The sequence below is a fragment of the Peromyscus leucopus genome, chromosome 1 (assembly GCF_004664715.2).
Source record: "Peromyscus leucopus breed LL Stock chromosome 1, UCI_PerLeu_2.1, whole genome shotgun sequence".
In the NCBI taxonomy this organism is placed as follows: Eukaryota; Metazoa; Chordata; class Mammalia; order Rodentia; family Cricetidae; genus Peromyscus; species Peromyscus leucopus.
In genome coordinates, this window is record NC_051063.1 from 103,085,169 (window position 1) to 103,365,008 (window position 279,840).

General features: G+C 47.1%; 4 protein-coding genes and 3 pseudogenes across 7 annotated transcripts; 6 read left to right on the top strand and 1 right to left on the bottom strand.

Moving 5' to 3' along the window:
- The first annotated feature begins 11,309 nt into the window (after positions 1 to 11,309).
- On the top strand, positions 11,310 to 18,620 carry LOC114698647 (annotated as a pseudogene).
- Positions 18,621 to 30,029: 11,409 nt separating this feature from the next.
- Positions 30,030 to 36,999, top strand: LOC114698744 (T-cell ecto-ADP-ribosyltransferase 2-like). Its single transcript, XM_028877567.2, has 4 exons — positions 30,030 to 30,114; positions 33,752 to 33,820; positions 34,266 to 35,001; positions 36,611 to 36,999. Exons 2-4 carry the CDS (start codon positions 33,770 to 33,772, stop codon positions 36,673 to 36,675), a joined length of 852 nt encoding a protein of 283 aa, XP_028733400.1. The 5' UTR covers positions 30,030 to 30,114; positions 33,752 to 33,769; the 3' UTR covers positions 36,676 to 36,999.
- An 8,448-nt stretch (positions 37,000 to 45,447) lies between these two features.
- LOC114698745 lies at positions 45,448 to 73,237 on the top strand (annotated as a pseudogene).
- Positions 73,238 to 78,807: 5,570 nt separating this feature from the next.
- Positions 78,808 to 116,024, top strand: LOC119086245 (T-cell ecto-ADP-ribosyltransferase 2-like). 2 transcript variants are annotated; one of them, XM_037196996.1, is made up of 4 exons: positions 78,808 to 78,853; positions 112,775 to 112,843; positions 113,288 to 114,023; positions 115,635 to 116,024. In XM_037196996.1, exons 2-4 carry the CDS (start codon positions 112,793 to 112,795, stop codon positions 115,697 to 115,699), a joined length of 852 nt encoding a protein of 283 aa, XP_037052891.1. In that variant the 5' UTR covers positions 78,808 to 78,853; positions 112,775 to 112,792; the 3' UTR covers positions 115,700 to 116,024. The 2 variants fall into 2 exon arrangements, with proteins under 2 accessions (XP_037052891.1, XP_037052888.1); XM_037196993.1 differs by lacking the exon at positions 78,808 to 78,853 and adding an exon at positions 109,078 to 109,166.
- On the top strand, positions 78,833 to 139,033 carry LOC114698743 (T-cell ecto-ADP-ribosyltransferase 2-like). Of its 3 annotated transcripts, XM_028877566.2 has the most exons (4): positions 109,083 to 109,166; positions 135,359 to 135,427; positions 136,391 to 137,120; positions 138,735 to 139,033. In XM_028877566.2, the coding sequence occupies exons 2-4, from the start codon at positions 135,377 to 135,379 to the stop codon at positions 138,815 to 138,817; spliced, it is 864 nt and encodes a 287-aa protein (XP_028733399.1). In that variant the 5' UTR covers positions 109,083 to 109,166; positions 135,359 to 135,376; the 3' UTR covers positions 138,818 to 139,033. The 3 variants fall into 3 exon arrangements, with proteins under 3 accessions (XP_037052899.1, XP_028733399.1, XP_037052896.1); XM_037197004.1 differs by lacking the exons at positions 109,083 to 109,166; positions 138,735 to 139,033 and adding an exon at positions 78,833 to 78,887 and having other exon boundaries at positions 136,391 to 137,169; XM_037197001.1 differs by lacking the exons at positions 109,083 to 109,166; positions 138,735 to 139,033 and adding an exon at positions 131,741 to 131,823 and having other exon boundaries at positions 136,391 to 137,169.
- Positions 115,721 to 127,455, top strand: LOC114698748 (annotated as a pseudogene).
- Positions 139,034 to 179,246: 40,213 nt separating the features above from the next.
- Positions 179,247 to 271,190, bottom strand: Pde2a (phosphodiesterase 2A). Its single transcript, XM_037197012.1, is given in 33 exon segments — positions 179,247 to 180,579; positions 180,810 to 180,916; positions 181,072 to 181,110; positions 181,489 to 181,601; positions 181,871 to 181,970; positions 182,089 to 182,163; positions 183,102 to 183,149; positions 183,326 to 183,413; positions 183,697 to 183,819; positions 184,095 to 184,165; positions 184,796 to 184,918; positions 185,789 to 185,866; positions 186,342 to 186,454; positions 186,675 to 186,779; positions 186,782 to 186,851; positions 186,969 to 187,041; positions 187,377 to 187,440; positions 187,542 to 187,581; positions 188,046 to 188,157; positions 188,903 to 189,033; positions 189,262 to 189,330; positions 189,826 to 189,867; positions 189,953 to 190,027; positions 190,227 to 190,279; positions 190,534 to 190,675; positions 191,242 to 191,301; positions 196,307 to 196,362; positions 197,198 to 197,307; positions 207,661 to 207,749; positions 210,681 to 210,770; positions 230,717 to 230,778; positions 241,192 to 241,261; positions 271,109 to 271,190. Coding segments are annotated over 32 exon segments (2,751 nt in total). The 5' UTR covers positions 241,211 to 241,261; positions 271,109 to 271,190; the 3' UTR covers positions 179,247 to 180,368.
- Positions 271,191 to 279,840: the final 8,650 nt, after the last annotated feature.

Genomic DNA, 279,840 nt, shown 5'->3' on the forward strand with positions numbered 1-279,840 from the left:
ACTAACTCATGCAACGAGCCCAGGACCTGGTACCACTGCCTAGATGCCTCCCAAACAGATCAAGCCAATCAACTGTCTCACCTATTCAGAGGGCCTGAACCAGTTGGGGGCCCCTCAGCCTTTGGTTCATAGTTCATGTGTTTCCATTCATTTGGTTATTTGTCCCTGTGCTTTATCCAACCTTGGTTTCAACAATTCTCGCTCATATAAACCCTCCTCTTTCTCACTAATTAGACTCCCAGCGCTCCGCCAGGGGCCCAGCCGTGCATGTCTGCATCCAGATTCCTCAGTCCTGGATGGGGTTTATGGCACAACTATTAGGGTGTTTGGCCATCCCATCACCAGAGTAGGTCAGTCCTGGCTGTCTCTCGACCATTGCCAGCAGTTTTTTGTGGGGGTATATTTGTGGATTTCTGTGGGCCTCTTTAGCTCTTTGTTTCTTCCTTTTCTCATGTGGTCTTCATTTACCATGGTCTCCTATTCCTTGTTCTCCCTCTCTTTTCTTGATCCAGCTAGGATTTCTCACTCTCTTTCCCTTGACCCTCGCCCTTCATTGCTCCAACTCATGTCCAGGCTGTTCATGTAGATCTCATCCATTTCTCCGTGTCTTTCTTGGGATCCCATTTTCCAGGTAGCCTCACTGGTGATGTGAGTAGCAGTCCAGTCATCTTGTTCCACATCTAGCATCTTCCTATGAGTGAGTACATACCATATTTGTCTTTCTGAGTCAGACGTTTTTAAAACATTTTAAATGCCATATTATATAGGTCTTTGAAGAGTACATACCCAATTGAAATATATCTATGTATATCAAGAAAACTTAACATGACTATAAGTTTGACTATCATAGGAGACTAATTATTAATCTGTATTTCTTAATTATCCATTATAATTTAAATGAGTTACATAAACATAATACTTCAAATGAGAGTAGAAATACATACAGTGTAACAAAATTAACTTTAAGTTTGTATCAATAAACTAAAATCTATAGCAATGTAAAACATTTTTAAAGAAGTTGTTGCTCTTTATAAGTAGGTTCATTAATCTGCTCTTTTATCTTCTCACATCTACATTCTACATTGCTATACCATATCCCCCTTTCTTCTTTTAGAAAGAGATTGACTATGACCAACAACAATTTGTAACCAACAAGCTAAACAAAGACAAATATCCATAATCCATTTTTTGGGGAATGTGGGTGTAGTTTTCTAGGCTACTTCCTGCTGATAGAGGGTGCTGTATGGGGATCTAATGGGGATCCTGAAAAAATTTGATATAATAGTCAAGTTCTGGTTGATAGGTACCATCTATTAAGGTTCATGAGGTCTGGCTTGATCAAATCTGTTCCATCTTGACCTGGAACAAATTCATAGTCCCTTGGTTCCTTGGTTCCTGTGGAAACAAAAGCAGAGCCTCCTTTCCAAAGGAACATATCCTTAGATCCAAATTTTGAAGTCAAAATACCTCTAAATTATACATATTGGTTTAACTGAGCAGCCTTTACAATCAAATGTCTTTCTGCAGTTAAAAATATCAAAGACAACACAATCCAGATTCTCTATGTAATATCCATCTTTATGTGACTTATCTTTTATACTACCTTTACTGTTTCTTTAAAGACTTTATTTTTAAAAACTATCTCTTTATATAACTATATATTCTATATTCATTTTCTTCTCTCTTCCAAGCTGATGTACATTTTTACACACACTGTAAACCATTTGAAGTTTTGTTCCATCTAAATCTGTCTTATTGTGAATCTATTGCTTTAAACTGCAGCATTACTAGGTCTGAAATGGCAGCTTTGGCTGCTAGCTCTGCCCATCTCAGCTTCCCAACATGGTGGAACTACATTTACCTTCAGCTCTGGGAACCAGGCTGTCCATTGACTCTGGGAGGCAGTGGGTCTATGCTTCCATCCAGCAATGTGTAGCCCAAAAACTGTTTTTCTTTCTCTCTTTCTTTTCTTTCTTTCTTTCTTTCTTTCTTTTCTTTCTTTCTTTCTTTCTTTCTTTCTTTCTTCCTTCCTTCCTTTCTCTCTCTCTCTCTCTCTCTCTCTCTCTCTCTCTCTCTCTCTCTCTCTCTTTTGGTCTGTATTAGCAAAGACTAAATCTACCATGCAGTTAATGTGCAGCTTGCAGAAACCTCTGTGTAACTCAGCAGGAATGTGCCATGCTGCAGGTCAAGCCCACATACTGTGACCCCGCCATGGAGTACCACAAGCCTGCGTGTTGCAGTGCCTCACCACCTGCATGAGACATGAAGCAGGAGCCTGTTTTTTGGCTCTGTTTAGAATTGCCCATTAAATATTCTCAGGTTTCAGGTGGAAACTCGAGCCATTGGGCACCATTTATAGCTGAAGTTTTCTCTGGTCCTGCCCAGCCCCACAGACCTCACAGCCACTCAAGAAGCTCATATTAATTAAAACTGCTTGGCCATTAGCTCAGGTCTACCACTGACTAGCTTCTACATTTAAACTCAGCCCATTTCTGTTAATCTCTATGTTGCCACATTTTCTGTGGCTCTACCTGTGTGGCAATACATGTTGCTCCATGTATGGTGGGCTGGCATCTCCTTACACAAACTTTCTCTTCCTAGAATTCTCCTTTTGTTTACTCTGCCTATACTTCCTGCCTGGCTAGTGGCCAATCAGCTTTTTATTTATCAAGCAATCAGAGCAACACTTTCACAGCATACAGAACATACCACAGCAGGCATGAGGTCTGATGCTCACATTGGTACAATTGAGAATGTTCATGTTGTACATTTCTCACAGATGCTCCTGCAGGACAAATTGAGTGGGCCATAAATGTAAGGGCTGACCTAGATAAAGTCCACCCCCTACTCTACCCCATCAGAATACAGCCAGCTACTGAGCTCTGTCAGCCTATTTCAATAACTCTGATTATCTTTCATGGCATGGATAAGCACATTAATTTTTAAAACTTTATATAACTATATTGCCTGATGTGTGTGTGTGTGTTCATGCCTTGAAATGTGTTTAGGGGTCAGAGGGCAACTCTGTGGCATAGGCTCTTGCCTTCCACCTTATGCAGGTTCCAGGGATCAGGTTGTCAGCTTCACTCATTAAGAATTCCTGAGCCATCTCAGCAAGTGAGACAGGCCCATTTTGAGGCATAATGGGTCAGGAAGTCTATATCCTGTACTTACCCTGAGTGGGTTTAGCACAAGTGTATAAAGCTTCCCTAACTCTCCATGTTATGGAATAAGAGACTCCTGGGAAAAGACCATAGACTCAATTCAGATTAAAATCATAATTAGCTAAATGTGTTTTAGTTGCTAGCCAAACAACAGCCTATGAGCAAAACCAGATACTGTTGAGCCAAGAGGAGTGGGGATGAGGAAAGGATTTTTAAATGTAAAAACCACAAGAAGACCTTGAGTATCTGCACAAGCAACCAAGAGCTGTTTTGCTCTGTCAAGATTAGATTGTCCTTGAGTGTCTGCATAAGCAGGTTAAAGAAGCCAAAAAGGCAGCTAGTCATATTATAATGAAGGATATGGTCATGGGTGTACATTTCTGGGTTGGTGGAGTGCTTACTGAGTTGAGGTTACTGAGTTGTTATCTTATAGGGACTGGAGTCAGATTAAAATTGCTATTAGGTAGCAAGATGGAGGGTTAACATAAAATGGAGTTTCTTTAGTCATTACACCATTCCCCACTGGCTGTAGATCATATGAATCAAATCATTGATAATTAATAGTTTAACTATTAGTGATAGATTGGAATCTTCATTGTACATAGAGACCTCAGAGTTCTGGGAAGGTAAATAGAATCCATGGTTCCTGATACCACTGATAGACATTCTGAATAGGGGTCTGCGCCCCCACCTGGGTCCATGTTGTTTTCCAGTGGCCACCTTGCAGCTGGTGGGAGCCAATCTGATGACCTATGCAGTTACCTGCAGCCATGTTGACATCTGAGATCAAGAGGCTGCTGGGAACCATGTCTGGGTTTGTGCACCCGGGGTCTACTTGATATCCATGAATATCATTCTCACCAAAGGCCACAAGGATCCCTAGCTTCTGGGTTTTCTGTACCATGTTAGTTAGGGTCTGGAGGATAATGCAGCTGCAAGAACCATGCCCACCTGAGTGGCCTTTGCTAACATCCATGGCCATAGAGTCATCTGAGTCATGGCTGCAGCTGAGGACCATGTCTTGGTCTGTGACCCATCTCAGCCAAGATCAGTGTCAATGTTTGTGACCCAGGTTACTACCAATGACAGCGCAGATGCACGGGGTCTGGGTCAACACCTGAGACCTCAATCTGCCATGGGGACTAGGGAAATGGAGGGTTGGGGGTTGTTGTACTGTCATGCAGGCTATGTTGACATCCAGCCTGAGTTGTGGTCGGAGGCCGTGTTTGGGTCCATGGCTCTACTTCAGCCAGGATCTGTGTGATCTGTCGCTCCTATTGCCATCAGGGGTCTGTGAGACTGCTCAGGGTCTCTACCACCACCTGGTACCATATTGGAGTGCAGGATTTTAATCCTTCTGGACCAATGCCAATCTGAGAGGCCTTTGCTGCCAACTAGGGCCATGGTGACATCCAAGCCCAAGGTACCACTGATGGTCATGTCTGGGTCCATGGTCCTGCCACAGATGTGGTCTTTATTGATGTCTGTCACCCGTGTTACCATAGGGGCTCAGTGAACCATGTATTGAACCATGAGTTTAGCACAAGTGTCTAGTTGTGCTGGCCCCTCTCCTCATTGGCCAGGGGAGAGCTGACTTCATCCTTAGCTAGTCTTGGGATAACAGACCTGGATGACCCTGGCATGGGGAAGATGGCTCTGCTCCTAATAGGAGAGCTGGCTCCCCACACTTGGGAAAGAGGGTCCTACCCCTCACCACAGGGGAGGGAGAGCAGGTCCCACCCCTCACCTGAGACTGACCAACTCTGCAGTCAATCAGATACACATGCAGAGCTTTGAGCTGTCACAACCCAACATCTACTCCATCTAAGACCTGCTGGAATATGGGAAGGGACTGGTCCTGAGGAGCCATGACCACATGGTCTACATGACTCTGGGCAACAGTGGGATGTGTGGGGTTTCTGTGGCGATCCAATGTTAGTGTGCTGGTGGCCAGAGGCCTTGAACCTGACCAACAACACACTACACTGCTGTGGGATGTTCTGTATGTTAAACGTGTTGCTCTGATTGGTTAATAAATAAAACATTGATTGGCCAGTAGCCAGGCAGGAAGTATAGGTGGGACAAGGAGAGAGGAGAATGCTGGGAAGTGGAAGGCTGAGTCAGAGAGATGCTGCCAGCTGCTGCCATGAAAAGCGAGATGTAAAATACTGGTAAGCCACGAGCCTTATGGCAACTTATAGACTAATAGAAATGGGTTAATTTAAGATATAAGAACTAGATACCAAGAAGCCTGCTGCGGCCAAACAGTGTGTAAGCAATATAAGTCTCTGTGTGTTTACTCGATTGGGTCTAAGCAGCGCAGGACTGGCCGGTGAGAGAGATTTGTCCTGACCATGGGCCAGGCAGGACTGGAGAAAACAATGCACATTTGCAAGGAAAGCTGTTTGGACAAAAGAGTATACTTCCTGACACATAGCAGCTCGCAATACCAGTAAGATGAACAAAGATTCGATGCAGAGGTAAAGACAGAGGAGCTGTGTTTAGTTTTGGGTATTTTGTTTAATTTTTGTTTTGTTTTGTCTTGTTTGTGTGATCATTTGTTTGTTGGTTTGTTGTTTTTTAATTGAAATTGATATTCTTATTTGTATATTTCATTTGAAAATTTTCTATATATTTAATTTTTCTTTTACCTTTATCATATTATTTATTATTTATTTTTTAATTTTCCTTTTGGGAAATACTATGAGAGTGAGGGGTATACGTGGAGGGGCTGGCAAATACGTGAGCTTGGGGTGAATGTGATTCCCAAAGATTCAATTAAGAAGAAAAAAAAAAAACTTGGTCACCTCTCTTTACCTTACCTCATTCCCCTAAAGAGCTCAGGGAATTTGTTGTTGATTTTGTTTTGTTGACAGAGTCACACTAGGTTGACCTGGCTGGTCTCAAATTTAGAGATCCTTCTGCCTCAGCCATCCGAGTGCTGGGATTAAATACATGAGCCACCACAACAGGATTTTAGGTAATTTGTAAAAGTAGTGTGCTGTGCAAAGTTCAACCACCCTGCTTTCTGCAGTATCACCTCCCACTTCTCTCTCTCTCTCTCTCTCTCTCTCTCTCTCTCTCTCTCTCTCTCTCTCTCTCTCACACACACACACACACACACACACACACACACACACACTCCAGTCCTGTGGGGAACAACAGAAAGGTCCTGACTCATTTTGGTACAGACAAAGGAAAAGATGCAGGATGGGGATGCAGTTTGGTTGGTAGGCTGATTGCTGAGCATCACCAGGTCCTGGGTTTTATTTTTGCACTAATAAATCTGATTTTGTGGCAAGAGAATCAGGAATTCAGGTTATCCTCAGCTATACAGCCAGGAAGAGCCCAATCCTGGCTAAGGGGACCTTTTCTCTAATAAAAGCAAAACAAATAAACAAACAAAAACTCAAAACAAAAAACAGGCAAATAGAAAAGTTATAGAAAAAAATACAATTTGTCTAATTTAAGAAGTTCATAAACTCTCTGGCTTCTCTTTCAAATCTAACCTGAAGCTGAAAATGCATTGCCCACAGGATAAAAAGGCCACAGCACTCCCTTTTGCAACACTTGTATTTAGAAGAGGCCAGAGACCCAGCTACCAAAGACCTGCTCAGGTACCTGACAACTCTGCACTCTGTCCTCTGAAAGTGAAGGCCTCTAAAGCAGTAGGGACACTGAGGACAATCTGAGGGCTGCAGTGTGTAGCAGTGTGTGTGTGTGTGTGTGTGTGTGTGTGTGTGTGTGTGTGTGTGTGTTGTGGGGAGGGATGTCTATGACTCAAGAGTTAAAGCCAGAAGGTCAGTTCTGGGCAAGAAATAGCCCCTGTAGGGAGATGGGGTCAGATCTAGATAAAGGAAGGGCAGACATGAGGCTATCAATCTTTCTAGAGGCTGTCAATCATTCTAGAGACTTAAAAATATAATGCAGGAACACACAATTTACCTCCCTGGCCCTGTAGGGAGCAACTAGGATTCATGTACATGGTATCTTATGTATATAACTTTTTCCTTCTTATACTTCCTTGATTTTTCAGGTCAGAACAGCAACATACGTGGGATGTCTTTTTGTACACGGAGAATATATGTTGCTCTCATTGTTTGATAAATAAAGCTGCTTGGCCAATAGCGAGGCAGAATAAGGTTAGGCAGTACATCCAAACTGAAGAGGGAGATGAAGAAGGGTGGAGTCAGGCAGAAGCTTTGAGCCATCACCAGGAGAAGCAAGATTTGAGGAACAGGTAATGCCATGAAGTGACATGGCAAAACATAGATGACTAGAAATAGGTTGAGTTTAGTTATAAGAACTAGTTTATAATGAACCTGGACATAGACCATACAGTTTGCAATTAATATGAAGCCTCTGAGTGATTATTTTATAAGCAGCTGCTGAACCACAAATGAGAGAGACTTGTGCAGAGAAACTTCCAGCTACACAGTATGCTTAATTAATCCCATTTCCCTCCCAGGTCCATGCAAATAGTAGCTTCCATCGTCTTCTTTGCTTTATTTACACATTTTTAATTTAAGAATTTTAAAAGATGCATTCTTGATGTGTGTTCCAGTCTAACTCAGACCTCAAGGTCCTCCTGCACCAGGTCTCCTGCATGTTGGGAATTTTTGTTTCAATTTAGGATCTTGGAGATTGAGTGCAGATATAAAGCAGGAGGGATAGAGAGCGAGAAGGAGGAAGAAATGAGGGGATGGGTATGAAGGAAAAGAGAGAGAGATGGATATTTTTATTGACATCCACATAGTTACACAGATTCGCAGGGGGAATGTTAATTGGCAGGCACAAATTCCAGGAGTTCATACTGGGGCTGAAGTGACGCAAATTTCGTATCTTGTGTGTTGTGAGGGGCATCAGTGCCAATAAGGCACAGCTAGGCTGTCCTTAGCTGTCCCACAGGGAAGTAGACACCAGTCCTGTGAAAGGCAAACATCTGGATCAACCACATGAGGAACTAGGGCAGGGAGGTGAGAACTGGAAGCTTACTCCAGGCTGGCTGAGCCCTGCCTCCTGAATGAGAAAGTCCCTCTGCTGACCCACCACCCCTGCAGGACCGCTTTCTGTTGACACTGCCTTCTGGCATTTGTCAAGCTTTCTGCCTTCAAATCAGAGCTTTGAAGCCTAAGTTTTAAGACAAGAAAAGGGGTGGTTTTAGCTGAGGCCAGAGAAAGAGCTAGACTATGGAGATGTGTGTTGTGTAAAGAGGCTTCACCATTCAGCTGGGTATAGCTCAGTGGAAAGGTGCTTGCCTGGCATGCACAACATCCTGGGTTCAATCCTCAGCACTGAACAATTGGAATCTATGCTGGACGGCACTTGTGCAAAATCAAACTGTGGGCTGGAGAGATGGCTCATTGGTTAGAGCACATACTTGCTCTTGCAGTGGGATCAAAATTCAGTTCCATCACCCATGCCAGGCAGCCCACAAGTGCCTGAAACTTCAGCTCTGGCCTCAGAGCACATCTATACTTAGGTGCATATAACCTCCAACCCCAGGACATTCATGCATACACACTAGAAAAAACAAAAATAATAATTCTTTTCTTTTAAGCAAATTGTGTCAAAATTAACAAAGAAGCTCATTAGAAATGCTAAACTCACGACTTTGAAACTGGGTTCCAGAAGTCTCTGTTGGTAACAAGTTTACAGAAAACTGCTTATACTACCATAGTTTAGGAGCCTTTTTGGGTAAGTAGCAGGATGCCAAATGGCTCAGGCTGTATACAATGCTTGTGTTTATATGCTGTCCAGACAGAGCTTAATTTCCCTTTGTTTGTGTCTTCAGAGTCCCATTATATCCTAATGTGGTGGGACTTAGGATACCCTGCCTCCATTTCAAGGGCTTATAGGTGTGTGGTGCCATAACTGGTTGTCTAGGAGGACTTTAAGAATTTAAGGAAGGATATCTTATGTAGCAGAATATAGTTATTTTACAATAATTAATAATTTTCAAAAGTTGAGGATGTACAGAAGGTGGGACCCTTCACTGCAGTGCTGAACTCCTAGGGCTGTTGTTTCTACAGTGCCCCCTAAAGGCTCAGGGCAGGAGAAGCCAAGCTGTGGAGGAGCTGGGAGTCCCAGCCTTCCCAAGAGCAACTGGTCAGTCACAGTATGCAGGTCCATTCTGCCATTCTCAAGGTGTGGGGAGAGGATTATCTTGCCAGCTAAGTCAAAATTCTGTGGACAGTAACACAACAGCTTAGATAAGTGTGGGGAAGAGTTTTCATGATTTTCTAAAAGCCATAGGCAGGAATGAAGGGATGGGTCCACAGCAACGAGGGTGACCTCCCTTCTCATTCCTTGACTTGTTCTTCAGTGTATACTTAGTATATCCACCCCTCAAAGAGTAGTGAAAACATTACATTCTCATAAGATATAAGTAGTAATAAGGCAGCTTGTGTTAATCTGCTTCCTTCCTTTGTTTTTCTCTTCCTTTTGTGTGTGTGTGTACACAGACATGTGTGGGCATATGTACTGGTGTGGCACATACATGTTTGGGAACATGCACATGTGTGAGCATATCTATTTGTGTGGGTACATGCATGTAGAAGTCAGAGGACAATCTCTGGTGTCATTTCTCAGGGACCATCCACCATTTTTGTAAAGACAGGGTCTCTCACAGCCCTGGGGCTCACCAAGTAGGCTGGTCTGGCTGTCCAGTGAATCTTGGGGATCTCAGGGACCAATCTCTCTCCACCACCTGTTGCTGGAATACAAGTGCATGTCATCACACCTGCTTTTTCCCTGTGGGTTCTTGGGATCAAACTCAGGTCTTTGTTTGCAAGGCAAGTTCTTTACCCACTGAGCTTTCTCCTCAGTTTGTGTTTATTACTATCACAAAATGCTTGATGATGGAAAGTTTATAAAGTAAAGGTGCTTATTCAGTTCACAGTCTGATAGCTGGAAAGTCTAAATATCATGAAAGTGCTGGCTGGTTAGGTTTTCCTGGCTGAATCACAATCTTCTCTATCACAATGTCAGGGAAGCCATTGCCATGTGCAGAAGGGAACACATGGCAAGAGAGGAAGCCAGAGAGGTTCTGGGCCAGACTGGCTCTTGCAGGAACTGAGTAGGATCCCACTTTCATTGTCCAGTATTTGCTTGCAGATGTTCTTGAAGTTGAAGATAACATCTCTTCTAGACTCAAAAGTTCACATGTTCCTCCCGACTTGGTTTTTCACCCATCAGGTAATATTCTCAACCCACACTCTGTTTACCTTGCTTTCCCCTGCCCACATCTTTGTGATATTACTGTTCCCAGGGTTGAGTATGCAGTCAGAGGATGGAAGACAGCACAAATCTTGAAGAAGTAATGTAGATGTAACCAACCGTCTTATTAAATAAGAAACACAGAGCCAATGTAAAGATGAAAGCTCAAGAGGTCAGAGCTAAGAGCCTTACCCTTCCTGCTTCAGCTATCCTCTCCAGCCAAGAGACCTACTTCCTGTGTTTTTGTCTTTATATAGACTTTCTGTTCTGCCTTCTCATTGGTTGTAAACCCAACCACATGATTGCCTCATCACTGCCTGTCTGTACAGACCTCCAGGTCTTCTATGGTTGGTATTGAGATTAAAGGCATGTGTCTCCAATGCTGGCTGTATCCTTGAACACACAGAGATCTACTTAGCTCTGCCTACCAAGTGCAGGGATTAAAGACGTGCACTACTACTGCCCAGCTTTTGCTATGGCTCTAATAGCTCTGACCCCTGGGCAACTTTATTTATTAACATACAAATAAAATCACATTTCAGTACAAATAAAATATCACCATAAAGTAATGTAAAAATAATATCAGCAAGGGGGAGATTGTGTGTGGCTCAATGTGAATAAAACACAATGATATATGTTTATGAAAATGTCATAATGAGGTCTGCTTTTTTTGTATGCTGACTAAACATTGGATTGAATAAAGAAGGAAAAATGTATCTGTAAATACAAAAGAATCAGAGATCTCAGTCTTACCTTTCTGCATTCCTTATAACGTCCATAATGAGACTGTGTTCATGCATGTGCCATGTGTAGCATATGCCATGGCATATGCTACATCTCATGCTGTGGGCTCCAGACAGCACCCAGCACATGCTGATAACTTAGCAAATTTATCAAGCAACAAAGAACTCTATTTCTCTCTTTCAGATGACAGGCCTGACTGAGCCTTCCAACCTGGACATGGCTCCCAATGCATTTGATGATCAGTATGAGGGCTGTGTTGAAGATATGGAGAGAAAAGCACTCCAGTTGTTACAAGAAGACTTCAACACAATAGGCAATTAAAACTTGAGTAGGTAAAGGCAGAGAAAAAATTGAAGGGGATTAAAAAAAGACAATGAGCAATCCCAAAGGTTTTCAAGATGTCATTGGAATGGCTTTAGTGGCCTACAGTGGGACAATACATGAAGATTTTAACAAAGCAGTTAGAGAATTAAAAAAAAATCCTGGTAACTTCCATTACAAGGCCTTCCATCACTGCTTAACAAGAGCTCTTCAGCTTCTGTGTAGTGATAATTGTTACAATGTTTACCGAGGCATCAAGAACAAGTTAAGTTACACTGTGGAGGTTTCTTTATGATTTGGGCAGTTCGCTTATTCATCTTTGGAAGAGATGGTAGCTCTTTATGGTTTTGGTCATGTTCATGGGACACTGTTTATCATCAAAACCTGCTTGGGTGTTCATATAAAATCATTTTTTTTCACAAACCTGAACAAGAGGAGATGTAAATTTTAGGCTATGAAGTATATCACAATGTCACTGTAACATCAAGTGGAAAGAGGAATGACAAAATTTTTCTGCACTCCCCCCAAAGAGAGAAGAGCAACTTCAATTGCTTCTATTGCGGTTCTACCAACAACAGTCATTTCAGCAGCTCAGGTGAGTCTGGGTCTGTGTTAGAGGTGGAGCTGGTGGGGACATCATGAAATGGAAGAGGGGTGCTCCCTACCAGAAGACACCTGGTAGACCATGCAAATGGCACAGATGCCTAGAATGATGAAGGGTAGCATTGGTAAAGCCAAGGAGCACACACCTCAGTGAAGGTGTTTCAGAAATGGTTGAACACAGTGAGCGACTTCAGGAAAATGCTACTAACAGGTTTAGGCTTATAAGGAGTGAAAAGTGCCATCAGCGGATATTTATCCTTTCAAACTAAAACTTCCCTGTGTTTGGGATCTCTATGGCTGTATACCCATTATTCCTTGTGGCTTGGGATCTCTCTTCATCCCTTGACCACATGTCTCAATCTATGAAAGCAAAGACACCATCAATTTTAGTTTGGTAATTACTTTTCAAGGCATAGTTCAAATATCATTTATCATAGCAGTCCTTCCTTCATACTTTCAGAGAAAAATTACTGTGTCATGCTCTCTGTCATAGGTTTGGGGCCAGACTCCATGGTAATCTGGTTCAAACATCTAACTTTGTGACTCTTGGCAAGTTACCAGATATCTGTGCCTCAGTTTCCCTATTTGAATCACATAGACCCAAATGACAAATATTCTTGTAATATTGTTTTGAGAATTAAAAGAGAGGAATTCAAGATGTATTACTTGGCATGTAGATATCAATCGACAAACACCTTTTGTTTTTAAAGATGAAGACCCATGTGCACATGTCAGACATCTGATCCAAACTCATAATGGAGTAGATCTTGACATTCACAGGAAAATCAATTGCTTACAGTCTAGAGACCTTGTCTCCTACTGCCCACTACTCAGGATCTGCACAGTGTCTGGATTACTTACTTACATTCAGGCCTCACTAAATGCTGTCCTAGGAAGTTAAGTTTGAGTGAGAGGCCAAGGAGAACCTGAAATGAGGTACGGTTAGACTACTAAGTACAGAATGATCTTAGATCTAATTAGCTCTGACACTCTAGGGTGTCTGGAAACATGGGAAGTCTTTGGGGGCAGGAAGTGGATCTACAGAAGCAATCACAGAGGCTTTATGCATCTATATAGAGAAAATTTGAATTTATATCAAGCCCAAGGAAACCATGACCACTCTAATCAGGTCCACAGTACAACAAGACAGCTATTTGGCACCCAAATGTCCAACACCCACATCCACAAAAGACCTGAGAATGCTTTAAAAAAGATTTCAAGCACACAAAAACAGAGATGAGCATGGACCTAGTTTCACATTCTCATGCCAGCTGCAGTGCAGAGATGTGTCTCCTGGCAGCTGTCTGCAGGATGGAGCCATCTGCTAGCTACCATGCTTTACTGCCATACACTAAGCTGAGAAGTGCCAGTAACTAACATAGCAGCTTAAGGTTTGTCTTAAGCGATCAAATAAAAAAAAAAATAGATGCTCCGCAAAGACAGATCCAGACCAAAATAAAAAAATCCCTCCAAATGAGTTACAGTGTGTTAAAAAATACACATAGGCTTGGCTGAGAGGAAAAAGGGGTATATACAGTCATTGATTAAAAAATAGTTTAAAAATAATATAGCCCTTTAAAAAGGAGTAAAGTAAACAATAATAAAAGTATCATAAGTCAGGTAAAGATGAAAAATACACAGAGAGTCTGGATGCTGTATGTTATTGTGTTGTGTTTGAATTTTTTTTGACTGCTGAAGAAGGAGTGTTAGTTGATCATAGACATTGTATTATGAAAGCTGCTAGATTAAGCCAACCTACATATTTTAAAAGTATCTTGACTTCAAAATGGAAGTCAGAAGATGTGTTGCTTTGGGAGAGAGGTGATGCTTTTATTTTACAGGAAATGAGAGGCTGTGGACTCATACCAGGTTAAAGATGATCAGGTTTGATTAAGGAAGACACCCCCTGAAAGCCTGGCCACAGACATAAAGAAATAAGTGTAAAAAAAACTACAAAGCATGTAATGTATATTTTACCTGCTCAAATTTAGTTTGAAGTCTATTTTATTAGACATTAGGACAGCTACACCAGCTTGCTTCTTAGGTCTATTTGCTTGGAAAGCCTTTTCCCAGCCCTTTACTCTGAGGTAGTGTCTGTCTTTGAAGTTAAGGTGTGTTTCTTGTATGTAGCAGAAGGATGGATCCTGTTTTCTTATCCACTCTGTTAGTCTGTATCTTTTTATAGGTGAATTAAGACCATTGATATTGATGGATATTAATGACCAGTGATTGTTAATTCCTGTTTATTTTTTGTGGTCATGTTGCGTTTTCCTTGTTTGGTGTTTGTTGGTGTGGGATTATCTATTGCCTGAGTCTTCATGGGTGTGTTTAACTTCTTTAGATTGGATTTTTCCTTCTAGTGCTTTCTGTAGGGCTGGATTTGTGGATAGTATTGTTTAAATCTGGTTTTATCATGGAATATTTTGTTTACTTTGTCTATGGTGATTGATAGTTTTGCTGGGTATAATAGTCTGGGTTGGCATCTGTAGTCTCTTAGTGTCTGCATAACATTTGTCCAGGACCTTCTAGTTTTCATAGTCTCTATTGAAGTCTGGTGTTATTCTGATGGGTCTGTCTTTATATGTTACTTGGTATATATATTTCCTTTGTGGCTCTTAATATTTTTCTTTGTTCTGCATGTTTTGTGTTTTGATTATTACTATGGCGAGGGGACTTTTTTTTGGATCCAGCCTATTTGCTGTTCTGTAAGCTTCTTGTATCTTCATAGGTATTTTTTTTTCTTTAGGTTAGGAAAGTTTTCTTCTATGATTGTGTTGAGTATATTTTCTGTGCCTTTGAGTTGGTATTCTTCTCCTTCTTCTATCCCTAATATTCTTTTTTCCCTTTTATTTTATTTTACAATACCATTCAGTTCTACATATCAGCCATGGATTCCCTTGTTCTCCCCCTCCTGCCCCCCTCCCTTACCCCCCGCGCCCCCCCCGTTCCCACCTCCTCCAGGGCAAAGCCTCCCCTGAGGACTGAGATCAACCTAGTAGACTCAGTCCAGGCAGGTCCAGTCCCCTCCTCCCAGACTGAGCCAAGCGTTCCTGCATAAGCCCCAGGTTTCAAACAGCCAACTCATGCAATGAGCACAGGACCCGGTACCACTGCCTTGATGCCAAGTGGAGCTTCTCCCGCCCCCTTTTCTGTTCTCATTGAGAGTGCCAAGCTCCTTCAGCCTTCTGCCTTGTGTCATAAGTGAAGAATTTGTGAACAGTCCACACAACATGTTGGGGCACACGAATTAGAGCAGCCAACCTGCACTGGCATTTATGATGCTGTGCATTGAGCAGCTTTGGAGGTGGGCAGCCATCCCAGCTCCTAGAGGTTCATAAGGGAAGTTCTTGCCCAGGATCCTTGACTGGTATCCCTATTATTCTTAGATTTGGTCTTTTCATGGTGTCCCAAATTTCTTGGATGTTTTGTATTATGACTTTTTTGTCTTTAGTGTTTTCTTTAACTGACGAATCTATTTTCTCTATTGTGTCTTCAGTGTCAGAGATTCTCTGTTCCATCTTTTGCATTCGGTTGGTTATGCTTGCTTCTGTAGTTCCTGTTCATTTAGTCAGAATTTCTATTTCCAGCATTCCCTCAGTTTGTGTTTTCTTTATTGTCTCAATTGCATTTTTCAAATCTTGAATTGTTTCCTTCATCTGTTTAATTACTTTTTCTTGGCTTTCTTTGATTTCTTCCATTTTTTTTTGTCTTTTCTTGCATTTCTTTAAAGGAATTTTTTATTTCCTCTTTAAGGGAGTTTTTTAATTTCCTCTTTAAGGGCCTCTATCATTCTCTTAAAGTCATTTTTAGGATTCATTTCTTCTGTTTCTTCTGTCTTGGTGTGTTCAAGTCTTGCAGGTGTAGAATTGCTAGGTTCTGATGTCATATAGGTCTTTATGTTGTTACCTGTATTTTTGCACTGGTGTCTACTCATCTCTTCCTCTGCTCGGTGCAGGCGGTGTCTGTGACTGAAGGTGCCTTTCTTGTTCTAATTGTTAGTCTTGGTCCACTAGGAGGTCTTGGTTAAATCGGTGCTGTTGGGCTCTATTTCTCTGGGAGCAGCTTAGTCCAATCTTTATTACAACCTCCTCTCTGCCACCACTCTGCCTGCCTCTGCCACTGCTCTCACCTCCTCAAATATAAAACAAAAAATCATCTTTAACTGACCTGTGCGCACCACATATTCCATGCTTGTAATGTATGTTACCTTTGGGAGTTTATGTGTTTTCAGAAAAAGGGGACCAAACACCAATAAAAACACGAGGCCCAGGTACTCCAACATCTCAGAGTGCCTCTGTTGCAGTTGTGAGTTCTGCATCCACAACAGCTTCAAGGCTGCTAGCTGAGATGATCCAGCCTCACAAACTATTACAGCCAAGACCTAGCAATTATCCTGATTTTCTCAAGGTTTCCCCAAATGTATTAACACCCTCAGACAAGAGGAAGCAGTCTAGAGAATACACCATCCACATTCCTAATAGGTGGGATGGATGGTTTTTTGGTTATTCAATGGTTTATGGATGTTTGTCATCATTTGGGGAAGGGTGGTTGCAAATTATTATTGGTCATGACAAGGAAAAAACTAAGCAAGGGAGGATAGAATTAGGGATTTTTTTTTAAAAGGGAGGGGATAGTATAGAAAAGGGTAGATTATTGAATCTACTTTTAAACTAAAAATAAAACCACTCGTCTTATTTCACATTGGTATGAATTTTTGTATATTGATACAAATTTAGGTTATTTTTTCTTATACTGTATATATGTTATTGCTATTATTAAAGATATTGTACTTACATAGCCCATTTTAAAATATAATGTGCAAGTAAGAAATACATATTAATAGCTAGTCATCTATAATAGTCAAACATATAGTCATGTTAGGTATTTTTTCAAGGTCATAAATAAATATATTTAGATAGATAGATGGTCTTCAAACACTTCAAAGACCTACAGAATATGACATTCAATATATTTAATAACCTAACACTTCTCTTGACAGTGAGACCTGTCTGCTCCTGGCAGCACCAATTTACTTCAAAGAAGACGCTGGTCATTGAAGAAACTCCATACAGAATTTACATTCTTTATTGCAAAAGCTAGCCATTTGAGAAAAGAAACTGCCCTTGCCTCAATTGCGGACAGTATACTGTCCAGACTGAATCAGGAACAAGCTAAAGAAAGTTACTCCCAAACTTTGCCAAGACAAGGTGGGACAGTCCTTCAAAGTTTCCTGCTTCAGAAAATATCTGTCAGATATTCTATGCCTCTAGGCCAAAGATAGATGCTCCAATGTTATAGAAGAATTTTGGGTGACTGTCTAGGTATCCTGATGTTCCTGTCACTACATAACATTTCACCCTTCTGAGGTCATTGATGGAGTTAAAGACTAAATAATTAGACTTAAAGTTTTCCTTAGTTATAGCAAAAATGTAAATTAGATATAAAACTTTAAACAGACAAAGATAAGATAAATAGTATTTTCTCTAAATTTGCCAAATACAAATAGACTGGATGCTGTAAGTGTAATTCTTACTTAATAACTGTTTTTGTTGTATATTCTTTTACTTTGTTAAATTTAAATCTTCCTTTTTACTTAGACAAAAGGGAGAAAGTGAAATATTCCATCACATTGTGTGAATATATGTCATTGTGATTGGTTTAATTAAGGAGTTGATTGTCCAATAGCTGGGCAGGATAAGGTTAGTTGAGAGAACCAGACTAAGGACACTGGGAAGAAGAAGGGTGAAATCTGAGGAGTCTAGATCCAGGTGCAGAAGAAGCAACATGGGAAGTTCACAGATGAGGTCAATGAGCCTCAGAGAGGACATAGATGAATGAAAATGGGTTATTTAAGCCTAAGCTACCGGCCAAGCATTTATAATTTATATAAGTCTCTGAGTGGTTATTAGGGAGTAGATGTCCAGACAGGAAAACTCTGCCTACAGATGCTGCCCATCAGGGCCAAATGGTTGATGTCCAGTCCAGGCAGGCTGAGAGCCACAGTTAGGTTCTAGTTCACAAAAGTTTGCACACAAAGAATACAAACTGCTGCAACAGTGGACTTTCAGAAGGTTCAGACCCAGAAAACTCTTCTTGGGTGAAGAAGGAGAAGCCTGTCAGACTCCCTAGAAGACCAGGAAGACTCCGGATAGGAAAGTCTTTTATCCCCAGTCAGTGTCTTAGAGCACAGGACCCTGGAAGTGGTGGGGATCCATCAGTTTGCTCACCTCCTGCTACTTGAGTACTTTAGAGATATTGAGGAAGCTAGAAGAGTCTCGCCAGGCATGCTGGCCCCCTAGAGCCTACTCTCTTGGGATTTGAGCTAGATGTAAAGTTCTGAATGTTTAGGGGAGCTATCCCTGTCTTGAGATTTCCCACATGAAACCTTCCTTTCTCCTCCCATCTACAGCAACCCTGCTGCTTGTGGTGCTACCTGGTCTCCTGGTCCAGCTGCTGCCTCTTGCTGAGCTGTAGCCCTCTCCTGCCTGCAGTTCATGGGTCTGAGTGTTGAAGGGAGGCCCAGGGGCAAGAACTTGGTGGTTTTCTAAGGTCTGTGATAGAATGAAGTGTGGGATCATTTTGGGGGTAGATCTACTATAGCATTCACGACTTCCATAGACACCCAAAAGCAATCTACTGGGTATGTGGATGAAATGTTATGCTCTGACTTCAAATTCACTACCCTCTGACACTTTGCTATGATCAAAAAGCAGTGTTTGTCTTCATGGTCAGCTGTAACAGTTTTTAAGTATGCAATATGTGATTAATGTTACAATCTAGAGAAATAAACTGTTTATAACCACACCTTGATTTCTGTGACTAGGTGTTTCTATAGGGTGTATTATTTGTTTGAGAAACCCTCCTAAGGTGTGAGGTCTGATGTTCACACACCCACATCTGAGAAAGTTCATGTTGTACATTTCTCACAGATGCTCCTGCAGGACAAATTGAATGGGTCAAAAATGTAAGGAGTGACTTGGATAAAGTCCACTCCCTACTGTACTTATCAGAAATACAGCCAACTATTTGAGCCCTGTCAAGTAACTTTAATAGCTCTGGTTATCTTAAGGACATGGATAAGCCCTTTAATTTTTAATTTTTTTTTATCACTGTATTGCCTGGTGTGTGTGTGTGTGTGTGTGTGTTCATGACTTGAAATGTGTTTAGGGGTCAGAGGGCAACTCTGTGTCATCAGTTCTCACCTTCCACCTTTATTCAGGTTCCAGGGATCAAACTCAGGTTGTCAGTTTTGCTCATCAAGCATTTTAACTGCTAAGTCATCTCAGCAACCCAGACAGGCCCATTTTGAGCCATATATGGATCAGGAAGTCTGTGTCCTGCACTCAACCTGAGTGGGTTTAGCCCAAGTGTATAAAGCTTCCCTTAATCCCCACATTATGGAGTAAGAGACCCCTGGGAAAAGACCATAGACTCAATTCATATTAAAATTATAATCAGCTAAATGTATTGTAGCTGCTAGCAGGACAACTGTCTCAGAGCAAAACCAGAAAATATTGAGCCAAGAGGGCTGGAGATGAGGGAAGGATTTTTAAATGTGAAAACCACAAGAAGGCCTTGAGTATCTGGACAAGTAACCAAGAGCTGTTTTGCTCTATCAAGATTAGGTTGTCAAGGCGACCTAAGAATAGTCCTTGATTGTCTGCATAAGCCAGTTATAAAAGCCATAAATGCAGGTAGTCATATCATATTGAAGGAGATGGTCATAGCTGTACATTCAGGGTTGGAGGGATGCTTAGTGAGTTGAGGTTACTGGGGTGTTGTCTTCCAGGTCCTGGAGTCAGAGTTAAATTATTATTAGGTATCATGAGGAATGCCTAACATAAAATGGAGGTTCTTTAGCCATTACACCATTCCCCACTGGCTGTAGACCATATGAATCAAATCATTGATAATTTTATTAACAATTTTAGAGTTAGTTTGGAATCTCCATTGTACATAGAGACCTCAGAGTTTTGGGCAGGTAAATAGAATACATGGCTCCTGATACCACTGAAGGCCATGCAGATGCTCGAGGTCTGTGCCCCCACCTGGGGCCATGTTGTTTTCCAAGGGCCACCTTGCAGCTGGTGCGAGCCAATCTGACAGGCCTATACAGTCACCCAGGGTCATGGTGACATCTGGGTATAAGAGGCTGCTAGGGACCATGTCTTAGTTCGTGGTCCTACTACAACCAGGGTCTATGTTGATGTCCTTGGATCCCATTTCCACTAAGGGCTACAAGAATGCCTGGCTTCTCATTTTCTTTGACTGTGCTAGGGTCTAAGGACATGCAGCTGCCAGGGCCATGCCCAGCTGAGTGGTCTGAGCTGACACTCATGGCCTTGGAGAAATCTGAGCCAAGGCTGCTGCTGAGGGCCATGTGTGGTTGCATGGCCCACTGGAGCCAGGGTCACTGTCAGTGTCCATGGCTCAGGTTACTACCGAAGGCAGTGCAGATGCCTGGGATCTGGGCAGACACGTGAGACCTAGATTTGCCATGGGGACCACGAAGATGGAGGGGTGAGGGTGTTTCTGCAATGCCATCTAGGGCCATGATGACACCCTGCATGAGCTGTGGCCAGGGGCCATGTCTGGGTCCATGGCCCTACTTCAGCTAGGATCTGTGTTGATTTCTGTGGTTCCTATTGTCATAGAGACTGCGAGACTGCTCGGAGTCTCCACCACCACCTGGGATCATGTTGGTGTCTGGCAACTCTGATGCTGCTGGGCCCATGTCAATCTGAGAGACCTATGCTGCCACTTGGAGCCATGGGGACATCCAAGCTTAAGGTACTACTGATGGCCTGGGTCCATGGTCCTGCCACAGATGGGGTCTGTGCTGATGTCTGTCACTCGTGTTACTGTAGGAGCCCAAGTGAACGATGTGTTGAACCATGAGTTTAACAAAAGTATCTTGTTGTGCTGGCTCCTCTCCTCACTGGCCAGGGGAGGGCTGACTCCATCCTTATCTGGTCTTTGGATAACAGACCTCGATGACCCTGGCATAGGAAAGTTGGCCCCATCCCTATCAGGAGAGCAGGCTCTCCATACTTTGGAAGATGGCCCTACCCCTCTACAAGCATGTAGAAGAGCTGGTCGCACTCCTCACTGGAGGGGAGAGGTCCCAGCAGCCTGGACTGGCCAGTCTGCAGCCAACCAGATACACATGCAGGGCTTTGAGCTCCCACATTCCAACATTGACCCCATCTATGACCTGCTGGAGTGTGGAAATGGACTGGGACTGCAGAGCCATGACCACATTGTCTACATGACTCGGGGCAACAGTGTGTGGGCAGTTTGTGTGGAGATCCAGTGTTGGTGTGCTGGAGACCAAGGGAAAGTTGTTGGGTCAAAAGAGTATATTGCATGACAATCAGCAGCTCCCAAAGCCAGTGAGATGAATGAAGAGGCCATGGAGAGGCAAAGACAGAGGGCAGTGTTTAGTTTTGGTTTTGTATGTTTGTTTGTTTTTTGTTTTTGTTTTGCTTTCTCTTGGGAAGAGTGTTCATGGTTCTGAGAGACAGATATTTATCAGACTGTGATTAATCCAAACCACAGAGGAGGTACACACACACACACACACACACACACACACACACAAATCTGCAGAGACCTGTGACCACGCCTAACAGTGACTTTACAAAGATGATTCCACATGGACTATGGTAAAGCCATTAGGCTGATTAACACCACGGAAAGATCGACTTTGGACTACAAACTGGTCAGGACAATTTAGAGATGGCTAGCTGAGATGATCCAGCCTGACAGACTACTGGAGCAAGGACTCGTGACAACCCCTGAACTTTCCTATTATGCAGAGACTGGACAAATGATACAGGACTTGACAATTAACCCAAAAAATTTCTTTTCAAGATTCCTTAAAGATATCTTCACCCCTAGAAAGCAAAAAGAAAAAGAGAATAAGATATGAGATAGATCATTGAATCTACTCTGAGAAAAAAGATAAAGAAATAATAGGATAAATAGGTAGATCACTGAATCTACACTGAAGAAAAAGGGGAAGATATAAAAATGACAAAAGGTAGACTACTGAATGTATTATGAAAAGAAAAAAAAGAGAATATGGATATGATAAGGTAAAAAGTGAGATTATGGAATCTACTTTTAAAAAGGAACTACTTGTTTTAAATAAGATAAGTAATGAAATTTTTTTGGTCTGAGTTTATCAGATGTTACTGGACTGGACATTGTTAATATATATAATGGAGTTTTTAATCTGAATCTGTCAAATGTTAATGGACTAGACATCGTTAATGTAATCTTGACTGTGTATATTGTATATATTTACTGGATATAATTTTTCTTGTATTAGTTATAAGCTTTTAAAAATTTTAGACAAAAAGAGAAGAAATGTGGTATTGTATTCCCCCAAATATTGTGCATGCCAATAAACTTATCTGGGGTCAGAGACAGAGCAGCCACAATATTAAACATAAAGGATAGGCAGTGGTAGCACACGCCTTTAATCTTAGCATTTCAGAGGCAGAAATCCATGTGTTCAAGGATACAGAAAGGCATGGTGACTCATCACGCCTTTAATCCTAGAAAGCAAGCCTTTAATCCCAGGGAGTGGTGGTAGAAAGCAGAAAGGTATATAAGGCATGAGGACCAGAAACTAGAAGCTTTTGACCTGGTTAAGCATTTCTGGCTAAGCTTTCAGGCTTCGAGCAGCAGTTCAGCTGAGAGCCATTGGAATGAGGACTCAGAGGCTTCCAGCCTGAGGAAACAGGACCAGCTGGGGAATTGGCAAGGTGAGATAGCTGTGGCTTGTTCTATCTCTCTGATCTACCAGCATTCACCCCAATAACTGGCCTCAGGTTTGATTTTATTAATAAGACTCTTTAAGATTCCTGCTACATCTTATTTTTATTATTTATTTTTTTATTTTTTATTTTATAATTTAATTTCATTTTACTTATCAGCTACAGATTCCCCTGTTCTCCCCCTCCTGCACTCTCCCCCCCAGCCCACCCCCATTCCCATCTCCTCCAGGGCAAAGACTCCCCTGGGGATTCAATTCAACCTGATAGATTCAGTCCAGGCAGGTCCAGTCCCCTCCTCCCAGGCTGAGCCAAGTGTCCCTGTATATGCCCCAGGTTCCAAACAGCCAGCTCATGCACTAAGGACAGGTCCAGGTCCCACTGCCTGGGTGCTCCCAAACAGTTCAAGCTAATCAACTGTCTCACTTATCCAGAGGGCCTGATCCAGTTGGGGGCTCCTCAGCTATTGGTTCATAGTTCATGTGTTTCCATTAGTTTGGCTATTTTTCCCTGTGCTTTTTCCAGTCTTGGTCTCAACAATTCTCATTCATACAATCTCTCCTCTTTCTCGCCAAATGGACTCCTGGATCTCCACCTGGAGCGTGCAGTGGATCTTTGCATCAGCTTCCCTCAGTCATTGGATGAGATTTATAGCATGACAGTTAGGGTGTTTGGCCATCTTATCACCAGAGTAGGTCAGTTCAGGTTTTCTCTTGACCATTACGAGTAGTCCATTGTGGAGGTATCTTTGTAGATTTCTGGGGACCTCTCTAGCACTTTGCTTCTTCCTGTTCCCATTTGGTCTTCATTTATCATGGTCTCTTATTCCTTGTTCTCCCTCTCTGTTCTTGATCCAGCTGGGATCTCCTGCTCCCTAAGCTCTCTTTCCCTCAAACCTTGCCCTTCATTACTCCCACTCACGTCCAGGTTGTTCATGTAGATCTCATCCATTTCTCTGTCATTGGGAAATCCCTGTCTTTCTTAGAGTCCTGTTTTCTAGGTGGCCTCCCTGGAGTTGTGAGTAGCAGTCTAGTGATCTTTGTTTTACATCTAGTATCTTCCTATGAGTGAATACATACCATGTTTGTCTTTCTGAGTCTGGGTTGCCTCACTCAAGATGATTTTTTCTAGATCCATCTATTTGCCTAAAAACCTCATGATGTCATTGTTTTTCTCTGCTGAGTAGTACTCCATTGTGTATATGTACCACATTTTATTTTATCCATTCTTCAGTTGAAGGGCATCTAGGTTGTTTCCAGGTTCTGGCTATTACAAACAATGTTGATATGAACATAGCTCAGCATGTGCCCTTGTGATATGATTGAGCATTCCTTGGGTATATGCCCAAGAGTGGTATAGCTGGGTCTTGGGGGAGATTGATTCCCAATTTTCTAAGAAAGCACCATATTGATTTCCAAAGTGACTGTACAAGCTTGCATTCCAACTAGCAGTGGAGGAGAGTTCTCCTTGTTCCACATCCTCTCCAGCATAAGCTGTCTTCAGTGTTTTTGATCTTACCATTCTGACAGGTGTAAGGTGGTATCTCAGAGTCATTTTGATTTGCATTTCCCTGATGATTAGGGATGTTGAGCAATTCCTTAAATGTCTTTCAGCCATTTGACCTCCTCTGTTGAGAATTCTCTGTTTAGTTCTATAGCCCATTTCTTAATTGGAGTATTGGGCATTTTGATGTCTAATTTCTTGAGTTCTTTATATATTCTGGATATCAGCCCTCTGTCAGATGTGGGGTTGGTGAAGACCTTTTCCCATTCTGTAGGCTGTTGCTTTGTCTTATTGACCATGTTCATTGCTCTACAAAAGCTTCTCAGTTTCAAGAGGTCCCATTGATTGATTGTTTGTCTCAGTGTCTGTGCTACTGGTGTTATATTTAGGAAGTGATCTCCTATGCCAATGTGTTCAAGACTACTTCCTACTTTCTCTTCTATCAGGTTCAGAGTAACTGGATTTATATTGAGGTCTTTGATCCACTTGGACTTAAGTTTTGTGCATAGTGACAGATATGGATCTATTTGCAGCCTTCTACATGTTGACATCCAGTTATGCCAGCACCATTTGCTGAAGATACTTTCTTTTTTCCATGGTACAGTTTTGGCTTCTTTGTCAAAAATTATATGTTCATAGGTGTGCGGATTAATATCAGGGTCTTCAATTCGATTTCATTGGTCCACACATCGGTTTTTATGCCAGTACCAAGGTGTTTTTATTACTGTAGCTCTATAGTAGAGCTTGAGGTCAGGGGTCATGGTGCCTCCAGAGGTTGTTTTATTGTACAGGATTCTTTTGGCTATCCTGGGTTTTTTGTTTTTCCATATGAAGTTGAGTATTATTTTTTTCAGGTCTGTGAAGAATTGTGTTGGTATTTTGATGGGGATTGCATTGAACCTGTAGATTGCTTTTGGTAAGATTGCCATTTTTACTATGTTAATCCTGCCTATCCATGAGCATGGGAGATGTTTCCATTTTCTGACATCTTCAATTTCTTTTTTCAGGGACTTAAAGTTCTTGTCATATAGGTCCTTCACTTACTTAGTTAGAGTTACCCCCAAGGTTTTTTTATATCATTTGTGGCTATTGTAAAGGGTGATGTATCTCTGATTTCCTTCTCAGCCTGCTTGTCAATTGTATATAGGAGGGCTACTGGGTTTGTTTTTTTTTTTTTTTTTTTGAGTTGATCTTGTATCCTGCTATGTTGCTGAAGGTGTTTATAAGCTGTATCAGTTCCTTGGTTGAATTTTTGTGGTCACTCATGTATACTATCATGTCATCTGCAAATATGGAAAGCTTGACTTCTTCCTTTCTAATTTGTATCCCCTTAATCTCCTTATGTTGTCTTATTGCTCTGTCTAGAACTTCAAGTACTATATTGAATAAGTATGGGGAGAGCGAACAGCCTTGCCTTGTTCCTGATTTTAGTGGAATTGCTTTGAGTTTCTCTCCATTTAATTTGATGTGGCTGTTGGCTTGCTGTAAATTGCCTTTATTATGTTTAGGTATGTTCCCTGTATTCCTGATCGCTCCAAGACCTTTATCATGAAGCAGTGTTGGATTTTCTCAAATGCCTTTTCTGTATCTAGTGAGATGATTATGTGGGTTTTTTCTTTGAGTTTGTTTATATGGTGTATTACATTGATGGACTTTTGTATGTTGAACCACCCTTGCATCCCTGGGATGAAGCCTACTTGATCATGGTGGGTAATTGTTTTGATGTGTTCTTGGAGTCTGTTTGCCAATATTTCATTGAGTATTTTTGCATCAATGTTCATGAGGGAGACTTGTCTGTAGTTCTCTTTCTTTGTTGCATCTTTGTTTGGTTTAGGAATCAGGGTAATTGTAGTCTCATAGAAGGAGTTTGGTAATGTTTCTTATGCTTCCATTGTGTGGAACAATTTAAAGAGTATTGGTATTAACTCTTCTTTGAAAATCTGGTAGAATTCTGTGCTGAAACCATCTGGTCCTGGGCTTTTTTTGGTTGAGAGACTTTTAATGACTGATTCTATTTCCTTAGGGGTTATTGGACTATTTAAATAGTATATCTGGTCTTGATTTAACTTAGGTATGTGGTACCTATCCAGATAATTATCAATTTCTTTTAGATTTTCCAGTTTTGTGGAGTAGAGGTTTTTGAAGTATGACCTGATGATTCTCTGGATTTCCTCATTGTCTGTTATGTCCCCCTTTTCATTTATGATTTTGTTAATTTGGATGCTCTCTTTCTGTCTTTTGGTTAGTTTGGATAAAGGCTTGTCTATCTTGTTAATTTTCTCAAAGAACCAACTCTCTGTTTTATTAATTTTTTTGTATTGTTCTCTTTGTTTCTATTTTATTGATTTCAGCCCTCAATTTGATAATTTCCAGGCGTCTATTCTTCCTGGGAGACTTTGCTTCTTCTTGTTCTAGAGTTTTCAGGTGTGCTGTTAAGTCACTAGTGTGAGATTTCTCCAACTTCTTTATGTGGGCATTTAGTGCTATGAATTTCCCTCTTTGCACTGCTTCATAGTGTCCCATAAGTTTGGGTGTGTGGTATATTCATTTTCATTGATCTCTAGGAAGTCTTTAATTTCTTTCTTTATTTCTTCCTTAACCCATTGGTGATTCAGCTGAGCATTATTCAGTTTCCATGAGATTGTAGGTTTTCTGTAGTTTTTGTTGTTGTTGAAACCTAACTTTAAACCATTGTGATCTGATAGAACGTACGAGGTTATTCCAATTGTTTTGTATCTGTTGAGCTTTGCTTTGTGGCCAAGTATGTGGTCATTTTAGAGCAAGTTCCATGGGGTGCTGAGAAGAAGGTATATTCTTTTTTTGTTAGGATGGAATGTTCTGTAGATGTTGATTAAGTCCATTTGAGTTATAACATCAGTTAAGTCCTTTATTTCTCTGTTAAGTTTCAATTTGGGAGATCTGTCCAGTGGTGAAAGTGGGATGCTGAAGTCTCCCACTATTAATGTGTGGGGTTTTATATGAGATTTAAGCTTTAGTAATGTTTCTTTTACATATGTGGGTGCCCTTGTGTTTGGGGCATAAATGTTCAGAATTGAAACTTCATCTTGGTGGATATTTCCTGTGATGAGTATGTAATGCCCTTCTTGATCTCTTTTGATTGACTTTAGTTTGAAGTCTATTTTGCTAGATATTAGGATGGCTATACGGACTTGCTTCTTAAGACCATCTGATTGGAAAGTCTTTTCCCAGCCTTTTATTCTTAGGTAGTGTCTATCTTTTAATTTGAGGTGTGTTTCTTGTATGCAGCAGAAAGATGGGTTCTGCTTTCGTATCCATTCTGTTAGCCTGTGCCTTTTTATAGGTGAATTAAGTCCATTGATTTTAAGGGATATTAATGACCAGTGATTGTTCATTCCTGTTATTTTTTTTTTTGGTGGTAGTGTGTGTGTGTGTGTGTGTGTGTGTGTGTGTGTGTGTGTGTGCTTCTCTTCTTTGGGGTTTACTGCTGTGGTGTTTTCTATTGCCTGTGTTTTCGAGGGTGTGTCTTACTTCCTTAGATTGGAATTTTCCTTTTAGTGCTTTCTGTAGGGCTGGGTTTGTGGATAAGTATTGTTTAAATCTGGTTTTGTCTTGGAATGTCTAGTTCACTCTGTTTATGATGATTGAAAGTTTTGCTGGGTATATTAGTCTAGGCTGGCATCCACGGTCTCTTAGTGTCTGCATTACATCTGTCCAGGTCCTTCTGGCTTTCAAAGTCTCCATTGAGAAATCGGGTGTTATTCTGATGGGTTTGCTTTTATTAATCATTTGGCCTTTTTCCTTTTCTGCTCTTAATATTCTTTCTTTATTCTGTTTGTTTAGTTGTTTAATTATTATGTGGCAAGGGGACTCTTTTGGGGGTTCTAGTCTGTTTGGTGTTCTATAGGCTTATTGTATCTTCATAGGCATTTCCTTCTTTAAGTTGAGAAAGTTTTCTTCTATGATCTTGTTGAATATATTTTCTGTGCCTTTGAGTTGGTATTCTTCTCTTTCCTCTATCCCTATTATTTGTAGGTTTGGTCTTTTCATGGTATCCCAAATTTCTTGGACATTTTGGATCATGACTTTGTTGGCTTTAGTGTTTTCTTTGACTGAAGAGAGGATCTCTGGCGTTGAAGATACAGTAGAAGAAATAGATCTATCAGTCAAAGAAAACACTAAAGCCAACAAAGTCATGACCCAAAATGTTATTATTTCTTTTTTAGTTTCCCTTTGGAGGAATACTACGAGAGTGAGGGGTGGTTATGGAGGGACTGGAAAATAGCTGAGATTGGGGTCCACAAGGTAAAATTCCCAAACAATCAATTAAAAAAAAACCTTAGTCACCTATCTTCACCTTTTCCTTATTCCCCTTTAGCGCTCAGGTGATTTGCTGGTTGCTTTGTTTGGTTTAAGGGGTCTCACTGTGTAGACCTGCCTGGTCTCAAATTCACACAGATCCCTCTGCCTCGGGCTCCCAAACTCTGGGATTAAAGATGTGAGCCACCACAACAGGTGTTCATTTAATTTGTAAAATTGGTATGTTAGGCAAAGGTCAACCAACTTCTACTTTCTCCTCATTCTAGCCCCCACCTCTCTCTCTCTCTCTCTCTCAAACATTTACACAAAACAAAACACAACATACACACATAAGACACACACACACACACACACACACACACACACACACACACAGCAGTCCTGTGGGGAATAAATGAAATGTCCTGACTCATTTTGGTACAGACAAAGGGATGCAGTTTGTTTGTTAGAGTGATTGCCAAGCAGCACCAGGTCCTGGGTTCTATTTTTGCACAAATAAATCTAGTTTTATGGAAAGAGAATCAGGAGTTCAGATTATCCTCAGCTACATAGCCATGAAGAGGCCTATCCGGGCTAATGGGACCTTATCTCAAAAAACAAAAACAAAACAAAAAACAAAAATGATGGAGAATAGAAAGGTATAGTATAGCAGATAAACCACAGATCCTGATAAAGAAACTATTTATTTAGAAATTATATTGGGGAGGAAAATCGACTAAACAGAATAGACCCTGGAAGGCTTATGTCCTGCCACACACTGCTTCTGCCACGTGAGTGAATCCACACCATGCAAAGCTACAATGGAGATATAGGACCAGACATATGTGCCCCTCAGCTTCAGCTAGGCCACAAGGCCACACCCTAGGGCCTGGTACTTCAAGGTCATAGGTCGAAGAGGTATTCACTACAGTATACTAACAAAGTACAACATACCTAGCTTAAGTAGTTCATAAACTGCTGTGGGATGTTCTGTATGTCAAATTGCTCTGATTGGTCAATAAATAAAACACTGATTGGCCCGTGGCAAGGCAGGAAGTACAGGCAGGACTAACAGAGAGGAGATAAGAAAGAACAGAAAGGTGGAAGGAGTCACTGCCAGCCGCCCCCAGGACAAACAGCATGTGAAGATGCTGGTAAGCCACAAGCCATGTGGCAAGGTATAGATTTATAAAAATGGATTAATTTAAGCTATAAGAACAGTTAGCAAGAAGCCTGCCACGGCCATACAGTTTGTAAGCAATATAAGTCTCTGTGTTTACTTGGTTGGGTCTGAGCGACTGTGGGACTGGCGGGTGACAAAGATTTGTTCTGACTGTGGGCTAGGCAGGTAAACTCTAGCTATAAAAAACTCTCTGGCTTCCTTTCAAATTTAATCTGAAAGTGAAAGTGTATTGTCAAGAGGATAAAAGGCCACTGCACTGCCTTCTGCAACACTTGATTTTAGAAGAGACCAGAGACCCAGCCACCAAAGGCCTGCTCAGGTACCTGACAACTCTGAACTCTGTCCTCTGAAGGGGAAGACCTCTAAAATTGAGGGGACTCTTAGAAAAATCTGAGAGTTGCAGTGGGTGTAGTAGTGTGTATGGGAAAGTTTATGACTCAAGGTTAAAGCCAGATGGTCAGTTCTAGGCAAGAAAATAGCCCATGTAGGGTGATGGAGGCAGATATAGATAATGAAAGGACAGACATAAGGCTATAATATTTCTAGAGACTTAGAAATATAATGCAGGACCACACAATTTACCTCCCAGGTCCTGTAGGAAGCAATTGGCATCTGTGTACATGGTCGCTTATGTATATAGACTTTTACCTTCGTGTACTTCCCCGGTTTTTGAAACAGAACAGGGATATGCTTAATTAATCCCATTTTCCTCCCAGATACATGGAAATGTTAGGTTCTATCCTCTTTTTTGCTTTATTTGTCCATTTTAAATTTAAGAGTTTTAAAAGATGCGGTCTTACTGTATTTTAAATTTAAGAGTTTTAAAAGATGCGGTCTTACTGTGTGGCCCAGTCTAACTCAGACCTCAAGGTCCTCCTGCACCACGTCTCCTATGTGGTGGGAACATAGGCTTATTATTTTTTAATGTAGAATTTGGAGATTGAATGCAGCTATAAAGCAGGATGGAAGGAGAGTGGGAGAGAGTGAAGAAAGAGAGGTGGGGATGAAGGAAAAGAGAGAGAGATGGCTTTTTTTTTTAAAAATCCAAGAAGCTACACAGATTCCCAGGGGGAATTTTAATTGGCAGGCACAAGTTACAGGAGTTCATACTGGGGTTGAAGAGACTCAAGTTGCATATCTTCAGTCTAGGTGGGTTGTGAGGGGCATCGGTGGCAATAAGGCACAGCTAGGCTGTCCTTAGCTGTCCCACAGGGAAGTAGACACCAGTCCTGTGAAAGGCAAACATCTGGATCAACCACACGAGGAACTAGGGAGGGGAGGGGAGAATTGGAAGTTTACTCCAGGCTGGCTGAGCCAAGCCTCCTGAATGAGAAAGTCCTTCTGCTGACCCACTAACCCTACAGGATTGCTTTCTCTTGGTACCTGCATCTGGGATTTGTCAGACTTCCTGACTTCAGAACAGAGCTTTGAAGCCTAAGTTTTAAGACAAGAAAAGGGGTGGTTCTAGCTGAGGCTGGAGGAAGAGCGAGAATGTGGAGATGTGTGTTGTGTAAAGAGGCTTCCCTGTCCAGTTGGATATAGCTCAGTGAAAAGTGTTGGCTTGGCATGCACAACATTCTGGGTTCAATCCTCAGCACCGATTAATTGGAATCTTATGCTAGGTAGTACTTACCCCAAAAGTAAATTTTGAGCTGGAGAAATGGCACAATGGTTAGAACAAGTACTTCCTCTTGCTGTGGGATCAGAGCTCAGTTCCATCACCCATGTCAGACAGCTCACGAGTTCCTGTAACTCCAGCTACACACGGTCTGACACCTCTGACCTCAGAGCGTAAGCATCTGCACTCATGTGCACATACCGACCAACTCCAGGACATGCATGCATACACGATACTAAAAAGAAGAAAAGGAAAGCTTTTTTAAAAAAACAGATTATGTCAAAATTAACAAAGTAGCTCATTAGAAATACTAAGTGAATGAGTTTGAGCTGGAGTCCAGAAGTCTGTTGGTGACAAGTTTCCAGAGATCTTCTGATACAACCAAACTTCAGAAACCATTTGGAATAAGAAGCTAAATTCTAGGTGGCTCCAGGATGTACTCGAGGCCAAAAAATTCACCTGTGTTTCTATTTCTGGGCAGAGGTTATTTTTTTCTTTATTTGGGTCCTCAGAGTCCCATTACATCCTAAACTGGCCTGGGCCCCAGGATACCCTCGCCTCCAAATCCCAAGGGCTGGGATTATAGGTGTGTGCTGCCATAACTGGTTGTCTAGAAGACTTTAAGAATTTAGGGAGGATATCTTATGTAGCTAACTATGGTTATTTTAGAATAATTAATAATTTTCAAAAGTTGAGGATATACAGAAGGTGGGAACCTTCACTGCAGTGCTGAACTCCTAGGTCTGTTGTTTCTACAGTGTCCCCTAAAGGCTCAGGGCAGGAGAAGCCAAGCTGTGGAGGAGCTGGGAGTCCCTGCCTTCCCAAGAGCAACTGGTCAGCCACAGCATGTGACTCCATTCTGCCATTCTCAAGGTGTGGGGAGAGGATTATCTTGACAGACTAGGTCAAAATTCTGTGGAGAGTAACACAACAGGTTTAGATAAGTGTGGGGGGACTTTTCATGATTTGCCAAAAGCCATAGGCAGGAATGAAGGAATGGTTCCACAATAACAGGGTGACCTTCTTTCTCATTGCTTGAACAGACATTCAGTGTATACTTAACTCTCCAACATTCAAAGAGTAGTGAAAATCTTACATTTTCGTAAGATATAATTAGTAATAAGGTTGGTTATGTTAGTTTGCTTCTTTCCTTTTTATTTTTCTCTTCTTTTTTTGTCTGTACATGCACATGTGTGGGCATATGCACTTGTGTGGAAACATGCATGTATGAGGGTACACGCATGTGGAAGTCAGAGGACAATCACTGGTGTCATTAGGTACTGTACACAATTTTGATAAAGACAGGGTCTTTCGCAGGCCTGAGACTCACCAAGTAGGCTGGTCTGGCTGTCCAGTGAGTCTTGAGAATCTCAAGTACCCTTCTCTCTCGACCTCGTGGTGCTGGAATACAAGTGCATGTCATCATTCTTACTTATCCCCGTGGATTCTTAGGATGAAACTCAGGTCTATTTTTGCAAGTCAAGTCCTTTACACCCTAATCTTTCTCCTCTGTTTGTGTTTATTACCATCACAAAATGCTTGATGATGGAAAGTTTATAAAGCAAAGGTGCTTACTCTGTTCACAGTCTAATAGCTGGAAAGTCTAAATATGAACGTGCTAAATGTTTAGGGGTTTCCAAGAAGAATGACAATATTTTCTATCACACTATCAGAGAATCCATTGCCATGTGCAGAAGGGAACACATGGCAAGAGAGGAAGCCAGAGAGGTTCTGGGCCAGACTGGCTCTTGCAGGAACTGGGTAGGATCCCTCAAGCCTGAATGATCTCTTCTAAGGGTGATGTCCTCCAGGACCTGGTCACTTCCCAGTAGACCTCACCTCTTAAAGGTTTCCCCATCTTTATATGGCCACACTGGGGATTTTTGTAGGACAAACAAACCAAATCATAGAACATAGAAAATACTGAGAGCAATAAAAGACATTCAAAAGTAACTAGCTGAGTGTGGGCCACAAGTTAATCTAATATGGAGAATACAAGTATGTGTGTGAGTAAAACATCAGTTTCTAAGACAGATCTGCTAAAATATGGCCTCTTTCTCCCTGGCAGTCTACACGCTACATACCTCTGTGTGTTACCAGGATTGATTGATTGTAGCTCCTTACTGGGGAGAGAGGATATGAGTTGCCTCATCTCTGGTAAGGGATCCAAGAAGAGCTGTTCACAGAGTGTTGGTAAGCCTTTGTGGGAGCAGTGTGAGCAGGAGCCTGGACTCCAGATGTGAAATAAGGATTAAGTCAATGACCCAGAGCTGATCCATCAACAGACTGTTACATTACTATGTGTACCCCTCTTTCATTGTCTTATATTTCCTTGCAGCTGTATTTGAACTTGAAGATGACATCAAAAGTTCATTTGATCCTCCTGAGTTGGTTGTTAACCCAGCAAGTAAGATTCTCAACCCATGTTCTGTTGGTCCTGCTTTCCCACATCTTTGTGATATTACAATTTCCAGGGTTGAGTATAGTAGAGGCATGGATCTTGAAGAAGTAGTGTATATATAATATCAGTAGGGGGAAGGTTGTGTGATTATGAGCAATGTACACTGATATATGAATGTTAAAATGTCATGATAGGCCTGTTATTTTGTATGCTGATTAAAAATTTGATTGAATAAAGGAGAAAACTGTAGTATCCATAAACACAAAAGAATCAGACATGTCAGCCTTGCCTTTCTTCACCCCGTATAACATAATGAGATTGTGTCCATGCATGTTCCACGTGTGAGGATGTAATATGTGACATCTCATGCTGTCGGCTCCAGACAGCACCCAGCGTATTTTAGTAACTTAGCAAACTTGGTGAGTAAATAGAACCCACTTCTCTCTTTCAGGTGACAGGCCTGACTGAGTCTTCCAAACTGGACATGGCTCCCAATGCATTTGATGATCAGTATGAGGGCTGTGTTGAAGACATGGAGAAAAAAGCACCCCAGCTGTTAGAAGAAGACTTCAACATGTGTAAGGAATTTAAACATTTGTGGAAAAAGGCAGAGGTAAAATGGAATGAGACAAAAAAGACAATGAAGTATCCCAAAGGTTTCAATGACTACCATGGAACAGCTGTAGTGGCTTACACTAATCACAACGACACAAATTTTCACACAGCTATTAGAGAATTCAAGAAAAATACCACTAACTTCCATTACAAGGCCTTCCATTACTATTTAACAAGAGCCCTTCAGCTTCTGAGAAACCAAAACCGTAGTTGTTACGAAGTTTACAGAGGCAGCAAGAACAAGTTTCGTTACAGTGAGAAGGGCTCTGTGCGGTTTGGGCATTTCGGTTCCTCATCTTTCAACAGAACAGTAGCTTATGTTGACTTTAATGGTTCTATTGGAACACTGTTTACCATCAAAACCTGCTTGGGGGTTAACATAAGTGGTTTTTCCTACAAACCTAAACAAATGGAGGTGTTAATTCCAGTATATGAAGTATATGACAGTGTCACCAGAAAAACAAGTAGCAAGGGGAATGAGGAAATTACTCTGGAGTCCCCCAAAAGAGGGAAGAGCAACTTCAATTGCTTCTACAGCGGTTCTACCAACAAGAGTCATTTCAGCAGCTCAGGTGAGTCTGGGTCTGTGTTAGAGGTGGAGCTGGTGGGGCCATCATGAAAGGGAGGAGGGGGTGCTCCCTACCAGAAGACACCCAGTAGACCTGCACATGGCGAGGATGCCTAGACTGATGAAGGGTAGCTTTGGTAAAGCCAAGGAGCACACACCTCAGTGCAGGTGTATAAGAAATGACTGAACACAGTGAGGGACTTCAGGAAAAGGCTATTACAGGCCCAGCCCTATAAAGAGTGAGAAGTTCCATCAGGGGTTATTTATCCTTTCAAACCAAATCTTCCATGTGTTTGGAGTTCTCTGTGGCTGTATACCCATCATTCCTAGTGGCCTGGGTTCTCTCTTCATCATTTCACCACATGTCTCATTCTATGCAAGCAAAGACATCATCAATTTTAGTTTGGTGAATACCTTTCAAGACAAGGTGGTTATGTTTCAAGTATCACTTATTATAGTAATCCTTCCATAATACTTTCAGAAAAAATTACTGTATCATGTTCTCTGTCATAGGTTTGGAATCAGACTACATTGCAATCTGGTTCAAACATCGCTAGCTCTATGACTCTTGTCAAGTTATCAGATATCCATGCATCTGTTTCCTCATTTGAATGATATAGACCAAAATGATAAATATTCTAGCAGTATTAGTTGAGAATTAAGAGAGAGACATTCAAGACATATGACTTGGAATATAGATATCATTGCACAAATGGTTTTTATTTGAACATATGAAGAACCATGTACACATTTCCTATATCATATCTGAACTCATAATGGTGTGGGTCTCGACATTCACAGGAAAATCACTTGCTCACACTCTAGAGACCTTGTCTCCTGTGCCCACCACTCAGGATCTGCACAGTGTCTGAATTACTTAATTACAACCAGGCCCCTCTAAATGTTATCCTAGGAATTTCAGTTTGACTGAGAGGCCAGGGAGAACCTGAAATGAGCTACAGTTAAACTACTGAGTACAGAGCATTCTTAGATCTAATTAGCTCTAACACTTTGGGTTTCTTTGGAGTAGGAAGTGGAACTACAGAAGTGATCACAGGGGCTTCATGCATTTGCATAGAGGAATTTGGAATTAATATCAAGCCCAAGGAAACCATGACCCCTACCCAGATCCACAATTCAGTCAGAAAGATGCTGCCATTCTGGGGCAAATGTTTGTTGTCTAGTGCAGGAAGGCTGAGAACCACTGTTAGGTTCTAGTTCACACCAGCTGGCCTAGAAGGAATTCCCATTGCTGCAACAATGGACTTTTAGAAGGTTCAGACCAAGAAACCTCTTCTTGGGTGAAGAAGGAAAATTCTGTTGGGCTCCCTAGACAGCTAGGAGGACTCTGGATAGGAAAGTCTTTTATCCCCAGTCAGTGTCTTAGAGCACAGGACCCTGGAAGTGGTGGGGATCCATCAGTTTGCTCACCTCCTGGTACTTGAGTACTTTAGGAATCCTGAGGGAGCCAGAAGAGTCTCGCCAGGCATGCTGGCCCCCTAGAGTCTACTCTCTTGGGTTTTGATCTGGGTGCAAAGTACTGAATGTTTAGGGGAGCTATCCCTGTCTTGAGATTTCCCACATGAAACCTTCCTTTCTCCTCCCATCTACAGCAACCCTGCTGCTTGTGGTGCTACCTGGTCTCCTGGTCCAGCTACTGCCTCTTGCTGAACTGTAGCCCTCTCTTGCCTGCAGTTCATGGGTCTGAGTGTTGAAGGGAGGCCCAGGGGCAAGAACTTGGTGGTTTTCTAAGGTCTATGGTAGAATGAAGTGTGCGATCATTTTGGGTATATCTACTTTAGCATTCACGACTTCCATAGACACCCAAGGACCTACTGGGTATGTGGGTGAAATTTTATGCTCTGACTTCAAATTTACTACCCTTTGACACTTTGCTATGATAAAAAAGCAGTGTTTGTCTGCATGATCAGCAGTAACAGTTTTAATGCATGTATTATATGATGAATGTTACAATCTAGGAAATAAACCATTTATAACCAGATTTCTATGACTAGGTATTTCTTTTCTTTTCTTTTCTTTTTTTCTTTTTTGAGACAGGGTTTCTCTGTGTAGCTTTGCGCCTTTCCTGGATCTCACTTGGTAGCCCAGGCTGGCCTCGAACTCACAGAGATCCGCCTGGCTCTGCCTCCCGAGTGCTGGGATTAAAGGTGTGCGCCACCACCGCCCGGCGTGACTAGGTATTTCTATAGGTTGAATTATTTGCTTGAGAACCTCTCCTAAGGGGTGTGTATCTGGAGTTTTCTCCAGTCCTGCCCAGCCCCCACAGACCCCACAGCCACTTATAAAACAATCACTCAGAAGCTTATATTAATTAAAACTGCTCAGTCATTAGCTCAGGTCTACCACTGATTAGCTTCTGCACTTAAACTCAGCCAATTTCTGTTAATCCGTATGTTGCCACATTTTCTGTAGCTTTACCTGTGTGCCATTACATGCTGCTCCTGACTCAGCCTTCCTGTTCCCAGAATTCTCCTTGTGTGTTTATTCCACCTATACTTCCTGCCTGGCTAGTGGCCAATCAACTTTTTATTTATCAACCAATCAGGGCAACATATTCGCAGCATACAGAACATCTCACAGTACCTCCTTATTCTGTCTAATCAAAAAGGAAGGGCTTAACTTTAACATAGTAAAATTATATATAATAAACAGTTATCAAGCAAGAATTACAGTTACAATATCTAGTCTATTTGTATTTTTTAAAATTAAAAAAATATTTTGTCTACCCTATGTTTGTGAGTCAAAATTTTAAAGCTAACTTATCTCTTATCATAACCAGGCAAAACACTTTTAAAGAAGTTGCTGGTTGCTCTTTATAAATAGGTTCATTAATCTTCCCTTTTATCTTATCATATCTACATTCTACATTGCTATACCATATCCCCCTTTCTTCTTTTAGAAAGAGATTGACTATGACCAACAACAATTTGTAACCAACAAGTTAAACAAAGACAAATATCCATAATCCATTTTTTGGGGAATGTGGGTGTAGTTTTCTAGGCTACTTCCTGCTGATAGAGGGTGCTGTAGTCTAATGGGGATCCTGAGAAAATTCGAGATAATAGTCAAGTTCTGGTTGATAGTTATCGTCTGTTAAGGTTCATGAGGTCTGGCTTGATCAAATCTGTTCCATCTTAACCTGGAACAAATTCATAGTCCCTTAGTTCCTGTGGAAACAAAAGCAGAGCCTCCTTTCCAAAGGAACATATCCTTAGATCCAAATTTTGAAGTCAAAATACCTCTAAAATATACATATTGGTTTAACTGAGCAGCCTTTACAATCAAATGTCTTTCTACAGTTAAAAATATCAAAGACAACACAATCCAGATTCTCTATGTAATACCCATCTTTATGTGACTTATTTTTTATACTACCTTTACTGTTTCTTTAAAAACTTTATTTTTAAAAACTGTCTCTTTATATAACTATATATTCTATATTCATTTTCTTCTCTCTTCCAAGCTGATGTACATTTTTACATACACTGTAAACCATTTGAAGTTTTGTTCCATCTGAATCTGTCTTATTGTGAATCTATTGCTTTAAACTGCAGCATTACTAGGTCTGAAATGGCAGCTTTGGCTGCTAGCTCTGCCCATCTCAGCTTCCCAACATGGTGGAACTACATTTACCACCAGCTCTGTCTGGGAACCAGGCTGTCCATTGACTCTGGGAGGCAGTGGGTCTATGCTTCCATCCAGCAGTGTGTAGCCCAAAAACCCTTTCTTTCTTCTTTCCTTCCTTCCTTCCTTCCTTCCTTCCTTCCTTCCTTCCTTCCTTCCTTCCTTCCTTCCTTTCTTTCTTTCCTTCTCTCTTTCTTTCTCTCTTTCTTTCGGTTTGAATTAGCAAAGGCTAAATCTACCATGTAGTTAATATGCGGCTTGCAGAAACCTGTGTGTAACTCAACGGGAATGTGCCATGCTGCAGGTCAAGCCCACATACTGTGAACCCGCCATGGTGTACCTCAAGCCCGCATGTTGCAGTGCCTCGCCACCTGCATGAGACATGAAGCAGGAGCCTGTTTTTGGTTCTGTTTAGAATTGCCCATTAAATATTCTCAGGTTTCAGGTGGAAACTCGAGCCCTTGGGCACCATTTGTAGCTGAAGTTTTCTCCTGTCCTGCCCAGCCCCACAGACCCCACAGCCACTTATAAAATAATCGCTCAGAGGCTTATATTAATTAAAACTGCTTGGCCATTAGCTCAGGCCTACCACTGACTAGCTCTTACATTTAAACTCAGCCCATTCATGTTAATTTATATGTTGTCACATTTTCTGTGGCTTTACCTGTGTGCCAATACATGTTGCTACATGGACAGTGGGCTGGCATCTCCTGACTCAAACTTCCTAGAATTCTTCTTGTTTGTTTACTCTGCTTATACTTCCTACCTGGCTAGTGGCCAATCAGCTTTTTATTTATCAAGCAATCAGAGCAACACTTTCACAGCATACAGAACATCCCACAGCAGGCATGAGGTCTGATGCTCACATTGGTACAATTGAGAATGTTCATGTTGTACATTTCTCACAGATGCTCCTGCAGGACAAATTGAGTGGGCCATAAATGTTAAGGGCTGACCTAGATAAAGTCCCACTCCCTACTCTACCCCATCAGAAATACAGCCAGCTACTGAGCTCTGTTAGCCTATTTCAATAACTCTGATTACCTTTCAGGGCATGGATAAGCACATTAATTTTTAAAACTTTATATAGCTATATTGCCTGATGTGTGTGTGTGTTCATGCCTTGAAATGTGTTCAGGGGTCAGAGGGCAACTCTGTGGCATAGGCTCTTGCCTTCCACCTTATGCAGGGTTCCAGGGATCAGGTTGTCAGCTTCACTCATTAAGAATTCCTGAGCCATCTCAGTAAGTGAGACAGGCCCATTTTGAGGCATAATGGGCCAGGAAGTCTATATCCTGTACTTACCCTGAGTGGGTTTAGCCCAAGTATATAAAGCTTCCCTAACTCTCCATGTTATGGAGTAAGAGACTCCTGGTAAAAGACCACAGACTCAATTCAGATTATAATTATAATCAGCAAAATGTGTTTTAGCTGCTAGCAAAACAACAGTCTCTGAGCAAAACCAGAGACTGTTGAGCCAAGAGGGATGGGGATGAGGGAAGGATTTTTAAATGTGAAAACTACAAGAAGACTTGAGTATCTACACAAGCAACCAAGACCTGTTTTGATCTGTTAAGATTAGGTTGTCAAGGGGACCTAAGAATAGTCCTTGAATGTCTGCATAAGCAGGTTACAGAAGCCAAAATGGCAGTTAGTTATATCATATTGAAGGAGGTAGTCATAGCTGTGGATTTCTGGGTTAGTGGGATGTTATTTTCCAGGTACTGGAGACAGAGTCAAATTTTTATTAGGTATCAGGATGGATGCCTTACAGGAAATGGAGATTCTTTAGCCATTACACCATTTTCCATTGGCATCAAATCATTGATAGTTAATAGTAAAACCTTTAGGGATAAATTGGAAACTTTGTTGTGTATAGAGACCTCAATGCTGTGGGCTGGTTAATAGTATATAGAGCACATGTAAAAAAACAAACAAACAAACAAACAAACAAACAAACAAAAAAACCTCTAACAAAACTCTCACTAGAGTCCAGTTTTGAGTGTAGAGACCTCCTACCTTTGCTTTGCTTTGGGTCTGTAAACTCTCTATAGGGAGGGATTTACCCCTTATGATATTAATGTTTGGAAGATCTCCACCACAGCTTCCACAGCTCAGAGACCAGCGGTTGGTAGAATGCTTTAAAACCATTCCTTTCTCAAGTCACTCCAGGCTCTCCAGGCACTCCAGTCCTCCAAAGAGGTTACTCACTGAACTGGCAGAGAGATCCAACCAACCTCCTATTTTACCAGCTGTTTCTGCTTTGGATCTGGTAATACTGTCTGGGTTGATATGTAGCAGCCAAAGGGGCACTGGAACCAACTTGGCAAAAACCCTAGATGGTGATTCTCTCCACTCTTATGATGGTGAAGGTAGCTGCCATCACACCATGGATCCAAAACATCCATGTCAAGAAAGTGGAAGCAACATATGCTCCTGCCTAATGGACTGTCTCCCACACTATGGGCCCATTACAATTAATGTTTCATTGGGATGCAAGCCCTTCCACTCCATGCCCCTCTACCTCCTCCTGAGTCTCATGTTTGGTATGAATACAGGATCATGTTCCAACCCCCACTGCCCTCAGACTTGGACCTGGTAACTGAGAAACACTGATACAGGGGATGTGATAGCTGATGTGGCTACAGACCACATTCTATATTCCATCTTGAACTTTGCTCACTGATACTCATGTTAAGTGTCTTGTTTAACTGGAAACAGAAAGAGCAATTTATCTTTTGAGATAAATTCCCAGCTCTTTCTGTTTCCAGTTCACAAGCTATGGATGCCCTAAGGCTGAGCCCCCTAACTGCCTTTGCAGAAACGGGTTGTCAAACACAGCCTTCCTAGAAACACATGGATGAATACATAGAAAGGAAGCCCCCTCCCTATCAACACACCATAGGAAAATGCAATCCAGTGGCCATAAAATTAAAGGTCTGAAAATTCCATAAAAAGAGTCTGTCCTTGGGAAACTGGGAAAACCTGAGGAGTCAGAGTCCATGCTACAGGAAGGGACCCTGGGGATAGAGTTAATCATTCCCAGCCTGAAATCAGCCAGGATTGTTGGTTATGCATTGACACCCACCTCCCTACTTCACAGGGATAGGAACTAACCAGACTCAGCCAAAACTCACTGTGACTGGGGACATCATAAATTAACTTGTCAATTACCAAAACCTTTAACCAAAGCAATTCCCCTTGTTCTGATGCCCGCTGTTCTGCCTTGTGGCTTAACTCATCTGGACAACAGCAATATCACCCAGCCCCTGAGACTACTAGGTTGGCATGTACTAATGGCTTGACTTAATGTACCTATTCTGATGCTTTATGTAATGGAAAAAATAAACAATACATGTTAATGTGAAGCCTGAACTACAGGAAAAAAATAAATAAAAGAGCTGGACCTGTCCTCCGCCCACTCCTGGTCAGAGCAGGGAGAGCTAGCTCCACAGCCACAGACGTCACATCAGCCTCTGCCATGGGAGATAAAACGTTAGGAAACTAAGAAGACAGGCTGATCAGAAGAGGTATTGTCAGTTTCCATTTCTGAATTAGAACAACAGTCAGACTTTCTAGCGGAAGTGCTGCTACAAAGTCAGAGGCTTAGACTTACTTCTGAGATGAGGGGACTAAATGTGGCTTTGGGAGAAACCTGTTGTTTCTATGCTGGTTGATCAGGAGTAATTAGAAAAAAAATTGTCATGGCTGGGGAAGATGAGAGAGAAAGAGAGAGAGAGAGAGAGAGAGAGAGAGAGAGAGAGAGAGAGAGAGAGAGAGAGAGAGAGATTAGTTAAATGGTGCTGGTCTCTGTTCTCTTGGTCCCCCTGGCTAACTACTCCGCTGCCAGCACTGACTGGCACTTCTATCCCATTCTGAATTAATGGAGGGGTTCTCCATCTTAAACTATAGAGCACTGTAAGTCCATGATTTGACTTCTTCACTAAGACTAGTGGGGAATGTACTAAGGCCCCGGACCTTAGTAGGCCCCCAGACCTAGCACGACTGACTCCATGATGCAAGTACCATTTAGCACCACCTGCCAAAATGAAAACAAAGACCTAATCTATCCAAGTCCAAGGTTCTGGGAAAGTCTAAATGTATAACCTTGCTTTCTGTAGTTCTCTTTCTGGCTAACTGTTCTTATTAACTGAAGTATGTCAATCCAGAATATGGTGTTGGTGCTTAAAAGCTCATCCTGAAAAAGAATTAGGACTAAACACCCAGTGTAGTCATCAACCTCCTAATAAAGACTTTCTGTTGGCTTAAACCCATGTCTGAGCAGTATTCTCTGGTGGGTACCTCACAGCACCACAGCCCTTTTTTGCATCCTTGACTCTAAAGCCAGAACCAAGTGGCCAAAGCTGCGGAGTTCTGCTGACTGATGGGCCTGGAACTTGCCCCTTGTTCAAATACCTTTTCACCAGCTTTCCGGTTTGGGGGGTTTCCTTCGCTGCTTAAGCTTTTTTTAAAATTCCTTTTTCATAAGTTGGAAGCTTAGCTGGGAGGGGTCTTGCCCCGAGGTCACCATTCCCTTTATTCCATTTAGCATCAGGCTTTTCTTTAAAATTTTATCTCCTTGAGCAACTAGACTTAGCTCTAATACAGTTCCTGGTATTTTTCTCCTCAAACTACATTTTGTGTTTTTCCTTGCTCAGCTTGCTCCTTTTCGTTATAGATCTGCATAAGAGTGACCACTAGTAACCGCAGGACACAGTCAGTACAAGGCTATCTTGACATTTCCTCGCCAATGCCATTAAACTCTAGAACTCTACCATTCAGCTGCAGGCAGTTTTTTGGACATGGGCAGAAAGCAGCCACATTCTTTGTAAAACTATCAAAACAATGGCCTCTAGTCCACTGAGTAATATTCGTGTCCTCTGAAACCTCTTGAGCTGGGGTTCCCCAGGTTAAAATCACTCTCAGCACCACAGTCTTCCATACTTCTACTAGTATGGCCAATTGAACCCCAATTAAAGTTTCAACTAATCCAAACTCCCAATGTTCACATTCTTCCAACATACAACATGGCTGAGTCTATAACCTTGCTCCCTGGTACCAACTTCTGTCTTAGTCACTGTTCTGTTGCTGTGAAGAGAAGCCATGACCACAACAACTCTTACAAAATAAACTCAATTGGGCCTTGCTTACAGTTTCAGAGATTTAGTCCATTATCACCATGGTGGGAAGCATGGTGGCATGCAGACAGACATGGTCCTGGTGAAGTAACTGACAGATCTACATTGAGATCCATGGGCAGCAGTAAGGGAAAGTCTCTGGGCTTGGCTGGGCTTCTTGTAATTTTGAAGCCCAGTGACACTCTTCCCCAAATGGGCATCATCTAGTAATTCTTTCAAATCGTTCCACCAGGTTCTGGGTGTTGGTTGCCATTATGGTGAACACGTGTGTGGAGGGCTATGGGAAGGTGAGGAAGGCAGAGAGGTTCATGTGCTGTGGAGAGAGATGGATCTGGGAAGGAGGTGGTGGGGAATAAGCTGATGTGAGAGGCCTGCTTCCCATCTGGGGTCATGGTGATATTCCGTCCACAGCTGTGGCCAAGAGCCGTGTCTGGGTCAATAGCTTTGCCACAAATGTGGTCTGTGCTTATGTCCATGGCTCTTGTTACCACTGATGACCATGAGGATGCTAGGGGTTTGACCTGCCACTTGTGGCCAAGTTGGTGCCCGTGGGCCATGCCACTGCAGAGCCATCTTGATTTGAGTAGCCTGGGCTGCCACCGGAGGCCATGGAGACATCCAGGCTTGAGTTGCAGCCAAGAGCCATGTCTGGGTCTGTGGTCCTACTACAGCCAGGGTCTGTGTTGATATCCAAGGCTTTTGTTGCCATGGAGAATGGGATGAATGCCTGGCATCTGGGCCCCCATGTGGAGCTGTGTTGGCCACCCTGAAGCCAGGGTGATGCCAATCTGGTTGGCCTGTGCTGCAACCTGGGCCATGGTGGTATCTCACCTGGGCTGCTACTGGGGCCCATGTCTGGGTCTATGACCCTACTACAGCCAGGGTCTGTGTTGAGGTCTGTGGCTTCCATTGCCATCAGGGTCCACGCAACTTCTGAGTCTCTACCACTACCTGTGACCATGTTGGAGTATCAGAACCATGATGCTGCTGGACCCATGCCATTCTGAGAGGCCTGTGCTGCCACCCAGGGCCATAATGATCATCTGAGTCCATTCTACTGCAGATGGCCATGTGTGTATTGGTGGTCCTGCTGCAGCTGGGGTCTGTGTTGATATCCATTGCCTGTGATACCACAGGGACCCATGGGAGCCATGTGTTGAACCATGAGGTGAAGCACAAGTGTCTTGCTTTCCTGGCCCCACCCCTCACTGGAGAGCTGACCCTCCCCTCACTGGAGAGCTGACCCTCCCCTCACTGGAGAGCTGACCCTCCCCTCACTGGAGACCTGACCTTCCCCTCACTGGAGACCTGACCCTCCCCTCACTGGAGACCTGACCCTCCCCTCACTGGAGACCTGACCCTATCTTTGCTGGCCCTGGGATGACAGACCCTGATGACCCTGGCATGTGAAAGATAGCTCTGCCCCTAATAGGAGATCTTGCCCTGCATACTTGGGAATGATGGCCCCACCCTTCACCAATGGCATGGGAGAGCTGGCCCACCCCTCACCTGAGGGGAGAGGTCTTAGCAGCCCAAACTGACCAACTCAGCAGCCATCCAGATACACATCCAGGGATTTGAGCTGGGACAACCCAACATCTGTCATCTGCTGGAGTTCATGAAGTGACTATGGACGCAAATTCTACAAGACTTGGGGCAATAGCGGAATGTCCAGGGAGTTTCCCTGGAGATCCAGTGAGATGGTGCGCCAGGGGCCAGAGCCCTTGAATCTGACCAACAACACATTACACAATGAACATTTGCAAGGAAAGCTGTTGGGACAAAAAAGTATGCGGCGTGATACACAGCTCCCAATGGCCAGTAGATGAAGAGGCGATGGAGAGGCAAAAACGAAGGAGCAAAGTGTTTTTGTTTTATTTTGCTTCATTTTGTTTGCTTGCTTTTTTTTGGTTAGTTTGTTAATTGAAATTGATATTTTTATTTTTTAATATTTTATTTATTTATTTAGTACTTTTCTTCCTTTAAAAATCTTAATCTTATAATTATTAATTCTTTTTGAGTTTTCCTTTCAGGGGGACACTACAAGAGTGAGGGGCCCATGTGGAAGGACTGGAGGATGGGTAGGGTTGGGGTGCATGATGTGAAATTCCCAAAGAATCAATTTTAAAAAATTGGTCACCTCTCTTCATCTTTACCTAATTCCCATAAAGATCCCAGGCAATTTGGGGTGGTTTTGTTTGTTTACAGGGTCTCACTATGTAGACCTGGCTGGTCTCAAATTCAGAGATTCTTCTGTTTCAGCCTCTCAAGTGCTAGGATTAAAGATGTGAGCCACAGGGGGCTGGAGAGATGGCTCAGGGCTCAGGGGTTAAAAGCACTGGATGTTCTTCCAGAGGACCCAGGTTTAATTCCCAGACCCCACATGGCAGCTCACAACTGTCTGTAAATCCAGTTCCAGGGGATTTGACACCCTCAAATCCACACATGAGAGAGAGAGAAGAGAGAGAGAGAGAGAGAGAGAGAGACAGACAGACAGACAGACAGACAGACAGACACAGAGACACAGAGACACAGAGACACAGAGAGGTGAGTCACAACAACAGGCTTTTTAGGTAATTTATAAAAGGCAAAGAACAACTAACTTCTGCTTTCTGCAGCAGTATCTCTCTCTCTCTCTCTCTCTCACACACACACACACACACACACATACACACATACACACACACACACACACACACACACACACACACACACACCAGTCCTGTGGAGAACAACAGAAAGGTCCTGACTCATTTTGGTACAGACAAAGGAAAAGATGCAGGATAGGGATGCAGTTTGGTTGGTAGGCTGATTGCCAAGCAGCACCAGGCCCTGGGTTCTATTTTTGCACCAATAAATCTAGTTTTGTGGAAAGAGAGTCAGGAGTTCAGGTTATCCTCACCTACATAGCCAGGAAGAGGCCAATCTGGGCTAAGGGGTCCTTGTCTTGAACAAAGGCAAAAATGAAAAACTCAAAACAAAAAATATGGAAAATAGTAACAAATTACAACTTACCTAATTTCATAAACCATCTGACTGCCCTTTGAAATCTAACCTGAAACTGAAAGTGCATTGTTCACAAGATAACAAGGCCACAGCACTGCCTTCTGCAACACTTGCTTTTAGAAGAGGCCAGAGACCCAGCCACCAAAGATCTGCTCAGGTACCTGACAACTCTGAACTCTGTCCTCTGAAGGGGAAGGCCTCTAAAGTTGAGGGGACCCTGAGAACAATCTGAGGACTGCAGTGGGTGTAGCAGTGTGTGTGTGTGTGTGTGTGTGTGTGTGTGTGTGTGTGTGTGTGTGTGTGTTGGGGAGGGGGTCTATGACTCAAAGATTAGCTCCAGAAGGTCATCTCTGTGTAAGAAATAGCCCATGTAGGGAGGTGGGTTCAGATAAAGGAAGGATAGATGAGGCTATCAGTCTTTTTAGAAACTTAAAAATAAAATGAGGACCATAAATTTACCCCTCAGGTCCTTAAGAAGCAACTGGCACCATGTACATAGACTCTTATGTGAACAGACTTTTTCCTTCATGTATTTCTTGGGTTTTTAGGACAGAACAGGGATATGTATAATTAATCCCATTTTCCTCCCAGCTCCATGCAAACATTAGCTTCTATCCTCTTCTTTGCTTTATATATTCATTTTATTTTTTTTTGTTTTTTTCGAGACAGGGTTTCTCTGCGTAGCTTTGCGCCTTTCCTGGAGCTCACTTGGTAGCCCAGGCTGGCTTCGAACTCACAGAGATCCATCTGGCTCTGCCTCCCGAGTGCTGGGATTAAAGGTGTGCGCCACCACTGCCCGGCCTATATATCCATTTTTAATTACAGAGTTTTAGATGCCTGCTTTGTGGCCCAGTCTAACTGAGACCTCAAGGTCCTCCTGCACCAGATCTCCTGCATGTTGGGAACATAGGCTTATTTTTTTTAAAAAATGTAAGATCTTGGAAATTGAGTGCAGATATATAAAGCAGTAGTGATGGAGAGTGTGGGAGGCAGTGAGAAAAGAGGAGAAGAGGGTGAAGAAAAAGAGAGAGAGAGATGGATATTTTATTGAGATCCAAATAGCTACACCTGAGAGAGGATATCAGTCGCCTCATCTCTGGTAAGCATCCAAGCAGAGCTATACACAGAGTGTTGGTAAGCCTTTGTGGGAGCAGTGTGAGCAGGAGCCTGGACTCCAGATGTGAAATAAAGATTAAGTCAATGACCCAGAGCTGATCTATCAACAGACTGTTACAATACTGTGTGTACCCCTCTTTCATTGTCTTGTATTTCCTTGCAGCTGCGTTTGAACATGAAGATGACATCAAAAGTTTACACGTTCCTCCTGACTTGGTTGTTAACCCAGCAAGTAATATTCTCAATCCATGCACTGTTGTCCTTGATTTCCCCTGCCCATGTCTTTGTGATATTACAGTTCCTAGGATTGAGTATGCAGTTAGAGGATGGTAGAGGGCATGAATCCAGAGAAGTATTGAAAAGGTAATATCAGTAAGGGGGAAGGTTGTGTGTGAGTTAACACGAGCAGTATACACTGACATGTATATATTAAAATATCATGATAGGCCTGTCATTTTTGACTAAATATTTGGTTGAGTAAAGAAGAAAAATAAAGTATTCATTAACAGAAAAGAATTAGAGATCTCAGCCTTGCCTTTCTGTACCCCTCATAACATAATGAGACTGTGTCCATACATGTGCCATGTGTGAGGTTGGAGTATGAAACATCTCATGCTGTAGGCTCCAGACAGCACTCCAGTATATGTTGATAGCTTAGTAAACTTATCTAGTAACAAAGAACTCTACTTCTCTCTTTCAGGTGACAGGCCTGACTGAGCCTTCCAACCTGGACATGGCTCCCAATGCATTTGGTGATCAGTATGAGGGCTGTGTTGAAGACATGGAGAGAAAAGCACCCCAGCTGTTACAAGACTCCAACATGAATGAGCAATTAAAACTTGAGTGGGTAAAGGCAGAGAAACAATGGAAGGAGATAAAAAACATAATGAGCAATCCCAAAGGTTTCCATGACTTTCATGAAACAGCTATAGTGGCCTACATTGAGAGAATCTACAAAGATTTTAACAGAGAAGTTAGAGAATTCAAGAAAAATCCCAGTAACTTCCATTACAAGGCCTTCCATTACTATCTAACAAGAGCTTTCAACTTCTGAGTAAACAGGATTGTTACACAGTATATAGAGGCACTGATAACAAATTTCATTACTGTGGTAAGGGCTCTGTGCAGTTTGGACAGTTCACTTCCTCAACTTTGAAAGAGAGAGAGCAGCTCTTGGTGGCTTTGGTAGTGTTGGTGGAACACTGTTTACCATCAAAACCTGTTTGGGGATTAAGATAAATGAATTTTCCTATAAGCCTAAAGAAGAGGAGGTGTTAATTCAAGGCTATGAAGTATATCACAAAGTAAAGTTACCACAAAACAATAAAGAGTATGACACAATTTTTCTGCACTCCCCCAAAAGAGAGAAGAGCAACTTCAATTGCTTCTATAGCAGTTCTATGGACAAGAGTCATTTCAGCAGCTCGGGTGAGTCTGGGTCTGTGTTAGAGGTGGAGCTGGTGGGGACATCATGAAATGGAGGAGGGGTGTTCCCTATCAGAAGACACCTGGTAGACCATGTACTTGGGGAGAGTGCCTAGAATGATGAGGGGTAGCATTGGTAAGCCAAGGGGCACACACTTCAGTGCAGGTGTATTAGGAATGGTTGAACACAGTGAGGGACTTCAGGAAAATGCTATTACCATGTCCAGCCCTTTGAGGAGTGAGAAGTCCCATCAGCAGATATTTATCTATCCATCCATTAAACCAAAGCAGCCCATGTTGGGGGTCTCTATGGCTGTATGCCCATCATTCCTTGTGGTCTGGGTTCTCTCTTTATCCCTTGACCATATGTCTGAATCTATGAAAGCAAAGACATCATCAATTTTAGTTTGGTGATTACTTTTCAAGGCATAGTTGAAGTGTCACTTATCACAGCAATCTTTCCTTAATACTTTCAGAGAAAATTACTGTACCCTGCTCTCTGTCATAGGTTTGGGGTCAAACTCCATGACAATCTGGTTCAATCATCACTAACTCTCTGACTCTTGGCAAGTTATCAATTTCCTTATTTGAACTATAAAGACCCAAATGACAAATATTGTAGTAATATTATTTTGAGAATTAAAAGAGAGGTATTCCTGCACTAAGGCTGAGCAAAGTGTCTCAGCATAGGCCCTAGGTTCCAAAAAGCCAGCTCATGCACCAAGGACAGGTCCTGGTCCCACTGCTAGGGGAGACCTTGCCTTGGAGGAGGTGGGAATGAGGGGTGGATTGGGGTGAGAATGCAGGGTGGGTGGAGGGAGACAGGGGAATTCATGGCTGATATGTAAAATTAAATTGATTTTGAGTTAAAATATTTATTAAAAAGAGGTATTCAAGACATATTACTTGGCATGTATATATCAATGCACAAATGCCTTTTATTTTTAAATATGAAGAACCCTGTACACATGTCAGACATCTGATCCAAACTCATATAGGTGTGGGTCACAACATTCACAGGAAAATCACTTGCTTACACTCTAGAGACCTTGTCTCCTACTGCCCACCACTCAGAATCTGCACAGTGTCTGGATTTCTTATATCCAGACCCCACTAAATGTCTTAGGAAGTTAAGTTTGAGTGAGAGGCCAAGGAGAACCTGAAATGAACTACAGTTAGATAATGAGTACAGAGCAATCTTAGATATAATCAGCTCTGACACTCTAGGGTTTCTGGAAACATGGGAAGTCTTTGGAGCAGGAAGTGGAACTACTGAAGTGATCACAGGGGCTTCATGCATTTTCTTTTCTTTTCTTTTTTTCATTTTTCTTTATTAAGAACTTTTCTACTCACTCCACATGCTATCCACAGACCCACCTCCTCCCTTCTCCCTCCTCCCATCCCCCAGGCCTCTTTCCCAAGCCACCCCACATCCCCACATCCCCCAAATCATGGTCTCCCATGGGGAGTCAGCAGAGCCAGCACACTGAGCCTAGGCAGGTCTAAGCCCCTTTCCACTGCACCAAAGTTGTGCAAGGTGTCACACCACAGGCACCGGATTCCAGAAGCCTACCCATAGACCAGGGACAGATCCCAATCCCCCTGCCTGGGTGCCCCCCAAACAGTTCAAGCCAATCAACCGTCTTCTGTATCCAGAGGGCCTAGTCCAGTCCTGTGGGGGCTTCACAGCCACCAGTCCACAGTTCATGGGCTTCCACTAGTGTGGCCGGTCATCTCTGCACATCCTCCCATCATGATCTCAATGTCCCTCGCCTGTAGTATCTTGCCTCTCTCTCATCAATTGGATTCCCCGAGCTCAGCCTGGTGCCTGGCCGTGGATCTCTGTATCTGCTTCCATCAGTCACCAAACAAAGGCTCTATGATAACAGCTAGGTTATTTGCTAGGCTTGTCACCAGAGTAGACCAGTCCAGGCCCCCTCTGGACCACTGCCAGCAGACCAAGGTGGGGGCAGACCTGTCCATTGGTGACAGTGGGGTGTTGAAGTCTCCTACTACTAGTATATGGGGTTGATGTGTGATTTGAGCTTTAGTAATGTTTATTTTACGAATGTCAGTGCCCTTGTATTTGGGGCATAAATATTCAGAATTGAGACTTCATCTTGTCAGATTTTCCCTGTGATAAATATGTAGTGTCCTTCCTGATCTATTTCAATTGATTTTAGTTTGAAGTCTATTTTATTAGATATTTGATAGCTACACCAGCTTGCTTCTTAAATCCATTTGATTGGAATGTCTTTTCCCAGCCTTTTATTCTGAGGTGGTGTCTGTCTTTGAAGTTGAGGTGTGTTTCTTGTATGCAGCAAATGGATCGATCGTGTTTTCTTATCCATTCTGTTAGCCTGTGTCTTTTTATAGGTGAATTGAGACCATTGATATTGATGGATATTAATGACCAGTTATTGTTAATTCCTGTTATTTTTTGGTGGCAGTGTTGTATGTTTCCCTTCTTTAGTATTAGTTGGTATGGGACTATCTATTGCCTGTGTTTTCATGGGTGTATCTAACTTCCTTAGGTTGGATTTTTCCTTTGAGTGTTTTCTGTAGGGCTGGATTTGTGGAGAGATATTGTTTAAATCTGGTTTTATCATGGAATATTTTGTTTACTCTGTCTATGTTGATTGAGAGTTTTGCTGGGTATAATAATCTGGGTTGGCAGCCATGATCTCTTAGTATCTGCATAACATCTGTCCAGGACCTTCTGGCTTTTAGAGTCTCCATTGAGAATTCAGGTGTTATTCTTATGGGTCTGCCTTTATATGTTACTTGGCATTTTTCCTTTGCAGCTCTTAATATTTTTTCTTTATTCTGTATGTTTAGTACTTTGATTATTATGTGGTAAGGGGACTTTTTTTTGGATCCAGTCTATTTGGTGTTTGGTAACCTTCTTATATTTTTATAGGCATTTCCTTTTTTTAGGTTGGGGAAGTTTTCTTCTATGATTTTCTTGAATATATTTTCTGTGCCTTTGAGTTGGTATTAATCTCCTTCTTCTATCCCTATTATTCTTAGGTTTGGTCTTTTCATGGTGTCCTAAATTTCCTGGACATTTTGGGTCATGACTTTGTTGGCTTTAGTGTTTTCTTTGACTGATGAATCTATTTCCTCTACTGTATCTTTAACGCCAGAGATCCACTCTTCCATCTCTTGCATTCTGTTGGTTATACTTGCATCTGTAGTTCCTGTTCATTTACTCAGATTTTCCACTTCCAGCATTACCTCAGTTTGTGTCTTCTTTATTGACTCCATTTCAGTTTTGAAATCTTGAACTGTTTCCCTCACTTGTTTAATTGCTTTCTCTTGGCTTTCAAGAGATTTACTGATTTCTTCCCATTTTTTGTTTGACTTTTCCTTGATTTCTTTAAGGGAATTTTTCATTTCCTCTTTTAAGATCTCTAATATCTTTTTAAAGGCATTTTTTTGGTAGATATCTTCGGTTTCTTCTGTGTTGGGATGTTCAGGTCTTGCTGATGTAGGTTCTGATGGAGCCATATTAGTTTTTATGTTGTTGACTGTATTTTTGCACTGGCATCTACCCACTTCTTTCTCCACTTGGTGCAAGCAGTTCTGTGTCTGAGGGAGCCTCTCTTGTTCTGAGTGATACTCTTGATCCAGTGGGAGCTCTTGGTCTAGTCGATGCTGATGGACTTCTTGTCTTAGGGAGCAGCTCTTAGTCCAACTGGTACTAGTGGGCTCTGTCTCAGGGAGTAGCTGCAGTCTTACTGTGTGGTAGAGGGTGGTAGTCTGACCTGTCTGCAGGATGTCTGCCTGCTAACTGGCCTCTTAGTCCAGTTGGGTGCTGGCAGGCTCTGTCTCAGGGAACAGTTGCAGTCTTGAAGGGTGGGTGGGATTTGGGGGAGGTGGGGCTTGGGTTACAGGGTCTGATGGGGAATGGTGGTGGTCTGTCCTGTGTGCAGGAGGTCTGCCTGCCAACTGGCCTGAAACTGGAACTGCAACGGGTGGGGGTGTAGGGGCACAGGGTTGTGCCCCTGGGCCCAAAGTCTAGGGGCTGGGGTGTTCGGGTATGAGGATAAAGACTCACCTCTTAGTCCAGTCAGGTGCTGGCAGGCTCTTGGGCTTCATGCATTTTCATAGAGAAAATCTGAATTTATATGAAGCCCAAGGAAACCATGACCCCTACCCAGGTCCACTTTCTGGCAAGAAGATGCTGCCAATCAGGGCCAAATGATTGATTTCCAGTCAAGGCAGGCTGAGAGCCACAAGTAGATTCTAGTCACACCAGCTGGAATAAAAGGAATGCACATTGCTGCAACAATGGACTTTCAGAAGATTCAGATCCAGAGACCTCTTCTTGGGCTACTAGAAGGCCAAGAAAACTCCGGATAGGAAAAGTTTTAATCCCCAGTCTTAGCACACAGGAACCTGGAAGTGGTTGGGATCTATCAGTTTGTTAACTTCCTGGTACTTGAGTACTTTAGGAATCCTGAGGAAGCCAGAAGAGTCTAGCCAGGCATGCTGGCCCCCTAGAGCCTACTCTCTTGGATTTTGATCTGGGTGCAAAGTTCTGAATGTTTAGGGGAGCTATCCCTGTCTTGAGATTTCCCACACGAAACCTTCCTTTCTCCTCCCATCTACAGCAACCCTGCTGCTTGTGGTGCTACCTGGTCTCCTGGTCCAGCTGCTGCCTCTTGCTGAGCTGTAGCCCTCTCCTGCCTGAAGTTCATGGGTCTGAGTGTTGAAGGGAGGCCCAGGGGCAAGAACTTGGCTGGTTCTCTAAGGTGTGTGGTAGAATGTTGGGTGTGATCATTTTGGGGAGATCTACCTTAGCATTCATGACTTTCATAGACACCCAAGGACCTACTGGGTCTGTGGGTCAAATTATATCCTCTGACTTCAAATTTACTACCCTTTGACACTTTGCTATGATCAAAAAGCAGTGTTTGTCTCATGGTCAGCAGTAACAGTTTTAAAGTATGCGATATGTGATGAATATTACAATTTAGCAAAATAAACCATTTATAACCACACATTGATTTCTGTGACTAGGTATTTCTTTTTTTTCTGGTAGAACATTTATTTTATATATATTTTATTTTACAATACCATTCAGTTCTACATATCAGCCATGAGTTCCCCTATTCTCCCCCCTCCCACCCCCTCCCCTTACCCCCAGCCTACCCTCCATTCCCACCTCTTCCAGGACAAGTCCTCCCCCGAGGACTGCGATCAACCTGGTAGACTCAGTCCAGTGACTAGGTATTTCTATAGGTTGAATTATTTGTTTGAGAAACTCTCCAAAGTCGTGAGTTCTGAGGCTCACATTGATACAACTGAGAAAGTTCATGTTGTACATTTCTCACAGATGCTCCTGCAGGACAAATTGAGCAGGCCATAAATTTAAGGGCTGACCTAGATAAAGTCAACTCCCTACTCTACCCCATCAGAAATACATCCAGCTACTGAGACCTGTCAGCCTATTTCTGTAACTCTGATCATCTCTGAGGACATGGATGAGCATATTAATTTTTAAAATTTTATTATCATTATATTGCCTCTTGTGTTAAAGTTCATAACTTGAAATGTGTTTAGAAGCCAAAGGGCAATTCCAGGTATCAGCTCTCTCTTTCCACCTTTATGCAGGTTCCAAGGATCAAACTCAAATTGTCAGCTTGTCACATCAAGCATTGCTGATCCATTTAGCAAACCAGACAGGCCCATTTTGAGCCATATATGGATCAGGAAGTCTGTGTCCTGTACTCACCATGGGTGGATTTAGCTCAAGTGTATAAAGCTTCCCTTACTTACCATATTATGGAGTAGGAGACCCCTGGGAAAAGACCATAGACTCAATTTATATTGTAATCAGCTGAATATTATAGCCTGGAGCAGGACAATAATCTCTGAGCCAAACCAGAGACTGTTGAGCCAAGAGGGGTGGGGACAAGGGAAGGATTTTTAAATGTGAAAACCACAAGAATATCTTGAATATCTGCACCAGCAAATGTAGAGCTCATTTGCTCTGCCAAGATTAGGTAGTCAAGGGGACCTAAGAATAGTCCTTGAGTGTCTGCATAAGCAAGTTTCAGAAGCCCAAAAGGCAGCTAGTGATATTATACAACAAAGGAGGTGGTCATGGGTGTACATTTTTTTTTGTCTGGAGTGAATGAGTCACTTAGTTGAAGTTACTGAGAAGTTATCGTCCATTGACTGGAGTTAGAGTCAAATTACTATTAGGTACCAAGATGGATGACTAACATAAAATGGAGGTTCTTTAGCCAGTACACCATTCCCCACTGGTCATAGATCATACGAATCAAATCATTGATATTTTATAGTTAAACTATTAGTGATAGATTGGAATTCATTGAGCATAGAGACCTCAGAGTACTGGTCAGGTAAAGAGAATAGTCAGGACATTTAAAAGAACAAACAAACCCCAAAACAAGTCTAACAAAATTCACATTAGAGTCCAGTGAAGGGTGTATAGATCTCTTTCCTTTGCTTTCAACACCCTGAGCCCCATGTAGGGAGGGATTTACCCTCTATGAGATTATGTTTGGAAGACCTCCCCACTGCTTCCCAAGATCAGACCAGCAGCTGGCAGGACTCCGTAACCACTCTTTTCTCAAGTCAATACAGACTCTCCAATTCTCCATGAAGTCTATTGATCAGACTATCTCAGAGACCCTATCACTCTCTGAGTTTACCACCAATTTGTGCTTTGCGTCTGGTGATACTGTCTGGGCCAATGGGCTTAGCCAAAGGGGCAATGGAACCAACCTAGAAAGGACCCTACATGGTAACCGTCTCCACTCCTATGGTGGTGAAGGTAGCTGGCATTACACCATGAATCCACCACATCCATGTCAAGAAAGTGGAAGTAAGAGATGCTCCTGCCAAATGGACTGTCTCCCACACAATGGACCCATGAAAATTAAGGTTTTATTGGAATCCAAGCCCTTCCACTCCATGCCCCTCTACTTCCTCCTGAGTCTCATGTTTGGTATGAATACAGGGTCATATTCCAACCCCCACTGCCCTCAGACCTGGACCTGGTAACTGAGAAAGACAGATATGGGTAGGTGACAACTAACGTGGCTATTATATGTATATATAATGTGGCCAGTAAACCATACTTCGTCTTTACCTTTACTCACTGATGTCCACTTTAAATATCTGGTAGTACTGGAAAAAGGAAAGTTGTGGGAGTATATCTTTTGAGATAAATATACAGAGATTACAATTCTATACATACCTTGTGGCTTGGCACTCAGCTGCCAGGAACAAGGGTGTTTCCTTTGCAAAACCTGGGTGGGGTTGTAAAACACAGGCTTCCTGAAAACACATGGATGAATATATAGCAAGAAAGCCCCCTCTCTAGCAACACGTGATAGGAAAATATAATCCAATGACCATAAAATAGAAGGTCTGAAAATTCCATAAAAAGAGTCTGGCTTTTGTGAATGAGGGAAAATCTGAGGAATCCGGCTCCGTGTCACAGGAAGGGACCCTGGGGATAGAGTTAATCATTCCCAGCCTGAAATCAGCCAGAATTACTGGTTATGCATTGACACCCACTTCCATGACACACAGAGATAGGAACTAACCAGACTGACTGCCCAAAACTAATTGTGACAGTGGTAAGGGGTGTGATGGGGTGAGGGGCAGCTGAAATTAACTTTAGGGGGTTTGCAAGAGGCTGAAACTTGTCAATTACTGAGTCCCTTTAACCAAAGCAATTCCCCTTGTTCTGATGCCCGCTGTTCTGCCTTGTGGCTTAACTCCTCTGGACAACAGCAATATCACCGAGCCCCTGAGACTACTAGGTTGGCATGTACTAATGGCTTGACTTAATGTACCTATTCTGATGCTTTATGTAATGGAAAAAATAAACAATACATGTTAATGTGAAGCCTGAACTACAGGAAAAAATAAATAAAAGAGCTGGACCTGTCCTCCGCCCACTCCTGGTCAGAGCAGGGAGAGCTAGCTCCACAGCCACAGACGTCACATCAGCCTCTGTCATGGGAGATAAAACGTTAGGAAACTAAGAAGACAGGCTGATCAGAAGAGGTATTGTCAGTTTCCATTTCTGAATTAGAACAACAGTCAGACTTTCTAGCGGAAGTGCTGCTACAAAGTCAGAGGCTTAGACTTACTTCTGAGATGAGGGGACTAAGTGTGGCTTTGGGAGAAACCTGTTGTTTCTATGCTGGTTGATCAGGAGTAATTAGAAAAAAATTGTCATGGCTGGGGAAGCTGAGAGAGAGAGAGAGAGAGAGAGAAGAGAGAGAGAAGAGAGAGAGAGAGAGACAGAGAGAGACGAGACAGAGAAGATTAGTTAAATGGTGCTGGTCTCTGTTCTCTTGGTCCCCCTGGCTAACTCATCTGCTACCAGCACTGACTGGCCCTTTAGTTCTTGTTCTGATTGGATAATCGGAGGTGTCCTGTATCTTAAACTGTAGAGCAGTGATTCCATGGTTTGACTCTTTCACTTAGACTAGTGGGGGATGTAACAGACCCCAGACCTTAGCACAGATGATTCCATGATGGAAGCACTATTAAAGCCATGAAGCTCATCCTGTAGACAGCACCACCTGCCAAAATAAAAACAAAGACTTAATACTTCAACATCCATAGGTCTGGGAAAGTCTCTAAATGTGCAAATCTGCTATTTTGGCTTCTGTATTCTGCTTTTAGTTAACTTCTCTTGTTAACTGAAGTACATCAACCCAGGATTTTTTTTTTTTTTTTTGCTTAAATGCTCCCCCTGAGAAAGACTTGCTGCTCCACTGTGTTCCCTAATACTCCGTGTAGCTGTAGTCACTGACCAGCTAATCAAGATTTTCTATTGGCTTCAACCCATGTCTGAGCAGTTTTCTCTGATGGACAACCTACAACACCACAGCCCTTTTTGTATTTTTGACTCTAAATCCAGAACCAAGTGGCTAAAGCTGCCAAGTTCTGCTGATTGATGGGCTGGAACTTGGGCCCCCTCATTAAAACACATTTTTATATTTTTCTGTTTTTGATGGTTGCCTTCACTGGTAAGCTTTTCTTTAATTCTTTTCCACAAGTTGGAAGCTTAGCTCGGTGGGATCTTGCCCTGAGGTCACCACTCCCTTTATTCCATTAAGCCTCAGGCTTTTCTTTAAACTTTTTATCTTCTTGAGCAATTGGACTTAACTCTAATACTTGTACTCTTTTTCTCCTCAAACTACATTTTGAAATTTTCTACTCTTAGCTTGCCCCTTTCATTATAGATCTGCATCAGAGTGGCCACTAATAACCACAGGACACTGTCAGTACTAGGCTGTCTTGAAATCTCCTCTGCCAGTGACATTAAACTCCAAACTCTTCCATGTAGCCTTGGCAAATCTTCTTGGGACATGGGCAGAAAGCAGCCACATTCTTTGCCAAACTATCACTACAGTGGTCTCTAGTCCACTTAGTAATATTCTTCTCCTCTGAATCCTCTTGAGCTGAGGTTTCCACAGTTCAGATCACCCTCGGCACCAATGTTTTCCATGCTGCTATTTGTATGGCCCATTAATCCCTGCTTAAAGTGTTCAGCTAGTCCACCATCTCAATGTACACATTCTGCCAACAAGCAGCATGGTCAGGTTTATCACCCTGTTCCTTGGTACCAACTTCTGTCTAAGTCACTGTTCTACTGCTGTGAAGAAAATCATGACCACAACAACTCTTAGAAAAGAAAGCATTTAAGTGAGACTTCCTTACAGTTTCAGAGATTCAGTCCATTATCAGCATGGCGTCATGCAGACAGACATGGTCCTGGAGAAGTAGCTGAGAGGTCAACCCCTGGGCAGCAGTAGGAGTGACTGCTGTGAATGGACTTCTTATAAGATCAGAGCCCACTCTCAGTGACACTTCCTCCAAACAGGCATCACCTAATAATCATTTCAAATAGTTCCACTCTCCGTTGATGAGGATCCAAATCTATGAGCCTCTATGGGCCATTCTCATTCAAACCACACACCTGAACTCCACTCCTGTACCTAATCACCCATAGCATGGCTCCCACCATCAGTTAAGGTGTGCCTCACGCAGTGTGTTGAGTGTTAAAACACACTCATGGCATTTTTGTCACCCCCTTCTTTCACAGCCACCTTCCTCTTTCTCACAGCCTTGGCATATAAAGGATTTGTCTACCCTGTCCTTTGTCTCCAAGAGATTTCTGATTTAGGCTCTGAGCATCTTCCTACCCACCCTCCTTTTCTAAAATTCCATTTTTGAGATAAGTTCTCAGGTAGTCCAGGCTGGTCTCAAACTTGCTATGTACTCAAGGCTGTCCTTGAACTCCTGATCTACCCAAGTGTTGGGATTTTAGGCACATCAGGAACACCTGGGAACACTTGTACAATTTTCAGGTTTGCATTTTTCTTCCAGTAGGGTTTTGTGCCTTTAGTCCAATATCAATCATCAGAACCAGGCAATGATATGTTTTGTCCATATAACATGATGGGATTATTCAGTAGTGTGGGAACAAACCAAAGCACTGGAGTCTGTTGCACCAAGATTGTGTGAGATCTTGATTAAAGGGAGAGTTAGAGCCAGAGCTATGAGATCTATATTTTCAGTCACTGGGGAGTGTAGCACGAGTCTTAACAGGTTTTATTAAGGAAATCAAACCCGGAACCAGGTATTGGGGTGAATGCTGGAAGATCAGAGAAGCAGAACAAGCCACAGCCACCTCGCCTTGCCCATTCCTCAGCTGATCCTGTTTCTTCAGACTGGAAGCCTCTGAGTCCTCATCCAGAATGAATCCCAACTGAACTGTGCTCAAAGCCTAAAAGCATAACCAGCTAGTTCCTGGTTTTCATGCCTTATATACCTTTCTGCTTTCTGCCATCACTTCCTGGGATTAAAGGCGTGAGTCACCATGCCTGGCTGTTTCCAGTGTGGCCTTGAACTCACAGAGATCTGGATGGATCTCTGCCTTATGAATGCTAGGATTAAAAGTGTGTGTGCCACCATTTTCTGGCCTCTATATCTAGTGGCTGTTCTGGTCTCTGACCCCAGATAAGTTTATTAGGGTGCACAATATTTTGGGGAACACAATATCATCACATCAGAGGAGGTTTGAGACCAAGACGCTGTGCCAGCCTGAGTAACATAGCAAGACCCTGTTTCCAAAAAGGAGGAGGAGGAAGGGAGGAACGGGTAAGGGAAATAAGAGGAGGAAGGGGGTAGGGTTCTTACTTGTAGGATCCTCCAAACATACAGCAGCATAAGCATACACTCTTCCTAGTTCTATTTCTGGGAAAGTTCACTTATGAAAGCTGGATGCACAAAAGGTCCCAGGGCATTACTTTGGTGGAGCCTCCCCCCCCCCCCCCCCCCCCCGCTTTTCCCTACACATGATGGAGCAGGAAGCTATAGATTTCTGTCCACCTGGTCTATTACAGCCGTTTTTTAACCTATGTCACCACCTGGTGGCTGTGTCTAGGGACCCAGGAAGCTGATGTATTTGTTACAAGATCTTGGATTGAAAGAAGCAGGTAGTTCTCAGAGGAAACTCTAACATCAACACTTTGTTCATATGCTCTAGTCAGCATATGAAAAAACTCTATCCAGGAGTAATTAAGAATGAAAAACATGCCGGGCGGTGGTGGCGCATGCCTTTAATCCCAGCACTTGGGAGGCAGAGGTAGGAGAATCTCTGTGAGTTCGAGGCCAGCCTGGTCTATAAAGTAAGCTCCAGGATAGGCTACAAAGCTACACAGAGAAACCCTGTCTCGAAAAAACAAAACAAAACAAGAAAACAAAAACAAACAAACAAAAAAAGAATGAAAAACATGAGCCTTAATATTGGTCAGCTCTATTCACCTTTACCTAATTGCCCTGAAATGCTCAGGTGATTTGGTGGTAGTTTTGTTTTGTTGACAGGGTCTCACTATTATAGACCTAGTTGGTCTCAAATTCACAGAGATCCTTCTGGCTCAGCCTCCCAAGTGCTGGGATTAAAGATGTGAACCACCACAACAGGCTTTCTGGTAATTTGTAAAAGTAGTGTAAGGGCAAAAGTCAACAAACTTCTTCTTTCTGCATTGTCTACACAACACACACACACACACACACACACACACACAACACACACACACCACATACACACACCACCACCACCACCAATCAGTCCTGTGGGGAATAACAGAAAAGTCCTGGCTCATTTTGGTACAGACAAAGGAAAAGATGCAGGATTGGGATGCAGTTTGGTTGGTAGACTGATTGCAGAGAACCAGGTCCTGGGTTCTATTTTTGCACAAATAAATCTAGTTTTGTGGAAAGAGAATCAGGAGTCCAGGTTATCCTCAGCTACATAGCCATGAAGAGGCCAATCTAGGCTAATGGAACCTTGTCTTGTACAAAAGCAAAAATAAAAAACTCAAAACAAAAAAGAGATGAAGAACAGAAAAGGTATAGTAAAAAATACAATTTATCTAATTTGAGTAGTTCATAAACTCTCTGGCTTCCCTTTCACATCTAACCTGAAACTGAAAGTGTATTGTCCACAGGATAAAAGGCCACAGCACCGTCTTCTGCAACACTTGCATTTAGAAGAGGCCAGAGACCCAGTCACAAAGACCTCTCAGGTACCTGACAACTCTGAACTCTGTCCTCTGAAGGAGAAGGCCTCTAAAGTTGAGAGGACCCTGAGAAAAAACTGATGGCTGTAGTGGGTATAAGTGTGTGTGTGTGTGTGTGTGTGTGTGTGTGAGAGAGAGAGAGAGAGAGAGAGAGAGAGAGAGAGAGAGGGAGGGAGGAGGGAGGGAGGGAGGGAGGGAGGGAGGGAGGGAGGGAGAGAGGGGCCGGGTCTATGATTCAAGAGTCAAAGCCAGAAAGTCAGTTCTGGGCAAGAAATAGCCCCTGTAGGGAGATGGGATCAGATCTAGATAAAGGATGGACAGATATGAGGCTCTCAGTCTTCCTAGAGACTTAAAAATATAATGCAGGACCACACAATTTACCTCCCAGGTCCTGCAGGAAGCAACTGGCATCCATGTACATAGTCTCTTATGTATATAGACTCTTTACTTTCTATACTTGCTTGATTTTTCAGGACAGAACAGGGATATGCTTAATTAATCCCATTTTCCTTCCAGCTCCATGCAAATTTAGCTTCTATCCTCTTCTTTGCTTTTTTTTAAAATCCATTTTTAATTAAAGAGTTTTTTTTTTTTTTTTTTTGGTTTTTTCGAGACAGGGTTTCCTGGAGCTCACTTGGTAGTCCAGGCTGGCCTCGAACTCACAGAGATCCGCCTGCCTCTGCCTCCCAAGTGCTGGGATTAAAGGCGTGCGCCACCACACCCGGCTAATTAAAGAGTTTTAAAAGATGTGTTCTTGCTGTGTGGCCCAGTCTGATCCAGACCTAAAGGTCCTCTTGTGCCAGATCTCCTTTGTGTTGGGATCATAGGCTTATTTTTTTATTTTAATGTAGGATCTTGGAGATTGACTGCAGATATAAAGCAGGAGGGATGGAGAGTGGGAGGGAGTGAGGGAAGGAGGGACAACACATTCTCCTAAGATGTAACTATTAATAAGGCTGGTTGTGTTAGTCTGCTTCCTTCCTTTTTGGCTTTCTTTTCTTTTCTTTTTTTTTTTTTTTGTGTGGGTACATGGACACATGTGGGCAGAATGACAATCTTCTCTATCACAATGTCAGAGAAGCCATTGCCATGTGCAGAAGGGAACACATGGCAAGAGAGGAAGCCAGAGTGATTCTGGGGCCAGACTTGCCCTTGCAAGAACTGAATAGGATCCCACAGGACTGAATTGGTCTCTTCTGATTGTGATGCCCTCCAGGACCTAGATGACTACTTCAGAGTAGACCCCATCTCTTAAAGATCTCCCTACCTCCAGATGGCCACACTGGGGTCCATTGGAGGAAACCATGTCCATATAGAAAACTGACACCATTAAGAGACATTCATAGTGGTACAACACTCAGGAGGCAGAGGCAGGTGGATTTCTGAGTTCAAGGCCAGCCTGGTCTACAGAGAGAGTTCCAGGACAGCAAGGCCACACAGAGAAACCCTGTATTAATAAACAAAAACAGAGAGAGAGAGAGAGAGAGAGAGAGAGAATGAGAGAGAGAATGAGAGAGAGATTCAGAAGTACTTAGCTGAGTGTGTGTCACAAGCTAATCAAATATGGAGAAGAATATAAGCATCTGTGCAAAGCAAAACATCAGAGCCTTGACACTTCTGCTAAAATATGACATGTTTCTCACTGGCAACCTCCACACTATATAGCTCTGTGTGTTACCAGGATTGATCCATCATCCCTCCTTACTAGGAAGACAGGATGTCAGTCACCTCATCTCTGGTAAGCATCCAAGCAGAGCTGTTCACAGAGTGTTGGTAAGCCATTGTGGGAGCAGTGTGAGCAGGAGCCTGGACTTCTAGATATGAAATAAAGGTTCAGTCATTAACCCAGAGCTGATCCATCAAGAGACTGTTACAATACTGTGTGTACCCCTCTTTCATTGTCTTGTATTTCCTTACAGTTGTGTTTGAACTTGAAGATGACATCAAAAGTTCACGTGTTCCTCCTGACTTGGTTGTTAATCCAGCAGGTTCTCAACCCATGGTCTGCTGGCCCTGCTTTCCCCTGCCCACATCTTTGTGGTATTACAGATCCCAGGGTTCCTTATTTGGTTGGAAGATGTTAGAAAGCATGAATTTTTAAATAAATAAATTTATTATTTATTTTACATTCCATCCGTAGTTTTTCTCCCTCCTTCCTCTCCTCCTGATTTGTCCCCACCACAAGTCCCTTCTGTTCCTACCCCCAATCCACTCCTCCTCTGTTTCTGTTTAGGAGAGGGCAAGTCTCTCATGAGTATCAACAGAACATGGCATAGCAAGTTGCAGTAAGATTAAGGACCTCCCCATGTATTAAACTAGGCAAGGCAACCCAGCATGAGGAGTAGGGTCCCAAAAGCCAGTAAAAAAAAGTTGGAGACCAAACTGTTCCCACTCTTAGGAGTTCCACAAGAGGACTAAGATACACAACTTAGCATATATGCAGAGTGTCTAGGTCAGTCCCATGCAGGCTCCCTGGTTGTCAGTTCAGTCTCTGTGAGCCCCTATGAGCCCAGGCTAGTGGATTCTGTGTTTTCTTGTGGTGCCCTTGACCTCTCAGGCTCCTACACTCCTTTCTCCTCTTCTTCTGCAGGATTCCCCAAACTCTGCCTAATGTTTGGCTGTGGGTCTCTGCATCTGTTTCCATCAGATGCAGGATGGCTCTACTCTGGTGACAATTGGGCTAGGCACCAATCTCATCACAGCTGATGGCCAGTTCAGGCTATGTATCTGCTATTGCTTGGAGTCTTAGCTGGGGTTGTAAATTACTGGGAGATTCCCTTGCACTGGGTTTTTACCTGACCCTGAAATGCCTCCTCTTCCTAGTAGTTTCTTTCAGTGCTCTTCCCTTATGCCCCCACAACCTCTTGCTCATGTTCCCATCCCCACCTGCCCTCAGTCCACTCACAAAATCTCTTCTATTTCCCTTCCCCAGGTTCACCATGAACCTTCCTTGTTACCTAGTCTCTCTGGATCTGTAGATTGTATCATAGTTATCCTTATTTTACAGGTAATATCTACTCATGAGTGAGTGTTTCTTTCTCGGTTTGGGTTACTTCACTGAGGATTTTTTTCTAGTTCCACCCAATTGCCTTCAAATTTCTTGGTGTCTTTATTTTTAACAGCTGAGTAATACTTCATTGTGTAAATGTACAACATTTTCTTTATCCATTCCTTGGTTGAGGGGCATCTAGATTGTTTCCAGGTTCTGGCTACTACAAATAAGCTGCTATGAACATGGTTGAGCAAGTGTCCTTGTGGGATGATTGAGCATCCTTTGGGTAGAAGACCAAGAGTTGTGTAGCTTGCTCTTGTGGTAGATTGATTTCCAGTTTTGTAAGAAACCACCACACTGATTTCCAAAGTAGCTGTAAAAATTTACACTCCCACCAGCAATGGAGGAGTGTTCCCCTTGCTCTACATCCTCTCCAGCATGAGCTGTCACTTGTGTTTTTGATCATAGCCATTCTGACTGGTATAAGATGGAATCTCAGAGTCATTTTGATTTGCATTTCCCTGATGGCTAAGGATGTTGAGCATCTCCTTAAGTGTTTCTCAGCCATTTGAGATTCTTCTGTTGAGAATTCTCTGCTTAGATCTGTCCCTCATTTTTATTTGAATTATTTGGTTTGTTGATATCTAGTTTCTTGAGTTCTTTGTGTATTTTGGAAATCAGCCATCCCTCTGTTGGATGTGGGTTTGGTGAAGATCTTTTCCCATTCTGTAGGCTGCCACTTTGTCCCTATTGACCGTGTCCTTTAACTTACTGAAACTTTTCAATTTCATGATGTCTCATTCATTAACTGTCAATCTTAGTTCCTGTGTGATTGGTGTTCTGTTCAGGAAGTTGTTTCCTGTGCCAATGCATTTGAGATTATTTCCTACTTTCTCTTCTATCATGTTCAGTGTATCTGGATTTATGTTGAGGTCTTTAATCCACTTAGACTTAGGTTTTGTGCAAGGTGATATACATGGCTCTATTTGCATTCTTCTACATGCTGACATCCAGTTAGACTAGCACCATTTGTTGAAGATGCTTTCTTTTTCCCATTGTATAACTTTGGCTTCTTTATTTAAAAACCAGGTGTCTATAGATGTGTGTATTTACATCTGGGTCTTTGGCTCAATTCCGTTGATACACCTGTCTGTTTTTATGCCATACCATGAGGTTTTTATTACGACAGCTTTATAGCAGAACTTGAAATCAGGGGTGGTGATACCTCCGGAAATTATTTTATTGTACAGGATTGTTTTAGCTATCCTGGAATTTTTGTTTTTCTATATGAAGTTGAGTACTGTTCTTTTGAGGTCTGTAAAGAATTGTGTTGGGATTTTAGTGGGGATTACATTGAATCTATAGCTTGCTTTGGGTAAGATCACCATTTTTTTCTATGCTAATCGTACCAATCCATGAGCATTGGAGATCTTTCCATCTTCTGATATCTTCTTCAATTTCTTTCTTCAAAGACTTGAAGTTCTTGCCATACAAGTCTTTTACTTGCTTTGTTAGAGTTACACCAAGATACTTTATATTATTTGAGACTAGTGTAAAAGGTGTTGGTTCTCTGATTTCTTTCTTAGCCTGTTTATTGTTTGTATATAGGAGGGGTACTGATTTGAGTTAACCTTGTATTCAGCCATTTGACTAGAGGTCTTATCAGCTGTAGAAGACTCCTTGTAGGGTTTTTTATTTTGTTTTTGGTCACTTATGTGTACTATCATATATCATCTGAGAATAATGATACTTTGACTTCTTCCTTTCCAGTTTGTATCCCTTTGATTTTCTTTAGTTGTCTTATTGCTCTAGCTAGAACTTCAGGTACTATATTGCATAGTTATAAAGACAGTGAACAACCTGCTCTCATTCCTTATTTTAGTGTAATTGCTTTGAGTTTCTCTCCATTTAATTTGATGCTGGCAATTGGCTTGCTGTATTTTGCTTATATTATGTTTAGGTATGTCCCTTGTATCCCTGATCTCTCCCAGACTTTTATCATGAAGGAGTGTTGTATTTTGTCAAAGGCTTTTTCAGCATCTAATGAAATGATCATGTGTCTTTTTTTCTTTCAGTTTGTTTATATGGTGGATTACATTGAAAGATTTCGATATGTTGAACCATCCCTGCATCTTTGGGATGAAGCCTACTTGGTCATGGTGGATGTTGTTTTTGATGTGTTATTGGATTTGGTTTTCCAGTATTTTATTGAGTATTTTTACATCAAAGTTCATGAGTGAAAATGGTCTGTAATTATCTTTCTTTGTTGGGTCTTGGTGTGGTTTAGGTATCAAGGTGGCTGTGGCCTCACAGAAAAAAATTGTCAATGTTCCTTCTGTTTCTGTTTTGTGAAATAATTTGAAGAGCTTTGATTTTAGCTCTTTTGTAAATTATTTATTTATGTATTTATGTATGTATGTATGTATGTATGTATGTATGTATGTATTTATTTTTTGAGACAGGGTTTCTCTGTGTAGCTTTGTGCCTTTCCTGGAACTCACTTTATAGCCCAGGATGGCCTCGAACTCACAGAGATCTGCTTGCCTCTACCTCCTGAGTGTTGGAAATAAAGGTGTGCGCCACCACCACCTGTAGCTCTTTTTTTTTTTTTTTTTTTTTAAGTCTGGTAGAATTCTGTGTTAAAACCATCAGGCCCTGGACTTTTTTTGGTTGGGAGACTTTAATGACGGTTTCTATTTCCTTAGGGGTTATAGGTCTATTTGAATTATTTATCTGATCTCAATTTAGCTTTGGTAAGTGCTATCTATCAAGAAATATATCCATTTCTTTTAGATTTTTCAATTTGTGGAGTACAGGTTTTTGAAGTATGACCTAATGATTCTCTGGATTTCCTCAGAGACTGCTGTTATGTCCCCCTTTCCATTTCATATTTTATTGGTTTAGATATTCTCTGTATGCTTTTTAATTAGATTGGAGAAGGGCTTATTTATTTTGTTGATTTTCTTGAAGAACGAACTCTTTGTTTCATTGATTCTTTTATTGTTCTCTTTGTTTCTATTCTATTGATTTCAGCTCTCCGTTTGATTATTTCCTGATGTCTACTCCTATTAGGTGTGTCTCTTTATTTTTATTCTAGAGCTTTCAGGTGTGCCGTTAAGTCACTAGTATGAGATCTCTCCAAATTTCTCATGAAGGCACTTAGTGCTATGAACTTTCTTCTTAGCATCACTTTCATTGTATCCCATAAGTTTGGGGAAGTTGTGCATTCAATTTCACTGAATTCTAGGAAGTCTTTAACTTCTTTCTTTATTTTTTCCTTGACCAGAGGTAACTCAGTAGAGTTATTCAGCTTCCACAAGTTTGTAGGCCTTCTGTTGTTGTTGAAATCCAGCTTTAATCCATGGCGGTCTGATAAGATGCAGGGGTTTACTTCAATTTTTTTGTGTCTTTTGAGACTTGCTTTGTGGTCGTGTATGTGGTCAGTTTTGGAGAAGGTTCCATGCAGTGCTGAGAAGAAGATGCATTCTTTTGTGTTTGGGTGAAATGTTCTATAGATACCTGTTAAATCCATTTGAGTCATAACATCTGTTAGTTCCATTATTTCTGTTTAGTTTCTATCAGGATCACATGTCAGTTGGTGACAATGGGATGTTAAAGTCTCCCATTATTATTGTGTGTGGGTTCTACATGTGATATAAGCTTTAGCAATTTGTTTTACAAATATGGATGCCCTTCCATTTGGGGAATAGATGTTCAGAACTGAGACATCATCTTGTGTATTTTTCCTTTGATGAATGAAATGCCCTTCTCTTTCTCTCTTGATTAATTTTGGTTGGAAGTCTATTTTCTTAGGTACTAGGATAGCTACACAAGCTTGCTTCTTAGGTCCTTTTGATTGGAAAATCTTTTTCCAACCCTATATTCTGAGGTAATGACTATCTTTGATGTTGAGGTGTGTTTCTTGTATGCAGCAGAATGTTGGATCCTGTTTTTTGTATCCTTTCTGTTAGCCTGTGTCTTCTGATGGTGAATTGAGTTCATCAATATTGAGGAATATTAATGACCAATGATTGTCAATTCCTGTTATTTTGGTGGTGTTGGTAGTGTTGGTGGTCGTGGTGGTGTGTGTATGTTTGTCTGTCTGTATGTGTGTTTCCTTTTTGGTGGTGTGAGATTATCCATTGCCTGTATTTTTGTGAGTATATTAACTTCTGTGGTTGGAGTTCTCCTTCTAGTGCATTCTGTAGGTTTTGTGGATAGATATTGTTTAAATTTGACTTTGTCATGAAATATCTTGTTTTCTCAATCTATGGTGATTGACAGTTTTGCTGGGAATAGTAATCTGGGCTGACATCTGTGGTATTTTAGAGTCTGCAAGACATCAGTTTCAGTCCTTCTGGACTTTAGGGTCTCTGTTGAGAAGTTGGGTGTGATTTATATGTCACTTGTCCTTTTTCCTGTAACACAAATCTTAAAAGGTCTTATAATAAAAAGCCCGGAGCCAGATACTCGGGTAAAAGCTGAAAGATCAGAGAAGCAGAATAGCCAGCCATTAGCTCTTACTCTATAAAAACCTCAGCCTCAAGAGTGAGTTCCTGTTTCCTCATGCCTTATATACCTTTCTTTGCCTTGCCATATTACTTCCTGGCATTAAAAGCATGTGTGCTTCCCAAGCTAAGGCATAAGATCTCAAATGCTAGGAATAATAGTGTGTGCCACCACTGCCTGGTCTCTATGTCTAATCTAGTGGCTGGCTCTGTCCTCTGATCATCAGGCGAGTTTATCAGAGTACACAACATATCACCATATTTTCCCTTGCTGCTTTTAATATTCGTTCTTTGTTCTGTATGTTTAGTGTTTTGATTATTATGTAGCAAGGGGATTTTCTTTTCTTTTCTAATCCAAACCATTTGCTGTTCTTGTACCTTTGTGGGCTTGTCCTTATTTAGGTTGTAAAATTTTTCTTCTATGATTTTGTTAAATATATTCTCTGGGTTTTTGAGCTGGATTCTTCTTCTTCTATCCCTATTATTCTTAGATTTGGTCTTTTCATAGTGTCCCATATTTCCTGGATGGTTTATATTAGGAATTTTTTAGATTTAATATATATTTGGCTGATGAACCTATTTCCTCTATGGTGTCTTCAATATCTGAGATTCTCTCTTCTATCTCTTGTATTCTGTTGGTGATGCTTGCATCTGTAGTTCCTGTTCACTTACCCAGATTTTCCATTTCCAGAATTTCCTTGGTTTGTGTTTTCTTTATTGCTTCTATTTCCATTTTTAGGTCTTGAACAGTTTCCTTCATCTGTTTGTTTTTTCCCCCTTGGTTTTCTTTTAGGTATTTATTGATTTCTTCCAATTTTTTTGTTTGTCTTTTCCTCAATTTCTTTAAGGAATTTCTTTATATCCTCTTTAAGGACCTATTCATCTTCATAAAGTCATTTTAAGGTCATTTTCTTGTGCTTCAGCTTCATTGGAATATTCACATCTTGCTGTTGTAGGATAGCTGGGCTCTGGTGGTGACATATTGCCCTTTCCACTATTGTGTTCTTACTTTGGCATTTAGGCATCTGGATTTAGGATGATTATAGGTCTAGGTGTTGATTTCTGCGTTTGTCTTTGTTGAATGGGTGTTTTTTTTTCCCTTGGTTTTTCTTTCCTCTCTAATCTTCTGGCCTAAATGGCCAGGGTTCTTGTGATTAACATGTCTTCAGGTCCAGTAGGGTGTTCCTTCTGAGGTTTGGGGGGGCTATGTTTCTCTAGACATGGTCTGGCCTCTGGTAAAGCCAAAGCCTTATTCCAAAGTTGTAGCCTTGGGTATGTGTGTTGCAGTCTGGGTTGTTAGGCAGGCTTAAAGGGGGTTTTGTGGTTTTCTACATCAAGCCTGGCCTCCTAAGGCTGCTGGGGCTGTGGGCCCTAATGTGGAGTCTGGGGGGGCAGTCTGGGTTTTTTGGAGGTTTTAAATTGTTAGCTGGTGGTAGGCCCTGTCTTACATGAGGTTCCTAGAACCTGTCTGGCCTCTGGAAAGGCTGAAGACTTCTTCCAAAGTAGTAGGCCGGGATATGGAGTACTAGAGTGGGAGTGCAATCTGGAGTTGTTGGACAGGCTTAAAGAGGTTTATTGGGTGGTGGGCAGTGTCTTACCTGGGGTTACTAGGACCAATCTGTCCTCCCATAAGGCTGTCAGGGAAATGGGCCCTAATATGGAGCCCAGGGAAGAAAGTGCAATCTAGGAAGAAACATGAATCTTGAAGAAGTAATGTACATATAATAGCAATATGGCAAGGGATGTATGAGGTGTGAATATGAGCAATATTGATATAGATACATAGGATATAGAGATGATAAGACAAAAGGGTAGATTAATGAACCTACTTTTAAAGAACAACTTGTTTTAAATGTTTTACATTGGTATAGATTTTAGTTTATGTTTAAAATGTTTTATATTGGTATAAATTTAAGTTTATTGACACAAACTTGAAGTTGATTTTGTTGTACTGTATATATATATATATATATATATATATATATATTTCTATTCTTGTTTGAGGTATTATGTTTATGTAACTCATTTAAAATTGTAATGGATAATTAAGAAATAGATTAATAATTAGTCATCTATTATAATCATATTTATAGCCATGTTAGTTAAGTCTTCTAGGTATACATAGATATATTTCAGATAGATAGGTAGTCTTTAACCACATCAAAGACCTAAGAAGGATATAATACTACCTGAGAAACGGGGGAAGGATGCAAGCAACTTTTGGGAGTCTTGCAGGGTAGACAAGAGACAGCTGACAGCCTGGACAGTTATCCAAAGTTCTCTTGTAAAGTTGGGGCATTTGTCTTCAGCCACAGGCCTAGAGTCTCTCATTCACTTTTTTCTGTGTCCTGTAGAATGTCTGGCAGTTTCCTCTGTGAAGCAGGAACCTGAAGGACCATTTTATCAAGCAAAGTTCAGTGGTCATCTTCCTATGGGTCCTACATGTCCAGTTTATCAAGCAGACCAGGCAAGAACAGTTTCTTGCCCAAATGGCTATTTTTGCCAAGGTGAAGATAAACTCATATGGAGTATCTTCAATGCCCATTCTCCTCTCCGAAGTAAATCTAGTGCTGTCAGGAGCAGACATGTCTCACTGTCCAGAATGTCTAAATTTTTTAAACGTTTTAAATGCCATATTCTGTAGGTCTTTCATGTGGTTAAAGACTAGATACTTACAAATTTTCTTAATTATGATAAAAGATAAGTTAGATATAAAACCTTAAACTCACAAATATAAGATAGGTAGGATATCTTCTTTAATATTGTAACTGTAATTCTTGCTTGATAATTGTTTTGTTATATGTAATTTTACCATGTTAAAGTTAAGACTTTCCTTTTTTAAAAAAAAAGAAGAAAAGGGGAAGTGCTGTGGATATCTCTCTATATAAATAAAACACTGATGGCCAGTGACCAGACAGGAAGTATAGGCGGGACAAGGAGAGAGGAGAATTGGGGAAACAGGAAGAAGGAGGAGAGACACTGCAGCCACCACCAGGACAAGCAACAGGTAAAGACACCGGTTAGCCACCAGCTACGTGGCAAGGTATAGATTTATAGAAATGGGTTAATTTAAGATACAAGAACAGTTAGCAAGAAGCCTGCCACGGCCATACAGTTTATAAGTAATATAAGCGTCTGAGTTATTATTTTATACGTGGATTGTGGACTGCAGGGCTTAGTGGAACCTGGAGAGAAGCCCTCCAGCAACACAATATATAATCCTATACATGTAAGAAAATGTCATAATGAGGTTTGTTATTTTATATACTGAATAAAAATTTGATTGACTAAAGAAGAAAATTATAGTATCCATAAACACAAAAGAATCAGAGATCTCAGTCTTACCTTTCTGCGTTCCTTAAACATCCATAATGAGATTGTGTCCATACATGTGCCATGTGTGAGGATGGCGTATGCAGTATCTCATGCTGTAGGCTCCAGACAGCACCCAGCACATGCTGATAACATAGTACACTTAGCAAGTAACAAAGAACCCTACTTCTCTCTTTCAGGTGACAGGCCTGACTGAGCCTTCCGACCTGGACATGGCTCCCAAAGCATTTGATGATCAGTATGAGGGCTGTGTTGAAGACATGGAGAGAAAAGCACCCCAGACTTCAACATAAATGGGAATTTAAAACTTGAGTGGGAAAAGGCAGAGAAAAGATGGAAGAAGATAAAAAAACATCATGAGCAATCCCAAAGGTTTCCAAGATTTCCATGGAATGGCTTTACACTGGGAAAATACACAAAGATTTTAACAGAGCTGTTAGAGAGTTCAAGAAAAATCCCCATAACTTTCATTACTTTTACATTACAAGGCCTTCCATTACTACTTAACAAGAGCCTTCAGTTTCTGAGTAACAATAATTGTTACAATGTTTACTGAGGCACCAGGAACAAATTTCATTACAGTGGGAAGGGCTCTGTGTGGTTTGGGCAGTGCACTTCTTCATCTTTGAATGAGAGAGCAGCTCTTGATGACTTTGGTTGTGCTAGTGGGACACTGTTTATCATGAGGACCTGCTTGGGGGTTTATAAAAAGCATTTTCCTACTACCCTGAGGAAGAGAGGTGTTAATTCCAGGCAATGAAGTATTTCACAAAGCCACCAAAACAGCAAGTGGAAAAGGGTATGACAAAATTTTTCTGCACTCCCCCAAAAGAGAGAAGAGCAACTTCAATTGCTTCTATTGCCGTTCTACAGACAAGAGCCATTTCAGCAGCTCAGGTGAGTCTGGGTCTGTGTTAGAGGTGGAGCTGGTGGGGACATCATGAAATGGAGGAGGGGGTGCTCCCTACCAGAAGACACCTGGTTGACCATGTACATAGTGAGGATGCCTAGAATGATGGAGGGTAGCATTGATAAAGCCAAGGAACACATACTTCAGTGCAGGTGTATTAGGAATGGTTGAACACAGTGAGGGACTTCAGGAAAATACTTATTACCAGGCCCAGCCCTGTGAGGAGTGAGAAGAGCTATCAGTGGATATTTATCCTTTCAAACCAAAACTTCCCTGTGTTTGGGATCTCTATGGCTGTATACCCATCATTCCTTGTGGCCTGGATTCTCTCTTCTCCCCTTGACCACATTTCTTACTCTATGCAAGCAAGATACCATCAGTTTTAGTTTGGTGATTACTTTTCAAGGCATAGTTCAAATATCACTTATGATAGCAATCCTTCTTTAATATTTCCAGAGAAAATTACTGTACAATGCTCTTTTTTAATAGTAATTAGATTCAAGCATCACTAGCTCTGTGACTCTTGGCAAGTTATCAAATGTCTGTGGCTCATTTCCCTTTTTGAACCCTAAAGACCCAAATGACAAATATTCTTGTAATATTGTTTTGAGAATTAAAAGAGAGGCATTCAAGATGTATTACGTGGCATGTAGACATCAATCGACAAATGTCTTTTATTTTTAAAGATGAAGACCCATGTGCACATGTCAGACATCTGATCCAAACTCATAATGGGGTAGGTCTCAACATTCACAGGAAAATCAATTGCTTACAGTCTAGAGATTTTGTCTCCTACTGCCCACCACTCAGGATCTGCATAGTGTCTGGATTACTTACTTACATCCAGGCTCCACGAAATATTGTCCTAGGAAGTTAAGTTTGAGTGAGAGGTCAGGGAGAACCAGAAATGAGGTACAATTAGACTACTGAGTACAGAGCATTCTTAGATCTAATCAGCTTTGACAATATAGAGTTTCTGGAAACATAGGAAGTCTTTGGAGCAAGAAGTGGGACTACAGAAGTGATCACAGGGGCTTCATGCATTTGCATAGAGAAATTTGAAATTTATATCAAGCTCAAGGAAACCATGACCCCTACCCAGGCCCCCAATTCAGTCAGAAAGATGCTGCCCTTCTGGGCCAAATGTTTGAAGTCCAAGCAGGCTGAGAGTCACAGGTAGGTTCTGGTTCACACCAGCTGGCATAGAAGGAATACACATTGCTGCAACAATGGACTTTCAGAAGGTTCAGACCCAGGAACCTCCTTTTGGGTGAAGAAGGAGAAGCCTGTTGGGCTCTCTAGAAAGCTATGAAGTCTCAGGATAGGAAAGACTTTTATCCCCAGTCAGTGCCTTAGAGCACAGGACCCTGGATGTGGTGGGGATCCATCAGTTTGCTCACCTCCTAGTACTTGAGTCCTTTAGGAATCCTGAGGTAGCCAGAAGAGTCTCGCCAGGCATGCTGGTCCCCTAGAGCCTACTCTCTTGGGTTTTGAGCTGAGTGCAAAGTTCTGAATGTTTAGAGGAGCTATCCCTGTCTTGAGATTTCCCACATGAAACCTTCCTTTCTCCTCCCATCTACAGCAACCCTGCTGCTTGTGGTGCTACCTGGTCTCCTGGTGCAGCTGCTGCCTCTTGCTGAGCTGTAGCCCTCTCCTGCCTGCAGTTCATGGGTCTGAGTGTTGAAGGGAGGCCCAGGGGCAAGAACTTGGCTGGTTCTGTAAGGTGTGTGGTAGAATGTTGGGTGCGATCATTTTGGGGGAGATCTACCTTAGCATTCATGACTTTCATAGACACCCAAGGACCTACTGGGTCTGTGGGTCAAATTATATCCTCTGACTTCAAATTTACTACCCTTTGACACTTTGCTATGATCAAAAAACAATGTTTGTCCGCATGGTCGGCAGTAACAGTTTTAAAGTTTGTAAATGTGATGAATGTTAGAATCTAGGAAATAAACCATTTATAACCACACCTTGATTTGTGTGACTAGTATTTCTTAGGTGAATTATTTGTTTGAGAAACTCTCCTAAGGCATGAGGTCTGATGTTCACACTGATACAGCTGAGAAGGTTCTTCTTGTACATTTCTCAGATGCTCCTGCAGGACAAATTGAGTGAGCCATAAATGTAAGGGCTGACCTAGAAAGTCCCATCCCTACTCTACCCCATCAGAAACACAGCCAGCGGTTGAACTCTGTGGCATTAGCTTTTGCCTTCCATCTTTATGTAGGTTCCAGGGATCTAACTCAGGTTGTCAGCTTCACTCATCAAGCATTGCTGAGCCATCTCAGCAACCCAGACAGGCACATTTTTAGGTATATATGGATCAAGAATTCTGTGTCCTGTACAATGCCATTAAACTTCAAAACTCTTCCATGTAGCCTCAGGTAGATTTTCTTTTCTTTTTTTTCTTTTTTTCTTTTTTTGACAAGAGCAGAAAGCAGCTACGTTCTTTGCCAAACTATCCCAACAATGGACTCTAGACCACTTAGTAATATTCTTCTCCTCTGCAACCTCTTGAGCTGGGGTCCCCTACAATTCAAATCACCCTCATCACCACAGTCGTCCATGCTCCTAGTAGCCTGGCCCATTGAGCCCCACTTAAATTTTCTACTAATCCAAACTCCCAATGTTCACAGTCTTCCAACAAGCCACATAGTCGTGTCTATAACCTTGCTCCCTGGTACCAACTTCTGTCTTAGTCACTGTTCTATTGCTGTGAAGAGAAGCCATGCCCACAACTCTTAGAAAAGAAACCATGTAAGTGGGACTTGCTACAGTTTCAGAGATTTAGTCCATTGTCACCATGGTGGGAAGCATGGTGTCATACAGACACACATGGTACTGGATGTACATGGTACACACACAGCTATGTGGTCTGTATCCAGATCCATAGGTAGCAGTAAGAGGGAGTCTCTGAGTTGGGAATGGGCTTCTTGTAACCTCAGAGCCCACCCGCAGTGACACTCTTCCTCCAAACAGGCAGCACCTAATAATCCTTTCAAATTGTGCTGTGAAGTGCTGGGTGTTGGGTGCCATTTTGGTGAACATATGTGTGGAGGGCTATAGGGGTGAGAAAGGCAGTGAGGTTCATGTCCCGTGGAGAGAAGTGGATCTGGGAAGGCAAAGGTGGTGAGAAACAGGGTGATGTGGGGACCCGCTTCCCGTCTTGGGCCCTGATGATGTCCAGTCCAGGTCAGGGGCCAGGAGCCATGTCTGTGTCCATCGGCTTGCTACAACTGCAGCTTGTGCTGATGTCCATGGCTCCTGCTACCACTGAAGGCCGTGAGGATGCCCAGGGTTTGGACCACCACATGTGGCCAAGTTGGTGCCCAGGGGCCATGCCATCACAGGGGCCATCCTGATCTTAGGGGCCTGAGCTGCCACCCGGGACCATGGAGATGTCTGAGCTTGAGCTGCAGCCTAGAGCCATGTCTGGCCTGTGACCCTACCACAGCCAGAGTCTGTGTTGATAATCAAGGTTCCTGTTGCCATGGAGGATGGGGTGGGTGCCTGGCATCTAGGCATCCACCTGGAGGTATTTTGGTGTCTGAGGGCCACCCTTCAGCCATGGTGAAGCCAATCTGTGTGGTCTGTGCTGCCACCTGGGGCCATAGTGGTATCTGACCTGAATTGCTGCTAGGGGCCATGTCTAAGTAAGTCTGTGGCCTATAACAACCAGGGTCTATGGCTTCTATTGCTATTAGGGGCCATGTGGCCGCTCAGGGTCTCTACCACCACCTGGGACCGTGTTGGAGTCTGGGGACCTGGCACTGCTAGGCCAATGCTAATCTGAGAGGCAGCTGAGACATGATCTGGAGATGACCTGGACCAATGAGAGGCAGCCATGTCATGCCAGCTGATGCATATTCATAAGACCTCCCCCGAGGGCAGGGTGGAGGGTATATAAGGCTTGCCTCTTCCTGAATAGCCTGAGCTTGTTCTTTCAACATCCTCCCAGAGTCTGTGTGGTTTCACTCTGAGCCTACTTGGCCCCCTCCGCAAAGGGAACAACAGCACAGGACCCTGCCACAGAGGAACAAAGTGGTTTTTTGTTTTGTTTCGTTTTGTCTTATTTTGTTTGCTTGCTTGTTTGTTTTTGGGTTGGTTTGTAGGTTTTTAAATTTTAATTGAATTTTTTTTATTTTAATTGAAAATTTTAATTGTATATTTTTAATTTTGAATCTTTAATGTATATTTATTTTTAGCATTTTTCTTCCTTTTTTTAACCGTTAGCTTACATTTATTAATTAATTTTGAGTTTTCTTTCAGGGGATCACAAGAGTGAGGGGTCCATGTGGAGGAACTGGAGGATGGGTGGGGTTAGGGTGCATGGTGTGAAATTCCCAAAGAATCAATAAAATAAAAACTTGTCACCTCTCTTCACCTTTACCTAATGCTCTAAAGGCCTCAGGCAATTTGGTGGTGGTTTTGTTTTGTTTACAGGGTCTCACTACGTAGACCTGGCTGGTCTCAAATTCAGAGATTCTTCTGCTTCAGCCTCCCTAGTGCTGGGATTAAAGATGTGAGCCACAGGGGGCTGGAGAGATGGCTCAGGGCTCAGGAATTAAAAGCATTGGCTCTTCTTCCAGAGGACATAGGTTCAATTCTCAGGCTCCACGTGGCAGCTCACAACTGTCTGTAAATCCAGTTCCAGGGGATCTGACACCCTCAAATCAACACACATAGGGGACATACACACACACACACACACACACACACACACACACACACACACACACACACACCAGTCCTGTGAGGAACAACAGAAAGATTCTGCCTCATTTTGGTACAGACAAAGTACAAGATGCAGGATGGGGATGCAGTTTGGTTGGTAGAGTGTTTGCCGAGCAGCACCAGGTCCCTGGGTTCTATTTTTGCACAAATAAATCTAGTTTTGTGGAAAGAGAGTCAGGAGTCCAGATTATCCTCACCTACATAGCCATGAAGAAGCCAATCCTGGCTAAGGGGACCTTGTCTCAAACAAAAGCAAATAAAAAAGATGGAAAATGGAAAAGGTTATAGCAACAAAGTACAATTGTCTAATTTAAGTAGTTCATAAACTCTCTGGCTTCCCTTTCAAATCCAACCTGAAACTGAAAGTGTGTTGTCCACAGGATAAAAGGCCACAGCACAACTTTTGCAACACTTGATTTTAGAAGAGGCCAGAGACCCAGCCACCAAAGACCTGCTCAGGTACCTGACAACTCTGAACTCTGTCCTCTGAAGGGTAAGGCCCCTAAAGTTGAGGGGACCCTGAGAACAATCTGAGGGCTGCAGTGGGTGTAGTGGTTTTGGGGGGGGTGGTCTATGACTTAAGGGTTAAAGCCAGAAGGTCAGTTCTGGGCAAGAAATAGCCCATGTAGGGACACGAGAACAGATCTAAATAAAGGAAGGACAGACATGGGGCTATCATCTTTCTAGAGACTTAAAAATATAATGCAGGACTACACAATTTACTAGGACCTTCAGGAAGCAACTGACATCCATGTACATGGTCTCTTATGTACATTGACTTTTTCATTTTTATACTTTCTTGATTTTTCATGACAGAGCAGCGATATGCTTAATTAATCCCATTTTCCTCCCAGATCAATGCAAACATTAGCTTCTATCCTCTTCTTTGTTTATTTATCCATTTTTAATTTAAGGATTTTAAAAGATGCGTTCTTCCTGTGTGGCCCAGTCTAATCCAAACCTCAAGGTCCATCTGCACCAGGTCTCCTGCATGTTGAGAACACAGGCTTTTTTTTAAATGCAGGCTCTTGGAAACTGAGTGCAGATATAAAGAAGGATGGAAGGAGAGTGGGAGGAGTGAGGAAAGAGGGGATGGGGATGAAGGAAGACAGAGAGAGAGAGAGAGAGAGAGAGAGAGAGAGAGAGGGAGGGAGGGAGGGAGGGAGGAGGGAGGGAGGGAGGGAGAGAGAGAGAGAGAGAGAGAGAGAGAGAGAGAGAGAGAGAGAGAGAGAGAGAGAAATGTTTTTATTGAGGTCTAAGGTGTTAGCTACACAGATTTCCAGGGAGACTTTTAATTGGCAGGCACAAGTTCCAGGAGTTCATACTGGGGCTGAAGAGACTCTAGTTGCGTATATTCAGTCTATGTCAGTTATGAGGGGCATCTGTGCCAATAAGGCACAGCTAGGCTGTCCTTAGCTGTCCCACAGGGAAGTAGACACCAGTCCTGTGAAAGGCAAACATCTGGATCAACCACAGGAGGAACTAGGGCAGGGAGGTGAGAATTGGAATCTTACTCCAGGCTGGCTGAGCCCTGCTTTCTGAATGAGAAAGTTCCTCTGCTGACCTACCAACCCACAAGATCACTTTCTCTTGGCACCTCCATCTGGAATTTCTCAAACATCCTGACTTCAGAACAGAGCTGAAGCCTAAGTCTTAAGACAAGAAAAGGGGTGGTTCCAGCTGAGGCCAGAGAAAGACTAGAATGTGGAGATGTGTGTTGTGTAAGGAGGCTTCACTGTGCAGCTGGGTGTAGCTCAGTGAAAAGTGTTTTCATGGCATGCACAGCATTCTGGGTTCAGTCCTCAGAACTGACCAGCTGGAATTCATGTTGGGCAGTACTTTCCCAAAATCAAACTGTAGGCTGGAGACCTGGCTCAGTGGTGAGAGCAAGTACTTACTCTTGCAGAATTCTGTTCTATCACACATGGCAGGCAACTCACAAGTGCCTGAATCTCCAGCTCCAGAGGATCTGATATTCTGACCTCAGGGGGCATCTGCACTCATGTGCACATACCGACCAACTCCAGGACATGCATGCATACACATTACTAAATAGAAGAAAAATAAATCTTTTTTAAAAAAGCAAATTGTGTTAAAATTAACAAAGGAGCTCATTAGAAATACTAAATGCATGAGATTGAGCTGGGTCCAGAAGTCTCTGTTGATGACAAGTTTCCAGATACTTCAGAGAACTTCTGATACAACCAAACATAGGAACCATTTTGAGTACATAGCAGAATCCTAAATGACTCCAGGGTGTATATATAAGGCCAAAGGAAATCACCTGTGTTTCTAGGCTGGGCAGAGCTTAATTTTACCTTTGTTTTTGTTTTCAGAGTCCCATTCCATCTTAAACTTGCCTGGGACTCAGGATGCCCAAGTTCCCCCCAAGGGCTGGGATTATAGGTGTGTGCTCCCAAAACAGGTTGTCTAGGAGGACTTTAAGAATTTAGGGAGGATATCTTATGCAGCTGATGATAGTTATTTTATAAAATTTAATTAAGTTTTTAAATGTCCAGGATGTACAGAAGGTGGGACCCTTCACTGCAGTGCTGAACTCCTAGGTCTGTTGTTTCTACAGTGTCCCCTAAAGGCTCAGGGCAGGAGAAGCCAAGCTGTGGAGGAGCTGGGAGTCCCAGCCTTCCCAAGAGCAACTAGTCAGTCACAGCATGCAGCTCCATTCTGCCATTCTCAAGGTGTGGGGAGAGGATTATCTGGCTGGACTAAGTCAAAATTCTGTGGACAGTAACACAACAGGCTTGGATGTGTGTGTGTGTGTGTGTGTGTGTGTGTGTGTGTGTGTGTGTGTGTGGTTTCCTAGGCTGGAATAAAGGGCAGGGTCCAAACCAATGAAAGTGACCTACATCTCATTCCTTAACTTGCTCTTTAGTGTATACTTAAAATCTTGACCCCTCAAAGAACAGTGAAAATATTACATTATCATAAGATACAAGTAGTTTTTTTTATAAAGATCTATTTATTTATTTAATGTACATTGGGGATTTGCCTGCATATATGTCTATATGAGGATGTCAGATCCCCTGGAACTGGAGTTACAGACAGTTGTGAACTGGCATGTGGGTGCTCGGAATTGAACTTGGGTCCCCTTGAAGAGCAACCAGTGCTCTCAACCATTGAGCCATCTCCTCAGCCCCAAGACACAGGTAGTAATAAGGCTGGTTGTGTTAGTCTGCTTCCTTCCTTTTTGTTTTACTTTTCTTTTTGTGTGTGCTACACGCACATGTGTGGGCACATGCATGTGTGTGGGTATATGTACATGTGTAGGCATAGGCACTTGTGTGGAAACATGCATGTATGAGGCTACATGCATGTGGAAGTCAGAGGACAATCTCTGGTGTCATTCCTCTGGCACAGTACACAATTTTGGTAAAGACAGGGCCCACACAGGCCTGCGATACACACGAAGTAGGCTGATCTGGCTGTCCAGTGAGTCTTGGGGATCTCAGGGACCCATCTCTCTCCATCACCTGGACCTGGAATACAAGTGCATGTCACCACACCTGCTTTTTCCCTGTGGGTTCTTGGGATCAAACTCAGGTCTTTGTTTGCAAGGCAAGTTCTTTACCCACTGAGCTTTCTCCTCAGTTGTGTTTATTACTATCACAAAATGCTTGATGATGGAAAGTTTGTAAAGTAAAGGTGCTTACTCAGTTCACAGTCTGATAGCTGGAAAGTCTAAATATCATGAAAGCACTGGCTGGTTAGGGTTTTCCTGGCTGAATCCCAATCTTCTCTATCACAATGTCAGAGAAGCCATTGCCATGTGCAGAAGGGAACACATGACAAGAGAGGAAGCCAGAGAGGTTCTGGGCCAGACTGGCTCTTGCAGGAAATGTGTAGGATCCCATAAGACTGAATGATCTCTTCTAAGGGTGATGTCCTCCAGGACTTGGTCACTTCCCAGTAGACCTCACTTCTTAAAGGTTTCCCCATCTTTATATGGCCACACTGGGGATTTTTGTAAGACAAACAAACCCAAAGCATAGAACATAGAAAATACTGAGAGCAATAAAAGACATTCAAAAGTAACTAGCTGAATGTGGGCCACAAGTTAATCAAATATGGAGAATACAAGTATGTGTGTGAGTAAAACATCAGTGCCTAAGACAGATCTGTTAAAATATGGCCTCTTTCTCCCTGGCAGTCTACACGCTACATAGCTCTGTGTGTTACCAGGATTGATTGATTGTAGCTCCTTACTGTCCAGAAAGTCTAAGTTTTTAAAACATTTTAAATGCCATATTATATAGGTCTTTGAAGAGTACATACCCATTTGAAATATATCTATGTATATCAAGAAAACTTAACATGACTATAAGTTTGACTATCATAGGAGACTAATTATTAATCTGTATTTCTTAATTATCCATTATAATTTAAATGAGTTACATAAACATAATACTTCAAATGAGAGTAGAAATACATACAGTGTAACAAAATTAACTTTAAGTTTGTATCAATAAACTAAAATCCATAGAAATGTAAAACATTTTTAAAGAAGTTGTTGCTCTTTATAAGTAGGTTCATTAATCTGCCCTTTTATCTTATCATATCTACATTCTACATTGCTATTCCATATCCCCCTTTCTTCTTTTAGAAAGAGGTTGACTATGACCAACAACAATTTGTAACCAACAAGCTAAACAAAGACAAATATCCATAATCCATTTTTTGGGGAATGTAGGTGTAGTTTTCTAGGCTACTTCCTGCTGATAGGGGGTGCTATAGTCTTATGGGGATTCTGAGAAAATTCAAGATAATAGTCAAGTTCTGGTTGATAGGTACCATCTGTTAAGGTTCATGAGGTCTGGCTTGATCAAATCTGTTCCATCTTAACCTGCAACAAATTCATAGTCCCTTGGTTCCTGTGGAAACACAAGCAGAGCCTCCTTTAAAGGAACATATCCTTAGATCCAAATTTTGAATTCAAAATACCTCTAAATTATACATATTGGTTTAACTGAGCAGCCTTTACAATCAAATGTCTTTCTGCAGTTAACAATATCAATGACAACACAATCTAGATTCTCTATGTAATACCCATCTTTATGTGACTTATTTTTTATACTACCTTTACTGTTTCTTTAAAGACTTTATTTTTAAAAACTGTCTCTTTATATAACTGTATATTCTATATTCATTTTCTTCTCTCTTCCAAGCTGATGTACATTTTTACACACACTGTAAACAATTTGAAGTTTTGTTCCATCTGAATCTGTCTTATTGTGAATCTATTGCTTTAAACCGCAGCATTACTAGGTCTGAAATGGCAGCTTTGGCTGCTAGCTCTGCCATCTCAGCTTCCCAACATGGTGGAACTACATTTACCACCAGCTCTGGGAACCAGGCTGTCCACTGACTCTGGGAGGCAGTGGGTCTATGCTTCCATCCAGCAGTGTGTAGCCCAAAAGCCGTTTCTTCCTTTCTTTCTTTCTTCCTTCCTTCCTTCCTTCCTTCCTTCCTTCCTTCCTTCCTTCCTTCCTTCCTTTCTTTCTTTCTATCTTTCTTTCTTTCTTTCTTTCTTTCTTTCTTTCTTTCTTTCTTTCTTCCTTTCGTCTGTATTAGCAAAGACTAAATCTACCATGCAGTTAATGTGCAGCTTGCAGAAACCTCTGTGTAACTCAGCAGGAATGTGCCATGCTGCAGGTCAAGCCCACATACTGTGAACCTGCCATGGAGTACCTCAAGCCTGTATGTTGTAGTGCCTCGCCACCTGCATGAGACATGAAGCAGGAGCCTGTTTTTGGCTCTGTTTAGAATTGCTTATTAAATATTCTCAGGTTTCAGGTGGAAACTCGAGCCCTTGGGCACCATTTATAGCTGAAGTTTTCTCTGGTCCTGCCCAGATCCACAGACCCCACAGCCACTCAAGAAGCTCATATTAATTAAAACTGCTTGGCCATTAGCTCAAGCCTACCACTGACTAGCTTCTACATTTAAACTCAGCCCATTTTTGTTAATCTCTATGTTGCCACATTTTCTGTGGCTCTACCTGTGTGCCAATACACGTTGCTCCATGTATGGTGGGCTGGCATCTCCTGACTCAAACTTTCTCTTCCTAGAATTTTCCTTTTGTTTACTCTGCCTATACTTCCTACCTGGCTAGTGGCCAATCAGCTTTTTATTTATCAAGCAATCGGCGCAACACTTTCACAGCATACAGAACATCCCACAGCAGGCATGAGGTCTGATGCTCACATTGGTACAATTGAGAATGTTCATGTTGTACATTTCTCACAGATGCTCCTGCAGGACAAATTGAGTGGGCCATAAATGTAAGGGCTGACCTAGATAAAGTCCACCCCCTACTCTACCCCATCAGAATACAGCCAGCTACTGAGCTCTGTCAGCCTATTTCAATAACTCTGATTATCTTTCATGGCATGGATAAGCACATTAATTTTTAAAACTTTATATAACTATATTGCCTGATGTGTGTGTGTGTGTGTTCATGCCTTGAAATGTGTTTAGGGGTCAGAGGGCAACTCTGTGGCATAGGCTCTTGCCTTCCACCTTATGCAGGTTCCAGGGATCAGGTTGTCAGCTTCACTCATTAAGAATTCCTGAGCCATCTCAGCAAGTGAGACAGGCCCATTTTGAGGCATAATGGGTCAGGAAGTCTATATCCTGTACTTACTCTGAGTGGGTTTAGCCTAAAAAGCTTCCCTAACTCTCCATGTTATGGAGTAAGAGACTCCTGGGAAAAGACCATAGACTCAATTCAGATTAAAATCATAATTAGCTAAATGTGTTTTAGTTGCTAACCAAACAACAGCCTATGAGCAAAACCAGATACTGTTGAGCCAAGAGGAGTGGGGATGAGGAAAGGATTTTTAAATGTAAAAACCACAAGAAGACCTTGAGTATCTTCACAAGCAACCAAGAGCTGTTTTGCTCTGTCAAGATTAGATTGCCCTTGAGTGTCTGCATAAGCAGGTTAAAGAAGCCAAAAAGGCAGCTAGTCATATCATAATGAAGGATACGGTCATGGGTGTACATTTCTGGGTTGGTGGGGTGCTTACTGAGTTGAGGTTACTGGGGTGTTATCTTATAGGGACTGGAGTCAGATTAAAATTGCTATTAGGTAGCAAGATGGAGGGTTAACATAAAATGGAGTTTCTTTAGTCATTACACCATTCCCCACTGGCTGTAGATCATATGAATCAAATCATTGATAATTAATAGTTTAACTATTAGTGATAGATTGGAATCTTCCTTGTACATAGAGACCTCAGAGTTCTGGGAAGGTAAATAGAATCCATGGTTCCTGATACCACTGATAGCCATTCTGAATAGGGGTCTGCGTCCCCACCTGGGTCCATGTTGTTTTCCAGTGGCCACCTTGCAGCTGGTGGGAGCCAATCTGATGACCTATGCAGTTACCTGCAGCCATGTTGACATCTGAGATCAAGAGGCTGCTGGGAACCATGTCTGGGTTTGTGCACCTGGGGTCTACTTGATATCCATGAATATCATTCTCACCAAAGGCCACAAGGATCCCTAGCTTCTGGGTTTTCTGTACCATGTTAGTTAGGGTCTGGAGGATAATGCAGCTGCAAGAACCATGCCCACCTGAGTGGCCTTTGCTAACACCATGGCCATAGAGTCATCTGAGTCATGGCTGCAGCTGAGGACCATGTCTTGGTCTGTGACCCATCTCAGCCAACGTCAGTGTCAATGTTTGTGACCCAGGTTACTACCAATGACAGCGCAGATGCACGGGGTCTGGGCCAACACCTGAGACCTCAATCTGCCATGGGGACTAGGAAAATGGAGAGTTGGGGTTGCTGTATGTCATGCAGGCTATGTTGACATCCAGCCTGAGTTGTGGTCGGAGGCCGTGTTTGGGTCCATGGCTCTACTTCAGCCAGGATCTGTGTGATCTGTCACTCCTATTGCCATCAGGGGTCTGTGAGACTGCTCAAGGTCTCTACCACCACCTGGTACCATATTGGAGTCCAGGATTTTAATCCTTCTGGACCAGTGCCAATCTGAGAGGCCTTTGCTGGCAACTAGGGCCATGGTGACATCCAAGCCCAAGGTACCACTGATGGTCATGTCTGGGTCCATGGTCCTGCCACAGATGTGGTCTTTATTGATGTCTGTCACCTGTGTTACCATAGGGGCTCAGTGAACCATGTATTGAACCATGAGTTTAGCACAAGGGTCTAGTTGTGCTGGCCCTCTCCTCATTGGCCAGGGGAGAGCTGACTTCATCCTTAGCTGGTCTTGGGATAACAGACCTGGATGACCCTGGCATGGGGAAGATGGCTCTGCCCCTAATAGGAGAGCTGGATTCCCACAATTGGGAAAGAGCGCCCTACCCCTCACCACAGGGGAGGGAGAGCAGGTCCCACCCCTCACCTGAGACTGACCAACTCTGCAGTCAATCAGATACACATGCAGGGCTTTGAGCTGTCACAACACAACATCTACTCCATCTAAGACCTGCTGGAATATGGGAAGAGACTGGTCCTGTAGAGCCATGACCACATGGTCTACATGACTCTGGGCAACAGTGGGATGTGTGGGGTGTTTCTGTGGGGATCCAATGTTAGTGTGCTGGTGGCCAGAGGCCTTGAACTTGACCAACAACACTGCACTGCTGTGGGATGTTCTGTATGTTAAACGGATTGCTCTGATTGGTTAATAAATAAAACACTGATTGGTCAGTAGCCAGGCAGGAAGTATAGGCAGAACAAGGAGAGAGGAGAATGCTGGGAAGTGGAAGGCTGAGTCAGAGAGATGCTGCCAGCTGCTGCCATGAAAGCGAGATGTAAATACTGTAAGCCACGAGCCATGTGGAAACTTATAGACTAATAGAAATGGGTTAATTTAAGATATAAGAACTAGATACCAAGAAGCCTGCTGCGGCCAAACAGTGTGTAAGCAATATAAGTCTCTGTGTGTTTACTCGATTGGGTCTAAGCAGCGCAGGACTGGCAGGTGAGAGAGATTTGTCCTGACCGTGGGCCAGGCAGGACTGGAGAAAACAATGCACATTTGCAAGGAAAGCTGTTTGGACAAAAGAGTATACTTCCTGAATCACAGCAGCTCGCAATACCAGTAAGATGAACAAAGATTCGATGCAGAGGTAAAGACAGAGGAGCTGTGTTTAGTTTTGGGTATTTTGTTTAATTTTTGTTTTGTTTTGTCTTGTTTGTGTGATCATTTGTTTGTTGGTTTGTTGTTTTTTAATTGAAATTGATATTCTTATTTGTATATTTCATTTGAAAATTTTCTATATATTTAATTTTTCTTTTACCTTTATCATATTATTTATTATTTATTTTTTAATTTTCCTTTTGGGGGAAATACTATGAGAGTGAGGGGTATATGTGGAGGGGCTGGCAAATACGTGAGCTTGGGGTGAATGTGATTCCCAAAGATTCAATTAAGAAGAAAAAAAAAAAAAACTTGGTCACCTCTCTTTACCTTACCTCATTCCCCTAAAGAGCTCAGGGAATTTGTTGTTGATTTTGTTTTGTTGACAGAGTCACACTAGGTTGACCTGGCTGGTCTCAAATTTAGAGATCCTTCTGCCTCAGCCATCCGAGTGCTGGGATTAAATACGTGAGCCACCACAACAGGATTTTAGGTAATTTGTAAAAGTAGTGTGCTGTGCAAAGTTCAACCACCCTGCTTTCTGCAGTATCACCTCCACTTCTCTCTCTCTCTCTCTCTCTCTCTCTCTCTCTCTCTCTCTCTCTCTCTCTCTCTCTCTCTCTCACACACACACACACACACACACACATTCCAGTCCTGTGGGGAACAACAGAAAGGTCCTGACTCATTTTGGTACTGACAAAGGAAAAGATGCAGGATAGGGATGCAGTTTGGTTGGTAGGCTGATTGCCAAGCAGCACCAGGTCCTGGGTTCTATCTTTGCACTAATAAATCTGATTTTGTGGCAAGAGAATTAGGAATTCAGGTTATCCTCAGCTATACAGCCAGGAGAGCCCAATCCTGGCTAAGGGACCTTTTCTCTAATAAAAGCAAAACAAATAAACAAACAAAAACTCAAAACAAAAAACAGACAAATAGAAAAGTTATAGAAAAAAATACAATTTGTCTAATTTAAGAAGTTCATAAACTCTCTGGCTTCTCTTTCAAATCTAACCTGAAGCTGAAAATGCATTGCCCACAGGATAAAAAGGCCACAGCACTCCCTTTTGCAACACTTGTATTTAGAAGAGGCCAGAGACCCAGCTACCAAAGACCTGCTCAGGTACCGGACAACTCTGCACTCTGTCCTCTGAAAGTGAAGGCTTCTAAAGTAGTAGGGACACTGAGGACAATCTGAGGGCTGCAGTGTGTAGCAGTGTGTGTGTGTGTGTGTGTGTGTGTGTGTGTGTGTGTGTGTGTGTGTGTGTTGTGGGGAGGGATGTCTATGACTCAAGAGTTAAAGCCAGAAGGTCAGTTCTAGGCAAGAAATAGCCCCTGTAGGGAGATGGGGTCAGATCTAGATAAAGGAAGGACAGACATGAGGCTATCAATCTTTCTAGAGGCTGTCAATCATTCTAGAGACTTAAAAATATAATGCAGGAACATACAATTTACCTCCCTGGCCCTGTAGGGAGCAACTAGGATTCATGTATATGGTCTCTTATGTATATAACTTTTTCCTTCTTATACTTTCTTGATTTTTCAGGTCAGAACTGCAACATACGTGGGATGTCTTTTTGTACACGGAGAATATATGTTGCTCTCATTGTTTGATAAATAAAGCTGCTTGGCCAATAGCGAGGCAGAATAAGGTTAGGCAGTAAATTCAAACTGAAGAGGGAGATGAAGAAGGGTGGAGTCAGGCAGAAGCTTTGAGCCATCACCAGGAGAAGCAAGATTTGAGGAACAGGTAATGCATGAAGTGACATGGCAAAACATCGATGACTAGAAATAGGTTGAGTTTAGTTATAAGAACTAGTTTATAATGAACCTGGACATAGGCCATACAGTTTGCAATTAATATGAAGCCTCTGAGTGATTATTTTATAAGCAGCTGCTGAACCACAAATGAGAGAGACTTGTGCAGAGAAACTTCCAGCTACACAGTATGCTTAATTAATCCCATTTCCCTCCCAGGTCCATGCAAATAGTAGCTTCCATCCTCTTCTTTGCTTTATTTACACATTTTTAATTTAAGAATTTTAAAAGATGCATTCTTGATGTGTGTCCAGTCTAACTCAGACCTCAAGGTCCTCCTGCACCAGGTCTCCTGCATGTTGGGAATTTTTGTTTCAATTTAGGATCTTGGAGATTGAGTGCAGATATAAAGCAGGAGGGACAGAGAGCGAGAAGGAGGAAGAAATGAGGGGATGGGTATGAAGGAAAAGAGAGAGAGATGGATATTTTTATTGACATCCACATAGTTACACAGATTCGCAGGGGAATGTTAATTGGCAGGCACAAATTCCAGGAGTTCATACTGGGGCTGAAGTGACGCAAATTTCGTATCTTGTGTGTTGTGAGGGGCATCAGTGCCAATAAGGCACAGCTAGGCTTTCCTTAGCTGTCCCACAGGGAAGTAGACACCAGTCCTGTGAAAGGCAAACATCTGGATCAACCACATGAGGAACTAGGGCGGGGAGGTGAGAACCGGAATCTTACTCCAGGCTGGCTGAGCCCTGATTTCTGAATGAGAAAGTCCCTCTGCTGACCCACTAACCCCACAAGATTGTTTTCTGTTGACACTGCCATCTGGCATTTGTCAAGCTTTCCGCCTTCAAATCAGAGCTTTGAAGCCTAAGTTTTAAGACAAGAAAAGGGGTGGTTCTAGCTGAGGCCAGAGAAAGAGCTAGAATGTGGAGATGTGTGTTGTGTAAAGAGGTTTCACCGTTCAGCTGGGTATAGCTCAGTGGAAAGGTGCTTGCCTGGCATGCACAACATCGTGGGTTCAATCCTCAGCACTGAACAATCAGAATCTATGCTGGACGGCACTTGTGCAAAATCAAACTGTGGGCTGGAGAGATGGTTCATTGGTTAGAGCACATACTTGCTCTTGCAGTGGGATCAAAGTTCAGTTCCATCACCCATGCCAGGCAGCCCACAAGTGCCTGAAACTTCAGCTCTGGCCTCAGAGCACATCTATACTCAGGTGCATATAACCTCCAACCCCAGGACATTCATGCATACACACTAGAAAAAACAAAAATAATAATTCTTTTCTTTTAAGCAAATTGTGTCAAAATTAACAAAGGAGCTCATTAGAAATGCTAAACTCACGACTTTGAAACTGGGTTCCAGAAGTCTCTGTTGGTAACAAGTTTACAGAAAACTGCTTATACTACCAAAGTTTAGGAGCCTTTTTGGGTAAGCAGCAGGATGCCAAATGGCTCAGGCTGTATACAATGCTTGTGTTTATATGCTGTCCAGACAGAGCTTAATTTCCCTTTGTTTGTGTCTTCAGAGTCCCATTATATCCTAATGTGGTGGGACTTAGGATACCCTGCCTCCATTTTTAAGGGCTTATAGGTGTGTGGTGCCATAACTGATTGTCTAGGAGGACTTTAAGAATTTAAGGAAGGATATCTTATGTAGCAGAATATAGTTATTTTACAATAATTAATAATTTTCAAAAGTTGAGGATGTACAGAAGGTGGGAACCTTCACTGCAGTGCTGAACTCCTAGGTCTGTTGTTTCTACAGTGTCCCCTAAAAGCTCAGGGCAGGAGAAGCCAAGCTGTGGAGGAGCTGGGAGTCCCAGCCTTCCCAAGAGCAACTAGTCAGTCATAGCATGCAGCTCCATTCTGCCATTCTCAAGGTGTGGGGAGAGGATTATCTTGCCAGCTAAGTCAAAATTCTGTGGACAGTAACACAACAGCTTAGATAAGTGTGGGGGAGAGTTTTCATGATTTTCTAAAAGCCATAGGTAGGAATGAATGGATGGGTCCACAGCAACGAGGGTGACTTCTCTTCTCATTCCTTGACTTGCTCTTCAGTGTATACTTAGTTTATCCACCCCTCAAAGAGTAGTGAAAACATTACATTCTCATAAGATATAAGTAGTAATAAGGTGGCTTGTGTTAATCTGCTTCCTTCCTTTGTTTTTCTCTTCCTTTTGTGTGTGTGTACACAGACATGTGTGGGCATATGTACTGGTGTGGCAATACATGTTTGGGAACATGCACATGTGTGAGCATATCTATTTGTGTGGGTACATGCATGTAGAAGTCAGAGGACAATCTCTGGTGTCATTTCTCAGGGACCATCCACAATTTTTGTAAAGACAGGGTCTCTCACAGCCCTGGGACTCACCAAGTAGGCTGGTTTGGCTGTCCAGTGAACCTTGGGGATCTCAGGGACCAATCTCTGTCCACCTCCTGTTGCTGGAATACAAGTGCATGTCACCACACCTGCTTTTTCCCTGTGGGTTCTTGGGATCAAACTCAAGTCTTTGTTTGCAAGGCAAGTTCTTTACCCACTGAGCTTTCTCCTCAGTTTGTGTTTATTACTATCACAAAATGCTTGATGATGGAAAGTTTATAAAGTAAAGGTGCTTACTCAGTTCACAGTCTGATAGCTGGAAAGTCTAAATATCATGAAAGTGCTGGCTGGCTAGGGTTTTCCTGGCTGAATCACAATCTTCTCTATCACAATGTCAGAGAAGCCATTGCCATGTGCAGAAGGGAACACATGGCAAGAGAGGAAGCCAGAGAGGTTCTGGGGCCAGACTTGCTCTTGCAGGGACTGGGTAGGATCCCACTTTCATTGTCTAATGTTTGCTTGCAGATGTTCTTAAAGTTGAAGATGACTTCTCTTCTAGACTCAAAAGTTCACATGTTCCTCCCGACTTGGTTTTTCACCCATCAGGTAATATTCTCAACCCACACTCTGTTGACCTTGCTTTCCCCTGCCCACGTCTACCAGTCTGCCAGTGACTAACACAGCAGCTTAAGGTTTGTCTTAAGCGATCAAATAAAAAAAAAATAGATGCTCTGTAAAGACAGATCCAGACCAAAATAAAAAAATTCCTCCAAATGAGTTACAGTGTGTTAAAAAATACACATAGGCTTGGCTGAGAGGAAAAGGGGGTATATACAGTCATTGATTAAAAAATAGTTTAAAAGGCCGGGCGGTGGTGGCGCACGCCTTTAATCCCAGCACTCGGGAGGCAGAGCCAGGCGGATCTCTGTGAGTTCGAGGCCAGCCTGGACTACCAAGTGAGTCCCAGGAAAGGCACAAAGCTACACAGAGAAACCCTGTCTTGAAAAACCAAAAAAAAAAAAAAAAGTTTAAAAATAATATAGCCCTTTAAAAAGGAGTAAAGTAAACAATAATAAAAATATAATAAGTCACGTAAAGATGAAAAATACACAGAGAGTCTGGATGCTGTATGTTATTGTGTTGTATTTGAATTTGTTTTGACTGCTGAAGAAGGAGTGTTAGTTGGTCATAGACATTGTATTATGAAAGCTGCTAGATTAAACCAACCTACATATTTTAAAAGTATCTTGACTTCAAAATGGAAGTCAGAAGATGTGTTGCTTTGGGAGTGAGGTGATGCTTTTATTTCACAGGAAATGAGAGGCTGTGGACTCATACCAGGTTAAAGATGATCAGGTTTGATTAAGGAAGACACCCCCTGAAAGCCTGGCCACAGACATAAAGAAATAAGTGTAAAAAAACTACAAAGCATGTAATGTATATTTTGCCTGCTCAAATTTAGTTTGAAGTCTATTTTATTAGACATTAGGACAGCTACACCAGCTTGCTTCTTAGGTCCATTTGCTTGGAAAGCCTTTTCCCAGCCCTTTACTCTGAGGTAGTGTCTGTCTTTGAAGTTAAGGTGTGTTTCTTGTATGTAGCAGAAGGATGGATCCTGTTTTCTTATCCACTCTGTTAGTCTGTATCTTTTTATAGGTGAATTGAGACCATTGATATTGATGGATATTAATGACCAGTGATTGTTAATTCCTGTTTATTTTTGTGGTCATGTTGCGTTTTCCTTCTTTGGTGTTTGTTGGTGTGGGATTATCTATTGCCTGAGTCTTCATGGGTGTGTTTAACTTCTTTAGATTGGATTTTTCCTTCTAGTGCTTTCTGTAGGGCTGGATTTGTGGATAGTATTGTTTAAATCTGGTTTTATCATGGAATATTTTGTTTACTTTGTCTATGGTGATTGATAGTTTTTCTGGGTATAATAGTCTGGGTTGGCATCGGTGGTCTCTTAGTGTCTGCATAACATTTGTCCAGGACCTTCTAGCTTTCATAGTCTCTATTGAAGTCTGGTGTTTTTCTGATGGGTCTGTCTTTATATGTTACTTGGTATATATATTTCCTTTGCGGCTCTTAATATTTTTTCTTTGTTCTGTATGTTTTGTGTTTTGATTATTATGTGGTGAGGGGACTTTTTTTTTTTTTTGGATCCAGCCTATTTGGTGTTCTGTAAGCTTCTTGTATCTTCATAGGTATTTTTTTTAGGTTAGGAAAGTTTTTTTCTATGATTGTGTTGAGCATATTTTCTGTGCCTTTGAGTTGGTATTCTTCGCCTTCTTCTATCCCTAATATTCTTTTTTTTCCTTTTATTTTATTTTACAGTACCATTCAGTTCTACATATCAGCCATGGATTCCCTTGTTCTCCCCCCTCCTGCGTCCCTCCCCTTCCCCCCAGCCCACTCCCCATTGCCACCTCCTCCAGGGCAAAGCCTCCCCTGAGGACTGAGATCAACCTAGTAGACTCAGTCCAGGCAGGTCCAGTCCCCTCCTCCCAGACTGAGCCAAGTGTCCCTGCATAAGCCCCAGGTTTCAAACAGCCAACTCATGCAATGAACACAGGACCTGGTACCACTGCCTAGATGCCAAGTGGAGCTTCTCCCGCCCCCTTTTCTGTTCTCATTGAGAGTGCCAAGCTCCTTCAGCCTTCTGCCTTTTGTTGTAAGCGTAGAATTTGTGAACAGTCCACACAACATGTTGGGGCACACGAATTAGAGCAGCCAACCTGCACTGGCATTTATGATGCTGTGCATTGAGCAGCTTTGGAGGTGGGCAGCCATCCTAGCTCCTAGAGGTTCATAAGGGAAATTCTTGCCCAGGGTCCTTGACTGGTATCCCTATTATTAGATTTGGTCTTTTCATGGTGTCCCAAATTTCTTGGATGTTTTGTATTATGACTTTTTTTTGTCTTTAGTGTTTTCTTTAACTGACGAATCTATTTTCTCTATTGTGTCTTCAGTGTGAGAGATTCTCTGTTCCATCTCTTGCATTCGGTTGGTTATGCTTGCTTCTGTAGTTCCTGTTCATTTAGTCAGAATTTCTATTTCCAGCATTCCCTCAGTTTGTGTTTTCTTTATTGTCTCAATTGCAATTTTCAAATCTTGAATTGTTTCCTTCATCTGTTTAATTACTTTTTCTTGGCTTTCTTTGATTTCCATTTTTTTTTGTTTGTTTTTTCTTCCATTTCTTTAAAGGATTTTTTTATTTCCTCTTTAAGGGAGTTTTTAATTTCTACTTTAAGGGCCTCTATCATTTTCTTAAAGTCATTTTTAGGATTCATTTCTTTTGTTTCTTCTGTCTTGGTATGTTCAAGTCTTGCAGGTGTAGAATCGCTAGGTTCTGATGTTGTCATATAGGTCTTTATGTTGTTACCTGTATTTTTGTACTGGTGTCTACTTATCTTTTCCTCTGCTCGGTGCAGGCAGTGTCTGTGACTGAAGGTACCTTTCTTGTTCTAATTGTTTGTCTTGGTCCACTAGGAGGTCTTGGTTAAATCGGTGCTGTTGGGCTCTATTTCCCTGGGAGCAGCTTAGTCCAATCTTTATTACAACCTCCTCTCTGCCACCACTCTGCCTGCCTCTGCCACTACTCTCACCTGCTCAAATATAAAACAAAAAATCATCTTTAACTGACCTGTGTGCACCACATATTCCATACTTGTAATGTATGTTACCTTTGGGAGTTTATGTGTTTTCCGAAAAAGGGGACCAAACACCAATAAAAACACGAGGCCCAGGCACTCCAGCATCTCAGAGTGCCTCTGTTGCAGTTGTGAGTTCTGCATCCACAACAGCTTCAAGGCTGCTAGTTGAGATGATCTAGCCTCACAAACTATTACAGCCAAGACCTAGCAATTATCCTGATTTTCTCAAGGTTTCCCCAAATGTATTAACACCCTCAGATAAGAGGAAGCAGTCTAGAGAATACACAATCCACATTCCTAATAGGTGGGATGGATGGTTTTTTGGTTATTCAATGGTTTATGGATGTTTGTCATCATTTGGGGGAGGGTGGTTGCAAATTATTATTGGTCATGACAAGGGCAAAACTAAGCAAGGGAGGATAGAATTAGGGATTTTTTTTAAAAGGGAGGGGATAGTATAGAAAAGGGTAGATTATTGAATCTACTTTTAAACTAAAAATAAAACTACTCGCCTTATTTCACATTGGTATGAATTTTTGTATATTAATACAAATTTAGGTTATTTTTTCTTATACTGTATATATGTTATTGCTGTTATTAAAGATATTGTACTTACATAGCCCATTTTAAAATATAATGTGCAAGTAAGAAATACATATTAATAGCTAGTCATCTATAATAGTTAAACTTATAGTCATGTTAGGTATTTTTTCAAGGTCATAAATAAATATATTTAGATAGATAGATGGTCTTCAAACACTTCAAAGTCCTACAGAATATGACATTCAATATATTTAATAACCTAACACTTCTCTTGACAGTGAGACCTATCTGCTCCTGGCAGCACCAATTTACTTCAAAGAAGATGCTGGTCATTGAAGAAACTCCATACAGAATTTACATTCTTTATTGCAAAAGCTAGCCATTTGAGAAAAGAAACTGCCCTTGCCTCAACTGCGGACAGTATACTGTCCAGACTGAATCAGGAACAAGCTAAAGAAAGTTATTCCCAAACTTTGCCAAGACAAGGTGGGACAGTCCTTCAAAGTTTCCTGCTTCAGAAAATATCTGTCAGATATTCTATGCCTGTAGGCCAAAGATAGATGCTCCAATGTTATAGAAGAATTTTGGGTGACTGTCTAGGTATCCTGATGTCCCTGTCACTATATAACATTTCACCCTTCTGAGGTCATTGATGGAGTTAAAGACTAAATAATTAGACTTAAAGTTTTCCTTAGTTATAGCAAAAATGTAAATTAGATATAAAACTTTAAACAGACAAAGATAAGATAAATAGTATTTTCTAAAATTTGCCAAATACAAATGGACTGGATACTGTAAGTGTAATTCTTACTTAATAACTGTTTTTGTTGTATATACTTTTACTTTGTTAAAGTTAAATCTTCCTTTTTACTTAGACAAAAGGGAGAAATGTGAAATATTCCATCACATTGTGTGAATATATGTCATTGTGATTGGTTTAATTAAGGAGTTGATTGTCCAATAGCTGGGCAGGATAAGGTTAGTTGAGAGAACCAGACTAAGGACACTGGGAAGAAGAAGGGTGAAATCTGAGGATTCTAGATCCAGGTGCAGAAGAAGCAACATGGGAAGTTCACAGATGAGGTCAATGAGCCTCAGAGAGGACATAGATGAATGAAAATGGGTTATTTAAGCCTAAGCTACCGGCCAAGCATTTATAATTTATATAAGTCTCTGAGTGGTTATTAGGGAGTAGATGTCCAGACAGGAAATCTCTGCCTACAGATGCTGCCCATCTGGGCCAAATGGTTGATGTCCAGTCCAGGCAGGCTGAGAGCCACAGTTAGGTTCTAGTTCACAAAAGTTTGCACACAAAGAATACAAACTGCTGCAACAGTGGACTTTCAGAAGGTTCAGACCCAGAAACCTCTTCTTGGGTGAAGAAGGAGAAACCTGTCGGACTCCCTAGAAGACGAGGAAGACTCCGGATAGGAAAGTCTTTTATCCCCAGTCAGTGTCTTAGAGACAGGAACCTGGAAGTGGTGGGGATCCATCAGTTTGCTCACCTCCTGGTACTTGAGTACTTTAGGGATATTGAGGAAGCCAGAAGAGTCTCCCCAGGCATCCTGACCCCCTAGAGCCTACTCTCTTGGGTTTTGAGCTGAGTGCAAAGTTCTGAATGTTTAGGGGAGCGATCCCTGTCTTGAGATTTCCCACATGAAACCTTCCTTTCTCCTCCCATCTACAGCAACCCTGCTGCTTGTGGTGCTACCTGGTCTCCTGGTCCAGCTGCTGCCTCTTGCTGAGCTGTAGCCCTCTCCTGCCTGCAGTTCATGGGTCTGAGTGTTGAAGGTCAGCCCAGGGGCAAGAACTTGGTGGTTTTCTAAGGTCTGTGATAGAATGAAGTGTGCGATCATTTTGGGGATAGATCTACTTTAGCATTCACGACTTCCATAGACACCCAAAATTAATCTACTGGGTCTGTGGATGAAATGTTATGCTCTGACTTCAATTTTACTACCCTTTGACACTTTGCTATGATCAAAAAGCAGTGCTTGTCTTCATGGTCAGCTGTAACAGTTTTTAAGCATGCAATATGTGATTAATTTTACAATCTAGAGAAATAAACTGTTTATAACCACACCTTGATTTCTGTGACTAGGTGTTTCTATAGGGTGTATTATTTGTTTGAGAAACCCTCCTAAGGTGTGAGGTCTGATGTTCACACATCCACATCTGAGAAAGTTCATGTTGTACATTTCTCACAGATGCTCCTGCAGGACAAATTGAATGGGTCAAAAATGTAAGGAGTGACTTGGATAAAGTCCACTGCCTACTCTACTTATCAGAAATACAGCCAACTATTTGAGCCCTGTCAAGTAACTTTAATAGCTCTGGTTATCTTAAGGACATGGATAAGCCCTTTAATTTTTAAATTTTTTTTTATCACTGTATTGCCTGGTGTGTGTGTGTGTGTGTGTTCATGACTTGAAATGTGTTTAGGGGTCAGAGGGCAACTCTGTGTCATCAGTTCTCACCTTCCACCTTTATTCAGGTTCCAGGGATCAAACTCAGGTTGTCAGTTTTGCACATCAAGCATTTTAACTGCTAAGCCATCTCAGCAACCCAGACAGGGCCATTTTGAGCCATATATGGATCAGGAAGTCTGTGTCCTGCACTCAACCTGAGTGGGTTTAGCCCAAGTGTATAAAGCTTCCCTTAATCCCCACGTTATGGAGTAAGAGACCCCTGGGAAAAGACCATAGACTCAATTCAGATTAAAATTATAATCAGCTAAATGTATTGTAGCTGCTAGCACGACAACCGTCTCTGAGCAAAACCAGAGACTATTGAGCCAAGAGGGCTGGAGATGAGGGAAGGATTTTTAAATGTGAAAACCACAGAAGGCCTTGAGTATCTGCACAAGTAACCAAGAGCTGTTTTGCTCTGTCAAGTTTAGGTTGTCAAGGCGACCTAAGAATAGTCCTTGATTGTCTGCATAAGCCAGTTACAAAAGCCATAAATGCAGGTAGTCATATCATATTGAAGGAGATGGTCATAGCTGTACATTCAGGGTTGGTGGGATGCTTAGTGAGTTGAGGCTACTGGGGTGTTGTCTTCCAGGTCCTGGAGTTAGAGTTAAATTATTATTAGGTATCATGAGGAATGCCTAACATAAAATGGAGGTTCTTTAGCCATTACACCATTCCCCACTGGCTGTAGACCATATGAATCAAATCATTGATAATTTTAGTAACAATTTTAGAGTTAGTTTGGAATCTCCATTGTACATAGAGACCTCAGAGTTTTGGGCAGGTAAATAGAATACATGGCTCCTGATACCACTGAAGGCCATGCAGATGCACGAGCTCTGTGCCCCCACCTGGGGCCATGTTGTTTTCCAAGGGCCACCTTGCGGCTGGTGCGAGCCAATCTGACAGGCCTATACAGTCACCCAGGGTCATGGTGACATCTGGGTATAAGAGGCTGCTAGGGACCATGTCTTAGTTCGTGGTCCTACTACAAGCAGGGTTTATGTTGATGTCCTTTGATCCCATTTCCACCAAGGGCTACAAGGATGCCTGGCTTCTCATTTTCTTTGACTGTGCTAGGGTCTACGGACATGCAGCTGCCAGGGCCATGCCCAGCTGAGTGGTCTGAGCTGACACTCATGGCCTTGGAGAAATCTGAGCCAAGGCTGCTGCTGAGGGCCATGTGTGGTTGCATGGCCCACTGGAGCCAGGGTCACTGTCAGTGTCCATGGCTCAGGTTACTACCGAAGGCAGTGCAGATGCCTGGGATCTGGGCAGATATCGGAGACCTAGATCCACCATGGCGACCACGAAGATGGAGGGGTGAGGGTGTTTCTGCAATGCCATCTAGGGCCATGATGACACCCTGCATGAGCTGTGACCAGGGGCCATGTCTGGGTCCATGGCCCTACTTCAGCTAGGATCTGTGTTGATTTCTGTGGTTCCTATTGTCATGGAGACTGCGAGACTGCTCGGAGTCTCCACCACCACCTGGGATCATGTTGGTGTCTGGCAACTCTGATGCTGCTGGGCCCATGTCAATTTGAGAGGCCTATGCTGCCACTTGGGGCCATGGGGACATCCAAGCCTAAGGTACTACTGATGGCCTGGTTCCATGGTCCTGCCACAGATGGTGTCTGTGTTGATGTCTGTCACTCGTGTTATCATAAGGGCCCAAATGAACCATGTGTTGAACCATGAGGTTAGCACAAAGTCTTGTTGTGCTGGCCCCTTTTCTCACTAGCCAAGGGAGAGCTGACTCCATCCTTATCTGGTCTTTGGATAACAGACCTCGATGACCCTGGCATGGGAAAGATGGCCCCATCCCTATCAGGAGAGCAGGCTCTCCATACTTTGGAAGATGGCCCTACCCCTCTACAAGCATGTGGGAGAGCTGGTCGCACTACTCACTGGAGGGGAGAGGTCCCAGCAGCCTGGACTGGCCAGTCTGCAGCCAACCAGATACACATGCAGGGCTATGATCTCCCACACTCCAACATTGACCCCATCTATGACCTGCTGGAGTGTGGGTATGGACTGGTCCTGCAGAGCCATGGCCACATGATCTACATGACTCGGGGCAACAGTGTGTGGGCAGTTTGTGTGGAGATCCAGTGTTGGTGTGCTGGAGGCCAAGGAAAAGCTATTGTGTCAAAAGAGTATATTATATGACATACAGCAGCTCCCAAAGCCAGTGAGATGAATGAAGAGGCCATGGAGAGGCAAAGACAGAGGGCAGTGTTTAGTTTTGATTTTGTATGTTTTTTTGTTTTTTGTTTTTTGTTTTTGTTTTGCTTTCTCTTGGGAAGAGTGTTCATGGTTCTGAGAGACAGACATTTATCAGACTGTGATTAATCCAAACCACAGAGGAGGCACACACACACACAAAAAAAAATCTGCAGAGACCTGTGACCATGCCTAACAGTGACTTTACAAAGATGATTCCACATGGACTATGGTAAATCCACTAAGCTGATTAACACCATGGAAAGATTGACTTTGGACTACAAACTGGTCAGGACAATTTCGAGATGGCTAGCTGAGATGATCCAGCCTGACAGACTACTCGAGCAAGGACTTGTGACAAGCCCTGAACTTTCCTATTATGCAGAGACTGGACAAATGATACAGGACTTGACAATTAACCCAAAAAATTTCTTTTCAAGATTCCTTAAAGATATCTTCACCCCTAGAAAGCAAAAAGAAAAGGAGAATAAGATATGAGATAGATCATTGAATCTACTCTGAGAAAAAAGATAAAAAATTAATAGGATAAATAGGTAGATCACTGAATCTACACTGAAGAAAAAGGGGAAGATATAAAAATGACAAAAGGTAGACTACTGAATGTATTATGAAAAGAAAAAAGAGAATATGGATATGATAAGGTAAAAAGGGAGATTATGGAATCTACTTTTAAAAAGGAACTACTTGTTTTAAATAAGATAAGTAATGAAAATTTTTTTGATCTGAATTTATCAGACTGTTATTGGACTGGACATTGTTAATATATATATAATGGAGTTTTTAATCTGAATCTGTCAAATATTAATGGACTAGACATCGTTAATGTAATCTTGACTGTGTATATTGTATATATTTACTGGATATAATTTTTCTTGTATTAGTTTTAAGCTTTTAAAAATTTTAGACAAAAAGAGAGGAAATGTGGTATTGTATTCCCCCAAATATTGTGCATGCTAATAAACTTATCTGGGGTCAGAGACAGAGCAGCCACAATATTAAACATAAAGGATAGGCAGTGGTAGCACACGCCTTTAATCCTAGCATTTCAGAGGCAGAAATCCATGTGTTCAAGGATACAGACAGGCATAGTGACTCATCACGCCTTTAATCCTAGAAAGCAAGCCTTTAATCCCAGGGAGTGGTGGTAGAAAGCAGAAAGGTATATAAGGCGTGAGAACCAGAAACTAGAAGCATTTGACCTGGTTAAGCATTTCTGGTTAAGCTTTCAGGCTTCAAGCAGCAGTTCAGCTGAGAGCCATTGGAATGAGGACTCAGAGGCTTCCAGCCTGAGGAAACAGGACCAGCTGGGGAATTGGCAAGGTGAGATAGCTGTGGCTTGTTCTATCTCTCTGATCTACCAGCATTCACCCCAATAACTGGCCTCAGGTTTGATTTTTTTAATAAGACTCTTTAAGATTCCTGCTACATCTTATTTTTATTATTTATTTTTTATTTTTTATTTTATAATTTAATTTCATTTTACATATCAGCTACAGATTTCCCTGTCCTCCCCTCTCCTGCACTTCCCCCCAGCCCACCCCCATTCCCATCTCCTCCAGGGCAAAGACTTCCCTGGGGATTCAATTCAACCTGGTAGATTCAGTCCAGGCAGGTCCAGTCCCCTCCTCCCAGGCTGAGCTAAGTGTCCCTGCATAGGCCCCACGTTCCAAACAGCCAGCTCATGCACTGAGGACAGGTCCCGGTCCCACTGCCTGGGTGCTTCCCAAACAGTTCAAGCTAATCAACTGTCTCACTTATCCAGAGGGCCTGATCCAGTTGGGGGCTCCTCAGCTATTGGTTCATAGTTCATGTGTTTCCATTAGTTTGGCTATTTGTCCCTGTGCTTTTTCCGGTCTTGGTCTCAACAATTCTCATTCATACAATCTCTCCTCTTTCTCACCAACTGGACTCCTGGAACTCCACCTGGGGCGTGGCAGTGGATCTTTGCATCAGCTTCCCTCAGTCATTGGATGAGATTTCTAGAATGACAGTTAGGGTGTTTGGCCATCTTATCACCAGAGTAGGTCAGTTCAGGCTTTCTCTTGACCGTTACGAGTAGTCCATTGTGGAGGTATCTTTGTAGATTTCTGGGGACCTCTCTAGCACTTTGCTTCTTCCTGTTCCCATTTGGTCTTCATTTATCATGGTCTCTTATTCCTTGTTCTCCCTCTCTGTTCTTGATCCAGCTGGGATCTCCTGCTCCCCTAAGCTCTCTTTCCCTCAAACCTTGCCCTTCATTACCCACACTCACGTCCAGGTTGTTCAGGTAGATCTCATCCATTTCTCTGTCATTGGGAAATCTCTGTGTCTTTCTTAGGGTCCTGTTTTCTAGGTAGCCTCCCTGGAGTTGTGAGTAGCAGTCTAGTGATCTTTGTTTTACATCTAGTGTCCTCCTATGAGTGAATACATACCATTTCTGAGTCTGGGTTACCTCACTCAAGATGATTTTTTCTAGATCCATCTATTTGCCTGCAAACCTCATGATGTCATTGTTTTTCTCTGCTGAGTAGTACTCCATTGTGTATATGTACCACATTTTATCTATCCATTCTTCAGTTGAAGGGCATCTAGGTTGTTTCCAGGTTCTGGCTATTACAAACAATGCTGATATCAACATAGCTGAGCAAGGGCCCTTGTGATATGATTGACCATTCCTTGGGTATATGCCCAAGAGTGGTATAGCTGGGTCTTGGGGGAGATTGATTCCCAATTTTCTAAGAAAGCACCATATTGATTTCCAAAGTGGCTGTACAAGTTTGCATTCCCACCAGCAGTGGAGGAGAGTTCTCCTTGCTCCACATCCTCTCCAGCATAAGCTGTCTTCAGTGTTTTTGATCATAGCCATTTTGACAGGTGTAAGGTGGTATTTCAGAGTCATTTTGATTTGCATTTCCCTGATGATTAGGGATGTTGAGCAATTCCTTAAATGTCTTTCAGCCATTTGAGCTTCCTCTGTTGAGAATTCTCTGTTTAGTTCTATAGCCCATTCCTTAATTGGACTATTGGGCATTTTGATGTCTAATGTCTTGAGTTCTTTATATATTCTGGATATCAGCCCTCTGTCAGATGTGGGGTTGGTGAAGACCTTTTCCCATTCTGTAGGCTGTTGCTTTGTCTTATTGACTGTGTTCATTGCTCTACAAAAGCTTCTCAGTTTCAAGAGGTCCCATTGATGATTGTTTGTCTCAGTGTCTGTGCTACTGGTGTTATATTTAGGAAGTGATCTCCTATGCCAATGTGTTCAAGACTACTTCCTACTTTCTCTTCTATCAGGTTCAGAGTAACTGGATTTATATTGAGGTCTTTGATCCACTTGGACTTAAGTTTTGTGCATAGTGACAGATATGGATCTATTTGCAGCCTTCTACAAGTTGACATTCAGTTATGCCAGCACCATTTGTTGAAGATACTTTCTTTTTTCCATGGTACAGTTTTGGCTTCTTTGTCAAAAATTATATGTTCATAGGTGTGCGGATTAATGTCAGGGTCTTCAATTCGATTCCATTGGTCCACACGTCGGTTTTTATGCCAGTACCAAGCTGTTTTTATTCCTGTAGCTCTATAGTAGAGCTTGAGGTCAGGGGTCATGATGCCTCCAGAGGTTGTTTTATTGTACAGGATTCTTTTGGCTATCCTGGGTTTTTTGTTTTTCCATATGAAGTTGAGTATTATTTTTTTTCAGGTCTGTGAAGAATTGTGTTGGTATTTTGATGGGGATTGCATTGAACCTGTAGATTGCTTTTGGTAAGATTGCCATTTTTACTATGTTAATCCTGCCTATCCATGAGCATGGGAGATGTTTCCATTTTCTGACATCTTCTTCAATTTCTTTTTTCAGGGACTTAAAGTTCTTGTCATATAGGTCCTTCACTTACTTAGTTAGAGTTACCCCCAAGGTTTTTTGTGGCTATTGTAAAGGGTGATGTATCTCTGATTTCCTTCTCAGCCTGCTTGTCAATTGTATATAGGAGGGCTACTGGGGTTTTTTTTTGTTTGTTTTGTTTTGTTTTGTTTTGTTTTTATTTGAGTTGATCTTGTATCCTGCTATGTTGCTGAAGGTATTTATAAGCTGTATCAGTTCCTTGGTTGAATTTTTGTGGTCACTCATGTATACTATCATGTCATCTGCAAATATGGAAAGCTTGACTTCTTCCTTTCTAATTTGTATCCCCTTAATCTCCTTATGTTGTCTTATTGCTCTGTCTAGAACTTCAAGTACTATATTGAATAAGTATGGGGAGAGCGAACAGCCTTGCCTTGTTCCTGATTTTAGTGGAATTGCTTTGAGTTTCTCTCCATTTAATTTGATGTTGGCTGTTGGCTTGCTGTAAATTGCCTTTATTATGTTTAGGTATGTTCCCTGTATTCCTGATCGCTCCAAGACCTTTATCATGAAGCAGTGTTGGATTTTCTCAAATGCCTTTTCTGTATCTAGTGAGATGATTATGTGGGTTTTTTCTTTGAGTTTGTTTATATGGTGTATTACATTGATGGACTTTTGTATGTTGAACCACCCTTGCATCCCTGGGATGAAGCCTACTTGATCATGGTGGATAATTGTTTTGATGTGTTCTTGGAGTCTGTTTGCCAATATTTTATTGAGTATTTTTGCATCAATGTTCATGAGGGAGATTGGTCTGTAGTTCTCTTTCTTTGTTGCATCTTTGTTTGGTTTAGGAATCAGGGTAATTGTAGCCTCATAGAAGGAGTTTGGTAATGTTCCTTATGCTTCTATTGTGTGGAACAATTTAAAGAGTATTGGTATTAACTCTTCTTTGAAAATCTGGTAGAATTCTGTGCTGAAACCATCTGGTCCTGGGCTTTTTTTTTGGTTGAGAGACTTTTAATGACTGATTCTATTTCCTTAGGGGTTATTGGACTATTTAAATAGTATATCTGGTCTTGATTTAACTTAGGTATGTGGTACCTATCCAGATAATTATCAATTTCTTTTAGATTTTCCAGTTTTGTGGAGTAGAGGTTTTTGAAGTATGACCTGATGATTCTCTGGATTTCCTCATTGTGTGTTATGTCCCCCTTTTCATTTATGATTTTGTTAATTTGGATGCTCTCTCTGTCTTTTGGTTAGTATGGATAAAGGCTTGTCTATCTTGTTAATTTTCTCAAAGAACCAACTCTCTGTTTCATTATTTTTTTTGTATTGTTCTCTTTGTTTCTATTTTATTGATTTCAGCTCTCAATTTGATAATTTCCAGGTGTCTATTCTTCTGGGAGACTTTGCTTCTTCTTGTTCTAGAGTTTTCAGGTGTGCTGTTAAGTCACTAGTGTGAGATTTCTCCAACTTCTTTATGTGGGCATTTAGTGCTATGAATTTCCTCTTTGCACTGCTTCATAGTGTCCCATAAGTTTGGGTGTGTGGTATATTCATTCATTGATCTCTAGGAAGTCTTTAATTTCTTTCTTTATTTCTTCCTTAACCCATTGGTGATTCAGCTGAACATTATTCAGTTTCCATGAGATTGTAGATTTTCTGTAGTTTTTGTTGTTGTTGAAACCTAACTTTAAACCATTGTGATCTGATAGAAAGTATGAGGTTATTCCAATTGTTTTGTATCTGTTGAGCTTTGCTTTGTGGCCAAGTATGTGGTCATTTTAGAGCAAGTTCCATGGGGTGCTGAGAAGAAGGTATATTCTTTTTCTGTTAGGATGGAATGTTCTGTAGATGTCGATTAAGTCCATTTGAGTCATAACATCAGTTAAGTCCTTTATTTCTCTGTTAAGTTTCAATTTGGGAGATCTGTCCAGTGGTGAAAGTGGGATGTTGAAGTCTCCCACTATTAATGTGTGGGGTTTTATATGAGATTTAAGCTTTAGTAATGTTTCTTTTACATATGTGGGTGCCCTTGTGTTTGGGGCATAAATGTTCAGAATTGAAACTTCATCTTGGTGGATATTTCCTGTGATGAGTATGTAATGCCCTTCTTGATCTCTTTTGATTGATTTTAGTTTGAAGTTTATTTTGCTGGATATTAGGATGGCTATATGGACTTGCTTCTTAAGACCATCTGATTGGAAAGTCTTTTCCCAGCCTTTTATTCTTAGGTAGTGTCTATCTTTGAATTTGAGGTATGTTTCTTGTATGCAGCAGAAAGATGGGTCCTGCTTTTGTATCCATTCTGTTAGCCTGTGTCTTTTTGTAGGTGAATTAAGTCCATTGATTTTAAGGGATATTAATGACCAGTGATTGTTCATTCCTGTTATTTTTTTGGTGGTAGTGTGTGTGTGTGTGTGTGTGTGTGTGTGTGTGTGTGTGTGTGTGTGTACTTCTCTTCTTTGGGGTTTACTGCTGTGGTGTTATCTATTGCCTGTGTTTTCGAGGGTGTGTCTTACTTCCTTACGTTGGAATTTTCCTTCTAGTGCTTTCTGTAGGGCTGGGTTTGTGGATAAGTATTGTTTAAATCTGGTTTTGTCTTGGAATGTCTAGTTCACTCCGTTTATGATGTTTGAAAGTTTTGCTGGGTATATTAGTCTAGACTGGCATCCACGGTCTCTTAGTGTCTGCATTACATCTGTCCAGGTCCTTCTGGCTTTCAAAGTCTCCATTGAGAAATCGGGTGTTATTCTGATGGGTTTGCTTTTATTAATCATTTGGCCATTTTCCTTTTCTGCTCTTAATATTCTTTCTTTATTCTGTTTGTTTAGTTGTTTAATTATTATGTGGCAAGGGGACTCTTTTGGGGGTTCTAGTCTGTTTGGTGTTCTATAGGCTTCTTGTATCTTCATAGGCATTTCCTTCTTTAAGTTGGGAAAGTTTTCTTCTATGATCTTGTTGAATATATTTTCTGTGCCTTTGAGTTGGTATTCTTCTCTTTCCTCTATCCCTATTATTTGTAGGTTTGGTCTTTTCATGGTGTCCCAAATTTCTTGGACATTTTGGATCATGACTTTGTTGGTTTTAGTGTTTTCTTTGACTGAAGAGAGGATCTCTGGCGTTGAAGAAACAGTAGAAGAAATAGATCTATCAGTCAAAGAAAACACTAAAGCCAACAAAGTCATGACCCAAAATGTTATTATTTCTTTTTTAGTTTCTCTTTGGAGGAATACTACAAGAGTGAGGGGTGGTTGTGGAGGGACAGGTAAATACATGAGATTGGGGTCCACAAGGTAAAATTCCCAAACAATCAATTTAAAAAAAAAAACCTTGGTCACCTCTCTTCACCTTTTCCTTATTCCCCTTTAGCGCTCAGGTGATTTGCTGGTTGCTTTGTTTGGTTTAAGGGGTCTCACTGTGTAGACCTGCCTGGTCTCAAATTCACACAGATCCCTCTGCCTCGGCCTCCCAAACTCTGGGATTAAAGATGTGAGCCACCACAACAGGTGTTCATGTAATTTGTAAAATTGGTGTGTAGGGCAAAGGTCAACCAACTTCTACTTTCTCCTCTATCTAGCCCCTACCTCTCTCTCTTTCTCTCTCTCTCTCTCTCTCTCTCTCTCTCTCTCTCTCTCTCTCTCTCTCTCTCTCTCAAACATGCACACAAAACAAAACACAACATACACACATAAGACACACACACACACACACACACACACACACACACAGCAGTCCTGTGGGGAATAAATGAAATGTCCTGGCTCATTTTGGTACAGACAAAGGGATGCAGTTTGTTTGTTAGAGTGATTGCCAAGCAGCACCAGGTCCTGAGTTCTATTTTTGCACAAATAAATCTAGTTTTATGGAAAGAGAATCAGGAGTTGATGTCACCCTCAGCTACACAGCCATGAAGAGGCCAATCCGGGCTAATGGGACCTTATCTCAAAAAACAAAAACAAAACAAAAAACAAAAATGATGGAGAATAGAAAGGTATAGTATAGCAGATAATCCACAGATCCTGATAAAGAAACTATTTATTTAGAAATTATAGTGGGGAGGAAAATCGGCTAAACAGAATAGGCCCTGGAAGGTTTATGTCCTGCCACACACTGCTTCTGCCACCTGAGTGAATCCACACCATGCAAAGCTACAATGGAGATATAGGACCAGACATATGTGCCCCTCAGCTTCAGCTAGGCCATAAGGCCACACCCTAGGGCCTGGTACTTCAAGGTCATAGGTCGAACAGGTATTCACTACAGTATACTAACAAAGTACAACATACCTGCTGTGGGATGTTCTGTATGTCAAATTACTCTGATTGGTCAATAAATAAAACACTGATTGGCCCATGGCAAGGCCGGACTAACAGAGAGGAGAAAAGAAAAAACAGGAAGGCGGAAAGAGTCACTGCCAGCCGCCCCCAGGACAAACAGCATGTGAAGATGCCAGTAAGCCACAAGCCATGTGGCAAGGTATAGATTTATAAAAAAGGATTAATTTAAGCTATAAGAACAGTTAGCAAGAAGCCTGCCACGGCCATACAGTTTGTAAGCAATATAAGTCTCTGTGTTTACTTGGTTGGGTCTGAGCGGCTGTGGGACTGGCGGGTGACAAAGATTTGTTCTGACTGTGGGCCAGGCAGGAAAAGTCTAGCTATAAAAAAAACTCTCTGGCTTCCTTTCGAATCTAATCTGAAAGTGAAAGTATATTGTCAAGACGATAAAAGGCCACTGCACTGCCTTCTGCAACACTTGATTTTAGAAGAGACCAGAGACCCAGCCACCAAAGATCTGCTCAGGTACCTGACAACTCTGAACTCTGTCTTCTGAAGGGGAAGACCTCTAAAATCGAGGGGACTCTTAGAAAAATCTGAGAGTTGCAGTGGGTGTAGTGTGTGTATGGGGAAGTTGATGACTCAAGGTTAAAGCCAGATGGTCAGTTCTGGGCAAGAAATAGCCCATGTAGGGTGATGGAGGCAGATATAGATAATGAAAGGACAGACATGAGGCTATAATATTTCTAGAGACTTAAAAATATAATGCAGGACCACACAATTTACCTCCCAGGTCCTGTAGGAAGCAACTGGCATCTGTGTACATGGTCTCTTATGTATATAGACTTTTACCTTCGTGTACTTCCCCAGTTTTTGAAACAGAACAGGGATATGCTTAATTAATTCCATTTTCCTTCCAGATCCATGGAAATGTTAGGTTCTATCCTCTTCTTTGCTTTATTTGTCCATTTTAAATTTAAGAGTTTTAAAAGATGCGGTCTTAATGTGTGGCCCAGTCTAACTCAGACCTCAAGGTCCTCCTGCACAAGATCTCCTATGTGGTGGGAACATAGGCTTATTATTTTTTAATGTAGGACTTGGAGATTGAATGCAGATATAAAGCAGGATGGAAGGAGAGTGGGAGAGAGTGAAGAAAGAGAGGTGGGGATGAAGGAAAAGAGAGAGAGATGGCTGGTTTTTTTTTTTTTTTTTTGAGATCCAAGTAGCTATACAGATTCCTAGGGGGAATTTTAATTGGCAGGCACAAGTTCCAGGAGTTCATACTGGGGTTGAAGAGACTCAAGTTGTATATCTTCAGTCTATGTGGGTTGTGAGGGGCATCGGTGGCAATAAGGCACAGCTAGGCTGTCCTTAGCTGTCCCACAAGGAAGTAGACACCAGTCCTGTGAAAGGCAAACATCTGGATCACCACATGAAGAATTAGGGAGGGGAGGAGAGAATTGGAAGTTTACTCCAGGCTGGCTGAGCCAAGCCTCCTGAATGAGAAAGTCCTTCTGCTGACCCACTAACCCTACAGGATTGCTTTCTCTTGGTACCTGCATCTGGGATTTGTCAGACTTCCTGACTTCAGAACAGAGCTTTGAAGCCTAAGTTTTAAGACAAGAAAATGGGTGGTTCTAGCTGAGGCTGGAGGAAGAGTGAGAATGTGTAGATGTGTGTTGTGTAAAGAGGCTTCACTGTCCAGTTGGGTATAGCTCAGTGAAAGGTGTTGGCTTGGCATGCACAACATTCTGGGTTCAGTCCTCAGCACCGATTAATTGGAATCTTATGCTAGGTAGTACTTACCCCAAAAGTAAATTTTGAGCTGGAGAAATGACGCAATGGTTAGAACAAGTACTTCCTCTTGCTGTGGGATCAGAGCTCAGTTCCATCGCCCATGTCAGACAGCTCACAAGTGCCTGTAACTCTAGCTACACACGATCTGACACCTCTGACCTCAGAGCGTAAGCATCTGCACTCATGTGCACATACCGACCAACTCCAGGACATGCATGCATACACGTTATTAAAAAGAAGAAAAGGAAAGCTTTTTTAAAAAACAGATTATGTCAAAATTAACAAAGTAGCCAATTAGAAATACTAAGTGAATGAGTTTGAGCTGGAGTCCAGAAGTCTCTGTTGGTGACAAGTTTCCAGAGAACTTCTGATACAACCAAACTTCAGAAACCATTTGGAATAAGAAGCTAAATTCTAGGTGGCTCCAGGATGTACTCGAGGAAAAAAAATTCACCTGTGTTTCTATTTCTGGGCAGAGGTTAATTTTTTCTTTATTTGGGTCCTCAGAGTCCCATTACATCCTAAACTGGCCTGGGCCCCAGGATATCCTCGCCTCCAAATCCCAAGGGCTGGGATTATAGGTTTGTGCTGCCATAACTGGTTGTCTAGAAGGACTTTAAGAATTTAGGGAGGATATCTTATGTAGCTAACTTTGGTTATTTTAGAATAATTAATAATTTTTGAAAGTTGAGGATATACAGAAGGTGGGAACCTTCACTGCTGTGCTGAACTCCTAGGTCTGTTGTTTCTACAGTGTCCCCTAAAGGCTCAGGGCAGGAGAAGCCAAGCTGTGGAGGAGCTGGGAGTCCCTGCCTTCCCAAGAGCAACTAGTCAGCCACAGCATGTGACTCCATTCTGCCATTCTCAAGGTGTGGGGAGAGGATTATCTTGACAGACTAGGTCAAAATTCTGTGGAGAGTAACACAACAGGTTAGATAAGTGTGGGAAGACTTTTCATGATTTGCCAAAAGCCATAGGCAGGAATGAAGGAATGGTTCCACAATAACAGGGTGACCTTCTTTCTCATTGCTTGAACAGACATTCAGTGTATACTTAAATCTCCAACCTTCAAAGAGTAGTGAAAATCTTACATTTTCGTAAGATATAATTAGTAATAAGTTGGTTATGTTAGTCTGCTTCTTTCCTTTTTATTTTTCTCTTCTTTTTTGTCTGTACATGCACATGTGTGGGCATATGCACTTGTGTGGAAACATGCATGTATGAGGGTACACGCATGTGGAAGTCAGAGGACAATCACTGGTGTCATTAGGCACTGTACACAATTTTGATAAAGACAGGGTCTTTCACAGGCCTGTGACTCACCAAGCAGGCTGGTCTGGCTGTCCAGTGAGTCTTGAGAATCTCAAGTACCCTTCTCTCTCGACCTCGTGGTGCTGGAATACAAGTGCATGTCATCATACTTACTTATCCCCGTGGATTCTTAGGATGAAACTCAGGTCTATTTTTGCAAGTCAAGTCCTTTACACCCTAATCTTTCTCCTCTGTTTGTGTTTATTACCATCACAAAATGCTTGATGATGGAAAGTTTATAAAGCAAAGGTGCTTACTCTGTTCACAGTCTAATAGCTGGAAAGTCTAAATATGAACGTGCTAAATGTTTAGGGATTTCCTAGAAGAATGACAATATTCTCTATCACACTATCAGGGAATCCATTGCCATGTGCAGAAGGGAACACATGGCAAGAGAGGAAGCCAGAGAGGTTCTGGGCCAGACTGGCTCTTGCAGGAACTGGGTAGGATCCCACAAGACTGAATGATCTCTTCTAAGGGTGATGTCCTCCAGGACCTGGTCACTTCCCAGTAGACCTCACCTCATAAAGGTTTCCCCATCTTTATATGGTCACACTGGGGATTTTTGTAGGACAAACAAACCCAAATCATAGAACATAGAAAATACTGAGAGCAATAAAAGACATTCAAAAGTAACTAGCTGAGTGTGGGCCACAAGTTAATCTAATATGGAGAATACAAGTATGTGTGTGAGTAAAACATCAGTTTCTAAGACAGATCTGCTAAAATATGGCCTCTTTCTCCCTGACATTCTACATGCTACATACATAACCTCTGTGTGTTACCAGGATTGATTGATTGTAGCTCCTTACTGGGGAGAGAGGTTATGAGTTGCCTCATCTCTGGTAAGGGATCCAAGAAGAGCTGTTCACAGAGTGTTGGTAAGCCTTTGTGGGAGCAGTGTGAGCAGGAGCCTGGACTCCAGATGTGAAATAAGATTAAGTCAATGACCCAGAGCTGATCAATCAACAGACTGTTACAATACTGTGTGTACCCCTCTTTCATTGTCTTATATTTCCTTGCAGCTCTGTTTGAACTTGAAGATGACATCAAAAGTTCATTTGATCCTCCTGAGTTGGTTGTTAACCCAGCAAGTAAGATTCTCAACCCATGTTCTGTTGGTCCTGCTTTCCCACATCTTTGTGATATTACAATTTCCAGGGTTGAGTATAGTAGAGGCATGGATCTTGAAGAAGTAGTGTATATATAATATCAGTAGAGGGAAGGATGTGTGATTATGAGCAATGTACACTGATACATGAATGTTAAAATGTCATGATAGGCCTGTTATTTTGTATGCTGATTAAAAATTTGATTGAATAAAGGAGAAAACTGTAGTATCCATAAACACAAAGAATCAGACACGTCAGCCTTGCCTTTCTTCACCCTGTATAACATAATGAGATTGTGTCCATGCATGTGCCACGTGTGAGGATGTAATATGTGACATCTCATGCTGTCGGCTCCAGACAGCACCCAGCGTATTTTAGTAACTTAGCAAACTTGGTGAGTAAATAGAACCCACTTCTCTCTTTCAGGTGACAGGCCTGACTGAGCGTTCCGACCTGGACATGGCTCCCAATGCATTTGATGATCAGTATGAGGGCTGTGTTGAAGACATGGAGAGAAAAGCACGCCAGCTGTTAGAAGAAGACTTCAACATGTGTAAGAAATTTGAACGTTTGTGGAAAGAGGCAGAGGTAAAATGGAATGAGACAAAAAAGACAATGAAGTATCCCAAAGGTTTCAATGACTACCATGGAACAGCTGTAGTGGCTTACACTGGGCACACCCTCAACAATTTTCACACAGCTGTTAGAGAATTCAAGAAAAATCCCAGTAACTTCCATTACAAGGCCTTCCATTACTACTTAACAAGAGCCCTTCAGCTTCTGAGAAACCAAAACCGTAGTTGTTACACAGTTTACAGAGGCAGCAAGAACAAGTTTCATTACAGTGGGGAGGGCTCTGTGCGGTTTGGGCATTTCGGTTCCTCATCTTTCAACAGAAGAGTAGCTTATGTGGACTTTGGTGGTGCTACTGGAACACTGTTTACCATCAAAACGTGCTTGGGGGTTAACATAAGTGGTTTTTCCTACAAACCTAAACAAATGGAGGTGTTAATTCCAGTATATGAAGTATATGACAGTGTCACCGTAGAAGAAAGTAGCAAGTGGAATGAGGAAATTACTCTGGAGTCCCCCAAAAGAGGGAAGAGCAACTTCAATTGCTTCTACAGCAGTTCTACCAACAAGAGTCATTTCAGCAGCTCAGGTGAGTCTGGGTCTGTGTTAGAGGTGGAGCTGGTGGGGACATCATGAAATGGAGGAGAGGGTGCTCCCTACCAGAAGACACCCAGTAGACCTGCACATGGCGAGGATGCCTAGAATGATGAAGGGTAGCTTTGGTAAAGCCAAGGAGCACACACCTCAGTGCAGGTGTATAAGAAATGACTGAACACAGTGAGGGACTTCAGGAAAATGCTATTACCAGGCCCAGCCCTATAAGGAGTGAGAAGTTCCATCAGTGGGTATTTATCCTTTCAAACCAAAGCTTCCCATGTTTGGAGGTCTCTGAGGCTGTATACCCATCATTCCTTGTGGCCTTGGATCTCTCTTCATCATTTCACCACATGTCTCATTCTATGCAAGCAAAGACATCATCAATTTTAGTTTGGTGAATACCTTTCAAGACAAGGTGGTTACGTTTCAAGTATCACTTATTATAGTAATCATTCCATAATACTTTCAGAAAAAATTACTGTATCATGCTCTCTGTCATAGGTTTGGAATCAGACTACCTGGCAATCTGGTTCAAACATCACTAGCTCTATGACTCTTGTCAAGTTATCAGATATCCATGCATCTGTTTCCTCATTTGAATGATATAGACTCAAATGATAAATATTCTAGCAGTATTAGTTGAGAATTAAGAGAGAGACATTCAAGACATATGACTTGGAATATAGATATCATTGTACAAATGGTTTTTATTTTAACATATGAAGAACCATGTACACATTTCCTATATCTGATCTGAACTCATAATGGTGTGGGTCTCGACATTCACAGGAAAATCACTTGCTCACACTCTAGAGACCTTGTCTCCTGTGCCATCACCACTCAGGATCTGCACAGTGTCTGAATTACTTAAATACAACCAGGCCCCACTAAATGTTATCCTAGGAATTTCAGTTTGACTGAGAGGCCATGGAGAACCTGAAATGAGCTACAGTTAAACTACTGTGCACAGAGCAATCTTAGATCTAATTAGCTCTAACACTTTGGGTTTCTTTGGAGTAGGAAGTGGAACTACAGAAGTGATCATAGGGGCTTCATGCATTTACATACAGAAATTTGGAATTCATATCAAGCCCAAGGAAACCATGACCCCTACCCAGATCCACAATTCAGTCAGAAAGATGCTGCCATTCTGGGGCAAATGGTTGATGCCTAGTGCAGGAAGGCTGAGAGCCACTGGTAGGTTCTAGTTCACACCAGTTGGAGTAGAAGGAATTCCCATTGCTGCAACAATGGACTTTCAGAAGGTTCAGACCCAGAAACCTCTTCTTGGGTGAAGAAGGAAAATTCTGTTGGGCTCCCTAGACAGCTAGGAAGACTCTGGATAGGAAAGTCTTTTATCCCCAGTCAGTGTCTTAGAGCACAGGACCCTAGAAGTGGTGGGGATCCATCAGTTTGCTCACCTCCTGGCACTTGAGTACTTTAGGAAATCTGAGGAAGCCAGAAGAGTCTAGCCAGGCATGCTGGCCCCCTAGAGCCTACTCTCTTGGGTTTTGATCTGGATGTAAAGTTCTGAATGTTTAGGGGAGCGATCCCTGTCTTGAGATTTCTCACATGAAACCTTCCTTTCTCCTCCCATCTACAGCAACCCTGCTGCTTGTGGTGCTACCTGGTCTCCTGGTACAGCTGCTGCCTCTTGTTGAGCTGTAGCCCTCTCCTGCCTGCAGTTCATGGGTCTGAGTGTTGAAGGTCAGCCCAGGGGCAAGAACTTGGTGGTTCTCTGAGGTCTGTGGTAGAACGAAGATTGCAATCATTTTGGTGTATATCTACTTTAGCATTCATGACTTCCATAGACACCCAAGGACCTGCTGGGTCTGTGGGTGAAATTTTATGCTCTGACTACAAATTTACTACCCTTTGACACTTTGCTATCGTCAAAGAGCAGTGTTTGTCTTCATGGTCAGCTGTAACAGTTTTAAAGCAAGTGTTATGTGATGAATGTTACAATCTAGGAAATAAACCATTTATAACCACACGTTGATTTCTGTGACTAGGTATTTCTTCTTTCTTTTTTTTTTTTTTTTTTTTTTTTTTTTTTTTTTTTGAGACAGGGTTTCTCTGTGTAGCTTTGCGCCTTTCCTGGAACTTACTTGGTAGCCCAGGCTGGCCTCAAACTCACAGAGATCCACCTGGCTCTGCCTCCAGAGTGCTGTGATTAAAGGTGTGCACCACCACCACCCAGTGTGACTAGGTATTTGTATAGGTTGAATTATTTGTTTGAGAACCTCTCCTAAGGCGTGTGTATCTGGAGTTTCTCCGGTTCTGCCCAGCTCCACAGACCCCACAGCCACTTATAAAACAAACACTCAGAAGCTTATATTAATTAAAACTGCTCAGCCATTAGCTCAGGTCTACCACTGACTAGCTTCTACATTTAAACTCAACCTATTTCTGTTAATCTGTATGTCGTCACATTTTCTTTAGCTTTACCTGTGTGCCATTACATGCTGCTCCTTGGACAGTTATCTATCATCTCCTGACTCAGCCTTCCTGTTCCCAAAATTCTCCTTGTCTGTTTATCCCGCCTGTACTTCCTGCCTGGTTAGTGGCCAATCAACTTTTTAGTTATCAACCAATCAGAGCAACACATTCGTAGCATACAGAACATCTCACAGCACCTCCTTTTTCTGTCTAATCAAAAAGGAAGGGCTTAACTTTAACATAGTAAAATTACATATAATAAACAGTTATCAAGCAAGAATTACAGTTACAATATCTAGTCTATTTGTATTTTTTAAAATTAAAAAAAATATTTTGTCTACCCTATGTTTGTGAGTCAAAATTTTATATCTAACTTATCTCTTATTATAAGCAGGGAAAACCATAACTATAATTATCTAGTCTTCAACTACATCAAAGACCTCAGAAGGATATGATATTACCTGAGTAACAAGAAGTGTATTATAAGCAATTTCCAAAAATCTAGAGTGACAGAGATAGCTGGCTGCCTAGACAGTCACCCAAAGTTCTTATGCATTTTTGGGGCATCCATTTTCAGCCCATAGGCCTAGACTCTCACATTCACTTCTCTCTGTGTCCTGTAGAATGTCTGACTCTTTCTTCTGTAAAGCAGGAACCTGAAGGACCATTTTGCCTTGCACAGTTCAGTGGTCATCTTCCTTGGGTCCTGCATGTCCAGTTGATACAATGTGTCGTCAAGCAGTCCAGGCAAGAACAGTTTCTTGCTCAAATGGCTATTTTTGCCAAGAAGAAGATAAACTTCATATAGAGTGTCTTTGACACCCATCTTTATTTTGAAGTAAATCAGTGCTGCCAGGATCAGACGTGTTTCACTGTCCAGAAAGTCTACAGTTTTAAAACATTTTAAATGCCATATTATATAGGTCTTTGAAGTGTTTGAAAAGTACCTACCTAATTGAAATATATCTATGTATATCAAGAAAACTTAACATGACTATAATTTTGACTATGATAGGAGACTAATTATTAATCTGCATTTCTTAATTATCCATTACAATTTAAATGAGTTACATAAACATAATACTTCAAATGAGTAGAAATATACATACAGTGTAACAAAATTAACTTTAAGTTTGTATCAATAAACTAAAATCCATAGAAATGTAAAACATTTTTAAAGAAGTTGTTGCTCTTTAAAAGTAGGTTCACTAATCTACCCTTTTAACCTATCATATCTACATTCTACATTTCTATACCATATCCCCTTTCTTCTTTTAGAAAGAGATTGACTATGACCAACAACAATTTGTAACCAACAAGCTAAACAAAGACAAATATCCACAATCCATTCTTTTGGGGAATGTGGGTGTAGTTTTCTAGGCTATTTCCTGCTGATAGTGGGTGCTGTAGTCTTATGGGGATCCTGAGAAAATTCGAGATAATGGTCAAGTTCTGGGAAGACCAACTTAACCTTTATTGATAAGTACCATCTGTTAAGGTTCATGAGGTCATGCTTGATCAAATCTGTTCCATCTTAAAATGGAACAAATTCATATTACCTTGATTTCTGTGGAAATAAAAGCAGAGCTTCTTTTCCAAAGGAACATATCCTTAGATCCAAATTTTTGAAGTCGAAATACCTCTAAATTATACATATTGGTTTAACTGAGCAGCCTTTACAATCAAATGTCTTTCTGCAGTTAAAAATATCAAAGACAACACAATCCAGATTCTCTATGTAATATCCATCTTTATGTGACTTATTTTTTTATACTAACTTTACTGTTTCTTTAAAGACTTTATTTTTAAAAACTATCTCTTTATATAACTATATATTCTATATTCATTTTCTTCTCTCTTCCAAGCTGATGTACATTTTTACACACACTGTAAACAATTTGAAGTTTTGTTCCATCTAAATCTGTCTTATTGTGAATCTATTGCTTTAAACTGCAGCATTACTAGGTCTGAAATGGCAGCTTTGGCTGCTAGCTCTGCCATCTCAGCTTCCCAACATGGTGGAACTACATTTACCACCAGCTCTGGGAACCAGGCTCTCCACTGACTCTGGGAGGCAGTGGGTCTATGCTTCCATCCAGCATGTGTGTAGCCCAAAAGCCGTTTCTTCCTTCCTTTCTTTCTTTCTTTCTTTCTTTCTTTCTTTCTTTCTTTCTTTCTTTCTTTCTTTCTTTCTTTCTTCTCTTTCTTCTTCCTTCTCTTCCTTCCTTCCTTCCTCTTCCTTCCCTCTCTCTCTCTCTCTCTCTCTCTCTCTCAATCTCTCTCTTTCTTTTGGTCTGTATTAGCAAAGGCTAAGTCTACCATGCAGTTAATGTGCAGCTTGCAGAAACCTCTGTGTAACTCAGTGGGAATGTGCCATGCTGCAGGTCAAGCCCACATACCACAAACCCGCCATGGAGTACCTCAAGCGTGCATGTTGTAGTGCCTCGCCACCTGCATGAGACATGAAGCAGGAGCCTGCTTTTGGCTCTGTTTAGAATTGCTTATTAAATATTCTCAGGTTTCAGATGGAAACTTGAGCCCTTGGGCATCATTTGTAGCTGAAGTTTTCTCCTGTCCTGCCCAGCCCCACAGACCCCACAGCCACTTATAAAATAATCGCTCAGAGGCTTATATTAATTAAAACTGCTTGGCCATTAGCTCAGGCCTACCACTGGCTAGCTCTTACATTTAAACTCAGCCCATTCCTATTAATTTATATGTTGCCACATTTTCTATGACTTTATCTGTGTGCCAATACATGTTGCTACATGGACGGTGGGCTGGCATCTCCTGAATCAAACTTCCTAGAATTCTCCTTGTTTGTTTACTCCGCTTATACTTCCTGCCTGGATAGTGGCCAATCAGCTTTTTATTTATCAAGCAATCAGAGCAACACATTCACAGGGTACAGAACATTCCACAGCAGGCATGAGGTCTGATGTTCTCATTGATACCATTAAAAAAGTTCATGTTGTATAATTCTCACAGATGCTCCTGCAGGACAAATTGAGTGGGCCATAAATGTAAGGGCTGACATAGATAAAGTCCACTCCCTACTCTACCCCATCAGAAATACAGCCAGCTACTGAGCTCTGTCAGCCTATTTCAATAACTCTCATCATCTTTCAGGGCATGGATAAGCACATTAATTTTTAAAACTTCATATAACTATATTGCCTGATGTGTGTGTGTGTGTGTGTGTGTGTGTGTGTGTGTTTTCATGCCTTGAAATGTGTTTAGGGGTCATGGGCCATTCTGTGACATAGGCTCTTGTCTTCCACCTTTATGCAGTTTCCAGGGATCAAACTCAGGTTGTCAGCTTAACTCACCAAGAATTGCTGAGCCATCTCAGCAAATGAGACAGGCCCATTTTGAGTCATAATGGGTCAGGAAGTCTATATCCTGTACTTACCCTGAGTGCGTTTAGCCCAAGTGTATAAAGCTTCCCTAACTCCCCATGTTATAGAGTAAGACTCCTGGGAAAAAACCATAGACTCAATTCAGATTATAATTACAATCAGCTAAATGTATTGTAGCTGCTAGCAAAACAACAGTCTCTGAGCAAAACCAGAGACTGTTGAGCCAAGAGGGATGGGGATGAGGGAAGGCTTTTTAAATGTGAAAACCACAAGAAGACCTTGAGTATCTGCACAAGCAACCAAGAGCTGTTTTGATCTGTCAAGATTAGGTAGTACAGGAATCCTAAGAATAGCCCTTGAGTGTCTGTATAAGCAGGTTACATCAGCCAAAATGGCAGTTAGTCATATCATAATGTAGGATATGGTCATGGGTGTCTGTACATTTCTGGGTCTGTGGGGTGCTCACTGATTTGAGGTTACTGGGTTGTTATCTTCCAGGGAATGGAGTCAGATTAAAATTGCTATTAGGTAGCAAGATGGATGCTTAACACTAAATAGCATTTTTAGTCATTACACCATTCCCCATTGGCTATAGATCATATGAATGAAATCATTGATAATTAATAGTTGAACTTTTAGTGATAGATTGGAATCTTCATTGTACATAGAGACCTCAGAGTTCTGGGAAGGTAAATAGAATACATGGTTCTTGATACCACTGATTGCCATTCAGATGCATCAAGTCTGGGTCCCTACCTGGGTCCATGTTGTTTTTCAAGGGCCACCTAGCAGCTGGTGGGAGCCAGTCTGATGACCTATGCAGTTACCTGCAGCCATGTTGACATCTGAGATCAAGAGGCTGCTGGGAACCATGTCTGGGTTCGTGGCCACACTGCACCCGGGGTCTACTTGATATCCATGAATATCATTCTCACCAAAAGCCACAAGGATATCTAGCTTCTGGGTTTTCTGTGACCATGTTAGGGTCTGAGGGTTGTGCAGCTGCAAGAACCATGCCCACCTGAGTGGCCATGCTGAGTGGTCACCATATGTGACCCACGGCCATAGAGTCATCTGGGTCATGGCTGCAGCTGAGTACCATGTCTCAGTCCGTGACCCACCACAGCCAGGGTCAGTGTCAATGTCTGTGACTCAGGTTACTACCGATGATAGCGCAGATGCACAGGATCTGGGCAGATGCCTGAGACCTCAATATGCTGTGAGGATCACGAAAATGGAGGGGGAGGGGTTGCTGTATGTCATGCAGGCTATGTTGACATCCAGCCTGAGTTGTTGTCAGGGAAATGTCTGGGTCTCTGTTGAGATCTGTGACTCCTATTGCCATCAGGGGTCTGTGAGACTGCTCAGGGTCTCTACCACCACCTGGTACCATATTGGAGTCCAGGAATCTTGCTGCTGCTGTGCCCATGCCAATATGAGAGGCTCATGCTGCCAACTGGAGCCATGGTGACATCCAAGCCCAAGGTACTACTGATGGCCATGTCTGGGTCCATGGTCCTGCCACAGATGTGGTCTTTATTGATGTCTGTCACCTGTGTTACCATAGGGGCCCAAGTGAACCATGTGTTGAACCATGAGTTTAGCACAAGGGTCTTGTTGTGCTGGGCCTTCTTCTCACTGGTCAGGGAGAGCTGACTTCATTCTTAGCTGGTCTTGGGATAACAGACCTGGATGACCCTGGCATGGGAAAGATGGCTCTGCCCCTAATAGGAGAGCTGGCTTCCCACACTAGGGAAAGAGGGCCCCACCCTTCACCACAGGGGAGGGAGAGCAGGTCCCACCCCTCACCTGAGACTGACCAGCTCTGCAGTCAATCAGATACACATGCAGGGCTTTGAGTTGTCACAACCCAACATCTACTCCATCTAAGACCTGCTGGAATATGGGAAGGGACTGGTCCTGTGGAGCCATGACCACATGGTCTACATGACTCTGGGCAACAGTGGGATGTATGGGGTGTTTCTGTGGGGATCCAATGTTATTGTGCTGGTGGCCAGAGGCCTTGAACTTGACCAACAACACACTGCACTGCTGTGGGATGTTCTGTATGTTAAACGTGTTGCTCTGATTGGTTAATAAATAAAACACTGATTGGCCAGTAGCCAGGCAGGAAGTATAGACAGGACAAGGAGAGAGGAGAATGCTGGAAAGTGGAAGGCTGAGTCAGAGAGATGCTGCCAGCTGCTGCCATGAGAAGCAAGATGTAAGGTACCAGTAAGCCACGAGCCATGTGGAAACTTATAGACTAATAGAAATGGGTTAATTTAAGATACAAGAACTAGATACCAAGAAGCCTGCTGTGGCCAAACAGTATATAAGCAATATAAGTCTCTGTGTGTTTACTTGATTGGGTCTAAGCGGCTGCAGGATTGGCAGGTGAGAGAGATTTCTCCTGACTGTGAGCCAGACAGGACTGGAGAAAACTCCAGCTACACTACACAATGAACATTTGCAAGGAAAGCTGTTTGGACCAAAGAGTAGCTCCTAATACCAGTGAGATGAACAAGGAGTTGAAATGTGAAAATCCCTGTGCTGACCCACCAACCCTACAGGACCGCTCTCTATTGACACTGCCATCTGGAGTTTGTCAAAATTGCCCTCATCAAAACAGAACTTTAAAGTTTAAGTTTTAAGACAAGAAAAGGGGTGTTTCTAACTGAGGCCAGAGAAAGAGCTAGAATGTGGAGATGTGTGCTATGTAAAGAGGCTTCAATGTTCAGCTGGCTATAGCTCAGTGAAAAGGTGCTAGCCTGGCATTCACAACGTCCTGGTTTCAATCCACAGCACTGAACAACTGGAATCCATGCTGGACTTCCTCAAAATCAAACTGTGGGCTGGAGGGATGGCTCACTGGTTAGAGCACATACTTGCTGTTGTAGTGGGATCAAAGTTCAGTTTCATCACTCATGCCAGGCAGCTCACAGGTGCCTGAACTCCAGCTCCAGAGGATCTGATACTCTGGCCTCAGAGGGCATCTGCTCTCAGGTGCATATAACCTCCAACACCAGGGCATGTATGCATACACACTAGAAAAAACAAGAAAAATAATTCTTTTCTTTTAAGCAAATTTTGTCAAAATTAACAAAGAAGCTCATTAGAAATGCTAAACTCATGACGTTGAGACTGAGGTCCAGAAGTCTCTGTTGGTAACAAGTTTCTAGAAAGTTACTTACACAACCAAACTATCATAGCCTTTTTGGTTAATCAGCAGGATGCTAAATGGCTCAGGCTGTACACAAGCCAAAGGATTGCTTGTGTTTATATGCTGTCCAAACAGACCTTAATTTTCCCTTTGTTTGTGTCTTCAGAGTCCCATTCCATCATAAACTTGCCTGGGACTCAGGATGCCCCTGTCTCCCCCTCCGAGAGCTGCGACTATAGGTGTGTGCTGCCATAACTGGTTGTCTAGGAGGACTTTAAGATTTTATAGAAAGATATCTTGCATAGCAGAATATAGTTATTTTACAATAATTTATAGTTTTTGAAAGTTGAGGATGTACAGAAGGTGGGAACCTTCACTGCAGTGCTGAACTCCTAGGTCTGTTGTTTCTACAGTGCCCCCTAAAGGCTCAGGGCAGGATATGCCAAGCTGTGGAGGAGCTGGGAGTCCCAGCCTTCCCAAGAGCAACTAGTCAGTCATAGCATGCAGCTCCATTCTGCCATTCTCAAAGTGTGGGGAGAGGATTATCTGGCCGGACTAAGTCAAAATTCTGTGGGCAGTAACACAACAGCTTAGATAAGTGTTGGAGAGAATTTTCATGATTTTCCAAAAGTCCTAGGCAAAAATGAAGTGGAAGATTCACACCAACAAGGGTGACCTCCCTTCTTGTTCATTGACTTGCTGTTCAGTGTATATTTAGTATATCCACTCCTCAAAGAGTAGTGAAAACAATACATTCTCATAAGATACAACTAATAATAAGGCTGGTTGTGTTAGTCTGCTTCCTTCCTTTTTGTTTTTCTCTTTTTTGTGTGTGTGTACACACACATGTGTGGGCATATGTACTGGTGTGGCACATACATGTGTTTGGTACATGCATGTGGAAGTCAGAGGACAATCTCTGGTGTCATTCCTCTGGCACAGTACACAATTTTGGTAAAGACATGGTCTCTCACAGGCCTGGGACACACCTAGCAGGCTGGTCTGGCTGTCCAGTGAGTCTTGGGGATCTCAGGGACCAATCTCTGTCCACCTCCCAGTGCTGGAATACAAGTGCCTGTCATCACACCTGCTTTTTCCACATGGGTTCTTGGGATCAAACTCAGATCTTTGTTTGCAAGGCAAGTCTTTCACCCACGGATCTTTCTCCTCAGTTTGTGTTTATTACTATCACAAAATGCTTGATGATGGAAAGTTTGTAAAGTAAAGGTGCTTACTCAGTTCACAGTTTGACAGCCGGAAAATCTAAATATCATGAAAGTGCTGGCTGGTTAGGGTTTTCCTGGCTGACTCACAATCTTCTCTATCACAGTGTCAGAGACGCCATTACCATGTGCAGAAGGGAACACATGGCAAGAGAGGAAGCCGGAGAGGTTCTGGGCCAGACTTGCTCTTGCAGGGACTGGGTAGGATCCCACTTTCATTGTCTAATGTTTGCTTGCAGATGTTCTTGAAATTGAAGATGACTTCTCTTCTAGACTCAAAAGTTCACACGTTCCTCCTGACTTGGTTTTTCACCCAGCAGGTAATATTCTCAACCCACATCCTGTTGACCTTGCTTTCCCCTGCCCATGTCTTTGTGATATTACTGTTCCCAGGGTTGAGTATGCAGTTAGATGACAGTAGACAGCACAAATCTTGAAGAAGTAATGTAAAAATAATATCAGTAAGGGGAAGGTTGTTTGTGGCTCAATGTGAACAAAACACAAAGATAAACATGTATGAAAATGTCATGATGAGGCCTTTTTTTGTATATGGACTAAACATTTGATTGAATAAAGAAGTAAAAAATGTATCTGTAAATACAAAAGAATCAGAGATCTCAGTCTTACCTTTCTGCATTCCTTATAACGTCCATAATGAGACTGTGTTCATGCATGTGCCTCATGTGAGGATGGCTTATGCAACATCTCATGCTGTAGGCTCCAGACAGCACCCAGCACATGCTGATAACTTAGCAAATTTATCGAGCAACAAAGAACCTACTTCTCTCTTTCAGGTGACAGGCCTGACTGAGCCTTCTGACCTGGACATGGCTCCCAATGCATTTGATAATCAGTATGAGGGCTGTGTTGAAGACATGGAGAGAAAAGCACCCCAGTTGTTACAAGAAGACTTAAACATGAATGGGGATTTAAAACGTGAGTGGGAAATGGCAGAGAAATGATGTAAGAAGATAAAAAAGACAATGAGCAATCCCAAAGTTTTCCAAGATTTCCACGGAACAGCTTTAGTGGCCTACACCGGGAAAAATCTACGAAAGTTTTAATGGAGCTGTTAGAGAATTCAAGAAAAATCCTGGCAAAAGGCTTCCCATTACTACGTAACAAGAGCTCTTCAACTTCTGAGTAACAATAAGTGTTACAGTGTTTACCATGGCATCAGGAAGAAGTTAAATTACAGTGGGGAGGGCTCTGTACGATATAGGCAGTTCGCTTCCTCATCTTTGGAAGAGATGGTAGCTCTCTATGGTTTTGGTCATGTTCGTGGGACACTGTTTATCATCAAAACCTGCTTGGGGGTTTATATAAAAGCGTTTTTTCACAAACCTGAATGAGAGGAGATATTAATTTCAGGATAGGAAGAATATCACAATTACATCATAACAGCAAGTGGAAAAGGGTATAACAAAACTTCTCTGCACTCCCCCCAAAGAGAGAAGAGCAACTTCAATTGCTTCTACAGCGGTTCTACCAACAGCAGTCATTTCAGCAGCTCAGGTGAGTCTGGGTCTGTGTTAGAGGTGGAGCTAGTGGGGGACATCATGAAATGGAAGAGGGGGTGGTATTCCCTACCAGAAGACACCTGTTAGACTATGCACATGGTGAGGGTGCCTAGAAGGATGAAGGGTAGCTGTGGAAAAGCCAAGGAGCACATACTTCAATGAAGGCATATCAGGAATGGTTGAACAAAGTGAGAGACTTCAGGAAAACGCTACTACCAGGTCCAGCCCTGTGAGGAGTGAGAAGTGCCATCAGTGGGTATTTTTTCATATTTTCAAATCAATGCTGGCCCATGTTGGGGATCTTTATGGCTGTATACCCATCATTCTTTGTGGCCTGGGTTCTCTCTTCATCCCTTGACCACATGTCTCATTTTAATCAAGCAAAGACACCATCAATTTTAGTTTGGTAATTACCTTTCAAGGCATAGTTCAAGTATCATTTATCCTAGAAATCCATCCTTAATACTTCTAGAGAAAATTACTGTATCATCCTCTCTGTCATAGGTTTGGAGTCAGACTCCATGGTAATCTGGTTCAAACATCACTAGCTCTGTGATTCTTGGCATCTTGCCAGATATCTGTGCATCAGTTTCCTGATTTGAACCATAAAGACCCAAATGACAAATATCCTAGTAGTATTGTTTTGAAATTAAAAGAGAGCCATTCAAGATGTATTATTTGGCATGTAGGTATCAATCCACAAATGCCTTTTATTTTTATATATGAAAAATCATGTACACATCTCAGTCATCTGATCCAAACTCATACAGGTGTGGGAATCCACATTCACAAGAAAATCACTTGCTTACAGTCTAGAGACCTTGTCTCCTGTGCCCACCACTCAGGATCTGCACAGTGTCTGGATTGCTTACTTACATCCAGGCTGCACTAAATGTTATCCTAGGAAGTTAAGTTTAAGTTAAGTTAAGTTAAGTTTGAGCTACAGTTAGACTACTGAGTACAGAGCAATCTTAGATCTAATTAGTCCTGACAATCTAGGGTTTCTGGAAACATGGGAAGTCTTTGGAGCAGGAAGTGGAACTACAGAAGTGATCACAGGGACATCACGCATTTGCACAGAGAAATTTGGAATTTATATCAAGCCCAAGGAAAGCATGACCCCTACTCAGGTCCACAGTCCGGCCAGAAAGATGCTCCCCCTCTGGGCCAAATGGTTGATGTTCAGTCCTGACACGCTGAGAACCTCAGGTAGGTTCTAGTTTACAACAGTTTGCACACCAAAAATACAAATTGCTGCAACAATGGACTTTCAGAAGGTTCAGACCAAGAAACCTCTTCTTAGGTGTAAAAGGAGAAACCTGTTGGGCTCCCTAGAAGGCCAGGAAGACTCTGGATAGGAAAGACTTTTATCCCCAGTCAATGTCTTAGAGCACAGGACCCTGGAAGTGGTGGGGATCCATCAGTTTGCTCACCTCCTGGTACTTGAGTACTTTAGGGATCCTGAGGAAGCCAGAAGAGTCTCGCCAGGCATGCTGGCCCCCTAGAGCCTACTCTCTTGGGTTTTGATCTGGATGTAAAGTACTGAATGTTTAGGGGAGCTATCCCTGTCTTGAGATTTCCCACACGAAACCTTCCTTTCTCCTCCCATCTACAGGAGTCAGAGACAGCCGGGCATTCCTGCTGCTTTCGGTGCTACCTGGTCTCCTGGTCCAGCTGCTGCCTCTTGCTGAGCTGTAGCCCTCTCCTGCCTGTAGTTCATGGGTCTGAGTGGTGAAGGGAGGCCCAGGGGCAAGAACTTGGTGGTTCTCTAACGTCTATGGTAGAATGAAGGGTGCGATCATTTTGGGGGAGATCTACTTTAGCATTCACGACTTCCATAGACCTACTGGGTCTGTGAGTGAAATTTCATGCTCTGACTTCAAATTCACTTTGCTATGATCAAAAAGCAGTGTTTGTCTGCATGGTCAGCAGTAAGAGTTTTAATGTACAAAATATATGATGAATGTTACAATCTAGGAAATAAACCATTTATAACCACACCTTGATTTCTGTGACTAGGTATTTCTGTAGGATGTATTATTTGTTTGAAAAACTATCCTAAGGCATGAAGTTTGATGCTCACACATACACATCTGAGAACGTTCATGTTGTACATTTCTCACAAATGCTCCTGCAGGACAAATTGAGTGGGCCATAAATGTAAGGGCTGACCTAGATAAAGTCCACCCCCTACTCTACCCCATCAGAAATACAGCCAGCTACTGAGACCTGTCAGCCTATTTCAATAACTCTCATCATCTTTCAGGGCATGGATAAGCACATTAATTTTTAAAATTTCATATAACTATATTGCCTGATGTGTGTGTGTGTGTGTGTGTGTGTGTGTGTGTGTGTGTGTGTTTTCATGCCTTGAAATGTGTTTAGGGTCAGAAGGCAACTCTGTGGCATCACCTCTTGCCTTCCACATTTATTCAGGTTCCAGGGATCAAACTCAGGTTGTCAGTTTTGCACATCAAGCATTTTAACTGCTAAGCCATCCCAGCATCCCAGACAGGCCCATTTTGAGCCATATATGGATCAGGAAGTCTGTGTCCTGCACTCAACCTGAGTGGGTTTAGCCCAAGTGTATAAAGCTTCCCTTAATCCCCACGTTATGGAGTAAGAGACCCCTGGGAAAAGACCACAGACTCAATTCAGATTAAAATTATAGTCAGCTAAATGTATTGTAGCTGCTAGCAGGACAACCGTCTCTGAGCAAAACCAGAGACTATTGAGCCAAGAGGGGTGGGGATGAGGGAAGGCTTTTTAAATGTGAAAACCACAAGAAGGCCTTGAGTATCTGCACAAGCAACCAAGAGCTGTTTTGCTCTGTCAAGATTAGGTTGTCAGGGGGGACCTAAGAGTAGTCCTTGAGTGTCTGCATAAGCCGGTTACAGAAGCCCAAAAGGCAGCTAGTCATATCATATTGAAGGAGATGGTCATAGCTGTGGATATCTGGGCAGGTGTAACTCAGTTGCTGTTACTGGGGAGTTTTCTTACAGGGACTGGAGACAGAGTCAAATTGTTGTTAGGTACCAAGATGGATGCCTAACATAAAATGGAGGTTCTTCAGCCATTACACCATTTCCTACTGGCTGTAGACCATATGAATCAAATCATTGATAATTAATAGTAAAAATTTTAGAGATAGATTGGAATCTTCATTGTACATAGAGACCTCAGAGTTCTGGGCAGGTAAATAGAATACATGGTTCCTGATACCACTGAAGGCCATGCAGATGCTCGAGGTCTGGGCCCCCGCCTGGGGCCATGTTGTTTTCCAAGGGCCACATTGCAGCTGAAGGGAGCCAACTTGACAGGCCTATACAGTCAACCAGGGCCATGGTGACATCTGGGTCTAAGAGGCTGCTGGGGACCATGTCTTGGTTTGTGGTACTACTACAACCAGGGTCTATGTTGATGTCCTTGGATCCCATTTCCACCAAGGGCTACAAGGATGCCTGGCTTCCCATTGTTTTTAACCATGTTAGGGTGTAAGGGACATGCAGCTGCCAGGGCCATGCCCAACTGAGTGGTCTGAGCTGACACTCATGGCCATGAAGACACTGGGCTGGAGCTGCTCCTGAGGGCCATGTGTGGGTCCATGGCCCACTGCAGCCAGGGTCACTGTCAGTGTCCATGGCTCAGGTTACTACCGAAGGCAGTGCATATGCCTGGGGTCTGGGCAGATACCGGAGACCTAGATCCACCATGGGGACCATGGAGATGGAGGGGTAAGGGTGTTGCTGCAATGCCATCCAGGGCCATGATGATGTCCTGACTGAGCTGTGGCCAGAGGCCATGTCTGGGTCCATGGCCGTACTTCAGTCGGGATCTGTGTTGAGATCTGTGATTCCTATTGTCATTGAGACTGCAAGACTGCTTGGAGTCTCCACCACCACCTGGGACCATGTTGGTGTCTGGCAACTCTGATGCGGCTGGGCCCATGTCAATCTGAGAGGCCTATGCTGCCACTTGGGGTCATGGGGTCACCCAAGCCTAAGGTACTACTGATGGCCTGGTTCCATGGTCCTGCCACAGATGGGGTCTGTGTTGATGTCTGTCACTCGTGTTACCATAGGAGCCCAAGTGAACGATGTGTTCAACCATGAGTTTAGCACAAGGGTCTTGTTGTACTGGCTCCTCTCCTCACTGGCCAGGAGAGAGCTGACTCCATCCTTAACTGGTCTTGGGATAACAGACCTCAATGACACTGGCATGGGGAAGATGGCTCTGCCTCTAATAGGAGAGCTGGTTCTCAATACTTTGGAAAGATGGTCCTACCCCTCTACAAGCATGTGGGAGAGCTGGTCGCACTCCTCACTGGAGGGGAGAGGTCCCAGCAGCCCGGACTGGCCAGTCTGCAGCCCACCAGATACACATGCAGGGCTTTGAGCTCCCACACTCCAACACTGACCCCATCTATGACCTGCTGGAGTGTGGAAATGGACTGGGACTGCAGAGCCATGACCACATGGTCTACATGACTCGGGGCAACAGTGTGTGGGCAGTTTGTGTGGAGATCCAGTGTTGGTGTGCTGGAGGCCAAGGGAAAGCTGTTGGGTCAAAAGAGTATATTGCATGACATACAGCAGCTCCCAAAGCCAGTGAGATGAATGAAGAGGCCATGGAGAGGCAAAGACAGAGGGCAGTGTTTAGTTTTGTTTGTTTGTTTGTTTGTTTTTGTTTAATTTTTGTTTTTGTTTTGCTTTGTCTTATTTGCTTTTTTTTCTGTTGGTTAATTTATTTTTAATTGAAATTGATATTCTTATCTGTATATTTTTATTTTTTACTATTTTATTTATTTAATTACTTTTTAGTGTTTTTTAATCTGTATCTTATTTTTATTATTTATTTTTTTAGTTTCCCTTTAGGGGAACACTACAGGAGTGAGGGGTGGTTGTGGAGGATGTGGGAAATACTTGAGATTGGGGTCCACAAGGTAAAATTCCCAAACAATCAATTTAAAAAAAACCTTGGTCACCTCTCTTCACCTTTTCCTTATTCCCCTTTAGCACTCAGGTGATTTGCTGGTAGTTTTGTTTGGTTTAAGGGGTCTCACTATGTAGACCTGCCTGGTCTCAAATTCACACAGATCCCTCGGCCTCGGCCTCCCAAACTCTGGGATTAAAGATGTGAGCCACCACAACAGGTGTTCATGTAATTTGTAAAATTGGTGTGTAGGGCAAAGGTCAACCAACTTCTACTTTCTCCAGTATCTAGCACCCCCCTCTGTCTGTCTGTCTGTCTGTCTGTCTGTCTGTCTGTCTCTCTCTCTCTCTCTCTCTCTCTCACACACACACACACACACACACACACACACACACACACACACACACACACCAGTCCTGTGGGGAACAACAGAAAGGTCCTGGCTCATTTTGATACAGACAAAGGAAAAGATGCAGGATGGGGATGCAGTTTGGTTGGTAGAGTGATTGCCGAGCAGCATCAGGTCCTGGGTTCTATTTTTGTACAAATAAATCTAGTTTTGTGGAAAGAGAATCAGGGGTTGATGTCATCCTCAGCTACACAGCCAGGAGAGGCCAATCCGGGCTAATGGAACCTTGTCTCAAAAAAAAAAAAAAATTAAAAAAGATGGAGAATAGAAATGGTATAGTATAGCAGATAATCCACAGATCCTGATAAAGGAACTATTTATTTGGAAATTATACTAAGGAGAACAACTCACTGAACAGAATAGGCAAAATCGTTGCCCTGGAAGGTTGATGTCCTGCCCCACACTGCTCCTGCCGCCTGAGTCAATCCACACCATCCAAGCCCACAATGAAGAGAAAGGACCAAACATACGTGCTCCTCAACTTAAGCTAGCCCCAAGGCCACACCTTAGGGGCTGGTACTTCAAGGTCATAGGTGGAACAGGTACCTACTACAGTATACTAAGAAAGTACAACATACCTAACTTAAGTATACCATACTTAAGTAGTTCATAAACCCTCTGGCTTCCTTTCAAATCTAACCTGAAACTGAAAGTGTATTGTCAACAGGATAAAAGGCCACAGCACTGCCATCTGGAACACTTGCTTTTAGAAGAGGCCAGAGACCCAGCCACCAAAGACCTGCTCAGGTACCTGACAACTCTGAACTCTGTCCTCTGAAAGGGAAGCCTTCTAAAGTTGAGGGGACCCTGAGAACAATCTGAGTGCTTCAGTGGGTGTAGCCGTGTGTGGGGGGTGTCTATGACTCAGGGTTAAAGCCAGACGGTCAGTTCTGGGCAAGAAATAGCCCATGTAGGGTGATGGAGGCAGATATAGAATGGACAGACATGAGAGTATAATATTTCTAGAGACTTAAAAATATAACGCAGGACCACACAATTTACCTCCCAGGTCCTGTAGGAAGCAATTGGCATCTGTGTACATGGTCTCTTATGTATATAGACTTTTACCTTCGTGTACTTCCCCGGTTTTTGAAACAGAACAGGGATATGCTTAATTAATCCCATTTTCCTACCAGCTCCATGGAAATGTTAGGTTCTATCCTCTTCTTTGCTTTATTTATCCATTTTTAATTTAAACGTTTTAAAAGATGCGTTCTTTTAAATGCTTAAAAGACTGCTGTGTGGCCCAGTCTAACTCAGACCTCAAGGTCCTTCTGCACCAGGTCTCCTGCTTGTTGGAAACAAAGGCTTTTCTTTTCTTTAATTTAGGATCATAGAGATTGAATGCAGATAAAAAGCAGGATGGAAGGAGAGTGGGAGGAGTGAGGAAAGAAGGGATGGGGAGAAGGAAAAGAGAGAGAGAGGGAGAGAGAGGGGAAAGTTTTTATTGAGGTTCAAGGTGTTAGCTACATTGATTTCTGGGGAAAATTTTAATTGGCAGGCACCAGTTCCAGGAGTTCATACTGGGGCTGAAGAGACTCAAGTTGTGTATCTTCAATCTATGTGGGTTGTGAGGGGCATTGGTGGCAATAAGGCACAGCTAGGCTGTCCTTAGCTGTCCCACAGGGAAGTAGACACCAGTCCTGTGAAAGGCAAACATCTGGATCAACCACATGAGGAACTAGGGCGGGGAGGAGAGAATTGGAAGTTTACTCCAGGCTGGCTGATCCCTGCTTCCTGAATGAGAAAGTCCCTCTGCTGACCCACCAACCCTACAGGACTGCTTTCTCCTGGCCCCTCCATCTGGGATTTGTCAGACTTCCTGACTTCAGAACAGAGCTTTGAAGCCTAAGTTTTAAGACAAGAAAAGGGGTGATTCCAGCTGAGGCTGGAGGAAGAGCTAGAATATGGAGATGTGTGTTGTGTAAAGAGGCTTCACTGTCCAGCTGGGTGTAGCTCAGTGAAAGGTGTTGGCTTGGCATGCACAACATTCTGGGTTCAGTCCTCAGCACCGATTAATTGGAATCTTATGCTAAATAGTACTTCCCCCAAAAGTAAATTTTGAGCTGGAGAAATGCCTCATTGGTTAGAGCACATACTTCCTCTTGCTGTGGGATCAAAGTTCAGTTCCATCACCCATGTCAGGCAGCTCACAAGTGCCTGTAACTCCAGCTCCAGAGGATCTGATACTCTGGCCTCAGAGGGCATCTGCACTCATGTGCACATACCGACCAACTCCAGGACATGCATGCATACACGTTACTAAAAAAGCAAATAATGTCAAAATGAACGAAGGAGCTCATTAGAAATACTAAATACTCCAATTTGAGCTGGAGTCCAGAAGTCTGTTGGTGACAAGTTTCCAGAGAACTCCTGATACAACCAAACTGCAAGAACCTTTTTGAATATGTAGCCAAATCCTAAGTGGCTCCAGGGTGTACTCAAGGCGAAAGGAAATCACCTGTGTTTCTATTTCTGGGCAGAGCTTAATTTTACCTTTTTTGTGTCTTCAGAGTCCATCCTAAACTGGCCTGGGCCCCCACATGCCCCTTCGCCCATCTCTCAAGGGCTGGGATTGTAGGGGTGTGCTGTCATAACTGGTTGTCTAGGAGGACTTTAAGAATTTAGGGAGGATATCTTATGTAGTTGATTGTAGTTATTTCACAATAATTAATACTTTTTAAAGTTGAGGAGGTACAGAAGGTGGGACCCTTCACTGCAGTGCTGAACTCCTAGGTCTGTTGTTTCTACAGTGCCCCCTAAAGGCTCAGGGCAGGAGAAGCCAAGCTGTGGAGGAGCTGGGAGTCCCAGCCTTCCCAAGAGCAACTGGTCAGTCATAGCATGCAGCTCCATTCTGCCATTCTCAAGGTGTGGGGAGAGGATTATCTGGCTGGACTAAGTCAAAATTCTGTGGACAGTAACACAACAGCTTAGATAAGTGTGGGGGAGAGTTCTCATGATTTTCTAAAAGCCATAGGCAGGAATGAAGGGATGGGTCCATACCAATGGGGGTGACTTTCCTTCTCATTCCTTGAGTTGCTCTTCAGTGTATACTTCTTTCCTTTTTATTTTTCTTTTCTCTTTTTTTTGTGTGTGAGTACATGCACTTGTGTGGGCATATGCACTTGTGTGGGCACATGCACATGTATGAGTACATGCTCATGGGTGGGCACATGCATGTGGAAGTCAGAGGACAATCTCTGGTGTCATTCCTCAGGCACTGTCCACCAGTTTTGTAAAGACAGGGTCTCTCGCAGGCCTGGGACACACCAAGCAGACTTGTCTGGCTGTCCAGTGAGTCTTGGGGATCTCAGGTATCCATCTCTCTCCACCTCTCGGTGCTGGAATACAAGTGCCTGTCATCACACCTCCTTTTTTCCTGTGGGTTCTTCGGATCAAACTCAGGTCTATGTTTGCAACGCAAGTTCTTTACCCACTGAGCTTTCACCTCAGTTTGTGTTTATTACTATCACAAAATGCTTGATGCTGGAAAGTTTATAAAGTAAAGGTGCTTATTCAGTTCACAGTCTGATAGCTGGAAAGTCTTAATATCATGAAAGCACTGGCTGGTTAGGGTTTTCCTGGAAGAATCATAATATTCTCTATCACAATGTCAGAGAAGCCATTGCCATGTGCAGAAGGGAACACAAGGCAAGAGAGGAAGCCAGAGAGGTTCTGGGGCCAGACTGGCTCTTGCAGGAACTGGGTAGGATCCTAAGGGCTGAAATGATCTCTTCTGATGGTGATGTCCTCCAGGACCTGGTCACTTCCCAGTAGACCTCACCTCTTAAAAGTTTCACTATCTTCATATGGCCACACTGGAGATCTTTGAAGGACAACCGTATTTAAATCATAGGACACAGTGAATACTGACAGCATTAAAAGACATTCAGAGGTAAATGTAAGCCACATGCTAATCAAATATGGAGAAGAAAAGTATCTGTGCAAGTAAAACATCAAGGCCGAAGACACATCTGCTAAAATATGACCCGATTCTCTTGGCAGCCTACATGATACGTACATAGCTCTGTGTGTTACCAGGATTGATTGATTATAGGTCCTTACTGGGGAGAGAGGACGACAGTCACTTCAGTTCTGGAAAGGGACCCAAGCAGAGCTATTCAGTGTCCTGATAAGCCATCCTGGGAGCAGTGTGAGCAGGAAGGAGCCTGGACCTGCAGATGTAAAATGGAGATTCAGTCATTGAGGCAGAGCAGATCCATCAACAGACTGTTACAATACTGTGTGTACCCCTCTTTCATTGTCTTGTATTTCCTTGCAGCTGTGTTTGAACTTGAAGATGACATCAAAAGTTCATGTGTTCCTCCTGACTTGGTTATTAATCCAGCAGGTAATATTCTCAACCCATATTCTGTTGACCTTGCTTTCTCCTGCCCACATCTTGGTAATATTACAGTTCCCAGGGTTCAGTCTGCAGTTAGAGGGTGGTAGACAGCACAAGTATTGAAAAGATAATATCAGTAAGGGGAAGGTTGTGTGTGATGAATATGAGCAACATACAGTGATATACGTGTGTGAAAATGTCATGATGAGGCCTGTTATTTTGTATACTAACTAAGCATTAGAAGAAAAACTATAGAATCTGTAAATACTAAACAATCAGAAATCAGCCTTTCCTTTCTGCTCCGCTTATAACATAATGAGATTGTGTCCATGCATGTACCGTTTGTGAGGTTGGAGTATGTGACATCTCTTGCTGTCAGCTCCAGACAGCACCCAGCACATGCTGATAACTTAGCAAACTTATCTAGTAACAAAGAACCTACTTCTGTTGCAGGAATCTTAAAAGTTCTTATTAATAAAATCAAACCCGAGGCGAGTTATTGGGGTCCATGCTGGTAGATCAGAGAGACAGAACAAGCCACAGCTATCTCACCTCGCCGGATCCTCAGCTGGTCTTGTCTCCTCAGACTGGAGGCCTCTGAGTCCTCATCCGGAATGGGTCTCAGCTGAATTACTGCTCAAAAGCCTGAATGCTTAACCAGCCACATGCTTAACCAGCCAAATGCCTCTAGTGTCTGGTCCTCATGCCTTATATACCTTTTTGCTTTCTACCATCACTCCCTAGGATTAAAGGCGTGAGTCACCATGCCTGGCTGTTTCCAATGTGGCCTTGAACTCACAGAGATCCCAGATGGATTTCTATCTCTGGAATGCTAGGATTAAAGGTGTGAGTGCCACCATTTTCTAGCCTTTGTATCTAGTGGCTGTCTGTTCTCTGACCCCAGATAAATTTATTAGAGTACACAATATTTTGGGGAACACAATACAACCACATACTTCTCTCTTTCAGGTGACAGGCCTGACTGAGCCTTCCGACCTGGACATGGCTCCCAATGCATTTGATGATCAGTATGAGGGCTGTGTTGAAGACATGGAGAGAAAAGCACCCCAGCTGTTACAAGAAGACTTCAACATGAATGAGCAATTAAAACTTGAGTGGGAACAGGCAGAGAAACGATGGAAGGAGATAAAAAATACAATGAGGACTCCCAAAGGTTTCCATGACTTCCACGGAACAGCTGTAGTGGCCTACACCGGGAACATCCATGAAGATTTTAACAGAGCTGTTAGAGAATTCAAGAAAAATACCACTAACTTCCATTACAAGGCCTTCCATTACTACCTAACAAGAGCCCTTCAGCTTCTGAGTAACCAGAGTTGTTACTCAGTTTACAGAGGCACCAGGAACAAGTTTAATTACAGTGGGAAGGGCTCTGTGCGGTTTGGGCAGTTCGCGTCTTCATCTTTGGAAGAGAGAGTAGCTCTTTACATCTTTGGTGGTGTTAGTGGGACACTGTTTACCATCAGAACCTGCTTGGGGGCTAACATAAGTGAATTTTCCTACAAACCTAAACAAAAGGAGGTATTAATTCCAGGCTATGAAGTATATCACAATGTCACCATAACAGCAAGTGGAAAAGGGTATGACAAAATTTTTCTGAACTCCCCTCAAAGAGAGAAGAGCAACTTCAATTGCTTCTATAGCGGTTCTACCAACAGCAGTCATTTCAGCAGCTCAGGTGAGTCTGGGTCTGTGTTAGAGGTGGAGCTGGTGGGGACATCATGAAATGGAAGAGGGGGTGCTCCCTACCAGAAGACACCTGGTAGACCATGTACATGGGGAGAGTGCCTAGAATGATGAGGGGTAGCATTGGTAAAGCCAAGGGGCACATACCTCAGTGATGGTGTATCAGAAATGGTTGAACACAGTAAGGGACTTCAAGAAAATGCTATTACCAGGCCCAGCCCTGGGAGGAGTGAGAAGTGCCGTCAGCAGGTATTTATTCATAATTTCAAACCAAAGCTTCCCCGTGTTTGGGGATCTTTATGGCTGTATACCCATCATTCCTTGTGGTGTGGGTTCTCTCTTCATCCCTTGACCACAGTTCTCATTCTATGCAAGCAAAGACACCATCAATTTTAGTTTGGTGATTACTTTTTAAGGCATAGTTCAAATATCACTTATCATAGTACTCCTTCTTTAATATTCCAGAGAAAATTACTGTACTATGCTCTCTGTCATAGGTTTGGAATCAGACTCCATGGTAATCTGGTTCAAACATCACTAGCTCTGTGACTCTTGGCAAGTTATCAAATGTCTGTGCCTCTGTTTCCCCATTTGAATGATAAAGACCCAAATGACAAATATTCTAGTAGCATTGCTTTGAGAATTAAGAGAGAGGCATTCAAGACATATGATTGACATGTAGATATCAATCCGCAAATGTCTTTCATTTTTAAATATGAGGAACCATGTATACATCTCAATCATCTGATCCAAACTCATGCTGGTTTGGACCTCAACGTTCACAGGAAAATCACTTGCTCACACTCTAGAGACCTTGTCTCCTATGCCCACCACTCAGGATCTGCACAGTGTCTGGATTACTTACTTACATCCAGGCTGCACTAAATGTTGACCTAGGAAGTTAAGATTGAGTGAGAGGCCAGGAAGAACCTGAAATGAGCTACAGTTAGACTACTGAGTACAGAGCAATCTTAGGTCTAATCAGCTCTGACACTCTAGGGTTTCTGGGAACATGGGAAGTCTTTGGAGAAGGAAGTGATCACAGGGGCTTCGTGTTTTTGCATAGAGGAATTTGAATTTATATCAAACCCAAGGAAAGCATGACCCCTACCCAGGTCCACAGTCCAGCCAGAAAGATGCTGCCCTTCTGGGTCAAATGGTTGATGTCCAGGCAGGCTGAGAACCACAGGTAAGTTCTGGTTCACACCAGCTGTCATAGAAGGAATACACACTGATGCAACTATAGACTTTCAGAAGGTTCAGACCCAGAAACCTCCTTCTGGGCAAAGAAGAAAAAGCCTGTCTGGATCCCTAGAAAGCCAGGAGGACTCTGGATAGGAAAGGTTTTTTATCCCCAGTCAGTGTCTTAGAGCACAGGACCCTGGAAGTGGTGGGGATCCATCAGTTTGCTCACATCCTGGTACTTGAGAACTTTAGAAATCTGAGGAAGCCAGAAGAGTCTAGCCAGGCAACTGGCCCCCTAGAGTCTATTCTCTTGTCTATTCTCTTGGGTTTTGAGCTGGATGTAAAGTTCTGAATGTTTAGGAGAGCTATCCTTGTCTTGAGATAGCCCACATGAATCCTTTCTTTCTCCTCCCATCTACAGGAGTCAGAGACAGCCGGGCATTCCTGCTGCTTGTGGTGCTACCTGGTCTCCTGGTGCAGCTGCTGCCTCTTGCTGAGCTGTAGCCCTCTCCTGCCTGCAGTTCATGGGTCTGAGTGTTGAAGGGAGGCCCAGGGGCAAGAACTTGGCTGGTTCTCTAAGGTGTGTGGTAGAATGTTGGGTGTGATCATTTTGGGGGAGATCTACTTTAGCATTCATGACTTCCATAGACACCCAAAGAACCTGCTGGTTCTGTGGTTGGAATTATATGCTCTGATTTCAAATTTACTACCCTTTGACACTTTGCTATGATCAAAAAGCAATGTTTGTCTGCATGGTCAGCAGTAACAGTTTTAAACTATGCAATATGTGATTAATGTTATAATCTAGCAAAATAAACCATTTATAACCATACCTTGATTTCTGTGACTTGTTATTTCTATAGGCCGTATTATTTCTTTGAGAATCTCTCCTAAGGCATGAGGGCTGTTGCTCACATGTCCACAGCTGAGAAAGTTTATCTTGTATATTTCTCACAGATAATCCTGTACGACAAATTGAGTGGACCATAAATGTAAGAGCTGACGTAGATCAAGTCCACTCCCTACTCTACCCCATCAGAAATACAGCCAGCTACTGAGATCTGTCAGCCTATTTCAATAACTCTCTGATCATTTCTGAGGACATGGATAAGCACATTAATTTTTAAAACGTTATTATTACTATATTGCCTGGTGTGTGTGTGTGTGTGTGTGTGTGTGTGTGTGTGTGTGTGTGTGTGTGTTCATTCCTTGAAATGTGTTTAGGGGTCAGAGGGCAACTCTGTGGCATCGACTTTTGCCTTCCACCTTCATGCAGGTTCCAGGGATCAAACTCAGGTTGTCAGTTTCACACATCAAGCATTGCTGAGCCATCTCAGCAACCCAGACGGGCCCATTTTGCGGCATACATTGACCAGGATGTCTGTGTCCTGTACTCACCCTGAGTGGGTTTAGCCCTTGTGTATGAAGCTTCCCTTATTCCCTCTCCTCATCCTCCCTGCCTGAAGACAATCGTGTCTTTGACTGCCTGTAAGCAACAACAAATATTTAATTGGTGCAAAAGCAAATAAAATTATCGCTAGAGATCTGTTTGTGGTGGTCCACGCCTTTATTTACAGCACTCAGGAGGCTTAGGCAGGTGAATGATGTGAGTTTGAGGTCAGCCAAAGATACATGGTGAGACCTGTCTCAAGGAAAGAAAGAAAGAAAGAAAGAAAGAAAGAAAGAAAGGAAGGAAGGAAGGAAGGAAGGAAGGAAGGAAGGAAGGAAGGAAGGAAGGAAGAGATATTATCAGAGTGGCCGACCAATGACTGGTCCAGATTGAGAACCATGCCCTGAAAGTGAGCTCACACCTGACAAGGCCTGGAGGTCCTGGACCCAGAGGGACCTGAAATGACCCAGAGGTCTAGGATAGAATCAAACACAATTGGCAAAAAAGGTCAACGAAATGATTCCTAATGATATTCCGCTATACTCTAGTGCCTAGTCCAATTGTCATCATCAGAGAGGCTTCATCCAGCAACTGCTGGAAACAAATGCAGACCCACACCAAACACTAGGTGGAGCTTGGGAAATCCTGCAGAAGAGTGGGAGGAAGGATTGTAGGAGCCAGGGGCGGGCAGAGGGGTCAAGGACACCAGAAGAAAACTCGAAGAATCAAGTAATCTGGGCTCATAGGTGCTCACAGAGACTGAACCACCAACCAGGGGGCCTGCATGGGACTGACCTAGGCCCTCTGCACATACGTTACAGTTGTGTAACTTGGTCTTCTTGTTGAACTCCTAACAGTGGGAGCAGGGGCTGTCTCCGACTCTGTTGCCTGCTTTAGGGTCCCTTTCCTCCTACGGGTTGCCTGGTCCAGCCTTAACACAAGGGGAGGTACAGAGTCTTACTGGAACTTGATATACCATGGCTAGTTCGATATCCATGGGAGGCCTACCCTTTTCTGAAGAGAAAGGGGGAGTGGAGGAAGGGGTGGGGAGCTGGGAGCAGAGGAGGGAGGGCAAACTGTGGTAGTGATGTAACAAAACAAAACAAAACAAAACAAGAACACTGGGGATATGGTCAAGAGAATAAACCATGCAGGCAGACAGGAAGTGTATGGCAGGGGTGGCCTCGAAACTCACGGTGGAAAAGCAGAGTCAATAAATGGAGGGAGGACAATTGGCTCTCTGATCCCCACATGTGCCTGCTAAATAAAATTCATGGGAAACCATCATTTGGAACCACGCTCTGGCTCTTTCTAGCCTCTGAATCTGACTCCCTAGGCTCAGTAGATAGAACACTCGTTCTGTTGTATGGGATGAGATGGTGCCTGACTTTGGAGTGGCTACTAAAAGCCAATTTGATCTCAAAACTAAATTTGGAATCTCTTTGTTTTTCAAGACACTGTACGTAAGAATTATCCCAAAGAAATTAAAGGCTTAAATGTGAAAAATTATTATGAAAATTCAGGAGACTATTTAGCATCCGAGCAACAGAGGAGAGAGGGGGAACTTATTTCTTCTCCATGCCTAAAGACCACCCCGGGGCTCTGCTCATAGTCGTCCCTGGATGCAGGAACTACCTCCAACTTCAAAAAACACCTCCGAGGTTCCTGGAAGGACGAAAAAAAAGGAAATTTATAACAAACCCAATGATTTGAGAAATATTTAAGACAAAAAAAAATCAAAGATAAAGAGAACTGCGTGATTATAAAAATGTTGTATTAATTAGTTTTCTCATTGCCATGATCAAATAGTCAACAGGAGCAAGTTAAGGGAAGGAGGACTCACTTCAGCTCACAGTTCAGGGCACTGAGTCCACCAAGAGTCAGGCCTAGTGGTGCCGGCCTTTAATCCCAGCGGGAGGCTGAGGCAGACAGATCTCTGAGTTCAAGACCACCTTGGTCTACATAGAGATATCCAGGACAGCCAGGGCTACACAAAGGGACACTGTCTGAAAAAACAAAACAAAACAAAACGAAACAAAAATTCTTTCAAGTGGGCTCCCCCTGTGGCAGTCGATACCTGGAGCAAGCATTTCATCCAGGGCACAGACTGGGACCAGGGAGCTTCAGCCTGAAGCAAGGCTAAGCTATAACGCTTGGTAGGCCATCTACACCCCATGTTCCAAAAGTCCCCTACATCCTCCCCAACCAGTGCTCCCAGCTGGGGACCAGGTGTTCAAACACATGATCCTGTCAGGGAGGGGAGACTTTCACACTCAAACTATAGCAAACCTGAATAGTAAAGTGAACTGGGTACTTAGTACATATCAGGTACTGACTGTGACGAGCACCTTACACGTTTACAGATTTAATTCTAAGGTAGGGCCATCAAGAGAGCTCAGCAGGTGGGGCATCTGATAACCCGAGTTAGATCTGAAGGACCCGTATGGCAGAGGGAGAGAGCCGTCTCCTGCAGTTTGTCTTCTGATCTCCACACACTTGCCACAGCGCATGTACCCACACACATACACCCACAAGCAATTTTATTCATAATAACCTCATCAGGCAAGTTCTACTGAAGTAGGCTAAAATGAGAGGCGAGCTGAAGGAGAGGGGACACAGGAAAAGAGCCTCCTTTGGGTCTGGCTTAAGTCTCACGTTGGCTAAGAGTCAAGGAGTTCCACACGACTGACCAAACTGCTTACAGAGAACAATAACCCTTTCTCGAAGAAAACCTCAAATTCCAAGTTATGAACCATGTTTATGACCAACATGCGTCTCAGCTTCCCTGTGACCTACTATAGGAAGAATTCCTTTGAGCTTATTGGACATATGTTTATATCTTACTCCTTTCTTATTAGGGATGTGTACAATGTACCTAATAGACTATCTTATACTCTCACTTAGGAAAGAAAACTTACTTAGATAAAAATATGTAGGCGCTGGGGGATGGCTCAGGTGGCAATGTGCTTGCCACACAAGTGTGAGGACCTGCGTTTGGATTCCCAGCATCTGTCAGGCATGGCAGCCTGTGCCTATAATCCCAGAACTGAGAGCGGAGAAGCCCTGATGCTTGCTAGTGTTGTCAAATAGGTGAACTGCCGGTTCAGAGAGAGACTCTGTCTCAGAAAACAGTGTGGCGAGTGATTGATGGCATCGCAAGCTCCAGTGGTAGCTTTATGGAATGAATCAGTGGCAAGAACCTCAAAGAATTTATATGTGGACTCTCCAATCCTGTAAGAATTCTGGGCAGTGCCCAGCCCTCTCCTCAGTAACAGACTGAAGACATCATACACACCAGCTGTTTCATGATGAACAGGCTCACCATAGTTACATACTTAGAAACTGTATGTTTGGGCCCACCAGGGCAGACAAGTCTCCTGCTTGGCCTTGTATTTCAGCCTGCACATGTTATCCCACTGGGTGATGTGGGAAATCCTGCACAGCCCAGAGAACTGGTACTACTGCTAGCAGAAGACCCTCATAAGAAAGCAATATCACATTGACTACTTCCACAGCTCCTGGATGGTGTGTGTGCACCTGTCTTGGCTCACCTGGTGGCTGCAGCCAGATAGAACGGAAAATCAGCCACATTTCCTTTTATGGTGTTACCGTGTCCTGTTTAAGTAAAAAAATCTCTATTCCAACGTAATGGTTTATTTAAAGTTCTCCCTTTAGAAGACTTTATTGTGCCAGAGTTTGTGATGGCATCATCTCTACTCCAACAGGCTCAGGGAGACCCAACCCTCCAGCCCCAAAGCCTGTGGCACATGTGGCCTCTCTCTTGGGCTGGCTCCAATTAGTATCTGTGGCTTTTCTCAGCAGTATCCCATGTTTGGGCCATCTCTAGTATCCTAGGAGCTCTACTGCAACTTAGGCTTCACCTTCACAGACCACCATACATGACCAACCAGGAGCTTCATGCAGGCACTCTAACATGTCTATACATTTCTTGGTCTCTGCAGCTTTCTGGAACCTTAGCGTAAGCCTTCATGACCCCATAACTCTTGCATTTTGCATGTCTTCAGATCTAGCACCATGTAGACAACCATGGTAGTTTGAATGAGAATGGCTTCTACAGGCTCATATGTTTGAGTACTTAGTCCACAATTGGTAGAACTGTTTGGGAAGGATTAGGAGGTGTGGCCTTGTTGGAGGAAGTGAGTCACTGCAGGTGGGCTTTGAGGTTTCAAAAGCCCATGCTATTCTCAGTCCCCCTGCCACTTTGTGTGTGTGTGTGTGTGTGTGTATGTGCATGTGTGCACATGTGTGTGCACACACTCCTCGCAGTTCTTGTCTTAAGATGTGAGCTCTCAGCTACTGTTCCAGTGCCTCCATGCCTGCATGTCTGCTGCTGTGTTCCCCACCATAACTGTCATGGGCTAACCCTCTGAAATGTAAGCCCTAATAAACTCTTTCTTCTATAAGTTGTCTTGGTCATAGCCTCTCATCATAGCAGTAAAAAGGTAACTAAGACAACAACAGACAGATTAAGACTGAATTTGCCACCAGTACACCTGGGTCTTTATCTTACAGAGAGTAGGCTGGAGCCAGTTCCCATAATAAATCCATTTCTGGCACCAGATCAAGAGGTAGCCTGGATCCTTTGGAACACAGCATCAGTGGTCTCAGTGTCTTTGAAGTTGAACCTGGAAAAAATACTTTCCTAGGTGGTTCTGCTCAGAAGATGCAATGGAGAATCTCATTCTCCCATCACTTCCTTTTCAAGTGAAAGTTTTTCAAATGAGCTTCCAGTGCTACACCCTGCATCTCTCAGCAGATCCAGTCATACCTTCCAGCTGCTTTTCTTACTGGCCCAGTGCAAATTCTGTGGCTTCGCTTTAATGGTGCTAATCTCTTTAATAATTACAGATGCTTTGTCTGCACTACCTAGGTAGAGCCTCTGAACTCATCAAGACTAGTTTCTTGGCCCAAATGTACATTTTCATACCTTCTGCTCTCTATCACTGTAAATCTAATTAAGCGCAATTATCAGTAACCATGTCACAGCCTGGGTGTCATACTGTAGTTGCAAGTTTTCCTGTGTCCTGCCTGGTCCACAGCTGCTCAAACCCAAATAAACACACAGAGGCTTATATTAATTACAGACTGTATGGCCATTAGCTCAGGCTTATTATTGACTAGCTCTTACATTTAAATTAACCCATCATTCTTATCTATGTTTAGCCACATGGCTTGGTACCTTTTCTCAGTTCTGCCTTGTCATCTTGCTTCCTCTGTGTCTGGTTGGCATCTCCTGACTCAGCTTTCCTCTTCTCAGAAGTCTCCTTATCTGCTTATCCTGCCTATACTTCCTGCCTGGCTACTGGCCAATCAGCATTTTATTTATCAACCAGTCAGAGCAACACACATTCACAGCATACACAGAACGACATTCCACAGCATCATACTGTTCTGCAATTTCTAACCAGCAAATGACTTAGTTCATTAGTCTTGAATACATCCTCAGAATTCTTTAGGGAACAAACAGAATGCAGTCAGATTCTTTGCCAGACTATAATATGAATGGCCTCTAGTCTAAGTCCCAACAGAGTCCTTGTTCCCTCTGAAATCCAGAGAGATCAGTCATAGTTGCAGCCTTTCTTTCCGCACTCTGGTCTTCCACACGCTCACCAGAATTGCTCATGAAGCTTTGCTTACACCATGCCAGGGACTCTTTAATCTGCATCTCCAATTCTTCCACATCCCTCTCCCAAATCAGTTCCTAAGACATGTAAGCCTCAGGTTTAATTACAGCATACCCACATTTTTCTATATTAGTTTCTTGTGACCAACCATCTGATAAGCAACTTAAGAGAAGCAAGACTTACTCTGGCCCACACTGGAGTGCAATGCTTCATGGCAGCCGAGGCACAGAGGAGGGAGTGGCTGTGTCCATGTCAGAGGAAATATGAGACTGCTTGCTTTTGTGTGAGCGGATCCAGACGTAGAGAGTGGACAGGAACAAGGGTTGAACTGTACACTGCAAGACCTGCCACCTCGGTGACCAATTTCCTCCAACCAGGCTCCACTCCTAAAGATTCCATGTCCCCCCCTCCCCCAAAAGCACCCCCAGAGTTCAAACACATGAGCCTATGGGAACATTTTATATCCAAGCCATAATAACATTGCTCTGAGACTGATCATGTGGGAAGAGTCCTGGTCTTTGTTTTTCAGTGTATACCATTCACAAGAGCTATGGATGGCCAGCTGGCCACCCCAGTCTCGTTTCCAGGCAAACCCTAAGGGGTTCATCATTTTTAGAATTCCACTGTGAAGTTGCACGACCACTTCTGATTCTATGTGATGAGAGGCACAAAGGCAACTAATAATAGATAAGGGTGATCTGAGCTTAAAAATAAACCTTCAGAAAACTTTTTGAACTCTGCCAGCAGACAGTGCATCAACACTTACACTGTACAAGCTTCAAATGTGCTTCTGCATATTAAAATGTGTTTGGGCAGCCAACACTTCCTCTGACAAAAGCAAGGAGAATAATGTATGCAAAATTATTCTTCTGGGCTAGGGGGAGGTTTGGGTATTTCTCCTTATCTTGTTCGTTTTTTCCCACATTATAGCCTTAAAATATATATGTTTTATATATATTTAAAAATATATAAATACACACACATATTACAGTATTGTTAAGTTCTGATAACTCCAGCACACTTCATACATGTTAAACTCCCCTGGAAGTCTTTTGTTTTTATGGGAGCAGAACTGGGGTTTACATATACAGGGTGGATTATTTATTTTTCTGTTGTTGTGATAAAATACCAGAAAATACCAGAAGGGAGATAGTTTCTTTTCGGCTTACAGTTCCAGAGGGTAAAGTCCATAAAGGGAGGGAAGGCGTGCCCAGAGGTGTCCCGAGTGGGAAGCTGAGAGATCACATTTCAACTGCATTTAAGAGGCTGAGAGAGCGAACTAAAAGTGGGGCTGGCTGTCAACTCTTGAAGCCCGCCTCCAGTGACGTACTTCCTCCAGCAAACTTGCATGCCCTAAGAAGTTCCATAACCTCCCCAAACAACCCTGCAAACTGGGGACTGTGTGTTCTAATACACAGGCCTATGGAGACATTTCTCGTTCAAGTCACCACACAGGTATCTTGATGCTACCAATTAATTATTTTGGGAGCACTAAAAGATGGCTTTAGGGGGGAAAGTCTGGCCGGCCTCTGAAAGTTCTAAGTGCAGGGCCTACTCTTGAAGTCGGAGAACATATGAAAGAGATACTAAAGAACATTGGTTGATGATCAAATGGTGTTGAAGTGTGTGAGACCAGTAAATGGCTACAGCTTATTCAATAATTAATCAGAGTACTAGGATTTTATGGTAGCTATGGAAGAAGGTAACACAAGTATAATGAGAAATTGTAACCCTTCATGGGTTTCTTAGTTTCTTTAAATTACCACAAGAAGGTGCATTGACCTGGGAGGATTATAAATAAGAGTTGGGCCTGGGGACAGAGCTCCATCAAACACTTGCCACACAAACACGAGGGCCTGGGTTTGAGCATTAAAAAGCCAGGGATGGGGCTGGAGAGGTGGCCCAGCAGTAAAGAGCACTTGTTTTTACAGAGGACCTGTGTCAGGTTCCCAGTACCACCATGGTGGCTCACAACCACCCATAAATCCAGTTCCAGGGAACCAGATTCCCTCTTCTGACCACTGCAGGTACCCGGCACACACATCGTACACAAAACACACACAGGCAAATACTATACAAGTAAAATAAATAAATCCAAAAGGGAGGGGGGAAAGCCAGAGATGATGGCACAGCCTTAAAATCCCAGTGCTGGGGACATGGAGACAGGACATCCCTGGGGTTTGCTGCCAGCCAGCTGAGCTTAATCAGAGAGCCCTAGACCATGGAGACTCTGTCTCAAAAACCAAGGTTGACTGACCCTGCAGAGCAGGATCCAAAGCTGACCCCTGGCATACACACACGCCACCACCACCACCCCAGGAGAGAGAGAGAAGGAGAACTGTTAAAAATGAAAAGAAACAGCTTGGCAGTGAGTGGTGTTGAACGCTTTTAATCCCAGCACTCGGGAGGCAGAGGCAGGCGGATCTCTGTGAGTTCTAAGTCAGCCTGGTCTACCAAGCAAGTTCCAGGACAGGCTCCAGAGCTACACAAAGAAACCTTATCTCAAAACAAACAAACAAAAAGAAACAACACAAATTTCTCAGTTCTGAGGGCTGAAAAGTCCAGTAACAATGTACCGCTAGTTTGGTCTATGATGAGGGCGTCTTTGCTGGCCCATAGTCAGACATCATTCTGCTGTGTCCTCATACAGTGAAGGGGACAAGTTAGTTCTCCAGAGTTCCTTTGTACATACTCCCATCCATGAGAGCTCTACCATCACGACTTAATCAAAGCGCCTAGGCTCTCGCGCTCTCTCTCTCACAGAGGCCCAGGATACCGGGGAAAAGCCACCTTGCATTCATATCTGTGACCCTGAAACGTGAGAGGATTCAAGTTTCCCAGGACAACTCTTAACCAATGGAGGACAGAAGTCAAAAGATTAAAGCATGTCACAACTTGGGCTCCCCAGGAAGCCAGGTCTTACATCATTTGGGAAGGCCACAGCTTAGGCGTCCACACGAGGATGCACTGCTGTCCCTTGTTGTCCCCTCCTGATCTCATGCTTAGAGTTGTTTTCCTCACAAATTACCTACACACACGTCTCAGGCTGCATACACACTCCCACGTGATACTACAAATACAATCAAATGACAATGGCTAGTTTTAACATTTTAATGGAGAGCCGGGTGGTGGTGGTGGCGGCGGCGGCGGCGGCGGCGGCAGCGGCGGCGCACGCCTTTAATCCCAGCACTCGGGAGGCAGAGGCAGGCAGATCTCTATGAGTTCGAGGCCAGCCTGGGCTACAGAGTGAGTTCCAGGAAGGGCGCAAAGCTACACAGAGAAACCTTGTCTCAAAAAAACCATAGATAGATAGATAGATAGATAGATAGATAGATAGATAGATAGATAGATAGATAGATAGATAGATAGATAGATAGGTAAATAGATAAATAAAATTTTAATGGATATTCTCAAGCATGTTACAAAAAGAGTTTATGATACAAGGCTTAGTTTTACCCTCTTAATTTGAAAGTTTCAGAGACCAAAAGTGTTATACATAGAAAATTTAATACATGGGTCAGAAACCTGTCTGGGATTATGTAGGGTTTTTGTTTGTTTTGTTAGTTTGTTTCTGGCTTTTTTCTTTTCTTTTCTTTCTTTCTTTCTTTCTTTTTTTTCTTTTTTGAGACAGAGTCTTGCTATGTAGCTTGACTAGCCTGGAACTCACTATGTAGACCAAGCTAACCTCACAGAGATGGACTTACCTCTGCCTCCCCAGTGTCGGAATTAAAGGCACAAACCACCATGCCTGGAGATTGTGTAGTTGTTATGTACTTACTTTTCTTTTGATTTTTATTTCTTTAAAAGTCTCCAAGTAATTAGGAATAACTTATTGTCTTAAAATCTCATCATTTATGAGATTTTAGAAATTTTAGAAAAAAAACTATTAAATCAATCCTTTTGATTATGAGGGTTTTTTGCCTCCCCTGTGGTACTGGGGACTGGACCTGGAGCATCATGCATGCAGCTATGATAATAGGAGAATCTAAACGAAATATAGCGACAAACCGTCTACTGCAAGTGGAATGCTACAGATACGCAGCACTGAGCAACATAAAAGAGCCCGTTTGTAAAATATTGATTCCTCAGAATAATCCAGCTAGGTGCATTCACAGTCTCTTGAATGTCAGTACAAGAAATAAAAAATAACCAGGGAATTCGGATATTTCACTTCATTTGGCTTTTTCAAACATTAAAATTTTAAACTCAACATCCTTCAGGAACTAAAATACCACATTTACATTTTTGTTTCTACTTTGTGGGAGGAAGACCCACAGTCATCTTTTAACTAAAATTCATGGTGCATTTTCATCAAAGCTTTTGCTTTAATGAAGGCTACTAAATGCACATGCACTAGCATTTCATTTCTTTGTTGTTTTTAATTTTTTCCCACTTCATGTCTGTTGCTTTGAGAGCTCTATCGGCTAAATCCCAATTGATGAAAGTGCATTGTTGGGAAACACCCAAGGGACCAGGAGACAATTAAACAGAACTCCATCTGATAAAGGGCATGCTTGGGCAAGATTTGATGACTTTTATTATTTTTCTTTTCCTTCTCTTCCTCAAGCTTCAAAACAGAGCAAATCTAAACCAGCAGCTGATTTTGAAGTGGATCTGCTCCATGCAGCCCACTCTTACTGTGAGGGCTTCTGTTACACGAGTTTAAAATATCTCTCAACTGGGATGGGTTGCAGGAGATGCATATTCATACTTTAAATATGCTCTTCCTCCTCAGTATGAGCATTTTGGGGTACCCACAAAGCTAGAATTCTGCTAAGGTTCTTGGTCAAACAAAACCAACATCCAAAGGACAGCAGCGCCCAAGGTGGAGTTATAGTTGCTGAACCCTCAGTAATAAATAGCCCACACCACGGAACAGGGTGGCGAAAGTCCTTGCCCTATGCCACAGGGAAAGCTTATATAATTAAAATACCAGATGACCACTCAGCAGAAGCCAACCTTTCTCCATTAGAATTAAAACAACTGAATTGATACCATTTTTCCTTTAGAAAAAATGAAGTGAAAGCTTTTGAAGAATAGACTGACTGAAGTGGATGTGTTTGGGAGAAGGTGGCACAGTTTCCGCTCACGGAGTCTTTTTGCGTATGAGTTAGAAAATGTTCTTTTGAATCCAGAGAGTCAAGCACCTGGCGATGCCTAGGGGCTTAGGGTCTTGCTCCCCTGGGATGTAGGGCAATGGAGCCAGCGCTTAGCATTTCCAGTCTGCGGTGAGCACTTATAGCCACCAGGGGGCGCAGTGCATATTTAACAAAGCCTTTCAGAGTGCGGACATCTTTCCAGCAGGATCTAAAACTTCATGCAGACTAGAACCTTGCTTCCCAGGGCTTGCGAGGGAGGTGGGTTACCAAGACAAAGGGAGAGGAACGTATTCTTGGGGTCAGGAAACTAATAAGCTGAAGAACGACTTCGGTGCTATGTGGACAATGTCATTTACTTATAGATTCTCCAGATACTTAAAACCGGGTCCCGATAATGTAGAACAGGGACTCCAGAGAGGAAATGAGACACCTTGGGGATTCCCAACAGAATTCAAATTGAAGACTGCAGAATCTCTACACATTCAATAATTTATGGATGGGGTCAGAAGTCATGTGCCTGGACCACAAAAGGAAGTCCTATAATCCACAGCCTTGGTTGGAGGAGGCATCTGACTGAGGCGGCACACAGTCCACCTGACAGCACGGCTCTAGGGCTTCTTTATATTTATTTTAAAGAGTAGAGCTGGCCCTCCATAACTGGCTTCCAGATCTGTGGATCCAAGTATAATATCAGACTGGAAATATCCAGAACACACACACACACACACACACACACACACACACACACACACACATTATCCGGGGGGAAATGTGTTTCTAGTAGGCATGTACAGAATTTGATTTTGTTGTTGCTGTTGTTATTATTATTATTATTCCCTAACCAATACAGGCTAATGATGATTTCTATAGCATTTACAGTGTATGAGTCATTGTAAATAGTCTAGAGATGAGTAAAGTACACAGTGGTTATATGCAAATACTATTCAATTTATAGAATGGACTTAAGCGTCTTTGGATTCCTATGTCCAAGGTGGATCCTAGAACCTTGGATACTGAGGACAACTGTAATAGAATGTGTGTGTGTGTGTGTGTGTGTGTGTGTGTGTGTGTGTGTGTGGTGCGCGTGTACATTTGTGCATAGGTACCACAGCACTACTATGTGAGGTCAAAGGGCAACGTAATGTGTCAGTCACCACCTATTTTTTTACCTTACTTGAAACAGTCTGTTGTTGGTTCCTGCTATGCTTGTCTGCCTAGTTGGCCTTCGAGCTTCTGGGGATCCTCTTGCCTCCACCTCCCATCTGCATATGTGCGTGCTGAGACTAGACCCCTGTTTTGTATCTAGTTTTACATGGACTTGGGTCCTCACACTCATGCCAAAAGCATTCTCTCCAAAGCAAGCACTTTACCTACTTTGCTTTATTTTTGAGACAGGGGGTCGTTTTGTAGACCAGGCTAGAACTTGATAGGTAGACCAGGCTGGCACTTACGGAGATTTGCCTACTTCTACCATTGGAATTCTGGGATTAAAAGTGTGCACCACCATGCCTGACTATACCAGAATTTTTTAATCCTTGATCAGAAGTCTTGGTACTGAAATGTTTCTTAATATTTCTATACTACCGATTTTTGACCTGACTATATTTACATATTATTAGGGCTGATCTGCATATTTGTTTTATAACCAGGCTGGGACCTTGAAGCTATTCAACCAAAGATAATTTTTCTTTTTCTATCCAAAAGCATCAAGAAAGGCTTAGATTTGAAAGAACAGTGCTTAAATTACTATTAATGGCAGTTTGTTTTTCAAGATTATTTGCACGCATAATATTTTATTTTGTTCTTATAAAGATGTGAAATTTACCTTTTACTCAAAGGTTTTTTAGCTCAACAGAGCAGCGTCTCCCTTTTCACTTGCAAGCTGTTTTTTTTTTCTAAATTAAAAACTGTTAAAAGATTCATCCTTTTGAAGACTAATTTCTTTAATCTTTTAAAATGTATTAACATAAATTACAGAGTACAATTTGCAGCTCACGTTTCTTTGTAAACGTGGCGTTTTGCTATGTGATTTTCTTTTATTGTTCCCTCAGCCTGAAGGGTTTTCACGTTTAAGTATCAGAGGCACAGCTTCCTTCCGAAGGCTCCCCTGGCCCACCACTTTACTCACACCCCCACCCTGCCCCAGGGAGACATGAAGTCCCTTTATCTTCGATTTACTGAGCTCTTACTGGTCTCTTGGAACCACTCTAAGTGGGAAATCCATAGAGGCCGGTAGTCATAGCAGCCTACAAGCCTACAGAGGAGGCCTAATTAATTACAAGCTATCTTTGATATCAAATAAATTCCTCCCCACCTATGGCCTATCCGGACCAGTCCTCCAGAAACAAGCTCAAATACCTATTGGCGTTCTAGAATCACCTTGGATTCTGTACTTCCAAGTCCTTCGGTTCCGGTTCATTCAAACCCAGTGGGCTTTTATATAGGATGGGATTTCTCAGTTAAGCAAAAGCAATTATTGCAATATTGATCGATATAAAATTTAAGCAGTAGCATTTTTCCCTAGAAAAGGAGAGAAAAAAAATTCTTGCATTTATTCAATAAAGGGGTGAGTCACAAGCTTCCCCGAACTGTCATATATACTTAGCCTCTAGAGGGCGTGAGTTTCTTGTTTCTAGTGAAAAACATGAGTCCATACTTGGGCTTCTTGGGGCCTCTGGGGGAAAATGATTTAGTTGGGCCTTAATTGGAACACACACACACACACACACACACACACACACACACACACACACACACACACACACACTCCAACGTCTAATCAGATAACATTATAACCCAGAAATTAGTTTGCAGTCATTCCAGAGAACAGAGACAACAAAGTTCATTCAACCTGCTGATGTCTGGTGTCCTCACAGCGAAGATGCCACTGCTAAGCTCTGGGCTGACCCAGGAGCAGCTAACCAAGCCTCAGACATCTGCGACAGAAAACAGCACCAAGCTCTTTCCCGCCAGGGCTGTGATGGTCTTGGTCAGCTGCTCTGGGAAACGCCAGTACCCGGTTGTACTGAATGTTAGAAATATTTCAGAAAGAGGCGGGCACTCCGTGATGACTCAAACGGACTGCTTGTCATTGCCTGGGTCCCTTGAAAACAGCCAGAGTCAAGAAGTCACCACCACGAAGATTTACTTAGTAGGTGATGTCAGGGTGCAGGAATGAGGAACGTCACGCCGACCAGCTGTTCCTGATTGTAGGACACTGGGAGGTTTTCTAAGAGGTGAGACTTTCCGTGGTAAAACCCAAGATGTCCCAAGTAGATCTGAGAGGAGAGGTCACTGGTGAGTTGCCGGACCCAGAAGAAGGGAAGCCAGCTCAAGGCGGGACTTCTGGTTTGGTTTAATCCCATAGTACAGAGTACAGAATTGTTCATGCATGGGGTGGGAGAGGTGAGCAGTTGGCTCCCATGTCCCATGATGCCATGATGATACTGCTTGGGACGTTAACTCCTCCCACATCTAGGGCTTGTGCTCCCCCTGAGGGCCCGTGGACCTCCATAGACGTTCTCCACTGAGGCATCAGAGACACTGGGTGGAAGGAGGGAAGCCGCTCAGCGGAGGAGCCGCGCTGTGGGTTCCGCCTGTGCCGCTCTGTTTGCTGCGGTAATGGCCTGTGTGACAGCGAGACTCACAGATGTGGGGAGGCATCCAAGACCGGGCCCACGCAAGAAGACTGATTCTGGCAGCCTTCACCACTTGGATTCAGCAGGAGATCATAACCTCTGCTTTTAGCTTCCAACTAATTTATTAACTTAACTGAGCGAAAATGATCTTGTTTTAAATAAGAAATTCAACCAAAAAAATAGTTTTACTTCACTTGGTATATAGTGGAAGAAACTGTGTTAATAATCTCTCCTGGCTAAAAAGAGAAAAGTTACAAGCCTTTGTACCTTTCACCCAAACTGAGGTGTGGATTTAGATGGCATCACCAGTATAAAACAGAGTGTGAGGAACAACCTAATTTGCTGAATTTTTAATATTTAAAAAGCCAGGGTGGTGGCACATTCCTTTAATCCCAGCACTTGGGAGGCAGAGGCAGGCACATCTCTTTGGGTTAGAAGTCAGTGTGGTTTACAAAGCAAGTTCAGGGCCAGCCAGGGCTACATGGTGAACAGGATTACAGCCTGTCTGAGAAAAGTTGGGGAATTTGTTAGTTCTAGCATTAGAACCTGCATAAAGAAGGAAGAATAGAATCTACTGGACAAAATTGTCCTCTAACCTCCACATTTGAACTGTGGCATGCATGTATACAATACACACACACACACACACACACACACACACACACACACTCATCATCATCATCATAAATTTTTAGATTTATTGGGGTTTTTTATTTTGTGGGTGTTTTGTCCCCCGGTCTGTATGTCTGCCATGGGCATGCCTGGTACCCTCAGAGGTCAGAAGAGGTTGTCAGAAGGCATCAGATTCCCTGGAAATCGAGGTAGGATGTTATCAGACATCACTTGGTTGCTAGGGCCCAGCCCAGGGCATCTGCAAGAATAGCAAGCACTCTAACTGCTGGGCCATCTGTCCAGCCCCAATAATATTTTAAAGTCTATCATGTACCACAACACCTTGGTTAAGTCCCACCAATGTGCCTTGCAAAAATCCTTTCTGGACTTCATATGGTGAGGATGATTTAGATGCATTGTTTGCTTTCATGGTTCTTTTAAACCTTTTATGGCAGAACATTTTTAAAATATACAAAAATAGAATGGTATCATGCAACCTCTTTTTGTTGTGCAAAATTTTAGAAGTAAACAAAACCAGAGAGAATAATGGAATGTACCCCTTGTACCAACCATGACCATCCAGCTTGGGTCATCCTTTTCCATCTCCCTCAGTGAGGAAGATAAGCTGTAGCAACCAAGAGAAAGCCTGTTTATACGCTTTCAAACAAAAGCACTATTAGCCCCTGATTGCATAATATATAGACCTTGCGGTCCAGGGCTCTGCAGAATGGAATAATGTCTTCAGAAACTCAGCTGCCTCTGTCATTTTATTCTCCTGTCTTCAGAATGTGAGTGCAAAATGGCTGCCAAGCCTCCCAAAACCTGTATCCTTGTTCCAGTAAGGAGGGAGGCAGAGATGGACACGCGTCCTGCCTTGGGTTTCCTCTGAAAACCTTTCCTTGGAGTTTTATACATTTATTCACATCTCCCCAGCTAGGACCTGGGCACTGGGTCTCTATTTGCTGCAAGTGGATATGGGAGCCTGAGGACACAGCCACTCTGAATAAAATCTGGATCTGGTCAGAAGAAGGGGGCTCTGCCCTTACGCCCCACCTTCCTCTGAGCTTCCAATGCCCTCCCCTCCCACAATCCCTCAGCTTATCACTTTATTTAACAAATATTCACTGAGTATTCCCAAGGCCAGGTCCGGGGTCTCCAGAGAGAAATAAAAAGTCATTTTTACTTTTAAAGAGGTCCTGGTCTAACTTGTAGCTGGAAGCCAATCCATAATATCTAAACTCAATCAAGCCAGAGTCACACAAACACATTATTTAAACATGTAGATGAAACCCCTTGAAGATATAAAACTGGAATTGTTCAAAGGGCTTGGTTGCCCTTGGAGACTAGACTGGGGGCAGGGAGGTACAGAACGGAGGATTGTGGGTAGCATTACTCATTACATGTACTTCTGTGATTGGTACCAACGTAGGTAATAGTTTTGCTTGTGTGTGCGGGGGGGTAGGGGGGGGTGGTAGTTGGGGGTGGTGTGTGTATGTGTGTGTGTGTGTGTGTGTGTGTGTGTGTGTGTGTGTGTGTGTTGGGGGTGGAGTTACCATGTGCCTGCATGATTTTCATAAAATATATTTTTTTAATTCCAAAAAAGAGTATTTCAGTAAACATCTTACACAAAGAGTTTTCACCATTTTTGGTTATGTTTTCTTGGTAAATTCTAAGAACTTCTGTGTAAAAACTGCTGCTACAAATTGAACAGTTTAAGTGGACTGGCACGTGGAAACCACCAGGCACATCCCAGGCACTCAGTACACATTAGTGAGAAACAAATTAATCACCCAGCGTTTTGTCCAGACTCCAACCCCTTCCCCAGGGTTTCGGCAAAGAAGTGCTGTTCTCTCCGTGACGCTCCTCTGGGTCTTTTGTGAGCGCAAACGAGGCTGGCGGCAGACAGCTTTGTGCCAATGTCAATTCAGGTTTTTGGCAGTGTACTTTGGGGATGGATTCCTAGAAACGGGTAAATGTGTAATTTTGCTAGCTCTTGCCTTGTTCCCCTCCTGTGGGGACCATGCCTTTTCCCTCCCTTCAGCAGGGTATGAGCTTGCATTTCCCTCACAGTCTCACTGTGACAGGTTAAGTCCAACCATGGGAGGTCAAGAGTGGGCCTGATGTCTCTCTCTTCTATTCCTCTTCCCTCTTCTTCACTCCCCCACCTCTTTCTTCCCTTCCCCTCCCCTCCCCTCCTCTTCTTTCCCCCTCTCCTCTCCCCTTCCCTCTCCTTTCTCCCCTCCCTTCTCTCTTCTCTCTTCTCTCCTCCTCTCCCCTCCCCTCTCCCCTCCCCTCTCCCTACCCCTCTCCTGTCCTCTCCTTTCTTATTTCCCCATCACTCCACTTGGATGGAACCCAGGGCCTTGAATACTTCAGGCTGGCTGCTCTGCCACTAAACTACATCCCTAGCCAGAACCAATCTTGATGGATTTGAATTTCCATTTCTCTCATCAGTACCCATTACTTCCCTAAGTCACTGCCCACCTTGGATTTCCTTTACTCCCAGACAGCAGCTCAGCCCATCCAGCTGCTTGTTCTTTACTCCTGGAGGATCTGCATGTCCAGATGCTTTGCCCTTCCCAGACCTCAGCAGCCCCTTCAAGCTGTTGCGGAGGTGAATGCTAACCGACCCTCTGCGCTGCCTACCTTCCCACTCTGGCCCAGCGTTGGCTACCTCCTCCTTCTGTTTATACCCTACCAGCAAAACCGGTCCATCCTGCCCCTGAACCACTACCCAAAAGCATGTAAGAAGCAACTCTTCCTCAGGTGGGTGGGGCCTTCCTGTGTCACTTTATGGGGGAGCTCTCTCTTCCTGGGGACGGGGACTTGTCCATCCATCAGAGCCTGAAGTTGTAGGAGCATGAAGCAACACTAACTTCCACAAATGGGTCGATGTACATGGCAGTGAGAGGATCTACCTCCCCTTCAATTTTCTGGTTGCTGATCCTCTATATTCAAAATTATGGAGCCGGGCGGTGGTGGCGCACGCCTTTAATCCCAGCACTCGGGAGGCAGAGCCAGGTGGATCTCTGTGAGTTCGAGGCCAGCCTGGACTACCAAGTGAGTCCCAGGAAAGGCGCAAAGCTACACAGAGAAACCCTGTCTCGAAAAAACCAAAAAAAAAAAAAAAAAAAATTATGGAGACAGCATTCTTCAAACCCTCCAGGGCAGGGTAGCACCGTGACCCCTCAGGCTCTTACCTTCTCTGTCCTTTCCAGGTGACATTCATCACAGAGTAGTGCATTAGAGAAAGGTTCACAACCACACTTGCTGCTGTTTGCTCCTCAGAGGATCTCCCTCCCCTCTTGCCTGGGGCTACAATGGAGCCATGGTCTGTTTTCCTCTCCCATCAACCTACAGGTGCACCCGCATAGGAGACTCAGGCCTAGATGTTCTCTTCCTCTACCCTCTGGTTCAAGGGTGCCCCAGGGGTCTGTGTGGGCTGCAGGGGAGGGGTTGCGACCCCTGCTGTGTGGCTCATTTATGCTCCGGCCTAGATGTGTGCCGTTTCCATCATGTGACGGGTTGCTACGGTACACTCACGACCTTATCACGACTTGACAGCTTTAGTAATATCCTGCTCATGAGAGACAACCGCAGCTTCATAATTACTCGGTGTCTGCCCCACAGTAAGTCTCTGTGAGGGCTCAGCGGCTGTCAGCAGCTGCCCTGGTGCTGGCGGCTTGTTGTTGTTCTTAATTTTGAGACAGGGTCTCACTATGCAGCCCTTGGCTGGGCTGGAACTCACTTTATAGACCGGGCTGGCCTGGAACTCACAGAACATCTGCCTGCTTCTGCCTCCCGAGTGCTGGAATTAGATGTATGGGCTACCACACCTGGCAGAATTCGTTTTGAACTCATAGTTCTTGACGTAGAAGGCAAGGTTTAGCTAGAGATGTGTGCTGTGTGAAAAACCCTATCAGGGCTTTTCCAAGACTCTACCCAGCGTCCTTATCTCCATGGATACCTCTAACACTGAAGCACTGGGCAGAGCTGTTTATCCTGCAACCTGGTCCTGATGAAGAACCCTCTCTTCCCCTACTTAAAATTGTTAGGTTTCTGACCACTTGATACTAGTATTAAGATAGTCTTCTCAGCGTGGCTTACGTTGCCTCTGAAATCCAAACAACCCACCTGACATGTGTATCTCTCTTAACAATAAGGCACAATAACTTGTACCTCAGAAGGGGTATCACAGTGAGTCCCAGACCCAGACCCCCCAAAACCTTCTAGACAAAAATTTCCTGACTCTGTGGGGCTTCCCACCTATCTTCTCCCACAAACTGTTTTATTAGGAAATTCACCGCAACAGTGTATTTCTCTTTCCCAAATGGCATGATGTCACCGTGGTGGACAGAGTGCTCTTCCACAGAAAAATCAAAGCCACCAAGGTGCTGGCTGGCTGCATCCTAGTGGGTGACAGAGGATTCCAGGGCCTGGGGACACACAACAGGCAATGAGTGTGACTATTCTTCCCATCTACAGGTGGACACCTTACCGTTCTCCTCAGTACAGGAACTGGAAGGACATGCTGACAGAGCTGGAGGCAAATGGGAGAAGCAGGGCTGATCTAGTCAACAGAGACACTTCGTCCAGGTAAGAGCTACTTAAGCTAACACGTCCTAAAGGACATTTGTGGACATGAATACAGGAGAATGGCGTGTGGGTAGACTGGGGACTACCACCCTCTGTCTCTCATGTCTTCAAGAATGACATTAATTTCTGAGCCCAAATTGCCTAAATGTGAACTAAATAAATGGTTTCGACTTGAAGCTACTATTTGGGGCACGGCTGTCATGAAGCAAAGCCGCATTTGGCACGCAGGCTGAAAATAAAGGAGAGGAATATAGAAGAGCAGGATTTAGGAGTGTTCTCGTTTGCTTTCTGTTGCCCTGACAAGAAGCAGCTTTGGGAGGAAAGGGTTTATTTGGCTGACAGATTACAGTCCATCATCAAGGGAAGCCAGAGCAGGCACTCAAGGCAGGAGCCTGAAGCAGAAACTACAGAGAAACACTGTTCCCCCACCCTCCGCTCCACACTGGCTCACTTCCTGGCCCCTCTTCAGCTACCCTTCCTCCAACCCCCAAACCCACCTGACCAGGGATGGCACCACTATTCCTAGGGAATGATGCCACCCACAGTGGACACGTCTTCCCACTTCAATTAACATAGTTATGCAATCCCCACCTCCATGGCTGGAGGGCCATTTGCCAAGTGATTCTAGCGTCTGTCAATCTGACATTAACCCTAACCATCACAGAAGTTAGGCAGTACAGGCCTTACTGGGTAATTTTCTTACCATCTTTGACCACTCTGCTTCCCACATCCAACCTGGTCCCTATGGTGCAGGCCACTCGTTAGGTAGGCCTGCTTCCTGGACCCTGGGGAGAACTCCTGCTCTGTGCCAGGCCCTGTGCCCCTCAGCCCGCAGCCACTGCTGTCCCAAGCAGAGTGCCCCCCACTGCAGCCCCGTCTCCCTTCCCCACTGCCCCAGAGTGTGGCAAAGCTTCCTTCTGTGTTGCCCTCCCACCCTCTGAAGCAGTCTTCCCCACAGAGGCAGTCTGGCCACAGCATTCTACCTTCCATCCCCATTTGCCCAGGGACAAAGGGTTCTGGGGAGGCAACTGGACTACTGATAGAACCAGGACTTTCCTGGGCAGAGTGGGGAGCAGGAAGAATGGCCCATGGGAGTGGCATTACCATGACTAGGTCAGACTAACCAGGATTTACACCCAAGAGGCTAGAGAGGAGGTTAGCGTTCCTGAATATGGAACTGTGGGCAATCAAACAGTAAGTGCTTTCTTATGATGCACAGAAGGGAGAAAACTCTTGAGTATGCAATCAACATAAGTGATTATTATGGGATATCATTATAATTGTGTTATGATTATTAAATGAGATATAATTGTTCTCTCATGCTGTTGCTGTAAAGATTAGACAAAATGACTTATGACATGCTTTACACAGAGAACCAATAATAGTCTCTTTTTATTAAACACTTCCATTGTTCAAAGCTCTGCTCTAAAAGCACTTGTGCATTTAAAGGCATTACATGTGTTCTGTCACACATCATACAGTGTCCCAGGAACAGAAACGCAAGCTCCATTTTACAGCTGTTCCCGGGACATAAGAGGTTAAGAGAGGTATCCATGGCCAAGCAGCTAGGAAGCAGAGCCAGGTGTCAATCAAGATCTGACAGTGTGATGCCCCTTTTACATACACACTCACATTCACAGGCACTCATACACACTCGCTCACATAACACTCTCATACACTCACACTCACATTCTTACATGCGTTCAAATACATTCAAACACACAGACACACAGCATCACACTCACACTGATGTGCTCGCATACACTCAAACACACCATATCACACATTTCCATGTGCTCACACAATCACATGTGTGCTGTGGATATTGCTCTATATAAATAAAACACTGATGGCCAGTGACCAGGCAGGAAGTATAGGTGGGACAAGGAGAGGAGAATTGGGGAAACAGGAAGAAGGAGAGAGAGACACTGCAGCCACCGCCAGGACAAGCAGCATGTGAAGACGCCGGTAAGCCACCAGCCACGTGGCAAGGTATAGATTTATAGAAATGGGTTAATTTAAGATATAAGAACAGTTAGCAAGAAGCCTGCCACAGCCATACAGTTTATAAGTAATATAAGCGTCTGCGTGATTATTTTATACGTGGATTGTGGGACTGCGGGGCTTGGTGGAACCTGGAGAGAAGCTCTCCGGCTATACATGTGCTTATTCACACTTACTCTTACACTCATGCACTTACTCAAAAATTCATATTTGTACACACACAGAGATGCACAGCCACATACTCACGTAAACACACATATATGCTTACACAGACACATTTATTCACATACAAAGGCAGATACAAACATGGTCATATATGCACTCATACATTCTCATGCACACTCACACACAGTGTATCCACACTCATGCTCACCCACACTTACACCACACTATCACAGTTACATACCCCACACAAACATAGGTCACAGATACACACAAAATCACACACAGGCACACAATCACATACTGTCATGCTCACACTGACACACTCACAGACACATTTCTACACACAGAGTCACACATAAACACTCTCATACTTTATCTGCCACACAGTCATACACAGTCACACAGTCATATAGGCACATTTACAAATATTCTTACATGTGCACACACAGTCACAATCACAGTCATATACTCATACATCTGCACTAACACTCACAATTATGTGCACACTCATAACACTCACATATTTTCAAGTATATAAAGCACTAATACATATGCTAATACAACTCTCACACTCATATTTACACACATGCTCACATATGAATGCAACTCTCACACAAAAACTAACATACACTCCCAAGCACTAATAGTATACACACTCACAAACTTGTACATGCTTTTAAATACACACATTCGTGTCACAGTCAAACACAGTTTGTACACAATCACACACTCATCCATAGTACACTCTCATATTCATGCACACTCATGCTCACACTCAGTCTCACACCCATGCATACCGATGCCAACACAGTAACAAAAACTCATATTCTCACACTCATGTGTATACCCACTTGGTTACACAGTCATTCACATGTCTCCACACTCTTGCTGTACTTAGTCAACTACTCATACTTGGATTCTCACCTCCACATATTCACCTGCTCGCATTCACACACAAACTTGAACATGCATGCTCTCACACTCACAGCCACGCACTTTGTCTCCCACACAGGAGCATAAACACTCTCACATCCTCACACACATTCCACTCTCACACAGTGTCACACACATTCAGACTCACCTTAACACATCACATGACTCCCACTTATATGTGTGCACCACCCTCACCCCCCACACTTTTATACCCACGCTCATGCAGACTCACACATACACACTTTCAGAGCATCCATGGTCAGTTTTGGTAGACAGAACATGTATGAGTAACTGATGTTAAAATCATGGTCGAGTTTGCTTTCTTCGACATCTAGAATCCTGATTTCCTCAAAGTAGCTGCCATCCCTCCACTCCGTGGTCCATGGCCCTCGTCTGCTGTCACAGCAGTTCACCAGTAACCCCAACCCCATCATGTGACTCCAGAACCCCCAGACTTAGGCTCCAGCACCATGGTCAGGCCATCTTCACAGTCAGCAAAATGAGCGCCTGTGAGAATGTTTGAAGGACATTGGACATTAGCGACAATTTCTGCTCATAGTCAACCAGGCAGACACTTCGGGTCTTCTTATATTTACTTGATTATTTTTGTTAGTGCACAGGTAGCTGAGTTATTTAATAATCCTCCATTCCATCTGTGCTTATATTTGAAAATTTCATATACTGCTTGATTTCATCCCGTCTGGCTTGGAATTCTGCTCAGATTTCGGTCACATTGGAAACCACAGGACTAATATTACCAAGGATAGTAACATGAGTTAGTGCTCCATAAGTAAATGAACCACCACAAAGACTTTGTCCTAGTTAGGGTTACTATTGCTGTGATGAAACACCATGAACAAAAGCATCTTGGGGAGGGTTTATTTGACTTACACTTCCACATCACTGTTCATCATCAAAGGAGGTCAGGACAGGAACTCAAACAGGGCAGGAACCTGGAGGCAGGTGCTGATGCAGAAGCCATGGAGGGGTGCTGCATACTGGCTTGCTCCTCATAGCTTGCTCAGCCTGCTTTCTTATAGAACTCAGGATCACTAGCCCAGGGATGGTACCACCCACAGTGGGCTGGGCCCTCCTCTGTCAATCACTAATTGCTAAAATGCCTGACAGGCTTACCTACAACCCAGTCTTGTGGAAGCGTTTGAGATTCCCTCCTCTCCAGTGACTCTGTTATGTCAAGTTGACATAAAACTAGCCAGCACAGACCTTTTCAGAATGATTCATCAAAAGAATGTCTCAAAAAAAAAAGAGCCGGCCCTCAGAAGCAGTGCCTTGGTTTGCTGCCTGTTCCTAAGACAAGATACCCTGACAAGAAGAGCATCCTAAGGAAGGAAGGGTTTTATTGGCTCCTGATTCTAGGCTATAGTCCATCACTGTGGGGAAGTCGAGGCAGCCAGAACTGGAAGCCGCTGGTCACATTGCTTCTATCCTCAAGAGCAGGAGAGCAATGGATTCATGCATGCATGCCAGTTCTCAGCTCGCTCTCAACTTTTCATCTGGTCCAGGACCCAGTCCATGAAATGGCACCACCCACATTTAGGGTTGGTCTTCTCAGTTAACCCAATCAAGAAAACCCCTCACAGGGATGCCCACAGGCCAACCTAATCTAGAGGATCCCTCTTCGAGACTCCCGTCCCACAACCCCCCACAGCTGCAAATGATTGTTCTCACCTGTCTTTCTTCCTCCCTGTGGTCCAGCTGTACCCCGAAACCTCTTTTCTCACTAGCTTCACCCACTGGATTACTTCCCTAGGGCCGTTGAGCCAAGCGTCACAGACTGGCTCCAGGCAACAGAAGTTTATGGAATCAGCTGGAGATCAAAGGCTAAAGTCACGTGAGGGGCTTCCTGTTCTCCCTGGAGGCTCTAAAGGAGGACCTTCCCTTGCTTCCTCCAGCCTCCAGCAGCTGCATCTGTGACAGGAAACATCTAGTGCCTCTCCTGAGCTAATCAACACTAGCCTGCAAAGGTTTACTCTCTTTTGTGTGTTTAATGGGCATGTGTGTGCAGTTTCACACGTGTGTGTATGTGTGCGTGCACATATGTGAGCATGTATATGGAGATCAGAAGACAACCTTGGGTGTTGTTCCTCAGGCACCATCCACTTTCTATTGGAGGAAGGGAAGAGAGAGAGAGAGAGAGAGAGAGAGAGAGAGAGAGAGAGAGAGAGAGAGAGAGAGAGATTGGATTATCCTAGGCCAGCTCAGTGGCCAGGGAGCTCTGGGAATCCACCTGTCTCCACTGGTTAGGATTAAAAGCATGCACCACCACAGCCGTTATGGGAATCAAACTCACATCCTGTGCTTACAAAGCAAACACTTTTCCAATGGAGCCATGCCCCAGCCCCAGATGATTATTATTACCCCCCCCATTTATAAAGGAGGAAATCAAGACACAAACTGAGCAAGGAAATGTCAAAGCCGGGATCTGAACCAGGTCCGCCAGATGCTGGAGCCAGCACGGCATTCTGCTCAAGAGCTTCCCAGACACCAGAAGAACCCATGGGAAACTCGTCTAGCAACTTAAAAGAGTGTCGTGGGAAACTTGGAAAGGATAAGAAAGGACACTAAATCAGGAGCCTGGTTCGTTCTACATTTATTTGTTTAGCGGCGGGTGTGTGTGTGTGTGTGTGTGTGTGTGTGTGTGTGTGTGTGTGTGTGAATGTGCTATGGCACGCATGCGGAGGTCAGAGGTCAGCTTGAAGGAGTCAGTAGTCTCTTTCCATTGTGTGGGTTCTGGGATCAAACTCAAATCAGCAGGCAGCTTTAACCACTTAGCCATCTTGCCAGCCTGGGCGTCTGTTTTCTCTGGAACTAGTAGAAGTCAGAGGGAGACAAAATATCACAGGTCACCTGAAGAGATGAAAATGGGTGCTTAGGGGCAGTTTTTGTTTAGGGGGGAGTTTCCATTGGTGATATTTTCAAATAGATTTGATGGCAATATAATATTAATCTGGTTAGCTTCCCTTCTCACATCTATGTGCCCTACTTTTGGTAAAAATTATTTGGTACCCTGGAGCGTGTGCTGTCCTGGAAGCTAGTTTGTTTTGACTGACGCTAGAGCTGGTCACGCAGGCCTGATTCTACCATGAACATGATTTCTTCTGCGGGGCAGCTGACTGTTCATCATGCAGACACAAGTTTGCCGAGCAGACTATTATCTTGTGCTGAATAAAGTCACTCTTACAGGGCCACGGTCGCCACCAAGATATCCCCAAAGATATGTGGGGCTAGCCCTGCTTCCTCAGGAGATACAATCGCTCAGATTGGATTTTTAATAATAGTGACTATGTTTCATTTCAACACTCAGTGACTTCTTTGCTGAGTGCACGCTGTCTGATGTTCTGTGTGGGCGATAAGGATGGAGAAAGAAGCAATCTTAGTCTCCCCCTCAAGCAGCTCAGATTGGATGGGGGGAACAGTTGATTGCAGCCAATGGGATCCGTGCTTCCAGGGCGCAGCATCAGCCGGCACTTTAGCTGTGCACACCGTACACGATGAAGGAGGAGGGAGGCAGGCTCAGTGCTTCTGCACATCCAAATGCAGCAGGGCCAGGGACAGCACGCCCGGCAGAACGCCCCACCTCACCTCTGGAGCTCTAGTGGAAATAACATCACCATTCTGTCTGTCGCTTGTAACGACACCGATGGGAGGTGCCAGATATTAGAAACTCCTCCAGGAGTGTGCTCAGATTTCATCATAGCTGCTTCCTCGATGATTCTAGCTACCCACTTCAGCCCTCGGTGCCCAGGATATCAATAAGGGGCACCTTCATGGGAGAACCTAGGTCACATAGGAAAACCAAGATACAGGGCAGTTTGGAAAATGTCATTTCATTCTTGAAACCCCAAGTTGGGGCCTGAGATTGACAGCTTAGGAGACAAAGCCTGGCCAGGTGGTGGTGGCGGCAGCTGCGGACATCTTTAGTCCCAGCACTTGGGAGGCAGAGACAGGAGGATCTCTGAGTTCGAGGCTAGTCTGGTCTGGTCTACAGAGTGAGTTCCAGGACAGCCAGGAGCTACACAGAGAAAGCCTGTCTCAACGCTCCCTGCTCCCCAAAAAGGGAGACAAAGCCTGGCATCTCTGAAACAGGAAGGAGAATCATGGGCCACCACCTACTCTGCCTTTGGATCTTTGCACTTCAAAGTCCTGCCCCTTTCTGGGCCTCAGTTTCCTCATCTGACCCTGTGGGTGTTCTGAGGAAGGTTCCTGCTGGCTCAGCTTCTAGCCTTCCATTTCCCTTGTGACAAAAGGGACATCCTTTGGAGAGCCTCCCATTAAAGAGAGAACTTTTCCCTACACTCAATGCCAAGAAGGGCGGAGCGAGGCTGTAGAGCTCTGTCTTCTTCCTGTCACCGCCTGGCTGCAGCCATCACAGGGACCTCTCCATCAAAATGTCCTCCCAGCCTGAGAGTGCTCTCTCTACCTGTTACCCGGTGGGATCTGGGCACAGCTTTGGAGTGAGAATCCAGACCCCATCAGTCCCTGATGGGGAGGCCCTAGGTAGTCATGTGACCAACCTGCACATCTGCTTCCTCACCCGTATAAGGGAATTGTTGATAATAAATGAGACAAATGCAGGAAAGTGCTCAGCGCCGCTTTGGATGCAGGTTGCTCAGTGAAAGCCCCTCCCTCCTTCCCACCCCAAATCTGAGTCTTCCGCTATGGCCCTGGCTCCAAACACTTTTGATGGTGTCTGTGTAGGCTGCAGGAGTCCTGGAAGATGGCTCAGGAGGCCTTGAGCACTCGCACTAGAAACTCACCCTGCCTCTCCCCTGTCTCCTCCTTCCCTTCCTACACTGTATCACCCACCCAGCCCAGGTTCCAGTCCCAGCAACTCAGCCGACACCAGCACTTGAGCTGAATCTAAGACTTCCGGGCAAGTGGACCTCTCAGGAGCTATTTATATGGGATCCTTCTCCCTCAAGGTCCTGCATTTCTATCTGACCCTTGTGCAGGGATGAGGGACTGCTGCAGGGACCCTAGGCAGTCAGTATTCCCAGGGGTGGACATTCTTCATTTTGAGCTTGGGAGAATGTGGACCTCTAGCCAACAGGACCAGGGCACCCCTAACCATCTGGGCTAGAGATCAGTCAGCAGGGTTGGGGTGCTGTATTATTCTTTCTGCAAACCTGCCTTGGAGTTTCTGTCCAAGCTTCTTCAAGACAGACTAATTTCTCCCAAAAGTTCTGTCCTTGTCAACTTCTCACAAGGGACCAAGCAAGCATCCTCGAGGCTCTTTAGAGCACAACCATTTCAACTGAGCCTGTCAGGTGATTGCTCTCTAAGGACTAGGCAAGTGGGCCAACATCTCCCATTCACTATCCACAAATTTATTCATCTATTCATTCATGTGGACTCACCCAAGTCATCCACTCATTAACCTCTTTATTCATTCACTCAGTCTTTCTGGTGCTCATTCATTCAGTGGCCCACTGATTCATTCACCCATGAACTTACTACTGCAATAGTTTTGCTGATTGCTCCTTCAAGTGTTATTCATCTGCCCACCCATGCACTTCCTTCCCTCACGTGGTAAGCATGTATGGAGGCTCTCTACAGACCAGGAATCAGGGACGCTTGCTCTCCGAAACAGCTCAGTCCTCAGACAAGGGCAATTAAGGGGCTCTGGGAGGGCTGGCTGGTGTGCCTATTTTTTGATCCTTTGAACCTCAGGTGCAGACAGTGGAGCTAATCACATGCCTCAGTTCACAACATCAACACATCACTGATCATCAAAAAGCCCTGGTCTTCTCTTTTTTAAACATTCATTGATTTATTTGGGGAGGAGGCTTGCATGTGCTGCAACACATAGATGGAGGGCAGAGGACAGCTTTCAAAGTCGGCTCTCTCTTTCCACCCAGTGGGACCTGGGAACCCAACTCAGGTCCCAAGCCTTGGCAGCAAGTGTCTTTACCTGGCCAGCTGTTTTGTCACCCCCAGAGCCTGCTCTTATTTTAGGCATTTGCTTTATCCACATTCTTCCTTACCATTCTCCTCTCTCCTTCAAGAGCAGTCATGGGCCTAATGTCTAGCTTTTTGTTCGTGAGAATTATTATGAGATGAATTCTTCAAATGTGAGTGCTTGGATTTAAATTAATGTAAATTGATCCATATGATAGATTTTAATCTCTCTTTTAACTAACGAATGTTTTTAGGATTCATGGTGCTGTGTGTACATCTATATACCAGCCAAACAGCGTTCAATGATGACTGTACACCTGCCTTCCCGTCAGAGCACTACACACTCAGTCAACACCGACATCCTTGTTCCAACAGCTCAGGATTACATACACCCCAGAAGTGGCCCCGGAGGTCACGGGACATGCACACACATGTGCCCCATCTAAAAAACAGCTGCCAGGGTGGTGTCTAGAAAAACATCAGCCCACACTCCTGTGGACAGTTTCGAAGTTCCACCCTCCCACTTCCCACCTGCAGGTGACATCATCATCTGGCTGTCTGGTTTCTGCCAGTCTACCAGGTACAAAATGGCTTGTTTCTGCCCTTTCCGTTTCTCTGGTAACCAAGGAGCTTGAGCAGATTTTCCAAATACTTTGAGTTACTTTTTTCCATAAATATCTCGTTCTGGTGATTTCTGCTTTTTATTTTTTTCTATCGAGGTTGCTGTTTTCTTGCAAGAATTTCTTGTGTATCCCAGATATTAGCATCTTGTCAGTCTTACACATTAAAAACAATGTCTCCCATTCCATCAGCTCTCTATTAACTTCGTCTGGGATATATGTCATCAACCAGAAGTCCACAGTTCCCGTGTAATTGAATTTACCAATGCTTTTGCTTATGACTTGTCCCCACGCACACAAAACTATTCCAAATTTTCTTCTTGTTTATTTTTATTTTGCTCCTTTTCACACACTCCAGGCTAGACAGGATCTCACTATATAGCAAAGGTTGGCCCTGAATGTCTAATCTTCCTGCTTCCTTTTCCCGGGTGCTGGGATTACAGACATGTACCACCAAGCCTGGCTACCCTCCTCTTGTTACATTGAATTTTTCACACTCAGTCTAACTCAGTCAGCACCCTCCTGTCCAGGGTTCTCCTTCTCTGTATCACAAGTGAGTTTCCCCAACAATCATCCTTTCCCCTAGATGTTGGCTCCAATTTTGGTGGGTAGCATTATGGAGCTCCTAATTGCCAGATGCTGTCCTCTGAGCCCCCTATTTCTATTCTATTGGCCCAGTGGTTTTTCTTGCACCGATACCACTTACAATTAATCCCTCTTTACTTTAACCTTTAAAGCCTATTTTTATGTTTATGGACTTTGCTTTTTATTTTTCATCATTTTATGGATATACATTAAGCATACATAATGGATTGCCTTGTGACATTTTTATACATGTATGTGATGTACATTAGTCATATTCACCACCCATTGCTCTCTCTTGCCCCCCTGCCACTCTGGCTGACTCTTTCTCATCCCAGCTAGTGCCACTTTCTACTACCTCTTTATTTTTAAGTGACCAGTGAGTTTCATTAAGATTTCACAGAGGGGCATGAAGAGGCTCTGTTGACAGGTGCATGGGCACCTTATCAGTGGCTACCCCATCTGGAAAATGCTCTCCCTCGTCAGGCAACCAGGAACTTCTAAATCCTCAGGGCGGGGTAAGGCTTTGAGAGCTCCTGCCTCTGTGACAGAATGTTAGTGAGTTCAATCTTGTGGAAATCTCGTACAGGTAGAAACAGCTGCTACAAATTCAAGCGTGCAATGGACATGTCATGCCAGAAGTCAGCCTTCCCGCTGTCCCCTCCCTTCCTCTGGCTCGAATACACTGTCTGCTCCCTCTCCTGTGATGTTCCTTGAGCGTCAGAGATGATATAGATGTCCCGCTTACTGCTGAGCATTCAGCCATCATTTATTCTCATTGCTCTCGCCGGTTATGAGCGTCTGCAGTTACGGCTGCCCACTGCTAAACCAAGCTTTGTTGACCGAAGCTGAGAGCAGCACTCGTCTATGGGCATAAACAGTTATCTAGGAGACAATTTGATGGGCACATCATGCCCATCTAGCAAAACAACAGCAGCAGCTTCCCCTCTAGGGCCTACGACCCTGCTAGCCATATTGGCTATTTCTTTTATAGTGCAAGGCATAAAACCCAGGTCCTCACACATGATAGACAAGTACTCTATGGCTGAGCTTCATCTTCAGCCCAGACATATATCCATCCTAGTCTTCTTCCTTAGTATCTCCAGGTGGTGTGTGTGTGGGGTGTGTGTGTGTGTGTGTGTGTGTGGAGAGAGAGAGAGAGAGAGAGAGAGAGAGAGAGAGAGAGAGAGAGAACACTTTGAATTGGATCTTACTATTGCTGTCCAGGTTGGCTTTGAACTCATGATCCTCCTGCCTCAGTTTCCCAAGTGCTGAGACTACAAGTGTGCACCACCATGCTGAGCTCTCACACTAATGTTGCTGTGTAGGTGTTATCAATGTCTGCATTTCCAGAAACATCGATGAGCTCTTTCAGTTCTAATACTCTTCTATTGACCTGTTTGCTTTTGAGTTAAGTAATAATGTTATCTGTGAAAAGTACGTTTGCCCCATGCTCCAGAGGTACCCGTCTTATATCCTTTCCTTTGGTTATGGCATTGACCAGGCTTTCAGAGTTAAACAGTATTGCTGATTGTTCTATTTTGCATTTCTATTATGTGATTAAACACCGTGACCAAAATCAACCTGGAGGAAGAACGGGTTTATTTGGCTTGTGGGTCACAATCCATTATCTCGAGAAACTGTGGCTTGGGTGAAAATGGCCCCCACAGGCTCAGATGTTTGAATGCTTAGCTACTGGTTGGTGGGACTGTCTGGGGAGAATTAGGAGTTGTGCCCTTGTTGGAGGAGGTGTGTGACTGAGGATGGACTTTGGGGTTTCAGAATTCCACAGCATTGCCAGTTATAGTGTTCTCTCTCTCTCTCCTCTCTCTCTCTCTCTCTCTCTCTCTCTCTCTCTCTCTCTCTCTCTCTCTCTCTCTCTCTCTCCCTCTCCCTCTCTCTCTCTCTCCCCACTTATGGACCAGATGTAAGCTCTCAGATAGTGTTCTAGCCCCATGCCTGCTCCTGCACTTCCTGACACGATGGTCATGGAGTCATTCTCTGAAACTGTAACCTCCATCAAACACTTTCTTCTCTAAGCTGCCTTGACCATGGCCTCTTAGCACAGCAACAGAAAAGGAACTAAGAGAGGAGCCAAGGCAGGCACTCAAGACAGGAGCTGGAAGCAGAAGCCGTGGAGGGATACTGCTCCCTGGCTTACTTCCTCTGGTGCTTATAACGAGAATGCACTGGCACAGAAAATGACTCAAATGTTTGCTGAAGATTTTTGAAATATTATCTTTTCCAAGTCAATTTCCAATCTAGTCCTACTTCGTTGAAGTCATTTCAATCACAAATAGGCATCCTCTATATCAAACACTGTTTTCTGTACCCACTGAAGTAATCATGAGTTTTCTCAATAAGTCCTATTGATATGGGGAATTACATTTCTGGGTTTTCTGGGGTGAAAACATCCTTTCATCCCTTAGGGAAAATGCTTCCCTCTGATTATAGTGCATTTTAAAATATTCCGTTGCAAACTTCTACATTTCCATAGAAGTTTGCCAGTTCATAGGCAGCACTGAGGTGACACTGTTCATACTCCGTTTTTCTTTCTGTTTTATATCTGTTATCATCTCTTGAGTTAGGACGATCTCATTTGAAAATCAAAAAACCAGGACAGTTTCCTGTGCCTTTTTGGGGGAATGGTTTTTATGAACTAGAAACTAGTCCTTCTTTTAAACATCTATAACTAACTGGATAGCTAACTGGGTAGGAGTGTTTGGTGGTTGTCGCTTTGCCAGTTTCACAATGTACAATGTGTTGTGGTCGTTTTCAGCCTTCTCCTCCCCTCCCACTTCTGCAACTCCTCCATCTTTCCAGACACTCCTCTTCCTATTTCATACTCTCTCTCTGTGTATGTGAGGGAGAGAGACAGACAGACAGACAGACAGACAGACAGACAGAAACACAGAAAGAGACTCATGAGTTTAATTAGAGTTATGTGTGTCAGCATGTGCAGGAGGCTGTTTACCAGAGCGTGTTCATCCTACTAATGGCCACAGCACTAAAGAAAATGACCGCCTCCCCTGGCAACCATCAATTGCCAAAAGCTCCTCATGGAGAGGTGGAGTCCCATGAGCCCCTCCCTCAGAGGGTTTCTTGAGAGGACATCACAAATTATAATTTCATCCCTTTAATACATATTTATCAATTTGAATTGCATGTTCTATGAGTTTTATATTCTTCTAGAAATGAATTTTCCCCATCTAGGTTTTGTTTTAAACCACAATCAAGGTGTCTTTATTCCAGAAGGGAATGGATAGTTCAACACATGCAAACCAATAAACATAGTTAGGTCCCCATTGCTCGCCTTGCTTAGAAGCCAATGCCAAATGGACCAAAGAACTCAACTGAAAACATGAAGCTCTGTGACAGCACACATCTCTAGTCCCAGCATTCAGGAGGAAGAGGTAGGCAGATCTCTATGACTTTAAGGCCAGCCTGGTCTACATGGTGTACTGAGACTAGCCAGGGATATATAGTACAGCCCTGCCAAAAAGAAAAAAGAAAAAAAAAACAACAAAAAAAAAAAAAATGTGAAACACGATATTGACATAAGAGCAAACTTTCTGAATAATATTTCAGTCCTCCAAGAAATAAGGCCAACAATAAACAAATGGTACCTCATGAAATCAAAAATATAACAAGAGTTCTCTCATCCAGGTTCTAAAATTATTATTGTTTATTACCATCTTTTACTGTGATTTTTGTTCTTTGGCATATGTAATATTTTCTGGGTTTGTCATCTACTTCACATATTTTCATCTTCTAAGATTTAATTATTTTTATTTTATATGTATAGGTATTTTGCCTGCGTGTGTGTATGCACCACATGCATGCAGTACCAGTGGAGGCCAGAGAGGGTGTCATATCCCTCTGGAACTGGAGCTTGCAACTTGAGTTATGAGCCAGGGCATGGATACTGAGAACCAAACTTGGGTCCTCTGGAGGAGCAACTAGTGAGCCATCTCTCCAGTCCCCTTTTGAATAATCATTCTTACCAGAGATCAGTCTTACTAATCTTTTCAAAGAGCCAAGCTGTTGTCTTTGACAATCTTCTCTGTTACTGTTGTGTTTTCTGCCCAGTATTTCCCTTCTTTGGGGTCCTCTGAAGGTAAATGACTTATTTCACTCATTTTTTGAATTATTTTCTTTCTTAATAAATAACCTTAAAGATGTAAATTTCACTGTGTACTGCTTTGGCCATTTTACAATATGGTGAAAGGTTTTTACAATCTAATTCTAAGTACCTTGTAGTATAAAAAATAAAAAGGTAAGATTCTTTATATTTTGTGAACTGACAAGAAACTGAATAACATGACATTTAGCTCCCAAATCTACAGAGATTTATTCTTTTTTTTTATTATCAGTACCTATTAATGTTTACATTTATGATTTTGTGGTCAGACAACATTGTAGCTTGTGGATCATTGTAGGCCTCTGTGTGGTTCCCTAGATGGTCTCTTTCTCAAATATTCTGTGTGTGCAGGAAGACGCTGTGTTCCCTAGTGAGCGTTAAAGATGTGTGCTGCGGCTCTTTGCCTGTGCCATCTTGCATTTCAACCAGCAGTGAATAATGTTGAGAATTCTGATAACCTGCTTCAGTCTTGCTTGTGGAATTTCTTTGTATTGGTGATCTTAAGTTCCTGAACTAATGTATCTGGTTGTCCGGCTTCCCCCTCCATCTCCCCTGATGGATATGCTCTGACTCCTTTAGTCTTATGTCTTCTGTTTTGTTTAATAAAGCACATTGACATCAACTCTTTTTTATTCATATTTTCTTTTAGACACGCTCTCGCTATGCCATCCCAATTGACCTGGAACTTATTTTGCATCCTAGGTTTGCCTTGAACTCATAATCCTCCTGCCTGGGCCCAAGTTCTGGGATTTCAGGCATGAGTCACAATCCTGGCTCCACCACCGACTTTCTGCAGACATTTCCCCTCCCTCCTCTGAACTTGTTATCTGGATGCGGGAGCCTCCATCTTTTTCTACAGCTCTTACGTTCACTGTCACACTAGCTCCTGGTCCCCTTCCCATTCTCTGCCTTTGTTGAGAGCTGCTCTAGCTGATGTCAAATTTCTCAGTTCTCTCCAGCAGCATCCACCATGGCCATCACTTACCGCCTTCTTTACTCCAAGCATTTTTTTCTTCATGCCTGATACTTCTACTTGGTTCTTTTATAAAGATTTCTTGCTCTAACTTCATGCTGCTATTATCCGCCCATATCTCCTTAAGTAAATTCAAGGCATTTATTTTAGAGCGGGCCCATCTGTTCCAGCAAGTCTGCCTCAGACTGCTCTGTGCTGTCTGCTTTTCCATCTTTCTTCTAACCAACCAGTGTATTCTTTTGACCTGTGAGCCAGTTGCCTTGGGGACACCCTTGGGGGTGGAGAGCCCCAGAGGATGAGCTACAGGTAGACCCTGTGTGTGCTGGGGTCTTGGCTTTAAGCAAGTGGTGGAGGTGAGCTCCCACACCCCACAGCCATGGTAGGACGCTGTGGCTCCTGACTGGAGTCCTCTGAGCCGCAGCACCATGAGGAGGCCTCTCCCCAGATGTGTGCAGCTGTCAGGGCAGGCAGTGATTGTGCAAGGCAGCCTGGAGGCTGCGAGTGCTTTCCTCCAACCTGACTTTTCACTTTGTTCTCTCCCCATGCCCAGTGTACCCTGGGGCTACTGTCCTCTGCTCCCAGGATCCCACACTTCCTACTTGTTTCCAAAGCTTCTTCGTAAATGACTTGCAGATGGAGAAGGGCAGCCGTGTTGGCAGGAAGCCATCACTCCGTCAGTTATCACGCCTGACCCACCAATCTCCAGCCATGATGATGCCCTCTGCTTTCTACAGGGACTCATCCTGGTGTGTCTCTCCCACCAGAACAGCCTGGCTGGGCTGTGTGCACTGAGGTTGCACTCACACGCAGCTCCCTATGTGACTCGGGACAGCCTCCCTCCCAGCTCCTGCCCATCCTGATACTCGGGCAAGGCTCCTCCTTTCTGATGCTGGACAAGGGAACTGTCACCAGTGAGGAATCCAATGCCTGTGCTGCCCTGAGCGGAGGGACAGCTCTGGAAGGCTTGTGAAGACAGGGAGCCCAGGCGCCTCTGTGTGGTGACAGCTTTGTGCTTCAGGAGGGAACCCACAGGTGTGAACTTCTGTTAGGCAAGGCCTCCCATTAATATCCCCTCATCTGCCCCACACCCATGCTGCCTCCTCATCTTCCTAACCCTGTCCCCCACTTGCTGCCCAGAGCCTGGCCTCTGGGGCAGTGGCTGCCTTTATCTCCCTGGGGACCCAGCTCCTCTCACACCTTCACATCCCTGGAATCACACACACACACACACACACACACACACACACACACACACAGCCTCTTCTCACCCTCTCCCAGTCACCTTCACCCTGTCTGACTACCTCCTTAGCTCACCCACCCAGGACCCCACACTCTCCCCAGTCCCCTTCTTAAAGAGACCCAGTGCTGAGCTGGTCAGCAGGGATGAGGGGCTGAGGCTTTGAACAAGCCCGCCTAACTCTCCACCTCCCAGCCTGCCCTTCCGGCCTGTCTGCAGCCCCTTCCCCTATCTGCCTGTCCCCCCACCTAACCGCAAGCCCCCTTCGAGCCCAGGCTCCCCTGCCTATCCCACCTCAGATGCATGGGGGAGGGCATGCTGCTCTTCCCTGCTGACTCCGGTCCTCTCTTGAGGGGGAGGGGTATCAGCTCTCCCCACACCTGACCACAAAGCTTGTCCTGCCCTCCTCAAGGGCCCCGGAGAGAGACACCCCCCCCCAGCAGGCAGACGCCTCCCCCCAGAGATCCGGCATAGCACTCAGCAGAGCTCACGGACCTCCTTCTTGTTCAGAGAACAGCCTTCGGGGCTGCTGTGTTTAGAGTGCGGCTGTGTCGGGCCTGCGTGTGGTGATGAGCGTGTAGGAACAGAATGGACCGATGAGGCTGTGTGTGTGTGTGTGTGTGTGTGTGTGTGTGTGTGTGTGTGTTGCTGTGGGGATGCTGTGGTGTGACTGAGTGTGAAGCCCCTGTGGGGCTTCTAGAGGTGAACAGGAGAGACATTAGCCCTGGAACACACCTGCAGGACACACCAGTCAATCCCTGACCTCTGGGGAAGAGGGTTGCAGTGGGGGTGCCACCTGGTGGCCATAGCAGCACTACATGCCACCTTACCCCTTGCAACCCTGTAAACCAGCAATTCTCAACCTGTGGGTCGGGACCCCCATTGGAGGGGGTCAAACGACTTTTTGCAGGGGTCGCCTGAGACCATCCGAAAATGCAGATATTTATATTACTATTCATAATAATAGCAAAATTACAGTTATAAAGTAGTAAAGAAAATGACTTTAAGGTCGGGGGCCACCACAACACGAGGAACCGTATTAAAGGGTCGCATCATTTGAAAGGTTGAGAACCCCTGTTATAAACACAGGATGCATGTGCACACACTCCTCCTATCCCAGCTCCTTCTTTGGGGCCCAGCCCACTTGCTGGGCACCCATATGCCCCAGGGCAGTACTGCCCAGACTGCCCGGACCACAGGTGGAGCTCCTGTCCTCCAGGACAGCCTTCTCTCCTGTAGAAGAGGCCTCGGAGAGGAGGAGCCAGACAAGCTGGGCTGCCTCACAGCACAGCCTTGGCAAAGTATCTCTCCCAACCTCGGACCGCTCAGCTACATAATGGGCAGTGGCACCTACGCCCCAGAATCTAGTGGTATTCAAATAAAACGCCAACTGGGACCATTGAGGGCAGGGTCATTACAAGAGCCCGACGGGGCTGACTGTGTGTCCTGTGGCTTTATCAGGGCTGTCTGCAGGCTCTAAGCAGATGGCCCTTACCCCACCTAGCCTGGTCCCTGGCCCTGGTCTTCATCCCTGACATCCCAGGAAGTTCAGTCATGCCTGAACATACACTAGGGGTACGGTGGGGATGAGCAGACATCTACACTATCGTGGGACACAGGGATCCCAGCTCCCAATGCATTTTCCATTCTCTCTCTCTCTCTCTCTCTCTCTCTCTCTCTCTCTCTCTCTCTCTCTCTCCAACCACAGTCCCCTGTTCACCAAGTCCTGAGGAATCAGCATCTCTCAGGCCCACTCCTCATCCAGCAAGGGCCACGCTTCACCCAGAGAGGCAAGCACCACCGCTTGGCATCTGGGCCCTTCCTGGGTTAGCCTTATCTCTTTTGTCTCTGGACTAATCCCCAAGTCACCGCCCTTCATCTGTGCCTTCACAGGGACAGTTTCTTCAACCACAGGGCTTTCCCCTTCTGCCTGCAGGAAAACAGCACCTCTTCATCCTTCAGCTCAGCTGTGGTTCTCAAGCTCGGGCTCCCAGCTGCCACACCAGGGCCTTGAACACAGGCACTTGGGGCTGAGATGGATCTGTCTCCTTCACCTAACTGTGAGACCCTTGGGACCACAAAGAGCAGGTTAACACGGCATGCATGGAAAACGATTTGCAGGTTAGTCACCTAATCGATGGTGAGGAGGGATATCACAGCCTGGGCCTGCAGGGAGGCAGAGGCTGGGAACGGACAGACACCAGATGCAGGTGGAGGGGAGCAGTGAAGCCCTTGGGTTTGCACTCAGGTTTTCTCCCCTTTGTCCAAAGGCTTAGGGAGGGGTGCTGGTGTGTGTTCAGCACTGAGGGTTGTGTGTAGAACAGTTGCGTCTACCTGCACCAACCTTAGTGTCAGCCCGGCACCGTAAGCCAGCCATCTCCTTCTGATCTTGGGCCAGACACTGGCCCCCAGCCTAGCCTAGGAGCCCATGGCTCCGAGAAGAGAGAGCCTAGGGAAGCTCAACACAGGACTGGGCAGAGGTCGCTTGAACTCTACATCTGGAGGCCAGGCACCAGCCTGGACATCCTGAGACCACTCAGTCTAGACCACTAACTCCAAACCCGCAGGCTGTGAGCAGAGGCAGCAGATGGGCTCTGTGTTCCCAAAGGTGAGGCTGGCATCCCAGGACGTCGCTATGGTCGCAGGATGGCCCTATGGGTCCCCTTCAGGCCCATCCACCCTTATGAAAGGAGAATAATGTCCAGGCTCCTCACAGATCATCGTTGATTGGTCAGGATGTGGTGAGCAGGAGGTGGATGGGAGGGACTAGGCAAATTGAGGAGAGGATCCACTCCACAGTTCCCAGCAGAGCTCACTGCTGTTTGCGCAGCAGCAAATGCCCGCACAGCTGGGCAAGCAGGGACAAATGCCACGGACACAAACCAGGGTCAAATCCAGCATGGAGACTCACACTCAGATCCCTTCCACAAAACTAGGAGAAACTGGGACGTGGGACTGATGGTTACCAGGATAATCCTGCAGGTAGAGAGAGGCTCTGAGGTCTGGGCGCTGGCTGTATGGCCCTTATGACCAGGGCAGGCCAGCATGCAGAGGTGTAGAAGGAGCCACAGGTCACCTCCTCCAAGTAGCTTCCCTGGTTGCTTCCGACTCTGAGGTCCTCCTCTCCAGTCCCCAATCTACCGACTGATGAACTCCCTCGCTGTTTCATACCTGAGCCTCCGGTGTGCCAACCACCCCTAGCCCTCATATGTGGTCCAGGAATTATCTCGACGGGTCTGTGACACATCCTGGCCCCAGAAGAGCGACTAGGAACTAGGGGTAGAGGTTTCAGTAGTCGGAGTTTCTAGGGTGCTGGCCTCTGCCAGCTCTTTCCCCTCCACCTGATGTTCAGAGTCCACAGACAGCCTCCTGGGGGAGGGTTGGTAGAAAGAAATAGATTTATTCTCATGTACAAAGCACTCAGCCCACGGGACCACATACAACAGGTGCACAGAGTCCTAGAAAAACGCATCTCTCTAAAGGCAACTCAGAGTAGGTAAGGCAGGTGGCCCCTCCCCCACCCACAACACACACGGAACAAAACAGAAGAGAAGCCAGTGGCCACTCACCCAAGAGGCCCAGCCCTAGGGGGAGTCTCCTGAGCCCCTGGGGCACGTGTGGATATGGCCTTAGAGAGGAGAGAAGCCCTGCGGGGTGAGGCCAGGCCCCTCCCGGATGGCAGGAACGAGAGGGGCTCAGGCCAAGGGAGATACACTCATAGGAAAAGAAAGGTGAGGCCCTCTGTGCCTTGGGGTGGCAGAACATGCCACAGCCACTCGCGGACTCCACAGAACTATGGAGACGTCGATCTAAACAGAGAATAGGCTGTCGAACTGATCCTGTCTTGCCTAGCTAGGGAAAGGAACTTGCTTCAGGCCACACCACCTGAAGGGCGCGTCAGGGGCTGTCTCCCAGCTTGAGGATCCTTCCTGCCCATCATTTCTGTCCCCAGTTACCCGGCTGTCAGCTCGCTCCAAGGGTCCCAATCCTACCAGAAGCACAGACGTGTCCTCAGGACACCCTCATCCTATGGCTATTTCTAGCTGGTGACTGTTTCATATACCCTCTGCTCACTCAGCAGTCTCTTCCGTGAGGATCTCGGAGTCCCCGGGGAACGGGGATTCCTCCAGGAAAACAAGACTATTGACCTAGCAGAGCTATGACAGGGTAACAGAAGAAACCGTGACAGTGCTCAGGGATGGAGCGGCTTGGGCAAGACTGGGCACGGGTATGGTCAGAGAGGTGCAGAATGGAACCCACTGCCACTGGTCACCACTGAGCTCTTGAAGAACAAATGGGCAAGTCTGTGTGAGACTAGGGATCTTGCTTCCCTTCTACAGATGAGAAAGCTGAGGCCCGGCCCAGGAAGGGTAGCATGTGCTGGGTCACAGGGGACATCCTGGCCTAGGACCCAGGACCCATGGCTCTGGTTCCCAATGCATCAGACAGACTGGTAGAGAGCTGTGGCAGGAGGGCTGGGCAGGGAGGGCCCCAGAGGGGATCACTCAGCCTCAAGGCTGCAGCAGCCGTTGACAGGAGCCCTGGGGCCATCCAAATCGGGCACCTCATATTCCTCGTCCAGGAAATCCAGCGAGTTGTTACTCGGGAGGCCTCGGATGGTGAACTTGTGGGACACCTTGGTCCAGTGCTCACGGTTGGAGGCCACACGTTCATACAGCTCTGCCGCCTTGGGGAACAGGTCTTGTAACAGCCTGGGGGTGCGGGGGGTGGGGTTAGAGGTCAGAAAACAGAGCAGACAGCAAGACAGTTGAGGACCACACCACAGAGGGCATTTCCAGTAAGGCTGTGAAGCCTGGGGGTTGGGACAGCATGAAGACCATGGGGGTCTGAGGGGGAAGCGACAGGGTCTCTTGCTAGCACTGAGGTGGATACACTGCCCTGCCCTCTCTACACAGGGTCCCAGCTGTGCCCGCAAGCTCACTTGTAGATGGGCATGGCGATGTGCTCCATGAAGCTGATCTGCAGCTCAGGGATGTAGGCCTTCTCCCGGTCCATCATTTCCATCGGTCTGTTGCCCATGGCCTTCTCCTGCAGGCACCAGATCATCAGGTCTGCCCCTCCTGCTCCTCCGTCAGGTACCAGGTAGGGCCAGCTAACCCAAACCCTCCCAGCCTCGTGCCAGGAACACCCCACCCACCCCGCACACCACCACCCTGGGCATCCTGAGGTCACCTGACACATACCAAGTCTCCTTGGGAGAAGAACTCTTTGTAGATCAGCTCCTGGAAGGCAATACTCTCATCATCTCCTGCAAGTGGGATCTGTCCACCTAAGCCCATTCCCAGGGTGGCAAACTGAGGCCCAGTGTCTCAGTCCCACCCAGGGCCTACCCTCACTAGCTTGACAGTAGGTGGTACACTACAGAGCCTGGACTCTGCCCACTTCACACTGGCCACTAATTTATTGTGTGACTATGGGTAAGCTGGTGCCCATCTCGGAGTCACTTCATCTGTGGTCCTGAGGTGGTCTGGACTTCTGAATCCCCAAAATACAACCAGGCAGAAATCAGCACAGAAAGGTGTTCAGGATGCTGTAGGGGCACACGGGCCTGGGCAGAGGATATAGCTTGTGTTTCCTCGGGTGGGAGGGCCCATGCTTACCGCAATTTTTCTAGTGGTCTTCCAGCCCTTTGTCTGGTCAGAGAGGTCACAGGAAGTCATGAGGAGGCAGAGAAGAAGCCTGTGGTGCTGTTTGTTGGTTCGGTCGTAACCCACTGTTGAGAGACAATGGAGTCAAGGCGAAGGGTCCACACTCCTGTCCCTTCTGAGAGCAAGGGCCCCACAGCCTGTCCCAAAGTGGATCTAGAGTGTTCCATGGGGAGCAAAGCACACCTCACGGAAGCTGGGAGGCAGCATTGGGTCTGCCTGGAGGGACACCATAACCAGGAATGGGCTAAGGACAGGACAGAACCACGGCAGATGTTCAGGTGAGCAGATCTCCATGCTAAACCACCCATCCCTCCCCAACAGCGAGGTGTGGCACCTTCGGCCATCTTCTGCAGGTCCTTGAAGATGCGGAGGTGGTGTGCCAGGTCTGTGGCCAAGATGATGTCCCTCATCAGGTCCAGCATGCGCTGATAGTCCTGGAGAGGGTCAGGGAAGGACATCACGGTCCCTGCTGCACCACTCCAAGGCGGGTCTGCTCCTCTGTCTAGCCAGTCCCCAGCTCCCACCACACAGACCCCCACACAGCCCCATCACCTTCCGGGAGAAGTGGTCAAAGATGTTGCAGCCGTGGGTGTTGAGGATGGCAATGGCCTGGGCAAAATGATGCCTCTGTGGGGAGAGAAGAGACGGGTCCCACTGGATCAAAGTGTCTCCATGACCAGAGGCTCCCAGAGAGGCAGGGAAGCCCAGCAGAGACAGGACCCCAAGCTCAGCAGAGCAGGCAGAAAGGAGAGTTAGGGTCCACATTCCCTTTGTGAGTACTCTATGGGAACCCTCTGTGGCCCCCGCAAGTCCCTGGCCAGCTTCCTGACACAGAGCTGTCCCATGAAGGGGCCTGATAAGGTATGCTCAGGGGGCCTCAAAGGCTGGAAGAAAATTCTGAAATGATCCCCTGATGTCCTGGACACTAATTCATGCAGAAAATATTTGTTTGCTGACAAGGGAAGGCAGTGAGGGAGAAGAGGGCAAGGCCCCGTCTCCTGATAGTGAAGGGCTGTCATTCGGAGGAGGAGCAGGCTCATCCCAGGGGACAGAGGGCAGAACCAGGGTTGCCGCAGGGCCTCCTGGGAGACAGTGAGCAGGCCATATATCTCTATGGGTGCAAACAGGGGCAGCCTCTGGAGGGGATGCAACGGGAAACAGCCTGGGGCAAGGTGACCTTGGAAATGTGGTTCCCACCCTGAATCAAGACCTGCACAAGAGAAGTTCTGATGTCTCGGATCTTGTTCCTGACCCAAGAGGCCGCTGGAGAGCAGACCAGCCCTGGGGACTCTAAACTGAGGGGATTAAGAGCTGACCCAGGCCTGAAGGGAAGGGTAGGTTTGAGGGGCGGGGTTGCTGGGTTCCCGCTGGCTTTGCAAACCGGGCTCAGGCTGGCACGGTGGCCTGAGTCATGGCCCGAGTCACACCCCCACCTGTGCTCATTTCAGGAAAATGAGGCACAACTCCTGCAGCCTAGCTGGAGAGCATGGCTTGAGAACTGTCTAACTTGAAAGTCGCTGGCCTTTGGGGGTTCAGGACAGGGGCTGGGCAGGATGGCAATTTACCTCCATGACAGAGCCCTCGGAGCTGTAGAGCGCAGCCAGCACAGATTTCTGGAAAAGTCCAGCAAAGCTCTGGTTACCCCTCCCATCTGGGTCAGAGTGGGCACCTCCCACGGAGGTTATTGCTCCCTCCTCCCATCCCAGCTGCGGGTCTCCTGGCCATTGCTCCTGGGGCTGAGAAGGGCAAGGCAGGGGGCCCCCATTGTGAGGAGAGAGCAGGCTCTCACCGAGGCCACCTGGAAGGAGTTGTTTGTGCCTCTGTGGTCCAGGTCGTGACACATGCAGGAAATAAACAAGGCAAAGATCTCGATGTCCCTAGGTGGGAGGTAGTAAAGAGAAATGTCACCCAGAGCTTCCGCCCTGGGTGCCTCAGAGAAGAGACAGATGGATGAGATGCCCAGGGACCACCCAGCGGTCAGGAGGTTCTGGAAAGTAGCTCTCCTTGGGGAGTGAGGCAGCCTTGGGGGAATCAGGTCCATCATTCTCTGTGACCGAGCAGCCCCCTTGTGGAAGGTGGGGGCTGTCTGGCATTCCCCCCTGAGCGGAGAAGACAGAACCTGCCACACACCTGGGGCTTGTGGAAAGGACAGCCACTTACTCGAGGTAGCTGGAAAGCTCCAGGTTCTTATAGAGTAGGTAGCAAAAGTGAGAGACAGAAAAGGCGTGCATCCAGTTGTGGTAGGGTGGGTCCCGGTAGCCTTTCTTCACCATCAGACAGAACCTGGGGGAGCCGAGACAGCAGAGGGGCCTCAGCCTCGCCTCCTCCGGGAAGCCCTCCAGACTCTGCCTGTTACATTTTCTTGTCTTTCTTTATTCATGACCTGGTGTCTGAGTACGGCTTCTCATTCACAGATCCCTCCCTGCTCCCACAAATCCAGTCCTCCCCCATCTTTAGAAAGACCCCTCCCAAGAATGCTGGGGGCAATGGACATGAGATAGGAACAATTGGAGATGGAAACTGAGGCTCTGCCCCAAGGGCAGTGCTGGGGCACACACCTGGCCAGAGTTGGGCAGTCAATTTTGTAGTTATTGATGAAGTTCATGTCTTGCAGCATGCTCAGGATGGCCTGTAAAGCAACGAGAGGGGGTGTCAGAGGGACAGCCACTATTAAGATGTGGCTTCTGTCTCTACCTCTCTTGAATCCTCACACTAAAAAATTAGTCTTAAAACTTGCTGGGCGGTGGTGTCGCACGCCTTTAATCCTAGCACTCGTGAGGCAGAGCCAGGAGGATCTCTGTGAGTTCGAGGCCAGCCTGGTCTACAGAGTGAGAAATCTACACAGAGAAACCCTATCTCAAAAAAAATAAATTAAAAAAAAAAAAAAAAAAAAAACCTCTCAACCTAGAACTAAAGGACAATTAAATAGATGAACAGACATGCGTCAAGCTGTGAACTATCCAAAATTTGAGGAATTTGAGAGCTAAGACTTCTTGGAAACAAGCCCACATACAGTCTTAGAACAGAGACAGGGTTTCAAGCCTCACGGCCACACACCTAGGGTAGCTTTGGACCACCACTGATGTTCCCTAAGCAGCCCGTGGCCCATGACAGCAAGCGGCGTGCCCAGCCTGTCTCTGAAGGAGCCTCCACAGCCCTCCTTGGTGCTTCTGCCTCACCCGGAAGTTCTTACGCACACCTAGCTGACATCTACACTTCCCACACTCCACCCTTCTCACCCCAAGAAGGGCCAGCTCACCATAGAAGTGTCGTCCTCAGGCAGAGAGCGAGGCGTGTAGGTGAAGTTGGCAAAGTTGGAGTCAATGGCAGCCACAGGTTGGATCCCATCATGGAGAAGCTTGGTGTACTCATCATCAGAGACCTAGAACGGACAAGCCAGGCGTTAGCAGACGGCCTCTTCCCTCTCCAGTGTCCTTCCCATCAGATTGCCATGCAGATGGGGGATCCCTTGTCCAGCACTCATCAGCTTGGATCCCGACTCTTCATATTGTCACTGGACAGATCGCCACAGCACTGCAGCCCACATGCCTGTGTCCCCTGCCTGTGCACAGATGACCACATCCATGACAGCCAAAGGCAAAGACAGCGGGTGCCCCCGTTCGTGATACCCCAACCTGTGCTTTCACGGTCACTAAGTCTAGTAGTTTGTCTCTTGGGGAAAGCTTTCGAATGTGTCATTTCTGTCTCTTCCCAAGGTACTGGGACAGGTGAGAGGAAATGTCCCACTGAACAGTAATTGTCCTATACGCTAAGCTAAGGCTTGCGGTAGCTCTTTCGAAGCAGGGCCTGGGAATGGGATTGCAGTATCAGCAATTAGGGTCACGCAGGGATGCATGCATGACCATGGCAGCCAGAGAGTGGTAGGGGAAAGACCCCGAACAAAGGTTTCAGCCTTCGGGGCTTCCCCAAATGGGGCATAGTCTCTGGGCATGGGATGAGGGTAGCTGTCTGAACCAAATTATCCCCTGGGCGAAAGCCTGCTGGTTGCTTCCAGACTGGGGCTGGACTGAGAAAAAACCTCAGGAGAGAGGGGTGTGAGAAGGGGGAGATGGTCCCCAGGCAGAGCAGGAGGCCAGGTACTGATGGGGGTCTGTTTTCACATTCTCAAGAGCCAGCAATAGGAAAGCTCAGCCTGGACCTGGGCTGCAGGGGATTCTGGGAGTCAGGGAAAAAATGTGGAGCAGGTGGCCTCAAGACCCTAAGAAGTACAGGAGTTCCAATCAAGCCTCACCTTCATATGGTACATCATCATCTCGTTGGCCAGGTGGCTGCGGTACTGGGCCTCGTTCACCTTTTTGTACAGGAGAGACTGAGGAGAGAAAGTGAGAAGGACGGGGCTGGAGTTGGAAGCTGTGACACCCTCCGAATGCCCAGAACTGGCATGTGTGTATTGGGTTTTTTTTTTTGTTTGTTTGTTGAGACAGTGTCTCATGTAGCTCAGGCTAGCCTCCAACTTGCTGTGAACTCCTAATGCTCCTGCCACTCCCTCAAATTGTGAGATTATAGGCCCATACCACCAGCCTAGCAGAACTTGGGGGTTTTTGTTTGTTTATTTGTCTCTTCTTTTTCTTTTTCATGATCCTCAGAAGCTGAGTGGACAGAACCGGAAATAGTATCCCCAGCTTTCATGCTGAACCAGCAGAGGCGGCCAGCATGTACTGCAGGCTGCACAGCACCCCACTCACTGGGATCTGAGCCTTATGCATGGATGGGCAGACTAGAGCAAAGAGGACGGATGTGGGGAGGAGAAAAGCACTCTCCCCACCCCAGTCACGCTCCCTTACGTGGGCAATGCTGATGCCGCAGTAGATGGAGAAGGCTGTGGCCAGGTCCTCATCGAACTTGCTGAACCATGGCCCATTGATCTTGTTCACTAGTTCAGCCACACCGATGACCTCTGGGAAGAGAAGAAAGATAGGAATAGCTGGTGAAGGGGTCCAGTGAGACCTGCCTTTCCCTAACTCTCCTGAAAGTAATGGTTCAAGCCCAGGCAATCCCAATCGCTTCAACTCCGGACCCTAGCAGATCGGAAGAAACTAAGCCGGCCTTCCACTACGCCCCGCCCCGGCCCCGCCCAGCCTCTCCAGGCCCCGCCCCCGGCAGCCCGGAGTTCTCACCCTGGTTCTCGTTTTTGATAGGGAAGCAGAGGATGTTGCGCGTGCGGAAGCCAGTGCTGTCGTCTACGCCGCGATAGAAAAGCGGATGGGCGTATGCGTCTGGATGTTCAGGATCTGGCCCGTGGTCGCCACGTGGCCCGCGATGCCCTGGTCCGCCGGGATGCGGATCTCATAGCTCTGCCCAGACAGGAATGGAGTAGAAAGCAGAAGTTGGGCTGGCTATAGACAACCTTCATAAGCGGCTTGTTCCCCAGGGCCCTTGCGTACTCCTGGACACCTTCCATACTTCCTCACCTCATCGTCCACCACGCCGCCATCGAACACCTTGGCCACCAGCTCGTTCTGATCCAGCAGGAACACCGAGCAGCTGTAGAGAGAAAGTGGTTGGTCCGTCAGGTCCTGACGCCCCTCCAACCACGCATGACTAGGGTAGCGATTTCTGAGGCCCCTGGAGGAGTGTCCTGACCTGAGATACTCTCCTCAGAGCTGGCCATTTCCAAGCATTCCATTTGTTTTTTATTTGTTTTGTATTGTATTGTTTTCCTACTGTGTGACACTGAAACCTATGGCATGCTAAGCTAGTGCTGTCCCGGCTGAAATAAGGACCCAGTCAGAAGGAAATGCCAGACAAGAAGAAAGGGGGGGGCAGAGATGGTGAGGAATGAGGCCTCAGTCTCCCTCCCCCATCCCACGTCTGCTCACATCTCTGCATTGCTGAGGTTTCTGGCCTCGGTGATGATCTCCTGTAGCAGAACAGAGACGTCATCTAGAGGAGGGGTAAGGAGAAGTTCCATGAGACCTGAGGAGTGCCAGGCAAGCCCTCTGTGTCCCCTCCCCAAACAGCCTGTGTGGCAGACAGTCACTCACCCAGGTGAGTGAAAAGGTTTTTTGCCACTTGGAGAAGAGCCTGGGAAGGAGGAAGAGAAGATGATAAAGTGTTGGGTCAGAGCTCACCCTAACCAACCCCCTGCTGCCAATGGCCCCGGGGACGTTCTCATTCCTTCCCCAGGGCTCCTGGAATAGGCTGGAAACTGACATGTCTAATGAAAACCTTTGGGTACTAAATGAAGGAATAGAGGGATAGCCAGAGAAGATGAGCAGGAAGCTTCCCGGGCTCACCACCTTTGCCTCTTGCTGCCCAGATGTTGTGGTAGTGCCAATGTTAGACACTAGAGGGCAATCCCAGACAATGCCTAGAGCCTAGGGAACTCCTGCCCTCCTCTTTAAGAGACTTCCAGGTCACTAGGTTACCTAGCTGCACCAGGGCAATGCTGCCATTAGCCCAGATAACACAGGCACGCAAGGCCCTGGTGGACAGCCTTCTGGGGCTGGAGCTGGTCCCCAGGAAAACCCAGGCAGGCAGACACTCACCTGACACTCACACTTGAGTTTCTGCTCCTTCTGGAAGGCCAAGGTGCTGGTGAGCACCGTGCCTGTATAGTGGAAGCAGTGTTGGATCACGTGTTCATCCTGGTCCGTGAACCTGGAGGGAGGGGTGGTCCACCCGAGAGGGGAGGAAGACAGGCTTCTCAGCCCTTTTCTCCTTCCCTCCGCGCTGCCTGGAAACCCATATCTACCAGCTCATGGAACGCTTTTCAGGCTGAGGACACCCACACTCCCTGCCTCCCCCTTCAGGCCGAATGCTCTCTCAAGGGTAATGTCTACTTGTCCTCAGTCCAAAATGTGGACTACTTCCTCCTTAGACTATTGCTTTTTTGTTTGTTTGTTTGAGGCAGGATTAAAACATGTTGCCTAGGCTGTCCTGGAACTGCTAGGCTCAAGTGATACACACACACACACACACACACACACACACACACACACACACACACACTTCAGACCTCTAGAAGCTGGGGCTATTGCTATGCCACCACACCAGGAGAGCTATTGCTTCTCAAAACCAAAACCATATCTCCCTTCTCTGATTGGAGTCACTCAGACCAGCGCTAGTCTCCTCCCTCAGACTAGAGACTTGCCAAGACCAGAGCTGGCTGCCCTCCTGCTCTTCTATGATGCCCCCACCCACCCCTGCGGCCTCATGGAGAGGCAATGGAAAAACAAAAACAAAAACCAAAACCACAGATGATGGAGAGTCAGCAATCTTCCATTAGCAAACTGAGGCCCATCACTGCTGGGGTAGCACCCCTGCCTAGTCCCTTCTCACATTGTTACCCTGCCCTGCCTCTCAGCTTCAACTCCTTATGGACACTTCCCAACCCCAAACTCACAAGTCTCCTCCAAGCTTGTTGAAGGCGCAAGCCAGAGCCACCACCTGGTCAGTGGCCCGGCTGATGACAGGGACACATAGCATAGCCTGCAGCTCACAGCCCAACATGTTTTGTAGCTGCTGCACATCATCCTGCAGAGATACAAGGGGTAGTGAGCCAGGGCAGGGGAGGAGGGGCAGTGGGCCTCCTCCCCCCACTCTCCACCACACTCTGCAACCTGCTATGGCATGAGGATGGGATGCCACACAGTCTCTTGGTCTTGTCCTCCCATTCCTAGGCTATCCCATTCCAAAGACCCTGGGGCCTGAGCAAGGAGTCTCCCCCTCCTGCTCCCCTGGCTCAGCATGGCCATGGCTTACAGAGGTCAGGTCCTTTAACTGGATACACTTCTTGTCTTCCACCACCTGGCCCAGGCGTCCCATGGTCAGCTAGAGAGTGAAGAGAGACCCAGTTGGCCCAGATCTCCGTGTCAGGGATCTCAACCCATCCTTCTCTTCCAAGTCTGGAAGTTCCCACACACACGCTTTGAGCAGTTCAAAGAACAGATGGAGCTGATGCTGAGGAGCAGAAGATGGGGGTGTAGGGAGGCCTGGGGTAGCCAATAGTGGACTTGATGGTTTTCCCTAACTAGGGAGTGATAGGCAGACTCCAAAGAATCTCACTGATCTCAAGAGATTCGAATAGACTCATGTCTAGCAATACTCCAGCAGGAGGGAGCTGATCCCACATAGGCTTCCTCTAGTCTTTAAGAGATTGCTCCTACTGGAGCCTGAGCATGAGATACAGTGCTCCTTTGTAATACTTCTAAGTAGACGTCAAGATCTGGACTAGTCCCACCAAGAGAGTCTAGCAGGCCCCAGTCCTGCTGGGACTCCGTGGTCCCTGCAGCAGGCTCCAGTGCAGAGGGCAGAGGTGGAACTCACAGGAAAGCTGATCTCTTCTCCCAGCACTTTATCTCCAATGACCTGTGGAACCCAGTAATGGAGACAGATTAATGGAAGGAAAGCCGGACATGGGTCACCCTGCCCCACAGTGGACCTGGGCCCTCACCTTGCAGGAAAGCTGCAGATTATCCTCTGACACAAGCAGGAGGCAGCAGTGAGATGCCTGTGTCTCCTGCTGCAGCTGCAAGGGGGCAGAGAGAGCCGGGCTGAGTGTGGGGCTGGGCCACCCTCTAGCCTCTAACCTGGGGGTGGGGTGGGCGGTCAGGCTTTGGGGAGAGTAGAGAGGATGGATGTCCCCATCGGAATTGAGATGAGAGGCCCAAAGGTCTGCTGGTCTTTGGAGAGAGATGAGGTGGGAGAGAAGATGCTCAGGGACTCACGTATTGAAGGACTTTGAGCTGCAGGGAAGTGGCATCCAGGTCATAGAGTTCCCCTGCAAGGGCAGGCCTCAAATCAGAGAGGGCTCCTCCGCCTTGCCTGGGCACTGCTTCCGCGCTCCACCCCTGCCTCTCCTCAGGCCCCACCTGACCACCCGGAAGACCCACGTTCTTTCCAATGCTATCCGGGTTCTGCCTTCTGGTACACACTCCTCTCAGGCCCTTCCTTCTCCACAGATCTAGCCCCGGCCCTGGCCCCTCCAGGATCAACCCTGTTGGTCCTCTAGACTTGTCCAAGTTCGGCCCTCACCACACAGCTGCAGGATCTTTCGGTCATGGTCGGTGTACCCCTTCTCATCCTTTTGATCTTCAGAGGCATCCACTGAGGTGTTCTGGACAGCTTCAGGCCTGCGCTGCTGCAGAGCCTGCACCCTCCGCAGGGCCACCAGAGTCTGGGGCAGGCAGAGCAGTTAGCACACCCTTACCCCACCCTGCTGCTGGTGCCACTACCCGACTGCTCCCCTTTGCTCAAGCAGCTCCCTCTGCGGGCCCCACAGTGCCCATTGCCTTTCTGGTCCCAAACAGTTCAAGCTGTTGGCCCCTCCCCCTCCTGAGAGTTCCCACTGCCCTTAGAGCCTCCTTCCATCCATGGCCAAGTATAGTTGTCTCCACCCCTTGCTCACAGAGGCTTCTAAATGGGTCAGATTTTTCTGTCTAACGCCATCCTGATTAAGACCACAGATGCCCAAAATCTTAGGCAGAAAAGAGCCTGAGTTATGCACAAGGTCCTGGACTCGTCGCTAACCTAGGTTAAGTCAATGCTATCATTATCCCCATCTTCAGATGTGAAAGGGAGGCTCACAGAGGCCGCATGACTTGCTCGAGGTCCCAAAGCTTCAAGGTGGTGGCGCCGGAACCAGAAGCCAGGTCTGCCCAGCTCTCTGGCCAGGTCCTCTTCCCACCAGCTCTAATCAAGGCCTTCCCCAGGCCTGTGTTTCCGTGGTCCTACCCCACTCACATGCTTCTCCACTGCCTGCAGGCTCCGCTCCTCACTGTCACTCAGCTGGCCACAGTGCACCTGGCGGGGAGGGAGAAGGGACCAGCTGTGACCTTCCCCGCCTGTCTTTGCTAGCATGTCCTCCCATGGCCAGCACACGCCAGTCGCTACCAGCACAGTCTGTGACCTCCGTGTAAGGCCATCCTTCGGGCCAGGCAGCCAGCTCTGGGAGTCATTTTCCCAAGGAAGACGTCCAGGGCAGGTGCAAAGGGCAGAACTTGTCTGTCTCTGTCCCATCACTTTCCATGTCCCCTTCCTGGAGAAAACTGTCCCATAGATAGCGCAGTCCAGGTGTACAGTGTTAGGAAGGGGATCTTAGATCCTTCTCCATCTTCCACACCTGGAGCTTCAGGCTAAGGATTTGTGGAACTGGCTTCAGCCTCCCAGCTCCATCTTTCTGGGTGCGGTTTGAGCTGCCCTTACATCTGGGATAAAGGAGCCCAACATGACATCTGCCAGGGAAGGTGTGCAGCTGAAATGAACGGACTGATGGATGCTTTTTGCCTTACATGGGACCTCACCACCGTGAGATGCAGTCTCCCCCTGACAGATGAGCCAGGACCCAGAAGGGGTGAGGGGCTTGCCCAAAGTCACCAAGCAGAAGGTGGCAGAGTGGGGACCACTCCCTCCCTTTCTTGCCTACACTTCCGCTCTCTAGATTCATTCTTACCACCTCCATAATCTGTGTCCCCTGTGCCCGTCACCAGGGCTCCCTTCAGCCATATTCCATGCTCTGGAAATCTCTCTTCCTCCACCCTGCTTGGGTGTGGGAAGAGGAAGTGGGAAGGGGAAGGCGGGATGGCAATCTAGGAACCCACCGTGGGCTGCCTGCAAGGCTCCCCACCTGCCTTCTTGACTTCTTTAGCTTACTCAAAGCTGCTCGCCACCTGTGGAGCTCCCACCAGGCTTGAAGGGGTGGGGGCTCCACCCTGCCTCCCTTGCCCCAGCAGTCCCTGCCTGCCTCTCTGCTCTGGGTCCCCTGCCAGGAACAGATGGAGAGGAGGGAACCAGCAGGTTCTCAGGAAGCTCCGGCTCTGGCCGGGAGCTGGATGAGTTGAGCTGGGGTGCACTTGGGAGGTGGGGGGACCTTATACATGAGGGAGTTGGGCGGGCACAGACAGCCTGGGCTGGGAATCTCAGAGGGAATGGTATTTGGGAGGCTTCCTGAATTGGAAGTACAGAGGAGGAGAGAGAGGAGAGAGGGGAGAGGGGTTGTAGGCCAGAGCCTGTCCCAGTGAAGTGCCATGTGGGGGGTATGTAGGAAGGTGAGGCCCAGGGGTGGGGAGTAGAGATGTCCAAGGGGCCACAGAAGGAAGGGCCTTGAACTTGGAATTTAGGGAGCCGTGACAAACTTTAGCATCTGACACCTGTCGTCTATGGGATGAAGGGCAAATGTCAGGGAGACCGGAAGAGACCTGGGTGGGGAGGGGCAAGGGCTGTGTTGAAGCTTAGGCTGGGAATGAGGCGCTTTCCTACAGGACAGGAGTCTGAGGGCATCTGAGGCCAACTGCATATGCTTTACATAATTATGCTGGCTTTTTATGGTTAGTATGTGGAGGGCAGCATCCTTCTTGCTCCTTCTACTTGGACCCATCTCTCAGGAAGAGGGGCAGTTGAGACCCCTCTAGAGCTGGGGGGGGAGAGGAAACCAGCTTTCCAAAGGCCTGGACCCAGATGCAGAGCTGGGGGTCTGAAAATGCTGAGGGAAAAGAAGAAACTGTGATGTTCCCTCATCCCAGCATGCACTGCCGGGCTGCTTCAGCCCACCCACTCAGCATGTGCTCAGACACACACACACACACACACACACACACACACACACGTACTCCCTTGAAGATGCTAAAGTCCCTTCGCATGTACACACTTGCATCCACTCTCCTGTGGAAATACACACACATACATACACACACACACACACCTGCACCTCCACTGCCCACACCATCCACATGTCTGCATCCATACCAGCACACAAGAAATCAGTTTATACACCCACACCCATACTTCCAACATCTCCTAACACAAGCCAGTTAAGCTCCCCAACACACTTAGATGTGGTAACATTTACTCTTGTAAATGTTAATGTTAAGGTGGGTGTCTGAGGCTCAGTGGGAAACACTGATCTGTGGGCACCAGGGTTTAGAAAGAATTAAAAACCTGGCCAGGCTACCAGGCCCACCCTCATCAAGTTCAACATGACTAATGGTGGGAACGCTCTGTTGTCATGCAAGGAGCTAACGGGCACAGCTAGGGGAGGGGGAACAGGCACAAATCATGCATCATACGCCAGAGACCAAGAGCCACCCACTCCTCGAAGGGACTTGGTATCCCAGAACTGAAAACCAGTAAGAGACTTTCGACAGTCAAGGCGCTTGAACTGAGCTGCGAAAGCTCAGAACTCAGGCCCATAGCCATGCACCTGCACTGCACATTTCTTTTTTTGTTTTCTTTTGTTTGTTCTTTTTTTTTTTTTCCGAGACAGGGTTTCTCTGTGTAGTTTTGGTGCCTGTCCTGGCCTCGAACTCACAGAGGTCCGCCCAGTTCTCCCGAGTGCTGGGATTAAAGGCGTGTGCCAGCCACCGCCACTCGGCTTGACTGCGCATTTCTTAGCAAGTCTGACAGCAGCTTCATGAAATCCCAATGCTCCTCAGGACTCCCAGGTCTCCTGGCTAGAGCTGGCCAGTGTCCGAAATTCTCCCCTTACTTTTGACACTGTGCCATGCCCTCCAGGACTCAACGCAGGAACTGATGATCTATCTAGGTCATTTCTGTGTTTCCAGAACATAGCACACAGAGCTTGACACCTAGTAGAAAGAGGTCTTGGATGGGTTGTATGTGTGTGTGTGCGTGCATGTGTGTGTGTAGACAGTGGACACCAACAGCAGATACCCAGGTAAAAATTGGAGTTGTCAAGGAAGGAGCTGATGATTTACGGCCCTCGCTCTTCCTTCTGTGCCCTCTACCTTCAGGATTGGGTAGCAGCTGGGTACCCCACGGCTGCCTCTGTTGCCTCTGGGAGGATGAACGATCCTGTGACCCTGGGAGCAGCTGTCAGATGTGTGTGCCTTGGGGAGCAGGCATCCAAAGAAGTGTGTTTCTACCTGACTGGGAAGCTTCAGGCTTAGAGGAGAATTGGACAGTGAGATGCTCTAAATTCCCTTCAAGAGCTCTCCACAGTCAGGATGTGTGAGGAGATGAAGGAACGTCTGTCAGAAACTTCTGTGCCCCGGGTAACATCTTCCTTGGTGGTGCACACCTCACATTTCAGCCTGGCTGGGATCACACTCCTCCCTGCACACCCCTGCTCTCCCCTTGCCCCTGCCTCTGTCCTTTCCTTTCTCTGCCTTCCCACCTCCTCCCTACACCCAAGGCCTCGCTCAGACGCTCTCTCCGTTGGGGACTCCCCTGGCCGCTCTGGCTTCTGCCGCCAGAGCACCGGCTGGCAGCAATTACTTCATTTGGCTTGTGGTAGCCTGAAGGTGTCCCTGCCTGTCCCCAAACTGAAAGCTCCAAGAAGTAGCAACGGCTTGTTCCAGCACCCAGCCCGTGGCTGGCTGAATTAAGATGACACTGGGGTTTCCTCTCTTCAGGAAACTAAATCCCAGACTCCTGGCGGCGTAAAGCTAGCCAAGGCGAACATGGCACCCATCCTTCTGTGCCAAGATGAACAACTTCCTTAATGTCTTCACCTTGGGGAGATACTTTTCTTCCCGCCTAATCTTCCCGGTATCAAAGTGAGGATGGGCTTGCAAGGAGGCTGGCACCTCTAGGCTCTGTTCTGTCTACAGAGAGGATGTGCTGAAGCCACTGTCTCCCCAAGCCCACTTTGACACCTGCCCCGGCCTGTCCTTAGCCCACCAACTCCTGGCTAGGGCTGACCAGCATTTGCAAGGCTACCCAAGAAACAGGGTGAGAAGCGGGATAGGAGAGTCCTGTCTAAAGGTCCCATCCCCAGGGACGCACAAGCATCAGTGGGACTAAGCCTCAGAAGGGGTGGTTCTGAGCTCGCTCCCTCCCTCAGGCAGATGTGGCCTGGTGTCAGGGAGTCAAGCCCAGCACCCCATCACAGCTGGTAGCTGCCCTCTCCACTCCCACCGCCTGCCCCGCAGCTCAGGAAAGGTCAGGCGCCTCAGAAACCTTTAATTCCCTTTTAATGAGCTCGGGAGGAGTCCCTTGGTGCCTAGTTTATTTGTCCCGGGCGGCGCCACTCTGACGCTGGCAGATTCCCAGTAACTGTGACTTGGGGTGCAAGCCTTTTCCTGGGATAGGACAAGGATTTTGACTTCCATCTCCATATGGGAAAAGGGATCAGAAGAGTAATAGAATCTTTGCTGGCAAGACTCAGCCACCTTTCCAAGGAGCTGTGAAGCAGGGGCCTGGGAGACCACCCCCCACCACCACCGTGAGGGGCAGCAGAGAGCACCCAGGAGCCCAGGGAAAACAACCCCTTGAATCCCCACTTGCATCTCCACCTCTGAGGGAGGCCCCTTCTCTTCCCTCTGGTTCACAGTTTCAAGGGGCATCTCGGTCCCTGGTTGTCACCCAGGCAGCTCCATCAGGGACCCCCACCTCTCCTTAAGTCCCTAGCTCCCTCAGTTCTGACATTTAAACTGCCTAAGTGTCTCTAGTGGCTGACAGTCTCATGGCCACCCGTGCCCTTTCAGTGTCTGCTGGTCACAATCACCTCACTGTCCCTGTCCTCCTGGACACTACCCATAACCCATCCAGAGTTTCCCAAGAGGACACTGATGAAGCTAGGTCTAGATGGAGCTTGGGTTACCCAGTGGACCGGCGGGTTCTTCCTGCCAGGGTGAGGCCCAACTGTGAAGTTGATCCAGGCTCTGGCCAAGCCTCATTTGCCTCCAGTCTATCCCAGGTGCCTTGAATGCCACCTCCTCTCTCTAGCGCGCGCACACACACACACACACACAGGGGGGGGGGGGGGGGGACAGACTCCAGCCACAGATGTCCCCCCTGCTTTCCTCACCCCCATCCTACCCACAACCCAGCCACGTGGGCAGGCTCTTACCAAGATGACAGCTGCCACAGTTCCAGCCTCCTTGCCCACCAGGGGTATGATCAGCACTGCGGGGGGAGAGAGGGCAATGAGGTGGTCCTGCAGGCCCCGTGAGGCCCGGAGACACCGAGTGAGGACCCGGGGAAGGAGACAGAGACGCAGACAGAGAGGCTGGGGCAAAGACACAGAGAGACCCAGAGGCCCGGAGAGACGGAGAGCGGACCTGAGTCAGTGACAGAAGCAACCACGGCAACAACCCCTGAATAGAAGGAGAGCCCCTCACTTGACAACTCTCTTGTGATTCTCCCAGAAACCCTGGGAGCGAGGGAGGGAGGGAGGCAGGCAAGGACGAGCATCCTTGTTCTACAAGTGGGGAGCCGAGGGCCAGAAAGGGGAAAGTGACTTGCCCAAGATCACTCAGCAAGTCAGGCCTCCTGACTCCCAGGCTTGTGCACTTTCCACATCGAGACAGAGGACAGAGACCTAGAGAGACTGAGACATGAGGCAGAGAGAGACATGGCGGGCAGGGGGCATGGAGAGGACAAGAAACAGACACGGACAGTGACAGAGGCACGACAGCAACCACAGCCCCATCTGGCCACAGGCACGAGCACAGGGTGACAGCAGTCGCCAGGCACTGAAGCCTAGGGGGCCAGGCCCTCAACCCATGCCATCTCATCTGTGCCTCAGAAACATCCCCTCAAGAAAGGCGCCGCCGTCCCATTTTACAGTCAGGAAACTGAGGCTCTGGGGCATTAGTAGCATGTTAGAGAGAGAATTAGAGGAGGGGTTGCTGGAGACGCAGAGCAAAAGGAGGAGACAGATGGGGGCGAGTAGAAAGCAGACCCAACCTGGGAGCTGAACCACAGCCTGCCCCATCCCTGTCCAGTTCCCAGCCCTTACCTTGGGTGCCAGGAGCCAGCGGAGCCTCCAGCCTAGTCAAGGGCTTTCCTAGCAGGTCTGAGGAACCCAGTCCATTGCAGCTCAGCCGCTTCCCGGAGGTCACCGCCTCTCTGAAAATAAGACACGCTCTCACCTCTTAGGCCCTGGATCAAAGGGGATCTGGACCCACCCCCACCAGCCTGAAGGATACCAACAGGCTGAACCCTAAACACACACACAGGCATCTAGACGATTTGCGTCATGGTGGACACAAGGGAGGTCGAAGTGAGGGTGGGACCCTGCCCCACCCCAACCCGTGTAGAAGGGCTTGTGGCCACAGCCTCGTCTTCCATTTGACTGTAGATGTGGAAAAGGTCCAGGGCAGATCTTTGGGTAACAGAGAGCACAGGAACATCAGGGCTCACAGCTGGGGGTGTCAACTCAAGCCCTGACCTTGCTCCTTGACCTGAGCATCTCAGGAGGAACTGAATTGAGGAGTACACAAGTCTCCCATCTGTTCCACAGGTTTTAGCACTATGCATGAGAAGGGCACTACACGGGAACCACCTTGCTAGTCGCCAGGCATTCCCTGCGCACCGTCACAGTCAGATCACACAAGCACCTTAACATAGACAATGTACAAGTTACTTTTTCTTCATGCCGCAACAAAATCCTCGACAAAAGCCACTCAAGCGAGGAAGGGTTTGTTTGGGTTCGCGGTTTGAGGCTACAGCCCACTGTGACAGGGAAGGCATGGCTGTAAGGGCGGCTGTAGGTGTGGCCACAGAAGCATGAGGCCGTTAGTCGCCTTGCATAGTCAGGAAGCAGAAAGAGATGAATACCGGTGTTCAGCCTGACGTCCCATTTGTTTCTTTTTTAAATTCAACTTGGGACCCTAGCCCATGGGGTGCTTTAATTAAACCTCTCACACAGAGGTATATCTCCTAGGTAGTTCCAAACCCAGCTACTCTTACAATGAAGATCAACCATGACAAGCCACCTGCTACCCAAACACATCCCTTTAAATCATAACATTCGTCCTCTGGTTCTGGAAGTCCACCTCCTGATGGAAACTGTATGTAGTTTATGTTGGGATTCCTGGCCACTCCTCCAGCTACATGACCACACACACTCAGTTCAGTAGCCAAGTAAGGGGCCTTATGTCCGTGAGCTGCGTGTAATTTGCACGCAGCATGATCACACAATCTGTGCATGCATGGCGTAACTCCATAAGCCCATATGCGCATGTGCAGGGGAATCTATAAGATGTGGGACACAGACCCCTCCCCCTCCTCCCTCTCCTCCTTCTCTCTCTCCCTCTCCTCCTTCTCCCTCTCCTCCTTCTCCCCCTCCTTCTCCCTCTCCTCCCCCTCCTTCTCCCTCTCCTCCTTCTCCCTCTCCCTCTCCTCCTCCCCCCTCCTTCTCCTCCTACCCCCCTTCTCCTCTCCCCTCCCTCTCCCTCTCCCTCCCCTTCCCCTTCTCCTCCTCCTTCTCCTTCTTCTTCTCCTCTGTACACAAGTCTTCCACAAGCCTGGTCATGCCCTCTTCTATTCCTCCCTCTCCTAATAAAACTCTGCTCTGATAATGGATTTTGTCCTGCCTCATGACTTTTCAGAGTAAAAGTGCCGCATTAGAACCAACAGTTTATGTGTAAGAGTCACCCCCACATGGTCCTATGACTCTTATATTTCACATGTGCCAAACAGACACCATATGGATGACACTTTGAAGCTCTGATATCAGCTGATGATGCAGTCTGGCCCACTTCTACCACAGCTGTGCACTTTGGTGGCTCAACTAGGAAAATCTTTCCCTATGCAGATGTTTGGGGGCCAAGAGCCCCCTACAGCGGCATTCTCTATTGAATCTCTTTCCTTTTGAATGAATCTGCATTTTTAAAACCTGGAGCTTCCAATGGGTACGGCTTAGCCCTCAGACCACATTTCCTATTGGCTCAGTGCAAAGTAAAATGTTTCTGTTTAATGTTGCAAATCTCATAAACTTGTAGACACCTGTCAGCACCCACTGACATGTCTACATGGCTAATGTCTACAGCTTTAACCTCCACATTCACATTCCTTTCCTTGATAAACTGCACATTTTTCATACCTTTCTGCTTTGAATTCTCATTATAAGTCTCCATAGATGCAGCGAGCAATAACCATGCCACAGCCTGAGTGTTTCCAGATTATTTGCAGGATATAAAACAAACAGCCAGTTCCCAAAAGACTCCTCATTCCTATTTGAAATTTTGTGAGACACAACTTCATTGATCACATTTCTACTGGAATTCTGGTTTTCCGAATTTACACAAGTCCATTACACATGGTCCATTAAGCTCCTGTTATAACATTCTAGGGCTGCTCTAGCCTCCAGCTCCAAAAAATAGCTCACATCTTTCCACAAAGCAGTTCTAAAGACCTACAAGCCACATGCTCAGGATTATTACAGCAATGACCCCACTTCTGGTACCAATTTCTATGTTAACTTTTTTTCCTTTCTGAGGCAAAATACACATCAAAAACAATTAAAGAAGGAAGGTGTTTGTTTTTGTTTTTTTTTTTTTGGCACACACTTTGATGGCGCAGTTATCATAGTGGGGGCAGGGGTTAGCATGGTGGTGAAAGCAGTTCCATTTTGTTGCTGCAGGAATTCGAGGCAACTGGTTGCATTGTGTTATAGTCAGGGAGCAGAGGAAGGTGAATGGTGATGCTCAGAGCACTTCCTCATACATATTCAGTGCAGGATTTCATGTCATAGCCCTTCTCCTGAGCCTTCATTCCCACTGAGCCCCGCCTCTCACTGAGCCCCGCCCCCTCACTGAGCCCCGCCCCCTCACTGTGTCCTTCATTGGGTTTTTTGGTTACTCCAAACTACTCCACTGAACCCCACTTAACTTATCCTCCAAGCCCTAACTCGGTTCCACCCCCCACCGATGCCTACCCCTCACTCAGCCTCTGTGATGGCAGTGCCCAGAATAGGTCTTCACTACCTGCTAAACCTCTCTGGAGCACCCCCCCCCCGACACATCCACTGCTGTTTCCGAGGTGATGCCAGCTCCAAACAAGTTGGCAATGAGATTAACCATCACATATTAATTCAGAATCCCTTACCACTCTAGGGATTAAAAATGGTTGTCATCTTCGTTTTGCAATAGAGAGGCTGAGGTATAGACTGGTTAAGTGACCTGTCTATGGTTACATAGCTAATAAGTGGGAGAATGAAGCTCTGAACCCAGGCAGCTGGCACCAGATTTTGGTTTAATCACTATGCTTGGACACCCCAAAGACATGTGGAGTGTGAGCCTCAAGCAGGGGACTGGTGTATGTGGGGGTAGGAACCAAGGCAAGAAAGGTTGGTTGTGAGAAGAAGAGATTTCTCTCTGCCTTCCACACACGTCATCTTCCCCCAGGCCTCTGACTCTTCCTGCTTAATTAAGCACCTGATTTTTCACCAAATGTCACTCCCTGATGATTAATTGCCCTGGGTTCCTCATCTCTCATGCTATTTCCCCTTATTGTGTTTATAAGAACTGCCTGGCCTGGATAGAAAAGTTGGGACTCTGGAGCGTGCAAACGGGGTCATTAGGGGAATACAGCCCAGATCAGATGAGGAAAGGGAGGGAGTGGCCTGCAAGTCACCAAGTCAGGAGGTCACAGCTGCTGGAGAAGGCAAGGACCAAAGAGGTCGAACATCTCTTTCAAGGTCACAACACAGTATTCTGAGCCAGACTCATTCTCTCCTGGCCCTGCTGACCAGCTCAGAATCTACAAGAGCCACTGTGTCTCCCATCTGGTGCCCTTCACACCCAGAGCCTTCGCGGCTCCTGAGTGATGGGAACCAGTTCTTGGCTGTTCCAACTGCTTGAAAGCAGGGAGGCAGGAGGGCAACGGGAGCCACCTTTCCTGTTGACCAAACTGATGAAGGCTGGGGCTTCTTGGGAGTTTCACACCCCACCCTGCTGGGTGGCCTCAGACATGCTGGAAGCAACAATGTGGTGAAGGTCCCTGCGTTGCTGGTCAGTAAACTATGAAACTTCACCCACCAGCCCAGACGATCCTACTCCCCACTCCTAGACCCAGCTGCGCCTGCCCCCCAGGATCCTGTGCACACGGCCTCGGAGTCTCTGGATCTGGTTCACAGCTCCAGACTCCAGAAACTCAAAGGCTGCCTGGAGGTATCGGGGTCATCCTGGATGTCCCTGAAGTGCAGCAAAGATATTTCAGCTGGAATGTACCTTCTCTGTCTTCTTTCCTGTCAAAGCAGGGTGCCTCCTGTGACTCAGCTGTGAACTGTCCTGGTGCCCTCTCTTCCTCAGGTCCTCTCGGTAACTGATGAGTGGCCCCCATGTGCTACTCACAACTGTCCTTGCTCCCTATTCCCAAGCTACTGCCCAGCCTCAGTGGAGATACTCTACCCCAGCCACCGGCCTCCTGTCTGGGCTTCTAACTGTCCTCCTTAGCCGAATAAGAATCCACTTCCTAGACAAAAGGCCTCATGGGTACACACTGCAGTCTCATCCTACTTGGCTCTTCTGGGTCAGCTTCAACAGTGGAAGCTGACGTGAGGGATGGGACTCCCACCTGACTCAGGGATCCCAGCATCGTGTAGAGACAGAGCACACAGACCCACAATGGAGATGGTGCCAGAGCTACGACAAAGGAGAAGATCTGCCCGGTCCACCCTCCTATGGAATGAAAGTGAAGTCAGAAAAGGCTTCCTGAAGGAATGCCTGCATCCTGAAGACACACAGAGGTCAGACAGACAGACACAATAGGATGATCAGGCAGAGGGAACTGAATTGCGAAGGCTCAAAGAGGAGAGGATCACCGGCCTGCTAGAGAGTAACAGCCACCAGAAAGTAGGTGTGGCTGGGCAGTGGAGGTGGGGCCAGCGGGAGCCTAGGGCCCTGGGGAGCTGGGTTTGATCCTGGGGCAGAGGAAACCCTGACAGGGATTTGAGCAGCAAAAGACATGGCTGAGTTTGGTTGCAGATCTTTCAAGCTCGACCTGGGTAAAACTCTCTCTAGAAAAAGAATATTGACACTGGAAATCTAGTCTCAGTAGCTTTGGGACCAAAGCTGAGAGGCAGGCTGAAAGAGCAACCTTGACTGGAACCGGGTCCTCACCAAGCATCAGTACCTCCCAAATCCTGAACTCTTTGGAAGTTCTGGCACCTTGCTTGAATTCTGTCCTCCCTGGTCCAGTCACAGCACATAGCCCCAGGCAGGGGCATGTTACACACACTCCCTTGGGCCCCCATTTGCTTGGTCACATCCTTCCCATAATATGCCACCTGCAGGCTCCACAAATGCCCACAGACTGTATAGAAGGGTGGCGAGATGGGGGTTCCTCCCCCACCGGGAGAGGCTCCACTACTGCTAAACCCCAGAGTTCTTCCCGCTCACTTCCCACTTCCTTCAGAGAACCTCCTGCCTCTTCTCACCCCTCCCCACCATCCTCCAGGCTGATGATGAGCACTGGGGGGCAGGGGACTCGATCCCCCAGTCCAACTGCCCAGACTGAGTTTCAATGACTCCGTCTTGGTGCTGGGGTGGTCGTGGCCTGCCCCACTGAGGAAAAAGACAGATGGGCACGGAGTGCAGAGAGCAATGGGTGTGGAGTTTATGACAGTTCCGTTCCTTTAACAACTATTTGTTTAATGGAGAGAGAGTAGAGGGGAAAGCTGTGTGCTGGTAAGGTCAACAGCCTGGAAAAGGGCCACGTGGCCAGGCCCTTTCCACCTCCCCGGAGCTCCTGCATCCTTCTCTGCCTCCTTTACTGAGACCTGCCCCTTACCTGCTCCCTCACTGACCGTCATCCTTCACCACTCCCCACTGACCCAGCCCTAACTGAGCACCCAAGCTTCATACTGAGCCCACTTTCAATGAGCCCTTTCCCACAAATTCCATCTTCTCACTGATCCATTCAGCTCCCTGAGCCCTTCTCCTTACAGATCCTTCATCCCCAGTGACCCCCGCCCCTGACTGGGCCCCGCCCCTCACTGAGCCCCCCCTCGCGAGCCCCGCCCTCCACTGAGCCCCGCCCTCGCTGAGCCCCGCCCCTTCACCCTGCCCCCTCATTGAGTCTTTTTCACCCTAACCCACCCCACTGAGCCCCACTTCTTAGCCTCCATGCCCTAACTCAGTTTCCATCCCCCACTGATTCCCACCCTTCACTCAGCCTCTGCGACGGTTTATATTGGTTGTCAGCTTGACAGGACGTGGAATCGCCTTGGAGACAGATCTCCGGGCATGTGTGTGAGGAATTTTCTAGATCGGGTTCATCAGTGCAGGAACTCATCCTAAATGTGGGCAGCCCACTCCGTGGGCTGGGATCTCAGACTGAATAAGAAGAAAGGTAGTTGAGTGTTCACTCTTCACTGCTTCCCGAGAGTGGATGCAGTGTGGTCAGGACTCACGTTCCTGCAGCTGAGCCTCCCCACCACGCTGAACTGTCCCCTTGGACCCCTCACTGAACCCATCCCTCACTGAACCCCATCCCTCACTGAACCCCATCCTTCACTGAACCCCATCCCTCACTGAACCCCATCCCTCACTGAACCCCACCCCTCACTGAACCCCATGTCTCACTGAACCCCATCCCTCACTGAATCCCCAGGTCCTCACTGAACCCCATCCCTCACTGAACCCCATCCCTCACTGAACCCCATCCCTCACTGAACCCCATCCCTCACTGAACCCCATCCCCTCACTGAACCCCATCCCTCACTGACCCCCCCCCACCCCATCCCTCACTGAACCCCACCCCTCACTGAACCCCATCCCTCACTGAACCCCACCCCTCACTGAAACCCCACCCCTCACTGAACCCCACCCCTCACTGAACCCCATCCCTCACTGAACCCCATGTTCTCACTGAACCCCATGTCCTCACTGATCCTCCATCTCTTCACTACGCCCCCATCCCTCACTTAGCCTTGCACTTCCACTGAGCATTAATCATCTCTCTCTGCCCTTTCATCTCTCTTGGAGACAAATTATGATCTAGGCCATCACCGGGCTCTCCTCCACCAGAATATAAGACTCCAGAAATGGGAACAGATAGTCCCTGTGGCCTCCAAGACAAACCAGGTGGACATCGGATTCTGCCACGAGAAGAGACCAGGTTTGCCCTGAGGAAGACACTGCAGATGGTAGCCAAGGCTAGACAAGTGGCAGCTGGAAGGCCTGAAGTTCCTGTACCTGGCAGTGGGAAATCTGAGACTTTGAGATGCCAAGAGGTAGTTGTCTGGTTGGGGTCTGAAACAGGCTAGGAGACTGGGGTGGGAAGCTTCAAGGGTTCTCTCCTTGCCGGTCCAGGGTTCCTGTTGAAGCCAGTAGAATTGAGGGCTGGTCCAACCTCCCCATCTTACAGAGGGGTAGATGGAGTCCCAGGGAGAGCAATGGGATTGTCATCACAGCAGCACTGCCTGGGACCCAAGCCTCCTGCTTGCCAGACCCGACTCTTCTGAGGACAGATTCTCCCTCGGGAGGCCACAGTGACCTGCCCTTTTGTGAAGACTGGCTCTTTCTCATCAGCAGGGAATCCCTTGTGCATGGCTCCTGAAGTGGGTCTCAGCTGAGCCACTGAGGATGGGCAGGGAAGGATTATTCAGGGGAGCAAAGGGTACAAGCAAGCATGGGAAGACACACAGGCAGACCACGCTGGAGCCCCTAAACTGAGGCAATGCCATGATGCCCGCAGAGTGGGCAGAGTCGGACCACCATCTCGGCTCCTCTTCTGCCCATCACCTCAGCCTTATCTGCCTTTATGATCCAGGCTCCAGTCACACCTGCTGCTGTTTGTCATCCGGCAGCTGCCAGCAGCCTGGTTTCCTGCAGGAGCACCCCTCCCCCCTCCACTGCCCACAGAGCTGCTCACAGGCAGGTGCTTCCTCTACCTCTTGATGGTCACGCTTAAGAGAAGCCTGTACCCTATTCTCCCATCTCACAGAAAGAGACTGAGGCCAAAAGGAAACTCGTTCTCTCGAGGGCAGCCAAGATTAGTCTTCAGTTGGGTTGGGGAGCAGAGAGCAGCAATCACTGGACACTGCTAAGCACCTGCCCTCCACTGTCTTACTGAACCAAAATGGAGGCACTTAGGATGGGACACATGAAGGCAGGGATGAGGCTAGGCCAGAATCCAGGCCTGTCTGCCTTCCACATGCCTGGATCTCAAGCTTCACTCTGCTGGAAACACTCAAGAACAGAGCCCAGGCCACCCTTGAGCCCATCAGCCCAAGTGGTGGGCATGAGCTCACTCAGGCCCCATACACCAGACCGGGTATGGGCAGGCAGAACAGGTTCCAGAAGAGGTGTGAGGTCCTAACTGGCCTGGCTGTGTGCTAAGTTCTGTGCCCTGGGACATCACTACCCCATCCTTTCTGCCTTCTGGAATCCCTGGTTTCCCAGTCCCAGCAGGCATTAGCCTCCCATCTCCCTGGAGTTCTGGGCTAACTGCATTTGGGCATTCAGTTTTAATTCTTTTCTTCTCCTTCTCCAAAGGCTCTACTGGATAGGCAGCCATTGTGGGGGGATGCTGAACAGGCCACTAATGCAGAAGGTCAGAGCCCCTCCAAGCTGCCCGCATGCAGATACCACCAACTCCCCAAGGGAGCATGGCCTGGAGCGCCGGAGACAGCAAGCTCCTCAGGAGGTTCCCTCCTGTCTCCGGAGCCTGCCACTCTGTATACCTCTTCCCAACCCCCAGGAATGCCTTCCCAGGCTGCTGGGAAACTTCCTGGAGGAGGTGAGCTAATATCAAATGAAGAATTATGGGTGGGAGGGACTGGCTCAGAGGAGAAAAGGGACATTATAGCTTTTTTTATCTTTAAGATTCAGACGATCTGGCCTGGCGGTGGTATAACTACCCAGGAGGTTAGATCAGTAGAAGAAAATGTGTGAGTCTAACTTGGGCTACAGAGTGAATTCCAGGCTAGCCTGGGCAACTTAGTGAGACCCTGTCACAAAATAAAAAGTATAAACAAACACGTGGGTTGGAGGACGGGTCTCAGTAGAGTACTTGCCCAGCATGCAGGAGGCCCTGTGTTCAGTTGCCCAAAAGTAGGAAGTGTTTGATCGGGCAAGTGATGATGTGAACACCACACAAGGCAAAAACCTCTAGAGAGGACACAGGCTGGAGGGGACCGTGGCTTTGTTCACGGCAGTCCTCCAGGGGGAAGTTGAGAGCAGAAATGGAAAGGGAGCGTGTTAACTCTCACGGGCCTCCCAGACCCGTGACAGGACAAGAGGGAGGTCTCTGGAATGGGGGAGGGGCAGCTCCTTCTGCCCACAAGGAGAACTCAAGGAGACAGGCCACCATCTTAGAACCCAGGGGATCAGGGATCAGAAAGGACCCAGGACCACAAGGCTGCATCTCCAGGCAGGATTCTCCCAGGACTTCTGTGACTAAGAGTGGCCAGGGTAGCAGCCCAGGAACTATCAAAAGAACTGCATGCCTGGACCCAAAGAGCACGGCCTTCTGGGAGCAGCTCCATCTCACTGCGCCCACTGCTCCTAACCCAGTGCTCCCATAGACTTTAGATAACAAGGATGGGCCTTCCAGAGACTGTCGCCTCCCTGCTCCCACCGTGAACGGTGTCTTAGGCCCAGCTCGGCCTCACGCCTGGCTTGCGGTCTTGAACATGTCTCTCAGTGTGTCCTTACTGGGAAAATGAGGCAGCTGAACTCACTGGGCTCAGAGGTATCAGGGACCCTAGTGTGCTGAGCTCTGGGTTCTCATAGCCAGAGCAGACTAAACACAATCATTTAATCATCCCAACAGCCCTACAAGCACTACTATTCTCACCATGTCACCAAAGAGCAAAGCAAAATGGAGTCACACTCCAAAGGATGTCTGGTTAAGGGCACGCAGCTGGTACTCAGGGAGGTGGGAACTGGATCTAGGCAGCAGCAGTCCAGAAACTTCTGCAGATCCCGTGTTATCTCTGATCTTAGGTACAAGAAGCTGACACTGTGTGTTCCTGCAAGCCAGGCATACTGGGATTCCCAACCCCAAGCCTAATGCTCAGGGCATGCTGGGGTTGGAGCTGAGAGATGCTGCAGCCCCCTTCCAGCCGCCCCCAGACCCCACTCTGAGCAGCCACAACAATCCACCACTCCATGGGAGCTGGGCGTGATGGATCCCTTTCGTGAGCCCCAGCACTGGGGAGGGTGAGGTAGGAGGATCACGGCAAGTTCAAACCCAGCCTGGGCTACACTGTGAGACTTTGTATTCAAAACAAAACCAAACCTCTATGGGAAAAGAACGCTGTGGAAAAGGACTCTGTGCAGAGAGAACCTGCCTACTCAATACTTGCCCAACATAGGAAGGGATATTACTTCGCATCTCCTGAACTGGGACCCCCCCCCCCCCGGCTGGGAGACTGGAGTTGGGGGTGGACGCGATGATCATGGAAGGTTCCTCAACCCTGAGACCTCTTGGCAGTGCCAGAGGACAGAGGACAAGCAGAGAAGGACTTACCGGATTTTCCCTTCCTGCGGCAGCTCATGAGGCGGGTCCTCACACACCAGCCTGGACTCGCCCTCCAGCAGGTAGGTGTAGACAGTCTCCTAGGACCAAAAGCACTTGTGAGATCCTGTAGAGGGACTGCCCAGCCCTAGCCTGTCCAAGGCAAGGCCACAGGGGAGACCTGGAGAGCTACTGCCCAGCCCCAATCTGTCCACAGCAAGGCCACAGGGCCTTGGGGGCTAGAGCTTGGTGGTTTGGGAATGGGTTCTGGACAGGCAAAACCCATGAAATCTGCTGTTTTCCTTACCAATCACCCCAAATCCAAGGTGTGAGCCAATCACCCCCACATTGAACTCCAGCCTCAGGCATTTGGCAAACCATACTTGGTATGGCATGCAGGCCACACTCGCTTAGGATGCTCTCTCCTTCCAACACCCCCATGATCCAAGCCAGGAAACTATAGTCAGGGCACTGTGCCCGAATGCAATGGGGCCCTGGAGGGCTTCCCAAAAGAGGCAGTCTTTTAGCTGCGACTGGATCCACATGGGGTGTGGGCGAGGCTCGGAACTGACCAACCCAGGTAGGTCAAGGTGGCGCAGAGGACAAGAAGCATTTCAGAGCTGACAGTGGGGTGAACAGGTGAGAGAGAGAGTGCCTGGCTGGGAATGAGCAGGGCTGGGGCTGAAGGGCCTTAGAAACAGCTGGGAACAGAGGCTGAGCAAGCGTGCATTTTCGATCCACCATGGCTCAGGGTGAGTTGGAAACGCTGGCTGGAAGCTTGTCTTTAATTCAGCAACCCTCCCCCCACTCCCCCAGGACAGACCCGCTCAGGTTGCAGGCCTTGTCTTGGCAAAAACTATTGTCTCACAAACATCTCCTTCCCCACGTGGGGACCCTTAGAGGCCCTAGCCGGTCCCTACGACTGTTGGCCACACTCTCTTTGGTAGGCTGGGGAAGCCCCCTCTCTGCTGAGGGTGCCAGGGAGCCTTCAGGAGGAGCTGTTGAAGGCTGTCCCTCAGTAAGTACAGGGTCCACAGTACACGGGGAGAAACCACAACCCCACACCACAACACACACCACAACACACACCACAACACACCACAACCCCACCAGCTGCTCCTGAGACCCTTGGATATTCCTCAGGACCCTACGATGACCTCCTATGACACTGACTGGGTTCAGTTGTCCTGGTGTAGGGTAGGGATTACAGGACCCAGGAAACGGAGGGTAGGGGCAGACTCTGGGCCCATGCAGAGTCCCCTTGGCCCAGTGATGACGGTCTAGGCTGGGCCTGGGAGTGTTCTTTGGCCTCCCGAAGTGCTGGGATCACAAGTGTGAGCCACCACCAATGCCCAGCTTCCGGAATCCAGGGACAAAGAGCCACTTCGAGAGAGCTGCCGGCCCCCAGCTCTACCCAGCCTCCTTCCTTGTCATCCAGTCTGGAGCTCTGGAGGGTTTTTTGTTTGTTTGTTTGTTTTAGTTTTCTTTTCTTTCTTTTCTTTTCTTTTTTTTTCCCTCAGACAGGTTCAGAGCCTACCAGGGCATCCAGTGCCCGAGAGTCCATCCTCCCACAGAGAGAGGTGGGCGGTCTTAGGGGGGCGGGGGCGGAGCCACCCTTCACTTCTGTGTGTCCGCGCCTTCCGCCCTCACTCCCAGCCACCCTGGTTAAATTTAGCTGAGTTTACTGGGTAGGAGGGCTGCTTTGCGTTTCGTACACATCAGCACCATCTGCACTGGGGCTGCCTGCCACAATGGGTGCTGATGAGGAAGCCAGGTGCTGCAGCTCTCCTCCTCCCCTCCCTACCCCCACTCCCCAGAGCCCAGCCCCTCCTTACAGTCAAGCGGAGGCTCCCCCAAGCCTGGGCTCCCCCAGCCCATCCTTGGCCTCTTGAATAATATCTCACTGCCTCTTGGACCTCAGCAGTCAGCCCGGGCTTTAGGCTGTAGTTAGCTGGGCACCAAGACAGGCGCGCACACACACACACACACACACACACACACACACACACACACACACACACACACACGGCTTGCAGGGCAGGTCCACAGTCATTCTGACCTGCCATCCAGATGTTCCTCCACCCCAGGACAGATGTTGTCTCAGTCACAACCCTCTCCCAAAGGATTTATTTTTGGGCGCCAACACACCACCCACTTCCTACCAATTTCACGCTCAATAAAGCTCAGTCATTAGCCCTCCTCCTGGGTGCTGAACTTCTAGGAGGTTTGGGGAAGACAGAGCTGAAGACAGGGAATAGGGGCACTTAGATGCCAAGCCCCATTTGTCCCTGTCATGCTGTGTGACCTTGGTGAGGTACCCTCCCTCTCTGGGCCTCTGGAGGTTCATCCATCACTCAGAGCCAGGGACAATAGGCTTCCGTGGGGTGGGAAGGTTGCATCCTGAGTTGGCCATGTTTCCTGAAGCCAAAGCTGCCTCTACTGGTATGTAGAGTAGGGAGAGGATGTTCAAGGGGACTTAGTTTAGATATTTCCTCCTCCAGGAAGTCTTCCATGCTCCTTGTGTTGATTCAAACCTGTTCTCTGGGCTCCATAGTTCCCTGCATCCCACCATCTGGCACAGCTGTAACCTGCTGCTTTGACTCCTGGGAGCTGGTTCAACAGCCTTCTGCTTAGAGAATGAGCAATGGCCATTGGAGTCAGAAGTGCCAAGGGCTGTGGAAGGGAGGCACAATGCCCCTAACAAGGTACTCAGGACCCAGGTGACCATGGTTGCCCCCCCACCCCCCACCTACCATCCCATTCTTGTTATGATGAGACAGAGAGAAGCTTAAAGACTGCCAACTGCCCAGCCTCCTGCTTCAATCCAATCCTAGGTCCACACATAAGGGTGAGTCTTCTAGGACTGCCAAGACCTGATATCCAGGAAATTCTTCTTCATGGCTATCCTCAACCTCTCCTGCTACACATACACCCAAACCCAAATGAGGGTCTGTGCAGGGTGAGGTGCAGCTCAGAGCTAAACAAAGGCTCAAGGGGAGGGCAGGAAGGCGATGTGAAGGGTGGACACCTACCACTCTGGGGAGCACAGCTGAGAGAGCATCCTTGGCAGCCTGACGCAGGCCAGCGATGTCGATAACGGCGCCCAGGCTCAGCAAAGCATCCTGGAAGAGAAAAAAGAGCATGGGTCATTCTGCCTGGTGGTCCAGGCCGGGCCCTGGGCTCAGGGACTGTGAGATGAGCCCAAGACTTAGACACTTAAGCATCAGACTCTAGCAGTACTAAGGCCATAGACTGTCCAAGTCCCCTCACCTTGCATATGGGGGAACTGAGGCTTGGAGATGGACCAGAGGCCTAGCCAAGGCCTCTCAGTGCGTTATGAAGGCAAGCCTGGAGTCAACACGGGTTTCCTTAGGGTGTCCTTAGGAAAGGGATAACTCTGGCATCTGGATGTCGGAGGCACTATGGCCTTATGTATCCCAGTTTCAGCTGAGTTAGAGCTGGGTGGACAGCAGCAAGCATGAGAGTTGGGAGTGGCTGAGCGCAAAAGGTACGCATGATGGAGTTAGGCCACCACGAGCAGGGGAGAAGGCAAAGTCAGCCTTGATCGCCTCCTAGCCTCCGCCTCCCAGGAACGGGCCTCGTCCTTGGAGAGCCGGAACTGAGACAACAAAGGTCTCTTCTCGCTCTGTTAACTTGGCCAGAACCACAGGAGATCAAAGAGGAAGGTAACGGAATTGGGGAGCAAGGCCAAGGCAGAATGGTGACTCACACCATCCACTCAGCTGTGCCCTCTCCCCAAACCTTGGAGGTCCTTCCTGATGTCTTCCCTGTAGGTCTGTTGGGAAAGCAGAGTGAGTAAATATGGAGCAGTAAGTGAGTAACCACGGAGGCATGGCTTGCCTCAGCCCCATTCCTGGGAAAATGATGCCATGTTGAGGGTCTTGGTGGACCCCATGGTATGCACATAGCTGATAAAAATGAAAATGCTGAAATTCCAGAGTTACATTCCTAGGAAGTTGTTAGCCCACATGGGGAGGTGCCAATTCCTCACTTCTGTAATGTGGATAAACCACCCTCCTTGTGTTCCAGATAAGAACAAGATGAGATTTATCCAAATGATATGACCCCATCAAGGTGGGGGTTAGAGTCCGAACCCAGCATGTGGCTAAGACTGGACAGCCAGGGAGGCTCAGCCTAAGTCTTTTGCCTCCAAACGTCACATCCTCAGACACCCTAGAGTGGGCGAGTGAACTCTGTGGTCACTGAACGGTCAGGGGACCCAAAGGGTTTCACAGGAAGCTGGCACCATCCAGCGGGACACAGGCCCTCTTCCCAGCACAGCCACACTGCGAAGACTGAGACCATCAGATGAAGAGGAGCACTGGCTTCCCACCCCCAAGAGTGGTCAAGAATGAGCCAAATGCTGCCCGACAGAAAGGCTACAGAGGGTAGTCCTGAGCGGGGGTCTGAATGAAGCCCGGGGTCCCTCCAGGTGTCAGCTCCAAATGCCACTGCCAAGTCTCCTTGGCTATGGCCACACACACACACACACACACACACACACACACACACAGTTTTCCCAGTGGGAGGGACGAGCAGGCACTGCTTTCCCTGCCCAGGCCTCGCTTTGACCTCTGCCACTGTCAAGGGTATACCACGTCTTGGTCATGGGTTGATGTCTATCCACTCTTGGACACTGGAGGCAGTTGATCCCAAACAACACAGTCCCTAATTCTGCTCGCTTGTGACCCTCGGGCACAGCTTGCACAGCCTTAGTGCTGCCCTTCCCTAGAACCCCTCCATCCTTGAAGACACCCAGCATGATGATGTCAGACCCTTCTAGGTTCTCTTGGGAACAGCTGCTTCCTCATGGAGCACAGACCAGAGACACCCTCCCCCCACATCACCTGCTCACAATGTATTGTCACAGGCTGAAGACCACAGAAGGAAGATCCCATACCCAGACAAATCTCAAAAAAAAAAAAAAAAAAAAAAAAAAGTTTTCTTGACCCACACTCTCCAAACTGGGGCTTCGAGTACAGGAATCCATGTAGACCTATTCCTTCCTGGAGGCAGGAGGATCACTGAAATGAGGCCAGAGAGGGCCTGCCTTTGGTGATAGCGGCCAGTGTGTGCTAGGGAAGCAAAGAAGTACAGTCAAAGCCAGGGAGCCGGCCTGATGTGCAAGAGAAAACCACGGGCTGCAAGTAGCTGTCTCCCCATTTAAGAGATGGGGAAACTGAGGTTAAAAGAGAAACAATGGCCATCTGTGTTAGGTCAGGGGTCACCCAAACCTCCAGATCTCCTACACCTATCTAAGCATACTCGCACCCAACCCCCATCTCACACCCCAGGGGCTTAGAGAAATCAAACTGTCCTTTGTTCTGATTGGCCAGCTCCTCAACCTGCCCTTTGCTCTGATTGGTGGATACCTTGGGCTGTCCTTTACTCCGGTTGGTTGTTCTTGTCTGGCCTTTATTCTGATTGATCAGTTCTCTGTGGCTTTTTAGGCCAAGGGCAGGACAATGGCAGTTTGGGGGTAGGTGAGGTAAGAAAACTTGGGGAGAGTTGGGGCACAAGTGAGGAGGTTTCTCCATCCTTGGCTGAGTAAGTAGGATGCAGACTGGTGGAGGTGAGGCTCTAGGCCTGGCAGCCATCTCTCCATCTGCTTTGAAGTCTGACCTCCCGGGAGTGGGGTGTTGGATGCAGGAAGCGCGGAGGGAAATGGACCACTTCAGGCCTGGCACTCAGAGAGGCCTGGCACTCAGAGAGGCCTTCACAGCTTGCTCAAATGCCAGTTGCACCGGTGACACCCCCCCCCCCGTGTGAGAGTAACTTAACCTCCACTACACCAGCTGGGGGAGGGGAGTCAAGTTCAGAGCCAGTCTGGGCTCCGAGGACAGAGCTGCAGCCTTGGGGGAGGGAGCAGCTGTGAATGGGAAATGGGGCAATTCCTGAAATGGAGGCACAGTGGGGAGCCAGCCTCAAACAGGGTTAGCACCCCAGGACTCTCAAAAGAAGAGAAAGGGAAAAACATGGCCATTTCTGCCCACATGCCCCCATGTGACATGTATACACCTTAGCCTGCACCTGCATGTAGATACCTCATATATGCACACACAGAGAAATACACACACCACACACACACACACACACACACACACACACACACACACACAAGAGCCCTGGCTCTGGGTGGAGGCCGTCACATTTCCTGTCCTTGCAGCTTTTGTGAACAAACACCAGGGTAAATATCAGCATAATAACCAGGCAATTTTCCAGACCCCAGGGGAGAACCTGTGGTGTATAGACAAGAGCAGTGATTTCCAGTCCTGTCCCAGATTGACGACAGAAGCTCCCCGTGGCCTTGGACACACCCCTTTCCTCTTCGGAGTCTTGGTTTCCTTCTTAACGTAAATGGGTCTTTCCACTCTGCTGCATCTAGTTCTGTGGTTTTATGGTTTAATTTGATGAGTGTGAGTGGGTAGGCTGAAAAATAGGTGAATGGTGGATGGGTGGATAAGTGGGGTGGATGGATGGGTAAATGAGTGGTTAGGAAATAGGTGAGTGGGTGAGTGGCTAGAAAAACAGGTGAGTGGGTGGATGGATGGACAGATGGATGGATGGGTAGATGGGTGAGTGGGTGGGGAAACGGGTTGATGGATGTGTAAACTGATGATTACATGGAAAAATGGGGAGATGGTGGATGCATAAGTAGATGGGCAGGTGAGTGAGAAAATCAGAGATGGATGAGTAGAGTGGTTAGGTGGGTAGACAGGTAGGTCAATGGGAAATGGGTGGGTGAGAGGACAAATGGGTGACAAGATGGGAAAATGGATGGAAGGCAGGTAGGTGGAGGGGTCAGGAGATGGGTGGGTGGTGGGTGGTAGTTTGTGGACGGTAGGTGGGAGCATGAACAGAGCCTTTTCCTCCCTGCAGCCCCTTACCTGCTCTTCTCCACCTGCTGCTGGGCCTGCCTGCCTTCAGCACCGCAGACAGCGCCATTCCCACGTCCTGCTCTTTCTCTCCAGGTACCAAGAAAGGGGAGGCTATGGGAACCACGGTTTCTCTGAAACCAGGGAGGTTGCTAGTTTTCTGAAACCTGGGCCTGACCCGACATTTGTGCGCTCATTTGGGGAGAGCAGAGGGTCCAGACTAAATTGTCTCTAACTCCTCCGTAAAGCCCAAGATTATGTGAAACCAGAAACCTTGGTCTTCTCCCCTTTGTGGCCACCCACAGAGACAGATGGCCTTGAGTCAAGGGTCGCTGACTTAAGATGGTCTCTTATTTCATCTCCATAACGCTCCGTGTCTTTTCTCACCTCCACAAGCCCTCCAACTGCTCTCCCCTCAGCCTGGCAGCTGGACCCCCTACAAGAAAGTGGTAATATCAAACTCCAGAGTAAGACCCAAGCTGTACCCTGGGCCATCTCCACTGATTCATCTAATCTTGCTGGCTCTGGGTCTCCTCCCGGCCTGCAGTTAGGGGATGTCCAAAGGGAGGTTCCTCAGGACCCTGGAGCTCCTCTGCCTGTCTGTTTCTTTCCTTCCCTCTGGGCCAGGCTCTCCTGGTCCCTCTGAGTGTCTCTCTGCCTCTCTCCATCATTCCCTAGTCGATGTCCATCTGTCACATGCTGCTCTCCTCTCTTGTCACATCGTTTCCACCTCCACATCCTGGCTCTTCCTCCTGGATGGCTTCTCCTCCCACTCTCCTTCTCTTCCCTGCACACTCCCCGCCCCCACCACTCCTGTCTCCCCTGCCTACTCCTCCCCCAGATCTCCAAGAAATCATCTAGAGAGCATGGGGCGGGGGGGGGGGGGGAGCACTTGACAAAAGAATTACAGCCATGAACGGGAGCTCCAGAAAGTAGCCAAGGTGGGAAAAGTCAGAAGTCTGGAGCAGACAGTGCCTGCCCGCTTCGTGTCTGGCCTCCTGTTCTGGTGAGCAATACACACATTTCCTAACCCTTCCAGGAGAGTAGGGGAGTGTATCCATCTCCATGTCCAGACCATGGTGGTCACTGGCCAGTGCCACAGCTCAGGTAGAGCACGTAGTAGAACTTCCCAGGAGGACTCCTTGGAACTCAGAGTAAGGAAGCCCCAGACCCAAGCCCAGCACCCCAGGCCTCCTCTTTGGCTCCTCACAGCTGCCCAGCCACCAAGGCAGGAAACAGGAAGCAGGACAAGGTGGCTCCTTCCCCTCCCAATCCACCCACACCTGCCATCTGTCCAAAGAGCTGCCTCCAGCAAACCTGGGGCCCGGAATATAACAAGAGCTACCTGTGTGCTAACCCTTGCATCCACAGACCTCCCCACAGCAAGGCTGAGCTGGGCCAGAGGCAGAAGAAAGGAAGAAGGCTTGGTGACATTGGGCAACTCAGATGACAGGTGGGCTAGCTCAGACGTCAATGCCCTTGAGTGACTCTAGCCACAGGGAGGGAAGGGAGCTCTCTCAGGCACTGATGGGAGTTGCAGGTGTCCCTCAGTGGTTCCCCAACTTTGGCATGTCCCAGTGTCACCTAGAGAGGGCTGTTGAAATACAGAGTGCTGCCCTACCCCCAGAGTTTCTGACTCAGCTGGTCTGGGAAGAGGTCCAAGAATTTGCATCAGCACCCCCACCCCCCATTCCTAGAGGCTGCTGCTGGCCTGAGAGCTGACCTTCACTCATCTCTCTTTAGAGGCAGGGGCCAAGCACCAGGACGCAGGGGAGGTGGGTCTTTGCTCCAGAGAGGGCAGTGCAGATGACAGGTGAATGCTACCCCAATGTGAAGAGACTCCACAAGAAAGATGCCCATGGAGGGGAGACAGAGGCGTGAGAAAGGGAGCATGTGCTGTGGCCAGGGGTGAGTTGGTGACAGAAGGTCACAAGGTCACATGGAAGGAGTCACCTGCAACTAAAGAGCCTAGCCTACAGGAAGGTCCTCCCTCCTCTCTCTCCTCCCTTTCCTCCTCTCCACTGCCTTGCCAGGTCCTCTCCTCCAGGTCCACCGCCCTGCTGTGCCCTCTCCTCCAGGACCACCACCCTGCCAGGCCCTCTCCTCCAGGTCCACCGCCCTGCTGTGTCCTCTCCTCCATGGCCCACCACCCTGCCAGGCCCTCTCCTCCAGGACCACTGCCCTGCTGTGCCCTCTCCTCCAGGACCACCACCCTGCCAGGCCCTCTCCTCCAGGCCCACCACCCTTCGTAGACTCTGGCTTCAGTTGTTACTCCGACAGGGCCGCGTCTCCAGCCTCGGAGCCACACTGGAGACACGTGCACTGTAGAATACACCTGCGCCTGTCCTGGCGCCTCCCGAGGGAACCCCCACTCACTGAGGGAGGCACTTAGCCCTCCTCTTGGCTCCTCTCATCCCACACCCACAGCCAGCCCCCACCCCCGACCTCCCACTCTGTCTCAGCCAGGCTGAACTTCTAACCCAGGTCCTACCACTGTCCCCAGCCTCTTTAGAGCCCTCCAGGGCAAGGTGTGGTGTTAGAAAGAGGGAAGCGGTTGGGAGGGAAGGCAGGGGCTGTTAATGCTGCCAGTCTGACCCGCTCTCCAGTCTGAACGAGAGGGATAAGGGAGTAGTTAACGTGGCAAGAGGAGAGAGGCAAGAGCTGAGTTCAGGGAGGAGGTGATGGCCCTGCCCGGAAGATACAAGATCATGTTGGTATAGGTCAGGCCCTGGTTTCTCCTCCCTCTCCCCACCTTCAGCTTCCTCCTCCACACCGTAGGCCCACTCTGTCCCCATAGCCCTCAGGCTTCTCACCAGCACAGCACGGCTCCCGAGCACATCACCGTAATCTCCTCACCATGACCACTCAGTCATCTTGGCTTCCTGTCTCCGTGACCATGAGGGTGAACTGAGCACAGTGGGACGTTCAATGGAGGCCAGTGTAAGCATCTGGTGACTCAGAATTGTGCCTGGGGAGATGTCTAGGCAGCAGGGTTGCTGAGTACACCGTCCCCCCCGGGCGTACAAGAACGAAGGCACACCCAAAGGCATTGGTGCCCTGAGAAAAGGCCTCGGGGGGCTGGCTGACCTCCAACTCTTGGTTCCATGAGTCCCTCACATGCCCTCAAAGGTAGGTTAAAAACTTGACCCAGCAAATCCAGAGGCCTCCCAACATCAGACATAATGACCCAATCAGGAGAGAGGGCTGCTGAATGCCTAGCTGGACCAGTGTCAGAAAGAGACATGTGCCAAAGGAAATGATGGCCAGAGGAAGGATGGGATAAATGAGTGAGAGAGAGAGAGAGAGGGTTGGGTCCTCTTACCTGGGACCCTACAACATAGTAGACACCCCCTTCACAGCACAGCGGTCATTACCTTGCCACTCTCCCAGGTAGCTCTTAGCATCAGCTAGCCCCCAACAAGAGCCTAGAAATGTCCAGAGGCCTGTGCACCCCTGAACAGAAAGGTGGCCCCCAGTTCTACTGGAGGCCCCAGGCAGGGAGGCAGTAGAGGTCCCTGGGTCCCAAGTCTGGCACCATGAGAGTCCTAGAGGAAGAGCCTATGGAATAAGAGGATGCTTTTCACTGGCAACTTTTGACAGCATTTACAAGGTATCTTGGCAAGTCAGGAGACCTTCTGCTCTTCAGGATTGTCTCAGGGTGGGAAAAAGCCTGAGGCCAGGGCATCAGAAGCCTCCCAGTAAGAGCAAGTATCACCTGTTGTAGGAAGTTTTCCTACACATAGACACTTGTCCCCACCTAGCCCTTCTGGGAATCCCTATGGGACCAGAGTCTACAGGGCTCAGGTGTCCTGGCATTGGATCCACAGTTTGGTATGGGGTGTATGGAAGCCCAAAGGAGACAAAAAGACTAGTCAGGGTCTCCCCTAGAGACATGGGCAGGCCCCTCTCTCTCTTGTGGCTTTGGGTCTATCAAGTCCTGCTTTGGCCAAGGGATAGACTGGCCACCTCTCCAATGTGGAATGGGACTGGGTGTCTCTCTAGGCCTGGGTGGAGTCTCTTGTCTCCACTCTTCCACCTTCCTCTTCCCTGCTGTGCCCACAATAGATGATAAATGCTAAGTAGCACTGGCTTGACCTAGGGTGATGAATGGCCTGCAGAAGGCAGGAAGGAAAGGCTGGCCAGGGGTCTAATGTTGGGCTCTTCTGGGACCAGGCAGAGAACTGGCTGCCCCATGGTATCTGCCTGAGGGTTGGTCCTGACTCTGTCTCCAGCCATCCAGTACCTCCCCAGGGATCTCTGTGTCTGTCTGTCCTGCTGTGTCTCTCTGTGTCTGTCGACCCCACAGCCTCACACTGCTTCCTCCTGTGACTGTATTTGGCTTCATCCTCACAACTAGCCCATCCCAGCTGTTCCCCAAATCCCAGGAGAATGGGGGTATGAGAGAGATAGAGACAGAGACCAATTCAGAAACAGGGAAACACGTGAGAGCAAGGAGGGGACCTTGGAGACAGGACTGGAGGGGCAGGACCAGCCAAGGATGACCCCATCCTCCTAGGGAAACCCTTGAAGGCATAACCAGAGAACCGGGGGAGGAGAGGTTCCCCCCCTCACCCCCACACGCTCTGTGCTGGCTCCTGCCCCTCCTCTCCCTGCCCCTGCTGGAATGTGTGAGCAGTTTTATTATTCCTAAAAATAGCCCTTCTTTCCTGGGGGCTGGGGTGAGGAATCATCTGGACAGGGTTCATCTCAGGCATGCCCCTGCCTTTGGGATGTGTTCCTCTCTGGGCTCCCCGACCCTGTGCAGTGCTCTGCTAAAACATAAGGGTGACCCCCAAGTACCCTCCTGTGGGATGACCCTGGCTCCTCAGATCCCCATGGGCTCTGAGTTCCTAGGCTGTGAGGAGCTCTTGGCAAAGTCCCTGTGGCCACCTCCAGAGGGGCAAAGGATCAGAGGACACTGTCATTTGAGTTCTTTCTCAGTCTCTTCAAACTCGGGCCTCAGCCCAACAGTTGCCTTCTACCCAGGACCCTCTTTACCCCTCCCCCACTGGCATCTTGGTTCCCCAATTTGCTGCACCCCAGCTGCACCCCAGCATCCTCTTCTCTTCTGTCCTTTCAGGCCCAGCCCTGATCTGGCCTTCCAGGAGCCCCAGCCCCATTCCCTGGCTCTCATCCTTTCCTCTCCCCCTGCTCCCCCATATATAGCGGGGCAGGAACTAGGCCCCAGGGACCTAGCACATCCTCCAGTGAATCAGAGTGTTGGTAGGGAGACCTTGCAGGCTCTGAGGCCCCGTGTCTTGATTTTGTACTCTCATTGCACCCCCCCATGTCTCCTCCCAGCCTGTTCTCACTTGTACCAGGTCCCAAGTTTCACTGCCTGTCTCAGCCTCCAAGAGAAGCTCATCCAGTCTCACCTTCTCCCTACCTCCATTTTTCAGCTGCGAGAATCAATCCCCAGAGAGAGGCCCAGCAGAAACTGGCCAGGACCTCCGTCACTGCACATTGATGCACAGGAGCCCAGCTGGTCGGGCTCCAGGGACAGAAGCAGACTCTTCACACACTCACCAGCCCCACCCGGCAGGCAGGCTGGCATCCAAAGCTATTTATTTGCCTTTGGAGGACCCAGAAGCCAGAGAACAAACATCCGGATTCTGGAGAATTTCTCCCACTCTCTCTTCTAATATCTTCAGGGCCTGGGAGCTGGAACCAGGACATGCATGTACTCATGCACACACATGCTGTACAGTTCCACACACGCCAGGGCTGGGTAATTAAGACCCAGGGATCTCTGAGAGAAAATGCCCTCCTCCCAGAACCTCAGACCTTCTGTGTAATTCAAAACAAATTTTATTTTGCAAAGGAAATTTTTAATAGCACTTGAGAGGCTTTTCTCATTGCGAAACTGGGTACATTCATCAGAATCGGCTTTTTTTTCTCACTCTGTGGGGAGCTGGGAGCTCTCACTTTACTGGTGACCTAAGCACATGCAATCCATAATGGTGTGTCCCTAAGGACCATCACATGACCATAGCTGAATATGTCCCTTGGGTCATGAAAGAGAAACATCTATGTGAAAGTATGTGGTCTGTACTTCCATGGAAGCCTGTGGAGGAGTAGAGTAGAGTGCATGTATCTATAAATCTTCTGTACCCATGTGGCCATCTGTATTTATGGATGGCCTTTATCACCTGTGTCCAGGCATGGATGAATAAAGTCATTGAGGCTGACATGAGTCCAGTGTGTGCAGTGAGTGTGTGGCTGTCTGGGAGATCATGAATGGCCTTGGTGGCTGGTCTTGTGTCTGAATGAGCAAATGAGTCTGTAGTTGAGTGTTGGCATCTCGAGTCAGATTCTTCTCACCATGCACATCCACCTTCCTGAGATCAGGACCCACCTCTCTGCTCCAGCACACGCCACACATATTCAACAAATCATTCAAGAAATCTAACCCAGTCTCAGTGGTCTGTTCTGCAAATAGTGCCTTCCCCAGAGCAGAATCAGCCATGTTTTGCCTAAGCTGACTGCAGGTACCTGGGACCATCTTTGGAAAAGTTGAGAAAGAAGTGACCCCAGCCTTCTGCCATGAGACGCAAGTCTCGGGGTAGAGAGAAGGTCCAATTTCAGTGTCGTTCAGCTGCTCTGGAGTCCTTGGCCAAGAGATAATATGCAGGTTAAGAGACCTTGTAGATAACAAACAATGGTAAGTCCCTTCCTGTCCTCCCTTCAGGACGGCCTGAGACTAGAGGGACTGGGACTCTGGAACTAGAATGTCACATTTCAGATGAGGCTTACAGGACAACCCACCCCTTCCTGACTTCTAAGACTCTACCCCCTTGACCCTCCCTTGAGCCCTCCCTCTCCAAGGCTCAGGAGACTATCCTACAGGAGCCGTGAGGAACACAGACTACAGCTGAGATGCTGAGCTCAGCTAACCCAATCTGGAGGCTCTGAGACACCCCCCCCAACCCGACTCTTGGTTGCACTAAGAAATAGGCCTGGAGTCAGGTGGAGACTCAACCAGGGAAAATGAGGGCCTCTGGCGGGGTTTGGGGTGACCCAAGCTTTGGACTCTGTTGGCTCCTAAAAGAGCCTGAGGGAGTGGGTAGAGTCGGGGGACAGGCAGTGGAGACCTATGTCCTCAGCCTGCTACCCTTCCCCACTTTCCTATCAAGCCCAGATCCCCTACTGGTGTGATTAACCACATTATGGGTTGTTGGGTTTGGTTTTGTTTTTTCTTCCCCATGAGCAGACTGCATTGGTCTTAATTGAATGAGGCCTTAAGCACCTGTGCTGGAGGCTGATGGGCCGGTGAGTACAGCAGGAGGCTGGGAGGAAGGAATGCGGGAACAAGTAGGCATATCACCTCAAGGCTGAGCCAGGGAGAGGGAAGAGGACTGGAGGGCACAGGAGCACATCTCTCACAGGTGCTCCCATGGGTGCTCCTGTCAGCCAGATGCCTGGAGATCCAGGGTTGAGGGGGAGTACCTCAAGAGACAGAACCCTCACCCAGCCTGGGGGACTGCTTCCTAGAATTCCATCAACAGCCTTCTGTGGTCCTTGGGGAAACTGAGGCTTAATGAATGAAATGATGAGCTTCACTCAGAGTCGAGGGCACTGCTCTTGGCCGGTTTGACTAGCCTCAGAAGTCTTCTACTAGGGCGAGGCAGCCCTGCCCCTGCAAATCCTCCCTGGGTGTAGAGAGCAGGAAGGACTCTTCACACCAGCTCAGAGACACCATTTCTAGCCCAGCTGAGAATTTCTCTTGTCCATGCTACAATGCTCATCCTCCCTCTCACGGTCAGCAAACATCTGACCAAACATCTTCAGTCCCTCCCACCCCTACAGTGTCATGCTCTCTGTCACACCAAGATAGCACACAAGGACACAGTCACCGTCACCTTCTCCCAGCAGGTCCCACACACTCGGTGACACAGGGTCGCTCCAGTGTCCACAGTGACTGTCACACAGTGATTCATTGCTATCACCTTCACTCAGGGTGTCTCACGTTCTCGGTATCACACATCACATCGGGCCACTGTCTCACCCATTTGCAGCCCCAGGTGAAGCTTCCAGGCTGGTTCTATGCCACACTCCCATTTTGATGCCACCCAGCACCTCTCAGCCTCCAAAAGAAGTAAATAAAGGGATAAAAGCGACTTGAAAGTAGCAGGTGGAATGCTGGGTAGAAGGGTTTAAGCGGGGTTGAGAGGATCAAGGAGCTAAGGAAGTGGAAGGGTGGGGTAAGGGGAGTCAATACAAACTAAGAAAATGCCACAAGGACCTTACCTCCTAAGTTAAATGAAATAAAATAAAAATATTTCAGCAAAATGACCCACAGAACGAGGGGGCATACTCGCAAAGCTTGTGTCTAATGAAGGTTTTATGTACAAAGAACTCCTATGGCCCAGCAGCAACGGAAAGCAAACAATCCAATCCAAAGTGTGAACCAAGGACTGGAGTAGACATTTTCTCAGGGAAGATACACAAGCGACCATGTGGAAAGACGTTCAACATCTCTAACCATTTAGAAAAGAAAATCAAAGCCACAGCGAGAGGCCATGTCACAGCCATTAGGAAGGCTATTGTCCACGAAATCCAGAAAACAGCAAGGGCTGGCTAAGGGGTGGAGAGAGGGAAACTCTTCTACACCGTGCCGAGAGTAGATAACGATGCAGAAGCTGTGAGACACAGTGTGGCCACTTCTACAGCCAACAGTAACACAGCCAAGCATGCTGGTGCACACCTGTGACTCCAGGACCCCACGGCAGAGGCGAGAAGATCGTGAGTTCAAGGCCATTCTGGGGCACATGGCAAAACACCGTCTCCAAACAAACAGGCCTGCCCAATGACTTGGTGGTAAAGGTGCGTGTCACCAACCCTGAGTTTGACTCCTGGCATCCACACGGCAGAGGAGAGAACTCACTCTACCTCCACATTCATGCCATGGTATACACACACACACACACACACACACACACACACACACACACACACACACACACACACGAGCAATTGTACACATGCGCACACACTAAATAAAAAGTAGTTTTTTAAGAAACTAAAAAAAAAGGAAAGAAAGAAAAACATGAAAATCGATGTAGATTATTACCATATGGTCCAGCAAGAGTAATTATTGATATATACCCAAGATCGTTGAGAGCAGGGTCTTGAAGAGATCTTTATACATCCATGTCTGTCGGCACAAATCCACCACAGCTGAACAGTGCAGCTGACATGCCACACGCTACAACACGGATGAACCCCTAGGACAGTATGTTCAGTGACATAAAAAGCCAGTCCTCAAAAGACAGATACTGCATGATTCCAGTTACAGGAGGCCCCTAGAGACGAAGTGGGGGAGGTTGTAGGAGGGAGGAGGAAAGCAGTGGGACAGGAGCAGGGAGTGGGGGGGGCAGGGGTAGGGGGCAGGTGGGGGGAGGACAGAAAATGCAGCTGTGTATATTTTTACCACAATTGAATAGTTTCCCAATTAAACAAAGAAAATTGAAAACAAAAGTGAAAAGGAACTGCACAGTTAATGTGACTAAATGTGAACTACACGTGACCAAATGTGAACTAGACCTGACCAACTCTAGACAGCTGTTGAATCTGGGTGATATGGCAGTCTGTTGTATCCCTCTTTGTGGTGTTATTGCGCTTAAAGTATTTTTATTTGGAGCCAGGTGTAGTGGTGAATACAGTTAATCCCAGCATTCGGGAGGCAGAGACAGGTGGATCTATGTGAGTTTGAGGCCAGCCTGGTCTACATAGTGAGTTCCAGGCCACCCAGGGCTACATAATGAGACCCCTGTCTCAATAAAATAGAATAAAATAAAATGTTCCACGATAAAAAGAGGTTCCACTTCCTTGACCCTGCCCTCCATCTAGCAACCCATCCCTCCTCTGCATAGCTGTGTGGGTCATTGCTCATGTCTGCTTCCAGATCACCATGTTGCCCTGGCGTCTAGCCCCACTTGTCACTGGTGTGTGTGTGTGTGTGTGTGTGTGTGTGTGTGTGTGTGTGTGTGTGTGTGTGTGTGTATGTGTGTGTAGAAGCCAGAGGTTAATCCCAGGTGTCTTCATCATCCACCCCCCACATTAGCTTTGTGGACAGGCTCTCTCACTGAACGCGGCCCTCATTCAGCCTGGCAGTCTGGTCTGCAAGCCCCAGGGTTTCTCCTGTCTCTGCCTCCCAGGACTAGGATTACAAGTGCAGGCTTGTACACGGCCCTTTTTATTTTCTTAACGTGGGAGGATCACATGCAGAGCCCGGTCCTGGGCAAGCACCTTCGCAGCCACGCTCTCTCCCCGCCCACGTGAGTGGTTCTTGGAGCCTCTTCTGCCCACAAGACGGCCCAGTCTCTTCCTTCTTTGTCACTTTCCGCCATCAACAGTTCCAATCGTTTCAACCTCCGGACCCTCGCAAAGGCTCGTTCACTTCTCGGGAGCCTCCAAGCAGGCCTGCCTACCTCCCCGCCATGCGCTCAACTCACCATGCCACGCTCAGCACGCAGAGCCATCTTTCCCACCGTCTTTTGTACTGTGGTACTTCCCCTGCCTCAAGTCATGGCCGTCTTCCTACAACACTGTCCCACTCAGCATTGCGTGTCCACATTTCACTTTGTCGTGACCATGCCACATCACGTGTGCAGGGTCAGGCCGAGGGCTGTGTGCATCATAACCGTTGTCACACACGCCATGTCACTTCCTATCACATCCTTGTTCACACACTCAGCTGCGCTGTGTCATGTCCTTGAGGGCACACACTGGGTCTCACAGTGCGGCGTCAAGACACGCGAGCCACCAGCTCAGGAGCACACCTGTTCCCACACGGTGTCACTTCCCCAGGTTTAGGTGTCGGGTTCTCATGACGTCATACCCGTGCTGTACCCATCATCGACCTCAGAGTCACACACCATGTGCCCACTGTCTCACACGCTTAGTATCTGAGTGTCCCACAACGGGGTCACACATTCAGTGGCTCACTCACTCTCCACGCAGTGTCCCGAGATGACTGTCACACACTTCGTGTCACAGGTCATAGGCCCGATGTCACACCCATTGTCTCACAATCAGTATCTGAGTGTCAACCGCAGCAGCACCCACACCCACCCCTTGGCTGGGCACAGTCCCAGAGCTGCTGCCTCGTGTCAACACCTTTTCCTGTTGTTGTGCCCAGAGGCCTCAGCTGATGCCTGTTCCTTCAGGGGTTTCCTGTTGTCAGGGTCCTGTCGGGCCGGGCCCTGTCTGGGACATACAGCCTGAAGCCACTCAGCAAGAACTCTGGGCTCCTCTGCCTCCCTGCCGATGCTGTGTGGGCTCATGGGGCTTTTCATGGTCTCCTCTCAATATACTCAAAATCTTGAAGTGCCTGGGCTTGGGCTGGTCCCATGAGAGGGCCACAGGAGATACTCACTGGGCCTTGCCCATTGATCAAGGGCCCAGCCCCTGCTTCCTAGTGAGACTCCTGGCAGTCTACGACAAACATTGTCTGACCGACTTTGGACAAGAGCAGCAGGCCTCAGTCTGGAAGCCTCACAGAGGAAGGAGAAGGAGGGTGGATGACAAAGGGTCAGAAGGTCAGAGAGTTAGAAAAGCTGTCCCAGAGGAAGTCATCGCTAAGGAAGCCTCTGAGAGCTGGGAAATATGAAGGGCGAGAAAGAAAAGGCTTAGAGTTGGGGAACTGGGAACCAGACAGGAGCAAAATGTCTTAGAGACGGGAACCTGGCGGAGCCAGGACTGACAGGACGAAGACAGGATGAGAGAGCAGAGGTCACTCTGTGGAATTTAGAAAAAACAGGTTCCTCCCTCCCAGGCCAGCATGGTTCTGACTCAGGCTCCAATCAGGGAACTCAGGGTACACCCCCTCCTTCCTGGCTTTTCCTGTGGCCCTACAGATTGTCCCTTATGGCTGCCAAGGCCCCTCACCTCTTGCCCGGGCCAACCTGCAGGAAGGACATGAGGAGGCCAACACACACGCTCCCCACACGGCCTGAGATAAATATTTCCCGGGAAACGGAACTTGTTCTCTGAGTGTTTACAGCCAAGGGCCAAGCAGGACAAGGAGGGGGGCGTTCATCTCTCACGCTCACACCTGGGCCCTCAGCATCTGTCCCAACACCACCGTGGACCTGCTGTGCGTCTCTCAGCTAGCCCCTGAGGTTTTCCTGAGCTGGCTCCTGGTTCTCAAGGAGCCTGGCTCTCTCCCGAAGCCCGCAGCCTGGCCTCCTTCCAGCTGGTATCTTCTCTGACACCTCTCTCTTCTGACTACGTTTTTTTCTGACCTGCCTGTAATGCCGTTTCCACTGTTCTCTCATCAGTCGGGGTGTGGACAGATGGATGGGCAGACAGAGAGACGGGCGAGGGTGACAGCTGAAACCTCTTCTCTAGTCCCAAGGTCCTACATGCCCCAGGCCTGTGCGGCCTGACAGGTGGGCACAGACAGATGGCAGGGCCTCGGGGCCCCGTGGATGCCAGATGCTACAGCCAACTTGTTGGCAGCAGCTCCCTCAGGGGCCACAGGGCAGCGCCGAGGCCACTTGCTTGATGTGAGAACTCAGGAGGAAGCAGAACAGCTGGCAACAAGAATGCTTGATAAAGAATGTTCAGCTCGGCCTGCAAAACGGCCTCCACGGTGGCCCTTCCAGCCTCACCCCAGTGCTCCTTGCCCAGGACCTGTGCCCCACTGACATGTGGAGCCCTCCTCGTTGCCCACCTGTGCTCATGCAAGCCTTTTCCCTCCACAGCTCCCAGCTCTGCCCATTGTTAACCAGCGTGTGGCCCCTCATCCACCACAGAAGCCTCCATTTTGCCGGTAGCTCTCAAACCACACCTTCCTACCTCCTCAGGGCTCCGCCTTGGGGCTGAGTTTCAGACTCTTCTACCTGGGGGTTCCTAGTCCCCGTCTCCCTTATTGGTTCTGTCAGGAGCAGACCACATGGGTTCTGACAGCCTAGCTGATCTCTGGCCTTGACTCTCTCCGTCCTTCACAGTTCCAAGGCCACTTCCCAGAAGTCTCCATGACTCCCCTGATCCACTAACTGAGCCTCTTTCTTAGGACTCCAACCCTATGCACAGGAATGCTCATTCACTCAAGTAGTCTTTATTAAGCATCCACTGTATGCCAGGCCCAAATGAACCCGAGCGATGAAAGCGAGTCAGAAGTCTTCAGTCACTTGAGAGGGGACATACACCCCAATAACTGTGAGGTGTAGTGACTGCCCAGCGGTACACCTGGGAGACTGGAAGCTGTGAGTGCCTAGGGAGGGGAGGAGACCGACTCCACCTGAAGTGGGAAACCTCACAGAGGAGGGGATACCTAACCTGGAGGGGTCAGTATGAGCCAGTACATGGGAGGCTGGAAGAGCTGGAGTGTGCTGAGGACTGAGCAAAGTCACCAGACTGAAGCACGGACCGTCTAAGAGCAAGGAGTGGATGAGAGAGAACCCAGTGGGCATGGGTTCTCAGTGCCATGCCAAGGGGTGTGGTCTTTATTTTCTCCAAAAGCAGCCACAGAGGTGCAAAGGATGGACCGTGCAATGGAGCACTTGGTACAGGCTCCTGTGCCTTTGTCCCACACCGGCAGCTGTCTCAGCATCTCTTCCAGCCTTCATCCCAGCTGGAGCTCCCAGGACCCCACCTGGTCCCTGGTCCCGGCTCAGAGGTATCGACTTGGTGTGCTCAGTTCACCAACTTCAACTGTTCCCACCGAGTGTGACGATGCCAGGGCCTGGGTCCCAGGATCAGCTCACCAGCCCCCAGCCCCCAGCTGGCCAAGGCGCCTGCTGGGTGGGGAGGTGTGCTGACAGCATGACCCCATTGCTGCCACCAAGCCGGTGCCAGAAGAATGTCCCAGGCCCGCAGAACTACAAGCCTCGTCCCAGCTCTACCGCATGCGCTGTCTTGTGTGTGTGGTGGAGGGCAGGCAGTTTAGTCCTGACTCTAACGAACACTGAGCAAGAAAGCCCGTCCCACAAGCAGCTATGGCACAGGCCTGGTCCTCACGTGTGCCCGGCAACTTCTCCCAGCTGCTCTGGATGCTGATAACAGTGCATCTGTCCCAGTAACAACCTGTTTTGTTTATTTGGGCTTTTTGTTGTTGCTTGCTTGTTTATGTTGTTTTGTTTGTTTTGTTTAAGAAAAGTGTTATGTATCCCAAGCTGACCTTGAACTGGATATGGATCTGAGGATGATGCTGAACTTGGGATCCTCCTGCTTCCAACTCCTAAATCCTGAGATTAAAGGCAGGCAGCACCATGCCTGATTCACACAGAGCTGAGGGAAGAGGTCTGGTTCACGCTAAGCAAACACTCTACCAACCTGAACTACCCCCATTGGGAGGTCTTACCTCCGCTTTCAGGTGAGGAAGATGGGTTCAGGATGGCTACATGGCAGGCCCAGGGTCACACACTGGGAAGCCACAGGCCCAGACCCAGAGCAGGTCCCTCCCACAAGGCAAAGCTGATGATGACCATCCTTTGAGATGGGTGAAGGGTGGTGGGCAGAACAGAGCTAGGCCAGTCCCAGACTAGACTCTTCAAGCAGAGAAGGCAGCAGGACCCAAACACAGGAAAGGCAGAGAGAGACCACAGTGATGAGAACAAAGGGCTTGAGATCCAGGGAGGCCTCGGGGAGAGGATGAGGCGGGTGGAACAGGGAAGGGACGGTATGTGAATGTGCAGACAGGAACAATGGCGGAGGCACAGAAGTCTGCACTCAGAGACACGGAACCTAGAGCCAGGCTCCTTCAGCCCCCGCAACCCTCGAGGGTCTCGGCTTCTCCAAATCCCTCCCCTCGTGGCTTCCTGGGTGGGTGACAAATGCATCTCTCCTGGCGGGTGGCCGAGGCTGCTGAGATACTGCTGGCTCCCAGGAACACCATCTGTCCCAGCTCTGGGGGGAGCTCCCACCCATGGGGAATGCCATGGCAATAAATAAATTAATAATGACTCCCGTCCTCCCTCTTCCGTTGGCCAGCTCCGAGCACCAGGGCCGGTCCCCCTTCAAGGGACATTCTCAGCCCTGGCCTCGGGCTGTGGTAGGAAAGCCACGTTGAGCCTCAGACCCTGTGGACACCTCTTTCTCATCTTAATGAACGGGCAGGGAGGCATCTAGCCCCAGCTCTGCCCTGACCCACCCCCAGCACCTTGCTCTGAGTCTTGGCTTCCCCCAAACACAGCAGTCCTGGGTTATGCTAAGAGTTGAGCGAGGGCACGTGCCCAAAGCGCTTGGCATCAAGGGGGCTGACACAGACAGCAACCTCCTCTCAGTTCACTGAGACTGGGCACACTGGCAAACGAATGAACCAGTACACGTGCACGCACGTGCACAAACATGCGTGTGTATATGCATACAAACACACACACACACACACACACACACACACACACACACACCACTCTGTGTCAATCTTCAGTACCCACAGTTCACCCCATTTTTGTTTTTCATTGAACATGGAAGGTTAATTCAAGGCACCCCAAAGGCTGTCAACCCTCCCATCAGTGGAGGCAGGAAGGAGAGAAACGCGACCCCCAAGCTCAGGGAACTCAGCGCAGGGACAAGCCAGACACACGGAATCACTGGATGAAGAAAAGGGGGTCCTCTGGCACACACAGTGGATGCCCTAGCACCCAACGGCCAGGTGGGAGAGCTCAGAGGAGGGAGCGTGAGCCGGCTGGGACTGGAGTTGATGGAGAGTGGGAGGAGGCCATGCTGGAAGAGGGAGGCTACTGCAGAGCCCCCCGGAAGTGTTTAGGATGTCAGCAGCAGGTGCTTGGTGAGGCAAGAATGGCTGAGGGAGATTGTGGTGGGTTGGAGCTTCCGAGGGTCAAGAGGACGGGAACATGGAGAATTGGTGAGTAGAATGACAAGTTCAAATCTGGGTGTGAGAAAGATCCTTCTGGCAACCGGAGGGGAGATAAGAACAACTGGAAGCAAGCAGCCGGTGGGTGTCAGGGAGCTGACCAGTGCAGGAAGGGAGCTGGGAGGGGAACTCAGCAAGGGACAGGGGACAACCAGAGAGGAGTCTGAAGTGGCGTTCAGGTGAACTGAGGGCAGGATGTCCTCCAGGCTTGGCACAGAGTGAGAAGAGGGGTCTTGGTGTGTGTGTGTGCCCTCAGGCTGGAAGGGGCGGACCTGGGATGCCGCTCCGGCCTCCGAATCCTGCGCCCGCCCCCAAAGCCCACCCGATCTTCCCTCCACTGAGCTCTCACCTCCAGTCCGTCGGCTCTACTCCCTGGGGGCTCTGGCTCCTGTGCAAGGGGGTCCTGGCTGGCTGCAGAGACAAGAAGGCCAAGGGCTGAGGCCTACCAGGCCCTCTCCCTTCTCCCCAGCCTGCCCTCCCACCAGCCCCCAGCAAGCCCACAGGTGACTTTCTCCTCCAGGCAGCCCCACGGGCTTGTCCCCGGGCACCTCAGTCTCTGCTTTTTCTCAACTCTGAGGACACCTTGCCTTTTGGCCTAGTGCTCCCAAGGCATAGAGATGAAGATGGTTCCACTCGTCCGGAGGTCCCTCCAGGAAACCTCCTCAGCCCTTCCTAAACCTCAGTTTCCCTGTCTGTAAAGGGGATTAGAACATCCACCTGACGTAGCAGTAATTCCCCAGAGCAGACGTTCAAGGCCCAGAGATGCTGAAAATCCCAAGAATTTGCATCTGGTGTGCAAGCAACTCCCCCTAGTCTGGCACCGAATCCTTGACTGGACCTCCACCCATGTCTCCCAGCACCACCTCCAAGACTCCCAAAGTGCTGCTAACAAGATGCGGCGGGCGGGACAGACACACCCAGGACCCGCTCGCTTGTTCTCAGAGGTCCACCACCCAGGCAACTTCGAGAAGCCCAGCTTCTCTGACAAGCGCTGTCCTGGGCCAGCTGCAGGCTCCTGGCCCTCCCCGCCCCCCACCCCCAAGCATGTCCCAGCATCGGACAGGCGGTGGGATATTCTGAGCCTGGCTCCGTTCCCGTCAGCTGCTGGCCTCCATGCCAGCCTGGCGCGGGTGCAGGGACTGATTTGATTTGGCAGCTTCGGAAGCGTGTGGTGGGGACAGGGTGGGGAGAGGGGGAGGGGGAGAAGACACCCACCCCTGAAAGGAAATAAACAGCCTCGGGCACTCAGCAGGATGGGGGAGACACAGTTTGGCGTGGGAAGAGCTGGGTTCCCCGCCTGGCATCCTCCTCTTCCCACCCAGGCCCTGGACACCTGCCTATGGCTACAGGAGTCTCTGGCCCTCGGGGGTGGGGGAGGCGGTAGTAGCTGCACCCGGTGTGTGGATGCTTGTGGAGTGACTGTGTCAGGTGTCTGGTTGTCTCACATGTCCCCTGTGTCCTGTGGGGTTTCCTGCTTTGCTACATACACAGCTAGCCCTGAGTGCCACTCGGGGTGTCTGTGTGCAAAGTGATGGTCTTGGAGTGGTCATCTCCCCGGACGATGGCGGCCGAGTGGCTAGACCTCTACAGGGGACCGATTATAACCCAGGGTACGGCGAGATCGCCGTGTTGGCTGCTGTAGGGCCCGGCATATGTTGGCTCTGGTCCATCCCTTCCCTCTGTGTGGTGACCCCACTCACCCTGCTTGTCCTGCAGAGGAAATGGCAAGGACTGAAATAAGTGTCTGACCCTAGGGGCTGTCCCCACAGTCCTGAGTGCCCTCCTTTCCCAGGGAAATACAACCGGCGGCAGTGAGCCTCTACCACCCCTAGAGACTCCTAGAGAAGTTCCTGTTCAGGCACCCCATCCCTCCCTCCTTTCTGATCCCCTCAACTGAACCCCAAGTCTGGGGGACTAGACAGGGCAAGAATCTCAGCTGGGCATTCACCGGCCCTCACCAGTTGGAATGCTGATGAACGTTTCCCTACTTGCCCAACACAACCAGGTCACACAGTTTCCACCACAGTGTTCTGGGAATGTGTATGTACCTGCCAACGCATTGCCTGTACCCTAAGAACCTGACCTCTCAGGATTCAGTCAAAAATCTACCACAGGGGTATCAAGGCTTCTGGTTCTCTGACTTATGTGGCAGAGGGGACACAAAACCCTTAGTACTAAAGAGCAACAGGGGGGCCAGAGAGATGGCTCAGGGGTTTAAGAGGCACTGACTGTTCTTCCAGAGGTCCTGAGTTCTAATCCCAGCACCCACCTGGTGGCTCACAACTGTCTTCCAGGGAATCTGATGTCCTCACACAGACATATATGTGGATACATAAAATACAAATAAATTAATTAAAAAAAAAAAAGAGAGCAACAGGACAGGGCTATGCCCAGACACCAGATAGGGAGGTCACCACAGGAGACGGCGGAGCCTGCTTTGAGAAGATGCAGTCTCATCTGTTGCTTCCTCTTCACTGTCACACTGTCCTCTGGAACCTCTGTGGATCTCCCCACTCAGTTACAGGGAGCTGAGGTGCTCCTGGAGGCAGGAAGAGGGGTCTTAAGGCAGAGGGGTCTTGGAGAGGAATAGACACTCATGTCCTAGCTGCCACTAAGGATTTAGTGAGGTGGAACCCATCTGCAGGAACCTGAAGGGCTTCACGTGAGATTCATGGAGGACTCCTCACCACAAAGAGAAGAAAGACACTAGCAACCAGAGTGACTGCCTGTCTGCCCAGTCACATTGTCACCTGGGATGGGACTCGTTTGTGCTTGTGATGTTTGTGTATGTCTGTTTGTACGCATGAGTGCCCATACTGGGCATGGAGACCCGAGCCCCGGTCAGTCACAAGGTCAGGGTTTTGCCAAAGGAAATGGCCATCTGGAAATCAGACAGTGGAGAAGCCAGGAGCCTGAACAAAGAAGAGGGACAGCAGTCTGGGGCTGTGGGGTAAGGCTAAGGGAATCGAGCTGTGCTTCAGGAGGCACCTGCAAATTCTGTGCTGGCTCTATCAGGGCCAGTTCTCAAACCCTGGATTCCCGAGGCCAAGGGCAGGGTGTGCCCGTGACCCAGAGAAGAAGAGGCACAGCACAGAGCTCGCCACAGCCTGCCACGTGACTCTAGGCAGGACCTTCCCTTCTCTGAGGAGGTCTTCATCAGAAGAAAAGGGTTAGATATGATCTTCGAGGACTTTTCCTAGGATGGCGTTTGAGGGAGACACACACACACACACACACACACACACACACACAGAGAGAGAGAGAGAGAGAGAGAGAGAGAGAGAGAGAGAGAAATGGAGACCTATGGGGATGGGAGAGAGCCTGGGGTACATGGCTATGAGAGAGAATGAGGGGACGGGGGGGTGGCAGAGCAGAGAAGAAAGCCCTGCCGGGGAGCCACAGGAAGGCTCTCTGAGAGCCTGGGAGGTCAGCTAGGGAGGGTTCCCTGCAAAGGACCCTACCCTTGAGACCAAGACAGGAGGTAGTACACAATGGAGCTTTGTGGATGACAGGAACAGCTGTCTCCACTCCACCTGCTTTCTAGCCTGTGGGGGGAGAAAACTGGAGCGTGGCAGACAGGGACTCTGCCCTTGAACTTGGGTCCTGACTCCACTCCAGCTCCGCAGGGATCCCAGGGGAAGGGAAAGGCTGGGGACAGTGAGGCACACCCAGGGAACCAGGAAGCTCTGTTTCAGACCTGCTGGGCAATGGGACCTGGACTAGTTTTGATCTGGCAGTCCACTAAGCCGGGGAATTCTGGATATGCTGCCGTGACAGGCTTCTCTAGGGCCCCCAAGGTTGGGCTCTAGAAGGCAAGATCTTCTTGAACCAGGATTCCTTTCCAACTCTGGCCTGGGTACTGAGGCACAAGTGGGATCCAAGAGGCAATGAGATGCGAGACAACCGGGCTGGCCTTGTGCCAAATTGCATGGTGTGCCTGAGACTCAGGCTGGATTCCACCAGCTCTTCTAGGCTCCCTGACCCTCGGGGTAAGAGCCAAGTCTGTAGGGAGTGCAGAGAATATCCTCTAGATGGTCTCTGGGTCCCCAGCCCTCACTGGCAAAAGTTCCTGCATCTCCACACCCGTGTCCAGGAAGGACACATGTCCTGTTTTCCCCTCAGGCAGCTGCTGGAAAGAGGGTGAGCAGGCCCCTCCTTCCTCTTCCATCTACAGCTCTATGAAGACACCTTGAGGGCTCGGATGGGAGGAAGGATACTCTCTGATCATAGTCTTAGATGGCTGGGAGGTGGAGGCGGTGGGTAATGGGAATTACTCTCAAGACACACAAGCTTAGAAAGTGGCAGCCCCTCACATGAACATGCACCAAGTCTGCTGTGGCAAGAGAGAGCCCATGTGACCAGGCTAAAGGGGTCCCCCTCTCCTCTGATGCCAAGGCACCCTTCCTCCCCTCCTTCACTCAGGGGTGGGGCTGTCATCCCATCCCAAGCTATCTGTCTCCATTGCGTCTTGTTATGTTTTTAATAACTGAACATTGACATTAACAAGGCAGGTGGCTGCAGCTCTTCCCAGCAGCCCCATTTAGCATCATTGAATCATCAAATCATCAAATTCTAGAATCCTGCATGCACAGAATGTCCGCATCTTGGGCTCCCAGAGTCTCAGCATCTTAAAGTCACAGAATGTCGGAATCACACAACCACACCCGCACCCAGCCCTGGGCTGATCATGGAAGGCGAGCATCATCCCAGTGAGAGGCCCAAGCTGACAATCCCAGATTTTCAAATCACACCCCCGTCCCCCAGAGCTGGTACTCACACAGCCCTCCGAGCTCTGTGGACCACCAGCTTCCTCCTTTTACAAGTGAGAAAAATAAGCTCAGAAAATGGTGCAAGAGTACCAGAAAGCAAGGGACACAGACAATGCCCAGCCTCAGGATTGCAAAATCGGACCTGTCCAGGCCGGCATTTCTGACAACCAGACAAGTTTGAAATTCTGAAGTTCCCATGTCCGCACTGGGTCAGCGACTGTTGCCTCACGCCTCCATTTCTCCTTTTAGCTTCATCTTTTTCTTTCCGTACCCCCAGCCTGGCCCCACCCCCTCCTCTGCCCACCCTGGTGTCCCAAACCATGAGTGGGGGTGCACAGGACTAATTCCCTCAGGGCAAGGGACAGGAAAAGCAAAATGTCTTCCTGCACCCCAGGCACCATCTGGAAAGGAAGGGCAGGCTCCTCAAAACAGGAAGGCCGGGCCCTGGGGGGTGACCAGGGCTGAGACAGTTCAGGGGAGCCTGAGCTAAAAGTCCAGGGAAGCAGAAGTGTACATTTCTCATTTTCATAAATTTACATTTCTATTCATACATTTTTTTGGATTTGAATTCTATTAATTTTTGCAGCTTGTTTTAATTTTTCCAGTTCTGAACACCCTGCCCAGGGCAGAACACCAGTTGCCCACATACACACAGGTGGGGACCCAGCAACCCCATCACCCTTAGCCTCGTGGCCAGTGGCCCCCTGGGAGGTGCTCCTGAGATATTTCCATCCTTGGAGACTCAGGCTTCACACACACACACACACACACACACACACACACACACACATACACACACACCTCCTGAGCCCTCAGAGGTGACACAGAGCCCACCCAGTCACCCCAAGCAGCTCCTTCTCCTCCTCCTCCGCCTCTGCTGCTGGTCTCCCTCTCCACCTCTTCTCCCTTCCACCCTTTCCCCAGTCCAGGCCTTATCATTCCCAGCCTGGACCACAGCGGCCTAAACCCCAGTCTCTGCTCCCAGGAGCTGCATGTGCACACAGGCCTGACCTCGCATCCCTCCTCCCATCTCCTCCCCCTCGTGCTGGCTCCCTGGAAAACATCCAGAGTCCTCCACATGGCTTGTAAGTCCTGCAAATGTTGGTGGGTGCCAGCCTCACCAGCCACATCTCCTGTCTCATGTCCCTCCCCCACCTTCCACTCACTCAGTTGCCCACCTTGGCAGTCCAAGATCCAGCTCCATAAGCAGAAACATGGGACTTGAGAGGGCCAACCTTCTTCCCTCCGTCTGCCACCAACAAGTCATCACAGCCACCGCCCTCCTTTCCATCCAGAATGCTCTCCAGGCTCAGCTCTCAGCTCTCAGGTTTGTTTCTTTCGGAAGGCTTCCCAGCTTTCCCATTCTCTAACTCTGGGCTGAACGAGGGCCCCAGTCAGCTCTGCCTAAGTGGCATGCACCAGCCTCTGTCTGGGTCCCCTCCTTCCTCAGCCCTGGCACCTGAGTCTGAGCTACCTGCCACAGGCTGGCTGGTGTAGTATTGCCCAGGCTCAGGGAAGGTATGGAGAACCTGAGGACCAATTTCTTGCTCATCTCACCCACCCTTCCCATTGGCATAGCATTCACCTAGGAAGGCCTTGTAGCACAACAGAGTATGATTAGGACAGGCAGAGCAGGCGATGTGAGAAACCCAGGAGTCTTTAGACTTCCAGGAGACGAGGACAGGCTACAGAAGGCATTCAGCCCAGCCCTGAGGCCACCAGAGCAGCCATGAGAGTCGGGACCAAATTTACCACGCCGGAGACCAAGCGTTTCTCAGGCTCACGGGAGCAGGTACCAGAAGAACTGGCTGAGCATTCAGGGAAGGCTTCCTGGAAGAGGAGCTACTTCTTGTTTGAGAAAAGGAAGACGGCAGAAATGAGAGGTTTTCAAGGACATGGGAAAGAAAGCCTTGCCTTTGCCTGTTCTGTACTCTGGGGAGGTCAGTTAGGGAAGGGAGAGGAGCCGGGCGGGGTTGGGGGGGGGGTAAGGAGGGCAGGGAAGGATGGACATACCATGATGCTCACACCATGGCCAGGGCAGGCATGGCTGGCAAGCTGGCAGGCAAGAGTGCCCCAGCTGTGGTTGGGAAGCATTTCCTGTCTCTTTGCCAGGGGGCGTCATTAATAATCATTTACCCGCCACAGGCAGCTCAGAGGCCAGCCAAGGAACAGCGTGATGCTGGGGCCAGAGCCCAGCCTGGTGGCCAGGAGAGCTGGACAGTGGTATGTACCAGCCTTGCCACGTGCCGGGAGCCCTGGCCTAGCCATCTCATCTCATCTCTTCTCTGGGAAGAGTGCTGCTTTAGGTCCCCGCCCTGCTCAGGGCTTCAGTTTCTCTAGCTGACAGCGTGGGCCGCCAAGCCTTCCGGGGCAGCCGTGGACTTCGATGGCAAGTACGAGAAGAGACCTAGGGACACAGGAAGCCAGACCCCAGTGGGGGCGGACATAGAACCAAGAGCAAATTCAGGCTGGGGAACCGCTGAGGGGGGAACCAGCTGATCCAGGCAGGAGGAGGGGCTGCTGCACCCAGAAGGTACGAATTCCACAGAATGACCCTAACACTTCCAACTGCCCCTGAGTGGCGCAGAGTAGGACCTCCATCAATGCTTGTGGACAACTGCATGAGTGAACCTGCTAGCGAGCCGTCATCAAAGGACCCCAGAAGTCAGGAGGAACCGGCTGAACGATGCTGCTGCTGGTGGTGACAACTATGACGGTGACTCAGCCAAGGACAATGGGCAGAGAAAGGTGGCAAGAAGCCGGAGACCAGGACTGTTGACCCGAAGCCAGGCAGCTGCTTTCGCACTTGGCCAAAAAGCAGAATCTTTTCTCACCTCAGCTCCCTGCCCACCTCACATTGCTTTCAAGACCCAGCTGAAGCACACTCACTTGAAGAATCTTCTAGAACCTAGAAGATAATGCTGAAGCATAAACCCTAGACCCTTTCTGGCCAACTGGAATGTCTCTGTGCCTCCAACCTTAGGAGTCCTGAATGTCCTTTAACGCCTATCAAGAGTGGCCAGAAGGGCTTCCCAGGGCCTTTTCTGGAGAGTGTGATGTGAGTCTCGAATGTCTGGGACCTCTGCCATCAGACTAAAGGATCCCCAAAAGTTTAATCAGGTCAACCCTTTCTGGTAATGGCTTCTATGAGGACAGTGTTAATTTCCCCTCTTGATGTGGAGTCAACAAAGCAGACACAGACTGAGGTCTTCCTGGTTGACTCCCTGTGGTGACACAGAGAAAGGAAGAGAAGAGCAGGGCATGGAAAAGGGGGGTTTGGGCTGCTCAGTATCCCTGAGGTGATGTGACCCCAAAAGAACACTGGACCATCCCAATTCTAATAGTATACAGATGGTAGGGTTGGTCAACTGCAAGCCCAGTTCAGGCTACTCTGGCACAGAGAGGTACCTCCAGAGACACCACACAAGCTCATGGCCAGTGCTAGACACTCCCTTCTGCCCAGGCTGTAGTAAACACAGTGGACTTGCTGACACGTGTATCCTCTCCCCACCCCTTCCAGCCATGGCCCCAAACACGGGACAAGCGAAGAGGAAAAGAACAAAGGCTCCCTGACCACAACATCACCCGCCGCCCGCCTGTCCAGCGCCTGCTCAGCAGGAAACTCAAGACAAAGGCTTTGCTCAAAGTGAAGAGGATGAAGGGCAAAGGGTAGGGGCAGCCTGGGTTGGGAGGGCAGGCGAGGGCATCTCTAGGGACCTGATTAGGAGGAAAGCAAGAACAGGAAGGCAGCCAAGCCCTCCTTGCACACATACGTCACTGCACAAACATTTATGGGGCACCTGCTGTATTCCACACACGGCCAAACATAATATGCCTCTGTCTTCACACTACACACCTTATGCACACACTTCATTACCCAGACCTCAGCCCTGCCCCCAAGGCATCCTAATTCATCCCAACTCACTGTACACGCTTCACACTCTTCTTCATCACATGCAAACAGTTCCCAGGGAGAAAAGATCACAGAACCCACACCTCACACTGAAAAGTCACACAGCTCACACCCACCCACACTTCACACCACACTCAGACTCCATCTCCCACAATGCACCTCAAACTCACCTCCCAAGCCACAGATGCATGCATCCAATTAAATTACACACACACCTCAGACATAGAGGCACATGCAGACATACTCTGCACAGTATGCATGCTTAATGTCACACCAAAATATCACACATTTATAGACACACAGAGTCCCTCAGCCTGCAAACTGCCTCCTTTTGCCCACCCTCCAACCTGGTCAACCGGCTTCTTGGTTAACTAGATCCTTGGTCTTGACCGCACCCTTTCTCGCCCAGAGATGTATGAACAGTCACCACAGACACATGACACTCAAACATCAACACACAGGTCCGTACATAATCCCCAAGCAAACTCAAGATGTACCATCGTGACCCTAAGCCACCAAGGAGGCTGCAAGCGCAAACCTCCTCCACTCTCCTCTCCTAGGACATCCACTCAAAACCAACAGGACCATACTAGGACTCTTCCTGGCTGCCTACTACAGCCAAATAACACCCATAGTCACATACTCAGTCTTCAACATGCAAGCTGTCCCTACAACAACATCACACTGCCATGACAGACACAACCATATGCACACACAAGAGTCACACACAGTGCTACAACTCCACACCCACAATTCTGCCTCTGTAGCCACACAGAGCATGTTAACACTATCAACTCATAATTTCCATACCATAATCCCTCTATGAATAATCTCATTCAAATGATGCGACCATACAGAGCACAACACACATGATCACACAAAAGGCACACCCAACACATGCTACACACCTCCAGGAACACTCACACAAGCACATACACCCCAGACTCGCCCATCCCTCACCGCAGGTGAAGGGCATCAGCTGGCAGTCTACCCCTTTCTCCATCCGTAAACCCAACTGCCCCAGTCACCACCGGGACAGCAGAAATAAGGGGTGGTGGTGGTGGTAATAAGCTACAAGTGCCAGTGTCCCACCTCATGACCCCTACCTACCTCATATCCTGGGCACCCTTGAGGGCAATGTTCTTCATGTTTAAACCCTTGTACTCCAGTCCATCCCATGCCATGCCTGAGAACACAGGCAGTGGTGGAGGTCCTACACATCCCAGCCCTGTCCTCTGAGCCTGCCCCCTCCTCTACCCAAAGTAGAGGCAACTATATAGGGAAGGCATGGTCCCAGGAATAGCCTGGAACAAATAGAAATCTCTAAACACTGAAGGACTGAACAGACCAAGAGAGGTGAGCAACCTGGAGCAACACACTGAACGGAGGACAGCACAGGGCCGGAAGGACAGAGCTCAAGAATTGAGAGAACTGGAAGAATAATGTGGCGCCATCACACCTCGAGAGAGGAGGCAACAGGAGGAGACTGGAGGTCTGTGGAAGAGGGAGATGGGGACTGGGAGGGGGAGGTCTGGCAGAGGAGGAGAGAGAAGCTGGGGTAGAAAGGGGGTTTGGACCCTTGAGCTGGGTTGAAGATGGTGCTAGGGTCTAGATGAAGAGAAGAATGGGGGAGTGAGGCTATAGAATAGAAACTAGAGGTTTGGGGGTGAAGTCCTTCTTATGAGGTAGAGCTAGCTCCCTGCTGCTAGGGGCTTGGGGGTTATGGGTGTGCCTGGAATCTGATATGTACAGAGCCATAGGTTTGGGAAAGGGGGTCCAGTTACTCTGAGGAGGGAGCTCCCGCTTTGTACAGAGCTGTCAGTGTGGGCTGGGGGTCCCACCGTGGATGGAGAGTTCAGGGCTCGGGATGGAGGAGTTCCAGATGCAAAGAGGAGTTCGAATCTAGAGTGGCATTTGGGTTGCGAGCTGGAGTGTCAAGGACCCCCCCTCTGGGTATGACTGCAATCCCATTCGGTACAAGACTGGTTCAGAACTAAGAGAAGGTCCCCTCTTAGAGGAAGATTCAGGGGAGGGTGGACTGTGGGGCAGACGACTGTAAGCTCTTCAAAAGACCGGGCCCCAGCTGGGCTCTCCCCGGACACCCGGTTCTCCCTGTTACCCAGAATGGGGGGGCCCCCCTACCTGCAGGCTGTCGGCGCATGGCTGCGGCGGCGGCGGCTCGTCCGGCTTGAGGAAGACCTGCTGGCCCCGCCTGAGGAATTGGACAACAGCGATGAGGATGTGGTGCAACACCAGGACCATGCTCGCAGCCGCCCGCCCGCCCCGCCAGCCCGGCCCGCTGCGCTCGGTCAGCGCGTCCGCAACAGCTTCGCCGGTCCGCGCGAGGGTCCGCCCTGGTCCCGCCCCGCCCCCGCCCCCGCCCCGCCCCAGGCCTCCAGGCCCCGCCTACGTCCCTGCCACCAGGGACAGCACCTTAACGTCTTCCGAAGATCGGACCCCACCAGATCCCGGCCGGCTCGCCCCCTGCCAGGCCTTCACCCTCCCATGCCTCCTCCAGCGGGTCGGCTATGGGGATCCCCTCTCCTCGGTCGCCTCTCAGTCTTTGCTGCCCTCCGCTTGTCCCATCGCCACTCCTCCTATTTGGCAGAGCCCCTCCCAGAGTCCCGCGCACTGTCGCACCACATTCTCTCCCCATCACTTGGACTTCAGTAGCCCAGCCAGAGCCCCAAGGCCGAGTCCAGCGCAGTGCAGGGGCCGCGGCCGCAGTCCAGGTGCCCTGAGGTCCCTTCTCTCCTTCCAGTGCAGAAGGTAGAGGGAAGTGAGGGAGAAATTTAGAGGTCGCTCCAAAATGGGACGAGCCCTGAAGCAGTAGCAGATCTGTGAAGGAGACACGTGCTCCCTGACACACACAGGCGCACCATTCCCAAGTGTGGGGTGAAAGCACTGGGTCCCTAAGGCCACCAGGTAGGTCTGCATCGGCGTTCCGGGAGACTGAAGAGGTTGCAAGCCCCAGGGCCACGTAGTCCGCAGTTCCGCGGTGGGACCCCGCAAGCTGGGAGCGCATTTCTCCGCAGAGCGGCCTCTGTGCTCAGGCGCTTGCGGCAACCGTGACACTCCTGCGCCCCCTGGTGTCCTATGGCGGCGGTGCACCCCGACCCCAGTTGCAGTTGGCTGGAGAGATAAGGGGACATGCAACCTGGCTCAAACTCCTTGCCTGGACCAACCTGTTTTCTAGCCTCTGCTTGCCATAAGACAGGCTAAGGAATGAGATGTGTCTGGATTGAAGGGTGAAGTTGCGTCTTCCTTGACTTTGCCAACGCGACTTCAGCCAGATCCCCTTCTCATTTTGCTGGGCCCCGGTTGTCCCACAAGACTGCCAGAAAACTCAAACTTGGGATGATGGTGAGGCAGACAGACATAGACTCCTGACAGTCCTCACTGTGACCTTCCCTGATCCTCCTTTCTGCACTACTGTCCCGCTTTCTGTCCTTCCCTCTCCCCCTGCCCTTGGAAGGTGACTCAAGGAGCCCCCAGCCCCCCACCTCACTGACGTGATTCATCTGAGCCCTTTCTCCCTGGGGAGCAATTTCCTCAGTGTTGAGTCACTGAGCCCAGAGCTGGACACAGTCCCGGCACCTGGCACAGGCTTGGAAGTGTCCTGGCTGTCCCGGTAGCTCAAGAGGTGAGTGTCCATACAAGGATTTCCCCCTCCTTCTTGCTGAGGCATGGCTCCGAGATGCTTCTTCCTGTGCTCAAAGACCCTTGGTGGCTCTTACCAGCAACATAAAGCCTAAATCCCTCATTTGGCATTGCAGACCTTCCAACCCTGGCTTGTCAATCAGCTCTGATACCTCCTATCCCTTGTTTTTATACGGCCCTTTTCATTCAGATAGCAACTGCCTCATTCTCCCCTCCTGGTCTGTCCTGTGTCACCCTATGCCCCTGCTCCATTCAGGAGCCACTCAGAGGCCATCTGCTCTAGGAGTCCTTCTCTGAATGCCACCTCAGTGTTCTGGGAGGCCCTTCCTGGGAGTCAGGTTTGGGAAGCTGAGGACATGGTCTAGGCCAAGTCCATGTGTTTTATTGCATCTTCAAAAATAGGGCAGTTAGTTCTTCATATTAACACTGTACAGAACATGACATAGGCTGAGATGTGTAAAGGTTCTGCCTGCTCCTCCTTCTCCTTTCCGGCCTCAGTTTCCCCTTTGTAAAAAGGGATGGCCAATATGATGACTGTTCCCCAGGCCCAGTAACACACACTGCTTGGTAATCCTGGTCACATGTCACTGGCTTGGTCCTAGGCTTTGGATAGCCAGGGTGGAACACAGGTGCCCAGGAGGTGTCAGCATGGTTATTGGCCAGAGCTACTGATTCTTCAGGGGACCTCAGCTCAGCCCTGCAGTCAAGAGCCGACCCCAGCCTGGCACAGGCCCCTTCTTAAGGTCAAACCTCCACAGCACTTGCCCCCCTCCTGAGAAGTTATTCTTGTGTTCTACTGGAGTCTCTCCTATTTGGATGACTATAGTCCGTCTCCCTCGGTTCTTAGTGCGTTACTTGTTCTGATTCAAGCGTTCTTCAGGGGGACGGAGTGAGTGCTCACGGGGTCACAGGCTCGCTGTATGACTGTGGCCAGTGTGTCTATCCGGGCCTCCATTGCCCCATCTGTGAAATGCTAACGAGCTAACAAGCTTAGATTCAATAAATAAGCAAACAAACCTCTATGAGCATTTGGTAGGGTTCATCTTCCCCTGAAGTCCTCAAATTCCTCAACCAGACTCCTCACAGTTGGGGCAACCCAGGCTCTGCCCAATTGCACAGGGAAGGGACCTTGCTAAACTCTCGTGTCTAGGAAGCATGCCACTCAAAGGTTAAGTCTGGTTCCTCTGGCCTCCCTAGAGATCCCGGGTTTCCCAATCTCTACAGTCCGTGATCCACTATGCTTGGCTCTCCCTTGTGATTCTAACATACTTCTTGGTCTGAAACCCCAGGATTGGATTCTGGCTGATTCCTGTCTCATGAAGGTAAGAGTCAGGACTAGCCTCTAAGATCTGAGTTTCACATCTAGGCCTGGGAGTCTTCAACACCTGGCAAGCGCATATTATCTCTGCCTCTGTCTCTTCAGCATAAAGTACACTTGACATGTGTGCATGTATGTGTGTATGCATGCATGCATGTTTGTGAGTATACAAGTGGGCACAGGTGAGTGCTTGCATGTAGAAGCTGGAAAATAGCCTCAGGGGTCATCTACAAGAATGCTGTCCACCTCTTTTAAGATGGTGTCTCTCATTTTGCCTGGAACACATCAGTTAGGCTAGATTCTTGGTTAACCAGCAAAGCCCCAAGAATCCTCCCACTTCCGGCTCCCCAAGGCTGGGAGAACACCACCACAACCATTGTTTTCATATGCGTTCTGGGGATCAGACTGAGGTCCTGGTGCTGGTGCCCCGTCTCCACAGTCCCACTAGCCAAGGTTCACAGATAAGGAAAACTAAGGCCCAGAGATGCTAAGTCAATTGTTCATGGGCACGCAGCTAGTAAACAGTGGAGCAGATTTCAACCCTGCCTGCCTACCATCTCTACCTTCAACTCATGCTCAATGCTTAAGAAAAGGCAGGTAAGGAAAATGGGCTTCTCATACTCTGTTATCCCCAACAGTGCAGGGACTGAGGGTCCCATTCTCCCAGTCCCTCCACCCTCTGCTCATCTCTGGCATCAGGAATCCCATCCCCTGATGTCCTTTGCAGCCTCTCTGATCTTCTTCTTGTCCCCCTACTTTGGTGCCTGCTTGGCCCATACTAGGTGCTCCTCCAAACCCCTGCCCTAGACAGGAGAGTTAGGAAAAGGTGACTCAGCTGAGAGCTTGTCACCCTGGGCCCACCTGACCTACAGCTTCTTATAAGACCTGCACTGCCTTGTGTCTGCAGTCGTGAGAGTGCCTGGGACCCTGTGCATACCCAGGACCTATGCTTGAGGTGTTGATTTAGCCTCTTGTTGGAACTCCCAGATGCATAGCCATTGCCTGGGTTCAGTTGGTCACATGGACGCCATATTCAGTGTTCTTAACATTTGGAATGAGCCTCTGTGCCTGCCGAACAAGGGCCCAAGCGTAGCCTCTCTAGCTATGCCCACACATACCCCTTCTCTAGGCTTCCAGAATCCAAGGTGGCATCTGGACTTTCAGCATGGCATTCAAGGCTCATCCTCAGCCATGCTCACCTCCTCACCCCATCCAGAGCTTGTGGCTTCTCCTCAAACTTTGCCCAACCTCTCCCGCATCTGTGTTCAAGGCCCTTCCAAGGTCAAGTTGCTTGTCAAGATGACAAGTCTCTTCACTTACTTACGGCCAGACATTGGTTGAGAACTTATTCCATGCCAGGTACTGAGGATGAAGATGTTTTTTAAAAGCAGTTCTTGGGGCTGGAGAGAGGGTTCAGTGGTTAAGAGCATGTACTGCTCTTCCAGAAGACCTGAGTTTGATTCCCAGCACCCATGTCAGGGGCTCACAACCACCTGTAACTCCAGCTTCAGGGAATCTGACACCTCTGACCTCCTGAAATACCCGCACCCATTGCATACCCCCCAACACACATATACACACAACTAAAAAGTAAATAAATATTTAAAAAGCAGTTCTCCCCAGCCACAGACAGAAAACTCCCATCCACTGAGAAATGGCCCCCACCAAGATGACCCAAGTGGATCCACCCACTTCTTTCCCTGTGCCTCTTCAGTGGTCCCACAAGTGAGGGCAAGGATTGTTGGATCCTGCCTTGTGTCTTCACAGACCAGTGGGGAGCCCTGAAGTTCTCAGAGGAGTCTAGTTAAGTCAGAAGATGGTTCCCATCCCAACATCTCTCCATCTCCCACAACTGATCCTGACAGACGTTCTATAGAAGCCAAATGTGCTCCTATCCCCAGGACCATGACCTGCTTCATGAGCCTGTTTTCTGCCAGGCATGATCCATCCAGTGCTGGAGAGATGGTTCAGTGGTCAGACTATGGAGGCCCAGGTTCAAATGAGAGCCTTGCCTGGGTATCCCCGGGCAGGAGTCTAACCCTCTCTGGTCTCAGACTTCTCAGGAGCAACAAAATTGTCCTGGATCTCTTGAGGGCCCAGGAGGCTGAGGTGGGTGAAGGGAGGACCCAAGCAGACCTAGCTAGGCAGAAAGCAACTCTCCTGCCCAGTCAGGCCAGGCCAACGGCAGGGCACAAGGACCAGCTTCCAACACAGGCAGCTCCTCAAAAGAGAAACTGGCTTGCCATGACCTGAGGCAGAGCCCATGAACTAAAAGGGGGCTCCAGGATCCTGAAACTTTGTTATCTTCTTTCCTAACTGTCTGGATGATGATGATGATGATGATGATGATGATGATGATGATGTGTGTGTGTGATGCAAGACTCTGTACTTAGGTGTGTAATCATGGTGGGTATGAAAGCAGGAGGCTATGGCAAAGGGGTGATATTTCCACTGTATATGCCTGAGCTTCTGTGTATATGTCTACATGGTTATGCATGTGTTATCTACAGTAGTATGTGTGTATAAAAATATATGTCTAGCCGAGCGTTGGTGGCGCACGCCTTTAATCCCAGCACTTGGGAGGCAGAGCCTCTGTGAGTTCGAGGCCAGCCTGTTCGAGGCCAGCCTGGGTTACCAAGTGAGCTCCAGGAAAGGCGCAAAGCTACACAGAGAAACCCTGTCTCGAAAAACCAAATAAATAAATAAATAAATAAATAAATAAATAAATAAATGTGTACAAGCATGTATGTCTACATGCCTGCATGTATGCATTGGTATATATATACAAGTGTACATTGAAGGCATGTATGTACAAATGTGTGTACAAGCATGTATGTGTTTGTAAGTTTATGCCTGGAAGAAGTGCCACCTATGACTACTATTCCATGTGCTGGGGACGATATCTGACATTTGGGGTGGGTCAGCCACAAGTCTCCATTTCCATGTCATTTGCATCCTCATTTGTTTCATATGCAGCAGGTGGTCAATGCGGTGACCCTCCATGAGGAAGGGAACCCATGAGGTCCAGTCCAAAGTCTGCTGGATTACGTCATCTCAGCTGAGGAGACTCCTGAAACCTTAATGTCTTCTCTCTATCATCCACAAACTACACGATCCTTCCTCTACACAAAGCTGCCCCAGGTCCCACACACTAATGCTCCTACACCCCCAAGCACTATCAGCCTTTCCACAGACACAGGTATACATTCTCAGAGCTCCTGCACACACACACACACACACACACACACACACACACACACACACACACGCGCGCGCGCGCCGCACCTGCAGGTGGTCCCTCAATGCCTCTGTCTCACCAACGCCCACCCTGCTGTGGTTATCTCTCCTACCCAACTCAACCTTGGTCTCAACCCCTATCTATATGAATCCTGTTGGCCATGGGACACAGAGGATGCCCTGCTTTTGAGCTGGAATCCCTGCCAAGCCCTTCAGCCCGGGTGAGGCTGTGCCCTGTGGTGCCCACTGCCTTCTAACATCCCTTTAGCTCTCTGGAGGAGGGTCTCCCCACCCCCACTATGCTGTCAGCTCCTGTGATGGAATGTTTTTGTTTTGCTCACTACAGTGACCTCAGCTTCCAGAACAAGGGTTGGTCTAGTATTGCTCAAAATCACATCCGGGAAATTGGGTAAGATTTTCCCAACCTGTTCTGCCTTCCTCAGTGGGACTTGCTTAACTCTGCATTTCCCCCATGTGCCTCCTCAGTCAGATATGGTTCCCCAAGGCAGAGACTGGGTCTGCAGCAGCTACAAAGTCTCATGCCCAAGCACAGTCTGGGCACAGAGAGTAAAGCCTAGGGCATGGCAGAGCCCAGGGTATGACAACCCCTCTGTGAGATTCAGGAACATCTGGAATTAGGCTGCTTGAATAAAGTACTCAAAGTCCAGCCACCTCCAGGAAAGAGCCCCCTCGGCTGCCTTATCTAGCACTGGAACCCTGTCCTAGCGCATTCTTCCTAGCCACTCCGCCCCTGCCCATGCCGCCCCTGCTTGCACACTCCCGGGACAGGGAGCTTCCCTCCTCCCAGCTGGCTCCCTGCTGTGTGAGAGAGATGGCTGCTCCCTTATAGCATCATCCTGTTGCCTGGCTTCCCATGGGAAGCAGGAAGTGGCCAGGCAGGAGAGGAGGCAGACCCCATCGGAGCAGTCCTGGCTCTCTTCTGTACAGCTTTAGGCAGTCAAGGGAAGAAGGGGGCTTCTCAGCTCTGGCCTATCTCGGGTCAGCAAGTGAATTCAAAGTGCTCAGATACCCAACTCCACCCATTATCTCTGGAACCTGACCATAGTACCCAGGCAGCCTGGAGAAATCCTTGGACAATCTCTCCTGGACTTCATTGCCTTCTCACTTAACCCAGCCATCATGAGTGCCCTTTATTGTATCTCCTGCCCATCACTGGGGCCTACGAAGCTCACCCCCCCACACACACACACATCCCTATCCATGCAGCTAAAGGTTCCCTTCCCTCCTGATCCCTAGTTCCTCCCCCTTTTGGCGTCTCCTACAAGAACGGGGGAGGGGACTGTTCTGACTCCTTCCCCAGGAGAGGACCATGAAAGATGCATCCTCCTGAACTTAAACTGCAAGAACGTTGGATGTATAAGCTGGTCCTTGTCTGAGATGGTTGCCTACAGCCTGCACAACCTCGCCTAAATAGCTGCTATTCCTGAGCTGGGTCTGCCCCTAAGGTGTCTCGGGTTACAACCAGTCACCAACATGTCCCTCCTCAAAACATGCCCTTCCCTGTGCCTTTTCAGAACTGAGTCTGTTTGGGACACTGAGGCAAGACAAATATAGTCACAGGGACCGAAAGCCCCATGCTCAGACAACTTAGAAACCTTCTTTCAGCGAGACCTCAGTCTATGGCTTCAAGCCTCCAAGGACTTGTACAACCTCGTGTTCTAAGAAAATCTCAACATTTGTACTGCTCACATTGTATGAATCCAAAGCCCTGGAGTCCTTAGGGTGTAAGAGCCCATGATCATAACATTCTTTCTAACCATCAGGATACAGGCAAGACTCCCACATCTGGGTTTCTACGGCCTTTGGAGCTTGACGGTCTATGGGCTTGCATTTCTGAATATCAGGGAAGGGGGCAACTGGGAAGACCCTTAGAAATAACACCCCCCTCCCAGGTAGCACTGAGAGCCATGAGGAGCCCCAGATTGTGGGGACAGGGACGGAACTGGGCCAGTGTGAGTGACTCAGTCCAACCCCCCACTCTAAGAAGCACCAACAGTCCATTCTCATTCTCAGCTAGGGGGATCAGCTGGCCTTCCTCAGGTTATGGCAGATAAACGAGAGAACTCGGGAGCAACACCACAGAGCCAGACACATACGGGATCTCAGGAAAAGACAGCATTTGCTGCCCGCACCCGGCCTCACCCCCAGCAGGCCTCACACTTCCCTGGCAGGATCAGTGCCCATGGTTAAGGCACGGGATGTTTAACCCGATGCCCAACTGACTGACATATGACTGCTGGCCTTGGCTTCCCCAAAGCCTATCTTTGCTCCTCTCTTCCTATCCCATGGTCCCTTGTAGTTCTCAGTTTGAAAGACCGGCCTCGTAAGAGGACAAAGTGAGGCTAGGATCAAGGGAATCTCTCTCGCTCCGACACTCAATTTTTCCTCACTACCATGACAATGTGGGGCCTTCGGTAAAGTTCACAGCCCAGGATTTAGGCGAGGTGGCCATGGTGGCCTCTGTAAGAAGATCTTGGCAGGAAGAACCAGCCAGTGCCATATTCCTGGGGCCCAGTGACAAGGAGTGACTGAGGATAGTTTGCAAATTTGGCTCTCCACTGAGCCTTAAAGATTGAAGAGAATTTGTTGAAGCTACACTTTGCACCTGACAAGACCGCCACCGCCGCCACGCCACCACTGCCACCAGTAGACCAAGTTCCTCCTTTGTGGTACTCCTACGGCAGAACTACCTCCAAACAAGGCTCTTGGTACTTTCTGATCACCCTGCGTGTGTGAGACCCTCCAGCCTCCCCTCTTAGCACCATCCCCCATGCTGGGGGGCCTTCACTCTTCTCTGCCAGTTCAAGAGGGAAGAAAAGGAACGCAGTGACCACAGGCCCACCCTGGCTTTATCTTTATGAGGCTGGTGCCACTTTACAATTGGTGGGACCGACTAAATTCACACAGCTAGGAACGGTGGAACAACCAGCTAAAACCAGCTGTTCCCAGCTCCCAAGCTCCTATTCTTTGCAGCAGACTGGCTTCTGGGAGAAGAGATAGGGGCCTCCCTCTTGGCACCCTCCTTCTCCTACCCCAGTGGTCCCCAGGGTCTAGAAGGCAAAAACCATGATTCTTTCTTCCCTTGCTTTCCTGGGCTGGAAGCAGCCACACTTCCTGATTGATCCAAAGTCACTCGATAGGCACAGACTCCCGTACTGGGACTGGGGGATGTGGTGTTCGGTTTCTAAGCACCCGTCGCTATGGAAGCCAGGTGCTGCCAGCCCAAGGCCTAGCAACAAGGCATGATGTGGGGCGGAGGGCATTGTCGGGGGCTTTGGAGGCAGCCAGCAAGAGAGCAGACTACATTCACGCTCAGGCTGGAGGCTGGGACCTGCTGCTGTGCCGGGCTTGTAAGGGGAAGAAGGAGGCAGAGAGGTGAAGGCCACACAGAGCCCGCGAGACAAGACCCAAAGATTAGAGCTGAGAAACATGCGGAGCCTGACAAAGGGAATCCAGAGACTAAAAGGCAGAGGCACAGTCAGGAAGATGGGTGTGGGGTGGTAGAAACAGACTGAACTGGCCAGACACAGAGACAGAGGCCAGCGATGGAGAAGCACCAGCTTTCTCAGAGACCCTACTCCTAGCTCTGGGCCTGAATGTCAGAGAGTGGGGGAGCGTCTCTGAGGAGTGACAGAGATGGATGGATTCATGACAGAAGGAGATAAGCAGAGGCAGGAGGCAATACAGCAACAGTAATCAAGGGAGAGAGAACTGGGGACAGAGAGGATGGGCAGGCCAATGAGGACCAGACTGGGAGGCAGAGCAGACAGCAGTGAGGACAAGATGGCAGAAATATGAGGACAAGGGCACTGAGGCCACCAGAGTCCTGAGCTGACCCCAGTCCTGGGATTTTCCCTCTTCATCTGCCCATGGGTCACGCAGACCTCCACAGCCTCTGACTGCTTGCTACTCCATGCCCATCGCTCCCTAAACACAGCCTCATCCAGACACAAACCCTCAGCGAGGACCCTGATCAGGGGCTCCTGTCCATCCTGTCCCTGTCGGGACCCAGCAAAGCAGTGTCAGAAACAGCAAGTAGTCAGGTCGTCGGCTTCAAACTCCTCCGACCCTGCCTGTGTTCCCACTCCAGCTGCCCATGGAGGTTCTGGAGGATTCCATACAAGGCGTGCTTGTCTCCCGACAGACTGAACAAGATGACATGGTCCAAAATGAAACCGACCTCCTGCCCTGGAGGCTCCCTTCCTTCTTCCTCTACAGCAGATTCTTTCAGGGCACTGGGGACACGCTGGGACCCGAGGACAAGACAGCTCATAGAGACGCAAACACAGCTGCCCATCTCAGACGGTGGCCGGGGTTGGCGGAACAGCTGGCCTCCAGGGATCAGGAAGCGGCAGGTGCCTGGCAGGCAGCATCTCGTTTAATCCTCCTTGTGCCTGGGTGTAGGTACAGGAGACTGATTCCCTGAAGGGGAGCCACGTGCCCTAACCTCCTCAGTGGCCAGCAGGCACTGAGCCGGGTCCTAAACCCAAGTCTCATGGAGCCAATGTGAGTGGAAGGGTCTGGGTGAAGTCATAGTAGGTAAGGACATCTAAGAAGGGAGTGGCCCGAGTCTGCTCAGGGCACCTCCCAGGAAGGGTGTGCAGTAGCCTGGGCAGATCTCAAGCCCTGCTCGAGGCCACTACTCTCCATGGGGACAGTCCCATCTCCTCATGGCAGGATGTGACAATAATTAGCTAGACCCTATCCGATGCTAACCTTTACCAGAACCTGTGGTAATTGTTTCTCTAATTAGCACTGTGGAGGCACTGATAGCCTGTTCCGGGAGCATGGTGCACTCAGAGGTGCCCGTGTGCCTCATCAGCCTCCCTCTTTTCAGACTCCTGGAGGAGGACCAAGATAAAGTTTAATTAAGTGCCTACTATGTGTCCTGTGGTGTGGAACACTTGGCATTTATTACTTTATTAAGTTGCCCACAGAAGTCTCTGGAGGCCGCTGGCTGTGTTGGCCCCATCTCCCTGCACCTCCCACCTCCCCCCAGTTACCACAGTCAGGCAGACCTCATGGCATCCCCCCTACCCCTGTCCCCAAGAACTGCCCTTGAGGTAGGGTGAGCTGTAGAGCAGCAGGTTCCAAAGGTGCCTGGGAACTGGGAGGTTATTTCTCCCTTCTGTAGTGGGGGTGGGTGGGGAACAGCTTCACCCCACACACTGTACACTGTATCTGGGCCACAGTCCAGAAAATCGACCCATGGCGCCATCCTCCCCTGGGCCCTAGTTCCTGGAAGGCGATACTGAAGGGATGATCGATCTGTCTCCCAGCCTTCTCTTCTGCTGCCTTGCAGGTGGCCTCTACAAAAAGAGCCCCCCCAGCCAGTCGGTGTCACAGTCAGGGTGAGAGCCAAGGGTCAGCCTGGGAGCCGTGACCCTCATTCTCCTCTACAGCTTAACATTCTCACTACTCAGGGCCGAGTGGACAGATGCTGCAAGGGTCAGTGTGGTAGACCAAGCTCACATATAAACACGTACATGTGTGCACATGCATGCAAGCTGGTAGAGCAGGAGTTGTGAACACAAGATGCGAGCTATGCAGGTATGGGTTCAAATCCTACCTCCTCCATTTCTTACGTATGTGTGCTATCCATGTTACCTAGCCTGTCCGAGTCTCAGTTTCCTTATCTATATAGAAAGGTTAATGATAATATCAAACAGTTGAATGAACAAGACTACACATGTGAAGTTCAGCCACAATGTTTACCATATATTTTTGATACACAAACGCTTTTATTAGTGTAGCTGTATATGTAAGTTGGTACACATGTGTAGGTGCCCTTAAGAGGCCTGGGAAAAGCTTCTAACACCCTAGCAAAGGGGTGTGGGCAATGTTCCTTAACTGCCAGGTCCCCTAAAGGGGGGCCCTAGCTACAAAAGAGGGGAACTGGCTGTGCATCCCCCTGGGGAGGGAGGAGCCTGTGCTAAGCAAGGCTGTAGGAGATGAATGTCTCAGCAGCCACCAGGCAAGACCAGCGATTAGGAGGCTCACAGCCCAGTATCCGGAGAGGAAGAGGAACGGGAGGGAGGCCGAGTTGCGGGGCCATCCATCAAGGCTGGCAGGGCCAGTAATGCGGCACACAGGGATGGGGGAGAGAAAAGAGAGTTGTAAGACGGGGGAAGTGTAGACAAGCAGGAAAAGTCCTCAGCACAGACCTAATCTATGCAAATTTCATTCAAACCAAGAGCAAAGTGACCCATGGACCCTGCCAAGCCCGAGGAGTAGCAGTTACCTGGGAAAATGCTAGCCAACCAGTCTAGGGCAAGAGCTCCTAGCTGGAGCCCAGAAGAGCCTAAAGGGCTGTTGGTCTACTGCTACTAACCTAAGCAAGCTTGGGCAGGTCACTCTCTGCCGCTGGGAATCATCTTTCCATCTCTAAAACAAAGCCTTCCATTTAAAAAGCAAGCAAGCAACAGTGAAAACCTGCAGGGTCCCTTTCCAAGCTACAAACTGTATGTTCCTTCCTGCTTCCCTTCAGCAGACTTCCCCCAGGCTCTCTACTATACACCCTACCTTCAGGCTGTCCCCCATCCCTCCGTATTTCAACTCTGGATCATGGTTTTCCTCTCAGAAGCCCTTCAAGAAGCTGCTGGCGCAGTTAAACTAGACCCTCCTTTGGACTACCACACACCTTTCCAGACCTCTAAACAGGATGTACCTGTCCCTCGATCTTACTCAGCTCCCCAGAATGCAGAAGAGGTCGAGGCATCTAGTTCAGGGCCTCAAACAAAGTAGAAGGAAGAATGCAAAGGATGAGAGACGTAACTGTGGCCAAAGTCCTTCTAGCTCTCGAGATCTTCATAAACTCTAGCCCAGCGCATGCCCTGACCCGGGCTCCATCCCCCGCCCCTCTGCTACCCCTTGAGCTATTATAGCCTCTGTCAAACACAGAAATACAAGGGCCTAGGGCCAATAGGGTCTTTGGCCTCTGCCTCTGCACCAATGGAGGCTAAGATCAGTACACGGTCGTCATAGCGATGCTGGGTGCTGTCATCATAAATTCATCACCTGAGTTTTGCGAGGCCCTCGAGGTATGAGGAATGCTGGTCAGAGCTGATCAGAACTCTGGGCTTTGGGGAGGGCATGCATTAAACTTCACCCCAGTCCAGCTGTGTCCTCTCCTCACCCCTTAAATCCAGGTAAAGAGGAACACAGAACTTCCCCCTCCCCCCTGTCTACTGCGGTATCTACTGTGTATCTAGCTCAGTCCAACTTGGTTCAGGGAAATTGGTGGTGGTGGGAAACATTGCTGCCCCAGCATCTGTGATTGGGTACCTGGGCCACTGAATAAGGCAAAGGATAGGTTCTCAGTGTGTCACTGGGGCTGAGAGGGAAGAGAGAAGACAAGACCATATGTCATGCCCAGGCACCTATGGATGACTATTAAAAGTTACTCTAATTCATAGAACATGCGTGGTCAAAATGATTACCTGCTTTACAAGAGCCTGGATGTTCCCTCTGCCTGAATCCTCCCAGCCAATTCTAATTAACAACCCACTCTTACCCCCAGGCCCTCAGTATGCCCTACCTACTCTCACACCTCCTAAATTTGAGAAAATCCAATACCCTATTAAGGGGTAGGACTGGGGCTCCTCCTTCTCCTACCCTGACTGGTGGAGATCACAATAGGAAGATCTTCCCACCTCTGATGCACTGTGAGCTACCGGTAGATCAGGTTCAGTCCTGGAGATGGGAGCTGTCCGCGGTGCTGAACCCTCCTGGCCTGTCTTCGCTGGAAATCTGTCTTGGAATTGGATTGCTGATGGATTGAAATCCATCAGTTCCTCAGCCCAGAGAGCAGAGGCCAGGCTCCCACACATGAGGCACCTCAAAAGCTGTCTATGTCTTACATTCACAAAACCTCAGGAAGGAGCCAGAGAGATGGTTCAGCAGGTAAAGGCGCTTGCTGCTCAAACCTGATGACCTGAGTTTGATCCTTGAAAACCCCATAAAAGGAGGAAGACAGAGCCAATGCTACAAGGTTACCTTCTAACCTCTACATGCAGAGTATGGCACACCTTCCCTCTCCATCATGCATGCAATAATAACTAAACAATAAAACAAACCTTGGAAGAAAAGACTCTATTATGAGCAGAAGAATGTGTACAAAACCAGAATGCAGTCACACAAGGCTTTTATTGAGTACCTAGGATGTACAACCCTATAATAAAGCTCAGAATACAACAGTAACAATGCAGATCTGATTCTGTCCTTCGGAGGCTTGGATCTGATGGTGTCAACACTCGGGTCTACTCTCTCTCTCTCTCTCTCTCTCTCTCTCTCTCTCTCTCTCTCCACACACACACACACACACACTGGTCTTACAATGTGCATTCAGACCAAGTAGAAAACGTATGCCCATTTTACAGTGGGAAATGAAAAACCTTGGGGTGACAATGGGGCTTGTGGAGGTCACAGAGTTACTGCCCATCAAAGGTAGGTCTTAAATTCAAGCTATGCCTGCCTTTCCCAGTGGAGAGGGGATCACAGACATAGCCCTGCCCTGGAGCCAATGAGCCCTCTGCAAAGGATGCTTGAATTTGACCTGAATACCTCCTTCTGCAGTTCTCCCTCGGCCTCTTTGTTAGGGACACTCAGCAGGTAGGGGATCGGTTTCCATCACCTGGGGTGCTTCCAGGCCACCTAGCCCTTAACCCACCCCCACTTTGCACTGAGGCCTCCCCCTACCCTGCCTGGGGGAGTGAGGTGTGCACTCTAAAAATACCTTAATCCCTCCCTGCTCTCGCTCTAATTAAGCTGAGTGAGTCACTACTTTAAGTAATTTATTGCTAGTTACATAATTGCTTTAATATTTGGTTCTAGAACTGGGGAGCAAGAGTGGCCCCCTTCTTTTCAAGGAATTGGTAATCCGAAGACGAGGGCTGGTGGCCCCTGTAGTGGAAGCAGAAGCAGCGTCACTCTTGGTCAGGCTCCTGCTCTAATCTGGGCCCACACATGACCACCAGGGCCCCGGAGAACACTGGGAGATCTGTGGAAGTACAGACTCCTTGTGCCATTCTGAAGACTCCACTCCAACCTCATATCCAGGAGTTGCTATCAGGAGCCACACCCCAAGAATCCATTACACTGCCTGGCCTCCTCTTGACCAGCAGCAGAAATTAAGGCCCAGAGAGGTGATCAGTTCCCTAGCACCACCCAGCACATACCAGGCAGTCTTGCTCTATGTCACCAAGCTGTCAGTGCAAGAAAAACCCCAGCACCTCTCACAGCCCGGTGATAAGTCAACCCTAGTCAACACACACACACACACACAGAGAGAGAGAGAGAGAGAGAGAGAGAGAGAGAGAGAGAGAGAAACAGACAGACAGAGACACACACAGAGACAGACAGACAGATACACACACAAAAAAAAAAAAAAAAAAACTCACTACAATGGGCACAAGAGAACATTCGGAGGACAAGACAATGAGATGGCTCCGTAAGAGTGCTCATTGCTCTTGCAGAGGACTTGAGTTTGGTTCCCAGCACCTACATGGTGGCTCACAGACACCTATAACTCCAGTTCCAGGGGACCCACAACTGTCTTTTGATCTCTGCAGGCACCAGACACATATGATGTACACTTATATGTGTGCAGGCAAACACTGATACACCTCACATAAAAATAAATCTTTTTAAAATTCCTTTCTTGATTTCAGTGGTGATTACATGACTACAGATTTGTTAAAAGTCATTATATTCTTTAAATTAGAGGTCTTACTATATGTAAGTTATACCTCAATAAAAGTCATACTTTTAAACATTAAAAAGGGAAGTCCCACCCTCACCCTCCAGGCCCCCACAGCAGGAACAGCTGTCCTGAGACTGGGGCCGGGCTGAGAAGCCGGTGTGTGCTTAGTAGGTGCTCATGGTGTAGATGTTTGGTTTGCTCCATGCCAATTAACAAGGCCGACAGACACCTCCTGTGTGCACCTGCACATCCTTAGTCTCATTAGCTCATTTTCCACTCTCCACAGCCCACGAGGGAGCCCAAGTGCATGCCAGGCCCATCACACACGTGGTCTCATTTCATCCTCACAGCAGCCCTAATGAGGTGGGTGCCGCGATCATGCCCATCCACAGGTGCAGGAACAAAGGGGGCAGGACTCACCGGTCCCCCCACTAAGATGTGGCAGGCTTTCATTCATCAGCACCTCCCACTGCTTCCTCTAAATTACAGGGCTTAGGAAGCTGTGTGTGGAGGACATGCCCTTCGAGCCCCTGGCTTGACAGGAGAGTGCACCTCACTGGGTTTAGAAGTAGAAGTGGAAGCTGAGTGTGGTGGTGCCTACCTGTAATCCCAGAACTGAGGGAGGTGGAGACAGGATTGTGAGTTCAAGGCCAGCCTGGGCTGTATAGAAAGACTCTGGCCCAAAAACAAAACAAAACAAAACAAAACCAAAACCAAAAAAACAATAGAAGGAAAAGTGTGAGTAGATGAGGAGGGGAAAGGTAGGGAGAAACAGAGAGAAGAAAGGATGAAGAGGAGGAGAGGAGGCGGAGGGGAGGAGGGAGAAGAGGAGGGGGAGGGGAGGGAGGAGAGGAGGGGAGGGAATAAGGGGGAGGGAGGAGAGGAGAGGGGAGGGAGGAGAAGGGAGGAGGGAGGAGAGGAGGGGAGGGGACAAGGGGGAGGGAGGAGAAAGGAGGGAGGAGAGGAGGGAAAGGGAGAGGAGGAAAGGAGAGGAGGGGGGAGGGGAAAGAGAGGGGAGGGGAGAGGAGGGGGAGGGGAGGGGAAGAGAGGGGAGGGGGAGGGGAGGGATGAGGAGAGAGGAGGGGAGAGGAGAGGAGAGGGGAGGGCAGAGGGGAAAGAGGGGAGGGGAGAGGAGAGGAGGGAAGGAGGAGAGAGGGGAGGAGAAAAGAGGGGAGGAGAGGAGAGGGGAAGGGAGGAGAACCCAGGCACACTCCACGAACATGTCTAAGTTCAGAGAGCTGGTGAGAGGCAAGGCCAGCCTGGGAAGGAGGCAACTAGGTTAGGCAGCCAGCCTGGGGAAACATAAAAGAAACCACAGTGTTGGAGAGAGTGAGGCAGCTGTGGATTCAGTGCCTTCTGGGCCCTGAGCAGCAGGGGCCCCTTGATGCTGTTAGTGACTCATTCCCTTCCAATTAGCCTTTGTCCAGTTTCTTGGTTTTAATGGCCTGTTCACACCCACAGTCACTATCTCGCTGAGTATAGGAGAACAAAAAAATCTCTCACCCCAAATTTGACAAAAGCTATGTGGGAAATAGTTAATGATAACTTCAAGGTTGGTGGAGGGCCATGAAAAGGGTCCTACCAAGGTAGGGGCCACAAGAGGGGAAGAGGCCTTCATGGAGGGAGGGGTTAAGGACATTTCATATTGAAGAAGAGGGGAATCCTGGGGATGAAAGGCTTAAGTGGGTATGGGAGTGGGGTAATGGGGATGAGGAGGAGGTGGGGTTGGGTTAATCAAAACTGAGACTGCATAAAACAGCAGCATTACAGAAACCCAGGACTTTGTAACTTCATTTAAATATATAACTTTGGAAATCATTTAGTGTATGTGTATATGGGTGTTATACTTGCATGTAAGAATGTGCACCACGTGCATGCTTGATGCCCACAGAGGCCAGAAGAGAGTAACAGATCCCCTGGAACTGGAGTTACAGATGGTTAGGAGTCATTATGTGGGTGCTGGGAACAGAACCCAGGTCCTCTACAAGACTAGCAAGTGCTCTTAGCTGCTGAGTCATCTCTTCGCACCTTATTTTTTAAAGCAGTTTGAAGCCAGTCATGGTGGCGAATGCCTTTAATCTCAGAACTCGGGAGGCAGAGGCAGGCAGATCTCTGTGAGTTCAAGGCTAGCCTGGTCTACATAGCAAGTTCCGGACCAGCCAGGTCTGCACAGTGGAAGACTGTCTCAAAGGTGGTGGTGGGGCTTTGACTGGAGGTACCCTGCATTGGTGAACAATGCCATTTCCAGAAGACAGTAATAGTTAGGCTAAAATCCCAGTGCCAGGGATGGAGTACCCTTTGATTTATTGGTCAGGGAGGCCCCAGAAGCCTGCAGAACATCGCAGTCTATTGCCATTGTGCTTGGTTGACCATCATAACTAGGTGTTAAGATCCTGTTGCTGAGGACACCACCCAATTTTGGCTGCAGGACACAGAAAAAGTAATCTAGAACAGATGGAGACTTTCTCCCTGCTGGCTGGCTCTCATAGTGCCAGGATGTATTCATTATACAGGTCCCTGGGGGAGAAAAGACATCAATGGTTTACTCAACATGGGCCCTGAATGCTACACCACCAATTTACCAGGCAAGATGTGACCCCTGGCACACAATGGCATGAGTGTTATGGGGTAACCAACTGCTTTCTGATGGATTTGAGGCCAGCTCCACAGTAAGACATTCATGCTTGGTGCTGTATAAACTTGTTCAAAAGCCCACGGGGGCGGAGGTCATAGGCCACAGGGGGACAACCTACCATGGTTGTTTGGTTAAATGACCATATCGTCAAACTGCCATCTAAATATTTATGTTTGTACCTATAGATGTGTGCTGCTCCCAACCTTGGTCAGAGAGGCTTCCTTTTCCAACAGGCAGCAGTTAGTACTGGTTGAGGTGCCAAAAGCAAGCGCCTATGACTGCTTAGCCCTAAATGGGACATCTATCAATACCTGCCCCAAGGCTCAAGGAACACTGGGGAAAAGAGAATGTAAGAAAGAAATGTAAGAGCCAGAAAGTGGCGAGAAGTACTGCGCAATGCTCTCTGCTAGACATGACAAGGCCCTTGAACTCATGACCTCACAGCTGCTGTGGTTGCCTATACAAGGCCTGTACAAGAGCAAGCCAATCAAGCCGTGTGTGTGTGTGTGTGTGTGTGTGTGTGTGTGTGTGTGTGTATCCTATCAAGTCTTGGGAAGTTCCCTGAAAGAGGGGACACCAATATCAGAGTAAAAAGCAGGGATCATCAAGGAAGGTTTTCCCTAATGGGAACGATCTATTCCCTCGTGGTGGGAGCCACGGTGGGAACCAAGCAACTGGGTCTGACTTTGGTAGCGCTGTGTCCATGCCAAGCATGAGTGACTTCTTGGAGCGCAGCATGCACGAGCTACATCCCACCTGTGCTGGCTGTCTGAGTCTGTGAGCCTGCACTGTGTGCATGGATGGTTCTAGTTTCTATTTCTCCTGCTTCTAGATTAGCCTTAGATGAGCCTACGTCTGTTGTTGGATACAGCAATGACTGCCACGTGCATGGTGGCCTCTTTGTCTGCTATGAGCTTCTTCGTGTAGAGAGAGCTGCATCTTTTGATCTCTGAGAATCTGTACCGGTGTGTGTGGCCCTAGGTCCCGGTTGTCTGAGTCTCAGTGCCTTGTGCATTTGTGACCGTGATACCTAGTTCATCAGGTCAGGCTGCTGCTGGAGCCACCGGAGGAATGAGCTGAGCAGGTGTTGCAGTTAAAAAACCCTGATGCCCACAATAGCACCTAATGATCATCCAACACTGAGCGGGGCTGAAGGTAGCTAATTATCACTGATAATGAGCCAAGGCTCAAGGCCCATCAGAAGCCAAGAGTGAGTTCCCACTGGTGCGTGACCGTGGCGAGGTGGCTGGGCCAGAGTCCCTAACCCTTCAGCATCACGAGGGAACCACCCTCACTGAATTGTCTCCCAAGAAGGCTCAAAGTCAGGGAGGGCTCAGGACCGCAGCAAGGATGGAGGCCTCGGGCCAGGAGGAGGCTCTTCGGGAGAGAACTTAGTATGGACTTGGCTTTGCAGGGGTCACAAATGTAATCAAGAGATGAAGAGCAGTGACCCAACTTTGCTCTCGGGACAAGAGCTGGGGAGTGTGGCCTATGAGTAAAATTGACGGGTGTTACAAGAGTGGAAAGCACAGATAGCACGAGACAGGGAGGACTGTCCCTGCAGACAGGGGAGGTTGTGCCTGAAGGAAGATTGGGAGCATCAAAGAAAAAGGACCACAGCTCAGGCCTGTGAGCCAGGTAGCATGACCCCTCTGACATATCTGGGCACCTTCCATGTCTTCAGCCAGTCTTCAGGGGGACTTCCTACCTCTCACCTGGGTCAACATACCACCCCCTTTCCATCCCTCTAGTCCGTATAACCCCAAAGTAACCGTCACCTGACCCCAGTGAAGTCCTCCCCATTTCCTGATGGGAGCTGGGATTCCATATCTGCCTCTCTATCACCAGGTTTTTCCTCCTTCCCCAGAGCCTTGCACCTGTCACTGCATCCCTCTGGTGGGCCAAGGTCAACCCCCCCCACCCCCCACCCCCGCATCACTGCTCAGGAAGCATCCTAGTCAACCACTCCATCACTCATATCTGGGCACATCTGTCTTTAACAGGGCAGGGCAAGGACCATTCAATCCATCTCCATGGCCTGGGTGATGGACACAGGTAGAGTATACCTGGGCATCATCAAAGCGTGGCTGAAATGCTCAGGCAGGTGGCAGAGTAGGGTACAGGCCCATGACTGGATACTAAGAACATCCCTCAGCAGCCCCCTTCCCAGCGCTGCACAGATAGGTAAGCGGCAGGCAGGGTAGGAAGAAGTTCCCAGGCTGACAGCAACCAGCTCTGTCCATATGGGGGCCCTCAGGAAGCACCCAGCAGACCAAAGTCAGTGTGAGAGCAGGTATTTGAAGGCTGGACCTAGCTTTGGTGTTAACTCTGAGATCAACCCACTGTGGGACTGTGGGCAAGTCTCTACCCTCTCTGGACTTTGTTTTCCCATCATCCATTTGTGCCTCTAGTGGCAGCTTCATCTCGGCTTGTTACACACACCACACACACACACACACACACACACCACACACACACACACACACACACACACACACACACACACCACACACACACACACCACACACACACAAACACCACACACACACACACACACACACACACCACACACACACACACACACACACCCCGCTTCCAGAGGAGCTCTGCTAATGTAGGTGGGGTGCCAGCAGGAGCAGAGGATGAAAAGGGCGAGCCTGGGTATTTATCCCGGAGCACCTCACCCCGACTGCCAGGCCGTGGTGGCCCCGCTCTCCCAGGGCAGCCCCTTCTCCGGGCCTAGAACTTCTCTCTGGTTCAGTGTTCATCTTGCCCCTACGCCTTCCCACTGCTGGTCTAGGTACCTCAACAGGCCCCTCTTGGCTCAGGAAGCCCTGCCTGTCACACAGCCTCCAAGGAAACAGCTCAAGAGGCACTTGTTTTGTTCTCTCTGCAGAATGGCACTAGCTCCTTGAAGGCTTGTTGAGGTGATTAAACAAGGCAATTTCTAGGACTTTATAGAGGGCGCTTTGGCAACATTCCTTCTCTCTGCAGGCTTTGGTGTCGCATGCCTAAAATCCCAGCACTCCAGAGGCGGCAGCAGGGAGACCGGGAATTCAAGGTCATTCTTGACTACAGAGTGACTTCCAGGTTACCCTGGAGTAAGACCCTGTCTCAAAAGGGCAAAAAGTAAAATAAAATACATATAAACTAAAATTTTAAATTAAACAAAGGAAAGAAATAAAACTTTTAAGCCAGGTGGTGGTGGCAGACGCTTTTAATCCCAGCTCTTGGGAAGCAGAGGCAGGCGGATCTCTGTGAGTTCAAGGCCAGCCTGGTCTACAAAGAGAGTTCCAGGACAGCTAGGACTGTTACACAGAGAAATCCTGTCTAAAAAAAAAAAAAAAAAAAAAAAAAAAAAAAAAAAGCTTTAAAAACATTTCTTCTCTCCATCTCTCCTACCTCAGTTCTTTCCAGCCAGAACCTGTGTCGTCCCCCAACACTGCTCTCCTTCCCTCCATCCCAAGACGCCCCCTTGACTGTCTGCTCCTTCCTCACCAGTGTTCACAACAAAGTCACTCGAGTCCCAGGTCTTCCCTGGCCTTCCGGAGCCCTTACGACGGCCCTGGGCTGCCTGCTTCTAGTCCCAAAGCCGTAGGAAGACAGCGTTCTCTCTAGTGCCAGGAAAGGCTTTCCCCCTGTCTCAGCCTTCAGTCAGGCCGAGACCTCTCATCCTTGGGCTAGCTCAGCTGCCAAGGAGCCCAGGAGACCCACACCTCCCCACACATCTTCCCCCGGCCCCTCCACACAGCTCCTGCTGAAAGTTCACCTCTGTTTGCAACAAAACTCTTCACAGGTAGAGCCCACACTTGTAGCCTCCTGAGGCATCAGGGGAGCAGACCCTATCCCAGGGGCAGGGAGTCCCTGCCCCTATCTGTCCTGCATCCTGAGCTGACCTTCTGCACTTCCCATAGCCCAGCACTGGCTCAGCACCAAGAGCTCATGGAGGGGTTGTAGAGAAGCCTGAAATGCTGGAACAACAGAAGCCTAAAATACAGGCTCTGCTCAAAGAAGAGGCACTTGAGGCTTTAAGAGGAGGCCCTCCCCCACACTCACCTATCCCTAAGCTCCTCTCTCAGAGGGAGTCCCCGTGTTCTGTGGGATGACAGACTTCACAAGCCCCCAGAAAGGCATCTCACAGCACGCAGAAGCTCTGGTAGAAACTTCAAAGCCAGAGGCCCAGAGGAGTGGAGACACCCAGGTAGAGGATGGCCTAAGCACAGCCTTGGATCTCCTCAGGGTGCCCCAACTGCCTAAGGGGCAGAGGGAGAGACCTCCCAGGGCAGACACACCTTTCTCTCCACATCAAGCCTTATCTCTCACCCTGATCTTATTGGGTGATTTTAGTTTTCTCTAGTCCCCTCTGGCCTCAGTAGTTGCTTCTGTAGAGGACCAGACTGGGAGCCCCTAAAGGCCCCTGGGTGTGGTGCAGGTGTGGTCATCCCGGGGAGAACAGAACCTACCCTCCCCAGACACATCTAGCCTCTCAATCAATAGCCAAAGATTCTGGCCACCAAACCTGAACCTGAAGACAATGGTACCATTCCTTAAGGTCCTCATAGCCTGGAGAGGATCCCAGAGTCCTCTGAGGGAAGCTCAGACTCCATGCATGAGCAGTATAATAACCACTAAAGCCCAAGTTCTCATACGTCTCATCTCTACTTTCAGGCAGGTGGGGCCCAAGATGGAGGGTAATGAGGAGCCAGACCTTGGTGAGGCCTTGCTGAGTCAGCAGCACAGTCCTCAGGACCATCACGCGCATGCACTTGCAAACACAGATACACAGTTCCACTAGGACACATACGCATGATACTCTGCACATGTATGCGCACACACATACACACAAGCCACACTTGCACACACAACCACCCACCAAGATTCGGACATAAATATGAACACACATGCTCACACATACAAATATATACACACTTTTACACAAACACAAGTCCATACATTCTTCCCCTCTCTGACCAGGATACACATACTTCAGTCTGGAAGATTACACTCTACAAATACCACACACACACACACACACACACACACACAAACTAATATCATTCTGCAGTTCATCATCAGACAAATCTCAAACGCTACAATAAATAAAACAAAAACCTAAACCTAAGTGCAAGGTCACCCTAAGCCCGTTTCCCCATTAGCCAGTCCCAGAACTGTGAGGGGAAACTTTATCTGAGCATCATTCCTCCAGCATGCCTGTCCCTGATATTTGGGGTCCCAGCCACTCTCTGTCCTCACCCCCCCCCCCGCTACGCCTTTGTAATGGAGCTCAGAGGAGGTGGGGAGCACTAGGCTACCCTCTCACCACCATCTACGCTCCCTGCTTACTCTTCCCTCCTGGTCTGTCCGACATCCAAGCCAGGGGCTGGAATGGCGTACGTAGCAACCCCTGCTGGGTTTATATGACGTTGTAGCACAGCTCTGTTGTACATATCTACATTCCCCAGCCTGGGCAGAGAAGAGAAAGAAGAGGAAGAAAAACAAAGAGCTGGGTGCTCTAAGGACGGCCTTCAGAAGCTTCAGACAGCCTTTGGTCTGTCCACTTCAATCTATCCAGCCAAGGCATCAAGGTCACGACCTTCCCAAAGCCCAACACTGACCAGGTCTGACCCTCACTCAAAACCCTTGGGATGCAAAAGAACAGAGTTCTGGTGGATCACAGCCACACATCCAAACTCTCAGCTGGAGCTCAGGTCTTTAAGCCCGGGCTAGCTCTCCCCTCCCCTGGTCTTATGTCCCACAGAATTCAGCTCTTGCTTCCATTGCCCCAGGCAGCTCTTGTTCCACTGTTCTCTGCTGAGATGCCTCATCCCCAACTTGAATCGTCCATATCTTTCCTGTTCTTCAAGGCTAGTACTTTGCCATCTGGACCAATAACTCATGAAAAGAGCAGGAGCTTTGGAGACCTGAGGACCCTGTGCTCCAAGCCTGGCCCCACCCATCCCGGTGAGCAAGTCAGTCCCTTGAATCCTCTGCTCCCTCATCCAGAAAACAGCAGCCTCTTGGGTCTGTGGAGGGGATTAAAGAAGATCATAGCTGTGGAAACCAGGCTCACACAGCTGTAAACTTCCCTGTGCATGTGCAACAATTCTCATTATGACTTAATCCTTTGATCCCTGCTCCTGCCTCCATACTCCAGCACACAGCAAACTGGCAGAGAGCAAGAAAGGGTAAAGGCTACTTCATCTCTGAGTTCCCCAGGCCTCAACCCCTTCTAGGGCCTGCCAACAGTCAGCCTCAGCAGCAGGGTGTAGATTTGGTTTGAAGGAGGCTGGACAAATTATACTTACTGCAAACTCACACCAAACTACAATTCCCAGAATGACTCACAGGCTCCCGTGGGTGTGGCCATAGGCTTAACCCCTTCCCTGATGAGCCTTTTCTTCCATCTCTGAAGGTTGGTCTCAGGCCAGGCAGGTGCCACTTAGCAAGGTGGTCCTATGTCCATCAGACACCTCCATCTGCCCACAGAGCATCTGTGCCTGTCACCACACCCACCGCCTCCTGTCTTCCCACACACACTGACGCTCTCTGGGCTCCTAGCCGTGGTCTAAAAGTGTAGGTGAGTGTGGGTGTTCTTCAGTGGCAGCAGCTAGCCTCTCGACGCACACGCGCTGCATTCCTATTGCTAAGTCTGTGCTTCCAGATTCTTCACGACTATTCTGTGAGGACAGAAGGGTTGCTGCTACGGCGCTACTAGTTTGAGGTTGAGAGTGGGGTCAAGCAACTTTCCCAGGACCGCATGGATCCAGGAAAAACCTTTATCTGTTTGCCATTTTCCCTTGCCTGTCTTCAAAGCTTCTTCTGAGCCTGGAGAAGAGGAATATCCCAGAAGCCCCAAGGTTCACACGCCTCGGCAACACTTGGGAAGTCCTCCCAGATATCAGACACAGGTTTCTTCTGTTTCACTAAGTTCCAGCTGCCTCGAAAGGGGCAGTGAGAGGATGACTTTGGGGACTTCAAGAAGTGGGTCACATCACTAGGGGACTGGCCTTTCCCAGAGAGCGGGAAGCTGAACAATGGGAGATAAATGTGTGAAAAGATCCCTGTTACTAAATATATCAACATCCCAAGAGGACTGAGAAACTGACAGGGTGCTTGTGGTCCCCACCTTGGAGGCCATAGTCTTGTGGGTCAGACAAGCCAGGGCACTTGGAGCAGAGACGAGGCCATCATGCCTGCCTGAGCCTGGGGCAGAGGGAAGGGGAGGCCAGCATGGAAGCAGGTGATGTCTCATTCTCAAAGCCTAAGCTGCCAAGCACAATGGGCTGATTTGCATATTGCTTTGCATTCATTTGCATGCCACTTTCTGGAAGGGCTCACATTCTTCAAACGCTGCCTTGCCCTCATTTCTAGGGTCTCCGCTTGTTTTGCTGAACACCCAATCTCAATCAGAGTGGAGTCTTTTGACAGGCCCTGGACAGGGGCACTAGGAGCAACCAAAAATGTTGCACATTAACAAGAGCGTTGACATGTCAGAGACACCTTCATGGCTGGAAGTGCTACCTCTAGTCTGGCCTTGATTACTCGCTCCTCTTTCAGTGCCTCCCTCCCAGAATGCACTTCACACTGAGGCCACTCTGAACTCTGCTAGTCCTGGCATCAGCGAAACCATGCTAGCTCTGCCTCCCGGTCTTTGCACACTGTATGCCCTCTTCTTAGGGTTCTCCTGCGATCTGGCCAGTGACTCTTCCTTCTAAAGCTGCACCAATGGCCCTGGCACAGGTAGGGAAGGTGGGCGGCTCCTTCCTCCATCATGGTCATTGGCTCTGCCCCTCTCCTTTAGGAATGCAATGCTCAGCTGGGCAGCATTACCAGAAAAGGCTGCCGAATGAATGATCCTCTGTCTCTCAGGCCCTTCTCCCTCTCCCTGGCTGACTTCGGTCACTGGTGGGAGGATCAAGAGTGGATAAAGACCTCCAGCTCTTTCCCACTCTGGGACATTTCCTCCCCCATCAGTCCATTCACTCAGCCAGGAGATTCTACAGCCCTGCTATGGTCGAGGGAAGTTCTTCTTATGGTCTATCCTCACTCTCTTTCAGGCCATGCTTGTTTCTTTATCATGTTTTCTTTCTATTTTTTTCTTTCTTTTTTTTTCCGAGACAGGGTTTCTCTGTGTAGTTTTGGTGCCTGTCCTGGATCTCACTCTATAGACCAGGCATCATGGTTTCTAAAGAAGAGTCAGGGCCCCCCACTCAGCTCACTATATTTTCACTAGAAGCTGTTCATTTCCCTCTCCCTACCTGGGATGCTGCCCCTCCTAGACCACTTCTGCCCCTGCATGCACTAGCTTAGGATAAGGACAATGACCAGCATGGAGAATGGACATAAAGCCAAGCCAAATACCCTGAGTAAACGGCCTTGGATTGCTCTCAAGGAATAGGTTACCCAAGCAGAAAGGGATGAGCGTCTTTGGGGGTGTGCAAGTCAGAAGCTGGACAGAGCGACCAGCACACTATAGAGAAGGTAAGCAACTGCTATGATACTCGAGATTTGGAGAAGATACCTTGTAGAGTAGGGTGGGAAGATAAGGCAGCTTCCTCCATGAAGGAACTGCTTGGCCGGGTGGGTAAAGGACTCACAAACAGGAGCCATCACAAGGCTGCATTTGAGCCAAATTCTCAATCCTGGTCCATCAGGGATCAAAACTGCAGGGTGAGTTATGGGTTAGAGGGAAGAGTCGATCTATGAGGGCTCCCTAGCGGAGGCAATTTATCTGAAAACCTTTCTCTAGCTCTGCTTCCAAGCTGCTCATGGGGGTGAAATTGGAGACCCTACAAAAGTTGACCCTTTGGCCCTGTCTGTCTCTTTTCCATCTCCTTTCTGGCTCCCTCTAGTCTGGCCGAGTTCTTTCTGTCCCTTGACGACACTGAACCTTCCTTACCCTACCATCATTACACATAGTTTCTGCTGCTCTTTGCCTGGGAGCATCCTGTAGGGCCCAGGCAAACATGTCTTCCTCAGACTCTTCCCCACACAGCTCTGTGACACTGTGTGGTGTCAGTTTCCACTCCTGTCTTTCTCGCACTGAGCATGTTCTGAGTGTAAGAGCGGGCCAGTGTCTTTAATGACCAGGTCATGGGTACCAAGCAGCCTCTAGGGAGTTCCTGTTGATGAACAAATGAGTGAGTGAGTGAGTGAGTGAGTGAGTGAGTGAGTGAGTGAAGGAACCAGGCTGAGGGGTCATATTTTACAGTCCCAAGTAGCAGAAGCTAGGGAAATGTAAGCCTGACAGCAGTATGTCTGAGAGTGAGCCTCCAGTCCATTAAGACCGAGCGGGATCCTGATGGGAGTCCTGCCCCCCCTCCCCATCACCATTTGGCTAGATCCCAGATAAGCCATCAGTGGTCTCTGGGGACAAGAGCTGGAGTGGGAAGCAGCAAGAGTGGCAGGAGCTGCTTGGTGGGCAGGGGGAGCTGGGGTTGGGGCTGCAGGGAACATAGAGGCAGTTAACTCCCAGGTGAGCTGACCCAGAGCAGCCAGGAGTTCTAGGTCAGCCTGAAGGAGAAGGCTGCCAGGGCCTCTGAGGACCAGGCTGAGGAAGAGGTCCAGCTCTAGCCTGGCAGCCAGGGGAGACCAGCAAGAGGCAACTCTGATTCCTGCCACCATGCACCCCAGCTAGGATCTCTCTCTCTCTCTCTCTCTCTCTCTCTCTCTCTCTCTCTCTCTCTCTCTCTCTCTGCCCCTATGCCTGAAGATCTGCTACAGAAAGAAGTTCTGCTCTCATCTGACCCTTGGCTGACTTGGCCGACTGCATCTCAGACCTCATGGCTCCTTGAACTGGCCTGGCCCCTGCTCTCCTTTTCTGGACCCAGCTCCCTGAACAAGCTTAACCTCGACAGTGCCATTGAAGTGGGTTTCATACCCAAATATAATCATATCCCTCCTCTGCCTAAATATTCGTATGCCTCCCCTGCATAAAAACTTTCCAAGGCTCCCTTGGGGCCTCCAGAAAAAGCCCATGGGATCTGGAGTTCAAAGTCCTGCAAGATGTGAGTCCTGCCTACCCTGCAGCCATTTCCCACCACCCATCTACAGAGCTTCCTCCCCGTTCTCCTGCCCAGTCCCACCTCGCAGCCTTTGCTTAGCCGTTCCCAGGATGCACCACCTGTTAGCTTATGCTGCTCTTTATTGCTTCGTTATTCTCAAGCTATTTTGTGTCTGTGAAGCTGAGGAGGCCCCAGAGGGCAGGGCCATTATTGCCTATTTCTTTTCTGCATCTCTCCACAGGGTATAGAATGAAGTGTCCTGGACTCACAGAGGTGGTCACACATTCAGCCACCTCCTCTCTCCCTGGGTAGGCCGAAGTGTCCCAACTGTGCATTCAACCATCAAAGAAAAGAAACCCACACACATAAATGGACATAAATAGGCACACACATGTATACCAGTCACACAAAGACCGAGATGCACACATATTCAGACACACCAGCCCCATGATCACACACCCACACCAGAACACGTAGACAAACACACAGATCCACCTACACATACATTAAAAAAAACAGTTATTCAAGCATAATAACACACAGATGTGAACACACCCTCAAGCAAGCAAGCAACATGCTTACTGAGTCATTCTGTCAGAGCATACATATTCACATGCAGGGCAACATGCAAACAACTTGACACGAATATCTCCTTATATACACACCAGCCTGTACTCACACTCAGACACAGGCAGTGTCCTCCCACATCCACACGCTGGGGTTCACAAACCCATGCAGGATGCTTCACATCCAACCTCAGGGACCCTAGAACCCTCAAGACCCCTCTACACCCAGGATGTCCCCTGCACTCCACAGGTGCACACACACACACACACACACTGTCACCTGCCTGTCACCTTGGAACTTCTCACAGTGGGTCCTTCATCTACACATGCAGCTCCTGCATGTGGACAAGCACAAAGCTGGAGCTCCATGGCTCTCTCTACCCTATCCTGGGACAGATGATTTGAGGTGAAGTTGCATAAAGTAATGCCCTGAACCCTTAATTCCTGATTCCATGGAGCATATCACCCTGATCATCTCTTCTTCTGGGACCACCCTTATTCATACAATATCCTTATTCTCTCTCACACACCCACAACGCAATATAAAACACTCCTGGCAGAGGTTGTCCCTCTCCAGGGTGCTGAACCATCCCATCTCAGCCACCAGAACTCCTGGAAACTCCTTGGTCAAACTCCTGCACCCCACCCCAAGCATAACTCAGGCTCCTCACCACCCATCCCCCAGTCAGGAACCCGTCTTTAGGACCATCACCTCCTGGGTGGATGCCAGGCATCTCTTCCTTACACAGAGACCCCTAACTAGGTTGCAGTTCAGCAGCCAGGTCCCCAGCAGGATCGATCCTCCCACGTGGCTGAGCTCCATGTCAACCCCAGTTCCTAGAGGGACTTCCCTGGCCCCATCTGTGGCTCCTCTCACTACTGCTTACCCAGACCCCAGATCCCCTGGCTAGTACTCACGGCTCAGCCGGTCGCGCTGCCGGGTACTGCTGGCTCCTGCAGAGGATGGAGTGGCCGCATGCCTGCCCCATCACTCCTCATCATCTGCCTCCCCAGCCAGACTAAGGTGGCACCTCGCCCTGCCCCCCACCCTGTCCGGAGTTCTTGCTGGGGCACTCCCAGAAGGCACAGGAAGCGAGAGCAATGGCTGGTTCTCGACTCTGCCTGGACTCAACACCCGATCCAGCTCTGCTGCCTGGACTGCTCCGGCTCCGCCTGCCTCTCAGGCTGCTACTGCCTCTGCTGCTAGGCTGGCTCTGGGAGGAGGCTAGAGCAGGTCTGATAATGCAGAAGGGGGAGGGCGCATGGAGGAGGAACAGAGAGAGGCCCAGACAGAGAGGGAGAGAAGGAGGGAGGGGAGAAAAGGCACACCGAGGGAGAGACTGAGAGATACACAGAGAGAGAGAGAAACACAGGAAGAGAGAAGGAGCAGGAGCTGCGCCTCAGAGAAGATCAAGACGGAAATACAGAGACCAGAAAGGCATGCAGAAACACACAGAGAAAGAAACAAAGCTATGACAGCAGGGATGGTGCTGGGCCCTCCAGGGACCGAAGGACATAACCCAGACTCTCTGAGGCCCTATCACAGAGTCCCTCCGGGTGGGAACACACCATTGTCCTCTGAATCTGGGACAGCAAAGCCTCATGCAGAACTGGCTGTCATCCCTTCTGGGCATCCTCGCTGTCTTTGTGTCATATCCTAGGGTGCGTCCCGGTGTGAGCTGTCACACAGCAGACTCAGCCTTGTCATGGAGCCTACCTTGGGCCACAGTGGGAGCTGATGCTTGAACTTCTAGGAGTTGTGGGTACCCAGACTATGGCCTGCCCCCGCCCCGTCTTCAGTGGCCACAGGCTCTAGGCACCAGGGAAGCCTATTGCGTTTTTATCCGTCCTCAATAAACTTCTCGGGATAAAGCTTTAGCCAAAGAGAATGGGAGCGTTTAGCAAAGGAAAAGGTAAGCAGTTGGCCCAGCAGAGTTTCTATTATATGTGGGAGAGAAAATGCCACACCATGAAGAGGGTGTGGGAGACAGTTGAGGTAAGGAAATAGAGTTCCGATTCCACCGATGGCTTATTGATCCATGTACAAACACCTACCATTGGCTAGCCCCACCTGCTGGGACTGGAACTGCTTCTTGCCCTTGTGCCCACCCTGACCCAAACAGGAAGTTGGCCACATTTCTAGAGGAGGTTCTGTGTTGTCTTTACAGGCAGAAGGGGGGATCTAATCCAAGGAGGTGCTACAGTGAGTCTCACCAGTGACCTCATCTCTTGAGTCATGGAGGGAGTGCCACTCCCCCATACTAAGCTCCAGGCAGAGAAGCCCCTGAGATTTCATGGAAAGCTGACCCAAGCTGAAGGGCATGGATGAGCAGGAATGAGCTTTGCAGGCAGAGTATTGTAGACACAGCAGGCTGTCGCCTCAGACACGTCAGGGAAGATTTGAAGAAGCTTTTGCTTCCCCTTTGGGACCCCAAAGATAGACCTTGAAATCACTGAAATCTCTGGGGGAAAGCGCTTCTCACTCAGAGGGAACAAGGGCCAGGTTGGTTCAAAGCCAGGTGAGCCAGCTCAGAACTGGTGTCTTTCTACTTTCTCACAGGCCTTATGCTCCAGGCCTGTGAGATGGAAAGGTGTTCCCCAAGACCCTGGACCATGGCTGGTCACTCACAGCTCTCCCGTGGATGCAGAACCTGTTCACAGACCTGAGGGGCTGTCAGTGGAGCTAGGCAGAAGAGTTCAAACGAGGGCACCCCCCGGGTGTGGGTGCTCGAAGCCTCACCTGCTCTCCCACCTGGAAACAGTAGCGGTGGCTTCCTGCTCAGAAAGCTCCTGGAAACACGGTGTGTGTGTGTGGGGGGGGGGGGGGGTTCCTCCTCATCCAAATGTCAGCCCACACCTTACGGTTTGTTCTGGTCAAGGTCCAGAACAATGACAAGTGGGTTCCAGGGCTCAGATGGGAGCGGAATCCCAGCTCTGCCATACGCCTAAGGAAGTTATTTCACCTCCCTGAACTGCAATTTCATTTTCTCACATGAAAGACAAGGTCACAGATTCCAAACACAAAGAGCTGTAAAGTTTGGGGGAACATCTCTGAATTTCCCAGTAAACAGTTGCCTATGCCCTGGAGGAAGAAGTTGAAGGGATGGAGCCCAAGAAGAGATGATAGTCCCGCGTGCTGAGTCAGGGGCTCCTGCAGCGCAGTATCTGGATGGGGGAGGTGCAGAAAGGAGTGAGAGGTTGACTTAGTCCGAGACTCTCCCTCTGGTGTCCTCCGTGTCCATTCCCCACTCCTACCCTCCACCCCCCACCCACACCTCAATCGCTTAGATCTTTGGCCTAGCTTCAGACCCCGCTCACCCAAGACCCCGCCCACCGCCGCTCCCCAGAGCGCTGAGCCAAGGTAAGGCCCTGGCGGCGGTTCACACCAGGGTCAGCAGAGATCGTTTTAGGTTGTTTTGTTTTGTTTTGGTTTTTCTAACTGGGTCGCGGTAGAAGCAAGTAGGAGGAGGAAGGATGCTCATAGGAATGAGGGTGACTGCCGAAAGGGATGGGAGGGTGTCTCTCTGGGATCGGCCTCCACACGGCCACTCCTTGCCTCCGGAGAACTGCAGGATGCCGGGTCCCAGCAATCTTCTTTGCCCAGGACCACGACTTCCCAGCGTCAGCCCTCGCCTCCTCCAGCGCCACTGTTCCCCTCCCACCTTCCAGACGGGCCCCTCCTCTGTCTCCCTCCCAGGCGCATCCTATCCTCGCCTCCACAAAGTGGATGCTCCTAACAAAATTCCTCATTCTCTCTGCCCCACTGGGCAGAGATCCTTCCCCAAGACACACCAACAACTCACCCAGCCCTCTTCTGGAGCACCAAAGGCCATAGAGGATGTCTCTGAGCATCTCCTCTGGGAACATTCCACTGGCCCGAAACTCAAGTAGTGAGCAACCAACTTGACTGTGTGGAGTACCCGCAAAACTTCCAGTCCCTAGGCTGAACTTCACAGCTTGGCCTCTCTCCTCCCCTCTGCTCCCTGTATCCCCATCCCCAGAAGCCTGTGGATCCTCACATTCATCCACTCTTATTCGAATGTTCATGATCCCCCCGCCCCTTTTCTCCTGGTCGCTCCCCAGTCCCCAATTCCAGTTCAGCGCCAACATTCCACATCCATGCTGCACCTGGTACAGGTCACGCTGTGCCCCCTCAAAACCCTCCACCCCTGGCTGAGGGTCAAAGTCAAGCTCCTCAACCTGGCCCTGATGGACATCTCACCATCCTCTTTTGCTCCAGGCAGTAAAGTGCGGGCTCCCTCTCCAGGCCCCTCCTCTTCCTTTTCTTTGTACAGTCTGTTTATCCTCCAGGGTCCTGACCTCTCCTCTTCTTTTTTTTTAATGGCCATCCCAAATCCCGGCCCACCCTTCTCAGCACACACCCCACCCAGCACTCCTGGGCCTGGGTCTGCCTTTGACTGTCTCTCCCCACCTTGCCATTTGCCCCACCCCCTCTTTCTGCCTATTCAGGCTCCTCTTATTTCATCTGCTGAGTCCTGCTTTCCTCAAGGATAGGCCTTAAGTCCCAGCCCAGCCCAGCCTTTATGCCAAGGGTGCTGGGGAAGAATGCTGATGGAGAAATCCAGAGAGAGATGAAAGGTAGGAAGGAGGCAGTGCCCATCAGAGCCGAGCCCAGTCCAGGATCATGTTGCAGTGAGTACAGAGCAAGGAGCTGCCCCCCACTTCCTGGGGCAGGCCGATGCTGCAGTGTGCAATGCTCTCCACTGGCCCGGGGAGTAATTGGCAGGCCATGGGCTCCATGGGGGTCTGGGACACCCTGATGACTCCTGTCTAGGGCCAGGGGTATGAAGTGAGGGTCCACCTTGGGTCTTGGTAACAGGCACCCATGAGGGGCAGGTAAGAGATGAATTGGTAGCTCAGAGAGTGACCTCACAGTACATTTCCTCCTGTGGCCAGGAAGCTGCTTCTTGTAGGTCTGATGCCCAGAATTATGCCATTGAGAAAGGCCTGGAACATGCTTAGGGGCTCGGTATAGGTGGCACTAAGATGGGCCCCATATCACCACTAGGAACAAAGCTTTTGCTTTGACAAGGACATGAAAGACCACCACAGCCTCCAGAACGGCTTTAGGGTGGAAAAACTTCTTCAGCATCTCAGGAAGGTGGTTTTGGCAGTCCAGAATCCACAGCTGAGGAGTCATGGGTTGGCATCAGGTACCAAGAGCAATCAGCCACCTATGGGGTGCTGGTGACCTTGGGTGGGGGGTAGTAATCTCCCACTACTATTGGAGATGAGGTGATGGGACAGATATCAAGAGAGAGCCGAGGGCTACTGGATCCCTCAACCCAGAATCCAGTGGCCCTGCTTCCTACCCAGTCCTTCCCAGGGGGAAGAGCTAAGCAGATGTGGCTCAGGAGATTGGAGCTGAACCAGGAAAAGGCAGATGAGGGAGTCCAGGCCTGGAGCACAGCTGGACCAGATCCTTGGGTGTCTGTACCCAAGGCTGATATCATGTCAGGGAGCTTAAGAGGCCCGGGCAGTAGGTCCAACCCCTCATTATACAGATGGGCAAACAGGCCAGGGACACATCCCGGTTCAAAGGATGTAAAGGGCAGAGCTGGACCACAGTTTGGAGACTCCTGGCCATTGTGCCCCAAATTACTTTCTCCTCTTCCTAAGCACCTGCCTCTCCTCCAGTAGGGACAGAGGCTCAGTAAACAAGGCTGTGGATAGAGCTTAAGACCTGGGGAGGCAGCACTCCCCTCAAGTGATGTTTTACCAGGATGGGTCAAAGCAGAGGCGGTCCCTGTGACCTTCTAAGGATTTGCTCGCCTCATCACCCTCCAACCCAGCACACCAGGACCCTCCTTGCCTGGAGTCCCCCAGCCTCCTACTCAGCCATGCTCTACCTTTCCTGTGCAACTCCCCACACCTGAGGAGGGAGGGAGGGGGTGTGACTCAGTGGGATAAAGGCAGCTGTTAAATTTGAATGATTACATAAGCCAGGGGGAAGCAGCTGCAACGTGATCACACAGAGGTCAGGAGACACATCAAGGCTGGGTTGGAAGGCAGCAGTCTCCGCCTGGACTCTGTGGGTTCTGGTCTGTATGACAGAGACAACTCTTACTGGGACAGAAACCGGTCTCTGCATGGTGGGGCTGCAAAGTCTCCCTAGGTCTAACCACTTGAGGAAGGCTCTGCCACCCCCCCCCCAAAAAAAAAAAAACTAGCTCTCAGGTTTCTAGACACCCCAAGGCCAGATCCTGATGAAGCTACAGAACCTGCCAGAGGACCTTCTCCAGCAAGGAGAATGAGAACGGTTGGCCCATTGTTAAGAAGAGTACCTGCTGGGGTGGGTACCACGTCCCACGCCTGCTCTGTCCTTGCTAGGCCACTCACTCCTAAGGGGAAAGCGAGAGTACACACCAAGCCTCCGGACAGCAGGTGTCAGCTGTATTCTGTCACTGCCAGGGCTCAGGGCTGGCTGGAGATGCCACAGGGAGCCCAAACCCACAATTACCGGACCTCTCTGCCCTGAGTCAACGGACATGCGTGTAAGGTAAAAGACCACAGAGTCAAGAGCGAGAACAGGACTCGCTGGGCTGGGGTTTGCAGTATCCTCGCTGCAGTGTCCAGGCAGGATTAGCGCCTTAGAGCCCCGGAGTCTGGAGTGCAGAGTGAGCCCACGGGGCGGGGGTGAGTGTTACGGTTGGGACAGATCGCAGGAGGAGGTGGTGACCAGCACTGCGACCAGCACAAGGCCCACCACCTTCAGGCCTGTGGCGGCTCCTTCTGTGGGCCCCCCAACCCTGGAGGAGAAGGCTGTGCCCACCCGGAGTGTGTTACCATGACACTGGTCTCCATGGTGCCAGGCACACAGTCCTCCCCTCATCAAGAGGACTGGAGGTGCATGCGGGAAGCTGAGGAGATGCAGGTCCCTGGCACCTCTCCTCGTCTATCCCTCCGCCTGGATCAGTCCTGGGGGTTCCCCAACTTCAACTTCCGAGACAAAAGGGAGTCAAAGAGTGACAAAGAGGGGGGCGTACACAGAGGAGACAGACAGGATTGCGGGGAAGCGGCGGAGGGGGAAGGGAGGGCAGGGGGGGAGGAGGGAGAGCACACTCCAGTCACCAGGCAGAGTGCCTCCCAGCTGACAAGGGGTGGGAGGCACCGTCCGGCCCAGCTCTTTGGTCTGTGGGTGGTGGTGGGCGGGCAGAACAGAGGGGGAAGTGGGGGAGGACAAGAGGGGGAGGAGCAGCAGGAGGAGGGGGAACACTTTTCCTAGAGAGCTCTTTGTGTGTGGGTGTTCCTCCACGTGCAGCGTGTGTGTGTGTGTGTGTGTGTGTGTGTGTGTGTGTGTGTGTGTGCGCGCGCATCACTTGCAGTGCAAGCTGAGGTGTGCAGGCACGCGTGTGCAGAGCACGAGTGTGTGCATGTGGCCTGTGTGCGCCTGTGTCACTGTGTCTCCAGGGTGATAAATACAGCAGTAGGAGCTGTAACCAGGGCAGAGAAAGTGCGGAAATTTCCACAGGCTGAAAGTAGCATAGAAGAGGGCCCGTGCCAGGGCCAGCGAGCTGGCTGGCTAGCTGGGCACAAATCCTCCCCATGTCTTCATAGACCGTGGACACGGGGAAGGAAGAATCATCCAAAGGCACTTCCTGACAGGAGGGGCAGGGAGACTCTAGCAGCTCTCTCTCTCTCTCTCTCTCTCTCTCTCTCTCTCTCTCTCTCTCTCTCTCTCTCTCTCTCTGTGTGTGTGTGTGTGTGTGTGTGTGTGTGTGTGACACAGTCCCAGTGCAGGGTCTGGGTCATCCAGGTCACTAAGTGGCTAAGTAACAGAAATGATGCCTTTTTCTGGTAGGGACAAGATCCTAAGGGGCCCATTAGACAGGGATGTGGTCACGTCTCCTGGGTAGGTGGTAGCGCTAAGTCCTGACAGCCAGGGTGTGGAGGGGAGGCCCTGGGGTGTCTGGAGGTGAGGGTGTGAGGCCCTGGAGTGTGCGTGGGTGCTAGGCTCTAGTCACAACAGGCCCTTGCTGCAGATCGTATGCATTTGTCTGGGCTCCAGGCCATTCCCTCCCTTGGAGAGGCTCTCCTTCTCAGCATCCCCCTCCCTTCCTCCTTCTTGACTTGTGCTCTCCATGAACCTTCTTTGATCAGCATCCCCTCCCCTCAAGGGTTCCCTCCTCCCCCACACCACTTACTCTGCAAACAGCAGGTGTTCAACAAGTGAATGAGAGTTGAACACAGTGAGTACCGAGAAGTGCCGGCTGACCCTCTCCACCGCGCCTCCTGGGTGTCAGGAAGAGGTCTCTGCAGACATGTCTGGGAGACTACCGAGGGGTACCACTAGCACTTGACACTCACCTGCTCATCCAGTGCTCCCAGGAACCTGCCAGGAGGGAGCTCCAAAGGACACAGGGAGAACACAGATCGGAGGGAGACCCAAGCAACTGCTAGGGCCATACAGACTCTCACGGGGATGTCTGCTTACACACCCGGGCTTTCCCCACAGAACTGTGGGCAGGCAACCACAAGGGAAGGGGGCCAGGGAAGAGGTTCCATGTCTCCTCCAACCCCAGGGTTCAGAGGGAAGGGAGGCAGGGCCAAGCTCGTCTCTCATCTGCCTCACTCCTGCCTGTGAGCCCAGGGCTCTCTGGAGCCAAGGGTTCCTCTGTCTTTGCTGCATACCATGCAGAACAGGAGGTCTGAACCGAAGGAGGCAGAACTGAGAGATGCAGATACCCAGCCCCGCCCATCTCTTCTGGCAACTCCACCTGCCCTGGGTACCCAGGCTGTGACCTACTGCAGCCTTCTCTCCTAGGGTCCCCTCCCCTCTTCTCCTCCCCAATATCCAATCCTACCCCCAACCACACTCCCCCAGGAAGCCCTTCCTCCTCCAAGCTCCCTCACCCCACAAATCTAGGCTCCTCCCACCCCAAGCAACCCGAAGGAACCCGTATAGTCCTCCCTTCTGGCACTGGCTCCGGCTGTAGGAACCCCTGCGACAACAGAGCCTCCTGCCCTGGTGCCCCAACACGGTGGCGGTCACTGCTATTTTTCATAAAGGCTGAGGTTGAAAGGCTCCCGCAGGGATGCGACCTCACTCCAAGGAAAAGCATTCCAGTGTCATACAGTGCTGGCTACTGTCCCCCTCTTGGGGAGGACTCACAAGAAGCAGGAGGAGAGCTGAGGAGGATCAGTGGGAATCTTTCTCTAGATTCAAGATCTCAAAGCAGAGAGCAGAGGGCATGCTCCAGCCTTACAGTAGGCACTCAGCAGGCACTGGGTGAAGGGCTTTCTACCTTCTCCCGGTCCCAGAGGCCGAGGCCAAAGCACTCCTACAGTGCTATCTTACAACACATCACTAGTCCCTGGCCAGAGGCAGGGCTGAGTAGTCCAGCTGGCAGCAGAACAAAGCCAGAGCCAGGACCATCACTTGACAGGGTTTGGGGGTGTTACACAGACCCTGTTCAAAATGAGCAACTATGAGTGGTCCATGGCTGCCCCCTAGTGGCTGAACGCAGCCCCTCCAGCGAGTCCCTAAACCACGGTAATGACAGTACCAGTCCACCAGAGGGCACCTCTGGTCTCATTGTCTTCCTGGGCCTCTGGGGTTGGTCAGTAAATCAAATCCAAGGAATTCTAATTCTTGGGCAAGGAAGGCCTCTAGCCCTGCCCTGGTGGAG

What these genes read in the sequence shown, in the direction of transcription:
- LOC114698744 (XM_028877567.2), top strand. Translation starts at nt 33,770, where the DNA reads ATGACATCAAAAGTTCATTTGATCCTCCTGAGTTGGTTGTTAACCCAG. An exon ending in GTTGGTTGTTAACCCAGCAA is followed by an intron (nt 33,821 to 34,265) that starts GTAAGATTCTCA and finishes TCTCTCTTTCAG; the next exon opens with GTGACAGGCCTGACTGAGTC. An exon ending in GAGTCATTTCAGCAGCTCAG is followed by an intron (nt 35,002 to 36,610) that starts GTGAGTCTGGGT and finishes TCCCATCTACAG; the next exon opens with CAACCCTGCTGCTTGTGGTG.
- LOC119086245 (XM_037196996.1), top strand. Translation starts at nt 112,793, where the DNA reads ATGACATCAAAAGTTCATTTGATCCTCCTGAGTTGGTTGTTAACCCAG. An exon ending in GTTGGTTGTTAACCCAGCAA is followed by an intron (nt 112,844 to 113,287) that starts GTAAGATTCTCA and finishes TCTCTCTTTCAG; the next exon opens with GTGACAGGCCTGACTGAGCG. An exon ending in GAGTCATTTCAGCAGCTCAG is followed by an intron (nt 114,024 to 115,634) that starts GTGAGTCTGGGT and finishes TCCCATCTACAG; the next exon opens with CAACCCTGCTGCTTGTGGTG.
- LOC114698743 (XM_028877566.2), top strand. Translation starts at nt 135,377, where the DNA reads ATGACATCAAAAGTTCATGTGTTCCTCCTGACTTGGTTATTAATCCAG. An exon ending in CTTGGTTATTAATCCAGCAG is followed by an intron (nt 135,428 to 136,390) that starts GTAATATTCTCA and finishes TCTCTCTTTCAG; the next exon opens with GTGACAGGCCTGACTGAGCC. An exon ending in CAGTCATTTCAGCAGCTCAG is followed by an intron (nt 137,121 to 138,734) that starts GTGAGTCTGGGT and finishes TCCCATCTACAG; the next exon opens with GAGTCAGAGACAGCCGGGCA.